The 277374-nt window shown below is 48.6% G+C and overlaps 2 protein-coding genes across 2 annotated transcripts; one reads left to right on the top strand and one right to left on the bottom strand.

Annotated features, from left to right (window-relative positions):
• Positions 1-61626: 61626 nt before the first annotated feature.
• NDUFS3 (NADH:ubiquinone oxidoreductase core subunit S3) lies at positions 61627-126532 on the bottom strand. The gene is made up of 7 exons (XM_069221610.1): positions 126400-126532; positions 117962-118027; positions 92266-92363; positions 80996-81145; positions 78693-78818; positions 72175-72294; positions 61627-61964 (listed from the first exon to the last, which is right to left on the bottom strand). Exons 1-7 carry the CDS (start codon positions 126515-126517, stop codon positions 61797-61799), a joined length of 846 nt encoding a protein of 281 aa, XP_069077711.1. The 5' UTR covers positions 126518-126532; the 3' UTR covers positions 61627-61796.
• Positions 126533-126767: 235 nt separating this feature from the next.
• On the top strand, positions 126768-163598 carry KBTBD4 (kelch repeat and BTB domain containing 4). The gene is made up of 4 exons (XM_069221609.1): positions 126768-126876; positions 138081-138713; positions 156975-157081; positions 160659-163598. The coding sequence occupies exons 2-4, from the start codon at positions 138110-138112 to the stop codon at positions 161517-161519; spliced, it is 1572 nt and encodes a 523-aa protein (XP_069077710.1). The 5' UTR covers positions 126768-126876; positions 138081-138109; the 3' UTR covers positions 161520-163598.
• Positions 163599-277374: the final 113776 nt, after the last annotated feature.

Consider the following 277374-nt stretch of genomic DNA (forward strand, 5'->3'; position numbering starts at 1 on the left):
GGGAAGCTCCACAGAAGTGGAAATGGGACATGGTGGGAGACAATGTGCTATAACAAATAAATCGAAGTTTTGTGACCAGAACTGTGTGCTTAAAAACAAGTAACTCAATGTCACACTGAAATAACAAAGAGAAAATCCCTTAAAACTGGGGGCGTGTTTAGTAGAAAGTAATTCCGCGCGACAGGTCACTGTGGTGTGCTGCAGTGATGCGCCATATTTAAAAGAATACAGCACATTCCTGCCTTTGGCTGTGTAAGGAGGATTGTTTTTGTGCAGGAGGGGCACCTTCCTGCACAGAAACAATCCCCAGAGGCCCTTTCCTCTTTCTACGTGTGCTGCAGAATGCAGCACACAGAAAGAGGAAGTAACGAGGAGATATAAAAGTATTTGTCCTTGTTGTGCCTCACCTGGGAATGCGCAGCATTGTGGTGCATTCCCAGTTGATCACTTTTGGTAAATCTGGGTCTGCTTCAAAATCCATGGGTGTTGTGTGGGAACAGCCATGGAATGCATGGAATGCACAGAACCCTTGGAGCGCCTTCCTGGGGCAGTATAACATTGCATTACTCTGGATTCATCAAGCCACTCAGGGCCACACAGGGTGGCCTTGCACAGCTTCATAACACGCATTCTGAACATGCCTCGTGCATGCACCCCGTTCCGTGGGATGAGGGAGACACAACCCCTCTCATAAATGTGCCTCTGGGTCTGCTGGCATTGATGCGACCCCCCGATGATTAGCAGACCGGCTACATTATTACGCTAGCTGATACAACTGTTCAAGCTTCGCACAAGCCTGGCCTAGCTTCTAATGCCACCTGCATACAACTGCACAGACACAGTAGCAACTGATCTCTTGCTTGTGTGTAACCCTCCCAAAGCTTCCATCCCCATATCCTTCACAAGGGGTTATCTTTACCCGGTCCACAAACCTTCAAGTGATTCACAAAGACATGAATTAACACAAGTGTTGGATAAAATAGAGCAATAGTCAGATAGACAGAAGGAATCCCCTTCACAGCCACATTACGTTAGCTGACACTTACAGGTACCCAAGTCAGAAGGCATGTCACGAATACCTTGCACATACACATCCTCACAAGCAGTGACTCACAAGGTCACCTTCTCCCTAAGATGGTGGAGACACATGCCAGGGATGGACACTTCCAAGACCTTCTACCTTTCACCTCATGTGAGCTCCAGGAACAGCACCCACACCGCGGGATGTTCCAAGACCTTCTACCTTTCACCTCATGTGAGCTCCAGGAACAGCACCCACACCGCGGGATGTTCCAAGACCTTCTACCTTTACCTCATTTGAGCTCCAGGAACAGCGCCCACACCGCGGGATGTTCCAAGACCTTCTACCTTTCACCTCATGTGAGCTCCAGGCCTTCTACCTTTCACCTCATGTGAGCTCCAGGAACAGCGCCCACACCGCGGGATGTTCCAAGACCTTCTACCTTTCACCTCATGTGAGCTCCAGGAACAGCACCCACACTGCGGGATGTTCCAAGACCTTCTACCTTTCACCTCATGTGAGCTCCAGGAGCAGCACCCACACTGCGGGATGTTCCAAGACCTTCTACCTTTCACCTCATGTGAGCTCCAGGAACAGCACCCACACTGCGGGATGTTCCAAGACCTTCTACCTTTACCTCATGTGAGCTCCAGGAACAGCACCCACACCGCGGGATGTTCCAAGACCTTCTACCTTTCACCTCATGTGAGCTCCAGGAACAGCACCCACACCGCGGGATGTTCCAAGACCTTCTACCTTTCACTTCATGTGAGCTCCAGGAACAGCACCCACACTGCGGGATGTTCCAAGACCTTCTACCTTTCACCTCATGTGAGCTCCAGGAACAGCACCCACACTGCGGGATGTTCCAAGACCTTCTACCTTTCACCTCATGTGAGCTCCAGGAACAGCACCCACACCGCGGGATGTTCCAAGACCTTCTACCTTTCACCTCATGTGAGCTCCAGGAACAGCACCCACACCGCGGGATGTCCCAAGACCTTCTACCTTTCACCTCATGTGAGCTCCAGGAACAGCACCCACACCGCGGGATGTTCCAAGACCTTCTACCTTTCACCTCATGTGAGCTCCAGGAACAGCACCCACACCGCGGGATGTTCCAAGACCTTCTACCTTTCACCTCATGTGAGCTCCAGGAACAGCACCCACACCGTGGGATGTTCCAAGACCTTCTACCTTTCACCTCATGTGAGCTCCAGGAACAGCACCCACACTGCGGGATGTTCCAAGACCTTCTACCTTTCACCTCATGTGAGCTCCAGGAACAGCACCCACACCGCGGGATGTTCCAAGACCTCCTACCTTTCACCTCATGTGAGCTCCAGGAACAGCACCCACACCGCGGGATGTTCCAAGACCTTCTACCTTTCACCTCATGTGAGCTCCAGGAACAGCACCCACACCGCGGGATGTTCTAAGACCTTCTACCTTTCACCTCATGTGAGCTCCAGGAACAGCACCCACACCTCATGTGAGCTCCAGGAACAGCACCCACACCGCGGGATGTTCCAAGACCTTCTACCTTTCACCTCATGTGAGCTCCAGGAACAGCACCCACACCGCGGGATGTTCCAAGACCTTCTACCTTTCACCTCATGTGAGCTCCAGGAACAGTACCCACACCGCGGGATGTTCTAAGACCTTCTACCTTTCACCTCATGTGAGCTCCAGGAACAGTACCCACACCGCGGGATGTTCCAAGACCTTCTACCTTTACCTCATGTGAGCTCCAGGAACAGCACCCACACCGCGGGATGTTCTAAGACCTTCTACCTTTACCTCATGTGAGCTCCAGGAACAGCACCCACACCGCGGGATGTTCCAAGACCTTCTACCTTTACCTCATGTGAGCTCCAGGAACAGCACCCACACCGCGGGATGTTCCAAGACCTTCTACCTTTCACCTCATGTGAGCTCCTGGAACAGCACCCACACTGCGGGATGTTCCAAGACCTTCTACCTTTCACCTCATGTCAGCTCCAGGAACAGCACCCACACCACGGGATGTTCCAAGACCTTCTACCTTTCACCTCATGTGAGCTCCAGGAACAGCACCCACACCGCGGGATGTTCCAAGACCTTCTACCTTTCACCTCATGTGAGCTCCAGGAACAGCACCCACACCGCGTGATGTTCCAAGACCTTCTACCTTTCACCTCATGTGAGCTCCAGGAACAGCACCCACACTGTGTTATGTTCTAAGACCTTCTACCTTTCACCTCATGTGAGCTCCAGGAACAGTACCCACACCGCGTGATGTTCTAAGACCTTCTACCTTTCACCTCATGTGAGCTCCAGGAACAGCACCCACACTGCGGGATGTTCCAAGACCTTCTACCTTTCACCTCATGTGAGCTCCAGGAACAGCACCCCCACTGTGTTATGTTCCAAGACCTTTCACCTCATGTGAGCTCCAGGAACAGCACCCACACTGTGTTATGTTCCAAGACCTTCTACCTTTCACCTCATGTGAGCTCCAGGAACAGCACCCACACCGCGGGATGTTCCAAGACCTTCTACCTTTACCTCATTTGAGCTCCAGGAACAGCACCCACACCGCGTGATGTTCTAAGACCTTCTACCTTTCACCTCATGTGAGCTCCAGGAACAGCACCCACACCGCGTGATGTTCTAAGACCTTCTACCTTTCACCTCATGTGAGCTCCAGGAACAGCACCCACACTGCGGGATGTTCCAAGACCTTCTACCTTTCACCTCATGTGAGCTCCAGGAACAGCACCCACACCGCGTGATGTTCTAAGACCTTCTACCTTTCACCTCATGTGAGCTCCAGGAACAGCACCCACACTGCGGGATGTTCCAAGACCTTCTACCTTTCACCTCATGTGAGCTCCAGGAACAGCACCCACACTGCGGGATGTTCCAAGACCTTCTACCTTTCACCTCATGTGAGCTCCAGGAACAGCACCCACACCGCGTGATGTTCTAAGACCTTCTACCTTTCACCTCATGTGAGCTCCAGGAACAGCACCCACACTGTGTTATGTTCTAAGACCTTCTACCTTTCACCTCATTTGAGCTCCAGGAACAGCACCCACACTGCGGGATGTTCCAAGACCTTCTACCTTTCACCTCATGTGAGCTCCAGGAACAGTACCCACACCGCGTTATGTTCCAAGACCTTCTACCTTTCACCTCATGTGAGCTCCAGGAACAGCACCCACACCGCGTGATGTTCTAAGACCTTCTACCTTTCACCTCATGTGAGCTCCAGGAACAGCACCCACACTGCGGGATGTTCCAAGACCTTCTACCTTTCACCTCATGTGAGCTCCAGGAACAGCACCCACACTGCAGGATGTTCCAAGACCTTCTACCTTTACCTCATGTGAGCTCCAGGAACAGTACCCACACTGCGGGATGTTCCAAGACCTTCTACCTTTCACCTCATGTGAGCTCCAGGAACAGCACCCACACCGCGGGATGTTCCAAGACCTTCTACCTTTACCTCATGTGAGCTCCAGGAACAGCACCCACACTGTGTTATGTTCTAAGACCTTCTACCTTTCACCTCATGTGAGCTCCAGGAACAGCACCCACACTGCGGGATGTTCCAAGACCTTCTACCTTTCACCTCATGTGAGCTCCAGGAACAGCACCCACACTGCGGGATGTTCCAAGACCTTCTACCTTTCACCTCATTTGAGCTCCAGGAACAGCACCCACACTGCATGATGTCCCGGGCAACCGTTCCCCAGACGTTTCTCAGATCTCCTCTGTGATCTTTCTTCAAGCAACCTTCAGTGACCAAGCACCCTGGGCCCCTTTAGGGAGGGCACAGTAGGGTGACCAGATTTTGAAAAGCAAAGACCAGGGCAGGGCAGACATAGAGGTAGGACTAAAGGCTGAGCATGCTCAAGGTATAAATCTCCATATTTATAAACTCATAAAGCTGCAAAGCAGAATTGAAAGGTATGCTGGGCGTCTCTAAAGTCTCAGATCACTTACCTAATGAATCTTTTTCTTTCAGGCACCGCAGGAAGAAGTCAAAACATAGCCTTGTAAATGTGGGCCTATATATATGAGGCACACATTTGCAAGGCTACATTTACATAACATTACGTATGGCAGGCCCTCCAGCTCAAACACCGCTGCCTACTCTGCTCCCCTCTGATGGGCGCAATCAGCTGAGCTGCCATGCTTTGCCTGAGTGTGATAAACTATAAAAGCTATTTCAGTCTTTAGAGGTGCCGGGCATTCCTTTCAATTTCATTACACGACCAGAGGCTATCATTATGCATAAATCCTTTACTGCTGCTCCAAGGTGCAGCCCTTTAAAGTACAAACAGACATCATAAAGTAGAATATTCAATCAATCAATCAAATAATTTCTTAAGCGCACTACTCACCCGGTAGGGTCTCAAGGCACTTGGGGAGGAGGGAGGGTCCGGTTACTGCTCAAAAAGACATGTTTTTAGGTGCTTTCTGAAGGTTAGGAGGTTCTGGGTCTTGCGTAGGTTGGTGGGGAGGGAGTTCCAGGTCTTGGCGGCAAGGTGGGAGAAGGATCTGCTGCCGGAGGTGGTGCGTTTGATGCGGGGGACTGTAGTGAGTGCAAGGTCTGCAGAGCGGAGCTGTCGAGTTGGTATGTGGAAGTTGACTCATTCGTTGAGGAAGGCCGATCCAGTGTTGTGGAGGGCTTTGTGAGCGTGGAGTCCTGGCGCAGCATATATATCAATGGCAACAGCCATCCTCCTCTAATGAGCTGATCCCTTTCAGATAAGTGCTTGTTTTTTTTACCTTCTGAAGTTTTGGCTTATATTCTAATTGTGCTACATTATAGTAAATAAGATGAACTTCCCACAGGTACTCTGAATGACGCTGTAAACCGGAGTAGTTTATCCGCCAAGAGAAGATTCCATCCACCTGCGACCACATCATCTGAGCAACTGCCACTTATTCACATCATAGCATCCTTTATCCCTTGTGGTGACATGTTCAGGGGTCCATCTCTCCCCTCAGATCGTGACAACATTCTACACTTCCAAGTTGCTCAGATACCTCAATTTTCCAGAAAAATCAAGAATCTCTTCCCAGCAGCACCACCTGCTAAGACTCCAGATCCGGTGATCTTTGTGTTTTAATTGCATTGTTGAACCTCTTGAACCTTTTGCTTGGTGAACATTGTCCCATCACTATCTTTTGTGGCTCGTTTAATCACCACAAAGTCACCAACCTTTACCTCAGTTCTCTTTCTCGCCTTCCTTGTAATTCTTTGTCCTGTTCCTTAGTTTTTCTCTCTTCCTATCTTACCAAGAACTATTTACACTGCCTTTTCCTAACTCAATTTCATACTTGTTAACCTAAGGTGGTTCCACTGAAGTGTTAGGAACTCTTCCCCTAAAGAGTTCAAATGGTGTTTCACCAGTTGTACTATGAGGAGTGAATCTGAAATTCTCAATTTTATTTTCACTTTCAATTTCCAGTCTATGGAATTTGACTTGGACAATACAATTGTTTCCTTAAGAACTCTATTCAAACTCTCAACAATGCCATTAGCTTCTGGACGGTAAAGTTCACACCTCTTGTGCTGTACACCTTTCTTGTCCAGAAACTCTTCCATCTCTTCAGAGACTAATTGGACCCCATTATTTGTGAGCAGTGTTTCTGGGTACCCTTCTATCACCATGAGTTCACTTAAGAACACGGTAACATGCTTGGTTTCTATCCCATGCGTAAAACAAATTTACGGCCAATAAGAAAAAACATCCAACACCACTATTATATATACTGGCTGTCCCTCACCATGAATGGGCCCAAAAATGTCTAAAGCTATATCCTTCCAGGGACCCACAGGCCGTTTCTTGATGACCGTGGGTTGAGTTTTTGTACACTTTGACGCCTTTCAACTTGAGTCTCCATACCCGCCCATCAATAAGATGTTCGTAACCTTTCTTTACTTTTGGACATTCCCTGATGTGTCTTATGTGCCAAACTTATCAACTCCTGTCTGAGAGAAGTAGGGGGGTATGAGCCTGGTACCTCTGAATAATAGATCCTTGCATGTACTAATTTCATCCTTTACACCCCAAAACATTTTGTGAGAATCAGATCTCTGTTTCAGATTGGACCACCCAGTCCGTACTAAAGATATCACTTCACACATAACCTTATCAGAGTTTAGCTTCTCTCTCCATCTCTGTTTGGAAATAGGCTCACTTTGCAATTCACATAGCCACTAAGGCGCATATTTATACTTTTTTAGTGCCACATTTGCGTCATTTTTTGAAGCAGAAACGGCGCAAACTTGCAAAATACAATTGTATTTTATACGTTTGCGCCATTTTTGTGTCAAAAAGCAGCAGAACTGCGGCGCTAAAAAAGTATAAATATGGGCCTAAGTATCTTCACCTACCTGCTCATTGCTTATCATTTCAGTGTAATTTTCTGGAATGAGTCTTGAAGGTGTGTCTGTAACTCTATTTTCAACTCCAGGGATGTTTTAACTTTGAAGTTATATTCTTGGAGGTCTATCACCCATTTAGTTATCCTTATAGAGACCAAATCTAAACCTTTTTTTATTAAAATGTTCAATTTAAGGCGTATGGTCGTTTTTGATTTCAATCTCGGCATACCACAAAAACATCTTTAATTTTCTCACCACCCATTATACCGCAATACTGGATACCTTGCCTCCATGTCTCTTAGTTCTCTGGAAAAGAACATGATGTTCATACCACCACAGGATGCCTGTTGTAATACTCTTCCCAATCCTTTCATACTGGCATCTGTGGTGATGATAGCTTTCATCCAATCTTTATAACACCTCCCTAAGACAAGTGTCACAAACCTCAGCATCCTTACCAAAGACAAGTATATCATCTTGATAGATGCACACAGCCTATTCCCTTCAACGACTTTTGCATCACACGCTGAAATACCGATGCAGTAGATAGCAAATCGAATGGAAGCCTAAAAAATCTGAATGTGATAAAAGGAGTTATGAATGACCTAAAATCTCTAGATGACTCTTCCAATTCAACCTGGTGGTAGGCTGACCTGAGGTCCATTATGCTAAATATTTTCGCTCCTCCAAGCAATAGAAACAATTCTGTTATAATAGGTAGTGGGTATTTATCAACAATCACATTTGTATTCAGCTGTCTTAAATCTACACATAAGCGTGAAGTCCCATTGGATTTCCTTGCCGCAACAACTGGCGCCAACCATTATGTGGCCTCTACCTCTTGTATTATCCCACTGTCCTTCAATTTCCTAATCTCTTATTGCATTTTATCCCAGAGAGCTATAGTTAAACTACAAACTTTACAACAAACAGGCTGCGCATTTAGTTTCAGTCGTATCTTATGCTTGTAACCCCTCAAACATCACAGTTCTTTATGAAACACATTCGGGAATTCAGACTTTATTTTTCTCAAAATTCTGTCAGCTGATGATGTTTCTACACAACACATTTTTTCTCTCACCTTTACTAAAATGGGTGGGTCATTATTTGAATCAAGTATTACACCTAAATCTCCATGGTGCAATCAATAATGCTGTCTTCTTTTTGTGAAACATATCTTGCCTGAAACCAGATGCCCCTTATATTCAATTAGTCCAACAAAGTACCCTTGTAATTTCATGGGCTCACCCCCATACGCACAATGTTATATATCTGGTTTCCACAAGAGGATTTTGCTTCCTACTTTACTGTGAAAATAACATATTTGAGACAATTGTTATTTTAAAACCGGAGTCAAATAATACCTTGTTTGTTTCACCTTCCACCATTATGGTGTCTACAGCACTAGGTTTTCTTCTTCCTTCCGTACCAACTTGTAACACTATTTGTCCGCATTCAAAATCACCCCTGTCCGAGTTCTCACACTCATGATCCTCCTGAGCTTCTTCCACACTTCCACTCTTTACCTTAGTTTTGCCATCTCTCTTCTTGCACACAACCACCAAATGACCCTTCACCTTGCAAATTTTACAAGTGATTTTTCAGAGCTGGAGAATTTTTGTCATTTGCCAGATGACCAAGTTTGTCACACCTGTAACATTTACACCCAGTGGCCTTGCTTTTTATGCCACTTTCCTTTGCCTAGAGTATTTGTAATTTTTCCTTTACCACATGTACTTTCAACTCTTTTTCTCCTTCTTTTTTAATGGAGACAACACATTTTATAGAATGTTCTATTCTTTCGGCAATCACTAAATCCTCACCAAGAGAGGGCTCGATCCTTAACCACAACTCTTCCCTCATTTTCTCAATATTTCACCCTAACATACATTTATGGTGGATGCGCTCATCTATGAAATTTGCAAATTTACATGAGGCTGCCAGTCTTCTAAGTTCAGACACATAGGATTTAACAGAGTCCTCCTCTTTCTGCACTCTGCATTTCTTTAGTAAAATGGTACCTCTCTAAAATGGTACATACTTTCGGCAAGTAGTATTTATCTAACTTTTTAATACAAAGTTTATATTCATTTAAACCCTCCAACTCATGTTCCTGAAGGTAAGGCAGATGATTGAAAACCTCTTGACCCTCAGATCCTAGACAATGAGGGAGCAGTGAGGTTTTCCTTTCTGCACTTAATGATGTGCCACATACCTTTGCATATCTTTCGAAAACCTTATTCCACTTCTGCCATTTTATAGGAAGAGTGCCTGGGCTGCAGAGGAAAAAGGCTGGGGCTGGTATGTTTTGCATTATGAGCCCTAACACAACGTATTTTCTACGGTAGAATATCCAATATTTAACTTAAAGTTTAGTTTCCCAATCCACTTCACTTCCACAGCATTTGAGTAGAATTGTTTACTATTGCTCCTCACCACATCTAGTGTTACAATGCACAATATTATTGGAAAAGTCTTGCATTCATCCGGGAACCCAGGAGCAATACTGCAGTCCAAGCCCACAAACTTACATGTGAGAGTATCACTGAATTCAATATGAAAACCTCAAATATAGCACTCAAAAATTAACAACTCACAGTGCAAATACACACATAAGACTGAAATGCATTACTGATAAACTCAGTGAAGCGAGCATAATACCCATTGGAAGTGAAGTATCACCTTAGAAGTGAGCGAATCACTGCATTATAAGCAAGGCTTTGCACCTAAAGTGAACGCTCCATGCAATACCGTTCCATGTAGCATTGACATTACATATCAATGTTGAAGAAGAAAACACACTGCAAGGAGAGCGTATCAATGCATAAGACACGCCACAAGTGAGCGCATCACTGCGTTGTGAGTGTGCCTTTAGTCAGTATGTTATTAACAAATGAAATGGAGTTCTCTTGTCGCTCTCAGCAGGACACGCTGAAAGATGGCATGTCACTGGACATTGAATGCGAACAAGCTACATTATGCACTAATGGGCACGCTGGAAGGAAGCGTGTCATTGTATAACAAGCACTACTCTCGTCAGTCTAGGCAGGACATGCTGAAAGTGTGCATTTCACTGTATGACTGGCTCATCTACACCCCTCCAACATGGACACACGAGTCTGCCACAGTCATAAGCACTCTTGAGATGGAGGAGGTGACGTCTGAGGAAATTAAGACATCATCATCTAGTGTGCTTGCTCATGCAATACTCCAGCACGTGCAGATGGTTGGACGAAATTAGTGTGTAAGTATAAGGGTGATATTGATTGACACTCACTGATTATCGCTAAGTCACTATATTCAATAAAGCTGCTCAGCGCAAGTTTTCATGAATAATACTGATGCCGGTGCAGACGACAGATGCCACAAGCAGTGCATAGTGAAACCACGAATTAATCCTACCACACTGAAGTTGTGACCACCAGGCGCAGAGTTAATAAACAGCATCCCTATATGCCTGGCAAGGAGCACCCGCCCGCAAGGAAGCGCTGTAAACAACACTGATCTCACCAGCTTCTGAGATGCAGTACTTAGAGTGTTTATACCTTTGATGGCTTTTGACGAACTCCAGTCTTGTTATGTGTTGGGATCTTCTCACATCAGCCCTGTATCCTGCCGGCTACGCCAGTGTGGTAGATATAATGAACCTCACACTGGTACTCTGGATTGCGTTGTAAAACAGTAGTTGATTCACCTAGAAGATCCCATTCACCTGCGACCACCTCATCTGAGCAACTGTCACTTACTCACATCCTAGCATTCTTTATCCGTTGTGGTGACATGTTCAGTGGTCCATCTCTCCCCTCAGATCATGCCGTACAACATTCCAGAGTACTGAGTTGCTCAGATACCACAAAAAATCTTTTACTTTTTAAGTTAGTCTTGGTATCTTAGTGGTTTTTTTAATCTCCCCCCACACAAAAAAATAAGGGGGTATTTTTAATCAACTTGTTACACTAGGGAGTATGGCTGATTAGAAGGATTTACCTCAGATGGAGCTTGTTGAAGAGATGTTCAGAAAACAGTTTGAGGAAGGGTTAAAAGCTCTACTAAGGAAGTGGTTGAGGCTGAAGTAACCAAGATGAAGAGGAGTGCCCCTTCAGTCGAGGAGTACTTCTCTATCTCTGCTGATGAAAGACCTACCAAGCCCAGAAATGGCAGTAAAGCAGTGTGCAAAACAAAGGCATCTAGACAGACCCAAAGACAATGCATTGAGGACAAAATGGGATGACACCCTGTCCTCAATGCGTGACAGCCTGAGAGCTACAAGAGACAAAGGTAGCCACAGCGCTACAAAAGACACTGGTGCCCGTCGCGGCACAAGAGACAACGGTGTCCTTCGCTGCACAATAGACAGCCAGTGCTCATATAGCCTGGAAATGTTTGATGGCAATGACAAGGAGAAGGGCTTTGTTAAGTTTGTCACTGACACAGAAGAGGGCCCAGATCCCCTGGCCATTTTTTGATGATGATTTGTGGGGTACCTCCTGTACTAAACCTATTAAAGACCCTTTGGGCAATTAAATGTTCAGTACAGATTCCATTAAACCCCTTGATGTTCTGAGTGGTGGCCACTTATGCATGGGGTGAGATTTATAAAGCAACAGTTTAGGAATCCCCTTGAGAGGCAACAAAGAAACTTAAGGAGGACTGAATGCCCCAGACCGCTCATTGATGACAAGGCATGCCAGACGCCAAACTTGGATGCGAAACTGATTACGTTCCTATTTAAATCGGTCAAGGATCCAAGGAAGGGCCTGCAGCGGTGCCTGAAACAATGTCAAGAATGTCTCTTAGATGTTATGGGTCCCATGGATGGAAAAGGCAGAGGAGGCACATATGAATGACTCCAAGACAGACCTGGACCTTCTCAAGGGCTGGAGCCAGAGGGCAGTTTGCATGTTGGAGAATACAAAAGCAGCCTTCATAACCGAAGGAAAGAAGGGCATCCTTATAAGGATGAGCCCCAAACTCACAGAGCTGGCTAATAATGAGGCTGAAGGTGGCCTTGGGGGTCTCCTGCTTGAGCACAATTTTGTTAAATTGTTGAGCAAGTACGTCTTCACCTTTATCACTCTAAGTAAAGCCCAGTATAATTTCAGATGTGTGTTTGGGGCACATGTTTTTAGAAGGGCTGACAGGAGTGAACTGGCTGCTGGATGAGGTCTCAGAAGCTCCCAATGTTATGCCCAGAGCAAGTACACTCAAGATTACAGGGGCTACGTCAGAGTCTTCCAGACCTCACCAGGTTTCTACCCACAGTGGGGAAGATTGAGGTTGAGAGGAGGAAAGACAAGGTTGCATGGATCAAAGTCTGAAGGTAGGTGGAACAGTTTGCACTGGTTCTTCCCTAGTAAAGGTTGCCAGAAGATTGAAAATGTTTGTTCACAGATAGGGGGATACAACAAACGAATCCTCGGCTTTAGAAACTGAATCAGGCTTCAGCATAGGTTTCTGGGCGATTTCTTTTGAGACATCTCATCCCCGAGAAATTGTCTTAGACAAAGAGAGAATGGACCTAGTACATGTGGAAGTTTCCTAAATGTCACAAAAGGGTGCAATAGTGAAAGTAGCAGACTCACATGATGGGTTTCTGAGCGCAATATTTTTGGTAAAAAAAAAAAAAAAGACAAGGGATACAAACTTAAGACATCTAAATAAACATCTGACCTATCGTCACTTCAAGATGGTGGGGATCCATCGGTTACGGGATATTTTGCAGGAAAAGGATTGGCTAGGGAAGCTAGACCTGAAGGACGCATATTTCCGGATCCCTGTGGCAGACAGTTCACAGAGATACCTCCGCTTCAGATGGAGGGGAGTGTTGCACCAGTTCTGTTGTCTTTCCTTTGGGCTTTCCAGACGACGTTCTGTTGATGAGTCAGGTAAAAACAGATCTCTGGATTATTTACATATGACAAGGGAACTCTTGGAGAGCCTGGGATTCATTGCCGATGTAGAACAATGAGTTCTGGTTCCACATCTAGGTTTTTTAGGAAGATACCCTACAAGCTCAACTTCTTTTACCTCAGAAAAAGATAAGCAAAATAAGACAGGAGGTCGTATGTATTTTAGGGAGAGAGGCTGTGACTATCAGAGATTTAGCAAGGGCTATTGGTCTTCTGTCCTCCTCGATTCATGCTATTTTGCCAGGTCACCTACATTACAGGGCTCTCCATAGAGTGAAGACTATTGGTTTATACAAGGATCTTTGGTTTGCAGATCCGATAGATTTATCCCCAGAGGCTTGTTTGGATCTGGAATGGTGGTTGACCAGCTTAGAGTGTTGGAACAGCAATGTAAGTTTTGGAAATGTGCCAGAGTTTTTAACTTAGAGACAGATGCCAGTTCTTTGGGCAGGGGAGCCAGTCTGAACAATCTAGAAACAGGGGGACATTGGTCAAGTTTAGAGAGTTCTTTACACATAAATTGTTTGGAGTTGGTGGCAGGACTGAAAGGTCTAATGATCTTCAAGGCTCACGTGACAAACAGTGTGGTCCTGATTCTCATGGATGTTTCAGCAGTGTCCATTTTTCAATCGTCTGGGGGGTTCAAGATCAAGGCAGTTTGTGGAATTAGCAAGAGAAATTTGGGATTGCTGTTGGGAACACAGGATTATCTTGAGAGCAACCCATTTTCCAGGTGAATTGAATCTGAGGGCAGATTGGAATTCTCGTCACCTATGTGACTTCATTGATTGTCCAGAAATCTTTAGGGGAATTCAGGAACTCTGGGGTCTAATAGATTTAGAGATTTTTGCCAGCAGGCTCCCACGTCAGCTTTTGAGATTTTTCAGCTGGAGGCCGGACCCAGCATCTCTGGCAGTAGGTGCGTTTGTCCAGGATTGGAATTCAGGGAAGGTTTATGCATTTCCATCATTTCCGAATATCCAGAGAGTACTCTGGAAGGTACGGAATGAGGAGTGCAAACTAGTGCTAGTCAACCCACTTTTGGAGTTCACAGGTTTGGTTTCCAATGGTGATGGAGCTGATGGTGGAGGAACCTCGTCTTATCCCAGTACATCAGTGTTTGCTGATAGGCCCATTTGGAGAAGAACATCCCTTAGTGGTAGAAGGAAAGCTGGACCTTCTTGTTTGGAGAATGTCAGGGGTTCTGCAGGACTCTCAGGCCTTTCAGGAAAGGCCAAGAATTTACTGGATGAATTATGGGCAGTAGGAAAAAATATAGGGGGGGGTTGGTGAAAATGGTGTAATTGGTGCATAGAAAGGAGTGTGGATCCCATGGAGGCTCCTGTGACGGTTTTAGACAATTATTTAGCTGAACTGTTTCAGTCATGGTTACCTTATAGGACAATTAATTGTCATAGGTCGGGTGTTTCAGCTGGTCCCCCTTTAATAGGAGGAATGCAGGATGATAAAGGGTATACAAATTAAAAGACCCCCTAGGCCACGCTTTACATCCCTATGGGATGTTAATGTCGTTTTCAAGCTTTTTTACTTGTTGTCAGGTAATTGTTATATTTCCTTAAGACAAATTTCACAGAAATTGGCAACTCTTCTCTGTTTAATATAATTCAGAAGGGTTTCTGATCCTAAAGTTTTGGAAATTTGGAAGGGGGTTTATTCATCAGATGGTGTCCATTTAACTTTTGGAAAAGGACAAAGAGTATGCCTGGCCGTGTCTTCTATCCGTCACTGCAGGACTGTGTGTGGTGAGGTACACGGGAGTGCATGAGCAGAGACTGCTGGGGCTGAGACATCATAATGAAGACAACTTCTGATGATCTTTGTGAAGCTACACAAAGCAGCTCCTACCGCCACCATAGCCAGGTGGATTAGAGCAGTAATGAGTGACGCAGGCGTAGACCTATCACATGTTGTGGCTCATTCAGCAAGAGCTGCTATGGCCAGTAAGGTTTTTTTGGGCTGGTGGCACTCTCTCTGAGATCCTCACGTGGCAGACTGGTTGATGCAACACACCAGTGAAGCATGTAAATAGATTAGTAGTAGAGAGCTCTGAACATGTGTAGTCATAGCCTACGGCCTTGTAATGAAATGACGATTCCCTGATAAACATGCAGAGACAACAGAGGCTACCATTATACCCTGTGTTTTTTTCTTTATAGGTGAGCTCAGGTTTTTATCTATTTTGGTAATAAAGTAGTGAACTTACAACAATAAAAAGTAAAGGAGGAGAAAGAAAGAACTAATGAGCTGTTAGATTTTTTCCTTATGGAATCATTCTTAACTGGATAAGACCACAAGGGATTGTCCGAATGTCTCCTGATGGCCTTCTTACAAAAAGTTCCTTGTTACCTCAAGTTTTTAATTCGTTACGCAGCCTAAAAGAGAATTTTGGCTGTTGCTATGGACGTTTATGCTGTGCAAGGATTCCACAATGGAATATTTTACTTTTCGATGTCTGTTTGTTCTTTGAAGGGCTCCCGTTCTTCCAGCAATAAAGGATTTGTGCATAATGATGGCCTTCATTGTCTTTAATGGAATCAAGACTCTCTCTGCATGTTAACTGGAGAATCGTCATTCTCCTTTGGCGGATGAGTTGACATTTGACCTAAACATCAGGACATGTATTCAAAATTAAGAAAAGCATCAGGACACCAGGACAATCCTCTAAAAACTGGGACAGTCCCAGAAAAACCTACGGCATGGACAGAGGAGAGACCTCCGCTTGGTGGACAACTTTCCACCTCTGGGTCCAAAGAAGGGACATGAACACAGGCTCAGCGGAGGCTCTCGCAGACCCACGCTGCCTCTCATGGGGACTTCACCTTACTGGGTCTCAGCAAACAAAACTCGTGTGGAGCGGCATTTTAACATATGTGGAAGAGGCATCATTGCGCACGTGGAAGAGGCATCATTTAACACGTGGATGAGGCATCATTGCACACGTGGAGGAGGCATCTTTGCACACGTGGAAGAGGCATCATTGCACACGTGGATGAGGCATCATTGTACATGTGGAAGGGGCATCATTGCGCATGTGGAAGAGGCATCATTGAGCATGTGGAAGAGGCATCATTGCACACGTGGATGAGGCATTATTGCACAAGTGGAAGAGACATTGCACATGTGGAAGAGGTATGATTGCACACGTGGAAGAGGCATCATTACACATGTGGAAGAGGCATCATTACGCATGTGGAAGAGGCATCATTGCGCATGTGGAAGAGGCATCATTGCACACGTGGAAGAGGCATCATTGCACACGTGGAAGAGGCATCATTGCACATGTGGAAGAGGCATCATTGCACACGTGGAAGAGGCATCATTGAGCATGTGGAAGAGGCATCATTGAGCACGTGGAAGAGGAATCATTGAGCATGTGGAAGAGACACTATTGCGCATGTGGAAGAGGCATCATTGCACACATGGAAGAGGTATCACTGCACACGTGGAAGAGGCATCATTGCACACGTGGATGAGGCATCATTGAGCATGTGGAAGAGGCATCATTGCGCATGTGGAAGAGGCATTATTCTACATGTGCATGAGGCATTATTCTACATGTGCATGAGGCATTATTGCACATGTGGATGAGGCATTATTCTACATGTGCATGAGGCATTGTTGCACATGTGGATGAGGCATTATTGCGCGTGTTTAAGAGGCATAATTGCACACGTGGAAGAGGCATCATTGCACACGTGGAAGAGGCATCATTGCACATGTGGAAGAGGCATTATTCTACATGTGCATGAGGCATTATTGCATATGTGGATGAGGCATTACTGCACATGCGGAAGAGACATCATTGCACATGTGGATGAGGCATTATTCTACATGTGCATGAGGCATTATTCCACATGTGGATGAGGCATTATTGCGCATGTGGATGAGGCATTATTGCGCATGTGGATGAGGCATCATTGAACACGTGGAAGAGGCATTATTTCACACGTGTAAGAGGCATCATTGCACATGTGGAAGAGGCATCATTGCACATGTGGAAGAGGCATTTTTGTACATGTGGATGAGGCATAACTGCACATGTGGATGAGGCATTATTGCACATGTGGAAGAGTCATCATTGCACACGTGGAGGAGGCATCATTGCGCATGTGGAAGAGGCACAATTGCGCAAGTGGAAGAGGCATCATTGCGTATGATGAAGAGGCATTATTCTACATGTGCATGAGGCATTATTGCACATGTGGAAGAGGCATCATTGCACATGTGGAAGAGGCATTATTGTACATGTGGATGAGGCATTACTGCACATGTGGATGATGCATTACTGCACATGTGGAAGAGGCATCATTGCACACGTGGAAGAGGCATCATTGCACATGTGGAAGAGGCATTATTGTACATGTGGATGAGGCATTACTGGACATGTTGATAAGGCATTACTGCACATGTGGAAGAGGCATCATTGCACATGTGGAAGAGGCATTATTGTACATGTGGATGAGGCATTACTGCACATGTGGATGATGCATTACTGCACATGTGGAAGAGGCATCATTGTACACGTGGAAGAGGCATCATTGCGCATGTGGAAGAGGCATAATTGCGCAAGTGGAAGAGGCATCATTGCGCATGTGAAAGAGGCATTATTGCACATGTGCAGGGCACATTATTGTACATGTGGGAGAGGCATTATTGCACACGTGGAAGAGGCATCATTGCACACATGGAAGAGGCCTCATTGCACACGTGGATGAGGCATCATTGCACACGTGGAAGAGGCATCATTGCACACGAGGAAGAGGCATCATTGCACAAGTGGATAAGGCATTATTGTAGACGTGGAAAAGGCATTACTGCACATGTGGAAGAGGCATTATTCTACACGTGGATGAGGCATTACTGCACATGTGGAAGAGGCATCATTGCACAGGTGGATGAGGCATTGCTGCACATGTGGAAGAGTCATCATTGCACACTTGGATGAGGTATTACTGCATACGTGGAAGAGGCATCATTGTACACGTGGAAGAGGCATTATTGCACATGTGGAAGAGGCATCATTGAGCATGTGGAAGAGGCATCATTGAGCATGTGGAAGAGGCATTATTGCACACTTGGAAGAGGCATCATTGTACACTTGGAAGAGGCATCATTGCACATGTGGAAGAGGCATCTTTGTGCATGTGGAAGAGGCATCATTGCACACGTAGAAGAGGCATTATTGCACATGTGCAGGGCACATTAGTTGCACATGTGCAGGGCACATTATTGCACATGTGGGAGAGGCATTATTGCACACGCGGAAGAGGCATCATTGCACACGTGGGAGAGGCATCATTGCACACGTGGGAGAGGCATTATTGCACACGTGGGAGAGGCATCATTGCGCATGTGGAAGAGGCATCATTGCGCATGTGGAAGAGGCATCATTGAACACGTGGATGAGGCATTATTGCACATGTGGAAGAGGCATTATTGCGCATGTTCAGGGCACATTATTGCACATGTGGGAGAGGCATTATTGCACATGTGGAAGAAGCATCATTGCACATGTGGAAGAGGCATTATTGCACACGTGGATGAGGCATTATTGCACATGTGGAAGAGGCATTATTGCGCATGTTCAGGGCACATTATTGCACATGTGGGAGAGGCATTATTGCACATGTGGAAGAAGCATCATTGCACATGTGGAAGAGGCATTATTGCACACGTGGAAGAGGCATAGTTGCACACGAGGAAGAGGCATAATTTCACATGTGGAAAAGGCACTATTGCACATGTGGATTTGGCATTCATGCACATGTGGAAGAGGCATTATTGTACATGCAGAAGAGACATCATTGCACATGTGGAAGAGGCATCTTTGCGCATGTGGAAGAGGCATCATTGCACACGTGGAAGAGGCATCATTGCACACGTGGAAGAGGCATCATTGAGCAAGTGGAAGACGCATCATTGAGCACGTGGAAGAGGCATTATTGCACATGTGGAAGAGGCATCATTGCACATGTGGAAGAGGCATTATTGCACATGTGGAAGATGCGTCATTGAACACGTAAATAAGGCATTGTTGCGCATGTGGAAGAGGCATTATTGCACATGTGGAAGAGGCATCATTGCACACGTGGAAGAGGCATTATTGCACACGTGGAAGAGGCATCATTGAGCATGTGGAAGAGGCATCATTGCAAATGTGGAGGAGGCATTATTGCACACGTGGAAGAGGAATCATTGCACACATGGAAGAGGCATCATTGCACATGTGGAAGAGGCATTATTGCACATGTGGGAGAGGCATTACTGAGCATGTGGAAGTGGTATAATTGAACAGGTGGATGACGCATTACTGCACATGTGGAAGAGGTGTTATTGCGCATGTGCAGGGCACATTATTGCACATGTGGGAGAGGCATTATTGCACATGTGGAAGAAGCATCATTGCACACGTGGAAGAGGCATTATTGCCAACATGGAAGAGGCATTATTGCACATGTAGAAAAGGAACTATTGCACATGTGGATGAGGCATTACTACACATGTGGAAGAGGCATTATTCTACATATATGGATGAGGCATTACTGCACATGTGGATGAGGCATTATTGCGCATGTGGAAGAGGCACCATTGCACATGTGGAAGAGGCCTCATTGCGCATGTGGAAGAGGCATCATTGCGCATGTGGAAGAGTCATCATTGCGCATGTGGAAGAGGCATCATTGCGCATGTGGAGGAGGCATCATTGCGCATGTGGAAGAGGCATCATTGCACACGTGGAAGAGGCATCATTGCACACGTGGAAGAGTCATCATTGCACACATGGATGAGGTATTACTGCGTACGTGGAAGAGGCATCATTGTACACGTGGAAGAGGCATTATTGCACATGTGGAAGAGGCATCTTTGCACATGTGGAAGAGGCAACTTTGCACCTGTGGAAGAGGCATCATTGAGCATGTGGAAGAGGCATCATTGAGCATGTGGAAGAGGCATTATTGCACACTTGGAAGAGGCATCATTGTACACGTGGAAGAGGCATCTTTGCGCATGTGGAAGAGGCATCTTTGCGCATGTGGAAGAGGCATCATTGCACATGTAGAAGAGGCATTATTGCACATGTGCAGGGCACATTAGTTGCACATGTGGAGGGCACATTATTGCACATGTGGGAGAGGCATTATTGCACACGTGGAAGAGGCATCATTGCACACGTGGGAGAGGCATCATTGCACACGTGGGAGAGGCATCATTGCGCACGTGGAAGAGGCATCATTGCGCATGTGGAAGAGGCATCATTGCGCATGTGGAAGAGGCATCATTGCGCATGTGGAAGAGGCATCATTGAACACGTGGATGAGGCATTATTGCACATGTGGAAGAGGCATTATTGCGCATGTGCAGGGCACATTATTGCACATGTGGGAGAGGCATTATTGCACATGTGGAAGAAGCATCATTGCACATGTGGAAGAGGCATTATTGCTCACGTGGAAGAGGCATAGTTGCACACGTGGAAGAGGCATCATTGCACATGTGGAAAAGGCACTATTGCACATGTGGAAGAGGCATTATTGCACAAGTGGAAGAGGCATCATTGCACAAGTGGAAGAGGCATCATTCAACACGAGGAAGAGGCATCATTGCGGAGACATGTGGAAAAGGCATTATTGCACATTGGGTTGAGGCATTACTGCACATGTGGAAGAGGCATCATTGCACATGTGGAAGAGGCATTATTGCACGTGGTGGGCGCATTATTGAACATGCAGAAGAGGTATCATTGAACACGTGGAAGAGGCATCATTGCACATGTGCAGGGCACCTTATTGTATGTGAGGAAGAGGCATTATTGCACGTGGTGGGCGCATTATTGAACATGCAGAAGAGGTATCATTGAACATGTGGAAGAGGCATTATTGCACGTGGTGGGCGCATTATTGAACATGTAGAGGCGGTATCATTAAACATGCAGAAGAGGCATTATTGCACATGTGCAGGGCACATTACTGAATTTGTGGCAGAGGCATTATTGCACATGTGGAAGAAGAATCATTGCACATGTGGAAGAAGAATCAGTGCACATGTGGAAGAAGCATTATTGCACATATGAAGGGAACGTTATTGCACATGTGGAAGAGGCATCATTGCACATGTAGAAGAAGCATCATTGCACATGTGGAGGGCATGCTATTGCAAACGTGGAAGAGGCATTATTGCACATGTGAAGGACACATTATTGCACATGTGAATGGCACATTATTGCACATGTGAAGGGCACGTTAGTGCACACTTGGAAGAGGCATTATTGCACATGTGAAGGGCACGTTATTGGACATGTGAAGGGCATGTTATTGCACATGTGGAAGAGGCATCATTGCACATGTGGGAGAAGCATCACTGCACATGTGAAGGGCACGCTATTGTACATGTGGAAGAGACATTATTGCACATGTGAAAGGCACGTTATTGCACACATGGAAGAGGCATCTTTGCACACGTGGAAGAGGCATCATTGCACATGTGGAAGAGGCATTATTGCACATGTGGAAGATACGTCATTGAACAGGTGGATGAGGCATTATTGCGCATGTGGAAGAGGCATTATTGCACATGTGGAAGAGGCCTCATTGCACACGTGGAAGAGGCATCATTGAGCATGTGGAAGAGGCATCATTGCACATGCGGAAGAGGCATTATTGCACATCCGGAAGAGGCATCATTGCACACGTGGAAGAGGCATCATTGCACACGTGGAAGAGGCATCATTGCACATGTGGAGGAGGCATCATTGCACATGTGGAAGAGGCATCATTGCGCATGTGGAAGAGGCATCATTGCGCATGTGGAAGAGGCATCATTCCACATGTGGAAGAGGCATCATTGAGCATGTGGAAGAGGCATTATTGCACATGTGGAAGAGGCATCACTGCACATGTGGAAGAGGCATTATTGCACATGTGGAAGATGCCTCATTGCACACGTGGAAGAGGCATCATTGAGCATGTGGAAGAGGCATCATTGCACATGCGGAAGAGGCATTATTGCACATGCGGAAGAGGCATCATTGCACACGTGGAAGAGGCATCATTGCACACGTGGAAGAGGCATCATTGCACATGTGGAGGAGGCATCATTGCACATGTGGAAGAGGCATCATTGTGCATGTGGAAGAGGCATCATTCCACATGTGGAAGAGGCATCATTGAGCATGTGGAAGAGGCATCATTGAGCATGTGGAAGAGGCATTATTGCGCATGTGGAAGAGGCATCATTGAGCATGTGGAGGAGGCATTATTGCACACGTGGAAAAGGCATCATTGAGCATGTGGAAGAGTCATCATTGCACACGTGGAAAAGGCATCATTGCACATGTGGAACAGGCATCATTGCGCAAGTGGCATCAATGATGCGCAAGAGGCATCATTGAGCATGTGGAGGAGGCATTATTGCACACGCGGAAAAGGCATCATTGAACATGTGGAAGAGGCATCATTGCATATGTGGAAGAGGCATCATTGCACACGTGGAAGAGGCATCATTACACACGTGGAAGAGGCATCATTGCACACGTGGAAGAGGCATTATTGCGCACGTGGAAGAGGCATTATTGCGCACGTGGAAGAGGCATCATTGCGCATGGGGAAGAGGCATCATTGTGCATGTGGAAGAGGCATCATTGCTCATGTGGAAAGGCATCATTGCGCATGTGGAACAGGAATCATTGCGCATGTGGAAGAGGCATCATTGCGCATGTGGAAGAGGCATTATTGCACACGTGCAGGGCACATTATTGTACACGTGGAAGAGGCATCATTGCACATGTGGAAGAGGCATCATTGCACACGTAGATGAGGCATCATTGAACACGTGGAAGAGGCATCATTGCACACGTGGAAGAGGCATCATTCAACACGTGGAAGAGGCATCATTGCGGAGACATGTGGAAAAGGCATTACTGCACATGTGGATGAGGCATTACTGCACATGTGGAAGAGGCATTACTGCACATGTGGAAGAGGCATCATTGCGGAGACATGTGGAAAAGGCATTATTGCACATGTGGATAAGGCATTACTACACATGTGGAAGAGGCACCATTGCACTTGTGAAAGAGGCATCATTGCACATGTGCAGGTCACCTTATTGTACACGTGGAAGAGGCATTATTGCACGTGGTGGGCGCATTATTGAACATGCAGAAGAGGTATCATTGAACATGTGGAAGAGGCATTATTGCACGTGGTGGGCGCATTATTGAACATGTAGAGGCGGTATCATTAAACATGCAGAAGAGGCATTCTTGCACATGTGCAGGGCACATTACTGAATCTGTGGCAGAGGCATTATTGCACATGTGGAAGAAGAATCATTGCACATGTGGAAGAAGAATCAGTGCACATGTGGAAAAAGCATTATTGCACATATGCAGAGCACGTTATTGCACATGTGGAAGAGGCATCATTGCACATGTAGAAGAAGCATCATTGCACATGTGGAGGGCATGCTATTGCACACGTGGAAGAGGCATTATTGCACATGTGAAGGACACATTATTGCACATGTGAAGGGCACGTTAGTGCACACTTGGGAGAGGCATTATTGCACATGTGAAGGGCACGTTATTGGGCATGTGAAGGGCATGTTATTGCACATGTGGAAGAGGCATCATTGCACATGTGGGAGAAGCATCATTGCACATGTGAAGGGCACGCTATTGTACATGTGGAAGAGACATTATTGCACATGTGAAAGGCATGTTATTGCACATGTGAAGGGCACGTTATTGCACGCATGGAAGAGGCATCTTTGCACACATGGAAGAGGCATCTTTGCACACGTGGAAGAGGCATCATTGCACATGTGGAAGAGGCATTATTGCACATGTGGAAGATACGTCATTGAACACGTGGATGAGGCATTATTGGGCATGTGGAAGAAGCCTCATTGCACACGTGGAAGAGGCATCATTGAGCAGGTGGAAGAGGCATCATTGCACACGCGGAAGAGGCATCATTGCACACGTGGAAGAGGCATCATTGCACACGTGGAAGAGGCATCATTGCACACGTGGAAGAGGCATAATTGCGCATGTGGAAGAGGCATTATTGCACATGTGGAAGAGGCATCATTGAGCATGTGGAGGAGGCATTATTGCACATGTGGAAGATGCCTCATTGAACACGTGGATGAGGCATTATTGCGCATGTGGAAGAGGCATTATTGCACATGTGGAAGAGGCATCATTGCACACGTGGAAGAGGCATCATTGAGCATTTGGAGGAGGCATTATTGCACACGTGGAAAAGGCATCATTGAGCATGTGGAAGAGGCATCATTGCACATGTGGAAAAGGCATTATTGCACATGTGGCAGAGGCATCATTGCGCATGTGGAAGAGGCATCATTGAGCATGAGGAAGAGGCATCATTGCGCATGTGGAAGAGGCATCATTGAGCATGAGGAAGAGGCATCATTGAGCATGTGGAAGAGGCATCATTGCACATGTGGAAGAGGCATTATTGCACATGTGGAAGATGCGTCATTGAACACGTGGATGAGGCATTATTGCACATGTGGAAGAGGCATTATTGCACACTCGGAAAAGGCATCATCGAGCATGTGGAAAAGGCATCATTGCATATGTGGAAGAGGCATCATTGCACACGTGGAAGAGGCATCATTATACACGTGGAAGAGGCATCATTGCACACGTGGAAGAGGCATTATTGCGCATGTGGAAGAGGCATCATTGCGCATGTGGAAGAGGCATCATTGTGCATGTGGAAGAGGCATCATTGCGCATGTGGAAGAGGCATCATTGCACATGTGGATGAGGCATTACTGCACATGTGGAAGAGTCATCATTGCACACGTGGATGAGGTATTATTGCATACGTGGAAGAGGCATCATTGTACACGTGTGTAGGAAGTTGGCTCTGTATGTGCTATTTCAAAGTAAGGAATAGCATGCACAGAGTCCAAGGGTTCCCCTTAGAGGTAAAATAGTGGTAAAAATAGATAATACTAATGCTCTATTTTGTGGTAGTGTGGTCGAGCAGTAGGCTTATCCAAGGAGTAGTGTTAAGCATTTGTTGTACATACACATAGACAATAAATGAGGTACACACACTCAGAGACAAATCCAGCCAATAGGTTTTTATATAGAAAAATATCTTTTCTTAGTTTATTTTAAGAACCACAGGTTCAAATTCTACATGTAATATCTCATTCGAAAGGTATTGCAGGTAAGTACTTTAGGAACTTTAAATCATCAAAATTGCATGTATACTTTTCAAGTTATTCACAAATAGCTGTTTTAAAAGTGGACACTTAGTGCAATTTTCACAGTTCCTAGGGGAGGTAAGTATTTGTTAGTTTTACCAGGTAAGTAAGACACTTACAGGGTTCAGTTCTTGGTCCAAGGTAGCCCACCGTTGGGGGTTCAGAGCAACCCCAAAGTCACCACACCAGCAGCTCAGGGCCGGTCAGGTGCAGAGTTCAAAGTGGTGCCCAAAACACATAGGCTAGAATGGAGAGAAGGGGGTGCCCCGGTTCCGGTCTGCTTGCAGGTAAGTACCCGCGTCTTCGGAGGGCAGACCAGGGGGGTTTTGTAGGGCACCGGGGGGGACACAAGTCCACACAGAAATTTCACCCTCAGCGGCGCGGGGGCGGCCGGGTGCAGTGTAGAAACAAGCGTCGGGTTCGCAATGTTAGTCTATGAGAGATCTCGGGATCTCTTCAGCGCTGCAGGCAGGCAAGGGGGGGGTTCCTCGGGGAAACCTCCACTTGGGCAAGGGAGAGGGACTCCTGGGGGTCGCTTCTCCAGTGAAAGTCCGGTCCTTCAGGTCCTGGGGGCTGCGGGTGCAGGGTCTCTCCCAGGCGTCGGGACTTTAGATTCAAAGAGTCGCGGTCAGGGGAAGCCTCGGGATTCCCTCTGCAGGCGGCGCTGTGGGGGCTCAGGGGGGACAGGTTTTGGTACTCACGGTATCAGAGTAGTCCTGGGGTCCCTCCTGAGGTGTTGGATCGCCACCAGCCGAGTCGGGGTCGCCGGGTGCAGTGTTGCAAGTCTCACGCTTCTTGCGGGGAGCTTGCAGAGTTCTTTAAAGCTGCTGGAAACAAAGTTGCAGCCTTTCTTGGAGCAGGTCCGCTGTCCTCGGGAGTTTCTTGTCTTTTCGAAGCAGGGGCAGTCCTCAGAGGATGTCGAGGTCGCTGGTCCCTTTGGAAGGCGTCGCTGGAGCAGGATCTTTGGAAGGCAGGAGACAGGCCGGTGAGTTTCTGGAGCCAAGGCAGTTGTCGTCTTCTGGTCTTCCGCTGCAGGGGTTTCAGCTAGGCAGTCCTTCTTCTTGTAGTTGCAGGAATCTAATTTTCTAGGGTTCAGGGTAGCCCTTAAATACTAAATTTAAGGGCGTGTTTAGGTCTGGGGGGTTAGTAGCCAATGGCTACTAGCCCTGAGGGTGGGTACACCCTCTTTGTGCCTCCTCCCAAGGGGAGGGGGTCACAATCCTAACCCTATTGGGGGAATCCTCCATCTGCAAGATGGAGGATTTCTAAAAGTTAGAGTCACCTCAGTTCAGGACACCTTAGGGGCTGTCCTGACTGGCCAGTGACTCCTCCTTGTTATTCTCATTATTTTCTCCGGCCTTGCCGCCAAAAGTGGGGCCTGGCCGGAGGGGGCGGGCAACTCCACTAGCTGGAGTGTCCTGCTGGGTTGGCACAAAGGAGGTGAGCCTTTGAGGCTCACCGCCAGGTGTGACAATTCCTGCCTGGGAGAGGTGTTAGCATCTCCACCCAGTGCAGGCTTTGTTACTGGCCTCAGAGTGACAAAGGCACTCTCCCCATGGGGCCAGCAACATGTCTCGGTTTGTGGCAGGCTGCTAGAACTAGTCAGCCTACACAGATAGTCGGTTAAGTTTCAGGGGGCACCTCTAAGGTGCCCTCTGTGGTGTATTTTACAATAAAATGTACACTGGCATCAGTGTGCATTTATTGTGCTGAAAAGTTTGATACCAAACTTCCCAGTTTTCAGTGTAGCCATTATGGTGCTGTGGAGTTCGTGTTTGACAGACTCCCAGACCATATACTCTTATGGCTACCCTGCACTTACAATGTCTAAGGTTTTGTTTAGACACTGTAGGGGTACCATGCTCATGCATTGGTACCCTCACCTATGGTATAGTGCACCCTGCCTTAGGGCTGTAAGGCCTGCTAGAGGGGTGTCTTACCTATACTGCATAGGCAGTGAGAGGCTGGCATGGCACCCTGAGGGGAGTGCCATGTCGACTTACTCGTTTTGTCCTCACTAGCACACACAAGCTGGTAAGCAGTGTGTCTGTGCTGAGTGAGAGGTCTCCAGGGTGGCATAAGACATGCTGCAGCCCTTAGAGACCTTCCTTGGCATCAGGGCCCTTGGTACTAGAAGTACCAGTTACAAGGGACTTATCTGGATGCCAGGGTCTGCCAATTGTGGATACAAAAGTACAGGTTAGGGAAAGAACACTGGTGCTGGGGCCTGGTTAGCAGGCCTCAGCACACTTTCAATTGTAAACATAGCATCAGCAAAGGCAAAAAGTCAGGGGGCAACCATGCCAAGGAGGCATTTCCTTACACAACCCCCCCCAAACGAAAGAGGATGAGACTAACCTTTCCCAAGAGAGTCTTCATTTTCTAAGTGGAAGAACCTGGAAAGGCCATCTGCATTGGCATGGGCAGTCCCAGGTCTGTGTTCCACTATAAAGTCCATTCCCTGTAGGGAGATGGACCACCTCAACAGTTTAGGATTTTCACCTTTCATTTGCATCAGCCATTTGAGAGGTCTGTGGTCGGTTTGAACTAGGAAGTGAGTCCCAAAGAGGTATGGTCTCAGCTTCTTCAGGGACCAAACCACAGCAAAGGCCTCCCTCTCAATGGCACTCCAACGCTGCTCCCTGGGGAGTAACCTCCTGCTAATGAAAGCAACAGGCTGGTCAAGGCCATCATCATTTGTTTGGGACAAAACTGCCCCTATCCCATGTTCAGAGGCATCAGTCTGCACAATGAACTGCTTAGAATAATCTGGAGCTTTGAGAACTGGTGCTGAGCACATTGCCTGTTTCAGGGTGTCAAAGGCCTGTTGGCAGTCCACAGTCCAGTTTACTTTCTTGGGCATTTTCTTGGAGGTGAGTTCAGTGAGGGCTGTCACAATGGATCCATATCCCTTCACAAACCTCCTGTAATACCCAGTCAAGCCAAGGAATGCCCTGACTTGAGTCTGGGTTTTTGGAGCTACCCAGTCCAGAATAGTCTGGATCTTGGGTTGGAGTGGCTGAACTTGGCCTCCACCTACAAGGTGTCCCAAATAAACCACAGTTCCCTGCCCTATCTGGCATTTGGATGCCTTGATAGAGAGGCCTGCAGATTGCAGAGCCTTCAAAACCTTCCTCAGGTGGACCAGGTGATCCTGCCAGGTGGAGCTAAAGACAGCAATATCATCAAGATAAGCTGTGCTAAAGGACTCCAAGCCAGCAAGGACTTGATTCACCAACCTTTGGAAGGTGGCAGGGGCATTCTTTAAACCAAAGGGCATAACAGTAAACTGATAATGCCCATCAGGTGTGGAGAATGCTGTCTTTTCTTTTGCTCCAGGTGCCATTTTTATTTGCCAGTACCCTGCTGTCAAGTCAAAGGTACTTAGGAATTTGGCAGCACCTAATTTATCAATGAGCTCATCAGCTCTTGGAATTGGATGAGCATCTGTCTTGGTGACAGAATTGAGCCCTCTGTAGTCCACACAAAACCTCATCTCTTTCTTTCCATCTGTGGTGTGAGGTTTGGGGACTAAGACCACTGGGCTAGCCCAGGGGCTGTCAGAGCGCTCAATGACTCCCAATTCCAGCATCTTGTGGACTTCCACCTTGATGCTTTCCTTAACATGGTCAGACTGTCTAAAGATTTTGTTCTTGACAGGCATGCTGTCTCCTGTGTCCACATCATGGGTACACAGGTGTGTCTGACCAGGGGTTAAGGAGAAGAGTTCAGGAAACTGTTGTAGGACTCTCCTACAATCAGCTTGCTGTTGGCCAGAGAGGGTGTCTGAGTAGATCACTCCATCTACTGTACCATCTTTTGGGTCTGATGACAGAAGATCAGGGAGAGGTTCACTCTCTGCCTCCTGATCCTCATCTGTTACCATCAACAGATTGACATCAGCCCTGTCGTGGAAGAGCTTAAGGCGGTTAACATGGATCACCCTTTTGGGGCTCCTGCTTGTGCCCAGGTCCACCAAGTAGGTGACCTGACTCTTCCTTTCTAGTACTGGGTAAGGGCCACTCCATTTGTCCTGGAGTGCCCTGGGAGCCACAGGCTCCAGAACCCAGACTTTCTGCCCTGGTTGGAACTCAACCAGTGCAGCCTTTTGGTCATACCAAAACTTCTGGAGCTGTTGGCTGGCCTCAAGGTTTTTGGTTGCCTTTTCCATGTACTCTGCCATTCTAGAGCGAAGGCCAAGTACATAGTCCACTATGTCCTGTTTAGGCTCATGGAGAGGTCTCTCCCAGCCTTCTTTAACAAGGGCAAGTGGTCCCCTTACAGGATGACCAAACAGAAGTTCAAAGGGTGAGAACCCTACTCCCTTCTGTGGTACCTCCCTGTAAGCGAAAAGCAGACATGGCAGGAGGACATCCCATCTCCTTTTGAGTTTTTCTGGGAGCCCCATGATCATGCCCTTTAATGTCTTGTTGAATCTCTCAACTAAGCCATTAGTTTGTGGATGGTAAGGTGTAGTGAATTTATAAGTCACTCCACACTCATTCCACATGTGCTTTAGGTATGCTGACATGAAGTTGGTACCTCTGTCAGACACCACCTCCTTAGGGAAACCCACTCTGGTAAAGATACCAATGAGGGCCTTGGCTACTGCAGGGGCAGTAGTCGACCTAAGGGGAATAGCTTCAGGATACCTGGTAGCATGATCCACTACTACCAGGATATACATATTTCCTGAGGCTGTGGGAGGTTCCAGTGGACCAACTATGTCCACACCCACTCTTTCAAAGGGCACCCCCACCACTGGAAGTGGAATGAGGGGGGCCTTTGGGTGCCCACCTGTCTTACCACTGGCTTGACAGGTGGGGCAGGAGAGGCAAAACTCCTTAACCATGTTGGACATATTGGGCCAGTAGAAGTGGTTGACTAACCTCTCCCACGTCTTGGTTTGTCCCAAATGTCCAGCAAGGGGAATGTCATGGGCCAATGTTAGGATGAACTCTCTGAACAGCTGAGGCACTACCACTCTCCTAGTGGCACCAGGTTTGGGGTCTCTGGCCTCAGTGTACAGGAGCCCATCTTCCCAATAGACCCTATGTGTTCCATTTTTCTTGCCTTTGGACTCTTCAGCAGCTTGCTGCCTAAGGCCTTCAAGAGAGGGACAGGTTTCTTGTCCCTTACACAGCTCCTCCCTTGAGGGTCCCCCTGGGCCTAAGAGCTCAACCTGATAAGGTTCAAGCTCCAAAGGCTCAGTTCCCTCAGAGGGCAGAACTTCTTCCTGAGAAGAGAGGTTCCCTTTCTTTTGCTGTGTTGCAGTTGGCTTCCCAACTGACTTTCCTGTTCTCTTGGTAGGCTGGGCCATTTTTCCAGACTCCAGCTCTACTTTTTCACCCTGTGCCTTGCACTGTGCTCTTGTTTTCACACACACCAGTTCAGGGATACCCAGCATTGCTGCATGGGTTTTTAGCTCTACCTCAGCCCATGCTGAGGACTCCAGGTCATTTCCAAGCAGACAGTCCACTGGGATATTTGAGGAGACCACCACCTGCTTCAGGCCATTGACCCCTCCCCATTCTAAAGTAACCATTGCCATGGGATGTACTTTTCTCTGATTGTCAGCGTTGGTGACTGTGTAAGTTTTTCCAGTCAGGTATTGGCCAGGGGAAACCAGTTTCTCTGTCACCATGGTGACACTGGCACCTGTATCCCTCAGGCCCTCTATTCTAGTCCCATTAATTAAGAGTTGCTGTCTGTATTTTTGCATGTTAGGCGGCCAGACAGCTAGTGTGGCTAAATCCACCCCACCCTCAGAAACTAGAGTAGCTTCAGTGTGGACCCTGATTTGCTCTGGGCACACTGTTGATCCCACTTGGAGACTAGCCATACCAGTGTTACCTGGATGGGAGTTTGGAGTGGAACCTTTCTTGGGACAGGCCTTGTCTCCAGTTTGGTGTCCATGCTGTTTACAGCTATGACACCAGGCCTTTTTGGGATCAAAGTTTTTACCCTTGTACCCATTGTTTTGTGAAGAGGCTCTGGGCCCACCCTCCTGTGCAGGTTTTTGGGGGCCTGTAGAAGACTCTTTACTATTTTTAGTTTTGGTTGTCTCATCACCCTTCTGCTGGGGAGTCTTTGTGACCCCTTTCTTTTGGTCACCCCCTGTTGAAGTCTTGGACACCCTTGTCTTGACCCAATGGTCCGCCTTCTTTCCCAATTCTTGGGGAGAAATTGGTCCTAGGTCTACCAGATGCTGATGCAGTTTATCATTGAAACAATTACTTAACAGGTGTTCTTTCACAAATAAATTGTACAGCCCATCATAATTATTTACACCACTGCCTTGAATCCAACCATCTAGTGTTTTCACTGAGTAGTCAACAAAGTCAACCCAGGTCTGGCTCGAGGATTTTTGAGCCCCCCTGAACCTAATCCTGTACTCCTCAGTGGAGAATCCAAAGCCCTCAATCAGGGTACCCTTCATGAGGTCATAAGATTCTGCATCTTGTCCAGAGAGTGTGAGGAGTCTATCCCTACACTTTCCTGTGAACATTTCCCAAAGGAGAGCACCCCAGTGAGATCTGTTCACTTTTCTGGTTACACAAGCCCTCTCAAAAGCTGTGAACCATTTGGTGATGTCATCACCATCTTCATATTTAGTTACAATCCCTTTGGGGATTTTCAACATGTCAGGAGAATCTCTGACCCTATTTATGTTGCTGCCACCATTGATGGGTCCTAGGCCCATCTCTTGTCTTTCCCTCTCTATGGCTAGGATCTGTCTTTCCAAAGCCAATCTTTTGGCCATCCTGGCTAACTGGATGTCCTCTTCACTGGAGTTATCCTCAGTGATTTCAGAGTTGTTGGTCCCTCCTGTGAGGGAACCAGCATCTCTGACTATTATTTGTGGAGTCAGGGCTTGAGAAGCCCTGCTCTCCCTAAGTAGGACTGGAGGGGGGGAATTTCCCTCCAAGTCACTATCTTCATCCTCTGAGTTGCCATCCTCAGAGGGGTTGGCCTTTTCAAACTCTGCCAAAAGCTCCTGGAGCTGTACTTTGGTAGGTTTGGGGCCCATTGCTATTTTCTTTAGTTTACAGAGTGACCTTAGCTCTCTCATCTGTAGATGGAGGTAAGGTGTGGTGTCGAGTTCCACCACATTCACATCTGTGCTAGACATTATGCTTCTAAAAGTTGGAATACTTTTTAAGAATCTACAACTGGTTCTAGAATCTAATTCAAACTTTTACAAACTTTTAAACTCCAAAAGAAATGCTAAACAGGATCTAACACAAGGCCCTAGCAGGTCTTTTAAGAATTTAGAAAACTTTTCAAATTGCAAAAATCAATTTCTAATGACAATTTTGGAATTTGTCGTGTGATCAGGTATTGGCTGAGTAGTCCAGCAAATGCAAAGTCTTGTACCCCACCGCTGATCCACCAATGTAGGAAGTTGGCTCTGTATGTGCTATTTCAAAGTAAGGAATAGCATGCACAGAGTCCAAGGGTTCCCCTTAGAGGTAAAATAGTGGTAAAAATAGATAATACTAATGCTCTATTTTGTGGTAGTGTGGTCGAGCAGTAGGCTTATCCAAGGAGTAGTGTTAAGCATTTGTTGTACATACACATAGACAATAAATGAGGTACACACACTCAGAGACAAATCCAGCCAATAGGTTTTTATATAGAAAAATATCTTTTCTTAGTTTATTTTAAGAACCACAGGTTCAAATTCTACATGTAATATCTCATTCGAAAGGTATTGCAGGTAAGTACTTTAGGAACTTTAAATCATCAAAATTGCATGTATACTTTTCAAGTTATTCACAAATAGCTGTTTTAAAAGTGGACACTTAGTGCAATTTTCACAGTTCCTAGGGGAGGTAAGTATTTGTTAGTTTTACCAGGTAAGTAAGACACTTACAGGGTTCAGTTCTTGGTCCAAGGTAGCCCACCGTTGGGGGTTCAGAGCAACCCCAAAGTCACCACACCAGCAGCTCAGGGCCGGTCAGGTGCAGAGTTCAAAGTGGTGCCCAAAACACATAGGCTAGAATGGAGAGAAGGGGGTGCCCCGGTTCCGGTCTGCTTGCAGGTAAGTACCCGCGTCTTCGGAGGGCAGACCAGGGGGGTTTTGTAGGGCACCGGGGGGGACACAAGTCCACACAGAAATTTCACCCTCAGCGGCGCGGGGGCGGCCGGGTGCAGTGTAGAAACAAGCGTCGGGTTCGCAATGTTAGTCTATGAGAGATCTCGGGATCTCTTCAGCGCTGCAGGCAGGCAAGGGGGGGGTTCCTCGGGGAAACCTCCACTTGGGCAAGGGAGAGGGACTCCTGGGGGTCGCTTCTCCAGTGAAAGTCCGGTCCTTCAGGTCCTGGGGGCTGCGGGTGCAGGGTCTCTCCCAGGCGTCGGGACTTTAGATTCAAAGAGTCGCGGTCAGGGGAAGCCTCGGGATTCCCTCTGCAGGCGGCGCTGTGGGGGCTCAGGGGGGACAGGTTTTGGTACTCACGGTATCAGAGTAGTCCTGGGGTCCCTCCTGAGGTGTTGGATCGCCACCAGCCGAGTCGGGGTCGCCGGGTGCAGTGTTGCAAGTCTCACGCTTCTTGCGGGGAGCTTGCAGAGTTCTTTAAAGCTGCTGGAAACAAAGTTGCAGCCTTTCTTGGAGCAGGTCCGCTGTCCTCGGGAGTTTCTTGTCTTTTCGAAGCAGGGGCAGTCCTCAGAGGATGTCGAGGTCGCTGGTCCCTTTGGAAGGCGTCGCTGGAGCAGGATCTTTGGAAGGCAGGAGACAGGCCGGTGAGTTTCTGGAGCCAAGGCAGTTGTCGTCTTCTGGTCTTCCGCTGCAGGGGTTTCAGCTAGGCAGTCCTTCTTCTTGTAGTTGCAGGAATCTAATTTTCTAGGGTTCAGGGTAGCCCTTAAATACTAAATTTAAGGGCGTGTTTAGGTCTGGGGGGTTAGTAGCCAATGGCTACTAGCCCTGAGGGTGGGTACACCCTCTTTGTGCCTCCTCCCAAGGGGAGGGGGTCACAATCCTAACCCTATTGGGGGAATCCTCCATCTGCAAGATGGAGGATTTCTAAAAGTTAGAGTCACCTCAGTTCAGGACACCTTAGGGGCTGTCCTGACTGGCCAGTGACTCCTCCTTGTTATTCTCATTATTTTCTCCGGCCTTGCCGCCAAAAGTGGGGCCTGGCCGGAGGGGGCGGGCAACTCCACTAGCTGGAGTGTCCTGCTGGGTTGGCACAAAGGAGGTGAGCCTTTGAGGCTCACCGCCAGGTGTGACAATTCCTGCCTGGGAGAGGTGTTAGCATCTCCACCCAGTGCAGGCTTTGTTACTGGCCTCAGAGTGACAAAGGCACTCTCCCCATGGGGCCAGCAACATGTCTCGGTTTGTGGCAGGCTGCTAGAACTAGTCAGCCTACACAGATAGTCGGTTAAGTTTCAGGGGGCACCTCTAAGGTGCCCTCTGTGGTGTATTTTACAATAAAATGTACACTGGCATCAGTGTGCATTTATTGTGCTGAAAAGTTTGATACCAAACTTCCCAGTTTTCAGTGTAGCCATTATGGTGCTGTGGAGTTCGTGTTTGACAGACTCCCAGACCATATACTCTTATGGCTACCCTGCACTTACAATGTCTAAGGTTTTGTTTAGACACTGTAGGGGTACCATGCTCATGCATTGGTACCCTCACCTATGGTATAGTGCACCCTGCCTTAGGGCTGTAAGGCCTGCTAGAGGGGTGTCTTACCTATACTGCATAGGCAGTGAGAGGCTGGCATGGCACCCTGAGGGGAGTGCCATGTCGACTTACTCGTTTTGTCCTCACTAGCACACACAAGCTGGTAAGCAGTGTGTCTGTGCTGAGTGAGAGGTCTCCAGGGTGGCATAAGACATGCTGCAGCCCTTAGAGACCTTCCTTGGCATCAGGGCCCTTGGTACTAGAAGTACCAGTTACAAGGGACTTATCTGGATGCCAGGGTCTGCCAATTGTGGATACAAAAGTACAGGTTAGGGAAAGAACACTGGTGCTGGGGCCTGGTTAGCAGGCCTCAGCACACTTTCAATTGTAAACATAGCATCAGCAAAGGCAAAAAGTCAGGGGGCAACCATGCCAAGGAGGCATTTCCTTACAACGTGGAAGAGGCATCTTTGTGCCTGTGGAAGAGGCATCTTTGTGCCTGTGGAAGAGGCATCATTGAGCATGTGGAAGAAGCATTATTGCACATGTGGAAGAGGCATAATTGTACACGTGGAAGAGGCATCTTTGCGCATGTGGAAGAGGCATTATTGCACATGTGGAAGAGGCATCATTGCAGACGTGGAAGAGGCATTATTGCAAATGTGCAGGGCACATTATTGTACATGTGGAAGAGGCATTATTGCACACGTGGAAGAGGCATCATTGGACATGTGGAAGAGGCATCATTGCACATGTGCAGGGCACATTACTGCACATGTGGATGAGGCATTACTGCACATGTGGAAGAGGAATTATTGCACATGTGGATATGGCATTACTGCACATGTGGAAGAGGCATTATTGCGCATGTGAAAGAGGTATTACTGCACACGTGGAAGAGGCATCATTGTGGAGACATGTGGAAAAGGCATTATTGCACATGTGGATGAGGCATTACTGCACATGTGGAAGAGGCATTATTGTGCATGTGGAAGAGGCATTATTGCACATGTGGAAGAGGCATCAATGCACACCTGGAAGAGGTATCATTGCACATGTGCAGGGCACATTATTGTACACGTGGAAGAGGCATTCTTGTACGTGGTGGACACATTATTGAACATGCAGAAGAGGTATCATTGAACATGCGGAAGAGGCATTATTGCACATGTGCAGTGCACATTACTGAATTTGTGGCAGAGGCATTATTGCACATGTGGAAGAAGAATCATTGCACATGTGGAAGAAGAATCAGTGCACATGTGGAAGAAGCATTATTGCACATGTGAAGGGCACGTTATTGCACATGTGGAAGAGGCATCATTGCACATGTAGAAGAAGCATCATTACACATGTGAAGGGCATGCTATTGCAGATGTGGAAGAGGCATTATTCCACATGTGAAGGACACATTATTGCACAAGTGAAGGGCACATTATTGCACATGTGAAGGGCACGTTATTGCACACTTGGAAGAGGCATTATTGCACATGTGAAGGGCACGTTATTGGACATGTGAAGGGCATGTTATTGCACATGTGGAAGAAGCATCATTGCACTTGTGAAGGGCACGCTATTGTACATGTGGAAGAGGCATTATTGCACATGTGAAAGGCACGTTATTGCACATGTGAAGGGCACATTATTGCACACGTGGAAGAGGCATTTTTGCACATGTGGAAGAGGCATCATTGCGCATGTGGGAGAGGCATCATTGCACACGTGGAAGAGGCATCATTGCACACGTGGAAGAGGCATCATTGCACACGTGGAAGAGGAATCATTGCACATGTGGAAGAGGCATCATTGCGCACGTGGGAGAGGCATCATTGTGCATGTGGCAGAGGCATCATTGCACACGTGGAAGAGGCATCATTGCACACGTGGAAGAGGCAGCATTTCACACGTGGAAGAGGCAGCATTGCACACGTGGAAAAGGCACTATTGCACATGTGGATGGGGCATTCATGCACATGTGGAAGAGGCATTATTGTACATGTGGATGAGGCATTACTGCGCATGTGGAAAATACCTCATTGCACATGTCGAAGAGGCATCTTTGCGCATGTGGAAGAGGCATCTTTGCGCATGTGGAAGAGGCATCATTGCACACGTGGAAGAGGCATCATTGCACATGTGGAAGAGACATTATTGCACATGTGGAAGATGCGTCATTGAACATGTGGATGAGGCATTATTGCGCATGTGAAAGAGGCATTCTTGCAGATGTGGAAGAGGCATCATTGAGCATGTGGAAGAGGCATTATTGCACACGTGGAAGAGGCATCATTGCACATGTGTAAGATGCGTCATTGAACATGTGGATGAGACATTATTGCACATGTGGAAGAGGCATCATTGCATATGCGGAAGAGGCATCATTGCGCACCTGGAAGAGGCATCATTGCGCATGTGAATGAGGCATTATTGCGCACGTGGAAGAGGCATCATTGCGCACGGGGAAGAGGCATCATTGCGCACGTGGAAGAGGCATCATTGCGCACGTGGAAGAGGCATCATTGCGCACGTGGAAGAGGCATCATTGCGCACGTGGAAGAGGCATCATTGCGCATGTGGAAGAGGCATCATTGCGCATGTGGAAGAGGCATTATTGCGCACGGGGAAGAGGCATCATTGCGCATGGGGAAGAGGCATCATTGCGCACGTGGAAGAGGCATCATTGCGCACATGGAAGAGGCATCATTGCGCATGTGGAAGAGGCATCATCGCGCATGTGGAAGAGGCATCATCGCGCATGTGGAAGAGGCATCATTGCGCATGTGGAAGAGGCATCATTGCGCATGTGGAAGAGGAATCATTGTGCATGCGGAAAAGGCATCATTGCGCATGTGGAAGAGGCATTATTGCACACGTGCAGGGCACATTATTGTACACGTGGAAGAGGCATCATTGCACACGTGGATGAGGCATCATTTCACACGTGGAAGAGGCATCATTGCACATGTGGAAGAGACATTATTGCACACATGGATGAGGCATCATTGCACATGTGGGAGAGGCATTATTGCACACATGGAGGAGGCATTATTGCACACATGGAGGAGGCATTACTGCACATGTGGAAGAGGCATCATTGCATATGCGGAAGAGGCATCATTGCATATGCGGAAGAGGCATCATTGCGCACCTGGAAGAGGCATCATTACACACGTGGAAGAAGCATCGTTGTAAATGGAAGGGCACGCTATTGTACATGTGGAAGAGGCATTATTGCACATGTGAAGGGCATGTTATTGCACATGTGGAAGAGGCATCATTGCACATGTGGAAGAAGCATCGTTGCACATGGAAGGGCACGCTATTGTACATGTGGAAGAGGCATTATTGCACATGTGAAGGGCATGTTATTGCACATGTGGATGAGGCATCATTGCACATGTGGGAGAGGCATCATTGCATATGTGGAGGAGGCATCATTGTACATGTGGAAGAGGCATCATTGCATATGTGGAAGAGGCATTATTGCACATGTGAAGGGCATGTTATTGCACATGTGGATGAGGCATCATTGCACATGTGGGAGAGGCATCATTGCACACGTGGAAGAGGCATTATTGCACATGTGGAGGAGGCATTACTGCACATGTGAAGGAGGCATCATTGCATATGTGGAGGAGGCATTATTGTACATGTGGAAGAAGCATCGTTGCACATGGAAGGGCACGCTATTGTACATGTGGAAGAGGCATTATTGCACATGTGAAGGGCATGTTATTGCACATGTGGATGAGGCATCATTGCATATGTGGGAGAGGCATCATTGCACATGTGGAGGAGGCATTACTGCACATGTGGAGGGCCCATTATTTCACATGGGGAAGGCCAATTTTTGCACATATACAGGGGGCCACTATTTCACATATGGAAGGGGGCATTATCGCACTTGTGGAGGGGACATTAGTGCACATGTGGAGGGGTATTGTCGCACATTATGAGGGGGCATTAGTCCATCAATCAAGGATTTGTAAAGCGTGGCAAATCACCTGTGATGCTCTCAAGGTGCTATAAAAACAAATCCTTGATTGACTAATGCCCCTCCAGATGTGCAGTAATTAGGGCACACATGGGGGACCATTATTACACAGTCATGCGATAATCAAGGGGTGTGTATCTTTCATGCAACCTTCACCCTACCTCCTGACCTAATGAGGGATTGCATGGTGGGAGGATGAGGAGCAGGAGGCCTCCACTGCCCACATTTCACGTGTGACTTTGAAGGAGGCCACAGCAGAGATGAGTGAAGAAAAAGTAGTTTATTCAGATATGAGGAGTCCACGACCACTCTGCTCCCACCTGAACGTCCGTCACCTCTGAGAAGCTCAACGAACCTTGGCGGAGGGACCAGTGCTGGAAGGTGGATGCATACTGAAGCCAAACAGGGAAGAAAACAGACCGGGTGCCAGTACAGCCTAGCTGGGAGCAGCTGCATGCATAATGCCTAATACACACTGCACAGTGGCCTGTCTTCCAGGGATGCGTCCACCGCTCATGGACCAGGGCCTGTCTGTACAGACATGTCCTGGCTGTGCCAAAGGGCAGCACGAAACGTTCTCATTCAGCTCTCCAAGGAAACTCTTTCTGAACCTCCAAACAACGGGCCTATTTACAAGCAAGGGCGGTGCAGCAAGTGGCTTTACCGCACTTCCCTGCGCCACAGGGAGAGGGCAGGAATGCGCTGTATTTACACAATACATTTCTGTCCTTTCTCCTGTGCTGGCGCATATTTTGCTGCCTAGCACCAACCCAGGTACCCTTGCACCATGCTGCACAAAACAATCCGGAGGCATCTTTCCCTTTCTCTGTGTTCTGAGAAAGAGGGAAAAAAGAGGAGAAATAAAGAGAGTTCTTCTTGTTGCACCTCCCCTGGGGAGCCGTAGAGGTTTGACTCATTCCCAGGTTTAAAGATTCTTGTAAAACTAGGAATGAGTCAAAATCCATGCGTAATCCATGGATTATGTGGGAAACCCAAAGAAACGCCCATGGAGTAAAGCAACGCAGCGGCTTGTGATGCGCTGCCTCACACCGTATCTACGAGGCCATGAACAGCCAGGCAGGGTGGCTCCGCGTGGCCTCGGAGATACAGGTCTGCAGTATTCACCGCTGGTGTGTCACAAGACTGGTGTCACACGGGGCTTGTACAGATGCCCCAACATCTGGAAGCATTAACTGTCCCCCTGTTGCACATTACAGTCAGCAGGACACACGTCCTTCTGACAGAGGCACCTCTGGCCCGAGGTGAAAGCCACACTTCACGTGGAGTTTCAAACGGGGCTTCACAGGGAGACATGTTACATGAACATGTTGTGCCACCCAAGGGTTTCTGAAACTAATCTAGGGAAAACATAAAACTTTCAAATACTGTACATGAGGGTGCACAGAAACCAACACACTCCCAACACTGCTAACCAAAAATAAAAACGGCCAGTTCAACCAAAGGCCAGGTGTCTTGATGTCTCATATCCGGGACAGACCGGCCCTGAACCCATGAGTGGCTGAGGAGCTGTGTACCTGCACCGCTGGATGCCCCAGTGGGTGCACAGAGATGGGTGTAACTTGTTCCTGTACGCAGGGCTGGGGAGACTACCCCTAGTGAGTAGAGTTTATTGTGAGACATAGTGAAACTCAACAAACCCCCAATTAGGAGATATTATGTCGGCGATTGAGGCAATCATACTGCGGGGTGGGCCGATATGACATGAAGACTGCTCCATTGATCTGTTCACTACTTACCTTCAGCTAGTTTGAGGTGGTCGCAACGGTGCCTCTTACAGCCACGTCAGCACAAGGTTCAAGCTCAAAGGGCAGTTTGAAAATGTACTGCTTGGGTTACACTCCTGCACCATAAGTCTGCCCCACCTATACGGGCACTACTTGTGCTCTCTATCACCGACTCATATCATGGTCTCATTGTTTCCTACAAGCCTCCACCCTCATCTAGTGAAAGGAGCAGGAGACCTAGTTTGGTGATGGGGGATTACATTCTGGACAGGTCTTGCCACACCTGGTGGACTGGGTGCGTCCAGTCGTGGTGTGAGGGGTTTGTCTGTAATCCCTTATGCATGAGTACAAAGCCCCTCTACATGGTGGACTGGGTCTGTCCAGTCCTGGAGTGAGGGGTTTGGCTATAGTCCCTTACCCACAAGTACAAAGCCCCTCTATATGGTGGACTGGGTGTGTCCAGTCCTAGAGTGAGGGTATAGTCTATAGTCCCTTATGCATGAGTAAAAAGCCCCCTTACATGGTGGACTGGGTCTGTCCAGTCCTGGAGTGAGGGGATAGTCTATAGTCCCTTATGCATGAGTACAAAGCCCCTCTACACAGTGAACTGGGTTTGTCTAGTCCTGGAGTGAGGGGGTTGTCTGTAATCTCCTATGCATGAGTACAAAGCCCCTCCACACGGTGGACTGGATCTGTCCAGTCCTGGAGTGAGTGGTTTGTCTATAGTTCCTTATGCATGAGTACAAGGCCGCTCTACATGGTGGCCTGGGTGTGTCCAATCGCGCCGTGATGGGTTTGTCTGTAATCCCTCAAGCATGAGTACAAAGCCCCCTTACATGGTGGACTGGGTCTGTCCAGTCCTGGAGTTAGGGGATTGTCTATAGTCCCTTAACCATGAGTACAAGGCCCCTCTACAGGGTGGACTGAGTCTGTCCAGTCCTGGAATGAGGGGTAATGTAATGTAATTCGAGATTTATAAAGCGCGTTCCTACTGAAAGAGCATCGAAGTGCTGGGAAGAAAGCACGTAGTAAAAAATAGATAGAGGATATGAAATAACAGAAATAATGAAGATAGAAAAACATCCAATAGAAGAAACTGAAACAAAACTAAATCAAAGACCCTGATCTTGATGTACCAAAAAAATTAACGAGGAAAGAGCCAAGTTTTCACCATTTTCCTAAATTTCATATAACCTGATTCTTGCCTAATATTCTGTGGGAGAGAGTTCCATCCTCTGGCTGCAGCTACTGTAAAAGCTTTGTCTCCCCATTTGGCTTTATGTGTGCGAGGGACCTGAATCAAGTGAGCTTGGGAAGACCTCAAGCTTCTTTTAGGTACATGCAGGAGGAGTCTGGAAGTCAGATACCGTGGTCCTATTCCATGAACTGCCTTAAAAGTAAGACAGAGCGACTTAAACTGGATACGCTATGCCACTGGTAACCAATGTAATTTCCTGAGACTCTCTCTAACTGATATACATCGTGGGAGATTAAGAACCGCTCTGACAGCGGAATTCTGAACTAATTGGAGTCTTTTTATCAGCCCCTTATCCAGATTAAGGAACAGTGCATTACAGTAGTCTATCTTGGTCATTACCAATGCCAGGATAGCAGATACTTTCCATTCATGTAACAGATAGGGGAAGATTTTTCTGAGCATTTTAATTGACCATAAACTGATGTTTACCACATGATTAATCTGTTTTTTTAAAAGACAGATGTTCGTCGAACAAGATGCCTAGGTTTTTAGTAACAGTAGTGGGCAGTTACCACAGTAGAGGGCCACCACCGTGAGTTCCATAAATTCTTTCCAGGTCCAAAACATAAAACTTCAGTTTTGGTGGCATTCATTTTTAGCCAATTGGTCTTCATCCATTTACTCACTTACACCATACAATTACTGAACCGATCTGCAACCTCCTCCCATGGCTGATTAATAGGAATAATAATCTGGGAGTCATCAGCATAGGAAGATGGAATGAAACCAAAAGTACGAATTAGACTAGCCAAAGGCACTACATACACATTAAACAATGTGGGGCTGAGGGAAGATCCCTGCGGAATCCCACATGGCAGAAGATAAGGTCTAGATTTGAAATCACCACAGCTAACTGTGGTCCATCTATTTGTAAGAAAAGACTTCAAAAGTTTAAGCGCCTTGTCCCTCAAACCCACATGATACAAACGGGACATTAATAGTGTGGGAGAGATAGTGTCGAAGGCAGCGGATAAATTTAAAAGAACCAAAACGGCCCCCTTGCCTTCATCAACCATCCTTCGAATAGTATCAGAGGATGAGATTAGGGCAGTTTCAGTGCTATGCCCTTTTCTGAACCCGTATTGGGAGATATCAAGAGCATCCGCTTTTGATAAAAACTCGATCAATTCAGAGTTAAAAAAAAATTCTAGAATCTTTGGCAAAAACTGGAGACGTGCTATTGGCCGCAAATTACTCATATCCTGATAATCCCCCTCTGTTTTTTTCTTGAGGGGTACTACTATCGTTTCTTTCCAGATAGATGGGTACTCCCCAGACATAGCTACCTCTTGGTAGATGGGGACCAACATCCGTGCCATTAAATCCGGAACCAAGTGAAAAATGGAAGGAGGACACGGATCCAGAGGGGAGCCCAATTTAATTTCAAGAATCTTCTTTTTAATAGTATCCATGGAATGGGGTTGGAAATATGACATTAGTGACTGGTCATCTGCTGTAGCACTCTCTGTTATCATGGGGGGTAATAGTTCAGGAATAATCTGGGTATCAAAGTTGCTATGTATTTGCAATATCTTATTTTCAAAATGAAAAGCAACTTTGTCACAGAAACCCTGAGAGTTTTCTAGACCAGCCGACTTCATGGGCACAGTTAGGGCCTTAATAGTCTTAAAAAGTTCCCTGGGGGCATTAATAGCCTCCTTTACTTTGGTAGTATAAAATTTAGATTTGGCCATAAATTGTGCTGCTTTATAAGCCTTTAAAGTGGACTTAAGGGCCACCCTTTCCACAGGTACTGGATTAAGTTTCCACCGTCTTTCCTGCTGTCAATACTTTGTTTGAAGGAGTTTGAGGTCTTTTGTAAACCAAGGGTGACCTGGTTTCTTCTGACTATTGGGCCTTCTAACTACGGGGGTACCATTTCTTCCATGGTCATTTCCACTCCTTTCAGAAAGCTGTCAATCAGGGGCAAGGCCATAGCTTTAGCCTTATCCCAACCAGCTTCTAAAGCTGGGCCTAATTCCTCTACTTTAACCTGTTTCCATAATCTGGCTACCTTGTTCGTTTCCACGTTAGCAGCCCCAACATTCTTTGAGGCGAGTTTACATTTCAGCAGATGATGATCCGTCCAACTCAACTGTATCATGGTTACATCCACCTGTTGAGTAGCTCGTGCCAACACCCCATCCAGAATATGCCCTGCAATATGGGTGGCGACGAGACTCTGGAGATCCAATCCAGGGCCTCCATGAAGTCAATGAATTCACGGATCTTAGGAGTTGACGTCTCATCAAGGTGCATGTTAAAATCGCCCAATATCACAGCTTTTGCAGACAGAACCATAGGTTCTATCAACTTAGGCCAAGACTGTAAAAAAATTTTAGTTGGTCCCGGTGGACGATATATCAACAGCCCCTCTAGTAGTACCCCACTGTTTTGAGAAATTGTAAATGTCATTGCCTCACATGAATCTGTCGAAGAACTAACGCATGTGCATGCCAACGTAGGCCTATAGATAATGGCCAGACCCCCCCTGTTCTGCGGTCTATCAAGTCTGTGGAAGGTAAAACCTGGTGGAGGCGACAATAAAGTCTGGGTCCGATTCCACTTTACCCCAGGTTTCAGTAATAAATAGACAATCAATCTGCCAATTATCAATCATTTCGCAGATTTCCTGTTTATGTTTGGGAAGGGACCTCGCATTTATTAAGGCATACTGAAACTGTAATTATGAAATGCCTTCTGTTTCATTTTTTCTCTCCCAACCCTGCCGGCCTAATGTCTTGGTTTCTTACCTTTGTTGCCTCTATAGGGACTTGAATAGCCCAATTACAGGTTTCACAGGCCCAAATAGCTCCACCCTTCCTTAAAGGCTTAGATACTACATTATTAGTGGGATTAGGCGATAGTTTACTGTAATCTTCCTCTCCCCCAGATACTGTACAGCTATGAAAAAGGGCAGCATTTCTGGCCCCGGGGCGCGGACGGGCGCAGACGGGCTTGCCTTTGGTGCGTCGCTGTGCGGTCGCTCGTTCCGGCACATTTATGCCTGCAGAAACAAGGCCCAGCCCAGAATCGGCTCCCTAACACTAGACCGCTAACTTGCGGTCCCAACAGGAAGGAGGGCTCTTACTGACCCTTACTTCCTGTTTAATACAAGTAAAAACGATTTCCACTCCCTCCACAGGCTATTTTAACTAAACTCCTCTTCCCCAAACCCCTAGAACATTAAAAATACTCAGAAATGACTTTTGCACAATTTAAAAAGCTAAATTTTAAAATAACACACATTGATTAAAAAACGATTTTCCTTATTTTTCTATTCTATTTTCCTCTTTCTATTAAAATACTAAAATTTAATACATCAAAGCCACAGTAGTTATAAAAAGCAGATGTCACCACACAAACCATAGAACAGCAAAAGCAAAAAAAAAATGCTTTCTTCTTTTGTCTGTAATCCGTTATGCATGAGTACAAAGCCCCTCTACACGGTGGACGAGGTCTGTCTAGTTGTGGCGTGAGGGGTTTGTCTGTAATCTCCTATGCATGAGTACAAAGCCCCTCTACATGGTGGACTGGGTGTGTCAAGTTGTGGTGTGAGCAGTGTGTCTGTAATCCCTTCTAAACTAGTACAAGGCCCCTCCACATGGTGAACCTCCTAGTCCTGGAGTGAGGGTTTTGTCTATAGTCCCTTGCCCACGTGTAAAAAGCCCCTTTACATGATGGACTGGGTCTGTCCAGTCTTGGAGTGAGGGGTTTGTCTGTAAACCCTTATGCAGGAGTACAAAGCCCCACTACATGGTGGACTGGGTCTGTTGCCCCACTACATGGTGGACTGGGTCTGTCCAGTCTTGGAGTGAGGGGTTTGTCTGTGAACCCTTATGCATGAGTACAAAGCCCCTCCACATGGTGGACTGGGTGTGTCCAGTCGTGGCGTGAGGGGATAGTCTATAGTCCCTTATGCATGTGTACAAAGCCCCCTTACATGGTGGACTGGGTCTGTCCAGTCCTGGAGTGAGGGGATAGTCTATAGTCCCTTATGCATGAGTACAAAGCCCCTCTACACAGTGAACTGGGTTTGTCTAGTCCTGGAGTGAGGGGGTTGTCGGTAATCAGTTATGCAGGAGTACAAAGCCCCTCTACATGGTGGACTGGGTCGGTCCAGTCCTAGAGTGTGGGGGGTTGTCTGTAATCTCCTATGCATGAGTACAAAGCCCCTCTACACGGTGGACTGGGTCTGTCCAGTCCTGGAGTGAAGGGTTTGTCTGTAATCCCTTATGCAGGAGTATGAAGCCCCTCCACAATGTGGACTGGGTGTGTCCAGTTGTGGTGTGAGGGGTTTGTCTATAGTCCCTTGAGCATGAGTACAAAGCCCCTCCACACGGTGGACTGGGTGTGTCCAGTCGTGGTGTGAGCGGTTTTCTATAGTCCGTTATGCATGAGTACAAAGTCCCTCTACACCATGGACTGGGTGTGTCCAGTCCTGGAGTGAGGGATTTGTCTATAGTCCCTTATGCATGAGTACAAAGCTCCCTCCACATGCTGGTGGTGTGCATGACCTATGTGGATTGCTTTACCTACAGTGTCCATAAAGACTGAACCTCCGCCTTGACCTGGGGCCACCGAGGAGAGATCCGCAGGTGGTGAATACCTGAAGACGTCAGATATTCAGCCAGCTCGTGGCCCTGGAATGACCACCATCCCAAGGACAGGTCCGGCCTGAGGAGCCACTCGCACCGCCCCCGGGACAGGTCCGGCCTGAGGAGCCCCTCACACCGCCCCCGGGATGGGTCTGGCCTGAGGAGCCCCTCACACCGCCCCCGGGACGGGTCTGGCCTGAGGAGCCCCTCACACCGCCCCCGGGACGGGTCTGGCCTGAGGAGCCCCTCGCACCGCCCCCGGGACGGGTCTGGCCTGAGGAGCCCCTCACACTGCCCCCGGGACGGGTCTGGCCTGAGGAGCCCTTTGCACCGCCCCGGTGATGGGTTCGGCCTGAGAAGCCCCTCGCACCGCCCCAGGGACAGATCTGGCCTGAGGAGCCCCTCGCACCGCCCCAGGGACAGGTCCGGCCTGAGGAGCCCTTGCATCGCCCCGAGGACAGGTCCAGCCTGAGGAGCCCCTCGCACCGCCCCGGGGACGGGTCCAGCCTGAGGAGCCCCTCGCACCACCCCGGGGACAGGTTCGGCCTGAGGAGCCCCTCACACCGCCCCCGGGATGGGTCTGGCCTGAGGAGCCCCTCACACCGCCCCCGGGACGGGTCTGGCCTGAGGAGCCCCTCGCACCGCCCCCGGGACGGGTCTGGCCTGAGGAGCCCCTCACACTGCCCCCGGGACGGGTCTGGCCTGAGGAGCCCTTTGCACCGCCCCGGTGATGGGTTCGGCCTGAGAAGCCCCTCGCACCGCCCCAGGGACAGATCTGGCCTGAGGAGCCCCTCGCACCGCCCCAGGGACAGGTCCGGCCTGAGGAGCCCTCGCATCGCCCCGAGGACAGGTCCAGCCTGAGGAGCCCCTCGCACCGCCCCGGGGACGGGTCCAGCCTGAGGAGCCCCTCGCACCACCCCGGGGACAGGTTCGGCCTGAGGAGCCCCTCGCACTGCCCCCGAGACAGGTTCGGCCTGAGGAGCCCCTCGCACTGCCCCCGGGACGGGTCTGGCCTGAGCAGCCTCTCGCACACGGGTCTGGCCTGAGGAGCCCCTCGCACTGCCCCCGGGACGAGCCCCTCACACTGCCCCCGGGACGGGTCTGGCCTGAGGAGCCCCTCGCACTGCCCCGGGGATGGGTCCGACCTGAGAAGCCCCTCGCACCGCCCCAGGGACAGATCTGGCCTGAGGAGCCCCTCGCACTGCCCCGGGGATGGGTCCGGCCTGAGGAGCCCCTCGCACCGCCCCTGGGACGGGTCCAGCCTGAGGAGCCCCTCGCACCGCCCCAGGGATGGGTCCGGCCTGAGGAGCCCTCGCACCGCCCCCAGGACAGATCCGGCCTGAGGAGCCCTCGCACCGCCCCCGGGACAGATCCGGCCTGAGGCGCCCCTCGCACCGCCCCCGGGACGGGTCCGGCCTGAGGAGCCAGTCGCACCATCCCAAGGACAGGTCTGGCCTGAGGAGCCACTCGCACCGCCCCAGGGACAGGTTCGGCCTGAGGAGCCACTCGCACCGCCCCCAGGATGGGTCTGGCCTGAGGAGCCCCTCGCACCGCCCCCGGGACGGGTCTGGCCTGAGGAGCCCCTCGCACCGCCCCCGGGACGGGTCTGGCCTGAGGAGCCCCTTGCACTGCCCCCGGGACGGGTCTGGCCTGAGCAGCCCTTTGCACCGCCCCGGTGATGGGTCCGGCCTGAAAAGCCCCTCGCACCGCCCCAGGGACAGATCTGGCCTGAGGAGCCCCTCGCACCATCCCAAGGACAGGTCCGGCCTGAGGAGCCCCTCGCACCGCCCCCGGGACGGGTCCAGCCTGAGGAGCCCCTCGCACCGCCCCGGGGACAGGTTCGGCCTGAGGAGCCCCTCGCACTGCCCCCGGGACGGGTCTGGCCTGAGAAGCCCCTCGCACAGCCCCCGGGACGGGTCTGGCCTGAGAAGCCTCTCGCACCGCCCCAAGGACAGGTCCAGCCTGAGGAGCCCCTCGCACCGCACCAGGGACAGGTCCGGCCTGAGGAGCCCCTCGCACCGCCCCAAGGACAGGTCCAGCCTGAGGAGCCACTCACACCGCCCCGGGGATGGGTCCGGCCTGAGGAGCCCCTCGCACAACCCCCGGGATGGGTCTGGCCTGAGGAGCCTCTCGCACAGCCCCTGGGACGGGTCTGGCCTGAGGAGCCCCTCGCACCGCCCCAAGGACAGGTCCAGCCTGAGGAGCCACTCACACCGCCCCGGGGATGGGTCCGGCCTGAGGAGCCCCTCGCACAACCCCCGGGATGGGTCTGGCCTGAGGAGCCTCTCGCACAGCCCCTGGGACGGGTCTGGCCTGAGGAGCCCCTCGCACCGCCCCCGGGACGGGTCTGGCCTGAGGAGCCCCTCACACTGCCCCCGGGACGGGTCTGGCCTGAGGAGCCCTTTGCACCGCCCCGGTGATGGGTTCGGCCTGAGAAGCCCCTCGCACCGCCCCAGGGACAGATCTGGCCTGAGGAGCCCCTCGCACCGCCCCAGGGACAGGTCCGGCCTGAGGAGCCCTCGCATCGCCCCGAGGACAGGTCCAGCCTGAGGAGCCCCTCGCACCGCCCCAGGGACAGGTCCGGCCTGAGGAGCCCTCGCATCGCCCCGAGGACAGGTCCAGCCTGAGGAGCCCCTCGCACCGCCCCGGGGACGGGTCCAGCCTGAGGAGCCCCTCGCACCACCCCGGGGACAGGTTCGGCCTGAGGAGCCCCTCACACCGCCCCGGGGATGGGTCCGGCCTGAGGAGCCCCTCGCACCGACAGGTCCGCTCACTACTCACCTTCAGCTCCTGTGGCACCGTGCCAGGCATGCCCTTACAACAGCTCGGTGATGCTCGGCCGAAACATCACCATGAGAGCGCACAGGGTGCCCCCGCCGCCCAAACCATATTGAGGCCCGCCCAGGCCACACACTGCAGTGGGTGGGACGGAGCCTGCACAAAAGCGGAGAGCAGGTGAAGCCCGACAGGTGTCAATGTGCGAGGCTCTCTGTTTCTAAGCACCTCACACCACTGCCTCCAGGACCTTCAGCCCTCCCAGAATTCAGAGGTACTCCCCTCCATCCCACCACACCGCTGTCACACTCCAGGACACCCAGGCCGTAGGCACAGACAGCAGGTGGACCCTTTTGCTCCTACATGTGTGAGGTGCTCTGCTTCCAAGCACCTCACACCACTGCCCCAGGACCTTCAGTCCCCCATGGGTTCATAGACGCTCTCTCTCCCACCCCACCACATCTGTCACACTCCAGGAGGACACATAGGCTGGAGGCACAGGGAGCAGGTGGACACTTGTGCTACATGTATGAATGTGTGAGGAGCTATGCTTCTAAGCACCTCACACCACTGCCTCCAGGGCCTCCTCCATCCCCGAGTTCAGAGGCCCTCCCTACACCCCACCATACCTCTGTCACACTCCAGGACGACACCCAGGCTATAGCCACTGCGAACAGGTGGACAGTTGTGCTACATGTGTGAATGTGTGAGGAGCTCTGCTTCTAAGCACCTCACACCATTGCCTCCTGGACTTCCACCATCCTGAGTTCAGAGGTGCTCAGAGGTGCTCCCCCCACCCCATTATACCTCTGTCACACTCCAGGAGGACACCCAGGCTGTAGGCACAGAGAGCAGGCGGACCCTTTTGCTCCTACATGTGTAACATGCGGGCGGTCTGTGTCTAAGCACCTCACACCACTGCCTCCAGGACCTCCTCCATCCCTGAGTTCACAGGCCCTCCCTAGACCCCACCATACCTCTGTCACACTCCAGGAGGACACCCAAGACCAAGAAACTAGATTCCTCTGGAAGAAAGAAAAAAAAACACCAAAGAACCCGACAGGATGAGAACAGAGGACCTGCTGCAACAGAAGAGGCTCCAAGACCCTTGCTTGCTGCACCAGAGTCCCGACAATCGCCGACGCGGAGGAGCTGACCTCTGGACCGACCTCAAAAGACCCCGAGGACCTCCAGGCTTTGCAAATAGCCCGGGATCTCCCTCCTGAGTGGAGGCACCACTCAAGAAACCAAGGAAACCTACAAGGAACCAGCAAACCGGTGAGGGACATTTCACCGACCGGATATCTCCGCAACCGGAGGTCGCAGTTGGACCCGACGACACACCAACGACAGCCAAGATGTAATTTCAAGTGTGCCAACTTTGGTGGCACAGTGCCCTCCTGCGGCAGCGTTATGCCAATACCGGTGCGGTGGGATAAAGACTGCATTTGCTGATACCACTTTTTCAATTGTGTGAACACATGAATGACTCTCTAAATTGTCATTAGATAATTATTTTTGATTTTCGAATTGACTTACAATTTTCTTTTAACAAATTTCTAAAAGTAATTGTCAGGGCTCTGGTTAGGCCCCTACAACTTAGAAAAAGTTTTAAAGTCTTTGCTTTAGTGGGTTATTCAAAAAAGGGGAATTCTAAATTCTAAACAGGTTCCAACTTTAATAAGATAAAAATGTCTGATACAGATTCAAACTGGAAAAAAGCTCCAAAACAGAGAAACCTAGGTTTCTGGTGGCCCACTATGAAAAGAATCATCCCCCAGGGGATATTGATGATGCATCTGAGGAGGATGAAGATGCTGAGGAGATGGGAGATGAGGGTAGCTCCTCTTCTCACAAGTGTTAAAGCATCCACAGGCACAGACCAGGAACTTTCCAGGCTGACCAAAAGACTGGCTTTAAAAAGTCAGCTTTTGGAGATAGAAAAGCAAAGAAAAGAGTTGGGCTTGGCGTCCATCTCTGGTGACAGCATCCAAGAGTTGAAAGAGAAATCTTTCAACATTAAACTCCCAAAAGGAGTTGTCCCTCCCTTCATTGAAGGGGATGATAAAGTGAAATGATTTTCTGCTTTTGAAAGCACCTGCATTGGGTGGGGAATTGAAAAGAAACACTGGGGCACACTGATATGGGAGTTATTCTCAAGAAAGAACAGGGATAGGCTCCTGATACTGAATGAGGCAGATTCTAAATCCTATGACCTCATGAAGGGTACCCTGATTGAGGGCTTTGGATTTACAACTGAAGAGTACAGAATAAAGTTCAGGGAGGCTCGAAAATCCCAGAGCCAAACCTGGGCTGACTTTGTGGACTATACAGTAAAAATGCTGGGTGGTTGGTTAGCTGGGAACAAGGTGCATGATTATGATGGGTTGTATAACTTATTTATGAAGGAGCATCTGTTGAGTGATTTTCCAATGATAGGCTTTATCAACTTCTGGTAGACCTGGGTCCACTTTCCCCTCAAGAGTTGGGAAGGAAGTCAGACCACTGGGTCAAAACAAGGGTGACCAAAACTACCACTGGTGGTGGAGACCACATGAAAGAGGCCAAAAAGCCCCCCCCTTTCTCCAACCCCCCCCCCCCCCCCCCCCCAAGGTAAAAATGGGAGCCAGAGTGAAAACAAAAAAGTCTTCTCAATGCCCCCAATAATCTTCACAGGAGGGAAGGCCCAAAGACTACTCACAGTCCAGGGGAGGGTACAAAGGGAAACACTTTGACCCCAGCAGGGCTTGGTGCAAAGACTGTAAAACAAAAGGGCTCCAAACTGGAGACTCTGGCTGTAAAAACAAGACAAATGCCTCTAGTCGACCTGCAGTAAATGCAGTTGCCACTATCTAGATTGGATCAGATGTGTGGCCTGACCATGTCAGTGTCCCCACAGAGGCAACCTTAGTCACTAAGGGTGGGGTAGATTTATCCTGTGCTGTTTGGCCAAGTAACATGAACAAATACAGGCAGCACCAGGGGAAAGAAAGAAGCTTTGAGGGATACAGGGGCTAGTATCACCATGGTATCTCAGCACCTGGTTCCCTCAACTCAGTTCCTGGTAGGGGAGTCTTATCCGGTCACCAATGCTGACAATGAGACCAAGTTCCACCCCATGGCTATGGTAAACTTTAAATGGGGAAGAGTAGCAGGGCAAAAAGAAGTGGTTGTGTCCTCATCCATCCCTGTAGATTGCCTACTTGGTAATGACCTGGAGCATTCCCCCTGGGCGCTGAGGTAGAGCTAAACACCCATGCAGCAATGCTTGAAATCCCTGAGTGGGCATGTGTCAAGACTAGGGTACAGAGCAGACTTCAGAGGGAAAAAGGGGAGTTGGATCCTCAAACAGTGGACCCGCCTCCAAAGAGAAAAGGCAGGAAGACTGGGGGACCAGCTTCCAAATAGATCCAAAAATAGGACCCCTCTTCTCAGGAGGAGGAGTCGCCCACCTTAGAGGGACCTGAGCCTGAAGAACTTGGGCCTTCCCAACCAGAGCTCTTAGGCCCAGGGGGACCTTCTAGGGGAGATCTGTGCTAGGGGCAAAGAGTGTGTCCCACTCTTGAAGGCCTGAAACAGCAAGCTACTCAGGAGGCAGGAAATGTCAGTGGTACCTACAGGGTTTACAGGGAGGAGGGGCTCCTGTACACTAAGGCCAGAGACCTCAAGCCTGCTGCAACCAGGAGGGTGGTAGTGCCCCAGAGGTTCAGAGAGTTTCTCCTCACTCTAGCCCATGACATTCCCCTAGCAGGGCATCTGGGCAACAATAAGACTTGGAGTAGATTAGTTAACCACTTCAATTGGCCAGGGATGTCACAAAAAGTGAGGGACTTTTGTCAGTTCTGTCCCATCTGCCAGGCCAGTGGCAAAGCAGGTGGGCACTTAAAGGTCCCCTTAGTACCACTGCCTGTGGATGGGGTTCCTTTTGAAAGAGTACGGGTTGATATTGTTGCCCCCCTTGACCGTCTAACAGCATCGGGACACTGAAATATCTTAGTGGTAGTGGATCATGCCACTACGTATCCTGAAGCTATTCCTCTCAGGACAAGCTTGCAGTTGCCAAAGCCCTCCTGGGTATCTTAAGCAGGGTTGGGTTCCCTAAGGAGGTAGTATCAGGCAGAGGGTCAAACTTTACGTCTGCATACTTAAAACACATGAGGCAGGAATGTAGAGTGACATATAAGTTCACTACCCCATACCATTCACAAACCAATGTGCTGGTAGAGAGATTCAACCAGACCCTAAAAAGATTGGATGGCTACCTGAAAAACTCAGAAGGAGATGGGATGTCCTTCTTCCTTACCTGCTGTTTGCCTACGGGGAAGTGCCACAAAAGGGAGTAGGTTTTTCTCCTTTTGAACTTTAGTTTGGTCACTCTGTTAGGGGACCACTAAGTCTTTTAAGGGAATTCTGGGAGAGACCTCTCAAAGAGCCCAAACAGGATGTTGTGGACTATGTGCTAGGCCTATGTTCTAGAATGGCTCAGTACATGGAGAAAGCCAGCAAAACTCTTCCGGCCAGCCAAGAGCTTCAAAAACCTTGATATGACCAAAAAAAGCTATGCTGGAGTTCCAACCGGGGCAGAAAGTTTGGGTGTTGGAGCCTGTTGTTCCACGGGCCCTCCAGGAAAAATGGTCTGGACCCTATCCCATTTTTCAAAGGAAAGGGGAGGTCACTTATCTATTGGACCTAGGCATTTGCAGGAACCCCAAGAGAATCATACATGCCAACTGCATAAAACCCTTCTATGACAGAGCTGATGTGACCATGCTCATGGTTACAGAGGAGGGACAGGAAGATGAGAGTGAACCTCTCCCCTCCTCTCCAGCATTACCCACGATGGTTCTGTAAATTGAGTGGTCTTGTCAGACACCCTCTCAGGACAACAGCAGACTGATTGCAGGAAAGTACTCAATCAGTATGCTGGGCTCTTTTCGCTAACCCCTGGGAAGACAAACTGGTGTACCCATGATGTGGACACTGGTGACAGCCTGTCTGTCAAAAACAACATTTACAGACAGTCTGACCATGTCAGAGAAAGCATAGAAGCTACAGTCAAGAAAATGTTGGATTTGGGTGTCACTGAGCCCTCAGAGAGCCCCTGGGCTAGCCCAGTAGTGCTAGTCCCCAAACCTCACTCCAAGAGTGACTAAGACAGAAATGAGGCTTTGTGTGGACTACAGAGGCCTCAACTAAGTGACCAAAACAGATGCACACCCAATCCCAAGAGCTGATGGGCTCATTGAAACTAGGGGCAGCCAAGTATCTGAGTACTTTTGATTTAACATCAGGGTACTGGCAGATTGGCCTTACCCACAGAAGCAAAAGAGGTCAGCATTTTCTCCTCCTAGTGGGCATTTTCAGTTCACTGTTATGCCCTTTGGATTCAAAAATGCACCTGCCACCTTCCAAAGGTTGGTGAACCAAGTCCTTGCTGGATTGGAAACTTTTAGTGCAGCTTACTTAGATTACATAGCGGTCTACAGTTCCACATGGCAGGATCACCTGATCTACCTTGGCAAGGTCACTGAGGCTCTGCAGAAGGCAGGCCTCACTATCAAGGCCAGTAAGTGCCAGATAGGACAGGGAAACGTTGTGTACTTGGGCCACCTAGTTGGTGGAGGCCAAGTACAACCTCTACAACCCAAGATTCAGGCTATTCTGGCTTGGGAGGCTCCTACAACCCAGACACAAGTCAGGGCATTCCTTGGCTTAACTGGATAATACAGGAGGTTTGTGAAGGATTATGGGACAATAGTTGCACCCCTCACAGAACATACCTCCAAAAAGATGCCCAGAAGGATCAATTGTACAGTGAGTTGCCAAGAGGCCTTTGACACACTGAAGAAAGCCATGTGCTCTGCTCTAGTTTTAAAAGCACTATTCTAGGGAATTAATAGTCCAGACAGATGCTTCAGAGATGGGGATAGGAGCAGTCTTCTCCCAAAGGAATGATGATGGACATGACCAGCCAGTTGCTTTTATTAGCAAAACGCTACTCCCAAGGGAACAAAAATGGAGAGCCATAGAGAGGGAAGCCTTTGCTGTGGTTTGGGCCCTGGAAAAGTTGAGGTCATACTTGTATGGCTCTCACTTCACTGTTCAGACTGACCACAGGCCTCTCAGATGGCTCCAAACAAATGAAAGGTGAAAGCCCCAAACTGCTTAGGTGGTCCATTTTGGGGATGGACTTTAAAGTGGAACACAGACCTGGGAGTGCCCATGCCAATGCAGATGGCCTCTCCAGGTTCTTCCACTAGAAGATTAAGATCCACTAGGGCAGTGGTCTTCAAACTTTTTAATGCCGCGCCCCCCCAGTTGAAAAATAAAAATCATTGGGCCCCCCCTCAGAATTTTTCACAATTATTTTAGAAAGATGGCAATGTTTAAATAAGTCTAAACCTATTTAAACATTGCAGTTAAGTACTGTTACCTTTTTAAAACTGCAATAACATGCTTTTGCTTAAAACAAAGGCATGTTATCTGTATAATATTTCTTTTGGCCAGAGTTTGGCGCCCCCCCTGGGATCACTTGAGGCCCCCCCAAGGGGGGCCCGCCCCCCAGTTTGAAGACCTCTGCACTAGGGAAAGGGTAGTCTCATCCTCTTTTGTTTGGGGAGAAGGGGTAGTGTGAGAGGAGGCCTCTTTTTGCATGATTAGCCCCCACTTTTTGCCTGATGTTGATGTGTCCTAGAAGTTGTAGTGCGCAGGGCCTGCTAACCAGGTTCTCTGGGCCAGAGCTCTTTCCCTAAATCTGTTGTGATGCTTGGCACAATTGGATACACCCTAGTAAATAGGTACCCCAGTACCCAGGGCATGGGTTATTAGGAGTAGGCCCCTGAGGGTAGCAGCACTGGTTGTGCCACCCCCTAGGGCCCTGCACCCAGATGCACCCAGCACTGCCATTGCAGGCTGAGTGTACTGGGGCAAACGTAAAAAGGCAATCTCAACATGGCACACTCACTGTGTGCCCTGTCTACCCTACATTGCATATGATATGGGTAAGTCACCCCGCTGGTGGGTCTTACAGCCCTAAGGCAGGGTGCACCATACTATATGTGAGGGCATAATTGTATGAGGAGTATGTCCCCACTCTGTCCTTCCCAATCCTGGGACATAGTGAGTGAACAGAACAGCCATTTTAAGTACATGTACTGGACACTAGTAAAACAAGAGTTCCCCAGCTACATGATGGCTACTCTGCACCCTGGGTTGTTTGATATCAAATAACTCTGAATGTTAAAACCAAAACGGGTACCAGTATTGGATTTAGTCCTAAATGAACCCAGGGGTCACCTTAAAGGTGCCCCTTGCAAAAGCTAACCTAACTGGCATAGTTGCAGACTGGTTCCATCCAGCCTTCCACTTCCAGACAGCCAATATACATACCTGGGGGAGAGCCCGGTCACTCTGGTTTGTAAAACAATGCACTTCCTGGGTGGAGGAGCTAACACCCCCTCCCTCAGCAATGTGCAACATCCTGGCGGAGAGCTTCAAAGGGCTACAGCCCCTGAAACTCAAGCCTCCAGGCCTGCTGCTAGCAGCACAGGGCTTCCCCCCTTTGCACACCCCTACTTTTGGCAGGGAGCAATGGCGGGAAACCAGACAAAGGGTAGGAGGAGTGGCCTCATGGAGCATGCACCACCCCTAGGGGGCAGAAGGCGAAGTGAACCCTCCATTTAATTTTCCTCCATGTTGGATGGCAGGAAAATAGCCACTGAGGTTTAGGGAAGTGACCCTTCCCACAGTAAGTGGTCACTGTAGTGGGTGTAGCCACCCAAGGTTAACTGTCCCATTGGACACTACCAGGTTCCCCCCTAATACGGCCACTGAATTCAGTATTTAGTGGGCTCCTCTAGACCAAGAAACTAGATTCATGTGGAAGAAAAGAAGACAGCACCAAAGAACCCGACAGGACGAGAACAGACGACCTCTGCTGCACCAGAAGAGGCTCCAAGACCCCTGCTTGCTGCACCAGAGTCCCGACAATCACAGCTGCAGAGGAGCTGATCACTGGATGACCTCAAAAGACACCCGAGGACCTCCAGGCTTCACAAAAAGCCAGAAATCTCCCTCCTGAGTTGAGGCACCACTCAAGAAACCAAGGAAATCTACAAGGAACCAGCAAACCAGAAGTTGCAGCCAGACCCGACGACACACCAATGACAGCCTAGACAAGACCAGCAAGTTTGGCAACTTTGGTGTCACAGCGCCCTCCTGTGGCTGAGTTGTGCTAATACCCCAGGTACTGGTCAGTGCATGTAGGACACCACCAAAAACAGCTCGCCCAGAGCTGCAAGTGGAGCAGGAGGAAGCCCCAGTCGAGGGACTTCAGTGACACCCCAGAAATCCCACTGGAGTGCCCACGACGTCCTGCAAGGCCCACGAAAGAAGACTTACCTCCAGCTCCAAAGGGTCCCTTTGCGCACAGCATCCAAGACCTTGAAATCACCCTGCATCTAGCCGCCCTGAGCCCTGCATCATGGGATCTGCTGTGTGCCCCGGGTCCCCAACCCCTTGCGACCTCAACAGCCCAGGGGACCCCAAGGCACCACCTTTAAATCTGCAAACCAGCTCCTTTTCCAAGTGGCCCCTCCAGGTGGCCATGTGCCTGTGCCAAGGGACTTTCCAACACTGCTTCTGCTAGAACTGGGAGCCGCACGAGGCTCTCCAGCTGGCACAGTGTGCCCACTGACTACTTCTACCAACCTGCAAAAGAAGAGATTGGTAACACAAATGTACGATTTTTTATGTATCTTTATCTGTGACTGCCTATTTATTCTTATGGTGTGTAATTACACACAGAAAGACTAACTTCATTAAAACTTTGAAACGTCAGATCTCAAAAAGTATTTAACATATCTTAAAGATCTTGGTCCTCAAATGTATATAAAAGTTGGAAGTATTCATATAAAATCTGGTCTCGAGTTATTCATTGAGTGTGTGGTGCATGATTGGATTTGTGAGTACAGCAAATACTTAGCACATCTCCTGGATTAACTTAACTGCTTGACCAGCTACCATAAAAATTGGAGCTTTAGGTGGTCACATTTTTACCTCTGGGAACCAACGTGTGGTTGCCTGGACCCCCTGCACAGTGTCTAGTTTTGTACGCGACAGAGGGCCAGCCTCCTACACCCACCATATCTGTGACACACTCCAGGGGGACACCCAGGCTGTAGGCACAGAGAGCAGGAGGTCTGAATGTGAGTGTATTCGCAGTTCAAGTAACTCGGTTAATGGAATCCTTTACATTGTTTGGTTGCTTAAACCCTGCCCCTTGTCTCGAGGGGGATCACTTGTTTTGTCAGACATTGACACAACATAAGCGAGGGGAAGGCAGAGAAGTGTAAAAGATCAGTTGCAGAAAGATGGGTCAACTGTAACAAAGGAAGAAAGGAGAGATAAAAATACCTGCAGGAGTGCGATGAAGAGAGAGGAAGTGTAGATTGCCGCCCGGCACAGAGATCCTGGGCTCCACCTTCCGCCGCCCATCTGCTTTGAGAAGCAAAGCCGCAGTGGCTGGTGGTGGCGGCACAGGTGGTGCAGCCCACACTGGTGGTTCCCGCCCACTCCTTCCTTGACCTCACCGACCTGCTCCGCCCCTTCACTTGAACTGAGGTCTGCTGACCCCATCCTGGGCCAGAGCTATAAACGCCCAAATGCAAACAAATGTACCACTGCAATACCTTCCACGACCCACCACTGTGCTGCCACCTCCTTGGTTTGTACCTTCAGGGTGAGGACCTTTCTCACACGGCACATGCACAGGGCTCTCCTGTTCTGGCACCAATACCTCACCAAAGGAAAAAAGAAAAATAAATACATCGAAGCTGGTTTATTTAACATGAGCTGCTCACATTTCCTTGTCTTCCTTCCCATTCATGGCAGGGCAATGACCCTTTTCCCCTTGGACAGTGGCCACCCTGGTGGAAATGTCACAAAAAGAAACTGATCCCAGGAAGCTGGGGTGGCGCCTACATAAGCATCGTCCACGTCACTTCTGGCGCTTACTACTCCAAGCCAAGTGACGCCACCTACCGGAGCGCAGAGGTACTGCTCAAGATTTTCCCCAGTCTGTCGTCTGGGGAATATTCTAAGGTAAGGAATATGCAGTTAGAGTCTCTACCAGATAAGGCATTACCGAAGGTAAGTAACTTGTTTGTCTCACAGAAAGGACCCTGTGCCTTTAATGTAATTATGAACACCCTGAACATTCTATATAATCATCTTTTTAGAGCCAGTCAAGTGTGTTCCCGTCACTTTCAGGCATCCCCAAGATCCCCTAGCTCATCCCATTCAGCATTCTTCTGTCTCTAAGATCCTTGCTATTCTGGCCAACATTCAAGAGAGTTCCATGTCATCTCAGGAAAGTTAAGAAAGTATGATTGCCTTTTCTGATCGCCTTTAATTTTGCCTGAAAGAGCAACATATATTACAACTTTTTCTCTCAGAGTCTATGCTGCATCACTTCAAAAGATTTTCTCCCTGGTAAGAACAGTTCAGAAATATTGATTGACAGATATTTATACTGTGCAATCGTGCTGGGCTTGGCTCGGTGTAGGATGACTATTCAATCTTGGAAGTTTAATATACAGGCACCCACGGAGGGGAGGGGACATGGCCCTCTCAACAGAAAATACCTTATGGAGAGCACCTTAGGTTTAAAGAGTTACAGGTTCGCTCTTTCTAAAAAGCTCTCAGCACATTTCGGGAACCTTAGGAAGCACAAATTATTTTGGTGCAATCTCATTCGGGTGTCTTCAACTTACGCTTCTAACAACCATGTAGTTTTCTTAAAGCTTAATTACAGAGGTATGCATTTTGGGTATGTTGTTTTAATCATTTCTATGACTGCTGCAGTCGCCTTCACACTCTCAGCGATGTTCCTGAGGTCTGCTCGATGAAACATCTCAACAGTGTGTCTATATAGTATTCATATGTCACAAAACCCAGTACTCAACAGACCCACCCCCATTCATGGAACATGAGGATGGGGTAAGTATCTTTCAGAGCCCACAGTGCCAGTTGCAGTCACAGTCATGTACTGTCCTGTGTGGTTTTTGTTTCACCTTGTTTACAACTGAATAGCTGATTATTACAAGCTTTCGCAGGGTAAAGCAGAGCATCATGGTGTACGTACTCCAGCTGCACCTTGGTGTATGCAACTTTTTCCAGTGTAACTTTTCCAGCAATCCGTTGCCACACCTATCGGTCAGGTACCCACAACCTCGATGGTGCAGGCCCCGACACTCCACAACAGACCAGCCCAACCCACTGCTTCTTAGCCATCTCTGCAGTCAGCCGCAGAGTTCAATCAGAATCAGAGGCAACTTGTGCCCCTGATGGGCCCACCACATACAAACTCAGGCAGAAGTACCAGCGCACCACAAGCACGTGATTGCCATCCCTCATCTCGTTCACACCTGGTGAACAGGAATCACCCAAGAGGGTGACAGGAGCCAGGCAGGAGGGCAATCTCAGTTTCATTACAGGAACTGTGAAACGCAGATTGTGTTAATCTATATAGAATAAAAGTAAAACACAGCAGAACCGAGAAACCATACGTCCAAGCAGCCCTCCTGTCGGTCATGCCCTATGTGACTTCTGAATGTTTGTGATATTTTTGTTATAATACATAAGCAGAAAGCGAAATTTAGATGTGTTTTTTTGATAAGGGGCACAATTACTTCAGGAGGGCTAGATGATGGTCAGATATGACTTAATACGTAAAAGTATAGAATTGATGTATGCGTGGGATACCTTGGAGGGAATCTGCAGACCAGGGTTAGGAGCACATACAGATCTTTTCCCCAAGATGCTTAGCCAGTGCCTAAAATGCAAGCTCTTTCCACCTGTTGCAACAATGGATAACGGAAGCATTTACGGTAAGATTGTGAAATTGGCTGTACTCTACAGATGCCACATCTGCAAGGCGCCGTGAGGTTTTTGCATACCACCCTCTTCCCTCCTCCTTCCCCAAATCCCCCTTAGGCCTGGCCGCCTGTCCAGGTGCCACCATTCCCCTCCTTGTTAAATGCCTATTACATCAAGTCTTTTAAGGTTTATTTATATTTACATAAATATTTTGTTGCAGTGAAAGATTACCAATATGAAATATGACATGGGAGGCTGCAGGCATCCAGCACGCCCTATCCAATGATCTACACACAGGCGATGTCATCCGCCTGCTTTACACACTCAGACTGCCAGATGTTTCTACTTTTCTTTCGCATCCTTAGCACCCTCCTCCAGCTTGAGACTTTCTGGCGGCTCACGATAAGCAGGAAACGTCTCCCAGGGGCTGCTCAGGTCAAACTTGCGGAACTCCTGTGAAAGTTCAACAGGTTCTGCCACAACCCGCTTCACTTCATCATCGTAACGTACCTAGGAAATAAGAGACAAAGAAACTGTGAGCAAAGATGCCCCTCATCTCTCCCACTAGGGAAAGAAGTCCCACCAAGACCACCATGTACAAGAATAAATTGCAGCGACGTGGGGTATCAGCGGAGACAACTCTCTTCTGGAACGAACACCAATTTATAGTCTATGGTGGGACCAGGAGCCTGGCTCAGTAGAATACTAGAGGGTCCTCACAGCTGGACCATGAACCATTAAGTTTCTATTGCATCTCTGATAAAATCCCTCACCAATGAACCCGAATGTCAGATACAAGGCACCTGGGTGAGTAATACTCTGAATAGAAGTGATTAAGGATAATCCCTTCTCCCCCTAGCCCTTCCAACTGTTGGCACAACTGAATGGTACACCATTTATTGACAATAGAAAGGTGGAGGGCTAAGTCTCCTGTGCCAGGGTGGTGAGTGCTTAACTCAATTAACTATCTTACTCTCTGGCTTCCTAAATTATTCTGATTACATAAAAAGGTGACAAGTTGAAGGATTCCCAATGACAGCCATGAAAGTGAAGGTTTAATGCGATGAACCAGGGCCACCTTCCACACAATACACAGGATTCTCCCACTCAAGCCCACATGGTCTCGTGCTGGATGCTACAGGTGTCTCTTACCCAATGCTCAAGCACACGCTATGAGCCTCTAAGCAACAGCATTCCCAGCAACACCAATGCAGCAATAAGGAGCATGCTACAGCAGTCTTCCAGCCCATGCTATCTACCTCTATGCCGCACCATTCAAGGATATATCCAGCTACCTCACATGCAAGGCATGATATCAGGGTCGCCCACCCATTTAGTATTCAAGGCTCTGCTACGGGCACCGTACTAAAGGCCACCGTAGGAGCATTCCTCTCCAGTACTTGCGGTCACCATCCTGGCATCTAATGCTAACAGCAATTATGTAGAGCTCCCACCCTACCCTTAAGGCCACAATAGCAGCCTTACAATCCAATACACAAGCCCCCCCAGGGGTGGCCCATCCCCAGCACTTGAGGTCCTGCAATGGCCATCTTCCACTGAAGGCTACACAACTGGCCTTTCCCATCGCTCATACAAGGTAACACTCGCCTAATCTCACCCAACACTCAACGCAACGCTAGTGGCCGCTCCACACCCACCACTCACGGCCACAGTAAGAACAGCTCTGAATCAACATTTGTGTCCTTTCTGCATCTCCTGGATTGAGCCCCTCAGAGTGCTCATTTATTCACAACAATAGCATGAATTTCCTCATTATTTAATTGTTTCTATTTATTATAAAGCATCAGCTGTGATATAGATTGAAAGTGCATCAATAGCTCATATGCTATGTACTGAGCAGCATGATTTATAAAGCATAATGCATTTACGCAAATGCAGGAGATAATCACGTTTCTTTCACACATCATGGGGCCTCTTTACTCATAATAATGCTGAGAAGTTGTAAGTCAAATGCACGGGCCCTTAACAGAGGGGCCGCCAGATGTCGGGGGGAGCACCGAAGCTGCGCACGATCTGCTTGGAGGTCACACACTGGCGCTGCCAACGTCAAAGACAGAACCGGGCCTCACTTGCTGCAGACTGAGATACAACTGAGGCATCTGTGGTGCCTATATAAATAGAAGCCAGAGACTGGGAGAGGAGGGACTCCGACACAGAGGGATTCCACCAACTATTTGACTAAACGATCACTATAGGAAATGCTGCCATTTGTTTCTTCTACTTACATGTTTTGTTGTTTTACTTTTCAGCATTAGTTTGTGAACTAATAAGCATTTCTATCACCTGCACTACAAGCAGCTTCTAATATTTAATAAAACCTTTTAAAAATAGATTTTGGATTTCTTCTACATGCACATCATTTGGAGAAATGGGCTTCAGAACCAACCAAGAAATATAAAGCTTGTGTTTCTGAAGGATCTTTATCAAATGGGCATCATCGTCAAAGAAGTTGTGGAAGATGCGTAGGGTCAAGCCTATCTTTGTTTCCTGCTCATTTTGGCAAGCTGGTGCATACCAGGGGGTTATGAAAGGCTGTCTGGGCTGTATTTACAATGGAACTTGTAAAAACATATGACACTCATGGCAAACATCTGGTATTCCCACATGAACACTCAAAGCAACTCCAAGAGAATCTTCAACCACCCCTAGTTACCTCTCACTCACTCTCAAGGCAGTGGTATGAGGCAGATACTCAAGGCCACTCTATAAGAATTTCCGACCACCCCTAGTTACCTCGTACTCAGTCTCAAGGCAGTGGTATGAGGCGGACTCTCAAGGCCACTCTATGAGAATCTCCGACCATCCTTAGTTACCTCGCACTCACAGTCAAGGCAGTGGTATAAGGCGGACACTCAAGGACACTATTTGAGGATTTCCAACCACCCCTAGTTACGTATCACTCACTCTCAAGGCAGTGGTATGAGGCGGACACTCAGGACCACTCTATGAGAATCTCCAACCACCCTTAGTTACCTCTCCCTCACTCTTCAAGGCAGTGGTATTAGGCCCCCCCTTCAAGAACAACCTTTGACGATCTCTGACCACCTCTAGTTACCTCTCACTCACTCTCAAGGCACTGGTATGAGGCGGACACAAGACCACTGTATGAGAATCTCCAACCACCCCTACTTACCACTCACTCTCAAGGCAGTGGTATGAGGCGCACACTTAAGACCACTCTGACGATCTCTGACCACCTCTAGTTACCTCTCACTCTCAAGGCTGCGATATAAGGCGGACACTCAAGGCCACTCTATGAGAATCTCCGACCACCCCTAATTACCTCTCACTCACTCTCAAGGCAGTGGCCTGAGGCGGACACTCACTCTCTATGAGAATCTCCAGCCACCGCTATCTACCTATCACTCACTCTCAAGGCAGTGCTATGAGGGGGATAATCAAGGCCACTGAGAATATCTGACCACCCTTAGTTACCTCTCACTCACTCTCAAGGCAGTGGTATGAGGGGGATACTCAAGGCCACTCTATGAGAATCTCCGACCACCCCTTGTTACCTATCACTCACTCCCAAGGCAGTGGTATGAGGGGGATAATCAAAACCACTCTGAGAATATCTGACCACCCTTAGTTACCTCTCACTCACTCTCAAGGCAGTGGTATGAGGAGGACACTCAAGTCCACTCAATGAGAATCTCCGACCACACCTAGTTACCTCTCACTCACTCTCAAGGCAGTGGTATGAGGCGGATACTTGCGGCTACTATATGATGATCTCCAACCACCCTTAATAAGCTCTCACTCACTGTAGGAAAGAGCCCTTGTTGGCATGGTTACTACCCCCCCCCACACACACACACGCACACTTTCTGCTAGTGTTCATGCCAACTTTGATTGGAAGCGTGCTGGGACCTGCTAACCAGGCCCCAGCACTAGTGTTCTTTCCCACAAACTGTACCTTCGTTTCCGCAATTGGCACAACCCAGGCACACATATAAGTCCCTTGTAAAAGGTACTCTGGTACCGAGGGCCCTGTGGCCAGGGAAGGTCCCTAAGGGCTGCAGCATGTCTTATGCCACCCTGGGGACCCCTCACTGAGCACATGCACACTGCCTCACAGCTTGTGTGTGCTGCTGGGGAGAAAAAGACAAAGTCGACATGGCACTCCCTTCAGGGTGCCATGCCTACAACCCGCTGCCTGTGGCATAGGTAAGTCACCCCTCTAGCAGGCTTTACATCCCTTAAGCAGGGTGCACTATACCACAGGTGAGGGCATAGCTGCATGAGCAATATGCCCCTACAGTGTCTAAGTCTATTCTTAGACATTGTAAGTGCAGTGTGGCCATATTAAGTATATGGTCTGGGAGTTTGTCATTACGAACTCCACAGTTCCACGATGGCTACACTGAATACTGGGAAGTTTGGTATCAAACTTCTCAGCACAATGAACCCACACTGATGTCCCCTGTAGGAAGCTGGCTCTGTATATACTATCTCAAAGTGAGAGCTAGTGTGCACAGAGTCCAGGGGTTCCCCTTAGAGGTTGACAGTGGCAAAACTACATAATACTAATGCTCTATTTTGTGGTAGTGTGGTCAAGCTTATCAGAGGGTAGTGTTAAGCATTTGTTGTGCAAACAAAGGCAATAAATGAGGAACACACACACAAAGACTTAACTCCAGGCAAATAGATTTTTTATAGAAAAATATTATTTTCTTTATTTTAGAACCACAAGATTCAGAATTCAAGTAAATACATAAGTTGTAAGGTACTTGGCATAGGTAAGTATGGAACTTTGAAGTAAAACAGTAATGTACACAGTTTTGGCAAAAACGGCAATAAGCTATTTTAGAAAGTGGACACTGCAAAAATCAACAGTTCCTGGGGGAGGTAAGTACAAGTCAGTTTAGCAGGTAAGTAAAGCACTTACAAATTCAGTCTCCGGGGCATAGGCAGCCCACCGTTGGGGGTTCAAGTCAACCCCAAACACCCAGCACCAGCAACACAGGGCCGGTCAGGTGCAGAGGTCAAAGAGGGGCCCAAATAACATAGGCGCCTATGGAAACTAGGGGTGCTCCGGTTCCAGTCTGCTACCATGTAAGTACCTGCGCCCTCAAGGAGCAGACCAGGGGGGTTTTGTAGAGCACTAAGGGGGGTCCCAAACAGACCCACAAAATACACCCTCAGCGGCACAGGGGCGGCCGGGTGCAGTGTGCTAACAAGGTGTCGGGTTTTGTATTGGATTCAATGGAGGGACCCGGGGGTCACTCTGGCGATGCAAGCAGGGCACAGGGGGGCTTCTCGTGCCAGCCACCGACTGGGCAAAGAGGAGGGCTGCCTGCTGGTCACTCTTGCACTGGTAGTTGGTTCCTCTCGGGCCTGGGGGCTGCGGGTGCAGTGCTTCTTCCAGACATCGTGTTCTTTGTTACTGGGCAGTCGCTGTCAGGGAGATCCTCTGGATTCTCTCTACAGGCGTCGCCGTGGGGGTGCAGGGAGGTCGTCTCCGGGTGGACACACTGTGGGAGTCGCCTGGGGGTCCTCGCTGCAGTGTTGGTTTCTCTGGTCACGGGCCGGGGGTGTCGGGTGCAGAGTGTTGGGGACTCACGCTTCAGGAGTGAGGTGAGAGTCCCTTTAAAGATGGTTTCTTCTTGTTGCTTTGGACAGAGCTGCTGTCCACTGGAGTTTCTTGGTCCTTTGGGTTTGCAAGTCAGTCCTCTGAGTCAGCAGAGGTCGCTGATCCCACTGGACGCGTCGCTGTTGCAGGTTCTTTGAATCTGGAGACAGGCCGGTAGAGCTGGGTCCAAAGCAGTTGTCGTCTCCTTCTTCTCTGCTGGGTTTTGAGGTCAGCAGTCCTTGTTAGGTTGTCAGGAATCTGATTTCCGGGGTTCAGGGTCGCCCCTAAATACTGAATTTAGGGGTGTGTTATGCTACTGTCATTGGGGGTGGATACACCCTCCTAGTGCTCCCTCCCTTTGGGGAAGGGGGCACATCCCTCCCCCTACTGGCTAAATCCTCCAAAACAAGATGGAGGATTTTCGAAGGATGGGGTAGACCCGGCTGAGGGGGTGACGACTTCTTGTTTTTCTCATTATCTCCCCGGACTTGCCGCCAAAAGTGGGGGCGGAGTCCGGGGGGCAGGCATCTCCACTAGCTGGAGTGTCCTGGGCATTGTAATACGAAGCCTGAGCCTTTGATGCTCACCGCCAGGTATTACAGTTCCTGCAGGGGGGAGGTGTGAAGCACCTCCACCCAGTGCAGGCTTTGTTTCTGGCCCCAGAGAGCACAAAGACTCTCACCCCAAGGGGTCAGAAACTTGTCTCAGTGGCAGGCTGGCACAGACCAGTCAGTCCTGCACTGAAGGACTGAGTAAAATACAGGGTGTATCTCTAAGATGCCCTCTGTGTGCATTTGTTAATAAATCCAACACTGGAATCAGTGTGGGTTTATTATTCTGAGAAGTTTGGTACCAAACTTCCCAGTATTCAGTGTAGCCATTATGGAACTGTGGCCACACTGAACTTACAATGTCTAAGAATAGACTTAGACACTCTAGGGGCATATTGCTCATGCAGCTATGCCCTCACCCGTGGAATAGTGCACCCTGCGTTAGGGCTTTAAGGCCTGCTAGAGGGGTGACTTTCCTATGCCACAGGCAGTATTTTGTGTGCATGGCTTCCTGAGGGGGATGCCATGTCGACTTTGCCTTTTTCTCCCCACCAACACACACAATGTACAATGGCAGTGTGCATGTGTAAGGTGAGGGGTCCCTTAGGGTGGCACAACACATGCTGCAGCCCTTGGGGACTTTCCCTGGTCACAGGGCCCTTGGTACCACTGGTACCCTTTCCAAGGGACTTATCTGTGTGCCAGGGGTGTGCCAATTGTGGAAACAATGGTACATTTTTAGTGAAGGAGCACTGGTGCCGGGGCCTGGTTAGCAGGGTCCCAGCACACTCTCAGTCCATTGGGAAAATTAGGGAAAACCGGGAGGAGTGACCACCCTAGCCAGGACCACCCGTATGGTGTCCAGAGCTGAGGTGATCCCCTCCCTGCAGAATCCTCCACCTTGGTTTGGAGGACAGGGACCAATAGGGATAGGAATGTGCCCCCCTCCCCAGAGGGAGTGGACACAAGGAGGGTGTAGCCACCCTCAGGGACAGTAGCCATTAGCTACTGTCCTCTGACCCCTAAAACGCCCCTAAATCTAGGATTTAAGGGCCTCCCTGAGCCCAGCTCACCCGATTCCTGGCGACCTACAAGAAGATGAAGGGCTGCTTATCTGAAACCCCAGCAGAGAAGAAGGAAGAAGACAAACGGCCTGTCTCCTGCTTCAAACAACCTGCAAAAGACCAGTGATGCGTCCAGCAGGACCAGCGACCTCTGCCCAACTCCAGAGGACTGCCCTGCACCCAAAAGAACCAAGAGCTCCCGAGGATAGCGGCTCTGTCTAAGAAAACCTACAGCCAAGGAGTCTCACCTCACTCTGGATGTGTGAGTCCTGACCCCTGTGCACCAGACGCCCACGGCCTGTGTCCAGGTTGTCCACCCAACAAGAGAGGGTCCCCAGGCGATTGCGAGCAAGTGCCCACCCTGGGTTGACCTCTCCATCCCTCAATGACAACACCTGCAGAGGGCATCCCGAGGATCCCCCTGACCGCGAAGCTCTGGCCGAAGATATCAGCCACCTAAAGACAAACTGCACCCACAGCCCCCAGGCCTTGGAGAATCCGACACCTGGTGCATCTGTGTTCAGCAGGCGGCCCTCCTCCCTGTCCGACCGGTGGTGTGCCCGAGACATCCCTCTGGACTACGCCTGAAGCCTGTGAGTGACCCTCGGGGTCTCCTCATATACCAGCATTGGAACCCCGACGTCCTGTTTGCACCCTGCACTCTGCCACCTCGGTGCCGCTGAGGGTGTGTGTTTGGTGCCTACTTGTGGCCCCTCCAGTGCTCCTTCAATTCCCCCTGGTCTGCCCTCCTAGCTGCGGGTACTTACCTGCAGACAGGCCTGATTTCAAGTACCCCCTGTCTCTATAGGAGCCCATGTTAACATTGCTCATCTTTGACCTCTGCCCCCGGCCGGCCCCATGTTGCTGGTGGCGGGTATTTGGGGTTAACTTGAACCCCAACCGGTGGACTTCCTAAAACCCGGAGACTGAAACTGTAAGTGTTGTACTTACCTGCAAAATGATCTAACATTTCTTCCCCCCCAGGAACTGTTTCTGATAATTGCAATGTGTCCATTTTTCAAATAGATTATTGTCAATATTTCAAAAATTGTATAACTTACCTATTTCAAACAAAGTACTGTTAATACATGTATGAAATATGAATCTGTTGAAGTACTTACTTGCAACTTGAATCTTGTGGTTCTAAAAATAAACTAAGAAAAGTTATTTTTTTATATATAAAAAACTATTGGTTTGAAGTTATCATTGGGTGTGGGCTTCTTCTATTGTCTGTGTGTGTACAACAAATGCTTAGCACTACCCTCTGATAAGCCTACTGCTCGACCACACTACCACAAGAGAGAGCATTAGTGTCATCTAGCGCAGGTATCTCCTCCTGGTCATCTGCGGCGTCGGTCGAGACGGGGGCTGCAAGGCAGTGGACTAGACTCTGCTTTTTGGTGCCTGCAATATGCAGGGAAGTAGCACCTCTACTCCAAGAGAGACTGACTAATTTTTGAGGGGTTGGCAGGCTACCCAAGGCTTTGGTAGTTCTCTAGCTTTGTAGGATGAGTCACTCTGTCACGATTGTCGAGAGAGATGAGGGCAGGCAGGGTTTTGCGCAAAGTCCACACTCTTCTTCTACTGTTCTCGCCTGGCAGTGATTTTTCCCAGTCTGCCAAGAAGTGGGGTCAGGACAGGGGGTGGTCTTCTCTGCATCTGGAGAGACCTCGGTCACATAACAAAGGCAGCTGGTCCTTTGAAGCTTCCTGCTCTGGAATGTCCATCCTGCCTGGAAGTGGTAATAACACCTCCGCCCAGAGCAAGCTTTGTGCCTGGCCTCCAAGAGTGTTGGCCCTCACCTCAGGAGTTCAGACATCTGTCTAGGGTGGCTGTACTGGTACAAACCAGTCAGTCAACACTCTAGTAGTCAGTTAGGTTTTCAGGGGGTACCTAAAAGGGCCTCTCTGGGTGCATGTATCAATAAATCCATCACTGGATTCAGTGAGCGTTTATTAATATGAGATGTTTGATGCAAAACATCCCTACTTTCAGTGAAGCCATCATGTAACTGGGGAACTCGTGCTGACCAGTGTCCAGCACATGTACCTAAAATGGCTCCACTGGTCACTTTCTATGTCTGAGAATAAGCCAAAGACATAGCAAGGGCATATAGGTTCAGATAGACATGCCCTCACGTATGATATCCTGCCCACTGCCTTCAGGCTGGAAGGCCTTCCGTAGGGGTGGCTTAGTAAATATCATATGCAGTAGTAGGGAGCCCGGCACAGGGGGGGAATGAAAAGTTGTGCTTTGACTTTTGTCTGCACCAAGGCATGAAGCCTGAGATGGCAGCACTGTCATAGGAAAAATTAAAACTAAGACGGTGACCACACCCCTGTGTGGTGTCAGTCACAGAAGCAAGCGCTGGCAAGGGGGAGAAGCAGTATTCAGAGGGTCCACCATTCTTCTAAAACTGGAAGGAAATGACAAGAATCCTAGAACAAGAGAGATGGGAGGGGCGCAGGGGAAAGAACTTAACTGTGCTCACTATAACAGAAGCAGGCGGCAGCTCTAGCAGGGTGAGGACCGTAAACCAGAGAGCCAAAGGACCCTCAAGATGTTTAACCGAGAAGACTTATCTGAACCCAAAGTAGTGGAGAAGACAGGTAAGAAGCTTGTTTATGCTTTGGCACTAGAAGGAAGCAGTAACTCAACACCAGGTTACTGCTGTCTGCCAAAGGATGTTCAAGCGGTTAGTAAAGCTATATGCCACGATGTTTAAGGTCACACCGTGACCAACACCAACGACCATGTTGTCCATGTCTCTCACCTGACACAAGCCACTCTAAAGACATCTGGTGTCACGCTCCCATCTAACATTCAAAGCCACACTATGGCCTCTCTCTTATGACATAAGCCATTAACATCACTGGTCATGCTCCCCCGGACACAAACCCACAATACAGAAATCAGTCATGCTCCCACCTGACAGTCAAAGCCATGCTGAGGCTAGTCTCACCTGTCATATGCCAGTGTGCAGGTGGCGCCTAGCAAAACCTGTCACGCTCCCATCGAACATTCAAAGCCAGATTATAACTTCTCTCATCGGACACGAGCCACTATACAGGCATCTCCAAACATCACTCATCATGCTGCCACCAGACAAGCCCACAACATGGAAATCTGCTAACACCATCAGCCACGCTCCCAGCTGACAGTCAAAGCACACTATGCCTTCTCTCACCTGACAAAACCACACTCGAGGAACCTCCTATCCACTCTCAGCTATTTATTTCTGTTGTAGATGAATTACTCACTGTGGCTGCAGGTTTAACAGAATCGATGTCTCAGGATGTCATGTCACTCATATAATTTTGCACCCACACGTTCGCACACTGGACTCTGCACCACATAAACCCTGCAGCAGACTGCAAATGCTGCTGCATTTCACCAGACACGTGCTCGCCCCCCTCGTTACTCTCTCACATGCTGAGACTCTCCCGGCCCAATGATGGGCTTCTAGCTGCTCCTATCATGTCTTCTGAGAGTTCAGGGCACATCTTTCTTACCTCCACATATCCAGAAAGTGGGAAGTCCTTCCGGAACGGATGTCCTTCAAATCCATAATCTGTCAGAATTCGCCTCAGATCAGGGTGATTGGCAAAGAAAACTCCATACATGTCCCAGACCTGGAAGACATCATACGAGAACTATAAGCACGAAAAGCAGTCACAAAGAGATAAGATTTTTTTTTATGGCTGAGGGCATGGTGATGAGACAAATGATGTGTGAGGACTGGCACCCTCTAAAGCAACCAAGGGATGAATGAGACCTTGCATACTGTGATACAACCAAGGAATGTGTGAAGACTGGCACACTATGAAGCAACTTAGGGATCTGTGAGCCCTGGCACACTGTGAAGCAACCAAGGGCTATGCGGGGCCTGGCACACTGTGAAGCAACCAAGGGATGTGTGAGCCCTGGTCAGCCTGTAACACCTATTTCCAAAAGGAGAGGGTGTTACACTCTGCTCTCAGAGGAAATGCTTTGTTCTGCCTTCCTGGGACTGGGCTGCTCCGACCCCAGGAGGGCAGAACCCTGTCTGTGGGGTGGCAGCAGCTGTAGCTGCAGTGCAAGCCTCAGAGAGCTGGTTTTGCAGTACTGGGGGTCCATGGTGGAGCCCCAGGAAGCATGGAATTGGCTCCAATACCAGATTTGGAATGGGGGAACAATTCCATGATCTTAGACACCTTACATGGCCATATTCGGGGTTACCATTGTGAAGCTACATATAGGTATTGACCTATATGTAGTGCACATGTGTGTCCAGGGAATTGGCCCTGAGCTGTGTGGGGGCACCTTTGCTAGTGCAAGGGTGCCCCCACACTTAGTAAATGAAGGTTAGACATATAGGTGACTTATAAGCTACTTAAGCGCAGTGTAAAATGGCTATGAAATAATGTGTGCGTTATTTCACTCAGGCTGCAATGGCAGTCCTGTAAAAGGGGTTGTCTGAGTTCCTTATGGGTGGCAAAAGAAATGCTGCAGCCCATAAGGATCTCCTGGAATCCCAATGCCCTGGGTACCTAGGTACCATATACACGGGACTTATAAGGGGGGTCCAGTATGCCAATTGAAATTGGTAAATTAAGTCACTAGCCTGCAGTGACACATTTTAAAGCAGAGAGAGCATAAACACTGAGGTTCTGGTTAGCAGAGCCTCAGTGATACAGTTAGGCATCACACAGGGAACACATCCAGGGCACATACTATGAGCACTGGGGCCCTGGCTGGCAGGATCCCAGTGAGACAGGCAAAAACATATTGACATACAGGTAAAAATGGGGGTAACATGACAGGCAATATGGTACTTTCCTACAACGACACTGTCGGAGAAAGAGCCAAGGGATGTGGTCTGTAGCCAAGATCCACACGATGTGGGTGACTGGAGCAATGCCGAGCGAAGAAGCCCTGAAGCCAGGGATCGCGCAGAGTGCGTATTCAGGCAGCTGCAGAACTGTGAGCGACAAACGTATCTTGGGCACCTGGAAGACTCAGGGCACCAATGGCAGCAGGGGCAAGACGTGTGTTACCCACAGAACCAGGGAAAGGACCACAGAAACCCACGGGACACCTGCAAGGCCAGATGCACCAAGAGGACTAGGGACAGGAAGTGGCAAACCTGCAGCACTATAGGATCCACATTGCAGGACAAAGAAACACCCACTGACAGACACAACCCACACCTACCCACCCACCTTCTCTACCACAGGTACTGCAAGGTAAGAAACAACAGTTGGACCAGGAGCACAAGTGAGATCACCAGTGCCAGTAGCATGAAGGGCACCAGTGGCACCCACAGAGCCATGAGCACTCATGGGGCAGAGCCAGGGCAGGTGCACCTGCAAGGCAACAGGCACCCAGAGTACCATAGGCACTTACAGGACTAGGGGCAGGACCAAGCGCACACACAGGATGAGGCACATCCTGAAGCACAGGAGGCAAGACCAGGGGCAAACATAGGACAGGTGCTGGACAAGGAACACCCACAGCACAGAACCATTCACATAAACAGCATCAGGGCACAGTCAGGACCACAGGTTGATGCAAGGCATGGAACACCAGCAGGACCAAGGGATCCTGCTGAGTCACTCAGCTCAGGAACATGAGCACCTGCAAGGCCAGGCGTATCTGGGGCAGCCACAGAACCAGGAGCACACACTGGACCAGGGGCAGGAAAGGTGCACCAGCAGAACCCAAAGGACAAGGGGCACACCTATGAGGTCAGGGGCATCCGCAACACCAGAGGCAGAACCAAGCACACCTACAGGACCAGGAGCATCCACAACTCCAGGGACAGGACCAGCACACCTACAGGACCAGGGGTGTCCACAACACTAGGGGCAGAACCAAGCACACTGACAGGACCAGGGCATACACAACACCAAGGACAGGACCAGCACACCTACAGGACCAAGGATGTCCAGAACACCAGGGGCAGAACCGGCACAACTACGCGACCAGGGGCATCCACAACACCAGGGGCAGGACCAGCACACCTACAGGACCAGGGGTGTCCACAACACCGGGGGCAGGACCAAGCACACCGACAGGACCAGGGGTGTCCACAACACCAGTGGCAGGACCAAGCACACCGACAGGACCAGGAGCATCCACAACTCCAGGGACAGGACCAGCACACCTACAGGACCAGGGGTGTCCACAACACCAGGGGCAGGACCAAGCACACCGACAGGACCAGGGCATACACAACACCAGGGGCAGGACCAAGCACCTAGAGGACCAAGGACATCTACATCACCAGGGGCAGGACCAAGCACACTGACAGGACCAGGGGCATCCGCAGGATGGGAGGTAAGACCACACACCCCTGCAGAACTACAGGCACCTGGACAGCCAAAGGCACCTCAGAGGACCAGAGGCACACACAGGGGCCTGACGAGATGCAAGTGCCAGCCTAGGGGCATCCACAGGGTCTTCCGATTCCAAATGGCCACTGTGAACACTAGGATTAAGATTTAGGGTCTTACCTTGAAAGTGTGAGGTCTCGGGAACATACAGCAGGGTTCAACCAGTTCCAAAACCACAATACACAAAGAAGCTTACGTAAAAAGCAAAACCCTAATTTCCCCTGTGCTACAAAAACACGGGGTTGGAGCACACACAAAGAGGGGGAGGCGAGTCTGGGGGCATACAGACAGTCCTTTGATGCGCCATGCGTGTCCTCAACCCTCAGGTAAAGCTGATGTTGTGGGGTCTCCACCTGCAGCTGTCCATAGGTTACTCTCACAAATCACTCTCAGGTCCCCGTAGGAAAGTACCATCTTGTCTGGCATGTTACCCCCATATTTCACTGTATATATGTTGTTTTAGTCTATGGGCCTTATTACAACTTTGGAGGACGGTGTTAATCCGTCCCAAATGTGACGGATATACCACCTACCATATTACGAGTTCCATAGGATATAATCGACTCGTAATACGGTAGGTGGTATATCCGTCACATTTGGGACGGATTAACACAGTCCTCCAAAGTTGTAATAAGGCCCTATGTGTCACTGGGACCCTGCCACGCAGGGCCCTAGTGCTCATAAGTATGTGCCCTGTATGTGTTCCCTGTGTGATGCCTAACTGTCTCACTGAGGCTCTGCTAACCAGAACCTCAGTGGTTATGCTCTCTCTGCTTTCCAAATTTGCCACTAACAGGCTAGTGACTAAATTTACCAATTCACATTGGCATACTGCTACACCCATATAATTCCCTAGTATATGGTACTGAGGTACCCAGGGTATTGGGGTTCCAGGAGATCCCTGTGGGCTGCAGCATTTCTTTTGCCACCCATAGGGAGCTCTGACAATTCTTACACAGGCCTGCCACTGCAGCCTACGTGAAATAACGTCCACGTTATTTCACAGCCATTTACCATTGCACTTAAGTAACTTATAAGTCACCTTTATGTCTAACCTTCACCTGGTGAAGGTTGGGTGCAAAGTTACTTAGTGTGTGGGCACCCTGGCACTAGCCAAGGTGCCCCCACATCGTTCAGGGCAAATTCCCCGGACTTTGTGAGTGCGGGGACACCATTACACGTGTGCACTGTACAAAGGTCACTACCTATGTACAGCGTCACAATGGTAACTCCGAACATGGCCATGTAACATGTCTAAGATCATGGAATTGTCCCCACAATGCCATTTTGGCATTGGGGGGACAATTCCATGATCCCCCGGGTCTCTAGCATAGTACCCGGGTACTGTCAAACTGCCTTTCTGGGGTCTCCACTGCAGCTGCTGCTGTTGCCAACCCCTCAGACAGGTTTCTGCCCTCCTGGGGTCCAGGCAGCCCTGGCCCATGAAGGCAGAACGAAGGACTTCCTCTGAGAGAGGGTGTAACACCCTCTCCCTTTGGAAATAGGTGTGAGGGCTGGGGAGGAGAAGCCTTCCCCAGCCTCTGGAAATGCTTTGATGGGCACAGATGGTGCCCATCTCTACATAAGCCAGTCTACACCAGTTCAGGGATCCACCAGCCCTGCTCTGGCGCGAAACTGGACAAAGGAAAGGGGAGTGACCACTCTCCTGACCTGCACCTCCCAGGGGAGGTGCCCAGAGATCCTCCAGTGTGTCCCAGACCTCTGCCATCTTGGAAACAGAGGTGGTTGTGGCACACTGGACTGCTCGGAGTGGCCAGTGCCAGCAGGTGACGTCAGAGGCTCCTTTTGATAGGCTCTTACCTCTCTTGGTAGCCAATCCTCCTGGCTAGGTAGCCAAACCTCCTTTTCTGGCTATTTAGGGTCTCTGCTTTGGGGATCTCACCAGATAACGAATGCAAGAGCTCACCGGAGTTCCTCTGCATCTCCCTCTTCACCTTCTGCCAAAAGGATCGACCGCTGACTGCTCAGGACGCCTGCAAAACCGCAACAAAGTAGCAAGACGACTACTAGCAACCTTGTATCGCTTCATCCTGCTGGCTTTCTCGACTGTTTCCAGGTGGTGTATGCTCTGGGGGTACCCTGCCTCTTCTCTGCACCAGAAGCTCTGAAGAAATCTCCCGTGGGTCAACGGAATCTTCCCCCTGCAACCGCAGGCACCAAAAGACTGCATCACTGGTCCTCTGGGCACTCTCAGCACGACGAGCGTGGTCCCTAGAACTCAGAAACTCTGTCCAAGTGACTCCCACAGTCCAGTGACTCTTCAGTCCAAGTTTGGTGGAGGTAAGTCCTTGCCTCCCCACGCTAGACTGCATTGCTGGGTACCGCGTGATCTGCATCTGCTCCGGCTCCGGCTCCTGTGCACTATTCCAGGATTTCCTTCGTGCACAGTCAAGCCTGGGTCCCCGACACTCTAACCTGCAGTGCACAACCTTCTGAGTTGTCCTCCGGCGTCGTGGGACTCCCTTTTGTGACTTTGCGTGGACTCTGGTTCACTCTTCTTCCAAGTGCCTGTTCAGGTACTTCTGCGGGTGCTGCCTGCTTCTGTGAGGGCTCCCTGACCTGTTGGGTGCCCCCTCTGTCTCCTCCTCCAAGTGGCGACATCCTGGTCCCTCCTGGGCCACAGCAGCACCCAAAAACCTCTACCGCGACTCTTGCAGCTAGCAAGGCTTGTTTGCGGTCTTTCTGCGTGGGAACACCTCTGCAAGCTTCATCGCGACGTGGGACATCCGTCTTCCAAAGGAGAAGTCCTTAGCTCTCTTCTTTCTTGCAGAACTCCAAGCTTCTTCCATCCGGTGGCAGCTTCTTTGCACCCTCAGCTGGCATTTCCTGTGCTCCTGCCCACTCTCGACACTGTCGCGACTATTGGACTTGGTCCCCTTGTCTTACAGGTACTCAGGTCCGGAAATCCACTGTTGTTGCATTGCTGGTGTTTGTTCTTCCTGCAGAATCTCCCTATCACAACTTCTGTGCTCTCTGGGGGTAGTAGGTGCACTTTACACCTACCTTTCAGGGTCTTGGGGTGGGCTATTTTTCTAACCCTCACTGTTTTCTTACAGTCCCAGCAACCCTCTACAAGCTCACATAGGTTTGGGGTCCATTCGTGGTTCGCATTCCACTTTTGGAGTATATGGTTTGTGTTGCCCCTATACCTATGTGCTCCTATTGCAATCTACTGTAATTTTACACTGCTTGCATTACTTTTCTTGCTATTACTGCATATTTTTGGTATTGTGTACATATATCTTGTGTATATTTGGCATCCTCATACTGAGGGTACTCACTGAGATACTTTTGGCGTATTGTCATAAATATAAAGTACCTTTATTTTTAGTATATCTGTGTATTGTGTTTTCTTATGATATTGTGCATATGACACCAGTGGTATAGTAGGAGCTTTGCATGTCTCCTAGTTCAGCCTAAGCTGCCAGAAACACCTCTTCTACACTAATAAGGGATAACTGGACCTGGCACAAGGTGTAAGTACCTCTGGTACCCACTACAAGCCAGACCAGCCTCCTACAGTCCCCTTTTGCCTATCCACATGGAGCTGCACATTGGCTCCCTTGGAGCTCTCATGTCCTATGTCCCCTCTGATTCAGAATGCCTTTTTCAGGGCACCAGAAATGCAGACTCACCTCTCTCTCGTACCAGTTTGCAGCCTTGTGCACAGGGACGGCTGAGTCGATGGAGGTGAGCTCATCTGCATAGGTTTTCACACGGATACGGGAGTTGAAGTGTAGGGACAGCAAGTTATACACAACCTGAGAAGAGACAAGAGCAGAGATATCAGTGTGAACGCTGTGGAACATTTAATATGTCAACACTGGAAGAGAGAATCTGCAAATAGCACCAGATGTTTCATTGTCCCCGGAGTCACCGTGGGCTACTTTACTGCAGCAAGCCAACTGTTCTGAAGCACAGGCACAGTAATGGGGATGGACCACTTGCCGCTAAGTACCAGCAGTAAATTGAAGTAGAAGAGAACCATTCGTCACAGTGCACTGCCATGGATGGTTCCAACAGCAGGCGATGCAGTGCACAGTAAGGAGAGATGAGGGCACTCAGCAGTTCCCTTCAGTCGAGCACGCTTCTAAACTATCCATGCAGTGTCTCTCTTATTCACCAAAGAACACATGGGCACCCCTGTATCCCTTAAACAACCTGGGCATGGTAGACTAACACATGAAGGGGCAACACTGCATCCCCTCAGGACCCTGGACAAAGACAGACTGACACAAGAAGGGACAACACTGCATCCCCTCAGGACCCTGGACAAAGACGGACTGACACAGGAAGGGACAACACTGCATCCCCTCAGGACCCTGGACAAAGACGGACTGACACAGGAAGGGGCAACACTGCATCCCCTCAGGACCCTGGACAAAGACGGACTGACACAGGAAGGGGCAACACTGCATCCCCTCAGGACCCTGGACAAAGACAGACTGACACAGGAAGGGGCAACACTGCATCCCCTCAGGACCCTGGACAAAGACAGACTGACACAGGAAGGGGCAACACTGCATCCCCTCAGGACCCTGGACAAAGACAGACTGACACAGGAAGGGGCAACACTGCATCCCCTCAGGACCCTGGACAAAGACAGACTGACACAGGAAGGGGCAACACTGCATCCCCTCAGGACCCTGGACAAAGACAGACTGACACAGGAAGGGGCAACACTGCATCCCCTCAGGACCCTGGACAAAGACAGACTGACACAGGAAGGGGCAACACTGCATCCCCTCAGGACCCTGGACAAAGAGACTGACACAGGAAGGGGCAACACTGCATCCCCTCAGGACCCTGGACAAAGACATTCTGACACAGGAAGGGACAACACTGCATCCCCTCAGGACCCTGGACAAAGACAGACTGACACAGGAAGGGGCAACACTGCACCCTGTCAGGAACCTATGCAAAGATGGACTAACACAGGAAGGGGAAACACTGCATCCCCTCAGGACCCTGGACAAAGACAGACTGACACAGGAAGGGGCAACACTGCACCCTGTCAGGAACCTATGCAAAGATGGACTGACACAGGAAGGAGTGCGCGCAGAGGTAATGATTTCTACTCAATCCAACTGTTATTTCATCTTTGATATTTTGCGTGTGGACCAGTTACTGGGAGGCAGATCTCGGAGATTTTATAAACACACACAGGATATTGTTCATAAAGAAGCTCATTAAAAACAGACACTCAAACTAATACATTAGAAGGCTCTTTAGACTCACAGGACCAAGGTACATTTCGTATAATTTTGATTCTCACATTTATGTGCATCTCAAACAAGTTTAAAACAACGTAGGTTAATACTTTGTGCTGAATAATCAGTGCTCAGACTCTTGCAGTTGAAAACTGCACATTTATAAAGAAGACAGCGGACAGACCCAGGAAGACTGATAATAAATTGTGATCACAGGTTTATAAATGATTCACAATAGTTTCTTCTCATACTTAGGAAGTCAAAACATAGTGAGGTTGATGTTTTGGTTCAAATGCATGACACGAGCCATTATGACAGATAAACATGCACCAAATACCATAAAAATGACCATGAAAGTTGAAGAAATTACTTCCTTCTAATGGGTTTGTCGGCATACATAATAGATTCTTTAAATAGACATGTTGGAGTATAGAGATGGGGCCTACTGAATGAAAAAGCAGGGAATTATTTTTAAACTGCAAGATGCCCAATGGATCTATGGAGATGAAATACCTTGCCCTACACTATTTAATACAAACCATTCTCCACAATGCATCCTGCATTTAACGTCAGACACAAAGTGGAAGTCTGCCCTCCTGTGCTACCATGAAGTTCTTCAGGGACAATATCCGTACCCCACAGAAGACCTCCGCCTTATACACACCCACATTCCAAGCATATATGCATTAAGGAGGCCCAGAGGGGTCACACAACACCGATCCCCTTACCTCAAAGCGGTTCTGCCTGGAGGGTATATCTACCGCCGTCAAGTCAGCCAAAGATTTGAACTGTGCATTGGTGTGATCTCGGAGGAAAGTGAGAACCGGGATCACCCCATCTGGGTGGATCATAATCTCCAGCTCATTGAAGCACGTCACCTAGAAGAGAGGAGCACAGAGGATCAGCACAGGAAGAGGGGTGGTATGTATAACCGAGCAGTGAAGTGTTCAGAACTGAAAGGGTTCGTGAATGGGGGCATCCACACATGGGACCCCGCAGTCGCATAGCTCGGAGAAGTGCAAGTGGGGGAAAGACAGGGTTGTCTCCGGCAGTTTCCGACATATGGCACGTGTCTACACTGTTTCAGGTGATGCCTCATTTTATTTACCTTGGATGGGTACATCTGAAAGTGTGACAAGCAGATAGAGTGAATCAAGTAGTCTAACACTGTGTCTGAAGCCAAAGAGCAGCTGTTATTTGGCTGTGCAGGCGTGCCAAGTTTGCACCATGTAATGATCACAGTACAAATGTAGCTGCTGGGCGCAGACCGGGAGCTAAAGCCTTCTGATATATGACTGGCTTTGATATCTCGCGGGTTCTGAACTATTATTGACTGGCACCTGAAACCTCCAGAACTGAATAGGAGCCGTGTGCTTCAGGAGTTCAGTTGAGACACAGATCAGTGAATTGTTGTAATCAAATGCAGGAATGGAACGCCTCAAGAACTTCTGACAGGAGCAGGACAGAGTAGTCCTGGAAGGAAGCATCAATGAGGGAGATCGGTTGGGGCACTGGCTGTTTGGGTTGGATTAGGGCTTATCTGAGACACAAATCTGTGAATTGTTATAATCGAATGCAGGAATGGAAAGCCACAAGAACTTCTGATTGGAGGCAGGACTGTGTAGTGTGGAAGGGGGCATCAATGAGGGAGATTATCTGGGACACTGATGGTAGTGGCAGGATTAGGGTCTGTTGAGAAGCTGGTTATGTGAAGTTGTGCAGCTTGTGGTTGTAGGAAAGAACCCTCTTTCTTGGCATGGTTACCCCCATTTTCTGCCTGTTGTCAGTGTGTTTGACTGTGTGCACTGGGATCCTGCTAACCAGGACCCCAGTGAGTATGCTCTCTCCTCCAAATGTGGCTGCTACTAACCTTTTCTCCCCACAATTGGCATACTGGTCCCCCCATGTAAGTCCCTAGTATATGGTACCTAGGTAACCAGGGCATAGGGGCTCCAGGGGATACCTATGGGCTGCACCACTTATTCTGCCACCCATAGGGAGACCATTCAAAGGGTTCTGCAGGCCTGCCATTGCACCCTGCGCGAACCGGGAGCATGCACCCGGTTTCAATAAAGGTCACTGCACTAGGTCACTGTAAGTCACCCCTATGGTAGGCCCTCTCAGCCCAGAGAGCAGGGTGCAGCTACCCGTGTGTGAGGACACCCTTGCACTAGCAGAGGCCCCACCATGAACTCCAGCCCCAATTTACTGGACTTCGTGAGTGCGGGGACGCCATTATTTATGTGTACTAGACACAGGTCACTACCTATGTCCAGCTACATAACGGTAACTCCGAACCCAAGCATGTCTGGTATCAAACATGTCGGAATCATACCCCAATACTGTTGCGAGTATTGGATGTATGATTCCATGCACTCTGGGGGCTCCTTAGAGGACCCCCAGCATGTTTACCATCTGTCTTACAGGGATTTCCTGGCAGCCCAGCTGCTGCCACCCCTCAGACAGGTTTCTGCCCTCTTGCTGCTTGATCTGATCAAGCCCAGGAAGGCAGAACAAAGGAGAGGGAGGTAACACCCTCTCCCTTTGGAAAAAGGTGTTACATGGCTTGGGAGGGGTAGCCTCCCCAAGCCACTGGTTTTCCTTTGAAGGGCATAATTGGTGCCCTCCATGCATAAACCAGTCCACACCGGTTCAGGCCTCCCCCCCCACCCCCCCAAGTCAAACTGGACAATGGAATGGGGAGTGACCACTCACCTGTCCATCACCACACCAGGGGTTGTGCCCAGAGCTCCTCAAGAGGGTCCCTGGGTTCTGCCATCTTGATTCCAAGGTTGGCAGGGAACTCTGGGTGCATCTGAGTGGTCAGGCAGGTGACGTCAGAGGCACCCTATGATAGGTAGTTGCCTGGTTAGGTGACCAAGCCCCCTCTTTGAGCTATATAGGGTCACCCTCTGAGGTGGGTCCTCAGAGTCTGCTTGCAAGATTTCAGCAGGACTCCTCTGCAACCTCTTCGACCTATGGCCTCCGGAACAGCGACTGGACCCTCCAGGAACCTACAAGCTGCAGTTCCACGAGGAAGACTCTTCTGCAACAATGTATCCAGAATTCCTGCCAGCTTTGCAACATTTTCCGGGCCGTGCATCCTCTGAAGAATGTAACTCTTCAGCCTGCACAAGAAGAAGAAGGAATCTCTCTTGGGGTGAAGGCATCATTCCCCTGTAACCTGGCTGCATCGACGACTGGCTTCGTGGATCTCCCCTCATCCTGAGTGGCTTGGGTCCTGCATCATGGGTGGTGGTCCGGGGAGTCTCCCTTGGTCCGCACTTTGGTGGTGGTAAGTCCTTTCCACTCCACGCAAGACAATGCCCCTGTGTACCGCGTCCTTTGCAACTGCCAAGGCTTGTTTGCTTCACCTCCAAGGGGAACTTTAGGCAACATGTAGCTCCAGTCCCCAGCACTCCCTCCTGCAAGTCCTGGGCCTCTGCGTGGTCCTCTGACGATGTGGGAGCGACTTCTGTGGTGCAGCATGTGTTTCTTCTGCGACTTCTGTGTCCTTGTCCTGTGGGACACCTGTGGGTGCTGCCGCTGCTCCTGTGGGCCTTCTGCGACGTGGAGGGTCCCCTGTGACTCCCCCTCCTGGGAAGAGTTCTCCTGGACCTTGCTGGTCCCCAGCAGCACCCCTTTTCCTCCAACCGCAAGTTTGCCTTTGCCAAGGCTTGTTGGTGGAAATCCTTCACCAACAATTATCTGCAAACCAGCTTCCAGCGTGGGACACTTTCTGCACACATCAGGAACTCTTCGCTGGCTTCAGTGCTGCAGTGCTGACCTGTCTTCCTTCTTCGTCGACCAACTCCAAAAGGTACCTGTGGGTGGGTAGTATCGCCTACTGCTCCTGGACTCCAGACACTTCTGGACTTGGTCCCCTTTCTCCACAGGTCTCCACCTTTGGTGTTCCACTGCTGGTTCCTTGCAGACTGTTCTTGGTGTCTTCTTTTTCTTCTTTTCATCCTTTGGGGTGGTTTTGGGGAAATCCAGTGTTTTACTCCTGCATTACTTACCTGTGTGGTTTCCTAATACTCCCAGCTCCCCTCTACACGATTTACTTACCTAGGTGGGGGCCCTGTGCTCGCATTCCACTTTCTTAGTATATGGTTTGGACTCACCCTAAGGCCAATATCGCTTATTGCTATTTTACACTGTTGTATTTACTTACCTCCTATAGGAGTTTTGCGTCTCTAGTATTTTCTGATACAGTGTTCCTAAAATAAAGTACTTTATTTTTTTGTTCAACCAAGTGTTGTCTTTCTTGTGTGTAAGTTCTGTGTGACTACAGTGGTATTGCACTAGCTTTGCATGTCTCCTAGACTGAGCCTTGGCTGCTCACCCACAGCTACCGCTAGAGAGCTCTGGCTTCTAGACCCTGCCTACACTTCACTGAGAGCGGATATCTGTCCCTGGTATAAGGTGTAAGTACCACAGGTACCCACCACACACCAGGCCAGCTTCCTACAGTGGTGTTGTTCAGTTTAGCAGCCTTGTATGGTGTGATGGAGGTGGGGCTGCTGCTATCTAATTACCAGGTTCATGGTGGCTCCGCAGTGATGGACACGGCCATTCTGCATAGTTACGAGAGGTGAGCCTGCAATTCCCCATCGCTCTTAGAAGGGAACATCAGGTGAGCTAAGGTGACAGGTTGCATGTCGTGCTGACATTCTGACACCCGTTTGAGAGCTTATACATTTAGCTAACATTGTTTGCACTGAGTTGGATTACTGCAATGTAGTGGAATGTTCTTTTAGAAATTTCTGACAGTATTTACAACAAATACAGGTTTTAGTAGTAGCGAGTAAAGAGACATACAGCACATTATTGTAAAATGAATCACCTCCAGGCGCTCTAACATGAAGAGTCGTGACAGGACGTAAGGGTCATGTTTTCATTTCCTTACTGAACACCGGGTGATTTCATGCGGTTTGGATGTTTAAGGGTTTGTGGTGGAATGGGGAGGGCACGTATCTACAACAGATGGAAGGATCTTTATTTAGAGTACTGTGGTAGGGCATCTAGGCGCACTTAGCCGAAGTGTTGGCTAGACAGATGCAAGAGTTCCATTTTGAGTTTCTGAACAGCCTGTCATTTGAGGTGGTTTGTGTTTTTCAGAAATCTGGAGGAGAGTATATCTCTACGACGGATGGGTGGGATGGCCTTTAGATTTTTGTGGTTCTGCTTGCATTAGTGCAGTGTGAGGTTAACATTTATCTTGGATTATACGTAGGAGTAGTTCTGTGGTCTGGCTATTTCTGGGTAGAGTGATTTTGGCTGTGGGTTTTAGGGTGGGGAGGAGAGGTGCTCTACCATGAGGGACACGAAGGCGTAGAAAACAACAATCAAGTGATATATGTAACAAATGTAGTGCCAGCGTATGAGACATTTGCAAGCGCGTGAAGCTGATGTGTTCTTAGAGACACGCAGTGAGAAAAGCAGAGGTTGCGCAGTGTACTCAGCCCCAGTGTACATCTGGTAGTAGCAATGAACAGTACTCATGGGGGAATGAGGTGCCCAGGGTATGTTACTCTGGCATGCAATTGAAGTATATGGGGATGGACATTATGGGGATTAAAGATACTATCAGGGACATTTTTTATTCTGCTCCCTGCTATGAAAAGTAACAGAACAAGTTAGTTTTAAAGTTATATTTAAAAAGCTTAGGATTTTCAGTTTCCTTTAACGCTAAAGCTGAGCAGCAAATGAAGGGAAAGCAAACCTCAACATTTGGCTTTTCATAGCAAGTGAAACAGAGCAAAGCTGCTGCTGACCTTGGGTAGCTCTCTGGGTGATAATTCTTGAAATGTTGTTTAAAGAAGGTAGATCGTCTGTTGCCCGCAGAGTTTTGGGTCATGCAGTGTTTTCAACGGAATCTGCTTCTGAAGTGGAAGCCAGTGTGGGGCTTGGCTTGCTGGGGAGATATGCTCATTTCATTTCAGGCCAGCGAGAGCCCCGATTGCAGCCGTCTGTAGTCACCAGAGTGTGCTGCTGGCAACAGTGTGTGATGGCTGCTTGGCTGTAAGCACTACCCTGAATGGATGGTGGTTTTCATGTACGGGGAATGGATGACGGCTACTGCAACTGTGGTAGGCACAGTCTGCGGCAGTCGCTTGCTTCATCAGATGCTGTGGTGCACGCATACTTCAGATGCTGTGGTGCACGTATACTTCAGATGCACAGGTGTACGTATACTTCAGATGCACAGGTGTACGTATACTTCAGATGCACAGGTGTACGTATACTTCAGATGCTGTGGTGCACGTATACTTCAGATGCTGTGGTGCACGTATACTTCAGATGCTGTGGTGCGCGTATACTTCAGATGCTGTGGTGCACGTATATTTCAGATGCACAGGTGTACGTATACTTCAGATGCACAGGTGTACGTATACTTCAGATGCACAGGTGTACGTATACTTCAGATGCTGTGGTGCACGTATACTTCAGATGCACAGGTGTACGTTTACTTCAGATGCTGTGGTGCACGTATACTTCAGATGCACAGGTGTACGTATACTTCAGATGCACAGGTGTACGTATACTTCAGATGCACAGGTGTACGTATACTTCAGATGATGGGGTGCACGTATACTTCAGATGATGGGGTGTACGTATACTTCAGATGCTGTGGTGTACGTATACTACAGATGCACAGGTGTACGTATACTTCAGATGCACAGGTGTACGTATACTTCAGATGCTGTGGTGCACGTATACTTCAGATGCTGTGGTGCACGTATACTTCAGATGCTGTGGTGCACGTATACTTCAGATGCTGTGGTGCACGTATATTTCAGATGCACAGGTGTACGTATACTTCAGATGCACAGGTGTACGTATACTTCAGATGCACAGGTGTACGTATACTTCAGATGCACAGGTGCACGTATACTTCAGATGCACAGGTGTACGTTTACTTCAGATGCTGTGGTGCACGTATACTTCAGATGCACAGGTGTACGTATACTTCAGATGCACAGGTGTACGTATACTTCAGATGCACAGGTGTACGTATACTTCAGATGATGGGGTGCACGTATACTTCAGATGATGGGGTGTACGTATACTTCAGATGCTGTGGTGTACGTATACTACAGATGCACAGGTGTACGTATACTTCAGATGCACAGGTGTACGTATACTTCAGATGCTGTGGTGCACGTATACTTCAGATGATGGGGTGTACGTATACTTCAGATGCACAGGTGTACGTATACTTCAGATGCACAGGTGTACGTATACTTCAGATGCTGTGGTGCACGTATACTTCAGATGATGGGGTGTACGTATACTTCAGATGCACAGGTGTACGTATACTTCAGATGCACAGGTGTACGTATACTTCAGATGCACAGGTGCACGTATACTTCAGATGCTGTGGTGCACGTATACTTCAGATGATGGGGTGCACGTATACTTCAGATGATGGGGTGCACGTATACTTCAGATGATGGGGTGTACGTATACTTCAGATGCTGTGGTCCACGTATACTTCAGATGCACAGGTGTACGTATACTTCAGATGCACAGGTGTACGTATACTTCAGATGCACAGGTGTACGTATACTTCAGATGCTGTGGTGCACGTATACTTCAGATGCACAGGTGTACGTATACTTCAGATGCACAGGTGTACGTATACTTCAGATGCTGTGGTGCACGTATACTTCAGATGCACAGGTGTACGTATACTTCAGATGCACAGGTGTACGTATACTTCAGATGCACAGGTGTACGTATACTTCAGATGCTGTGGTGCACGTATACTTCAGATGCTGTGGTGCACGTATACTTCAGATGCTGTGGTGCACGTATACTTCAGATGCTGTGGCGCACGTATACTTCAGATGCTGTGGCGCACGTATACTTCAGATGCACAAGAAGTGAACAGTGTACCGATGCATGTGGTACCTATGTGCGGTGTTTTTTGTGTAAATGAGGTGCTTGAAACATACGGTGACTTAATGAAATGCCCCTTCCTAGTTTTTGGACTGACGCTGCCAGTTGTTCGTCTCGGAGGGCACTGAGGCTGCTAACCAGAACTCAGTGCAAGTGACCTGCCGCTAAAGTGTACAGGGCACTAGAATTGGAGAAGAGGGCCAAATGACGCTGCAGAGCTGAGTCAATTATGTGGTAAGAAAAGGCACATTATGCGCCACATTTTGTAATACTATTCAATCATTATTTTGTCATTTTTAGGGTTGAGGGTGCGCAAGCGCTCTGGCCCCTGTTGTAATCTCTCTGTGGGCTTTTAACCACACCCACCGCATGCCCATGAGTTTGGTTGGTTCGTGGGCTTGCCTTTCAAAATTCGCTTGATTTGATTAGTGAAAGGCATGCATACGTCTTGCCTTTTATGGTGTTTAGCCCACCTCGAGCGCACCGACCAACTACTGAAAACATACAAGGCTTCATGTTTTCCGCGTGGTATCTGGACTACCGTTTCTCTTTATTTCGTAGGCGCTATGAATGACATCGACTCTGTTACATGGATAGTTGTATATTTGTCAATCATACATTTGACTGCGAGAAAACTTCAGGTTTTTCTTTTTCTTTTCAATTTATGTGAAAGAGAAATGTCCAGTTAGGAATTTACAACACAAATACACACAATACTCAATAAATGACACGCACGACTCAAAGAGATCCAAACCAATTTATAAAAATATTAAGTATCTTAATATAGGTTTAGGAATCAGAGAAAAATCGTTCAGGTAAGTCATTCACTTAAAAAAGTGGACACTGCAATTTTTGAGTTCTGCATTAGTATCCGATGGAAGGAAAAACAAGTTCTGCAAACAGGTAGAGCTCAGTGACTTACGAGACCAATCTCCAGGAGTTAAGGTTAGTAGTGGGCAAGGTCCAAGGCAGCACCAGCAGTACACCACCAGCGGCCGGGTGCTGTATGCAAAACAGCGTCAGGTGCCCAAATATCTTAGAGACCATACTCCTTCTGGAGGTAATTATGATACACAATATAAACAGGAGACACCAAAATAAGGTAAGTAATTAGACATAGGATAGTGGAAACAATAGGAAAGGCTATAAAATGGAATGGGAGAAAATAGGTCTAGGGGCAACACAAACCATATACTAAGAAAGTGGAATGCAAATCATGAATTCCCCCCTATACAAGTGTAATGTGTGCAGAATCGCTAGGAGAGTAAGAATACAATAAAGGTAAGTAAATGACCCCACCCCAGAGCCCAGAAAAGCAGGAGTAAAGTACTGCAAGTTTCCTTACGACACACTACACCTCGTGATTGGAATTATCGCAATAACCAACCAAGTCTGCAAAACAACAAACAGTGGATTCCTGGACCAGAAGACCTGCTAAAGAAGGACACCAAGTTCAGTAGTCTAAAGAAGTTCCAGGAAGGACAGGAGCCCCTGCCAACTCAGAAGAGGGTGCAAAAGAAGAGTCCCCGGTTGGACGAAGACAGCGGAAATGCACCCTAAGAGGATGCCAGCGGGTTCCTGCGTGATGCAAAGGATGTCCCACATCGTGAAGTTGGATGCAGGCGAGTTTTGGCCCTGGATTCCTCCAACAAGCCTTGGTTCTGGCAAAGTCGCATTTTGCGTCAACTAGGCGCTATCTGGACCTAGGAAGGACCTGGTGGACTCAACTCTGTGTGAGGAGGAAGAGGGGGCTCTCATCACTTCAAAGAGCCCTCAGAGCACCAGATGGCACCTATGGATGTCCCAGGACACGGGGACAAAGGAGGTGCAAAATGTGGTTGATGCAGGACTACAAAAGAAGGTCCCACGCTGCCGGAGACCAACTCAGCGAGTTGAGCGTCATTGGGGACCTGGGTCAGGCTGTGCACGAAGGAATTTTGCAAATAGTGAACAGAGGCCTCAGGAGGTGAAAAAGATGCAGTGCACAGGGGTACTGTCGTTCTGAGGGAAGGCAAGGCCTTACCTACTCCAAATTGCGACAGCAGGACCACAGGACAGTGTGTCGATGGGGTCCACCCTCTGTGTTCCAAGGAGCATGCTCGTCGCCAGGAGATGAGTCCAGGAGAACCGGTCGTCGACTTAAAAGATGCCTGCTTCAGCAGGGGAGTGATTCAGTCACCCAACAGGAGATTTCTTCGGTCCTTCTGGTGCAGGGTGAAGACAGGGAGTCCTCAGAGCATGCACACCGTGGAAACTGTTGCAGTTGCTGGCTGGAGCTGAAGTTGCAGAAGAAAAGTATCCCTTGTGGATACTTTGTTGCTCTTACAGCAGTTTCTGGAGCAGGCTGCGGTTCATCTGAGGTCAGAGGATGAAATAGTAGTTGCAGAGGATTCCTGCTGGAAACTTGCTAGCAGAATCTGAAGAGAACCCACAGAAGAGACCTTAAATAGCCTTGTGAGGGGTATTGGTTAGCTTATCAGGTATGGACCTATCAGGAGGGGTCTCTGACGTCACCTGCTGTCACTGGCCACTCAGAGCCCTCCAGAGTGCTCCCACCCCTTGCAAAGCAAGATGGCTGAAGTCTGGACACACTGGAGGAGCTCTGGGCACCACCCCTAGGGTGGTGATGGACAGGGCAGTGGTCACCCCCCTTACCTTTGTCCAGTTTCGCACCATCTGGGGACAAGGGGTCCCTGAACCGGTGTAGACTGACTCATGGAAGGAGAGCACCATCTGTGCCCTTCAAAGCATTTCCAGAGGCTGGGGGAGGCTACCCCTCCCCAGCCTGTAACACTATTTTCAAAGGGAGAGGGTGTAACACCCTGCTCTCAGAGGAAATGCTTTGTTCTGCCTTCCTGGGACTGAGCTGCTCAGACCCCAGGAGGGCAGAACCCTGTCTGTGAGGCGGCAGCAGCTGTAGCTGCAGTGCAAGCCTCAGAGTGCTGGTTTGGTAGTACTGGGGGTCCATAGTGGAGCCCCCAGGATGCATGGAATTGGCTCCCCAATACCAGATTTGGAATGGGGGACAATTCCATGATCTTAGACACCTTACATGGCCATATTCAGAGTTACCATTGTGAAGCTACATATATATTGACCTATATGTAGCGTACGCGGGTAATGGCGTCCCCGCACTCACAAAGTCCCAGGAAATGGCCCTGAACTATGGGGGGGGGGGGCACCTTGGCTAGTGCCAGGGTGCCCTCACACTTAGTAACTTTGCACCTAACCTTCAGCAAGTGAAGGTTAGAGACATAGGTGACTTATAGGTTTCTTAAATGAAGTAAAAAAATGGCTGTGAATTAATGTGTGCACTATTTCACACAGGCTGCAGTGGCAGTCCTGTGAAAGGGTTTGTCTGAGCTCCCTATGGGTGGCAAAAGAAATGCTGCAGCCCAGATGGATCTCCTGGAACCCCAATGCCCTGGGTACCTAGGTACCATATACTAGGGACTTATAAGGGGGTCCAGTGTGCCAATTGAAATTGGTAAATGAAGTCATTAGCCTACAGTGACAAATTTGAAAGCAGAGAGAGCATAAGCACTGAGGTTCTGATTAGCAGAGCCTCAGTGACACAGTTAAGCACTATACAGACACACACATTAGTCCATAAACTACGAGCACTGGGGTCCTGACCAGCAGGATCCCAGTGAGAGAGGCAAAAAACATACTGACATACAGGTAAAAATGGGGGTAACATGCCAAGGAAGATGGTACTTTTCTACAGCACTCTCTAGTATTCTCTGGTTTATTTGTTACCCACAACGTATGGTGTCACTTTAGTGCATGTCTCTCCCGCCGGGCAGTTTCTTTGGAAAGATGGCTACAGTGCAGAACACACTGTTGTGTGATGAGAGTACTAACACTGTAGAGCCAGCAGCATACTGCTACACTGGGTGCATACCAGCATGCTGTGTATAACACCCTTCGTCAGATGTGGAGCCGAGAGCGAATGGATTCTTAGGGTGCAAATGGTGAGTGCGGAGTATGACACCCACGGTGAGCGAGAGACTCATCCCTTACTGGTAAGAACACATTTATTCTTTACAGGGGCTGGGCCCCACGGTGGAAAACATACGATAATCATATTTACCTGGACTTGCTGGACATATTTAGGCAGAATTTCTGCTATATATTCCCCGAAGGCAGAAAGCTGCTTTTGGGTCACAGCATCTTTTGGTCGAACAGTGGCTAGAAAGAGCATGAGAGAATATTCAGAGCGTTAGGATCACACAGGAAGGCTTAGAGCTCTATAAACACAAACTCCACTTCATGTGCAATACTTACTTTTCAAACAGAATCAAAAATGCTAACAATACACGAAAAGAAATGTTATCGGCAGTATCTGAATTTCAAACATGCTATGACTCTATTGTAACATTATGTGACTCCCTGTCAGATTTCCATGATTCCAAAATCACGAGCATTTGAAACAGTTTTCCTCAAACAGTCTTTGCCACCCCAATGGAGGACTGCATGCTCGGAGCACTGACGCTACTGTGTTAGCATTCAGAACATTAAAATCAGGTTCACCCACTGACCACTGTCACAAACTATTCGGGCAACATCTGTCCTCTCGGCTTGTTATCTGCTGTCCGTCCACAATAAACCCTTGAGGGAAGGGGTTGTTCCTACAGATTTCAAACATGGGATCGAGCGGCCGTTGCTAAAAAGTAACCCACGGTGAATCCAGCCATCCTCACTTCCTCCTGCTGCCAAGGGGGTTTGGAAAATTAAATTTGGAGATGATTTGAAACCCAGCAATTTACTAGACCAATGTGGGTAGGAATCAGCCCCAAAAGGGAAACAAATCAACTTTTCTTGCAGTTTTAGAAAACTTCAGCAAGAGTAGTGATGTGGTCAGTACCTATGAGGAACCCAGTCCTTCCACTTCCGATGAGTCTGCATGTACTCTGATGACACCCCCAGGATTGTCCTTATCAATGGATCTCTGGGTCGTACAGTGCACAAAGGAAGTCAGTGACTGGATAGAAAGCCATTTGTTGGAACTTAACACCCACCAGGCTGAGGTGATGCTCATTAGTGGCACAAAGGATCTCTGTTGGCTACTGTTCCGGAAAATGTATTCTGGGGTGAAACTACCACCAATGTAAGTTTTATGAAGCCTAGAATTGAAGCTGGTAGCACACTCCCCTAAAAATCAAATCCTGACTGATCTTTTGATGTTTGTCAACTAAAAGGTCTTACTGACCGAGCAACCTGTATAAATCCCAGCCGCATCAGAGCTTTTAGAATCCTGACAAGATTAGGGCAACTTCCTTGATCTGGGCACAACTTAGGTATGAATGAGATGAACTGACAGACTGGAGCACAGGGAACAAGAAAGACAGGGGTCTGGATCGTACTGATGTTCAAAGAAGGTACAACAGTCATTGTAGGCTTATCATAAGAACGACATCAGAATCAAGGAGACCAGTGGAGACAAAGATTAAGACATGTTTGGGCAAAGGAGGAGCAAAGGCAGATAAAAGCTCAAAGAAAAATGTTTTTGTCAATTCGAGAGAGGGGTGTGTGTACAGATCCTTACTTACCAGATGATTGGTTTGATTGAGGGTTATGGCGAACGGTAAAAGGGCTGAAGGGGCAGAGAGGGTAGGATGTATTTATGATTGTATCCACAGGACACGAGTTCCAAGGTATGGTGGTTAGAGATCTCAGAGCAAGTCAGGGGGAGATGATGCAGGAAAGGAGGGGTGGTGAAGTCCTCAGCAGAGGACCTAGCAGCTGGTCCAAGATACAGCACTAGGGTGCTCAGACTGAAGTTACTGTGAAAAAGCAGGAAACAGTGATGGAGTTGTGAGCGTCATGAAGCAGGTGAAGGTCTGAAAAACAAAATGTCTGAGCCAGAGAGTACTGAGAAAGGTGTGAGGTCTAGGGTTCAAAGAAGAACAGACGTACATGCCCAGGCCCACTAAAGTCCTGAACGGGAGGGAGCGTTAGTGGATAGTCAGAATAACCCTACATACCATTTAAGATGGAGCAGTGTACGGGGTCTATTATAAAAATGAAAAGAAAACAAGCATTGCCAAGGCCAATAGGTCCCACCTATGTGAAATTTATTCGTTTTGGTGGAGTAGTGTGGCAATGGTGCCGTGGAGGGAAATGGCACTTTGCGTTGTTGAGTGGCACTGTGTCGCATTGTATGATACGCAGTGGTAATGTGTGGGTTGGAATGGCATTTTTCGGCATGGTGTGTGTAGGAAGCTGGCCTTGTGTGTGGTGGGTACCTACGGTACTTACACCTTATACCAGGTCCAGGTATCCCCTCTCAGTGAAGTGTAGGCAGTGTCTAGAAGCCTGGCTCTCTAGGGATAGCTGTGGATGAGCAGCCAAGGGTTATCTAGGAGACATGCAAAGCTCAGGCAATACCACTACAGTCACACAGAACTTACACACAAGAAATAAAACACTTGGTTCAGAAAATACTAGAGGCAACCCTCCAATAGGAGGTAAGTCAATACAATACAATAAATATATATATATATATATATATATATATATATATATATATATATACACACACACACACACACACACACACACACACACACACATATACATATACACACACATATATACATATACACACACATATATACAAACATATATACATATACACAAACACACACTAATAAACAGTAAGAGGCATAGCGGAGTGGAGGGGGTTGCAGTGTGTGGAGTTGAGCATTAATGTGTGGAGTGGAGAGGCACTGAGTGGAGCAGAATGAGATTGTGTGCTATGGAGTGGCACTGTGTCTTGTGAAGTGGCACTGTGTGGAATAGCATTGTGTGGTGTTGAGTGACACTGAGGAGTGGCACTGAGTCACTGGAATGAAATGCTTTGAGTGGAGTGGAAAGGCACTGAGTGGAGTGACATGCCACAAAGTGCTTCAGCACCTCATCAGGGATTTTATGTGCAGGATAAATCCAATTACAATTAAGTGGAGTGTAATTTAGTGGAGTGAAGTAGAATTGAGTGGAGTGGCAATGTATAGAGTGGATTGGTACTGCTTGGAGTGGAGTGGCATTTTGTTGGTTGGAGTGGAATGACACTGTTTGGCGTGGGGTGGCATGGTATTGTGTGGCATGAAGTAGCACTGTGTGTAGTGGAGCAGTAGTGTGTGACTTGGAGTGTAGTTGCATTGTTTGGAGCAGAGTGGAGTGGCACTGTGTGCCGCGGAGGGCAATGTGTGGAGTGGAGGGGTACTGTGTGGCATGGAGGGGAGTGGAATTGAGTGGAGAGAAACTTGAGTGGAACTGGGTGGAGTGGACTCCTGTGAAGCAGAGTGGCATGGAGTGGAACTGTGTGGTGTGAAGTGGAGTGGAATTGTGTGATGTGGAGTGGAGTGGCATTGTATGGTGTGAAGTGGAATGGTGTGGATTGGAGAACACTGTCTGGCATTGAGTGGAGTGCCATTGTGAGGCATGGAGTGGCACTGTATGGAGTGGGGTGGCATTGTGTAGAGTGGATTGTGTGGAGGGGAGTTGTAAGTAGTAGAGTGGAACTGACTGGAATGGAATTTTGTGTAGTGGAGTAGCATTGTGTGGAGTGGAATTGTGTGGTAATGAGCGGAGTGGAACTGCGTGGCATGGAGTCAAATTGTGTGAAACTGTGAGCAGTGGTACTGTATGGAGTAGTTGTGTGTGGCATTGTATGGAGTGGTATTGTGTGACATGTCATGGAGTGGACCTGTGTGACACTGTGGAGCTGACGTGGATTTGCGTGGCATGCACTGGAAGTGTGTAGTATTGTGTGGACTAGTGTTATTGTGTGGTGTGGAATTGTGTGGAGCGGAACTGTGTGCCCCTATGTGGGGTGAAGTGCAATTGTGTGAGATTGTGGGGAGTGGAATTGTGTGGTGTAGAGTGGAATTATGTGGTGTAGAGTGGAATTGTGTGGTATGAAGTGGAATTGCGTGGCACTGTGTGGAGCGGAGTGAGTGGAACTGTGTGGCACTGAGTGGAGTGAACTGTGTGCTGTGAAGGGTAAATGTGTGGCATTTCGTGGAGTGGAATTGTTTGGCATTGTGTGGACTGGAATTGAGTGGAGTGAAAATGGGTGGCACTGTGTGGAGTGAAATTGTGTGGAATAGATTTGTGTGGCACTGATTGGAGTGGAATTGTGTGGCATGGAGTGCAGATGATTTGTGAGCCACTGAGTGCCATGGGATGATGTGGAATTGTGTGGCACTGAGTAGAGTGAACTTGTGTGGCGTGGAATGGAGTAGAATTGTGTGGCATGCATACAAATCTGTGTTGCCCTCTATCCTGTCTCTTTGCAAATTGCACACGCACTTTAGAGTTGAAAGTAAGGTGGAAAAGGAAACAAAAGCTTTGTGGTGCTTGGACAGAGCACGAACAAGGTAAGCAAGCACTTTAAACCAAAAGGGTTAGCATGCACTTTCAAAGGTTCATACACATGGCACATGCACTTTATAACTAAAAGTAAGAGGAAATAAGAAGTGCTATTAAGTTCAACCGGGCATCCTCAAACCTAAAACTAAAAGGACTGGCGTGTGAGCCACCGTTGTGCCAGAATAATAATACATGCATTTAACTTTTGAAAGTCCCTTAAAACTGTTTGTTTATGCAACATGAGGAGAGGCCCACACGCAGTAAATCAAGAAACGGCCCCTATAATGACAAACAGATAAAAAAAGGCAATTTTTTAAACTGTTAGTTTATATATAAACATTACTTTTTATCTTATGTGCATTTTTATTCATATATAACCCGAGTAATAGTGCAATAATTGCTATTGTTTTGAAGCTGTTGCAATGGTTTTTATTAACTATGCAAACAAATGAAAACCTGAAACCTGAGCAACGTGTTAGACATACAAGTTGCACACTGCAGATGTTAGGGGAACAGCAGCATCTGTGATTAATGAAGCATCATAACAGTAGACCATGAGCACTCGTCCCCCCCACCCCCCACCACCAGCCACGCACGCAACCTCAGAATTACCCTCGACACCCAACTGAACATGAAGGAACACATCAACGCCGTCTCCTCTGCCTGCTTTCACATCCTCCGCAAGATCTTCCAATGGATCCCAATCTCATCCAGGAAGCCAGTCACCCAGGCCCTCATCTCCAGCCGACTCAACTATGGTAACACGCTCTACGCCAGAACCACGATACAGCTCCTGAGCCACCTAAAGACCCCCCAGAAGAACCAGCATCACTCCCCAACTTAGAGCTCTCCACTGCCTCCTAGTCTAGCAAAGATGCCTCTTCAAACTCCTCACACATGCCTACAAGGCCCTCCACAACTCTGGACCCTTCCTACATCAACCACCACCTGACACTTCACCAACGGATTAGAGACCTCCTCTCATCCACCCTCGCCTTGGCCCACATCCCCTGCATCCACTGCGACCGCTGCGGAGCCCGCTCCTTCTCCCACCTCGCCGCCAAGTCCTGGAACCACCTCTCCCTTCATCTGCGCACCTCCCCATCTCTGAAGGACTTCAGAAAGCAGCGCACAACTTGGCTGTTCGACCACCATTGCCATCCAGCCGAGGCTCAGGCAAACCTGCTGGCGCCTGGAGACCCCCCAGGGTGACAAGTTGCGCTATACAAGACCCCTTTGATTGACGGATTGTGAATAGACAAAATGGACGAATTTACCAGGGTACTTTAAGAACGGTAGCAAAATTCTGTAAAGTGAAGTATAAGGATTAGCCAATTATGAGGCAGCAAAGAAGAGTGACAATGAAGCCAACGAAGGCTAGGCAATGGGCGGGCCTCAAGTCCTTATTATAAACAATGCGCCTTGCTGAGAGAGCTCACGTGCTGTCGGCAAGAGAGACCTAAAAATTGAATGAAATAAAAAGGCAATTGTGTATGTGCTGTTTGGAACATTTTACATTATTTCTGGTCAAAATGCTCACACCTAAATAAATGCAAACAAAAACATGCTCTCCTTAAGGTTAAACTACGCTCTTGAAATTTTTCATATGGCTCCAGCAAGCAGTCTAGCTTTCACTAAGGTTCTCAGTCAGCCCTCTCACTGAGTTTGACACTCATTGTGTACGTCTAGGTAGGCTATGTCAGGGCTGGTTTATGATCAGTGCTTCTCGCCACAGCAGGACCACTGGCTATGTGGACACTGAATACACATTCCTTCCTGTCTTTAGCATGAAAATCCACCCAGTCCCCCGCAATGTGGGCCCTTCATGAACCCCAGATTATGTGCTCGCTGCATATGGCTCAGGACAAACGTTCCTCTGCACCACGATTTAATGTACATCACTAGGACAAGAGGTGCTTCCCTACACCAGAATGAAGGTGCATGCAGCTTACCTCATATTAGAACAACCTCTGCAGTAGGACTCTTGGCACGGCAACAGTGTCTGAAGAACCCTGCTCTCGTCTCTCGCCCCCAACATGCAATGCACACAGCAGACCCCTGACCCCCACTGAAACTACATCCTTGTCAAAGAGACATCTAGGACTGAATCTCTCATGCATAACTCAGCAGATAGATGTTCTCATTTGCCTTCCTCCTCTGGGAAGCCCGTGGGAAAGCAGGTGATGGGGTTTTCTGCTGTGCTGCCTCACATCAGCTTCCCTAGATTCAGCTAAGTACTGAGTTTCTGACACCCGTACTCTACACTCACTTTAGACTTCAAGGGAAAGCTGTGCAGTACCAGCTGAGGAAGGAGAATGCACTATTTGGGATTTGGTTCAGTCTCTGTTATCCAACAGCTCAGACCAAGGTGGACCAAAAGACAACATCAAAGCTACTACTTCGGGCTGGAAAGCGTGGAACTGCCTTGACCAGAACCAAGGTCGAACGACAGAGGCGCACATTGAAGATAAAGTTGAGGAGATAGTCTTCCAAAGAGTGACAAATATGTGCCCCCAGGCTGACCTGGACTGACATCTAAACCAAAGGCCCATCAGCACTACAAGGAAGCGGAGGATTCCCAAACAAAATGAGTCTACCGGGTGATCCGACTATCCATTCCCCATCCCTCTGCCTTAGGCTAGGTTGTCTGTACCAGGGCACGCTACTCACTGGTGGACATGACGGGGCCTCAATGAGCTTCTTGACATGACTGGGTCCCTGTGTTTCCTGGCTTTCCTGCTTCTGAGCTTGAAATGAATACTAGAAACTCCTTACAACCAAACCCCTGTAGGTGGGCGGATTTCATAGTGTGGGCCAGGTCACAACTAGCCTTCCAGAGTTATTTGCTTAGAAGAGTTGGCGGTCACCTAAACCAGGGTGTCTATGTTATTGGTGGGTTCAGCATCTTGCAGTGGAAGCCCGGGATTCCTAGGTGGCTTTGACCACAACTAGCCACTTCTGAAAGCCAGGCCCTGCATTTTTTGCATTCACTCGTGTTTCAACTGTCCCTGCTATTCCCTCTGTGGCACCACCATTGGCTCCGTGAACAGTGAGTCGACACAAGCGGACACCAGGGAATAACTGCGAATTTCAGCTGGCAACCTCCCCTGAATTATTTAAAAGTTCATCTTTTGACTGAAAGAACATTCCTGTTTTTTGGGCTTACTTTCCATCTTGGGAGGGGAGGGGAACTGGTATTTACGAGCAGCACAAAAGGGTCTCAAACCACAGGTCTTTGTGGCAATCCACGTGTCAGGCGTGTATACTTACAAGAGAAACTAGACAAAGGTACATTGTCCCTGAAGGGCTCTCTGGCCCCTAATTCACTGCCTCGGTCTTCAATTTATGACGGAGAATAACACATCTATAGATATTTCAAACTTTGTTTTAAGAACTTCAAAATCCTCAGAAATGGCATAATATTAGCCACAGAATATATTATTAAATAGTTAAAGACTGCACATCTAAGTGCACTGAAACTGTTTGGGGTCGTACATCATCCCCTGAAGTTGCAAAAGTGTTATGGTTTTAACTGTAATTATTTATTTTAATATTAAAATTACAATTCAGTTTTATAGTGGCACTATTTCTTAAATGTTCATCGTCTACCATTTCAGGATTGTCCAGAGTGAAGAAGAATTAGTAGTGTTGGATGCTTCTCCAGCCACTGGGCCAGTTGAAAGGATGCTGCAGGTGACGACAGGGGAGCCAGTCGAAGAGAACCGGTAGGTAGTTCCAATCTTCAAATGTCCAGGGATGTGGGGACACCTCGGGTCCTCTTCTCCATAGGCCAGGGGCAATGGGTGCAGAATTGTCTTGAGGCATCGGGTTTTCTCCACCAGAGCACTTGCGGTTGAGGGGGCCTGCGCAGAGAGGCTGAAGGTGACGTTGAAGTGTCCACAATGGACAAGTCCAAAGTGTGCTTTGTCTCTGAAAGACTGGGAGACAACGTTGACACTGTTGGCCAACTTCAGTTCGGTGTAGGAGGCACACGTGCAGTGTAGCTTTCCAGCGTCTGGTTTTCAGCAGTCCGGAGTCCTCGAAGTTCTCTTTGGGTGCCTGGGAATTTCTGGGTCTTTGTTGAAGATAAGCAGTCCTCCCAGGCTTTGGAGGCACAACAGCTGCAGGACGAGACAACTTAGGCGCAATTCGGCAGGAACAGCAAACAGGCCGACAAGGCTGGGTCCAAATCAGGTGCTTCTTCCATTGCTTTCGTAGCTCTTCAGTGTCCTTCTTCTTAGTTCAGAAGGAATCCGATTTCCTGGTGTCAGCGGCTCCCCTAAGTGCTGAAATTAGAGTAGTTTTGGGAAGTGTAGGACAGTAGCTATTGGGCTACTTACCCCTGGGGACACTGCACCCCCTATATGATCACTTCCTGTGGGAAGTGAACATAACCATTCGCCAGAGATCCTAAATCTGCCAACAACAAGAGGGTGTCCAGATCAGGCAGCTCACCTTAGGGGTGGGACTGACCTGAGGGGTGGACACAACTCCCTGAATACTAAATTTCCCGTCTGTCCAGGTGCCAAATGGGCCCTGGTGTGGGGGTGTGGGCGGGCTTGGGGGGAGGTGTGTCAGCATCTCTCCTGTGAGTGAAGCCAGAGCTGCATATCAAGGTCAGTGGCCTTCTTTGAAGCTCCCAGTCTTGGGATGCAGATCTATAGGTCATCCTGTTGTGTGGGGCAGTGTAACACCTCTCCCAGAGCAGGCGTTGTTGCTGACCATCCGGGAGCAAAAGCTCTCACCCTAGTGTGCATGGTTCTTGTATGGTAGTGGCAGGCTGGCTAAAACTAGACAGTCCGCACACTGGTAGTTGGTAGGTTTTCAGGGTGCACCTCTAAGGATGTATTAATCAATCAATCAATCAATCAATCACTGGCATCAGTGAGGATTTATTAATACGAGATGTTCAATACCAAACATCCCTATTTTCAGTGAAGCCATCATGTAGCTGGGGAACTCGTATTGACCAGTGTCCAGCGTACTTTAAATGGCTTTCCTGATCACTATGTCTAAGAATCGACAAAGACCTAGCAGGGGCATATCTGCTCTTGCAGAGAAGTCCTCACATGTAATATAAGGCACCCTGCCTTAGGGCTGCAAGGCCTCCTGTAGGGGTGACTTACATATATTGCCTGCAGTGTTAGGGGACATGGCACACAGGCTGCACCAAGACATGCAGCCTGCAATGGCAGTCTGCATGTACTAGGCTGTGGGTTACTGGAGGCTGGCACAATACATGCTGCACCCCTTGGCGACTCACTTCAGTACCCAGGTACCAGGGGCACCATTTACTAGGGACTTACAGGGGGGACAATGTTTTAGGGAAAGAAATCTGGCACTGGGGACCTGGATAGCAGGAACTCAGTGCACTTTCAGTCGAAATTACATCATGTACCAGGCAAAAAGTGGGGGTGACTATGTCACCTATGGAAGAAAAAAAAAAAGGTGCACTTTCCTGCACAGGAGGCATATTTATTATATATCAGCTTGAAAAAAAATACAGGGTGTGATCTACTTGGAACTCATCCAGGGTACAACAGGTCCCAACTCCTGCGGGAACAAAGAACCAAAGCTCATGAATTATTTTCTTTTTCTTTTGTTGCCTCCTTCTTTGCCTGCCACAGCCGAGTGTCCGAACCAACTTCTTATAATGCTTTAAATAATCTTAATAAAATAGTAAGACTATATGCGTATTCGCATTATGGTTGCTTCATAAAGAGCGTTGACCTTTGCATTTGGCCAAGTACCTATCCTGGTCGCAGATCAAAAGAGCCTCCGGGTTAGGGGCCCATAAACCGCCCTGAAACAAGTATGCATAACCTTCTTTTTCTGAGTAATATAAAACTGAATTTTCATAAGCAACAGGTTTAAACAGTGAGCCTGCCTTATGATGCGAGTCCTTTTCGTTTAGTAAGCCCAGAAAATGTTTTGCGGGTGTTATTTCTACTTCAGTCCTAATCCCAGTTTCTCCCTTGAAAAGCTGCCAGATTAGTTTGGTGCTCGGTGCCAAGGGGAGAGGGCAACCCGTGCACCAGATGATCTGTAGCCTGCGCTACAGAGAATCCCCTTCCGTGAGTGAATCACCCATGACACTACAAACTATGTCATGTGCCTGTGACCCCGGTGCAGCTTACACAGTCTTTAGGGTACTTGTCACTGCTACCTTGTGCTCACTGAACGATTGTGAGTTATACCTAGGACCGCCAAGGAGCTAGGACAGAAAACTTATATCCAACTGGATACTTTCTATTTCTGTGTCCCACACTGACTAGCTAGACAATAACCAGGGCCACTATAATTTTTAGCAGGGGAGGGTCACATTATGCAGCAACAGAAGGCAACTATTGCGGCATTATGCGGCATATTTGTGATAGTATTACTTCATTATTTGTCATTTTTACACTTGTTAACACTGTCTGGGCATTCAATCCACCTCATTCGTACCAGTTTAACACAGAAATGTAGCAATAAACTACAGAAAGGTGCCAGTCAACCTGTGCAAAGGACCTTCCACTGAGCAGCAACACGTCACTGTTTTCTTTACTAACTTTTGAAGCGCTTGAGCTAGAAATTTTTTTTTTATTGAAATCTGCAGATTATGCATTTTATGATGGGTTATGTGGCAAAACTACAACTTTGTGAAAATTGCAGCAGCCGCACAATCGCATAACAGCAGTGGCCCTGACAATAACAGACTTATTTAATCCCAAAGTCCCACGAAGAATGTTCAGAACCCCCCAAATTAGAGATCTGAACGAACACTGGATGCAGCCTCTAATTGGGGCCGCGTTTAGGGATGGATTGTTTATACCAGACCCTTAATGACTGTGACAGAGTGAGCTGCAGTATGGAAGCCGAGATGTGAATGTGGATAGACGGGGAGGAGGCACTGAGCTGGCACCAGGGGGGAAGCTGGTGTGCGAAGGCATCGTTAGGGGTTCTGCACACCGGCCCCAGTGCATAGAAATCTGAAGGTTATGACTGAAAGGCTGAGTGGAGGACGCCAAGTAAGAATGTGCTGAGTAGTGAAATGAAGAGGTTAGTCGAGCGTGAGGATGTTAGAATCTGTTTACAGTTTTATATTCACATTACATTGATTCGCTTGATTCGAGAAGGGGAGGGGGGGGGGGGGAGGCCTAATGATGGTTGGAAGTGCACAGGATGTTCACATGTGTGAAACCGGGGGGGTAACGGGGGGGCATGGCTTATCTGACCAGCTACGCAATTGACAAGGTAGATAGTGATGCCTGCAATGGAGAAGCCGAAATATTACAATGGTAACTCACTCTAGACTACTGACATGCAATGTAAGGGGGCTGAACTAATTCGTAAAAAGACATAGGATACTAACATATCTGTGCCGACATGGTACACAAACAGCCCTCCTCCAGGAGACACAGAAGACAGACACTGAGGTCAACAAACTGCATAGGAAATGGAGGGGACAGTTATATGTGTCTACCTACTCAAACTATGCCCACGGAGTACTGATGCGGATGGACCCACAGGTGACGTTTTTACTCAGCAGCTACCAAGCAGATGTCAATGGTAGATACCTACTGGTACATGGGATGCAAATATACTTGGTCAACATATATGCCCCACATGTAGATGACGGAAACCTTTCCTCCCGCACTAGAACACGCGCTGGCTCCATATTTTGGGATACCTTTGATGTGGGTTGCGGACTTCAACTGTGTCCTCAATGGAGACATGGATAGGCACTCCCCAAAGCTTCAAACGAAGCCAAACATGACCACCTCTCCTCAAACAGTGATGGACCGGTTACAAACCATAGACATATGGCATGCTTGAATACCACGCATCACACCTACAGCCTCTTGACAGATTTCTGGTATCACACGACATTGCACAGATACGCACTAATCTTCAAATCATGGGTACCTGTCATATCATGCTCCGGTGTCGGCAGATTGGCAGGTGGGGGGACATAGGCCCCAAACTCCAACCTGGCGATTATGGGAGGAAACTCTACAAGACCCCACCTTCAAAAAGGATCTCAGTAAAGTGATAGAGGGATACTTTGCCACAAATTTCCTCGCCTGGGTTTGCCTCCTATACACCTGTCCAATGGCGAGTGTGCAAACGGGACGGACAATTTCTGAAGCCTTTAGCGTGGAGAGGGGGACCCGACAGCCCGCTGCCCCCGCTTCTGTTCGCAACTGCAATACAGCCATTAGCGTAAACGTTGAGGAAGGAGATGGAGGGGTGATTGTGGGAGGACGTACACACATAGTCTCCTTATACGCAGACGATGCCTTAATATACCTGACAAACCTGATGCAATCTACCCTCAAGCTGCGCGATATCCTTACTGAGCTTCGAAGTATGGCAGGCCTATGTATTAACCAACGCAAATCACTACTTTTCCCAATGACACGAAGTATCATATTGTTGTAATAATTGGTCCGAATACCGGGGAAAAAAGATGCCTTCAGGGAAGTACCCGCAGCAGCTTGCCGACTGTGTGTCTTAATCGGACGCCATTTTGGATTCGGACCAAATATTACAACAATGTGATGTATAAACATGCATATCATACTGCCTTGGGAAAGCCCTAGGTGGAATCACCATAGAGGGCGAAACACGTGTCGGCTGTTGCAATGGACTCACATTCATCTACTCTCTGGATACATTTATGAATTGATGACTGGCTCTGTCTTGTTCCACATCCACTAAATGTCTTCGAATGGATTTATGAACCTATGAATAAAGACTGTGTACATTTGACTCATCTACGTGGGTTCTCATTTTTCACACGTTCTGGATTCTTCCTCTGAAGGGGTCACCCCTTAACTTTGAGTTCCCACTTACAAAACATTGCTTTAAAAGGCAATCAATCAGGAAGGGATTTTTGGACCGCTACCATAGGATAAAATGAATCCCACACATAAGCTTGGTGCCATCAATGTGAATACATGCCAGAGCACTTTATACACATGGCCTGAGATTGGCATAAGCTGCGTGGTATCTTTGCAAAGTTTATAGATAACTTGAAAGAATTAACAACAATACAGGCTGAACTATTGCCCAAGCACTGCTTATTAAATGTACTTACTCTCTCAAAAAAGGGGAAGAAAATGCAGTACTGATTCGCGCAGTTTGGGTTGGCCGTGGCGAAACGCTGTATCTCGATACACTGGGCCCAAAACTAGACCCCTACAGAGATGGGAAACAGGCTTTAGGGAATGGGGAATAGCTGAAGAGAGGCGCATGGGAATGGTTCGACATGAAGAACACGCAGAACAGGACATAGAAATATGGAGTGACATGTTAGAAAACCTAGGCGAATGAGACCTTCATGTGTCCACACAACACGCACAGTCAGTATCATAGTGAATTAGAGTTTATTGGAGCAGAGAGTCAGAGTGGAGTGACCTAGAGTGAAGTGCTGTAAAGTACAATGCTGCAGAGTAGATTGACAGAGTGCATTGGCTTTAAGTAAGGTGGTGTAGAGATCATTGGCGTAGCGTGCAGTGGCATAGACTGAGTAGAGTGGCGTAGAGTAGTGCAGCATAGATTGCAGTGGTGCAGAGTGCAATGGTGTAGAGTGGAGTGGTGCAGAGCAGAGTGGCATAGGGTGGAGTGACGTACCTTGTTTCAAAGTACAGTGAAGTAGTGCAGGATAGAGTGCTGAGTAGAGTCGCGTAGAGTGGTGCGGAGTAATTACAGTGGCAGAGTGTGGTGGCGTAGAGTAGTGGTGCGGAGTAGAGTAACGTGGAGCAGTGCAGCATAGATTGCAGTGGTGTAGAGTGCAATGGCGTGGAGAGGTGAAGGGTGGAGTGACGTAGCGTAGATTGTTTCAGAGTACGTTGAAGTGGTGCAGGATAGAGTGCTGAAGTGTGAGTAGAGCGGCGCAGCGGAGTGTGGAGTGGTGCAGAGTAATTACAGTGGCAGAGAGTGGTGGCATAAAGATGGGTGGTGCAGAGTACAGTGGAGTGGTGCAGGATAGAGTGCTGAAGCGTGTTTCAGAGTAAAGTATACTGACAGAGTGTAGTGGTGGAGAGTAGTTGGCATAGAATGCAGTGGAGTAGAAAGAAATGGTCTTGAGTTAAGTGGTGCAGAGTACGTTGCGTAGAGTGCAGTGGTGTAGAATGGCGCAAGACAGTAGAGTGGCATGGAGTGCAGTCGTGTAGTGTAGATTGTTTCAGAGTAGAGAGATGTGGCATAAAGTGAAGGGCTTCAGGGTAGAGTGGAATGGCCTAGACTAGAGTGGTGTAGAGTGTAGCGGCGAAGAGTGCAGTGGTGCAGAGTAGAGTCCCGAGGTATAGAGTAAAGTGCCGTAGAATGCAGTGGAGTAGAGAGGTTCAGTGGCATAGAGTGCAGAGGTGCAGAGTGCAGCGGCGTAAACTGACGCTGTGTAGACTAATGTGGCGTAAAGTCAAGTGGCACAGAGAAATTATATCCTTGTGTTCTGTGAAAATAATTCAAATGGAAGCAGTAATTTGCTTTCACTCTGTCCTTGATGCCAGATTGCCCATGTGCGGCTGCACCTGCTGCACAAATAGAAAGAGGACAAATGTGTGTGCGCTAAAGTGTTATGAAATAGTACTGATGAGGATTTGTTGTTTAAAAAAAACCAAAAAAACACATTGACGTATGTTAGAGGTGATAACACAAGTAGGTCAAATCTATTTTAACCTGTGTTTGGTGCATTGGACGGCTGGGAGCTATCTGACGCCACGGTGCTCTTGTGCGTCAGACAGCTTCCGGCCGTCCATGCACATAGTACTGGAAATCCCTCTGGTGCCAGAGCCAGAGGGATTTCCTGCACAAAGAAACAGCCTCGGGAGCTGGGGGAGAGCTTTCCCAGCTCCCAAGGCAGTTTCTTTGTTTTCAGGGAAATGACGATCAGTGCGCGTGGTGCACTGACGTAATTTCACTGAACACAGAAGTGAAATGAGCCGATCCACTAATTTCACTTTCTCTGCATCAGTGCTTGTGGGGCTACCTCAGATCCACTCCACTAGACACCAGGGAGGGGGAGCTCCCCCTGTTTTCTGTTTCAGTACAGTTCAGTCTTTCGGGGGAAGGGGGAGCAGCACAGTCCGTGCATGGCACTGCCCCTACCCTAAAAAAATTGATACAGTCTTTCTGCCCTCATTGGGGCAGATGGAGACAATAGCCCCCAAGCTGTCCCCCTGGAGGTGTCACAAAGCCAATTGGGCACCATTGACTATTAGGGGTAAGGGCTGCCAAGAATGAGCAAAACAATGTCCCATCCCACAATGCCCTGCAAACCTCCAACTTTGCCTGAAGTCACGCATTTTCCTTACATTTCTGTAGGATCCACACAAGTTACACCATTCCTGTAAGGAAATGCCTCCTTGGCATGGTTACCCCTGACTTTTTGCCTTTGCTGATGCTATGTTTTGAATTGAAAGTGTGCTGAGGCCTGCTAACCAGGCCCCAGCACCAGTGTTCTTTCCCTAACCTGTACTTTTGTTTTCACAATTGGCACACCCTGGCATCCAGGTAAGTCCCTTGTAACTGGTACCCCTGGTACCAAGGGCCCTGATGCCAGGGAAGGTCTCTAAGGGCTGCAGCATATCTTATGCCACCCTGGGGACCCCTCACTCAGCACAGACACACTGCTTGCCAGCTTGTGTGTGCTGGTCAGGACAAAACGAGTAAATCGACATGGCACTCCCCTCAGGGTGCCATGCCAACCTCACACTGCCTATGCAGTATAGATAAGTCACCCCTCTAGCAGGCCTTACAGCCCTAAGGCAGGGTGCACTATACCATGGGTGAGGGCACCAGTGCATGAGCACTGTGCCCCTACAGTGTCTAAGCCAAACCTTAGACATTGTAAGTGCAGGGTAGCCATAAGAGTATATGGTCTGGGAGTCTGTCAAACACGAACTCCACAGCACCATAATGGCTACACTGAAAACTGGGAAGTTTGCTATCAAACTTCTCAGCACAATAAATGCACAGTGATGCCAGTGTACACTTTATTGTGAAATACACCCCAGAGGGCACCTTAGAGGTGCCCCCTGAAACATTAACCAACTACCTGTGTAGGCTGACTGGTTTTAGCATCCTGCCACACTCGAGACATGTTGCTGGCCACATGGGGAGAGTGCCTTTGTCACTCTGTGGCCAGTAACAAAGCCTGCACTGGGTGGAGATGCTAACACCTCCCCCAGGCAGGAGCTGTCACACCTGGCGGGGAGCCTCAAAGGCTCACCCCCTTTGTTCCAGCACCACAGGGCATTCCAGCTAGTGGAGTTGCCCGCCCCCTCCGGCCACAGACCCACTTTTGGCAGCAAGGCCGGAGGAGATAATGAGAAAAACAAGGAGGAGTCACTGACCACTCAGGACAGCCCCTAAGGCAATCTGAGCTGAAGTGACTCTGACTTTTAGGAATCCTCCATCTTGCAGATGGAGAATCCCCCCAATAGGGATAGGAATGTGACCACCTCCCCTTGGGAGGAGGCACAAAAAGGGTGTAGCCACCCTCAGGGCTAGTAGCCATCGGCTACTGCCCTCCCTGACCTAAACACACCCCTAAATTCTGTATTTAGGGGCTCCCCTGAACCTAGGAACGCAGATTCCTGCAACTTAAGAAGAAGAGGACTGCTGAGCTGAAACACCCTGCAGAGAAGACGGAGACACCAACTGCTTTGGCCCCAGCCCTACCGGCCTGTCTCCCTCCTTCGGAAGAAAACTGCTCCAGCGATGCTTTCCCCAGGACCAGCAACCTCTGAATCCTCAGAGGACTGCCCTGCTTCAAAAAGACCAAGAAACTCCCGAGAACAGCGGCCCTGTTCAACAAAGACTGCAACTTTGTTTCCAGAGGAGCAGCTTTAAAGACCCCTGCAATTCCCGCCAGAAGCGTGAGACTTGCAACTCTGCACCCGACGCCCCCGGCTCGACTTGTGGAGAACCAACACTGCAGGGAGGACTCCCCGGCGACTCCGAGACTGTGAGTAACCAAAGTTGTCCCCCCTGAACCCCCACAGTGACGCCTGCAGAGGGAATCCCGAGGCTCCCCCTGACCGCGACTGTCTGATTCCCAGATCCTGACGCCTGGAAAAGACCCTGCACCCGCAGCCCACAGGACCTGAAGGATCGGAACTCCAGTGCAGGAGTGACCCCCAGGAGGCCCTCTCCCTTGCCCAGGCGGTGGCTACCCCGAGGAGCCCCCCCCCCCTTGCCTACCTGCATCGCTGAAGAGACCCCTTGGTCTCCCATTGATTCCTATTACAAACCCGATGCTTGTTTGCACACTGCACCCGGCCGCCCCCGCGCTGCTGAGGGTGTACTTTCTGTGTGGACTTGTGTCCCCCCCCCGGTGCCCTATAAAACCCCCCTGGTCTGCCCTCCGAAGACGCGGGTACTTACCTGCTGGCAGACTGGAACCGGGGCACCCCCTTCTCCATTGAAGCCTATGTGTTTTGGGCACCACTTTGAACTCTGCACCTGACCGGCCCTGAGCTGCTGGTGTGGTAACTTTGGGGTTGCTCTGAACCCCCAACGGTGGGCTACCTTGGACCCAAATTTGAACCCCATAGGTGGTTTACTTACCTGCAAGAACTAACAATAACTTACCTCCCCTAGGAACTGTGAAAATTGCACTGTGTCTAGTTTTAAAATAGCTATATGTGTTTTATTTGAAAAGTATATATGCTATTGTGATTATTCAAAGTTCCTAAAATACTTACCTGCAATACCTTTCATGCAAAGTATTACATGTAGAATTTGAACCTAACTAAGAAAATATATTTTTCTATACAAAAACCTATTGGCCTGGAATTGTCTCCGAGTGTGTGTTTCTCATTTATTGCCTGTGTGTATGTACAACAAATGCTTAACACTACTCTCCTTTGATAAGCCTACTGCTCGACCACACTGCCACACAATAGAGCATTAGTATTATCTCTTTTTGCCACTATCTTACCTCTAAGGGGAACCCTTGGACTCTGTGCATACTATTCCTTACTTTGAAATAGTGCATACAGAGCCAACTTCCTACAATTCCCAATTCCCATAGGTGTCTAGTTTTCAAAAACTTACAGGTTGGCTAGGTTTCCCTATGTGCCGGCTGAGCTAGGGTCCAAAACCTAGAGCTACCCACATCTGAAAAGAGGGGGCCGTTTTCAGTGGAAAAATGAGCTGTATACATGTTGTGTTTTGGGAAGTTTCCTGTCGCGGACACTAGGCCTACCCACACAAATGATGTACCATTTTTATCTGGAGACTTGGGGGAATGCCAGTTGGAAGGAAGTGTGTGGCTCCCCACAGTCTTCAGAACTTTCCATCACAGATATGTAAGGAAAATGTGTTTTTTTCCGTCAAAGTTTGAGGTTTGGAAGAGATTCCGGGTTAAAAAACAAATGCTGATAGCCATGCAAGTCAGCTCACCCTGGATACCCCTAGGTGTCTAGTTTTGGGAAATGTACAGGTTGGCTAGGTTTCCCTAGGTGCCGACTAAGCTTGGGTCAAAAATTTAGAGCTACCCACCTTGAAAAAAAGAGGGTCTGTTTTAGGTGAAAAAATGTGCTGTGTCGATGATGTGTTTTGGGCAGTTTCCGGAAGTAGGCACTAGGTCTACACACACAAGTGAAGTACCTTTTTTTATCAGGAGACTTGTGGTAGCCTAGAACAGTAGAACATTTGTTATTACCACCAGGATTTTGCTGCATTTATGCCTTTCAATTATAAGCTAGTGTATAAGACAGATGACATTTTGAAAAATATCCTCTAAATCTTACGCGAGTACGGGTACCCAAAAATTCAGAGATGTGGAAATAACCACTGCTCCTCGACTTTATATCATGTGCCCAACTCAGAAATACATATGTTTCCTTCAGATCCATTTTTCACTCGATTTCGCAATAAGAATTGGTCTATACTTGATATTCAAGGAAAAACCACTGTACAGTGCAGCTCAGTTGTTGACTCTGGGTACCTTGGGTTCTTGGGGAACCTACAAGCCCTATATGTCCCCACAACCAGAACGGTCTAGCGGACGTAACGGCATATTGCTTTTGTCAATTGGCCACTGTGAGGAAAAGTTACAGATGAAAATGTTGTCACAAATGCCTTTTTTCTTACTCATCATCAATGTTTCTTTATTTCAACAGTTATTTTCCTTGGGAAAACCTTGAGAGATCTACAAATATGACGCATTGCTGCATTCAGAATGTTGTTTACTTTTCAGAAATGCATAGCTTTTCTAGATCACCCATCGGTTTCCCACTGGTTTCCACCATAAACTGGAAGTAGGTTGAGAGCACAGAAAATAGAGCAAATAGGCTACCTCTTGGAAAAATGCTAAAACTGTGGTACAAAATGTGTTTTTTGATTCAGCTCTGCATGTTCCTGAAAGCTGGGCAGATGGTGACTTTAGAACAGCAAACAGTTTGTGGATGCCATTTTTAGGGAGAAAAAAAACAGACTTATCTGGAGCACGTTTCCCTATTTTTCTAAAAAAAGCTCAAACTTTTTTTCTCAGTCCCCTCCAGGGTAATCCACAAACCCTGGGCACCATTTAGAGTTCCCAAGATGTTTGAAAAAGCACGAAAATTTGGCGTGGATAGCTCATGTGCATAAAACATTATGGAGGCCCAAGCACGAACTACCACAAATAGCCAAAATGGGCTCAGTACTGGGGGGGGGGGGCTAGCAGATAATGGGTTGATGAAAAAGTGGTCCCTGGCAGAGGTAGTGTTGCGGACTGTAGTGGTATCAATTAACGATGCTGCTGTGTTTTATTGTGGAACAACAAATTATTATTGTATATTGATCTTATTTTTAGCATAAGTGTTACTGCACGCAGGACGTGTAATGTAATTAACGCACACTAAGTAATGCTGTGTAAACTACGGCTGGAAAAGTAATAAGTGTTTGTGCTGCTATGTGATTTAATTAGTGAAAGACTGGCCTGAAAGAGCACAGATTCGTGATTGTTGTCACTGTAGATACAGAGTCGGGCAAAGTGTTGAGAACCTAAAGGCAGACTGTTAAGCTTTGAAGTTGGGAAGCAGAGGGAGAGGGGTTTGGGGGTGCTTAGACCTCTGGGTGGGTGGCTCTAAGATTGGGGTGTCTCTGTTTACAAGCAGCAGGAAGCTTAATGTTACAATTTGCACATTTGTGCATAAAAGCCCAAGGGAGTGAAGTGACCACCTTGGAGCCCGTAGACCTCTAGTCTGCACTGAAGTTAGGACTTTGTAAAAGAAGAGGGGGGAGGCGAGCCTAGGGCCAGAGAAGGACCATGTAGACGGGGGATGTGAAGTTGTGGTTTATGTTCACTGTGTTTGTGTTGGGCATGGTGCCACTGTACCTGCTGCACAAATGTAATGTCCGGTCTGGTTAAGTGTTGTCCAGAATGACTGATAGAGAGGAAGGTGTCTTGTTGGTGTGAGCGCCCCGAAGCACGATGATAAGTTGTGGTGTTAGTCAACAATAGCCATACCTTATATTTTATCATGGAGCTAGGGTCAAAATGTATGTTCTGGTGTCGGCGCTTTGTGGTATCTCCTGGTACAAGTACAGGAACTGTGTTCCTTTTGTCTGTTTAGCATGAAAACTACAGCACTGGCGTAGGTTTAATTAATCTTTCCATGAGTGCCTAGTTTCCTGGTGTCACTGCACTTGCTGTTTGAAAATAAGCTTCTGGAAGTGCGTGATCAAAGAAAGAGGTGGTTTGAGGTGCTTAGAAGAGCAGTGATGGGGAGCTGCTGTTTGTGAAGAAAAAACTTTGCCTTTTTGCCTATGCTGAACTCGTCCCGGTGTAAGTTTCAGACACCAGGACATATTTAGCAGCCCCTGCACCACTGTCTGCTTTCATTCTAAATAGCAACATGCAAGGGGGCTTTTTTGTTTATTTTCATCTCCAGCTGGGCCAAAGCTCAAGGCCGAAGTTAAGGAGCTATCAGGCCTCCTTTTCTGCCAATCTGACCCTGGGTGGGTGTGGTCTGGAGGCGCACACGTAGATGAAAATGGAAGGGAGGGGGAAGAAAGGCTCGCAGCTTATCATCACTTCACCGTATGCTTGTCAACTTGCTCAGTCTCTGTTTACAAAAGAAATGCATGTACAGTAAGAATGTCAGATTTGTTGGTCTGTCCCAGTATTTGCACAAGTAATGTAAATGTCCCAGTCCAGGGTGTCAGAGCACTTTACATAACATACATGTTATGTATTGACAATAAATCATGTAAGTATGTAAATGAATGTCCAAGATCTTTGTTGCATAAAACAGTGAGGATTACAAGGTGTAGGAGTCATGTACTTAATAGTTCACTGTGCTATATTAAAAGGATTACAATTTACTAACTGCAAGTAACAAAAGGATCTCTGTGTTAAAAGCCGTAACAGACTTACGTATAGCTAAAATAAAAATCTGTCATCCTCTTGTAACATGATATGCTATTTAAGGGTTATGTTACAGCCTCGTAAATTCAGCATAGTAGGGACAGGAGCAAGCCCCATGGGGGAAGTAATCTGCATTCCTCTTTTCTCTAAACGCTTTCACTTTGAAGCCAGCGAAAGCAAAGTAAACACTAAGCTACCTCAAAGGACAAGCATGACATTTGACGTCTGTCTTTGAATGCATAGCACAGGTGACAAGATAAGAAAAAGATTTAAAGGCCTGTTCACAGAGCCCAAGTTTGTGGAAGACTACAGTAAACAAGGTTTAGGCAACAGGAGGGCTGAACTGAACACGGACAGCCTAAAGCAAATAAAGCCAGCAAATGGAAAGCCACAGACCACAAAGCCAATTGTAATCAAAGAGGAGAATGAATTCCTAGATCAACTTTCTGAAAGTCCCCAAGATGCCTTTAGGGTGATGTTGGAAATGGCCCTTTTTGCAGGGTTATCCCCAAACTTTTTGCCTTCGTCCTCCTATTTTTTCAGGTCTGTTTTGCTGGTTCATTGTCACTGCGCACTTCACCACTGCTAATCAGTGCTAAAGTGCAAGTGCTTCCTATAGAAATGTTACTATTGATGGGTTTATCCATGATTGGCATATCTGATTTACTGCCAAGTCCCAAGTAAAGTGCACCTGAGGTGCCCAGAGCCTGTAAATCAAATGCTACTTGTGGGCCTGCAGCACTGGTTGTGCCACCCACATTAGTAGCCCTGTAACCATGCCTCAGACCTGCCACTGCAGTGTCTGTGTGTGCAGTTTTAAACTACCAATTCGACTTGGAAAGTGTACCCACTTGCCAGGCCTAAACCTTCCCTTTTACTACATGTCAGCCACCCCTAAGTTAGGCCCTAGGTAGCCCCAGGGGCAGGGTGCAGTGTATGTTTAAGGTAGGACAACAGTGAAATACTGCCAAATTCGGTTTTCACTGTGCAAGGCCTATCCCTCTCATAGGTTAACATGGGGGCTGCCTTTAAATATCCTAAAAGCGGAGATTCCCTGTGAGAGCAGATAAAAATGTGGAGTTTATGGTCTCTGAACTCAAGTTAAAAATACACCTTTTAGTGAAGTTGGTTTTTAAATTGTCTGTTTGAAAATGCCACTTTTAGAAAGTAGGCATTTTCTTGATTAAACCATTCTGTGACTCTGTCTGTTTGTGGATTGTCTGTCTGGGTCAGTTTGACAGTTGGGCTAATTTGCACTTCTCTAGACAGTGACACAAAAAGGGAGGAGGGTGTAGCCTGCATATCCTGATGAGCCATCTGAGCTAGAGGGAGGGAGGAGTGGTCGTTCACACCTGAAAGGACTGTGCCTGCCCCCACACGATGCCGTCTCCGACCCTCTGGTGAGTGTCTGGGGCTTGGCCAAGACATGGAAGGATCTGGCAAACACTTGAGTCTTTGCTTTGAAGTTTGCCAACTTCAAAGGCAGAAAGGGGTATAAGAAAAGACCCAAAACCCCTGACTTTTAGAATCTTTCTGGAATCAAGAAGAACCTCTGCCAAGGAGAAGAGCTGGAGGAGGAGTACTGTCACTTTGCTGTGCTGCTTTGCTGGACTGGCCTGCAGTTGCTGCTTGAAAAGAGTGCAAAGGGTGAACTTTGCTGTGTGTCCTGCTTGAGAAAGTTCTCCAAGAGCTTGGAGTAGAGCTTGCCTCCTGTTGGAAGTCTCAGGGACACCAAAGACTTCAGTGTCCTCGACCTGCAGCACTGGGAACTGTGTGTTTTGTGCTGTTCAGGAGGAGAAATCACTGCGATGCCGCCAACGACGCCGCTGGCCTGCTCCATGACCTGCCGACGACACATGGGTTGCATTGCCCCGCATCACAGAGCGGCCCTGGTCTCACCGACGCCGCCATCGGACGATTTCACTGAGCCGCTGCTCACACCGTGACCTGTGGGCCCGCAGTACGGCATCGCCTGCTCACACCGCAGTCTGGGCCTCCCCGATGATGGCGCTCCTGCTGAGACCGGCGCCGCTACATGCACCATAGCCTGTGGACATCACTTGTGAGGAGCACGAAGCACCGTCCCACACCGCCCGCAGCCCAGGTCCACCGACGCCAGCACCATCGACTCCTGTGTCATCACCAGGCATCCCTGCCTGCACCGTGGCCTGTGGACACCACTTGTGAGGGTCACAAAGCCCTGTCCCGTCCTGCACCACAGGCTTGAGCCTACCAACGACAGCGCTTCCGCAACGACGACGCCGCTGCCTGCACCGTGACCTGTGAACACCGCAGGTTGCACCGCCCAGCTTCACACCACAGCCCTGGTCTCGCGACGCCGCTGTCACTGCCTGCACCGTGACCTGTGGGCATTGTCCCGCTTCACACCGCAGCCTGTACACCATCAGCGCCGGCGCACCTCACTTCATCAGCCCGGAGTTCGATCTGCAAGGCGTGTGACTTCAAGGGCCCAATGACTCCTGCACACTTAATAATGTGTGTTATGTGCAAGTGCTTTACACATTGCTTCTGAGATAAGCCTGACTGCTCGTACCAAGCTACCAAGGGGGTGAGCAGGGGTTATATGAGCGGGTATTCTCCATACCCAGACTAGAGTGAGGTTCCCTCTTTGGACAGGGTGCAAACCGACTGCCAACTAGAGACCCCATTTCTAACAGGTAATATCAAAAAATCAATGCTTTATTAGTAGCGTTGATAGACAACGCAAGGGTTTATATTAGAATGAATAGTATTGAAAGTTGGTACTTTACCTATTGATTTCAACAGTGTTGAAATGGTGGATTATAACTAGTTTTACTAATGCTATGACAGCCGGACAAAGCCAGTAGGGCTGCCTTATTGATACAGACATCTCCTTATATTGTGATTCTATCTAGCATAGGTGGGAGGGATTGTGAATGTGGGCTCAGCGCTTGCTGGGGTTGTAAACGGTTCTGAGGGTGTCACCAAAGGTATTTCCATGTACATAATTGTATGTATTTGTAATTAATGCATAATATTTATTAGTCCTGCTGGCCTCTAAAAGGTTACTTTTTGATAAGGATCTAGATTTTCCGATTCCTTGCCAGACCTGTACTCTGCCTGGGCTCCAAGTGCCCTCTCCCACTTGGAGGGGGCATGGGGTCAACCCCTGCCCATCCACAGCCAATAAGCAGGCCACCAACCCTACTGCAATCCCCAGGTCGCACTGCCTCCTGGCGAATTCCACGGCCCTGGTGTGTTAGCGAAGTCCACGGAAGTGCCACTGGAATCCTCCTGGGTCACACAGGAGGTCTATTACCCAAACACTTAACGACTCTACTGTGTGAGGAGGCTTTTGTTTGTCCTGTTGGCCAGCATAGTAATCAACTTGGACCAGTAGGATGGAAAAAGGCCTGGAGTCTGATTATAGATACGCCATGAAAACATGATAATTCTCAAAAGTGCCATAAACACTACAGTAATCACAAAAGTGAAAGTAGATTTGCTCTCTGGGTACATGTTTAGCCTCTGACTGATACCTGACCTGTAGCTCTAGGACGATGTATGGTGAAACTCTGCAGGGGCACAGATTCCCCCATGCGGTACAATGCAATGAGCACACAGGCTTTCAGTAAACACTACAGAGCTACAGTCAGCTACAGTGCACAGACACCCAAGTAGCACGACAGCAGTCTATCATGCTTAGCTCGCACACGTGTCCTCACATGTTCATATGTAACCAGCCCAGAGTTTCTTTCCTTAACTAACTTAAATGGCAGACACTAGTGGTTAGCACTCAGTCCATTTCCGCAGAATTTACGATGAGTAAAACTTAAGTAGCGAGAGTCACTCACAATAAAAGTCCAAAAACCTGGAAATCAAAAGTGAAAACTCCAGAGGGACTAAAATGAGCAGAGCCCATTTCTTGTACTCTGGCAGTGAAAAAGAGCAAAAAGTGATATTTAAAAGTCCTATGTTGACTTTTGTTTTAATTTTGTGCTTAAGGGCTTGTTTCCTGGCCTTGTTCTAACCCTCTCCACCTTGCAAACCCCCAACCCAGAACTACCATAAAATGTTGACTTACGTTTCGTCTCAGTAGTTGTTCCCTGAAGTCTCCTCTGTACGAAGACAGCATGACGGTAGGCAGTAACTGCAAAAGAAAAAGGACAAATGAGTGTAAGCTTCAGCAGCAGGAGTGTACTATAACACAAAGTCCACACAACACTAAAGAGAAAAAGGCCCCTTACTGCAGACCAATGGGCCCTACTCGCAGCAGGCAAAGAGACCTTGGCCCTACTTGTTGCAGTTAAAGTGGGAATGCTGACTGCAGAATAGGAAGTGACTCAGTACACGGAAAGGGGCCTGTTAGTTCAGGGAAAAGGGACCCTCTCTGGAGATCAAGGGGTGTCTATACCATTTAACTGCAGATGAAGAACCCCTTCCTCACTGGCTGACTACAGCAAAGAGGTCTCCCCAACTGACTGCAGGCAAAGGGCCCCTCCCAATACAGGGAAAGGAGGGGACACTCAATGCAAACCAAGGGGCATCCTCTCTGCAGGCCAATGACTCCATGCACTTCAGGTCAGGTGTAGGAAGCTGGCTTGGTGTGTGGTGAGTACCCAAGGTACTTACACCTTATACCAGGTGCAGGTATCCCCTCTCAGTGACGTGTAGGCAGTGCCTAGAAACCAGGCTCTATAGAGGTAGCTGTGGATGAGCAGCCAAGACCAATCTAGGGGACATGCAAAACCAGTGCAGTCACACAGCACTTACACACATGAAAGAAAACACTCAGGTGTACAAAATAAAGGTACTTTATTTTTAGAACACAGTACCACAAAATACTAGAAGGGCAACCTTCCAATAGGAGGTAAGTAATACACTAAATATATACACTAGTAATCAGAAATAGGAATAGAAAAGGTTAGAAAACAGTTCAAATAGCAATAACCAGTAGTGACCCTAGGGGGAGCACAAACCATATACTAAAAAAATGGAATGCGAACACAGGACCCCCACCTAGGTAAGTGGAATGTGTAGAGGGGAGCTGGGTGTATTAGAAAACAGCAAAGGTAAGTAACACTGTACCCCCCAGCGAAAAGGAAGAAAAGACACCCAGACAAGACTACAAGAAACCTGCAGTGGATTCCTGGAGAGGAAGACCTGTGGAGAGAGGGGACCAAGTCCAAGAGTCACAGTGGGGTCCAGGAGGAGAAGAGGCTACTACCAACCCAGCTGTAGTTGCAGGAGTTGGTCGACGGTGATGAAGAACAGGTCAGCACTGCAGCCCTGGAGCCAGAGAAGAGTTCCTGAAGGATGCAGAAGTTGTCCCACGCTGGAAGGAAGACTGCAGACAGGTGTTGGTGCAGGAATTCGACCAACAAGCCTTGGCAAAGGCAAATTCGCAGTTGGTCGAAAAGAGGTGCTGGCAGGAACCAGCAAGGCCCAGGACGACTCAACCCAGGAGTGGGAGTCACAGGAGACCCTCAGCATCGCAGAAGGTCCAAAGAAGCAGACACAGCACCAACAGGAGTCCCATAGGACGGTGACACGAGTCGCAGAAGAAGCCCACACAACACTACAAAAGGGAATCTCACGCAACAGGAGAACCACGCAGAAGCCTGTGCTTTGCATGAAGGAGTGCTCAGGGTTGAAACTGCACGTAGCCTGAAGATCCCTTGGAGAAGATGCCAACAAGCCTTGGCAGCTGCAAGAGACGCAGTGCACGGGGGTACTGTCCTGCGTGGGAAGGCAAAGGCTTACCTCCACCATAATTGGACAGCTAGTAGAGAGGATCAAGGGGACCACTCCAGACCACCACCTGTGATGCAGGATCCACGCAGCTCAGCAGGAGATGGGATCCACGCAGCCGGTCTTGGTTGCAGTTGGTGCCTGCGGATGCAGGGGAGTGGCTCCTTCACTCCAAGGGAGATTTCTTATTTCTTCTTGTGCAGGCTAAAGAATTGCTGTCTTCTGAGGATGCACAGCTGGAGAAATGTTGCAGGGCTGGCAGGGATCTTGGAAACAATGTTGCAGAAGAGTCTTCCTCGTGAACTGCAGGGCTGTTGGTTCTTGGAGGGTCCAGATGCGGAGGTTGCAGAGGAGTCCTGCTGGAATCTTGCAAGTGAAATCTGAGGACCCACCCAAGAGAGAGACCCTAAATAGCCCAGGAAGGGGGATTGGTCACCTAGCCAGGTAACACCTAGCAGGAGGAGGCTCTGACGTCACCTGCCTGGACTGGCCACTCAGATGATCCCAGAGTTTCCTGCCAACCTGGTTAACAAGATGGCAGAACCCAGGGACCATCTGGAGGAGCTCTGAGCACCACCCCTAGGGTGGTGATGTACAGGGGAGTGGTCACTCCCCTTTCCATTGTCCAGTTTTACGCCAGAGCAGGGACTGGGGGTCCCTGAACCGGTGTGGACTGGTTTAGGCACGGAGGGCACCAAATAGGCCCTTCAAAGCATATCAAGGGCTTGGGGAGGCTGCCCATCCCAAGCCAGTCACACCTATTTCCAAAGGGAGAGGGTGTTACCTCCCTCTCCCAAAGGCAATCCCTTGTTCCGCCTTCCTAGGCTTGATCAGATCAAGCAGCAGGAGGGCAGAAACCTGTCTGAGGGGTGACAGCAGCTTGGGCTGCCCAGAAAACCCTGTAAGACTGGTGGTAGCAATGCTGGGGGGGCTCTATGGAGTCACCACAGTGCATGGAATTATACTTACAACAGTATTGGGGTATGATTTCGACATGCGTGATACCAAACATGCTCAGGTTTGGAGTTACCATCGTGTAGCTGAACAAAGGTAGTGACCTATGTACAGTTTGCACGTAAAATGGGGTTGCCGCACTCACAAAGTCCAGGAGAACGGACCTGGTGTTTTTTGGGGCACCTCTCTGGGCTGTGGGGCCTACCATAGTGGTGACTTACAGTGACCTGGTGCAGTGACCTGCAGTGAAACCGGGTGTGTGCACTCGGTTCGCGCTGACTGCAGAACCCTTCACATCGGCTCCCTGTGGGTGGCAGAATAACTGGTGCAGCCAATAGGGATCCCCAATGCCCTGTGTACCTATGTACCATATACTAGGGACTTACATGGGGGACCAGTATGGCAATTGTGGGAAGAAACATGTACACTTAACAGGAGAGAGCAAAACTACTGGGGTCCTGGTTAGCAGGATCCCAGAAGACACTGTGAAACACACAGATAACAGGCAAAAAATGGGGGTAACCATGCCAAGAAAGAGGGTGCTTTCCTACATCAGGGAACTGTGATACTGCAGGTCAGGAAATGCAATAATTGGCAGCAAATATCCCATTACTGCAAGCAAACAACGCCTCACTGCAGACAAAGACCCATGTCTCTAGAGGCACATCTTAAGGACAATGGAACACTGTTACTAGACGCAAAGGACTCTGATCACTACAGACTGAAAGAAGACATCCCTATCACTGGAGGTACAGCCCTAAAAGCAAAGGTCTTGCCGCTGCAGGCGTCAGACCACAGCAATTGCAGAACTAAACTCATCCAGGAAAACTACCCCCCAACACCTGTTCTCCACAAGCACATTGCTCTGCAGAACTTATCCTTTGGTCAGAAGATGCCCCACAGCGTGCTGGAGGATGCAGAGTTGTTTCCACGCAGAAAGACCGCAAACAAGCCTTGCTAGCTGCAAGTCATGGTTGAAGGTTTTGGGTGCTGCCAGGGCCTAGGAAGGACCAGGAGGTCGCCCCTTGGAGGAGGAGACAGAAGGGGTGCTCAGCAACAGAGAGAGCCCACGCAGAAGCAGGCAGCACCCGCTGAAGCGCCTGAATAGGCGTTTAGAAGATCTGAGCACAGCGGTCGTCTCAGCACAACAAAAGTGGGTCCCATGAAGTTGGAGGCCAACTCAGCGAGTTGGGCAATGCAGGACGGAGTGCTGGGGACCTGGGCTATGCTGTGCACGAAGGAAGTCTTGCAAAAGTGCACAGAAGCCCTAGCGGCTGCAGTTCACGCAGCACACAGGATTACTGTCTGGCGTGGGTAGGCAAGGACTTACCTCCACCAAATTTGGACAGAAGAGCCACTGGACTGTCGGGGACACTTGGATCCAGCTCCTGTGTTCCAGGGACCACGCTCGTCAAGATGAGAGGGGACCCAGAGGACCGGTGATGCAGAAATTTGGTGCCTGCGTTGGCAGGGGGAAGATTCCATCGACCCACTGGAGATTTCTTCTTGGCTTGCTGAAGGCAGTCAGCCCTCAGAGCATGCACCACCAGTCGAGAAAGCCGGCAGGATTAGGCGCTACAATGTTGCTGGTAGTCTTCGTGCTACTTTGTTGCGGTTTTGCAGGCATCCTGGAGTAGTCAGCGGTCGATCCTTGGTAGAAGTCGAAGAGGGAGATGCAGAGGAACTCTAGTGAGCTCTTGCATTCGTTATCTGGTGAGAAACCCACAGGAGAGACCCTAAATAGCTCTGAGAGGAGGATTGGCTACCTAACCAGGTAAGAGCCTATCAGGAGGGGTCTCTGACATCACCTGCTGGCACTGGCCACTCAGAGGTCTCCATTGTGCCCTCACACCTCTGCATCCAAGATGGCAGAGGTCTGGGACACACTGGAGGAGCTCTGGGCGCCACCCCTGGGGTGGGGATGGACAGGGGAGTGGTCACTCCCCTTTCCTTTGTCCAGTTTCGCACCAGAGCAGGACTGGGGGATCCCTGAACCGGTGTAGACTGGCTTATGCAAGAAGGGCACCATTTGTGCCCTTCAAAGCATTTCCAGAGGGTGGAGGCTACTCCTCCCCAGCCCTTAACACCTATTTCCAAAGGAGAGGGTGTAACACCCTCTCTCAGAGGAAATCCTTTGTTCTGCCTTCCTGGGACTGGGCTGCCCAGAAGACCCCAGGAGGGCAGAAACCTGTCTGAGGGTTGGCAGCAGCGGTAGCTGCAGAAAACAAAAAAACAGAGAGCTAGTTTGGCAGTACCCAGGGTCCATGCTGGAGCCCCGGGGATGCATGGAATTGTCCCAATACCAGAATGGTATTGGGGTGACAATTCCATGATCCTAGTCATGTTACATGGCCATGTTCGGAGTTACCATTGTGAAGCTACACATAGGTATTGACCTATATGTAGTTCACACGTGTAATGGTGTCCCCGCACTCACAAAGTCTGGGGAATTTGCCCTGAACAATGTGGGGGCACCTTGGCTAGTGCCAGGGTGCCCTCACACTAAGTAACTTTGCACCTAACCTTCCCTAAGTGAGGGTTAGACATATAGGTGACTTATAAGTTACTTAAGTGCAGTGTAAAATGGCTGTGAAATAACATGGACGTTATTTCACTCAGGCAGCAGTGGCAGTCCTGTGTAAGAATTGTCTGAGCTCCCTATAGGTGGCAAAAGAAATGCTGCAGCCCATAGGGATCTCCTGGTACCCCAATACACCCTGGGTAACTAAATACCATATACTAGGGAATTATAAGGGTGTTCCAGTGTGCCAATCAGAATTGGTAAAATTAGTCACTAGCCTGCAGTGACAATTTTAAAAGCAGAGATAGCATAAACACTGAGGTTCTGGTTAGTAGAGCCTCAGTGATACAGTTAGGCACCACACAGGGAACACATATAGGCCATAAACTTATGAGCACTGGGGTCCTGGCTAGCAGGGTCCCAGTGACACATAACAAACATACTGAAAACATAGGGTTTTCACTATGAGCACTGGGCCCTGGCTAGCAGGATCCCAGTTAGACAGTAAAAACACCCTGACGTATACTCACAAACAGGCCAAAAGTGGGGGTAACAAGGCTAGAAAGAGGCTACTTTCCTACACTGCCTCAAATGAACGAATGTATACAAATGCTTCCGCTGATGGTTTGATACGAATAAGAATAACCCAGTACATCATTTTATGTCAGTGGCTAAAGTCTCTATACCACGAAAGAAAGAAAAAAAAAAAAAAGGTTATGCATATTTTCCCGATCCCATCCCTAAATGAAGCACTCTGACACAAACTTTTAGAACATGGCACTATGCACAAGTCCACAAACCTACGAGGCACATTTTCAGCCTCATTCACTCACATCTGTAGGTGTCACTTGAGCCTCTAATCAAACACTGTTATAAAGCCTTCAGACAACCAGGTCAAGCCTAGTGGTCAAATGTGATGCAGCACCTTTCTGTCGCAGAGTAAGTAAACTAGGATCATAAACCCAGTCTGAGGGAGTTGAGCCGTGAGTTTGGTATCTTGTTTGTTGCTCAGTCAGGTGTTAGACATTCAGATCAGGTTGATGTGCAAGCAGTGTTTGCGGTGTTCTGTTTCTGAAGCACAGGACAGTCTGAAGTAGAGTTCTGTATCATCAGCATGTTGGCTAATCTTGAAGCAGTTATCTGTGAGTTGAGCACCAAGCGGCCCAATGTAGAAGTTGAGGATGACCAGGGACAGTGTGCAGCTGTGGTAAATCCACAGGTGACAAGGATTTGTTGTGGTCTATGTCAGTAAATCCCATTCTAGATTCTAGGGTGTGCATGAGGAAAAGGTGGTTAGAGGCAGATGAGAGCAATGTCAAGAAGCAGTGGTGACCTCCATTTGTGATCAGGATGGTATATATAATCTATGATCTGTATTGAGGCAGTCTCTGTGATGCTGCAGGATCTGAAGTTAGACTGGAAGTTATGCTAAAGATGGTTGACATTGATGTGATATTGGAGATGAACATAGACTGCTTTTGTAATGATTTTGGCAATGAATGGTAGGTGAGCGATGGGCTGGCGAGGTCACCAGGGTCTAGTATAGGTTTCATTAGGAGTGAGAGTGTGGCCTGTTTTGAGACCTTCGAGGAAGATCCTTTGAGTGAGGGAGGCATTGATAATGGTAAGTGGTGACATGACAGCACCCAAAGAGAGCTTTGATAGAGGACGATGGTAAGACATCTTCATAAGAAGTGGTTTTGAGGGACTTGAGTAGGTCAGTTAGATCTTGGAGAGAGGGTGCTTCGAAGGCTGACCACTGAGGGGTTGTACAGGGAGGGGTGGAATGAGATGATGCAGGCTTGGTATCATCCATGTGCTGTCAGATCTTCTTTATTTCTCACTGCGGAAGAGGTTGGTGGTGTGAAGAATAGTTGGTGCTGCAGGGGTTCGGTGCAGTGTTGACTGTCTTGGGCAGTGTTCACGTGCATTATGAAAAAGGTTTTATAGCGCACGCTTAAGCTTTTGGACGCTTCGAAGCGCATGATCAGTATCCTGGGAGTTATACTATTTGCCTGAATTAGGCTTTTATGGGAAAAATGAAAAGTTGCTAATGAGGCCGGTCTGCTGTGGAGAGGCACCGAGAGTGGAGCACCCCAGGAGCCCGCCCTGAACACCCCCATTATCTCACCCGGGGGGGGGGGGGGGGGGGGGGGCTGCAATGAGGATACCCCAGACCCGCTCCTGGTGCATTCACCTCCAGGGCCCGAGGTGACACTCAGAGCCCTGGACAGGAGCAGAGGCCAGCGGGGCCCCCTCTACCCCCCCCCCAGGGGGCACCTGCGGGGGGGGGGGGGGGGGCAGGTGCACTGATGACCCCCTGGACAGGAGCAGAGGCCAGCGGGGCCCCCTCTAACCCCCCCAGGGGGCACCTGCGGGGGGGGGGGGGGCAGGTGCACTGATGACCCCCTGGACAGGAGCAGAGGCCAGCGCCGCCCCCCCCCCCCCCCCCCCCCCCCAGGGGGCACCTGCGGGGGGGGGGGGGGGCAGGTGCACTGATGACCCCCTGGACAGGAGCAGAGGCCAGCGCCGCCCCCCCCCCCCCCAGGGGGCACCTGCGGGGGGGGGGGGGGCAGGTGCACTGATGACCCCCTGGACAGGAGCAGAGGCCAGCGGGGCCCCCTCTAACCCCCCCCAGGGGGCACCTGCGGGGGGGGGGGGGGGGGCAGGTGCACTGATGACCCCCTGGACAGGAGCAGAGGCCAGCGGGGCCCCCTCTAACCCCCCCAGGGGGCACCTGCGGGGGGGGGGGGGGGGCAGGTGCACTGATGACCCCCTGGACAGGAGCAGAGGCCAGCGCCGCCCCCCCCCCCCCCAGGGGGCACCTGCGGGGGGGGGGGGGGCAGGTGCACTGATGACCCCCTGGACAGGAGCAGAGGCCAGCGGGGCCCCCTCTAACCCCCCCCAGGGGGCACCTGCGGGGGGGGGGGGGGGGGGCAGGTGCACTGATGACCCCCTGGACAGGAGCAGAGGCCAGCGGGGCCCCCTCTAACCCCCCCAGGGGGCACCTGCGGGGGGGGGGGGGGGGCAGGTGCACTGATGACCCCCTGGACAGGAGCAGAGGCCAGCGGGGCCCCCTCTAACCCCCCCCAGGGGGCACCTGCGGGGGGGGGGGGGCAGGTGCACTGATGACCCCCTGGACAGGAGCAGAGGCCAGGGACACCGGCTCAAGGGGGGTCCCCCTGGTCCTGCCCTCCCCTTCCACCTGGGAACCCCTCGCCCAGCCCCCCCTCACCGCTGCCTGCCCCCCAGACCCTCCTCCTGGGGGAGTCGCCAGCCCTCTCCAAACCCCTCACCTCTGCCTGCCCCCCGGAACAAGCCTCTCACGCAGGCCGCCATCTTCACCCACTCGGGCACTGGGCATCGACATAAAGAACGGACAGCCTGGACAACCCCGACATCCCGTTGCAACATGGCGCCGTGGCTTCAGGGCCTCAGTGCGCACGCGCAATGACAATGTGGGGTCCATGTTCGGGACAGCCATGCGTTGAAAGTGTGATAAACAACGGTGGACCTGTAAACGCGTGACGTTGCGCCTGACCTTAACATGTCGCATCACACGGACGTGTTCTATGACGGCAGCGTATTGGTGTACAGCTAGGGCGGGCGGGAATCACAATGTCCTTCTTCTATGTCAGCGAAAATCACCAAGGGCACTGCGGACCTGAGCCGGAAGTGAGTGGTACGTCACTGAACAGTGCCCGCCGGATGTTTCCGGTATCAGCCTGAAGGAAATGTTCCGGGGGCGGACCACTTGAAGAGAGCGGCTGCAGGTAACCCCGCGGGGGCCTCGGCCTGTGGAGGGAGAAGGGGGGGGGTGTCTAAGGGCGCTGGGTTATAGTGTCATCTGAGGGCGGGGCCCGGCCTCGGGGGTCCTGTTCTCCGGTCTGACGTTAGTTGTGAAGGATGCCTGACCCCTCCCTCCCCCCCCCCCCCCACCTCTGGTCTGTGGTGTGCTGGGGGCCCTGAGCTCTGGCCTGTGGTGTGCTGGGGCCCCTGAGCTCTGGTCTGTGGTGTGCTGGGCCCCTGAGCTCTGGCCTGTGGTGTGCTGGGGCCCTGAGCTCTGGTCTGTGGTGTGCTGGGGCCCTGAGCTCTGGTCTGTGGTGTGCTGGGGCCCTGAGCTCTGCCCTGTGGTGTGCTGGGGCCCTGAGCTCTGGTCTGTGGTGTGCTGGGGCCCTGAGCTCTGGTGTGCTGGGGCCCTGAGCTCTGGCCTGTGGTGTGCTGGGGCCCTGAGCTCTGGTGTGCTGGGGCCCTGAGCTCTGGTGTGCTGGGGCCCTGAGCTCTGGCCTGTGGTGTGCTGGGGGCCCTGAGCTCTGGCCTGTGGTGTGCTGGGGCCCTGAGCTCTGGCCTGTGGTGTGCTGGGCCCCTGAGCTCTGGTCTGTGGTGTGCTGGGGGCCCTGAGCTCTGGCCTGTGGTGTGCTGGGGCCCCTGAGCTCTGGCCTGTGGTGTGCTGGGCCCCTGAGCTCTGGTCTGTGGTGTGCTGGGGCCCCTGAGCTCTGGTGTGCTGGGGCCCTGAGCTCTGGTGTGCTGGGGCCCTGAGCTCTGCCCTGTGGTGTGCTGGGGCCCTGAGCTCTGGTGTGCTGGGGCCCTGAGCTCTGGTGTGCTGGGGCCCTGAGCTCTGGTGTGCTGGGGCCCTGAGCTCTGGTGTGCTGGGGCCCTGAGCTCTGGTGTGCTGGGGCCCTGAGCTCTGCCCTGTGGTGTGCTGGGGCCCTGAGCTCTGGTCTGTGGTGTGCTGGGGCCCTGAGCTCTGGTCCGTGGTGTGCTGGGGGCCCTGAGCTCTGGCCTGTGGTGTGCTGGGGCCCTGAGCTCTGGTCCGTGGTGTGCTGGGGGCCCTGAGCTCTGGCCTGTGGTGTGCTGGGCCCCTGAGCTCTGGTCCGTGGTGTGCTGGGGGCCCTGAGCTCTGGCCTGTGGTGTGCTGGGGCCCTGAGCTCTGGCCTGTGGTGTGCTGGGGCCCCTGAGCTCTGGTCTGTGGTGTGCTGGGGCCCTGAGCTCTGGCTGGGGGCCCTGAGCTCTGCCCTGTGGTGTGCTGGGGGCCCTGAGCTCTGCCCTGTGGTGTGCTGGGGCCCTGAGCTCTGGCCTGTGGTGTGCTGGGGCCCCTGAGCTCTGGCTGGGGCCCCTGAGCTCTGGTCGGTGGTGTGCTGGAGCCCTGAGCTCTGGTGTGCTGGGGCCCTGAGCTCTGGTCCGTGGTGTGCTGGGCCCCTGAGCTCTGGCCTGTGGTGTGCTGGGGCCCCTGAGCTCTGGCCTGTGGTGTGCTGGGGCCCCTGAGCTCTGGCCTGTGGTGTGCTGGGGCCCTGAGCTCTGGCCTGTGGTGTGCTGGGGGCCCTGAGCTCTGGCCTGTGGTGTGCTGGGGCCCTGAGCTCTGGTCTGTGGTGTGCTGGGGCCCTGAGCTCTGGCTGGGGGCCCTGAGCTCTGCCCTGTGGTGTGCTGGGGGCCCTGAGCTCTGCCCTGTGGTGTGCTGGGGGCCCTGAGCTCTGGCCTGTGGTGTGCTGGGGGCCCTGAGCTCTGGCCTGTGGTGTGCTGGGGGCCCTGAGCTCTGGCCTGTGGTGTGCTGGGGCCCTGAGCTCTGGCTGGGGGCCCTGAGCTCTGGTCCGTGGTGTGCTGGGGCCCCTGAGCTCTGGCCTGTGGTGTGCTGGGGCCCTGAGCTCTGGCCTGTGGTGTGCTGGGGGCCCTGAGCTCTGGCCTGTGGTGTGCTGGGGCCCCTGAGCTCTGGCCTGTGGTGTGCTGGGCCCCTGAGCTCTGGTCTGTGGTGTGCTGGGGGCCCTGAGCTCTGGCCTGTGGTGTGCTGGGGCCCCTGAGCTCTGGCCTGTGGTGTGCTGGGCCCCTGAGCTCTGGTCTGTGGTGTGCTGGGGCCCCTGAGCTCTGGCCTGTGGTGTGCTGGGGCCCCTGAGCTCTGGCCTGTGGTGTGCTGGGGCCCCTGAGCTCTGGTGTGCTGGGGGCCCTGAGCTCTGGCCTGTGGTGTGCTGGGGCCCCTGAGCTCTGGTGTGCTGGGGCCCCTGAGCTCTGGCCTGTGGTGTGCTGGGGCCCCTGAGCTCTGGCCTGTGGTGTGCTGGGGCCCCTGAGCTCTGGCCTGTGGTGTGCTGGGGCCCCTGAGCTCTGGCCTGTGGTGTGCTGGGGGCCCTGAGCTCTGGCCTGTGGTGTGCTGGGGCCCCTGAGCTCTGGTCTGTGGTGTGCTGGGGGCCCTGAGCTCTGGCTGGGGGCCCTGAGCTCTGGTCTGTGGTGTGCTGGGGGGGTCTGACCTCCGGCCTGTGGTGTGCTGGGGCCCCTGAGCTCTGGCCTGTGGTGTGCTGGGGCCCCTGAGCTCCGCAGCCTTCTAGGGAAACCTACCAAACCCAGACATTTCTGAAAACTAGACACCCAAGCGAATCCAGGGAGGTGTGACTTGTGTCGATTCCCCCAGTGTTCTCTTCTCCAGAATCCTCATCAAACCTCAAATTTAGCTAAAAAATCAAAATTTTCCCACATTTCTGTATGGGATCACTGCACTGAGACAAATTTCCTACCACCCTACGTTTCCCCTCAGTCTCCTGGTAAAAATGATACCTCACTTGGGTAGGTGGGCCAAGTGACTGTGACAGGGAAGAGCCAAAAAACACGTCAAAATTGAGGGGGAACCAAAGCCAGTCCAGAAGGGCAAATTCCAACAGGTAGATATCATGTTGATAAGTGGAAATGTTTTAGGTTCCTGCACTTTCCACCTCCGTGCCCGCCTCACTTACCAATTTGTCTGTATCTGACCAAGGAACAGTGCTTTAGGTGAACCAGGGGGTCCAGCATTGTCTCCAAGGATCCCTTCAGCCGTGTTTGATGAGGGTCAGTAGTTTGAGGTTAAAGGTTGTCATTGGGTAAGCAGTCCTATGGCAGTGGTTCACGGCTGCTCTGTAGTTATGTAGAATGCACTTGAGGGGATTCTGCTAGTGCTGCTCATGGTGACCGTTGTTATTTATTTCTTGAAAGTTTTTGACACATACAGATAAAATCACTTTGAATTAGCATCGAAAACCAAGACCTCTTCAGCATCATACAAGTGATTGAGATTAATTTAGACTGTTAGACCTTAGCTCTAAGGGTCCGTGGCAGGAGGTGAAATGACGGACTGGGGATCCGTATAGCTGAGTCTCTTCCCATCGCAAGTATGTCATGGCTGTACCCATCATCATCATCTACTTGCGGGCAACGGAGTTTGAGGAGGAACTGTGTCTACAAACCTCTGCTCTATGTAGGATTATCAACATGTCTCAGGCTGGTCCTTTGTCTACCTTGTGCCTTCATAAAGATACAGATGGAAGTTGTTCATTTTGTCGAGTTTTCTGTGGCATATGTGCCCACCACATGTTAATGAGGGCATCTTCCACGTGTGGGCATTCGTAAGTCTGGTGTGTGGGGTTCTACCCATCATGGTGGTTAGTGGATGTTCAAAGTTATCCCAGGAGAAGAGGTGGCCATTGTTATTTTAATTTCTGGTGGGTTGTGTGGGCCGCATGTTTACTGGGACAGGTTAAAGCTTTTAATCTTGTGCTGTCAATGAAGGGGCAACAGAGTTTTTGGCAGCACTTTCCTTGCCTAATCCTGTGTGATGTCTTCTATGTTTGTTTTTTGATGAGAAGGGATGGTTGTGCATGTGCAAGGCTCATTATAACTTCATGATCTGGAATATTTGTTTGATTTGTACGTGGACCATGCGTCAGATGAAAGAAGTTGGAACTTCACTGTGCTCTTGCAGGAGAACATGGTAGACAAAGGGCTCTGAAGTTCAGTAGAGAGAGATCTATCTTTTCAACAGGTAGAGTAGATCATTGTCTCAAAAACATATCAGTCAGTGGGAGGTGCAAATCGATACCTAGAAGCAGTGCAAGTTTGTTTGTGTGTGGTATTTTTGGTGAATCTGGGCTTCAGCATGACTGTTTAGGTTTTCTGTGTGCATTAATATGAAACGGGCGTGAAGCTGTGACTGTAGATTTCCAAAAAGAAAATTAGGGGGGATAAATGTATTTTTGTGCTGGTTTTGAAGATGATGGGGCATAATAAGTGTTAGTGAGCCGAGTAGGGAATAAAAAAAAAGTTATAAGGAAGTTATTGAAGGAAGAGGAAAAAGTCAGTCTGGGGGAGGTGTCAGAGCATATGTTAAAATATCAGAGGAGTGAGGTTGGGGTGCTTGTGTTCATGGGGACAACAGAGGAAGTTTCAGAAGGGGATGGAGAGATGCATGAAGGAGAAACTGGGCAGTTGTGTAATGTGGGAGATGGGCAGAAAGTGGGGTGAAGACGAAGACCTCAATTTAGACTCCATGGGCGAGGGTAGAGTTGGTGGGGCAAAGAGTGAAATGTGAGAGGTGTGAGGGGGAATACTCCAGGAAGGGGGAGACCAATCATTTCAGGAATAAGGATGATGGAAATTGGAAATCAATTATTCAAGATTTCTTTTATTCTATGTCTGGATGGGGTACTCATATTATTCATGTTCAAAGCTTTCCCACAACAACAGTCAACATCAACAACCGGTTTAAAATAAAACATTTTGAATGTTGTAGTGAAAGTGAAAGACCAATCAGCAGCTCTCATAATATCGTCTAACCTAGAGTGCTGTAAATAAGACTTGGAGGCCAAAGCTCCCTCTAGCTAAATGTGTTCCAATTTTACTGACATCAAATCCTGCTTCAGACATGAGCCAGTTTACCCACCCCGAAAGGCATAGCTGGGGACACCGGTTTGTAAGCAGCAGTCCCCTATTATCAAGTCTAAGCTCTCTGGTGCAACCCTCGTACACTTTCCAACATTAAACCCCACCCAGTTTATGGGTGTCTGGAACCCAGGATGTAATATATATGTAGAATAAGTCTTAGCATGTCTGGAAATTTAAAAAAGCCACTTGTCTGGGGAGAATACTCTACCTGTTAAGCCCAGACTCTCACTTCAGACATAAGTCTGCGTGAAAGCAAACACAACAACTTTGGTAACTTTGCTTATACTTGCTTCATAGACAATTTAAACTTGCTGGCGCTCTTTTAACAGAAAGTAAAAACCACATTTACATTCCTCATAGTTGAGTATTCATAGTACGCTTAGGTAACCTAATCCCTCCTATCAATTTATACACTAGTTGAGTGTTCACCAGTAGGTTTACCTTCAACCGGTGTATGGCCTGCAGATATTGCCGGTCTCAGTGCATGTTCTGACCTGTAAGCCAGGCCATCCGTGGCCAACTGTGAATACCAAAATAATCACAAAAAGTAGATCCTACCCCAGGAGATCTACATCTTATTTGTTGCACCCACACAGCCGTCTCCTCCAGGATCAGAATTTTGTTTGTGTATTGCTGTAACATGCCTGCGTGATGTGTAAGGCAGCTTGCTTTAAAATTCCACGCATTTGCCAACGATCCCCAAAACTTACAAGCCCATGAGTCTCAATTGGCCCGTCAACACCAAAGAATGGAGTTACCCCAGTGGATCTGACAGAATCTCTGGAAAGAGTGGAACCATGATTGGAAGATCCCATGTCACCTCCAGAAGGACCGGGAACCACGGTTGAGCCCTACAAATTCTAATCACTAAAATAAGATCTGATCTTTCCTCCTCACTGTGGCTGCCACTTGAGGGAGCATCACAAATGGGCAAAGATTCCTACTCCAGTCCTGTTGGAAATCATCCATTGCTTGTACCATCCTGCAGCTGAAGAAGTTCTTCAACTGCCTGTTCAGATGGGATACGAATTGATCAAGGCCACATGGACCCTGCTTCTCATGAAGAAGAAGAAACACCTGTGGATGTCACCTCCAATCGGTGGCTTCCTTCAGGTATCTGAAATTCCAGTCTGCTATAAGTTTGATTATGCCCCCTCTCGCTTGTTGATATAGCAAACTGCTGAAATGTTGTCCATCCAAAGAAGGATACAGCAGTGCTTCTTCTGGGAAACAGGGTTCTGTAGCAAATGAGCCAGAATCTCCAGATAATTGAGGTAAATGGCTAGTTCTGCTCCTGACTAACAGACTCCTGAGGAAACTGATCTGCATATAGCTCTCCAGCCCTATCTGATGGCATCCAACTTGATGATGACGTCTGGCTGGGCTCTGAAAATGGCTCTCCATTCCAGGCCTCCATGGGTTCTAGCCACCAAGAAAGCTCCACTTTGGTGTATGCTGAGAGAATGATCTGGTTCACATAAGACATACCCTTGCAGAAATGCTGGATCTTTATTCTCTGCAGGGCTTTGTAATGCAGCAGGCCCAGGAAGATCACTTAGATTGGTGAAGCCAACAGCCCACATTCAGGGCCACGATTCTTGGTGACAAGACATTCTTGGCTAACGCTGCTTTCAGCTCCTTCTCGAAGGTCTTTACTTTCTGTATCGGTTGCTGCAGTTGGGCGCTCACAGAGGCCATTTGAAAACCCAGGAACTCTGCACATCGAGTCATAGTCATTGCTGATTTCTTCTTGTTGATGACTAATTTCAAGTCCTATAACCAATGCATGGTCCAAGACACATGAGTTATCAGTTATACAGGCCTCTGTTGTGATAATCTAGTTCAGAGAGATGATCAGCCAAACTCCTTTGGTCCTTTTAGCTTCCACCATTGACTTTGTTATCTTGGTAAAGCACCAAGAAGCTGACGAGAGACCGAATGCACCAAAGCACTTGTACCACTGATGCTTCCATTGAAGCTGTTGGAATCCCCGTGGTGCGAATATAGGGATCATTAGATAAGTGTCTGAGGAGGAAGACGCCATGTTCCTTGCCCGATAGAGGCTGAACATAGCAGTTGCTTGGTGAAGGGCCTAAGACCTGTTGCCAGAGCCCTGTTCATGGATTGTTGCCCCAAAGAATCCAGGGTCTCTACTAGACCTGCCTCTAATAGTAATTTGATGCCTTCACCACATTGAAGGGCATTAAAGAACTCAGAAGCCATCATGATAATTTATAATTAAATCCAAGCACCCCTGGTCCTAAAACGTCTGTCCAAGGGGATCTGGAATTAAAATGGTGGGGGGGGGGGTGTTAGGGGATAGGGGGGATTGGCCCCCAAAATAAACACTGAGCAAATGTGATGAAGGCAGGACTGGAAGTGAGGTGTAAATTAACTCATGAGGGCAGGTCTGCCATTTAGTTGTTGCAGTTCCAGAGGACCTTGTCATCCGGAGGCATTATGGAGGAAACACAGAATAAAAGTTAATTAATAAAAATCCAAGCCGGAGCAAGCATGAATGGCTCCTATTTTTGCATCCGTGAGCTAAGTGGCATGTCTTCGCCAACCTCGCATGTATTCAGCGTGAAGCCATTGGCTACAATATGCCCACAGGCGTGGTGTCAGAAATAGGACTGCGCTGGTCGACAAGGCCGTCCTAAGAGCGCAGTCCACGCCCCCGGCCCTGCAAAGGTAAACACAGCAAACCTGACTATCTTTCATGCAGATCCCCAGTAGGACCTCACGGATGAACCACTGGGTGGTGTCAGCAGCACTGCAAGCCAAGCACTTAGCCCCGATAGAAACGTACAATTGAAATAGCTATCAACAAACCAGTAAGTACCATAAAACAATAACTCTAAATTGACTTTTAATATGCAAAAAAGAAACCAGCCTGGGACACTTATCTTGACTGTCGAGCAGCAGTATATACAGGGACTCTGATCAGTATAGCAGTGTATCGCCACTCCTCTGGCCTGCTCTTGGGTTCTTCGCTCCTCCTGTGTTCCAGATCTGATGCAGGTCTGTCTGCTCTGCTTCAGGCCTTACATCAGCATCACTGCTCCATTCCTGAGTTTACTCCAGCTCTTCTTCATGTCTACCTGCGCCAACTCTTTTCCACGCTTGGTCTTACCCAGTTCCCCATATTCCACCTTGTAAGAACTCTCCTACATTCAGAGCCCAACACTTCGGACTCTTTCTGTGCCTCTGGGTGTTTCCACCGTGAGCTGTCGGGCACTATTTTCCAAAGCACATCATCTTTGCAACTTCAGGTGCGACTCCCAGAATGGCTTGTCCTTTCCTCAGAGCCTCTAAGAGTTGAAGGATGAACCCCTACCTGCAGCCCTTGACATGCTGGTGAAGGATGCAAGATGATAACATCATAAGGGGATCCACAAATGACAGTGGAAGTGTACCTCCTGCATTCCTTGTAGCTGGAGGGAGGAGACGCAGATACTGAGGAAGACGGAGACAAGGCTGACTTTAGTAATTCTAGTGGCCCTTTTGTTACAGGGAGCGGCTGATTAGCCATCCTGATCACTGCCACTTGGTGGATGGTAGCGGTGAGTGGTGGGACTGCAATCTTTGTTGTTAGAGTGGAGGAAAGGTTCTAGGTGTGACCTGCCCTTTTATCTGTCCCTGAGTACTCCTTCATTTGGGCTGATTGATAACAGCCAGGTGAGGAAGCTTACGCCTCTTTTGGCTCTGTTGTGGGTGCCCCAGGATGAAGACAGCCCCAGTGCTACCAGCTGCGTGAAGCATCACGATACACAAACACTTTGTATGAAGAGCAGTGTTGAAAAAAGAACCACCCCAAATCGGTTCTATAGTTTGAGACACTGGATCCACATCCCATGCCTAGAAGTTGTGTATAAAAGTGGTACCCAAACCATCCTACTTTGTTCAAGTTCCAAGTGCTTTATGACTGCGGTATTCAAAGGCCGGCTCTGCAACCAGGGCTACTGTCTGTCTAATGGCCAGTCTCCCAGAGGTGAGAGAGTTCAACTGAAGTCTGCAGTTTCTTTTGGAGGAGCTCTGGAACTGCTGTGAAGTATCTATTATCCTGCTTGCTGATAGAGGTAAGGAGTCTACCTGGCCCTGCCTGGAGCTTGTCAGGAGGGGAGAGGCCCAGCTCTTCCCCAGCGCCTTTGGAAGAGAGCTGGCTACACCAGAGCGTGAGCCAGGGGAACCTTGTGTGTCAAGAAGGTCCCGCTCGTTTTTCATTCCAGTTCCTTGCAGGAGCAGTAACTGCTGTGATCATTGTAAGCCCATTTAGAAATACAGCTGTGTGATCATCAACGGATCAGACCGGGCAGCAACTGCTGTGATAGTAGTAGGCCAGACACAGACAGCAACCAACGTGGTCATCATAGGACTGGTTTGGACTTCCTCTACTCTGGTCCACCATTGGCCCGATAGGAACTGGGACTATCCTTGGGACAGATGGAGCCACATCACGGCATCCACCGTAGTCTCCAGCTGCCAGCTCTGCGCCTTTCCTGGGATGTTGGGCTCAAAGGACTGAGGCTGAACGGACACAGAAACACAGCGTTCACCCGGCAGCCAAGAAAATCTTTTCTTTACGGTAGCCCCTGCAGTGTACATGCAGGAGAGACACCCAAGCTTGCAAGGACTTGAATGTGCAGTCCCAGTACTGGAAGGGGTTATAATGAACAGTGAATGCATATTTGACTGTGAGCACGAAAAGGTTGCACCTGCATTTAATTTATGCTATAAACTGATGTCTCATTGGGTGGTCCGGTGAGCAATGAACAGGAGGCGCACTGAAGAGAATTAGTAAAGATGGATCAGAGGGTGCGAGGTGCCACAAAGAGGAATCCCACTGAGGGTCACTAATGTGTTTAAAGCATTACATTGTGTAACATTTAGTTCAGCTATGTGATTAAACCCACTTTGTTTGTAAAGACAAGCACTGGGACAGATATTGGCGTTATTGTGTTTGTTAATTGAGGTGCTCGAGAAGAGCAGTCAACACACTACCTCCCTGAGAAGCCTATGACTGTTCATCTGCGCTCCTTGAGACATCATAGCGCAAGGAGTTGTACTTTGCTTAGCCATGGTAGGATAGGCCATTGGTTGGGGCTCAGTGGCCCGTCTTCCCTTGGGCCCCCCCGAACATGGTCTGACAGTGGGGTATTCAGGACTGATGAGAGGAGTTCTTTTGCTGAGTGAAGGGGAGAGGAAGAGACCACACCTAGGGGTGAGTGTTTGACACTGGTTGGGAGGGTCTGACTTGTTACCCAGGCATTGGCCCTGAATCCAGCCAGGAGTCAAGGTCCTAGTAGGGCTGAAAGTGTAGATCCAGGCTGTCTGCCCAGCAGTGAAGTGGTGAGCAGGCAGGCAAGACGTTCCAGCCCACCAGGGCTGGGTGAGTGGGTAATGCTCAGTGGGCCAGATTCACCCTCCGGCATGGGAACTTGAATCTAGCCAGGAATCACTGCTGACCATGGTGGGCGGTGATGTCATTGGTTCTCACCCCAGCAGTGCATGCTAAGGTAATGGCGACGGAAGCTGGCAGACTGCAATACTTGACAAACGTACTTTGAAGGAGTTGATTTGGGGTGGTTTGCCAAATGGGAGCTGAGCCTGACTACAGTTTCCTGCTGACTCTGCATCTCTGAGGCTCAAGCTTGGAGTATGATCAAATCAGGGTCCAGGAAATACAGCAGAACATCAGTATTACCTGAGCTTTCAGTGAAGGTTTTAATGCCAATGACAGGTAGTTAGTGAGACTTTCCTGAATGGTGACGCTTCAGTGATGAGGGAATGTGAGAGTAAGGAAGCATGAGGCCTGTCTTTGAAATTAGTAAAGTGCAATTAAAGTGTACAAGACACTGAATGGAAATGAGAAACTGTTAAAGATTGTGATGACACTGAATTGCGTAAAGTCAGCGATGAGGATGGTATTATTTGTGGCTGATGTCACTTAGAGTGAGAGTTGAGAATTGTTCATTATTTTCCTCCTTGCATTAGCAGGTGTAGGTGTAGAGAATCAGAGAAGGGTGAAGAGAGTGGAGGAGTGTGGAAGGGCGCAGGGAAGTGTGGCAGTTGGGATGAAAGTGTAGAAGGGGGGATGATAAACGGCAATGGTGAAGCATGGAGAGCCGCTAGACAGAAGGGCAGAGGCCAAAAGGGAAGAAGAGACCGCTGTGAGGGCCGGAAGACCATGGTTAGAGGGGTTAGACAGAGGTCCTGTGGAGGTGAGGAGGAAGCATGTGATCCAACCTGGAGTAAACATCTCAGTGCGGTCTTCTTGTCTTTGCCTTATTCCTTTCAGAACCCTGGAAGCTGAGACGGTGGCTCAGCATGGCTTCGGTGGAGGATGCCAGCGGTCCCAACCATAGCAGCGCCACAGAAGACAACTACTTTGTGAAGTACACGTTCACGGACCGCTCGCACAGCAGCCGCGTGGCGCAGAGTATCATGAAGCTGTGTCTGGAGGATGAGCTCTTCGCAGACGTCACAATCTCTGTGGAAGGCAAAGAGTTCCAGCTGCACCGGCTGGTGCTGTCGGCCCAGAGCTGCTTCTTTCGCTCAATGTTCACATCCAACCTGAAAGAAGCACACAATCGTGTCATCGAGCTGCAGGATGTCAGCGCATTTGTCTTCCAGCTCTTGGTGGACTACATCTACCATGGGACGGTGAAGCTGAGCGTGGAGGAGCTGCCGGAGACCTATGAGGTGGCCGACATGTACCAGCTGACCGCCCTCTTCAGGGAGTGCTCCCGCTTCCTTGTGCGCACAGTGCAGGTGAAGAACTGCCTTCAGCTAATGTTTCTGGCTGATCAGCACAGTGACCAAGAACTGTACACAGCAGCAAAACACTGTGCCAAGAGACACCTGGCCCAGCTGCAGGACACTGAGGAGTTTCTGAACCTGCCTGTACGACTGCTCACTGACATTATTGCAGGTGAGAGGTGTGAAGTAGCCGGTGGGAGTGTGCGTCTGCATGCGTATGTGTGTGTGGTAGAAGCATGTTGTGTAAAGGGAGTGCGAGCTATGTCTGCAAGAGTAGAACGAAGGAGAACTATGCGCGTAGTTTCCCCATCTTTCAATCTTCCAATTCTGTTTTTGTTTGGCCTTTGTTCTGTGACCATTAGCAGAGGGTGGTAGGCGTACTCAGCTTACACTTTTCCTTGCATGGAATAATGTACTATGTGTTTCCTGGTATTAGTTGACTATTTGTATGTCGTATGACATGGGCATCTTGTTTCTGTCCCAGAATAGGTCATTGTAAAGTCCTTGTCATGATGGATAAAGCCAGGTCTGTTTATGACAGCCCTTAGAGTTTGAGGACTACCTTTTGACCTAATCTCACTGACTAGAGTTGCAATTTGTTAGCCCAGATAGGTAAAAGCCCCACCGTCTAGCAGTGTCTTTCAGCGTTGAGGAAAGGAAGTAACTCCCTAGCACTGTAATGCTGTGTGAATCTGCATTTTGTGTAGAAAAAATGCATACATACTCTAGTTTCCATGCTTTTTATGGGCAATGCAATGGGCTTTAAATGTTCACATCCATCTGGAGTCAGTTAAATGTTGCCAGATATCCGCACACTAGCCACTATGACTGTTATTAAGTGTTAGACAGATTTAGGTGCAAGGATAACTGGTGACCAGGATCAAAGTTGCTGATTCGTATCCCACACCTAAATCTAGCTGTTACTAGTTAATCCCCACGGAATAGGACCTGTTCATGCAGGGTTTTTTTAGGTGAATTTCTGCTTGGAATAACAAATTTCATGGAATTTAACACTTTCCTTTAGCATCTGCTCATAAACAGGAGCACGTGGGGGGGGGGGGGGCGGTGGGGGGGGTCAATGGCTGCAGTGGTCCGGTTGCCAGAAGGGAGGCTTTCTGTGCTGAGCTTTTGTAGGTTGGGTAGGGTTGTACTTGCAGCTTAGTTGTGACATTTTACCAGCTAGTCTTTCCAGCGGCAGGAATATGCCCCAGGAATATGCCCCAGTATTCCTGCAGCTGGACAATCTTGGTCTGGGAACAGCGGGCTAGTCTTGCTGAGGTGGGGCGGTACCGCCCCGCCTGACCTGTAATCAGAGCCTATAAGTGTGGTGTCGGGAGGAGTGACCGCTGTGTGGAACAGAAACGGATTACTGGATGCCATTTAAATGGACGGGGGATCCGCCCCCCCAGAATGGGTGAGGTACGTCTGCAGGAAGAGGATTCATTGAGAAATAATTGAGGTCTTGAAGACACAGACTTCATTTTATTTACTTTGTTTATATGTGATCACCTTTTGCCTGTTGTAATTGAAAGAAAACCATCTTTCTGACATATTCCTTGAATATTATATAATCCATATTCAGTCTCACAGCCTCAACACTTATAAAATGAGATTGGCATTTATTTTCATAAGCTGACTGATAAATGTAATACTATTCAGTTAAGGCACAATGAAAGAATGCAAAGTAAGGCTGGATTACACATACCTGTGCAGTGAGACACACACGTGCCACAGATGAGTGAAATGTGGATTAACATGACATACTTGTCCACTTCAGTAAAACAGTGATGCCTCCGTGCTGGGAGGATTCTTACAGGTTAGCAGCCCGGGCTTTCCACTCCCTGCTATTCAGTAGAATTCTGAAGGTGACCAAAGTCGTCAGGGACTCGTAGGATGTTAGTGGAGGTCGCTGCATTGCCTTAGGTGTTCGATTACACACACCCTCCCCCTTTAAAGCTGTACTTAAATAACATACAATCACGCATTAACTAATAACCCCGTGAACATACTTATCTTTACTCTTATGCACATATGACAGATGTATATATAAAAATCTAACATGTTGTCAAGCGCAAGGCATTTCTCTATAATATCATGAGGTTACTTATACGCAGGTGGTAATTCATAGCAAGGGACTTCATATAAAGTGCCAAAACCGGTCCACAGCGACCCTTTAATTTCTGTGGTTTAAACCTAAACTCAATACACTAAACTAGCAATGCAGCTATAAATCAAACAAACACAAATGATGAAAAAGCATGCTGTCTGTTGGTGCATAGGTGCTGTACTGAGAGCAGCAGTCGGCCTCACTAGACGGCGTTTGCTGTACGTGCATTCATCCCACAAATCAACATAATGATGGCGACTTAATTTTTAGGATCCAGTTCCAAATTCTTTCATGCGTGCAATTTTGCTTTTTGTATGCTTAAATACTTTATGAATGTGCTATTATTTATTTCTTAAACAGTCACAATCCTCCTTAGCAGGCGTCGCAGACCCCAGATTAGGAACTGCTGATCTATAGTGACCGCGTTTTTCTGAACATTGATTAGTCTGCACATTTGCATATTTAATGGCGACATTTTCTGCCCTCTTGTTCCTCCTTACTACCCAGTTATTTCTTTAAGCTGTAAATCCTTCACTCATTTCCTACAATCCGAGCATTTTTGTATTTCTCCTGTTTCACTCTCACTTGATCCCTGGTTGTGTTTCAATCAATCTGTGTTAGTCCTTTGTTTCCCAGCCACGTTCTAGGCTGTCTCGTAGCAGCTCCCTTCCCTTTATCAATGCCAAAAGTGACAGACCAGTTATGAACAGGGAGTTAACCTGTTTGCCCACATCTCTCCCCCCCCCCCCCCCATTCTGGTTTCCAATTTAAACCACAACAATGAATATTCTCCATAACAAGTTGATCGATTCTCTGAGGTCAAAACAATGCTGTTCTTTCGTGGTATATACATGAAAAAGTCTTGCACACGTTTTAAAACAAGTTGTAGACCATTGTCAGATGGAAAAACTTTGAATATAGCTTCTTCCAAAAAACGTCTCTCAAAAATGATAAACTTACTTCTGTGGTCTCTTTCTCGACAGATCTTACAACGAGCTATTTAACCTAGTGGGCTACTAACACTATTATGTAACCAACCAGTCACCACGTTTCCCCATGGCCATCTTCATTTTTTTCATATAATGACTGTTCTCTAAAAATGTTAATTTTTTTGCTGTTCAGCATGAGTGCAATATTTTACTTTGTTTTTACATTTCTTCATCCATTTTTAAACACTAAAACATTTTCTCTATCCATGTTTTGTCTTGATCCTGCCTGGAGGTCCTTCATGAGCTATTTGTATTACACATTTGCAGCTAGTCTTGTTGTAGGTGACCAGGCAACGCCCCTCCTCCAGTAGAGCAGTTGTTCGTAAAAGTAGTGAAGTAGTAGTCCGAAGAGTGTTTTAAGAACAGTTTCACCAAATTGGGCTTCTTGCCTGACCTAAATAGTAACACATTAATTCATTGTGAATGTGTAAACAGATATCCTCGTAGACCCTTTGCAGATGTCTATTAATGGAATGCTTCCCTGAGTGCTCTCTTTCTGTAAACAGGCCTGTAAATGTTGTCCTTATCTTGTCACATTTGCCGGGCAGTCAAAGAATGAGGTCAGATTTCAGGTGCTGTCTTCCAATGGTGCTCGTTTACTTTTCTTTCTCTGACTTCAAAGTGAGAAGGTTTATTTGACAATCTTGCTGGGTACTCAGGGTAGGAAAGATGCTTTTTTTCTAGCACACGACAACATTTAAATGAACTGTATAAGTAATCGAGAATATATCTGAATTAGGAACACAATGAAGCCCATTTTTTTGTTACTTCTGAAGTGTTGAAACAAATACTTTCTCATGATCAAAACAAATCATTACAATAGGTGATGCCAATCCCCACACATTTTCATATGTGCACTGTATAGTTTTATTAGTAAATCTGTATGTCTGTGCAAATCTAATGGTCATTTCAGTTGAAAATGTGTTGTCTGTAATGGCGGTGCACTCCCACACCATGGATATTCCACTCTACGGCACTCTGCTCTGCACCACTCCACACCAGTTAATGCTACGCCTCTCTAAGCTACCCTTTACCATTCTACTCAGTGCCAATGCACCCTCCGCCTCTCTACCCTACACCACTTTACTTTTAGCCACTGCAATCTACACCACTCCAGGCTAGGCCACAACAATCTACTCTGCAGAACTCCGCTCTACACCGTTGTACTTTACAACACTGCACTCCATGCCAACACACTCTACACCAATGCACTTTACTCTGTAAAACTGAACTCTATGCCCCTGCACTCTATGCCAATCCACTGTACGCCACTGTAATCTACTCTGCACCACTGCACTCCATGCTACTTCACTCTACACCTCTTTACGCCATTACACTCTATGCTACTCTACACAACTTCAGTCTACCCTGCACCACTCCACTCTAAGCCACGTCAGTCTACTCAAAACAATCTACTCTATGCCAATACACTGTACGCCAATCCTCTTTACTCTGTAACACACTGCACTCTACTCCACTCTGTGCCACTGCACTGCGCACCTCTGTACTCTTAACCACTGCACTCTACGCCACTGCAATCTACTCAGCATCACTGTAATATACGCCACTGCTCTTTACGCCATTCTACTCTTCTCCACTGCATTCTGACACCCTACTCTGCAACGATGCACTCTCCACCACTCAACTATGCACTGCTTCACGCTGCGCTGCTCGACTCTACACCCCTGCATTATATGCCACTGCACTGTATGGCACTGCACTCTACAATGCATCGCTCTGTCACTCTGCACTCCTCTGTTACTCTGCTTGTACCACTTTATTCTACTCTACACTGCACCACTCTACTTCACTCTGCCATCAATTCTGCTCCACACTCGTTCCGCTGCACTCTGTTCCGCTGCACTCTTTTCCGCTGCACTCTTTTCCGCTGCACTCTGTTCCGCTGCACTCTGTTCCGCTGCACTCTGTTCCGCTGCACTCTGTTCCGCTGCACTCTGTTCCCCTGCACTCTGTTCCCCTGCACTCTGTTCCGCTGCACTCTGTTCCCCTGCACTCTGTTCCCCTGCACTCTGTTCCGCTGCACTCTGTTCCGCTGCACTCTGTTCCCCTGCACTCTGTTCCGCTGCACTCTGTTCCGCTGCACTCTGTTCCGCTGCACTCTGTTCCCCTGCACTCTGTTCCCCTGCACTCTGTTCCGCTGCACTCTGTTCCGCTGCACTCTGTTCCGCTGCACTCTGTTCCGCTGCACTCTGTTCCGCTGCACTCTGTTCCCCTGCACTCTGTTCCGCTGCACTCTGTTCCGCTGCACTCTGTTCCGCTGCACTCTGTTCCGCTGCACTCTGTTCCGCTGCACTCTGTTCCGCTGCACTCTGTTCCGCTGCACTCTGTTCCGCTGCACTCTGTTCCGCTGCACTCTGTTCCACTCCTCTCCACATCACTGCTTTCTGCAACACTGTACACCACTGAATTCTACGCCACTGCACTCTACGATACTATACTCCGCAACACTCTGAGCCAATGCGTTCTACACCAGTCCACTCTACTTTGCCACGCCACTCTCTGCCACTCCACTCTTGAACACTCTTTTCCACTCTTCGCCATTCCTCTGACACTCCACACCAGCCACTCTCCTTTATGCCACTAACTTCAGGCCACGCTGAACAGCAGTCATGCTGGTGCTCAACATGGCTAAAACACATTGGTAAAGCCAATAGCTCTTGCATAAGCGAGACCTATTGGGTTTGGCAATGTTTGTTTGAGCTGAGTGAGCACTAGTCCAACTCTCGACCTGCCTTAGAAATTATTTCCTAAGTGTGGCAGGAAAAAAGCCTAGAAACCGTTTCTTTGTTTTGTGATATAGACAAGTTGGATAAAAGTAATGTACAAGGGCTCGTCTCATCTACCGTGAGCATAAAGGTCTTTACATAATGGTTTGCAGATTATATGATTATTATGAAAAGGAGATGCCACTTAGAGTAGGAAAGAGGGCGGAGTATATGAGACTACCCTGTCCTTGTGCACCTTCAAGTAAGGTTCCTCAATAGACCGTCCTTGAGGTTCACTAAATGTGCCTCTGAACGTTGCTGTTCCTGGAGCACAGACTTCCGACCGCGACACTGTAGCGAGAAGGAATGTATCGGTTGAAAACCCATAACTTTTGTTAATATTTTATTTAGATCCTGAGAGAGAGCTGTGATTCTTGGTGGAATAATCCTTATTAGCTCTCATTTAAAAGCCTCACTGCTGCACAGCGTAGCCCTATAGGAGTTTAGACCTAACCCGACTTTTGTAAATTTAAAAGATAGAGAGCAACGTCTGTGACATATCCGACTTGAGATGTGAACGTTTCCCCTGTTGCTGACTCAGTCAGTCTGCCAGATCGGAAAGTCTGCAGTATTCACAGATGGAGCTCTCTAGCAAAAGTGAGAGTAAATATTTTCATAGGAGCAATGAGGCTCTTTGTCACTGGCATCTGATGCATTTTCTTTAACTAAACCGTTATCATTGGAACTAGGAGGAAAAAGGTAGGCAGAAGTCACTGACCCAACCGGTGACCAGAACTGTGACTCTCTGGAGTATAACTTTGGCAATTCGTGTGTGTGGCAAACAAATCAATGGGTAGAGTCCCCTGACTTTGAATGTATCACAGGCGATTTGCCATGCTTTACAAATAACTGATTGGTTGATTGATGGTATATTACAAGTGTTTATCTCACCATTTGTGAGTTGTACAAAGTTGTTACGCTTGGGGCACTTGAGAATGGGACCCTCCTTGCTTCTAAATATAGTACATGGCGGTAATTGCGCCGGCTGCACCGATCAAGGCTTCGCTGTGCATCTTCTCGATCGCTTTTACAACCAACTGAACTGCTTCGAGATCAAGCACATTGATCTGTAGTTGTGCATCTTGGTGTGACCTCACAACGTGGGAGAGATGTGTATGGATGGTCCCTTGTAGCATCGCCTGTAGAAATAATCGGCTCAGTAATGCATTTTGTTCCACAATTACTGTTTGCACTACATCCCCTAAGGGCCAGTCACTTGTGACCATTGATGAGCTCGACTGTCCTGCAATGCAGGTACGAGAAGATGTGCGTGCAGAACCAGAGCAATCCACAACTGCACGACACCATCACCCTCTTCCCCGAGGGAGAATGCGATGCCTTGTGAATAAGAATCAACTTCTGAAATTCTGTAAAGCTTTTCCATCACACAACTTAATGTGGTTCCCTGAAAGTTCTGGATTTGCAAGTGGAACATTTTCAGATTGATTGTGAACAATAATGGGTGGGAGAACTGTTACGTTGACCTTTTGCTAGCCAGTTGCATGAGCATGAAATGTTGTGATGGTGCTGATGTGCCATCACCACTGATCCTTTTTGGGATGGGAGAGTACGCTGCGTAAATCCACAGAGTGACTCCCCTCCCCCCCAATTCTCTGTCTCCAGCTGACACCGGCCTGATTGCAAGGCAGACCATTTTGTGATAGTATAGTTTCATTATTTTGACATTTGTTCACGTTAACACCGTTTGGGCAAAGGTTTCATCTCATTGGTGGTGATTTAACACCTAAATGCAGCAATATGCAACTGAAACGTGACAAGTCAACTTCTGTGTTCGGCCCTTCCACTGGTCAACAACACCTGTCACTGCATTTTTGGTCGAGTTTGACCTAGAAACATTTTTTGTTAAAATCTGCAAACTATGCACCAGATGATGGATCAAGGGCCATATGTATCAAACATTTTTGCGATCAATCGCAAAAAGGATGTTTGGTATGTAACAAGTCCAATTTGCGACGACATACCGATTCGGTATTAGGAAGGGCGTGTCAAGGGCATCCCTTCCTAATAGCGAATCGCAGAGGTGTGTATGATTGTTTTGCGATTGCGTTCATAGTCACAAAACAATCGCAGTTACCACCTACTTCCAGTAGGGAAGGGGAAGGGGTCGGCAATGGACCCCTTGCCCTTTGTGAATGCATGCAAACACGTTTTTAAGAGAACCTACTCTTAAAAAATGAAAAGAAAACGTTTAAGGAAAACGGGCTGCATTTAAAAAAAAAAAAAGATTGCTTTATTGAAAAGTAATCACATACATGGTGGTCTGCTGAGCCCAGCACGCCACCATCCCTGTGATTGTAGCCATTCGCAATGGCTCACAAATTGCGACCTACCTCATGAATATTAATGAGGTAGGTCCATTTGCGAGCCCTTCCAATTGCAGTATGAAACTCCTGGAGTTTCATACATTCCAATAGCGATTACTTAATTACGATTCGCTAAAAATCACAATTAGGTAATCGCTATTGTGCAAAATGATTCATCTGGACCCAGGTGACAAATATGGCAGTCCCACTGTTATGCTTCTCTGCTGCCTTTTAGCTAAGTTCATGTTGTAGCACTACCATAAACATGCGTATACATCCATCCATGCATCCATCCATCCAGTTGTTGGCCTTCAGTCCGAACACCCAAACTCTGAAGCCTGGCATGCCGTCCATGCTGTAGAACTACCATAAACACATGCATACATCCATCCATCCATCCATCCATCCATCCAGTTGTAGGTCTTCAGTCCGAACACCTAAACTCCGAAGCCTGGCATGAAGCCTGGCATGCCTCCCGACTATTAGACTGGTGTTCATATGTCTACATTCGGGGCTCGCACTGCACATGATTGGCCCCACTTGGGCAGTTTCCCGAGTTCTCTTCTGATTATCACCTGGAAGAGGCTGCAACAGTTCCATCTCTTGCCAGTGGTGCACCTCACAGTGGCTTAGAAGAGCTTGGGAATCAGTGGTGCTCCGGGGAGCACCGCCCCCGCCCAGGTCCCTGCTTGAATGCCTCTTGCACCTGTACCTTGTATAAATGGGATCTTGTGGTGCAACTTTAAATTTATGACCCACTGTGAAAGGGCAAGTGTTTACAGGAACCTTAATGTTTCCTATATATTCTTTAGGGCAGCCTGTGGCATGGGAAGAAAGCAATTTGTGTTTTTATTTTTCTGTGCTAAAAGAAAGTTTCTATGAAGAAGTCGTCCTCTTCCTCCTCCACTTGTTGCATTGTTACTCTGTGGTAAAAAGCAGCACGTCTGATCCACCAAATGATAGGATGTTTTGTATCCTGGAGACGCTTTTACTGAATATCATTCTAGCTGCTTGTCTTTTGCAGAGTTAATGCTATACGTGTTCCGTCCATCATCCTCTCTTTCTCCTTCAACTGAGTCCTGATTTGATTGGAATGCGTCTAGTTGCTGGGCTGAGCCTCAGTGGTGACTGTAGTAGACGGTGAAGTAACAGGTGTTAAGCTCTTCTTTGTTGCCTGCAAAGCCCTAAATTCAGGAAATATTACACTTATGTGGTGACTGATCTAATCAATACTTTTCTTTTGACTTTGCTGCAACATGTCTTGTCAATGTGATTTTGCTATTGCTTGATATCTGCGAGGGGCTGCTCTCATTCTGTAACATGAGTGCTCTTTCTTGTTTCATGGAGTTTCACTCTGGAATTCCACTGAGTTACATGAAAACTCTGTTAGATTCTGTGAACTGGCAGAAATCGGCACGTTGAGTTGCGGATGCTGATTTTTGGCGTCAGCAGATCATACCGCACTGAAAAATTAGCGCAAAATGCACCATTCGGTGCGCCAGATTTTGCTGCTACTCGATTACGTTTATTACTTAAACAGCAACTTTCTCACCATAAACGGCTGCACTGGGAGGGGTCGGCAATTCTCGCTCGCCGACTTAACATTGGCGACCCACATGCGAAAAAAAAGTCCACCATATGGCGTTTGGCAGAATTCGGCTGGAACTCTGCAAGCTCTGCTAGCAGAATGGAATCTTTCATCCACTCCTTGTGTTCATTTGGTTTTGAGTTGGAAACATCTCTCTTTGGCATAGTGATTCAAAACCTTACCCTTGTGCTAATGTCACCGTCTCGCCCTTTTTCAAAGATATGATATGACCAAAGCTTGGAGGATCCTCCTTGAGAACCTATCTAGACCCAAATATTCCTCCTTTTTTCTGTGACTTAAATTTAATTTGACGCAACATTCATCTGTCCCAGATACGCTTGACCTGTGTTGGACGGACTGTGTTGTGCGCACCTCCTATCACTGTTGTGTCCCTGGATGATTTTAAATGTTGAAGGAGATGTGGGGCTTGTGAATGGCAGTAAGCCATGTTGCTTAGCCCTTTTTCCTTATTTCATTCAGTTTTGTTCTATTTAATTTTTCCAGAGACACCTAAATCCTTGTTAGTGAGATTTGCTCCCTTGCACTGAGGCCTTTATAAGTAAGTTAGTAAAAATTCTTAAAAACGCACGCAGTTGCCGAGCCGGCTTAGCGCCTGCGTTCTCTACGGAGTGGGCAGATTAACTAGTTACTGGGTTTAGACGAGAGCCATGTTTCAAGCAGTTTTCTAAAATATTCTCTATTAGATTGAGATATGAAAGCAGGAGTCATAGTGTTCCAGAGTTTACATGTTTAAAAAAGAAAAACTCTTCCCTCCCCATCTGGCTCGCTTTATTTTAAACGAAAACCACCAATCTGGCGATGTTTTACCTCAATTTACGAAAGGGAACATGGGAGGTAAAGATGTTTTGAAAGTATAACTGGCCTTCCCATGAAAGGCCTTGTGAGCCATACAGATGGCCTTAAATTTCACTTGTTTACTGACTGACAACCAGTGATGGTCCTGCAAACCTTTAGATATGGAATTATATTTAGGTACTTTGAGCAGCAAACAAGCAGCCGTATTTTGAAGGGATTAACATTTTGATTGACCTAGTTTCTGAATCCCCAGATGAAGTGCGTTGCAATAGTCTATTCCGGATAATACTAAAGCTAAGATGACCTTTTTTTGCTTTTACAGGGGGATAAACTGGAACACTTTGCTTAGTACTCTAAACAGATGGAAACCGGAAGATATAACCTGCTTTATTTGATTGGGAAAGCAAAGTTGTCCATCCAACAGCACTCCTAGGTTTTTAACTTTCTGCACCGGACAAGAAAGAGGTCCAATGTTTGGGGACCACCAAGACGTGTTCCAAAACTAGGTGTCACTACCAAATAAGATAACCTCCATCTTTTCTGAAATCAGTTTTAGGCAACTCTCTTGCATCCAAACAACTATATTAGCTAGACAGCTTCTGAATTTACTAGCTACTTCAGCAACATCCGAAGAGATGGACAACTCTATTTGCGTATCATCAGCATAGGATACTGCCTCAAAGCCGTCAGACCTAAGTTTAGCCAATGGGATGACATAGATGTTGAAAAGTGTGGGGGGCAGTGAGGAACTTTGAAACATCCCACAAGGTAGGCATAAAGGATCTGAGACATAATCTCCAAAAGCCACCCTCTGCTCTCTTCCTGAGAGAAAAGAACTAAAGATAGTAAGAGCTGCGCCCCCAATCCTTTCTAACCAATTGACAAGCAAAGAATGCTTCACCATGTCAAACCCGGCAGAAAGATCGAGAAGAATTAGCACAGCCCTACCTCCTGAGTCCACCTGCCTGCAAATATTTTCAGTCACTACTAATAATGCAGATTCTGTGCAGTGTAGCGGCCTGAAACCATGCTGAGGGATCAAGGATATTACGAGTGTCTAAAAATGTTATAAGATCCTCATTGAGCACCTTCTCCAAAATTTTTGCTGGAAAAGGTAGTCTAGATATCAGGCGGTAGCTTTTAATATCCCCAGGTTCCAAAGAGGGATTTTATTTTAGTAATGGGTAAATGGATGCTCTCTTCCATTCTTCTGGGTATTGACCTATGGACCGAATCCTATTCAGAGTGCAGAAAGTTGCCTAGTGACTGTCTTGGAGACCATATGAAAGACAAAAGGTGGACATGAGTTGGCGGGTGAGCCTGATTTAGTCAACTCCAGAAACCCGATCGCTCTCTCTTCTGAGACGGGGGTGAAGCTGTCCAGCACATTCCGGCCGACTCCCACCTCCTTTCATGGTTTGTGAGGCGGTGGTAGTGGTTATTTTATTGATGCTCAGGACATTAGTATTTCACTGTTGTCACCCCAAGTCTTACATTGGGGGGGGGTGCGGGTAATGTCTGTATTCCTGGGAATTCTTATGTTATTGCTTTTATTTGCATCCAAGGAGAGCAGTTGTATTTGGAAGACATGCAGATATTTGTTACCTGGTCCCTCTGGGAACGCCTCATTCTGATTGTTCTCCCTCTATTAATAAAACCTCAACTTTTCATGTCCCAGCCTCGGGTCATCCTGTCCTTCCTTTTTGGCTCTGCATATGATCTTTCTTTCCCATTCTGATGTCTCTTCTGGCAAATTTCACCCTGTATTAAATTATCATTTCTCCCCTAACTCTAATTAGTAATTTGTATTGTTTATTAAAACATTTTTGTAACAGATGTTCTTTGTGAAGTGCTTCTTTAATATAGAAATAAATTAGCAAACCTAAACATTCACTGCAATAAACAGCAAGAATAGCGATTCTCAAAGTTTCAATGTCAAGAGAATATAAATTTAATTAAGGACACGAATGCTGACGTTATGCATTAATCCTTTTAATGCCACTCCTGCAGCACTCTGAAGTACATCACATCATAATCTAGAACAACACCATAGCATTGAATAAAAGGTCCGTGTGTGGAACAATCATCCTCTTTTAGAATCTGCGACATAGCAAGTAACTTGGATCTTCTACAGGTAAACGGTGAACTTGTGTTTTATAAGAAATTGATCATGAACTTAATTAAACTACTGGTTGCCTCTTAAAAAATTTTTTAAACTGTGTCAAAGAAATATTGGATTGAAACAAAATCAGGAGATATCTTCTCAATTAAATTAAAACACAGAATGCGAAAAAGCATGCAGGGATAATGTCAGCCTCTGTGTCCTTAAAGAAATTCAAATTCTCTTGACATTGAAACTTTGAGAATCGCTATTTCATTTCAGGACCAGAGGCTTCAGTTATGAATGTTGGTGGTTCTCTAACACAGCATTTAACATGTGCTCAATAGGTTTACAATAAAACTTTGCAAAAGTAGTAGCATTAGCCCAATCAGCTGCTTTCATAATATCCTGAAGTCTTGCACTTTTGTATAAGGCTTGACTGGCCATTGCACCTTTTAAGGAATGGGCTTGGAATTTTTGTAGATCTATGCCTGCCTTCTGCATAATACACTTCACCCATCTTGCAATTGTGGCTGTACTAATCGCATTAAATAGTTTGACAAATAAAATCAGCAACTGATTGACAACATCGGGTCTAAACTCAAACATACAAGTATCGTGTTCTCTCACGCAATCGACAACACATACCTTTTTGCACTCAGTGAACCTTGGGTAAAAAATTGTGTCAGACTTAGTCATTGTTCTTCTAGTATTATCAAATGTGACTCCGAAAGGGTCTTAAATTCTATTACTTACCTCTTCCTTTACAGCTGAAATTCTGCGGCAAGAAATTAGACATAATAAACAGGCCTATTTCATAGAAAGATTTTTAGTCTTTAGATACCTATTAATTGGCCAGTTTGAGAATAAGGAATGTACCAAATTGACATCCCAAAAAGTCTGATACCTTGGTCTGGGGGGTCTTCTTAGCCTAATGCTTTTGAGAATACGGCAAACCAAAAAATGTTTTCCTACACTGTTACCATTGACCAAATTATGTCCTGCAGATATGTCGGACCTAACAAATAATTGTTCTATAACCTAGACACTTGTCGAACTGAATTACTAGAGGAGCCTTCACGGGATCCACGTCCCTTTCCATGCACTAAATAACCCAGTTTTTCCAGATTCCTTTATATCTGTATTGAGTTCCTGGTGCACAAGACTCCTCTAGGAGTTCCGCAGCTCTTCCCAAAAGGCACAACATCTCACTATGTCGCCTGACAATTTCCAGGCAAGAAGGTTCAAAGTCCCACTCTGAACTAAAGGGTGTTCTCTTCCATCTACATCTTTAGTAGACCCTCTGTTGCTGGAAGGACAAACGGAATGTTGAAAGAGTTCCAAAATCATTGGAAACCATGCTTGTGGGGTCCAAAAAGGAGTTATTAGAATAAGGGAGCATTTCTCTAGTCTCACCTTCTGGAGGACCCTCTGGATCATTGCAAATGGAGGGAAAGCATAAGCCTTCATTCCTTTCCATGATTGTAGGAATGCGTTCACTGCTAGAGCACCAGGGTCCGGCATCCAACTGTAATATTTGTTCAGTTGAAATGTCAGTCTGCTCGTGAAGAGATCTATCTCTATCAGGCCCAAAAAGTGTGATATTTGACTGAAAAATAACTCATTCAGTTTCCAATCGCCGTAGTCCTTCAAAAATCTTGATTTCCAGTCCACAGAAACATTTTCCTTCCCAGGTATGTATTCTGCTCTTAGGCTGATCTGGTGCTCTAAACAAAATAGCCAAAGTTTCCTCGCTAAGATAGCTAGATCCATGGATCCAATACCTCCTAATCGATTGATATAAGCTACTGCAGAGACATTGTCCATTTTCAATAGTACTGCTCTGCCTCTTAACTGATTTCTGAAACTCATGAGAGCGTAGAGTACCACCGTCAATTCTAAAAAGCTTATATGACGAAGCCGCTCTAGGTTTGACCATAATCCACCTGTCTCTTGAGCACCCAGGCGTACACCCCATCCAGTCATACAGGCGTCCGTTTCCAGGAAAGTCAGGTGAACAACCAAAAATTGCCCAGCTATTCCGAGCATCCCAATTTTTCTCGAGGCACCGATCCAACTCTTCTGTCACTGCCTGCTCCCCATACCCAAGGCCCAAACGGAGAGCTTTTGCTTTTATCCGTTCTAAAGCACAGTAGTGCAAAGGGCCAGGTAATATTGCTCGTATTGAGGAAGACAATCCCAAGAGTCTTGCCAGTTCCCTCAGAGATAAAGAATCTCTGCTGAGGACGTACCTTATTTCTTTCCTGATCTTCCTGACCTCCTTTAGAGGAAGGAGAAGTAACACTTTCACAGCGTCTATAGTGACCCCTAGGACATTTAATGTATGGGAAGGAATGAGGATCGATTTCTCTTTGTTTATTATAAAAAACAAATTTTCGAAAAGGGAAATTGCCAACTTCAGGTCCTTTAGTATCTGTTGATAATTTTGTGATAATATCAGAATGTCGTCTATCATTAATAGAGTTCTTAATAGGTGAATACCTTCCATTTTGAAGTGGTGGTAAACTAGAAACTTGTTCAGTTTTCAAAGGTTTATGACGGGTCTCCATCCCTTGTCCTTTTCTCCACCAGAAAAAGAGTACTTAACCCCTCTCTTCTAGTCCTACTTCTCGAATAGCACCTTTCAAAAGCATAGAGTTTACCTCCTTCTCTACAGCCTCTTGTTGTTTTTTCTTGAGTACCATTTACCTTGCATTGGTTAGGTGTGAGGGAATTTCTAAAAATTCTATTCTGAATCTTTGAACAATTTCTAACACCCTGTTGTCCTGAGTAATAGTTTCCCAGTTTCTTACAAAAATTTTGAAACGTCCCCCCACTCTTTCTTGGGATAACACTCACCTTGGAGAGTGGTAGTTTGCCCACGACCTCTGCTTCCTCTATTCCTTTGTGAGTAGAAATTGGATGTGTGCCAGATGGATATCCCCTGCGTATCCTCCTCTTGTTCTTGATGAATTATCTGGGACCTTTTTTGGTATCGTAAGACAGAAAGTCTCCTTCTGCCGGTCCTGCCAAAAACTGAATTAAATACCTTGCGCATATTAGACTGTGCTTTATCACGGCTGTGAATGTGGCCACATGTTTTCCTATGCTCTTTACCATGTTGTTGTCAAAGAGTAGGACCCTAGGGTTTTCAGAACTTTCTTTTTCCGCTAGATCACCGAGTTTAGGGCTGATCTTTAACGGTATTGCCTTTCAGTGTTCAGGCTTGTGTTTGCGTTTCCCAAAATCACCATGGGTCGTTGACTCCAGCCTCGGAGAAGCTCTAGATCGATAGGCAGACCTTTCACATATGCCTTTTCTGACATGTCAATTATTCTTGCCAGAGGACTGACGATATCTAGAAGACGGTCCTGGAATAGTTTAAGAGACCTCTCTAGGCCTTTCTTTGGGTTATGCCTCATCTTAAATACACAGGTAATCAACTTGGGATCGAGGTTTAGAGTGAGGCATACTTTTTCTTCAGTTATCGGTCGCAGGCATTCCGTTCTGAGTAGGTTACGCGCCTCCTTTTCAAGTGGGTTTCAAATCTACTTTCTGATAAATTCACCCACATGCTCCATAAGCCACCACTTGGAGCTTCTTGGGTGTCTGATGTTCTTTGGAGAGAACATCTGTTCTCCCAAAGGGTTTCTGATAGCGCCTTTAGTAGATGGGATGATGGATCATCAAAGAGATCATCTGTGTTTAAGTTTCCTTGGTCCAAATCAAGTATATTTCGCCATAGGCTTTCTCCTCTGGGTCTTGAGCCCCAAACCCTAGGTCCAGAGTCTCAATCTGATTTGTGCTGCAAAGGACACCACTCCTCTGTGAGATGCCTGGACCTCAGCTCGTTCTGAAGGTGTCATCGCAGATGAGGGTATAGGTTCCTCACTTAAATGCTTTGTCTTTCTCTTCTTCTTTCCGTCGTTAGAATTGGAAATTTCACAGTTGTCACCAGATATGGGGCATGTGTCATAATCGGGGGTTCTAGACTTCCATTGCCTCTTATTGCTCATAACTTGATTTATTGTCTCACGAATGCAGCGCGCATTTCGTTTTGTATGAGCTTTTTATTTAGCTCCTCATTAATTCTCCCCTCTGGTATGGCTTGGTGATCCTCAGAGTCCAAAATATTTGGTAGTATATAGTTATATATTTTATATAATTTTTTTCTTTCTTTATTAATTTATTATTTAAATAAATTATATATATTTAATACTATTATAAGAGTCAGAGGCATGAATTAAGTATCAGTGATTGCCAAGATAATATAGGCAGAAATTAAATAAGGGTATTTGCCATGACAATTCACTGTTACCAGAAATAATGAGCGAAGAAAAGCTGGTTTCCCTAATGATGTGCGATGCGATCAACTGTCCGCTAACTGCTGATGTTGCATTTGCATGGTAGGTAGAGATAAAGATAGGGCAATTAACCCAAAGGGAAATGGCTCCCTCTCTCGCGTAAGTTAGTGAGAATTTGTTAAAGAAAGAGTAGGGTGACGGCTCCTCTCAATAGTCACTGGTGATGCCAAAGCCGAAAGAGCAGACCACGTGAGACCGATGGCCTGCCAATGGTCGAGTCTGTCTGGCGCTGCAGCAACAAACCCCAAACAAGCATACCAGGAGTAGGGGGGTCCGAAGAGGATCCCCGCGGTGCGATGAAGTCTGACTTGGGCGCGCCCCCAAGAAAGGTGGCCTGCACAAGGCTGTACTTGCGGTGCGATCCCCTCACGGACGGCTCCGCGTCAGGAGGCCCCGATGGCCCGAACCTGATCGGGCTCGGAAAATAGTAACTCCAGAACATGGGAACCGTTCAACGGTCTGCAGAGTTTTTGTTATGAGATTAAGATGTTACTGTTAAATGTGTATTTCCATAAATTGGAGATGGGAAGGAACACAAAAGCCTACAAGGGCTAAGATCTAACACCATTTTGCAACATTTGTTTGAGGTGAATAAGGGAAATAGAAAGCGCTACTTATCTGGTTGAGGAGCAGGATCCAAAAGAGGATGATTCTTCCACGCACGGACCTTTCATTTGTTGCTGCGGTGTTGTTCTGGATTGTGTATATTATGATGTTGTGTACTTTAAAGTGCTGCAAAGGATTAATGCACAATGGAAGCCTCCGGTCCTGTAATGAAATTGGAGAAGCTGCTCCAGTTGCTCAGTTCCAATTCTTGCAAGACTTAAGAAACTGTTCCCTTTTGGTCAGTTCCCACCTCTATAATGAGGAGCAAGGACTGGTGTTAAAAAGGGATGGTCTGGGATGGGGCAGAGGTGACACGGATGTCTCACACATCCCACCAAAACCATGTACTCAAGAGAAGATATGGACGTGGATTTGCAGGATTGTTTTGTGGAAGAAACCTCCTTTGTAAAAAGTAAGGTGATGTCAAGTTGTATCAAAATCACTCTTGAAAACTAAAGGCACTACAGAGTAGCTGCTCCTTGGGAGAGACATTTTCTTTCATTTGTGCCCTAAATTGTAGATGAAGGACCCGCTACCAGTAAAAATCGAGTGCTATGTGGAACGTCAGATTTCCTAACGCCAGGTAAGGTCTGATAATGAGCCTTTGCCAATGGTTCACATGTGGAAGAGGATGGTCCACACAGGCTGCCCCTCAGTTAAGATGAGGTGGGCTAGGTGATGTCATAACTCATACAGTGACCTGCATCAACCACGATAACATTTTCATCTTTGAATTCAACTTTCTCTTGCAGATGGAGTTCCATGCTCGCAGAATCCAAATGCCGCCATCGAATCATGGATTCGCTTCAACAAGGAGGAGAGGGAGAGCTTCTCCGAGACTCTGACATCTAGCCTTAAGGTAATGACGGGTTCAGTGCAAGAACAGACTGACTCCCCAAGGCGGACAGATGGACACACTGTGTGAGCGTACTCATTAGAGACTTACTTGCTGAGACCGAAAGTCTGCTGGGTCCTGGCGTACTGACTGACTGACTAACTGGCACAGAACACCTGACTGACAGACAGACTGACCTACTGAAGTGGCCTGATTTAGAGTTTGGCAGAGGGGTTACTCCGTCACAAACGTCACAGATATCCCATCCACCCTATTACGATCTCCATAGGATATAATGGGTTCATAATACAGCAGACGGGATATCAGTCACATTTGTGACTGAGTAACCCATCCGCCAACCTCTGAATCAGGGCCTTTGATCTAATAGTTGAAAGTAATCTGTGCAGAACCCTCAGTGTTGTGTTCTAACATGAAAATTATCACTCTATTCGCTTTAGTTATTATATAGGAATAATTTAAAGTGCTTATAATTTTTGAGTGATTTCTTCTTGTGTTTGCTATTTTCGGTTTATATTTCAAAAGGGAAAAATATTACATTTCAAAATTTATATACTGGCTCAGGTAAAATACAATTAGGAATGTGCAAACTGCGCCTGCTTGAGTGGGACTCCGAGTTGGCTCGCCTATATTTGTCCATTGGCCAGATCTGCCTTGAGTTTGAACTTCAACGTCACAGGTGGTTCTTTAGCCAAACCTGATTTTGAAGCTTAACATGCAAATGTCAGCCCAGGACTGGGAAGGTGGCTTTGCCCAGTGCCTTGAACTCTACCCGGGCACTAGACTTCCAAGGTGACCGTGCAAGTTCACCCCCCTCCACCAAACTTTAACTCGGGCCCTGACTCATTAAGTTACATGAACTGGCTAACCAAGGTGGATTGGTGGAGACTGAGTGGCAAAGGCAGACAGAACACTGTCTGACTAAGGCAAACTGAGAGAGACTGCAGACAGAGAGGATGACTGACTGAAGCCATCTCCGAGTCCCTGATTTATACAGAAAGGTGGGTGGGCTGAGATGGACCGATGGAGACTGACACAGACGTACAGACTAAACGGGTTGACTGACTGAAGTGATCCTAAGTAGACTTTGATTGCCTATGTAAGGAAAGTGGATGATTGTGATGGACTGATGGAGTGCAGCTGACTGACTAATGCCTGCAGACTGGATTAGACCGACTCGATGACCAAGGAAACAAAGGTAGAGGGCGATATTAAGTGACGGAGAGAAGCACTTAGAAGTCATTCACTTAGTCAGGTCTGTGAATTGTTGTTTCTTGATCATTCTGGGATCATAGTTCATTTAGTTAGTTTTCATTAGAGTTACCATAAAGCTAGTTAGCTATTTCTGAGCTGAGTGATTCAGTGAAGAAATGGCTCCATCCTCCGCTGTGCTCCCGAGCCTCTTCTGAAGTTGTCCTTTGGGTGCAGCCAGTTGACCTAAGGATGACTGGACTTGCCCCTTTTCTTGTTACTGAGAATGACCCTTGGTCATCCTAACAAAAATCAAAACTTTTAAAATCTAAGTCTAATCTAAGTGAGCTTTATGTGTTGTAGACTTTGGCTTCCAGGATGCTGTGCAATGTGACAAGGTACGCAACTCCGTGTTTACAGAGACTATTGGCTCTTAGCGGCCAGGCAGGCGCAGCGCAAGACTTTAATTCCTAAGTCTTTGGGTCTAATTTGGAGTTTAGTGGATGGATACTCTGCCTGAAGCGTGATGGGGATACTGTCAGCCTTGTTACAAGTGCCGTAGGAAATAATGAACATTTGGGACAGAGTAACCCCTGCACCACACTCTAGATAGTGCCTTCTGTATTGTAACGCCACTGATCATCAGAGGCAGTGTTTTGATTGGTAGCTTCCAGCAAGAACCCCGTAGTAGCAGGAAACGTCTTTTGTGTTCACCCCCAAAGCCTAAGTAGAAAGGCTGATGGCTACACAGTCCCACACACTGCCAGGTCATTGTGGAACTGTCTTCCTCTTCAGTTTTGGAAGAAGCTAAAGGCCCACTTATTTATTTAACTTGCTTATATTCCGTGCCTAGATGCTACTTTGCAGCTGTTGGCGCTATAGAAATACTAATTTGATTTGGAGAGGGTGTGCCTGTGGTTTATTGACATGAGTGGAGAGGAGGAACGGAGTTGCAGGTATTTCTTATTATTGCTTTCGGTTTCAGATCTATTGTTCTTGACGGTTCAGGTCAGAGTCCAGAGTGCAGGAGAATTTATTCTGACTGAAGAGGGGGAGACCAGGGTTGAGAGGTGTTTCTTGTGCCGGTGGCACGGTGGAGCCAGAGTTGTGACACCACTAAGTGGTAGTTTGTCATGGGAAGGAGGCCCAGGTTTAGAAAGGATTCATAGTGTTGTGGAACGGTGAGACTGGCTTGAGAGTTGTTCTTTTCTTACGATTACCAAATGTGTGCCCCACTTTTACGTATTTTGTATTGTTTGTCCTGGTTCCTTCATATTATGCGCGCCTCGCGACCCTCCGGGCCTAAAGCACTAATCAGTTAGGACTCTTGCTTATTTCTCTAGATCCTAATTGTAAGGCTATACATTTTTTATTCATTATGAGTTTTGATAGTGTGAATTAAGTTCCAATGTTTATATACTTGTATTTCTGAATAGTGATTTTTATATCAGTGTAGAGAGCCTGTGTAAAACGGGTAAGTATTTCTCATGGCTTTTCCCTCATTCTACAACACAAACTGTGACAGTTTTCTTTACCCAGTGGCTTTGAAAATCAATATAAAAAAGCATTTTCAGTTCCGTAGAGCAGAGGGGAACATATCAACTCCTGGGGGAACTTGTTGCAAATCTGTGAAGCCTACAGTTTGGGAACCTCCTAGTATTTCAAAAATATAAACTGCCCTTTCAGTGTTAATTAATATTAGCCAGGATTGAATCTAACAGGAATTAAAGTATTATGTTGTCTGTGTGCACAATATTTACTCTTTGTTCATTCATAATTGTTAATTTTATCATAATATCTGCTGTAATAGTTTCCGATATGCCATGAACTAGATTGGCTCTAAATAAAGCTTTGTAAAATAATGCTCCATATTTCTTGTGTGCTCTCTGTTGGGAGAAAGGGAAAGGGGAACCCTCCTAAAACCATGTGCCTCAGACAAGTACTAAACCTTCTCTGGTAAGCTCAGTAGAGATTTGTGGGACATGACAAATACGATTTCTCCACTCTGAATTGTGAAGTGGGGACCTGTACTTACACTAGGGCTTGGGGAAATCTACTGGGTGTGGTCAGGACCGACCCCCCCCCCCCCCCCCCAACAAGAACACCACTTCCCAGGGCTGTGTCAGTTGTTGGGAGCGTCTGTGTGCACCAAAAGCTGTTCCTTGAACTAGTAGTATTTCACACTGTAATAATGAAAGCACCCCAGTACGGACTGGTGTCTGACTCAGAGGGGCGAGCCTTGCTTCATTGACGTTGATGGGTGTAGTGGTTACGGCCTTCATAAGGAGAATGTTTTTGCAGTGTGCTGATGAAGTAGAAGGGATAGATCAGGCCTGATCTCAGCCATATGTGTTACCTGAACTTCTCCTCTCTTTTCTTTTTATGTGCGCAGGAGATTGGCGAAAACGTCCACATATACCTGATTGGGAAGGAGGAGTCTCGCACGCACTCAATCGCTGTGTCTCTGCACTGCGCTCCAGACGACTCCATCAGCGTCAGTGGGCAGAACAGCTTGTGCCACCAGATCACGGCCGCCTGCAAGCATGGAGCCGACCTGTATGTGGTAGGCGGCTCCATCCCCAGACGCATGTGGAAATGCAACATGGAGACCATGGACTGGGAGCGCTGTGCTCCGCTTCCCCGCGACCGCCTGCAGCACACACTAGTCTCTGTAGCTGGTAGGGATACCATTTACTCGCTGGGTGGCAAGACGCTGCAGGACACTCTCTCCAGCGCCATCATCTACTACAGAGTCAAAGATAACCTGTGGACTGAAACCAGCCAGCTGGAGGTGGCCATCTCGGGAGCTGCAGGTGTGAACCTTAACGGCACGATCTACCTGATGGGTGGGGAGGAGAATGACTTGGACTTCTTCACCAAGCCCTCCCGCCTCATCCAGTGCTTTGACACCAGCACTGAGAAGTGTCATGTGAAGCCATATCTGCTGCCATTTGCAGGGCGTATGCATGCAGCTGTGCATAAGGACCTGGTGTTCATAGTCGCTGAGGGAGACTGTGTGGTGTGCTACAACCCCCTGCTGGACAGCTTCACCCGCCTATGCCTCCCTGAGGCCTGGAGCTCTGTGCCCTCGCTGTGGAAAATCGCCAGCTGTAATGGGTGTATCTACGTCTTCCGGGACAGGTACAAAAAGGGGGATACCAACACATTGAAACTGAACCCGGCTACATCTGTGGTCACTGTGACTAGCGGCTTCAGGGTTCTTCTCACCAACCTGCAGTTTTTGTTAGCTTGAAGTGGGCGACCAAACTAGGTTTGCTTTATCTCAGGATGGTGCGAGGGAGACCTAGAATCCTAAAGTGGCAGTCGTGGTCTTCAGGTGGCCAGTGTCCATCGGATTTTCGAATTGGCCAGTACTTTTGCAAGGAGTTGCCACTTTCGTGACTAAATATGTAGGTGATCAAACAAGTCATTGTGGCTCCTCTAAAATGCTGACCTTGCCAACTGACCACTCGAGTCTCGTAGCATCCCGGTTCTTGTCCGATGCTAGATCTTACCTATTTCTCCAGTGAAAAGAGGAGTCCGGAAGAACAACTGTTCCTGTCGGGGATTAGTGGCCTCTTATAAGTCTCCCTTCCCAGTATACGAGTATCAGACTAGAGAACACTGCTTATGCGCTTTGTAAGCGAATTGAAAGCCCTGTCACTTGCTCTTTCCTCTGAGATACACTTCACTGCAGTTCCTGCACTCCTCAATTCTGGAGCAAAATTCAGAGTGAACAGTTGTGACGTTCTGCCACTATCCCTTACCCCTCGTTCTTATGAATGCACTGGTATCTGCGCATTGATACGCAGAAGGAAAGCTTGAGTACAGAACCACTGTGTAGGCTTCTGTGATGTTTTGTGAGTGGCAGTGGGGAGTTCAGGAAAGTACGGAGACATGGGAGGAAGATTGGAGAAATAAAAGGATTTTCTGAACCCTAACACCATGGACCATGCATGGGGCTCCTCTGAAAGCAGCTGTTTGTCTTCTGCAGACCAGACTGGACGCAAGTCTGTTCTTTTTGTCCGAGAGGAGTGAGAGATTAATACACAGTAATCGGGCAATATGAGAGCCTGTCAGAAGGGAAGGTTGAGATTTGGAAGTCGCCGCTTCACTGGGAGATCACCAGTGGGAATGATTTGCACATTTTAAGAAAGAGTACATGGCATTTGCAGTCAGAGTTCCTGAGAGGGTCTATATGGCAGGAAGAGATGTTCTTGGTAGGAATAGTACACCACACCAGTTACACAATGGAGAGTTGAGGCAAGTAACTGAGAATAGGTTGTGCAGGCAAGCTTTTGTCAAGAAATTAAGCGCACAGTGAAGGAGTAGTTGATATGAGAAATAGGAAATTCTGTATAACCGCAACAATCTAGGCTTTGTAAAGGGGAGGAAAAATGCAAGTGTGTATTGGATGCTTTGTGAGGCATGTCTGAGTGTGTGTGTGTATGTATGTATGTATGTATGTGTGCGTGCACAAGCACGTAGAAGGAAACAAGCTGACGTCCTGCAGTTTGTGTGTGAGAGAGAGAGAGAAGCAAGCAAAGAACCCCGCATCTTGATTGAGAGCATAAGTGAAATTGGCTTACTTCATGGATGACGAAGCAAGACTTCTTGTAGTGAACATGGGTCCCTCCAGTTATGAGCAGCCTGTGGTGATGACCCTAGAACTGATGGACAGGATCGTTTATGAAAGCAGGAACCTTACGTAGAAAAGGGCATGCAAGGTCAAAGATTCCGGATTATAAATGTGAAGCATTTCTTGACTCATTCCAATACTTCAAGGTTTGCTTGGACCATGTTATTGGAAACTACTCATATTGTTAATGGGAAATTCCAACATTAGGATTAGGTCATAGGTAGAGCGCTCCATGGTTTGGGTGGAAATAGATGTAACACTGCAACGGGAACGGAACTGGATACTGTGGGATGGGCATAAAAAATGGAGCCATCGCTGAGATTGGAACGGAAATGGAGGCACTGCTGAGGTGGGAATAGAAACGGGGGTACTGCTGTGATGGGAACAGAAATGGAGGCGTTGCTGGTTTGAGAATAGAAATGGTGGCACCGTTGGGACGGGAGCAGATATGCTACCATTGGGACCAAGCGCACATGATTCAGGAGCCAGCACATCGATACTGCACAAAACACACACGCTTGAGTATGAGCCAAAGTTAGAAAACAGTGTTTGCTTAGCTTCTAATACAACAATCTTCTCTTTATTGCAGCTGCCTGAAACATGTCAACGTTTTAACTGTGTTTGAGACTTGGTTATACAGTTTTCATTTATCTGCATGAATAAATGACTGCCATTTTTATGCAGTGACAAGTATTTCCATGTGTCCTCGCAGCTGGTATGTTCTGTGCATCAGAGTAGACGGTGACAGTGGCTGAGTAATGGTCAAATTTGAGTAGTTTTTCACACATCCAGTCCCACCTGCCTCCAACATACCCGAAGACTTGTGTAGAAATCAGTTTTCTAGCATAGATCCTTTCTTCAAAGTTGAAACTGGTGTAAAGTCATAGAGATTACTGCTAGCCAGTCACTTGGTCAACCTCTCAGAGTAAGTAAGGGAGTAAGTATGTCTATCACCAGGTGAACTCAAGGTCCCTGGTTACCGCTCTGGTATTACACAGATATGAGAACTAAAACACTGAGGCTTCACATGAGAGCAAACAATGGAGCAATTGGGAACACCAGTTGAAGGGGAATAAAATGTGTAGAATATTTTTAAAAAAATACCCGGCAGCAAATTGGAATCTTCAGCCTCACGGGAACCATCTGGATCGAGCAACAATGTAGCAACGTTGAGACACGCTGAAAAGTATCCTGTGCCGGTAATGGTCACAGGAAGCAAGGTAATAGCCAGGAAGTGTAAGTGTCCACAACAATTCAGATCAAAAAACTGTACCCCAACCCAAAACCAGGACTGAGGCTAAGGCTGATTTAAGCTCTGGCTCAAGAAGACTTGACTAAACAGGGACATATTGTGTCAAGTTCACAGGTGTTCAGTAAGAATAAGCTGCACGCATGGGACGGGGAGCTACACAGCCCCCCTCCACATATAAGATTATTTCAGGCCGGGGTGGGCCTCTGTAAAGAAATGGCTCCCTGTTGCAGTTACCCCCCACTTTTTGCCTGATACTGATGCTGACTTGACTGAGAAGTGTGCTGGGACCCTGCTAACCAGGCCCCAGCACCAGTGTTCTTTCACCTAAAATGTACTTTTGATTCCACAATTGGCACACCCTGGCATCCAGGTAAGTCCCTTGTAACTGGTACCAAGGGCCCTGATGCCAGGGAAGGTCTCTAAGGGCTGCAGCATATCTTATGCCACCCTGGGGACCCCTCACTCAGCACAGACACACTGCTTGCCAGCTTGTGTGTGCTGATGAGAACAAAACGAGTAAGTCGACATGGCACTCCCCTCAGGGTGCCATGCCAACCTCACACTGCCTATGCAGTATAGATAAGTCACCCCTCTAGTAGGCCTTACAGCCCTAAGGCAGGGTGCACTATACCATAGGTGAGGGCACCAGTGCATGAGCACTATGCCCCTACAGTGTCTAAGCAAAACCTTAGACATTGTAAGTGCAGGGTAGCCATAAGAGTATATGGGCTGGGAGTCTGTCAAAAACGAACTCCACAGCTCCATAATGGCTACACTGAATACTGGGAAGTTTGGTATCAAACTTCTCAGAATAATAAACCCACACTGATGCCAGTGTTGGATTTATTAAAAAATGCACACAGAGGGCATCTTAGAGATACCCCCTGTATTTTACCCAATTGTTCAGTGCAGGACTGACTGGTCTGTGCCAGCCTGCTGCTGAGAGACGAGTGTCTGACCTCATGCGGTGACAGCCTTTGTGCTCTCTGAGGACAGAAACAAAGCCTGCTCTGGGTAGAGGTGCTTCACACCTCCCCCTGCAGGAACTGTAACACCTTGCAGTGAGCTTCAAAGGCTCAAGCTTCGTGTTACAATGCCCCAGGGCACTCCAGCTAGTGGAGATGCCCGCCCCCTGGACACAGCCCCCACTTTTGGCGGCAAGTCCAGGAGAAATAATGAGAATAACAAGGAGGAGTCACTGGCCAGTCAGGACAGCCCCTAAGGTGTCCTGAGCTGAGGTGACTCTGACTTTTAGAAATCCTCCATCTTGTAGATGGAGGATTCCCCCAATAGGGACAGGAATGTGACCCCCTCCCCTTGGGAGGAGGCACAAAGAGGGTGTACCCACCCTCAGGGCTAGTAGCCATTGGCTACTAACCCCCCAGACCTAAACACGCCCTTAAATTTAGTATTTAAGGGCTTCCCTGAACCTAAGAATTTAGATTCCTGAAACCTACAAGAAGAAGAAGACTGCTGAGCTGAAAAACCCCTGCAGAGGAAGAACAGAAGACACCAACTGCTTTGGCCCCAGTCCTACCGGCCTTCTTCCTGCCTTCCAAAGAAACCTGCTCCAGCGATGCTTTCCAAAGGACCAGCGACCTCTGAATCCTCAGAGGCCTGCCCTGCTTCAAGAAAAACAAGGAACTCCCGAGGACAGCGGCCCTGCTCCAAAAGACTGCAACTTTGTTTCGAAGGAGCAGATTTAAAGACCCCTGCAACTCCCCGCAAGAAGCGTGAGACTTGCAACACTGCACCCGGCGACCCCGACTCGACTGGTGGAGAACCAACACCTCAGGGAGGACCCTCGGGCGACTCCGAGACCGTGAGTAACCAAAGTTGTCCCCCCTGAGCCCCCACAGCGACGCCTGCAGAGGGAATCCCGAGGCTCCCCCTGACCGCGACTGCCTGAACCTAAAGTCCCGACGGCTGGAAAAGACCCTGCACCCGCAGCCCCCAGCACCTGAAGGAACGGAACTTCTGTGCAGGAGTGACCCCCAGGAGGCCCTCTCCCTTGCCCAGGTGGTGGCTACCCCGAGGAGCCCCCCCCCCTTGCCTGCCTGCACCGCTGAAGAGATCCATTGGTCTCTCATTGAAAACCATTGAAAACCCGACGCATGTTTGCACACTGCACCCGGCCGCCCCCGCGCTGCTGAGGGTGTACTTTTTGTGCTGACTTGTGTCCCCCCCGGTGCCCTACTAAACCCCCCTGGTCTGCCCTCCGAAGACGCGGGTACTTACCTGCTGGCAGACTGGAACCGGGGCACCCCCTTCTCTCCATTGAAGCCTATGTGTTTTGGGCACCTCTTTGACCTCTGCACCTGACCGGCCCTGAGCTGCTGGTGTGGTAACTTTGGGGTTGCTCTGAACCCCCAACGGTGGGCTACCTTGGACCCAAACCTGAGACTTGTAAGTGATTTACTTACCTGATAAAACTAACAATAACTTACCTCCCCCAGGAACTGTGAAAATTGCACTGTGTCCACTTTTAAAACAGCTTATTGTGTTTTATGTAAAAAGTATTTATGCTACTGTGATTATTCAAAGTTCCTAAAGTACTTACATGCAATACCTTTCAAATGAGATATTACATGTAGAATTTGAACCTGTGGTTCTTAAAATAAACTAAGAAAAGATATTTTTCTATAACAAAACCTATTGGCTGGATTTGTCTCTGAGTGTGTGTTCCTCATTTATTGCCTGTGTGTATGTACAACAAATGCTTAACACTACTCCTTTGATAAGCCTACTGCTCGACCACACTACCACAAAATAGAGCATTAGTATTATCTCTTTTTGCCACTATCTTACCTCTAAGGGGAACCCTTGGACTCTGTGCATACTATTCCTTACTTTGAAATAGTGCATACAGAGCCAACTTCCTACATTGGTGGATCAGCGGTTGGGTACAAGACTTTGCATTTGCTGGACTACTCAGCCAATACCTGATCACACGACAAATTCCAAAAATTGTCATTAAAAATAGATTTTTGCAATTTGAAATTTTTCTAAATTCTTTAAAGTCCTGCTAGGGCCTTGTGTTAGTCCCTGTTAGCACTGCTTTTAGAGTTTAAAAGTTTGGTAAAAGTTTGAATTAGATTCTAGAACCAGTTTTAGATTCTTAAAAAGTATTCCAACTTTTAGAAACATAATGTCCAGTACAGATGTGAATGTGGTGGAACTCGACACCACACCTTACCTCCATCTTAAGATGAGGGAGCTAAGGTCACTCTGTAAAATAAAGAAAATAGTAATGGGCCCCAGACCTTCCAAACTACAGCTCCAGGAGCTGTTGTCAGAGTTTGAAAAGGCCAACCCCTCTGAGGATGGCAACTCGGAGGATGATGATAGTGACTTGGAGGGTGATTCCCCCTACCAGTCCTATCTAGGGAAGACAGGGTCTCTCAAGCCCTGACTCCAAGCATAATAGTCAGAGATGCTGGCTCCCTCACAGGAGGGACCAACCTCTCTGAAATCACTGAGGATAACTCCAGTGAAGAGGACATCCAGTTAGCCAGGATGGCCAAAAGATTGGCTTTGGAAAGACAGATCCTAGCAATAGAAAGGGAAAGACAAGAGATGGGCCTAGGACCCATCAATGGTGGCAGCAACTTAAATAGGGTCAGAGATTCTCCTGACATGTTGAAAATCCCTAAAGGGATTGTGACTAAATATGAAGATGGTGATGACATCACCAAATGGTTCACATCTTTTGAGAGGGCTTGTGTAACCAGAAAAGTAAACAGATCTCACTGGGGTGCTCTCCTTTGGGAAATGTTCACTGGAAAGTGTAGGGATAGACTCCTCACACTCTCTGGAAAAGATGCAGAATCTTATGACCTCATGAAGGGAACCCTGATTGAGGGCTTTGGATTCTCCACTGAGGAGTATAGAATTAGGTTCAGGGGGGCTCACAAATCCTCGAGCCAGACCTGGGTCGATTTTGTAGACTACTCAGTGAAAACACTGGATGGTTGGGTAACTGGAAATGAAGTGCATGACTATGTTGGGCTTTATAATTTGTTTATGAAAGAACACATTTTAAGTAACTGCTTCAATGAAAAGTTGCATCAGTATCTGGTAGACCTAGGTCCAATTTCTCCCCAAGAATTGGGAAAGAAGGCAGACCACTGGGTCAAGACTAGGGTAACCAAAACTTCCACTGGGGGTGACCAAAAGAAAGGGGTTACAAAACCTCCTCAGGAGAAAGTGGGTGATCCTAGAAACAAAGAAAAAGAGTCCTCTGTAGGCCCCCAAAAACCAGACCAGGTGGGTGGGCCCCGATACACAACCCAAAACAAAGGTGGGTACCAGGGTAAGAACTGGGATGCCACTAAGGCATGGTGCCATAACTGTAGACAGACAGGGCACCACACCAAGGACACTTCTTGTCCCAAAAACAACCCCCCTAGCAAAATCCCAGGGGTGACCAGTGTAGCCATTGGGGATGACTCCTCAGATGAGGAGGTCTTCATAGCCTTCAACTGGAAAAAGGGCCCAACAGGTGAGTTGGAGATTCCAGAGGGAAGTAGACACTTCCACCACCTACTGGTGAATGGAATCCCAGCCACTGCCCTGAGAGACACTTGTGCCAGTCACACTATTGTGCATGACAGGCTGGTGTTCTCAAACCAGTACATCCCAGGTGAGATAGCCAGAGTAAGAGTTAGCCCAGACAGGGTCACTGATAGGCCTGTGGCTTTTGTGCCCATAGAAGTGGGTGGGACTTTTAGCTGGAGAAGGGTGGTAGTCAGTACAGACCTCCCCCTTGATTGTCTCCTTGGAAATGACTACCCAGAGGTTAGTCAGAGCCCAAGAGAGGAACTGGTCCAGTGCCAGTCCTCTCCCAAGGATTCTGGAGTTCCTGCCTCTGCAGTAAATGCAAGTAGGCCCCAGAAGAAAAAGAAAAGGAAACAGAGTAGGAAAGGTGGACAACCTTTAGCCAAGGTTCCAGCAAGCCAAGGAGATTCTGCTCCAGTAGGGGAGAACTCCAAAAGTGGCTCTGATAAAGTCCAACCTGACCCACAAGAAGTCCTGGCTAGTCAGGCAACTGTTAAGTATGAGTGGGTGGCCCCTCAGCTAACAGAAGAAAGAGTGGAAGAAGGGTGTTTACTACAAGATGTGGTAACCCCCCACTCTAATACAGAAGACAGGCACCCTGAACCCAAAGAAGCCTGTAACTTAGCCCCTTCCCTTGTAGGTGAAGAGCTAAAGGTGTGGTTCTGGGCACTGACAGCTGTCAGTGGCCTCTGCCGGGTGTTAGCCTTTATGGCTGCCCTATCCTTGGCATGGTGGTCAGACCCCATGCCAAATAGCAAGTTAGGCCCCCTGACCCTGTTGGTCATGGTGGGGTTACTCCAGCTCTGGGTAACCTCTTTGGGTAAGCTAGGGGTGACCCTGGCTAAGATAAGATTAGCAGAGGTGGATACCTCTAACCCCAAAATAGAGAGAATGGGTGAAGACATTAAAAGCACAGACAAGAGGCAGTTCAGATTAGGTCCTATCACTGTGGAAGTGGGTCAGTTCCCCAGAGGGAATGACCTGGACAGGAGGATGTAAGGCAGAGTAGGCCCTGCAACAAACCAGCCTATTTCCTCTACTCTTCCTCGCCTGACAGACTAGGAAGACTCTCCCAGCTTTGGCTGAGTCTCCTGGCCTGTGGGCTGGGGGGGGCTTGTGTAAAGAAATGGCTCCCTGTTGCAGTTACCCCCCACTTTTTGCCTGATACTGATGCTGACTTGACTGAGAAGTGTGCTGGGACCCTGCTAACCAGGCCCCAACACCAGTGTTCTTTCACCTAAAATGTACTTTTGATTCCACAATTGGCACACCCTGGCATCCAGGTAAGTCCCTTGTAACTGGTACCAAGGGCCCTGATGCCAGGGAAGGTCTCTAAGGGCTGCAGCATATCTTATGCCACCCTGGGGACCCCTCACTCAGCACAGACACACTGCTTGCCAGCTTGTGTGTGCTGATGAGAACAAAACGAGTAAGTCGACATGGCACTCCCCTATGCCTATGCAGTATAGATAAGTCACCCCTCTAGTAGGCCTTACAGCCCTAAGGCAGGGTGCACTATACCATAGGTGAGGGCACCAGTGCATGAGCACTATGCCCCTACAGTGTCTAAGCAAAACCTTAGACATTGTAAGTGCAGGGTAGCCATAAGAGTATATGGGCTGGGAGTCTGTCAAAAACGAACTCCACAGCTCCATAATGGCTACACTGAATACTGGGAAGTTTGGTATCAAACTTCTCAGAATAATAAACCCACACTGATGCCAGTGTTGGATTTATTAAAAAATGCACACAGAGGGCATCTTAGAGATACCCCCTGTATTTTACCCAATTGTTCAGTGCAGGACTGACTGGTCTGTGCCAGCCTGCTGCTGAGAGACGAGTGTCTGACCTCATGCGGTGAGAGCCTTTGTGCTCTCTGAGGACAGAAACAAAGCCTGCTCTGGGTAGAGGTGCTTCACACCTCCCCCTGCAGGAACTGTAACACCTAGCAGTGAGCTTCAAAGGCTCAAGCTTCGTGTTACAATGCCCCAGGGCACTCCAGCTAGTGGAGATGCCCGCCCCCTGGACACAGCCCCCACTTTTGGCGGCAACTCCAGGAGAAATAATGAGAATAACAAGGAGGAGTCACTGGCCAGTCAGGACAGCCCCTAAGGTGTCCTGAGCTGAGGTGACTCTGACTTTTAGAAATCCTCCATCTTGTAGAAGGAGGATTCCCCCAATAGGGACAGGAATGTGACCCCCTCCCCTTGGGAGGAGGCACAAAGAGGGTGTACCCACCCTCAGGGCTAGTAGCCATTGGCTACTAACCCCCCAGACCTAAACACGCCCTTAAATTTAGTATTTAAGGGCTTCCCTGAACCTAAGAATTTAGATTCCTGAAACCTACAAGAAGAAGAAGACTGCTGAGCTGAAACACCCCTGCAGAGGAAGAACAGAAGACACCAACTGCTTTGGCCCCAGTCCTACCGGCCTGCCTTCCAAAGAAACCTGCTCCAGCGACACTTTCCAAAGGACCAGCGACCTCTGAATCCTCGGAGGACTGCCCTGCTTCAAGAAAAACAAGGAACTCCCGAGGACAGCGGCCCTGCTCCAAAAGACTGCAACTTTGTTTCGAAGGAGCAGATTTAAAGACCCCTGCAACTCCCCGCAAGAAGCGTGAGACTTGCAACACTGCACCCGGTGACCCCGACTCGACTGGTGGAGAACCAACACCTCAGGGAGGACCCTCCGGCGACTCCGAGACCGTGAGTAACCAAAGTTGTCCCCCCTGAGCCCCCACAGCGACACCTGCAGAGGGAATCCCGAGGCTCCCCCTGACCGCGACTGCCTGAACCTAAAGTCCTGACGGCTGGAAAAGACCCTGCACCCGCAGCCCCCAGCACCTGAAGGAACGGAACTTCTGTGCAGGAGTGACCCCCAGGAGGCCCTCTCCCTTGCCCAGGTGGTGGCTACCCCGAGGAGCCCCCCCCTTGCCTGCCTGCACCGCTGAAGAGATCCCTTGGTCTCTCATTGAAAACCCGACGCGTGTTTGCACACTGCACCCGGCCGCCCCCGCGCTGCTGAGGGTGTACTTTTTGTGCTGACTTGTGTCCCCCCCGGTGCCCTACAAAACCCCCCTGGTCTGCCCTCCGAAGACGCAGGTACTTACCTGCTGGCAGACTGGAACCGGGGCACCCCCTTCTCTCCATTGAAGCCTATGTGTTTTGGGCACCTCTTTGACCTCTGCACCTGACCGGCCCTGAGCTGCTGGTGTGGTAACTTTGGGGTTGCTCTGAACCCCCAACGGTGGGCTACCTTGGACCCAAACCTGAGACTTGTAAGTGATTTACTTACCTGTTCAAACTAACAATACTTTACCTCCCCCAGGAACTGTGAAAATTGCACTGTGTCCACTTTTAAAACAGCTATTTGTGTTTTATGACAAAAGTATATATGCTACTGTAATTATTCAAAGTTCCTAAAATACTTACCTGCAATACCTTTCAAATGAGATATTACATGTGAAATTTGAACCTGTGGTTCTTAAAATAAACTAAGAAAATATATTTTTCTATAACAAAACCTATTGGCTGGATTTGTCTCTGAGTGTGTGTTCCTCATTTATTGCCTGTGTATGTACAACAAATGCTTAACACTATTCCTTTGATAAGCCTACTGCTCGACCACACTACCACAAAATAGAGCATTAGTATTATCTCTTTTTGCCACTATCAACCTCTAAGGGGAACCCTTGGACTCTGTGCATACTATTCCTTACTTTGAAATAGTGCATACAGAGCCAACTTCCAACAGCCTCCCTGGGGCCTCTAGTGGCTCAAGGAGGGAGGCTGCGTAGCCCCCTCTCCTTTATAAACCACCACTGGGGGTGGACTCTCAGGGGAAGGGGGTCCATCTGGATTCTCACCATAGGGCCCAGCGGGTCAGGGTATCCCTATCCTGCCCCCTAATGTTATGTTTTTTTTGTTTTGTAACTTCAAGACGGGACCAAGTCCCTGAGTCCGGAAAAGGCTGCCTGCAATATTTTTCTCACGCTCCAGCGGGAGCGAGATGGACCAATGAAAATAAAGCTCCTTGGGCCAATCAGAACCTGCTCTTCTTCTTCTTTTTTTTTTTTTTTTTTAATAAATGGACGCTCCCGTGAGAATCTCTTGTCTTGCGGACCCAACTGCCAATGTATACAATTATTTTTTACCCCAAATATTTTTTAAGCTATTGAATGGATTTACACCAGATCACATTAAGCACAATCTGCGGACCGAGCTCCAGCGTCCTGACGAGTCTGGTGTAATCCTGTTCAGCAGTTCTCGCTGTAGCCAGTCTTCAAGAAGTCTATGGAAATTGCATGGGGATTTTGGGTTTAGCACCCGTATTTTTTTCTCGCTCCCACCACCCAGTGACCGATCACCCCAAAACTTTCCATGCACAAACAGGTTAAAACGTGGCACCTTTTTGAAAAGTTTAGTGGGGATTCGCCAAACTGTGGCAGAGTTTTTAGCACCACAAAAAACACTGTTCCTGTGGAAGAGCAGACCTAGCTATAACTACATAGTGGCAACTGTTATCTGAGCTAACTATAGCTTCCTCCCCTGCAGTGCACTGCATTATGACATCATTCATGACATGGTCAGTGACATCACTGATGACACCTCAAATTACATCACTGATGACATCATCCAATGAGTGTGTTTCGTAAACGTTTTTGAGGCTTAAAGATCTACGCACAAAAATTGTGTTTCCCTTGTTAATTCCCATAGGGCCTTTAGGCACGTCTACAGACCAAATCACTGGACTGAATTATACTAAATTAGGCAGAAAGCTAGCTTTCGGTACACAAAGTGATTTTTTGCTTAGTTGGTGTAAATGCGTTCAGTAGTTTTTGAGAAGTTTAGGTAAATCCAAATTTCTGGCCATGAAGTATTGATGAAAAAGACGTGCTCCTGCAAGGAAATGCACAGCTCTGATTGGCTGCCAACACTTCAACCAGGAAGTGTTGACAGCCATCTTGGGACTCGGCTCGAGCTGAAAAAAGTTTTTAAAAAAAACAACAAAAAAACACCCTGATCCTTCCAGAGCAAAAAAGCAGTTTTTAATTTTTTTGGCCACAAAATTGCGATATTCACAAATTTGCACCCCAAAAAAAAACAAGCTCGGGCTCCTGCGCTTATTTCTTGATAAGTCCCTGGGTGAGCCAGGGCCCGAAGGCATTGTAAATTCTGAATGCGCCCCAGGGGACCACCACCTTCCTGGGGCAAAATGTGTGAATTGTGTGGGGGAGGCTCCATTCTATAGGCGAGTAGTAAAGCGAATACTCAGATACCAAAGTCTTTTGTGAACCCCTCTCATAACTTTAATTATTTTTATGTTTTTTTTTTCAACAAATCTTCCTGATGTGAAGTTCTGGATCCTGCGAATGATCCACAGATATGGCGTGATTTTTAACAACACTTAAAAACATAAATGGAGACCGTAAAATTGATGTTTGAGGTAAGTGGATTGCTAAAATTATATGCAAACTAACATTCCAAAAGTAATTCTAGGTTAGAAGGTTGTTTTAATACATATTTCTGGATTTGCGGTCATGTGACAGATCCATGAATCCCATGTGATAGGTGTTTTAACCAATGAAATCCATTTGTTACACTGTCACCTTTTTGTACAGGAAGTTTCCTCCCAGGTTTTTTTTTTCCTTTGGGGATGCCTGTGAGAAATCACATCTTCCAGAAATACTGGAACAGTTTTGTTTTTGTCTTGGTGTAGGTTACTGAAAAAATAGTATCAGGGAAGAATACTAGGGAAAGGAGGAGCAGAAAAGAAGATGAACCCCGAAGAAGAAAGAATCCATTGCTTGGAATTTTTTTAGGCTCTCTTCTGAGGAGAAAAAGTTGATTGCACAATTGGTGAAATGCAATCTCTGTGATACGCAGCTCTCAATGGGGAATACATGCAAGTACTCCCATGAAACAAGCAGTATGCTCAAGCATCTAAAAATAATCCACCCTCGCCACCTCGCAAGAGAGGAGATGGGATGGGACGCGCCACATACCTCAACATCTGCTGCGGCACATGTAGTACCTGGGGACTCCGTGCCGGCTGCCAAGCACTGTTCCCGAGTTATTGACCCTTGGAGCATTTTGCACAATGTGCAACAAAGTGATTACTCTTGGGGAGCAGTCTATCCCTGCTTTGATTCAGGCTGTCAAAAGCAGCAGATGCAACTTTTTTTTTTTGGTTAAAAACATTCTTGCACAAGTTCTGTGTGTTTTGCTTCAGGACTTTATTTTTTATAGTTGCATTTAAAAAAAAAAGAAACACACATGCACACCAAAAAAGATCCACCAAAAAGCCCCCCAAAAAATCAACTTCCAAAATCAAAAAAACGGTTCTTGTTATAACTGCCTTTTCCGATTGAAAGAAAGAACAACTGTTTGTGAATATATCAATACCTGTTGCTGTATCTCTACATATATGTCCGTTTGATTGGGTGTTTTACTGTTTGTATGGTTGTGAGTGGTCTCTGAGTGTGGGTGTGAAAGTAGGTTTGTGAGTTGTTCCATGGGTGTGTCTGTAGTTGTGTGGCTAGATGTGTGACTGCCAGTATCACTGTGTCCCTGGTTGTATGAGTGGGTATGTGACTTGCTGTATCGGTGTTTGTGAGAGTGGCTCTGCCGGTGTGTGAGTGGCTGTATCGGTGTATGGCTGGGTGTATCGGTGTATGGCTGGGTGTAACGATGCCTGTATCAGTGTGTGGCTGAGCGTGTAAGTGGCTATATTGGTGTGTGAGTAGATGTATCAGTGTATGTCTGGGTGTGTGTAGGAGGCTGGCCTGGCTTGTAGTGGGTACCAGAGGTACGTACACTCTGTACAGGTCCAGTTATCCCTTATTAGTGTAGAAGAGGTGTTTCTAGCAACTTAGGCTGATAGAAGGTAGCTATAGCAGAGCAGCTTAGGCTGAACTAGGAGACATGTAAAGCTCCTACTATACCACTGGTGTCATTTGCACAATATCATAAGAAAACACAATACACAGATATACTAAAAATAAAGGTACTTTATTTTTATGACAATATGCCAAAAGCATCTCAGTGAGTACCCTCAGTATGAGGATGAGAAATATACACAAGATATATGTACACAAACCAAAATTATGCAGGTAATACCAAGAAAAGTAATGCAGGCAGTGTAAAGTTACAGTAGATTGCAATAGGAGCATATAGGTATAGGGGCAACACAAACCATATACTCCAAAAGTGGAATGCGAACCACGAATGGACCCCAAACCTATGTGAGCTTGTAGAGGGTCGCTGGGACTGTAAGAAAACAGTGAGGGTTAGAAAAATCGCCCATCCCAAGACCCTGAAAGGTAGGTGTAAAGTGCACCTACTACCCCCAGAGAGCACAGAAGTCGTGATAGGGGGATTCTGCAGGAAGAACAAACACCAGCGATGCAACAGTGGATCTCCGGACCTGAGTACCTGTAAGACAAGGGGACCAAGTCCAATAGTCGTGACAGTGTCGAGAGTGGGCAGGAGCCCAGGAAATGCCAGCTGAGCCTGCAAGTAAGCTGCCACCTGCTGGAAGAAGCTTGGAGTTCTGCAAGAAAGAAGAGAACTAGGAACTTCCCCTTTGGAGGATGGATGTCCCACGTCGTGAAGAAGCTTGCAGAGGTGTTCGCACGCAGAAAGACCGCAAACAAGCCTTGCTAGCTGCAAGGGTCGCGGTTAGGGTTTTTGGATGCTGCTGTGGTCCAGGAGGTACCAGGATGTAGCCACTTGGATGAGGAGACAGAGGGGGTGCCCAGCAAGTCAGGGAGCCCTCACAGAAACAGGCGGCACCCGCAGAAGTACCGGAACAGGCACTTAGAAGAAAAGTGAACCGGAGTCCACCCGAAATCACAAAAGGGAGTCCCACGACGCCGGAGGACAACTCAGAAGGTTTTGCACTGCAGGTTAGAGTGTCGGGGACCCAGGCTTGGCTGTGCACGAAGGAAATACTGGATGAGTGCACAGGAGCCGGAGCAGCTGCAAATCACGCGGTACCCAGCAATGCAGTCTAGCGTGGGGAGGCAAGGACTTACCTCCACCAAACTTGGACTGAAGAGTCACTAGACTGTGGGAGTCACTTGGACAGAGTCGCTGAGTTCCAGGGACCACGCTCGTCGTGCTGAGGGGACCCAGAGGACCGGTGATGCAGTCTTTTGTTGCCTGCGGTTGCAGGGGGAAGATTCCGTCGACCCACGGGAGATTTCTTCAGAGCTCCTGGTGCAGAGAGGAGGCAGGCTACCCCCAGAGCATGCACCACCTGGAAAAGTCGAGAAAGCCAGCAGGATAAAGCGATTCAAGGTTGCTAGTAGTCGTCTTGCTACTTTGTTGCGGTTTTGCAGGCGTCCTGAGCAGTCGATCCTTTGGCAGAAGGTGAAGAGGGAGATGCAGAGGAACTCCGGTGAGCTCTTGCATTCATTATCTGGTGAGCTCCCCAAAGCAGAGACCCTAAATAGCCAGAAAAGGAGGTTTGGCTACCTAGGAAGGAGGATTGGCTACCAAGAGAGGTAAGAGCCTATCAGAAGGAGCCTCTGACGTCACCTGCTGGCACTGGCCACTCAGAGCAGTCCAGTGTGCCACAAACACCTCTGTTTCTAAGATGGCAGAGGTCTGGGACACACTGGAGGAGCTCTGTGCACCTCCCCTGGGAGGTGCAGTACAGGGGAGTGGTCACTCCCCTTTCCTTTGTCCAGTTTCGCACCAGAGCAGGGCTGGGGGATCCCTGAACCGGTGTAGACTGGCTTATGCAGAGATGGGCACCATCTGTGCCCATCAAAGCATTTCCAGAGGCTGGGGGAAGCTACTCCTCCCCAGCCTTCACACCTATTTCCAAAGGGAGAGGGTGTTACACCCTCTCTCAGAGAAAGTCCTTTGTTCTGCCTTCCTGGGCCAGGGTTGCCTGGACCCCAGGACGGCAGAAACCTGTCTGAGGGGTTGGCAGCAGCTGCAGTGGAGACCCCGGAAAGGCAGTTTGGCAGTACCCGGGTTCTGCGCTAGAGACCCGGGGGATCATGGAATTGTCCCCCCAATGCCAGAATGGCATTGGGGTGACAATTCCAGGATCTTAGACCTGTTACATGGCCATGTTCGGAGTTACCATTGTGACGCTGTACATAGGTACCTATGTACAGTGCACGCGTGTAATGGTGTCCCCGCACTCACAAAGTCCGGGGAATTTGCCCTGAACGATGTGAGGGCACCTTGGCTAGTGCCAGGGTACCCACACACTAAGTAACTTGGCACCCAACCTTCACCAGGTGAAGGTTAGACATATAGGTGACCTATAAGTTACTTAAGTGCAGTGGTAAATGGCTGTGAAATAACGTGGACGTTATTTCACTCAGGCTGCACTGGCAGGCTTGTGTAAGAATTGTCAGAGCTCCGTATGGGTGGCAAAAGAAATGCTGCAGCCCATAGGGATCTCCTGGAACCCCAATAACCTGGGTACCTCAGTACCATATACTAGGGAATTATATGGGTGTACCAGTATGCCAATGTGAATTGGTAAATTTTGTCACTAGCCTGTTAGTGACAAATTTGGAAAGCAGAGCGAGCATAACCACTGAGGTTCTGGTTAGCAGAGCCTCAGTGAAACAGTTAGGCATCACACAGGGAACACATACATATAGGCCACAAACCTATGAGCACTGGGGTCCTGGCTAGCAGGGTCCCAGTGAGACAGTGAAAACACCCTGACATATACTCACAAACAGGCCAAAAGTGGGGGTAACAAGGCTAGAAAGAGGCTACTTTCTCACCCCCCCCCCCTCCCCCCCTCCAAAAACAAAGGACAATAAGGCTAACCTTGGCCAGTTGAGTCTTTATTGTCTAAGTGGTGATAAGTGGAGAGTAGCTCTGCAATAGACTGGTTACTCCCTTTATCATCCACTATATGGTTACTTCCCTGTGGGGATGTAAACCACCCTGTTTGAAGTTTTTTTTTAGCTAAGCAACAATGTGAAGATGTATTTTCAGAGTTCCTATCAGTACGTTTTAGTTTAGAACAGTGGGAATTGTCCACTGGACCTATTTCTAGTGATGAGAATCCCAGGCAGGGATGCTGTCTCAGTAAAGCCATAGCTGGGCAAAAACCTTGTCCATATGGCTGGAAGAGAGAACAGGGATGCTGTTTCTCTTTAGTTGGAGCAGGGCAGGGATGATGTCCTATGAGCTCCACACTAGGGCAGGGCTGCTGTCCTAAGTGTTGTGAGTCAGTGCAGGGTTTCTGAACTAAAGTTTCTCTGGGAGGGTTGGAGGGATGCTCCATGTTAACTAAAATGGTGCCCTTTTTCTCACCAATATTAGTTATCCCACAGAGAGGTACTTCCACCTCAGGGAGTACAGCTATGCCAGCTTTCTCCCACCACAGGAATGGTATCCTGAATGGCAGGGTGGTTAGGGGATACTGTGATACCCTTTTTACCTGTTGTTAGAGAAGGATCCTGACTTTTCAGGCCTTTTTCTCTCCTTTGCTTTTTCATTTCAGTAGAAATGAGAGGAAGCAATTCCTCAGGGATACCCAGCATGGCTGCATGGGTATAAAACTCTACCTCAGCCCAACCTGAGGTCTCTAGGTCATTACCTAAGAGACAGTCTACAGGTAAGCTAGGTGACACTACCACCTGCTTAGGGTCAGTAAATCTACCCCAACTAAGCTGAACTATAGCTAAGGGAAGAAACTTAGTGGAGTTATGGACATCAATAATCTTGTACTGTTGTCCAATGATGTGTTGTTCAGGAGGCACTAGGTTTTCAGTCACCAAAGTGATACTGGCACCTGTGTCCCTGTAGGCCAGGGCCTCAACACCATTTATTGAAACTGTCTGCCTGTACTTATCCATTGTAAGGGGACAAGCAGCCAGTGTGGCAAGGCGAATGCCACTAGGTGTGACAGAAACTGTCTTGGGACTGACTACCCCAGTTTCTGTGATGGACCCATAAGCAAACCCAACTACACCCTTACTTTGACTGTTGCCAGCAGTCCCACCACTATTACCACTACTGCCATGGGCACTAGAGTTTGATGTATTAGTGGTGGTTGGCTCAGGGGGTTTACCTGGGCAGGACTTATCCCCTTGCCAATGGCCTTTATTTTTACACACATAGCACCAAGGCTTTTTAATGTGTGTATGTTGTGAAGAAGAGGAAGAATTTGATTTATCCCCACCCCCTGAAGAGTGTTTAGGATTTGAAGAATGATCTTTGGTTTTACCCTTATCCCCATGTTTATCCTGAGATTTCTCACCATCTTTCTTCTTGCCATCCTTGTCACCCCCTGTATGAACATTTCTGTTCACTCTTGTTCTGAACCATTTGTCTGCCTTCTTTCCCAATTCTTGGGCAGAGTCCACTAGATATTGGTGTAACAAGTCAGACACACAGTTATTCAGAATATGCTCTCTCAGAATAAGATTATACAGGCTTTCATAGTCAGAAACTTTACTGCCATGTAACCACCCCTCCAAGGCCTTCACTGAACAGTCAACAAAGTCTATCCAGTCTTGTGAGGACTCTTTTCTGGTGTCTCTGAACTTAATCCTGTATTGTTCAGTGGTTAAGCCAAATCCATCCAAGAGTGCATCCTTCAAAACTGCAAAATTGTTAGCATCTCTTTCTCTAACAGTAAGGAGCCTATCCCTACCCTTTCCATTGAAAGATAGCACAATATAGCAGCCCACTGCCTTTGAGGGACCCCCTGTACCATACAGGCCCTCAAGTGCAGCAAACCACTTGTTGATGTCATCCCCCTCCTTATAAGGGGGGGGCTATCTTATGCAGATTCCTGGAATCATGCTCTCTAACAGGATTACTATCAGGAATACTGCTGTTGCTGCCACCATGGGGTCCAAACCCCAATCTCTGTCTCTCCTTCTCCAGGTCTAGGGATACCCTATCTAAGGCCAGCTGTTGCTGTTTAAGCTTCAGTCTGGTCTCTTCCACTCTCAACTTTTTGAGTTCCCTTTCTAACATGTTGTCTTCAGGGTGGGTGGGTGGGTGGGTTGGGAATGCTTGGACACAGAAGATAAATTGGAAACAACAGAGGGAGATCTGTCCCTAACTGACTGGATTCTAACAACCTGGCCTCCAGGAATAAAAACACCCCTACTATGATGGGAGCTTCTATTACTACCAGCATTACTAGGTGGTCTGCTAGGGGGCAGATTTGGAACAGAACCCTCCCCAACTCCCTCAAGGAGATCCCCCTATAGTCAGAATGGGAGCCATCAATTAACTTCTCATTTGAAGTGCCTGCTTGGGACTCATCAGTCATATAAAATGTTATCTTATTCACATCCACTAGTTACTGCCAAATTGTGTTTTTTGTGGGCACATCATTCACGTGAGGAACACGTGGTTCTTCCAAATATCTCTACACACCCTCAGTTTCCATACTGCATTTACAATCTAAGGGTAGGTACACAACTCTTACCGTTAAGGCTTATCTGTAGCTCAGTCGGTGGTAGATTCCCACTCTTTCACCGACAATAAATACATACATACTTTGGTTTCACTGTAAACACTGCATTAAACTGTGCTAGTTATCAGTACGAGTATCTGTGTTCTGTTCTTCCACAACTGAACATACCAACTCCGCATTTTGCCTAGGCTCCATTTCAGGACCAAAGAAACGTAACTAAACATCTTCTCAAACATTTTGAACCTCTGACACATACCATAGTGCTTTGTTCATTTCTCCTACACACAATGAAGGACTTTTTACATTGTAAAGTCTTCTAACTAAAATTCACATTTTTGAACGATGAAGAACCAACATTCAAAAATTATGAAAGATGCTTGTACGCACTTCCTTGGATAAGCAAACCAATGAGTGTGCTTGTAAATAAGTGTATTTCCTCACTTTGCATGGATCTAACCTTGCAAGACTGCAATTTTTTTGCCTGACACTTACTTGGGCATTCACGTAGAAAAGTTTTTAAAACATCACTTGATTCTTGGCGAACACAACAAATACTGCAGTGCCATTTATACACAGGGGCATGCATGTCTACGCCTTCCTTGTACCTCTTCAGCTATCTCTTCTTCTACATTTCTAGGAACCATCTCCTCTTTTCCAATGCGAGGACTATCTTTTACTTCATCGCATCGGCCAGTTGTTTCAACTCTATGCACTAATGCGTCCTCTTATAAGTAGCTTTCTTCATTAAAGAAAGCCTTAGTACTAGACGTATGCTTTCATTCTCCTTTGAAAATTTTGCAAAAATTACTTTTATCAATGTCTTTTTGGCTTTTTCATTCTGTTCAGTATCAAGTTAAATCGTTTTTGGTTCAGAGCAAATGCTTTATCAACTACAGCCTCAATATGTTGTTTTTGCTTCAATGCTGCCCTTCTCGTCTTACTGTCCCTCGCGTTCTATAACAAATTCTGTATTAACCTACTATGACACATTCTCACTTGTATTTCTTCAAATGATTTCTGTCTCATTGTCAAACTGGGGTCTGTTTATAACATTTCCTACTTTCACTATGACTTACTCCTCCATTGTGAGTTGATTGTAAACCTGGCTTTTTATTTGAAATTGTTTCCACATTTTTCATTTTCCTATATACTGTTTTAACAAAGTCCTTAGTCTCTTACCAGCAGGTATTTCCTTCCTCAGTATATTCTCCACACCATGTGCTTTTCATACTCTGTTGTAAGCAGTTAGTACTGTCTCTTCTGTTTTTTCTGCCATCTATCATTCTCAGCATTATAAACCCTTTCAACACAAGTAAATATCTGAAAAGCAAAAATAAAAGACATGTGACATTATAATAAATACTACCTTCATTGCATACTACAACCAAATCAATACATATATACTTGTTCATCTCAGTCCGTAACAGGCTCTCTAACTCTCTAACTATAAGTGTATAAATCTGTATGTAAGTTGATCTATGGTTGGGTGTTTAGGTTGTTACGGGTTCAGTGGATATCTGAGTAACTATCAGTGACTGTTCATCAATCAATCAATCAGTGAATTTATAAAGCGCGCTATGTACCCGTCAGGGTTTCGAGGCGCTGAATGTGTGTCAGTGCCTGTGTTACTGATTTTGTGGGTGTGCAAATGGGCATTAAGTTCCTCAATGGATTGGTAATTGGCTGTTTTAGTCCGTCTTTGGATATATAATTCTGTGTAGTACTGACTCTGTTAGCAGTACATACATAACTGCTATGTGAGTGTGTGAATGGATGTGCCATTGTCTCTATCACTGTGGCACTGGCTATGTGAGTGACTGCTAGGCTTGGTAAATAGATATACAAGTGCTTATATGTGTAGGTGACTGGGGGGTGTATAGCTGGGTGAATGCTTGTACAGGTGTCACCTTACCGAACTGTGTGAGTGCTGGGTATGTGAACGGCTCTATAAGTATATCAGTGGATATAACATTGCTTGTATGGACCTCTGAATGCCTACGTAAGTGCATCTTTAGGTAAGTACATTCATATGTGAATGCTTTCATGGCTGTTTCTGAGTGTGTTACTCACTGTATACCTCTATAAATAGTGGGCACATAAGTGCTTCTGTGGAAGTGTAACTGGGTGTATAAGTCGCCGCCTGACTATGTATATGCAGGTGAGTACCTACATAAGTGTGAAAGAGTCTGTGTAAGTTTGTGACTATACTTGTATAAACGAGTATCCGGGCTCTGGTTAGTTATTAGACTCATTTGTATACTTTTGGGGCCTGTGTTTCATCTCAATGTTACAATTTAAATCCTGGGACATCCACTCTGCTTTTCATCCTTCTACAGCCTATATAAAAATAGTAACATTCAGTTGGGTTACAATAAGCATCTGTTATTCAGCCCCTAAACATGAACTTTACAAATAAACATATTTTGTTGAATTATATCAGTGCTTAGATGGGTGGGTGAGTTGGAGTGTGAGTGGTTGAGTACATATGTGAGTGAGTCTATCAGTGCCTCTGTGGGTATGTCACTGACTGTGTAAGTGGCTGTTTGGGTGTATCACTGGGTGTGTAAGTGATTATATGGGTATCTAAATGGGTATCAAAGTGTGTGTAAGTATTTGTAACTGGCTGTGTTTGGGTGTGTATAAGTGGCTCTAGTAGTGGTTGATACATTGGTACTGTGTGGATGTGTGAATGTATCTGTAAGTGCCCCTGTCACTGTCTGACTAGGTGTGTGAGTGGGTGTACCATTTTGTTAATAGATTTATGAGTACCTCTATGATGGGTGACTGAGTGTATAACTGGGTGTATTGGTATGTAAGTGGAGTAACTCTTTGTCTGAGTTATGGTACATAGATACATTTATGCATAGGTATAAACATTTGAGGGGCTATAACAGTGCCTCTGTGTTTGTGAGTGACTATGTAACTGGATGTATAGGTGAGTAAATGGGTGTCTCATTGGATTTATGAGTGTGCACTGTCAGTCACTGTATCTCTGTATGACTGGTGGGCACATAAGTGCTTTTCTAAAAGTGTGACTGGGTACGTAAGTGCCTGTTTGAGCGTGCAGGTGAAAATTACATACTATTAAATGACATACTTTGAGCAAGCACCTACATGTAATTTCTAAATCATTTATTCATACTGCCATAATAAAATAACGATACTTTCAGTATACCGATTCCTCTTTCTCCTTTCCTAGTCATTATGTTTTAACTTAATGTCCTCGCCTAATCTCTCTTTTATTTTGGCTCTTATTGCAAAGTACAATTTTTCTCACAGCTTATATGCAGTTACAATTTTTTTTTTACATAAAGTTTTTTTTTTTTTACAGTACGTACTCATTTGAATACCAGTAAAATGTCTTTTCTGTTCTTCAACTGCTGTTCCCCAAATCTTCTCTTGATGTCAGTTAAAATCTTTTTAATGCAAATGAAAATGATAGCAATAATCTTCCACTCTCAGTACAAAAGTACCAGCAATGACTACACTTTCCACAGTGCTTCCACTGATACTCCTTTACTTAGCAAATCACAACCTTCCTTTCATCTTTTTTTTTATTGTTGTACCACTTCTAAATGGCAATATTTTTAACCCTTCCTAAAACACTTGTAAAGAAGCCCAATTTGGTAGTGTTTTTGGGTGGATCCGTGGATCCACTGTGGCGCTCAGCACTGCCCAGTCGAAATTTGCGGCAGAGCCACGGATCCACACGGAAACTCATAAAAGCATGTCATGTTGTATTGTTAATACTTTGCATCTATATTTTACTTTGCAAAAAAACTCTGAAGTAGAAGCCAAACATTCCTTAATACGCAATGTATCTACACAACTCTCCTGTTAACTTCACACTGCAGTTTTCTGGTTCCCTTCCTTCCCACATTCCTTTAGCTCAGTTTCTATAGTAACCATGTTTAAAACACTCTCTGCTAGGGCTAGGTCAAAAGTTCACAAGACTTTGACCCTCATTATGACATTGGCTGTAAATCCCGCTTCCCGCCGCCTTGACGGCCGCCAGCATACCGCCCCAGTGGCGAATGTCCGTTCTCCATAATATGACACACACACCAATCTGACAGAATACTGCCACATACACAAATCCGCCAGCCTAAATGTCAGTGTTAAAGTGTCGGTACCAACACCCATACCGTTACGTCAATGAAACAACGCCCACCACATCATGACCCACGAATCACCACAGCAGACATTCAATGACTCTAAACCATTGGTGGTACACACCGGTGCGCTCAGAATAGCCACCCAAATACTAAACTACACAACATTGGCCAATACTAAAAACACACCTGACACTGATACACACCCGCCCTCATCCCCCCAGCACTAAAAAAAAAACACCCACCCACATTACCCACAACCCTTTACGAATACAAATTATTGCCACCAGACTGACACCAAGACCACTGCGACAACTAGACACACACACAGCATACACCCATATATCTGTCATGGACCCCACATCACACACCCAACCACATTACTCAACACCCTCACACCAACACACACCACATAACACCCATGTCCCGCTAAGGCATCCCCATTTCACAGATGAGGTGTTGCGGGTCATGGTGGAGGAAATAGTCAGGGTAGAGCCACTGCTGTTTGGAGCACAGGGCCAGCAAATCTCCATTGCCAGGAAGATGGAGCTATGGCTGAGAATCGTAGACAGAGTGAACGCCGTGAGACAGCATCCAAGAACAAGGGACGACATCAGGAAGAGGTGGAACGATCTACGGGGGAAGTTGGTTCCGTGGCAGCACGGCACCAGCTCGCCATACAGAGGACTGGTAGTTGACACCCACCTCCTCTCCCACAGCTCACAGCATGGGAGGAGCAAGTCTTCGCAATACTGCATCCTGAGGGACTCACTGGAGTAGCCGGAGGACTGGACACTGCTGAGTCAACATTTACTATTTATCACCCCCCCCATACCTGCATGCCATCTCACCCCCTCCCATCACTCCACTCCATCCCACACACTGCACCTACACATCTGACTAACCCCAATGCCAAGCCCTGCATGCCATACCAATGCATGGACAGCCCTCCCAGCCCTGCATGTACACCCATCACAAAAGCATGCACAGCATAGGGGAATTAACAATCACACAACACATCACCGTACACATTCAAAGGTGGCAGGGCATCAGCAACGATAGAGGGGAAACTAGGGATGTACAATATGTCACAGACATGAAGCATAATACATCACTTACATCCCCACAGGTGCCCCAGCCAATGTCAGTGGAGAGGAGGTGCCACGACTAACCAGTCCCCCAACAGAAAATGCCCCCAGTGATGAGTAATTCTGGACATCTGGATGAACTACCTGGCCCATCAGGGACCACTGGTCAGCCCGTCACCCCAGCCCACTCACAGTCCACCACAGAGCCTCCCCCATCGATATCCAACACCACAGCACCCACCCAGCGCCCCCACATCTCTGTCCCCAGGTCACGTCAATCAGCAGTCCACACCTCGCCCCCAATACAATCAGGGACCTGGGGTCGGTGGCAGTGGGCACACCGTTCAGGGGACACAAGCACAGGGGGATAGGGACACACGGAGGACAGCTGTGCGCCAGGGGGAGGACAGGCCCAGGGAACTGACTCTCCAGGAGGCACTCACCAATGTCCTGGGGGCCTACCAACAATCCCAGGACACGATGGGCCAGATCCTTACCAACATGCAGGAGAACAAGCGGCTGCAGGAGGAACACCATCAGGAGATCAGGGAGGACTTGCAGGCCCTCAATACCACCATGATCTCCATAGCAGGGGTGCTGGTAGACATGGCCAACATCATGAGGAAATCGACAGCACAGCAGCGGGCCCCTACCACTAGCCTGTCTATTGACCAGCCCTCGACTTCCACTGCAGCTAGTGAGCAGGAGGCCCCGCCACAGGACCCACAGGTCACCAGCACCCCTCCCCCTGCAGAAGGTGAACCACCCGCAAACATTCCCTGCGACCCAGACAGAAGACCACCGTCAGGAAATGGGACTCCTGATTGTCCCCCTTGTGTCCCACCCTGTCACCTTGTCCACTTTGAACTGCCTTTGTTCCCCTTCCTATGGCTCCTTGGACACTGGACCTGTGCTACAAACAGACTGGAACATTACCCTGGACATTCCTCTACCATCACCCCATACCATGGCACTTTTCCCTCAATTGTTTGCACTACAATAAACACCCTTGAACATAACTTGAGTGACACTGTTTTATGTGTTGAAATGTGCATGAATGGGAACAGTCACATCTAGTGCAAATGATCTGAACACTATGATAGCATACAATTAATAACCTGTAGCTGTCTGTAGTCATCACATCAGGGCACTGTTGTCATATCACCAACATCTGTAAAATGACAAGCCATAGGTGACAGTAAGTTGAGATGCAAAGGAAGTGAATGCCATCATGCTACAGCTACACAGATAAAATCAATTGTCAGAGTAATGGTTAGTTCCACTGTCTCACCTGTGTGCCATTGGAAGTATTGACGTATAACTGATGTTCTGTTGTACACATCCTCATCCTCTGCCTCCTCATCCTCACTGCCCTCAGGGTCCACTGCTGCCACAGGGGCATCTCAAGTCACCGCCTCCGGCAGAAAAGGCACATGTCATCTGAGGGCCAGGCTGTGCAACATGCAGCATACTACAGCTATCTGGCAGACCTTCTCGGGTGAGTAATACAAGGATCCACCTGTCAGATGGAGGCATCTGAACCTGGCCTTCAGGAGGCCAAAGGTCCTTTCAATAATTCTCCTGGTTTGCCCATGTGCATCATTATAACGATTCTCAGCCCCGGTCCTGGCATTCCTCACAGGGGTCAGGAGCCACAATAGGTCTGGGTAGCCAGAGTCACCTGCAAGTATTGAGGGACAAACATTAGCCTTACACAATGCTATGGGGACAACACCTGAAGGCATACACTGACATACAGTGGGTGAGGACTCTGTCTCACCTATTAGCCACACCCTGTGTCTCTGTAGTTGGGCCATCACATTTTGGATGCTGCTATTCCTCAGAACAAAGGCAGCATGCACCGACTCAGGATACTTGGCAGTGACATGGGAGATGTACTGGTCCGCCAGGCACACCATTTGCACATTCATTGAGTGGAAACTCTTCCGATTCCTGAACACCTGTTCATTCTGGTGGGGGTTGGGGGGACAAACGCAATATGTGTACCGTCAATCGCCCCAATAATATTGGGTATATGTCCCATTGCATAGAATACTGCCTTCACAGTGGCCAAATCTTCCATCAGGGCGAAAGAAATGTAGCTGCACATGTGTTTGACCAAGGCAGACAATACCCTTGCCAGCACGATTGAGAACATTGGCTGTGACGCTCCTGCTGTCAGGCCCACTGTCACTTGGAAAGAACCAGTTTCCAGGAAATGGAGCACTGATAGCACTTGCACAAGAGGGGGGATCCCAGTGGGATGACGGATAGCTGATATCAGGTCAGGCTCCAATCGGGCACACAGCTCTGTGATTGTGGCCCTGTCCAGTCTGTAGGTGAGTATAATGTGCCTGTCCTCCAGTGTAGCCAAGTCCACAAGGCGACTGTACACGGGGGCTTGTCTCCTCCTATTCACCCGCAGCGGTAGGTATCTAAGGGACACAAGGGGTCTGTACACGGGGCTTGTCTCCTCCTATTCACCCGCAGTGGTAGGTATCTAAGGGACACAAGGGGTCTGTACACGGGGCTTGTCTCCTCCTATTCACCCGCAGCGGTAGGTATCTAAGGGACACAAGGGGTCTGTACACGGGGCTTGTCTCCTCCTATTCACCCGCAGCAGTAGGTATCTAAGGGGCACAAGAGGTCTGTACATGGGGGCTTGTCTCCTCCTATTCACCCGCAGTGGTGGGTATCTAAGGGACACAAGAGGTCTGTACACGGGGGCTTGTCTCCTCCTATTCACCCGCAGCGGTAGGTATCTAAGGGACACAAGGGGTCTGTACACGGGGCTTGTCTCCTCCTATTCACCCGCAGCGGTAGGTATCTAAGGGACACAAGAGGTCTGTACACGGGGGCTTGTCTCCTCCTATTCACCCGCAGCGGTAGGTATCTAAGGGACACAAGAGGTCTGTACATGGGGGCTTGTCTCCTCCTATTCACCCGCAGCGGTGGGTATCTAAGGGACACAAGAGGTCTGTACACGGGGCTTGTCTCCTCCTATTCACCCGCAGCGGTGGGTATCTAAGGGACACAAGTGGTCTGTACACGGGGCTTGTCTCCTCCTATTCACCCGCAGCGGTAGGTATCTAAGGGACACAAGAGGTCTGTACACGGGGCTTGTCTCCTCCTATTCACCCGCAGCGGTAGGTGTCTAAGGGACACAAGAGGTCTGTACACGGGGCTTGTCTCCTCCTATTCACCCGCAGCGGTGGGTATCTAAGGGACACAAGAGGTCTGTACACGGGGCTTGTCTCCTCCTATTCACCCGCAGCGGTGGGTGTCTAAGGGACACAAGAGGTCTGTACATGGGGGCTTGTCTCTTCCTATTCACCCGCAGCGGTAGGTGTCTAAGGGACACAAGAGGTCTGTACACGGGGGCTTGTCTCCTCCTATTCACCCGCAGCGGTGGGTATCTAAGGGACACAAGAGGTCTGTACACGGGGCTTGTCTCCTCCTATTCACCCGCAGCGGTAGGTATCTAAGGGACACAAGAGGTCTGTACATGGGGGCTTGTCTCCTCCTAGTCACCCGCAGTGGTGGGTATCTGAGGGACACAAGAGGTCTGTACGCGGGGGCTTGTCTCCTCCTATTCACCCGCAGTGGTAGGTGTCTAAGGGACACAAGAGGTCTGTACGCGGGGGCTTGTCTCCTCCTATTCACCCGCAGCGGTAGGTGTCTAAGGGACACAAGAGGTCTGTACGCGGGGGCTTGTCTCCTCCTATTCACCCGCAGCGGTAGGTGTCTAAGGGACACAAGAGGTCTGTACGCGGGGGCTTGTCTCCTCCTATTCACCCGCAGCGGTGGGTATCTAAGGGACACAAGAGGTCTGTACACGGGGCTTGTCTCCTCCTATTCACCCGCAGCGGTAGGTGTCTAAGGGACACAAGAGGTCTGTACGCGGGGGCTTGTCTCCTCCTATTCACCCGCAGCGGTAGGTGTCTAAGGGACACAAGAGGTCTGTACGCGGGGGTTTGTCTCCTCCTATTCACCCGCAGCGGTAGGTGTCTAAGGGACACAAGAGGTCTGTACACGGGGGCTTGTCTCCTCCTATTCACCCGCAGCGGTGGGTGTCTAAGGGACACAAGAGGTCTGTACACGGGGCTTGTCTCCTCCTATTCACCCGCAGCGGTGGGTGTCTAAGGGACACAAGAGGTCTGCACACGGGGGCTTGTCTCCTCCTATTCACCCGCAGCGGTGGGTATCTAAGGGACACAAGAGGTCTGTACACGGGGGCTTGTCTCCTCCTATTCACCCGCAGCGGTAGGTATCTAAGGGACACAAGAGGTCTGTACACGGGGGCTTGTCTCCTCCTATTCACCCGCAGCGGTGGGTATCTAAGGGACACAAGAGGTCTGTACACGGGGCTTGTCTCCTCCTATTCACCCGCAGCGGTAGGTGTCTAAGGGACACAAGAGGCCTGTACACGGGGCTTGTCTCCTCCTATTCACCCGCAGCGGTGGGTATCTAAGGGACACAAGAGGTCTGTACACGGGGGCTTGTCTCCTCCTATTCACCCGCAGCGGTAGGTATCTAAGGGACACAAGAGTGAGTCGGCCGCCACAATGTGAACGATGGAGCCACCACCTCAGTGTGCATGCAGCATTGAATTGATGGGACAGTGGCAATGGCAATGTATGTGCAATTTGCAGCAATAACGCTGCTATGGCTAATCTGTATGTTGTCCACCACCATCAAATGGCGACCGCCCGTCCTGTATCTAGGGACAGGTGGAAGTGAGGTAACTCTGCCGATGTTGGGGGTCGTGGCGGAAGGCGGTCTTGCACCGCCGTGCAATTACTCATTGGCTAATATGGGGGTCTATGGAGTACAGTGGCTAATGGGGATCAGCGGTTACGGTGTACACCACCGCGGACGTGACCGCCATTTTCCATCTGAATCCTCATTTGATTCCTGACTCCACAGGACAACACCTGCACTGCGTGTGCTGCTGTGACCTGTGTCTGGAACCTACCATGGCCAGTGTGACCGGGGAAAGGGCCCCTGCCTTCACTTCGATGGAGTTGGAGTGCTTGGTGGATTGGGTCCTACCCCACTAAAGACTGCTGTATGGGCCTCCAGACCAACAGGTGAGTACACCTTGGGCACGATGCATGTGGGAAAGGTGCATGGAGATGTGTGCGCAAGCATTGTGTCATTTGGGGGGGTGTCTGGTGGTAGTGTAGTTGGGGGGGCCTGGGCAAGGTGTGTGCCAATGGAGTTGGAAACGGGATTTGTGGGCCATATGTGTGACAGGCTGGATTGTACGTGTTATGCTGTCCTCCTGTCTGTATTACCTCTGCAGGTCAGCGCCCATCAAAAGAAGGGATTGTGGCGTGCCATCGCCAAGGATGTGCAGACCCTGGGGGTTTACAGCAGGCAGAGCACCCACTGTAGGAAAAGGTGGGAGGACCTGACACGCTTGGCATGGAAGACCGCGGAGGCCCAGCTGAGGATGGCCTCCAAACGAGGAAGGGGTGCCCGTCGGAACCTGACCTCCCGGATGGGCCGCATACTGGCAGTGGCCTACCCAGACCTGGATAGGCACTTGAGGGCATCACAGCAGCCACAAGGGGGTGAGTAGAGTGGACGTTACTACAATAATTGGTAGGGGGCATGGGATCCAGGTGGTGGGTGTAAGTTGGTGGGTGCCCCTTAATGCCCGGTCAGACATTGCAGCGTGATCCAGCTCAAGGGTAATGGGTGTATAGAGGATTCAGGTAACCTAGCTCGGTTGCAGTCATGGCTTTTTGGGTCCCAGGAGGGGTGCATTTGGCAGTGGTTGGCCCTCATCTTGCTGTGGCATCTAGCCAATTGAATGCCAGTGCAATGCATAATGCTCAGTCCTGATCCCTGTGTGTGTCGGTACTGTGTATGCCAAATGTGGTGTTGGTGCTGTATTTGACCCAGTGCTCCCTTTCTCTCCCTCCCTCCCTTTCTCCCTCTGTCATCCTGTTCATGTGGGCATTAGCATCATCTGGCGGAGGAGAAGGGGCACCGGTGACAGAGAGAGCTGCTTTCCACAGGACCCAGGAGGCAGAGTCCACCGACGCCGAGGGAACCAGTGGGACGGAGGGCGAGGGGAGCACCACGGCAAAGACAGAGGGTGACAACACAGACTCTGATTCCACCTCCAATGGTAGCTCCCTGGAGGTGGCGGACACCTCTGTGACCACCCCAGCTCCAGGTACAGCTGCCACTCCTGTACCAGCATCGCCCTCCCAGTAGCCTCTCACCGAGTTGCCCATGCACACTCACCCAGGAGGGTGGGCATCTCCTTCACCCCAGGCACCTCAGGCCCTGCCCCAGTGAGCCCTGCTGCCCTGAGTGAGGCTATTGACCTCCTGAGATCCATCTCTGTAACGAAGTCAACCATTGTGAATGCCATCCAGGGGCTGGCGTCCCAGATGCAGCAATGCAGTGCATTCCTGGAGGGCATCCACGGTGGATTGGCGGCCCAACAGAGATCGATTCAGACTCTGGCCTCCTTTCTGATGACTGCCATTGTCCCTGTTCCTAACGTCCCCCCTCCAACTACCACTTCCCAGTCCCAGTCTCCTTAACCCCAACCTAACACATGCAAACATATAGACGAGCATGCACACAAGTCATCACACAAGAGTGGTACAGTCAAACACAGGCACCCCACTTCAGTCCACAGGCACTCACACAGACAGTTGCACAGACAACAACATCCACTGCCTCCACTGTCTTCCCCTCCTCCTCCCTCACAATCACATCCGCACTCACACCTGCATGCACTGCTTCAACAGCCACCACCAGCATCACCACACCACGCAGCACACACACCTCACTAGCAGACACCTCCACAACACTCATCCACGCGTCCTGTGTCCTCTCCCACCTTTCTATCCTCCCCTAAGGGTCACAAACACAGGCACTCAGCCATCCACCTTACATAAGCACACTGCCAATGCAGCTGCACCCAAGTCCAGCAGACTTCTACCTCCTACAGCCACTCCCTCTACCTCCACTCCCATCCCTCCTCCCACATCCCGCCCCACTGCCCCTAAGAAGCTTTTCCTTGCCCAACTTGACCTCTTCCCTCCTCCTCCACCTCCATCCTGCCCATAAGAGCAGGTCCTAACAACCCAGCCCAGCACCTCAGCCAAACAGTACAGCGGAACAGTGGAGGCACCTCCTAGTCGTCATGGCAAGACAGTGAAGGATCCGACTCTACCAGTCAAGAAGGGGAAGGGTCCCACTCCACCAGTCAAGAAGGGGAAGGGTCCCACTCCACCAGTCAAGAAGGGGAAGGGTCCCACTCCACCAGTCAAGAAAGGGAAGGATCCCACTCTACCAGTCAGGTAAGGGAAGGATTCCACTCCACCAGCCAGGACAGGGAAGGATCCCACTCCACCAGCCAGGAAAGGGAAGGGTCCCACTCCACCAGCCAGGAAAGGGAAGGATCCCATTCTACTAGCCAGGATAGGGAAGGTTCCCACTCAACCACCAATGAAAGGAGAGGTTCCCACTCAACCACCAATGTAAGGCAAGAAGCCCTCACCTCCAGCTGAGACACAACAGCCCTTACCTCAAGCACAGGCCCCCTAGGAGACACCTCCCCCAGCAGAGACACAGCAGCCCTCACCTCAAGCAGAGGCTGCCCAGGAGACACCTCCCCCAGCAGAGACACAGCAGCTCTCATTTCAAGCAGAGGCTGGCAAGGTACAACCACCACCACCTCCAGTGGGCACAGAGCCCTCATCTCATGCTGAGACACAACAGCCCTCGCCTCCAGCTGAGACACAGCAGCCCTCACCTCAAGCAGAGGATGCCCAGGAGATACATCCCCAGCAGAGACGCAGCAGCCCTCACCTCAAGCAGAGGCTCCCAGGGTACCACAACCACCACCAGTGGGCATGGAGCCCTCATCTCCTGCTGAGACACAGCAGCCCTTGTCTCCAGCAGAGGGCATGTAGGCCACCCTCCAGGGACTGATGTACAAGGAGCCCCCTCCAGGATCAGTGGTCAAGTTCCCCACCTCATAGACTGTGACCTTGCACTCCCCAGCAATTGGAAATGGACATTAAGACCCCTCCAGGAACAGTGGGCAAGTTCCTGACTTGTTTTGTGCGTAGTTAGTCAGGATCAAGTTGGGGCTTGGGCTGTGCCCTGTGGCTATGTGGGCCTTTTGTACTTTGGACTGGGCATTGGCCCTTTCTGGACAATTGTTCATATATCATATAGTGGGTGTTGTCATTCAATTACAATATGAGTACTGCCAACCTGTAGTTCCTGCATTATTATGCCATGTGTCCTGTGCCATTGGTTTACATCTGCAGCTGGTTGTGTGTATGGTGTGTGTGTGAATGGTGTGTGTCGTGCATGTGTGTGTGTCACTCTCCTTTTCCTCCGTCCCTCCTTGAGTGCTAGGTGGCTGTACTCACCATCGTCGTCTTCATTGGCATTGGTGTTCCAGGTGGAGCATGGCGTAGAAGAGCATCGGAAAGACTTGAAGTTCCGGTTCCATGGCAGCGTTGATCTTCTCTGGGTCTCTGTTGGTGTGTTCTGTTTCCGCCAGGCCTTTGATGACGTTGGTACTGCCCTGGAAATCCTAGCAGTTTGCTGTGTCATAATATGGTGGGTGGTACCTTTTGTTCCACCTGGCTGTTGATGGCTACCGCTGTGGTGAGTGGTGTTAACGCCCTGGCGGATGGTGTGGTACATTGGCTGTTATCACCACCATGGTCTTAATTTGATGGTAATTACCACCAGCCAGTTGGCAGTATTACCACCACTTTAACAGTCACCTTTATGTGACCAGCATACTAGCTTCAAATTAAACTGTAGCAGGTGTAGCAGCATATCCCAAACACCATTTCATTTTTTATTTTTCAAAAGCCAATCACAGACTTATTTTTGGTATCTTAAAGTCACTACCTAAATTTACTTCCCTGTACATCCCCACCATCCAATCAAATATGCACTTTTATATTTAAGGTGCTGCTCTCCATTTTTACTGCCTTTCTTGTTCAAAACTGCCTCATTCAGCTGCAGCCTTCTCCTGTGTGCTATTTTTATTTTCTTCCAAAATGGTCAGAGTGTGGATTGTGGGCCAAAGTTTTGTGTTTTGGGCCAGAGCGCTTGCTAGAAAGAGTGGCCCTGATAGGGACCTGGGTTTACCTAATATAGACATTATTTGGGTTGGCCAAAGAAGGTTAAAGTGGCATAAATTGCTCTCTTTGGTTGCAAGCATTGCTGATGGTCAACATCCATATCTCATGATTGTGAACTGTGATAGCAATGACCTAGGCACAATTATTAGGGTCGGACAGGAAATCAAAATGAAGGATACCTTTGGTTATTAAAGGTGTTTTTCCTACACACTGGCTTGGTGTTCTTCAAAATTTGCCAAAGGCAGAAGTGGAAGTGGGCAAAAAAAATTGTCCACAGATAGACAAATTCAGGAAACATGTCAATAAAACTGTTCCTGCATTCCTCCACAACCACAATATGGGCTGTATATATCACAACATTTTATGCTTGAAATGGAAGGAATATATAGAAACAATGGAACTTCACAGAGAAAGGCAGCTGGGTGTTCCTCAACAACTTGAGACTGCATCCTCTTGTATGTGTAATAAAAATGTACACATCATAAACACAAAGGCTCTTTTCCGAGCCAACCCTTTTCCCTAACAATAATTTGTTTTCTCTTCAAATCCTTTTTTATTTTTTATTTTTACATCTCACCTGGATCTGCGGATCAGTCATGGATTCCCAAAACAAAAGCACTGTTTCAACACAAAACAGCAACACTTTTTGGCTCCGCAACAGATCCGTGGATCCATTCCCAACCAAAAGCACTCATTTAAAATACAGTGGGTATGTGAGTGGCTGTATGGGTGTATGGTTGGTTTTGTGGGTGTGCGAATGGGTGTGTGAGTGTCTGTATGGTTCTTTGAGTGAATTTGTGGGTGTGTGAGTGCCTGTGTGGATCTCTAAGGGGGAGTGTCAGTGGTTTTGCGGGTGTGTAAGTTGGTGTGCAAGTAGCTGTATGGGTCAGTGCGTGGGTATGTGAGTGGTTGTATGGGTGATTGAGTGGATGTTTGAGAGTATTTGTGGGTGTCAGTGGGTCTGTAAGTGGCTGCATGAGTCAGTGAATGGGTGTGTGAGTGGCTGTATGAATCTGTGAGTGGGTGTGTGAGTAGTTTTGTGGGTGTGGAAGTGGCTGAATGGGTCAGTGATTGGGCATGTGAGTGGTTTTGTGAGTGTGTGAGTGGTTGTGTAAGTTCCTGCATGAGTATGTGTGTTGCTGTATGGGTCTGTGAGGATGTGAGTGGCTGTCTTGGTCAGTGATTGGGTTTGTCAGTCTGTGAGTGGATGTGTGTGTGGTTTTGTATGTCTGTGAATGGGTGTGTTAGAGACTAGGTATGTAAGTGGGTATGTATCATTCAAATCTGATTTGCTTATAATGTTTTTTGTTGATATTATTTATTTTTTTGTTTACAATAAGGTATGAAACAAAAATTCATTGGTCATAGGGTGGAATGTGATGCTATTAATTGTGTTTGACCAATGACTTTGTGTTTCACCACTGCGCATAATAGTTGCTCAATGTTCACCAGTAGCACATTACATGTTGTATTCAGTTTAGCTGCCTATTGGCTTTGACATGGCATTAGCCATTACATTCTGTATTCAGTTTAGTTGCCTATTGGTTTTGACATGGCATTAGACATTCAGTTTAGCTGCCTATTGGCTATGACATGGCATTAGCCATTACATTCTGTATTCAGTTTAGCTGCCTATTGGCTTTGACATGGCATTAGCCATTACATTCTGTATTCAGTTTAGTTGCCTATTGGCTTTGACATGGCATTAGACATTACATTCTGTATTCAGTTTAGCTGCCTATTGGCTATGACATGGCATTAGCCATTACATTTGATATTTAGGTTAGCTGCCTATTGGCTTTTACGTGGGGTTAGACATTGCAGTTGAGACATTGCAGATTAGCTGTGTTTTTCCAAGCTGTGTTTTTCCACAAGATAGACCAGGCTGTTTTCTTCACACCAGACCTTAGCTTATAAGAGCACGTAGATTTTGCGCAATCCAGTCTGAGAGTGAGGGAGCTCGGGAGAATTGGCCACTCTCCAGGGTTCTTCGGTTCTCACACTGAGTTTGCTTTTAAGGATGAGTCTGGGCTGCAGCAGAGGTAGATTGAATCTGCTTTGACTTCAGACAGGAGCTAGACGTCGGTTGCCTGTCTCCCGTTTGGGTAGAAAATCTCTTTTTCGCAGTTGACTGGAGTCATCAACTTGCAGACCCCAGAAAGATGAAGCTGAATATAGGCCCTACAGCCTTGCCCACACGGTGCTAAATTTTGACTTTTATGCTTTGCTTTGAAGTTATGCTATAATATAATCTGTGTACATTGCAACTGAGAAGTACTTTGATATATTTTGCTTTCATTGCTGCGACTACTTTTGAACGTGTGCTTCCAATCTACTAATTTCGTCTCTCAGGAACCTCGTGGTGGAGAATTAATAACAATAAATGTCTTCTTTAAACTCAGAAGTGCATTCCAGAGAGGTTCTGTAAGATCGGTTATGAGATAAGAGGGAAAGCAGAACTGGCACTGGCCAACTTCTGATGCTTGACAGGTGGTGGACTGTCTGTGCTGTGGCTCCGTGCCACACTGGCTGCCCTGGTGGCCGGTGCACTCGAGATTCCGGTGACTACAGGCACCACTGGTCCCGGAGATGTTGTGGCTGAGGTGCTAGTTCGGGACCTAGGAGACGGACGGGGTGGGGGTGGGGGAGGTGTGGGAAAGAGGTCAAGGTTGGACAGGAAAAGTTGTTTGGAGATACTGGGACGGGTAGCTGGAGGGGGGTTTGGGAGTGGAGGAAGAGGTTGTGGTTGTAGGAGGTGTTTGTTTGCTGACTTTGGGTGAAGGTGCATGCGCTGGAGGCTGTCGTGAGGTGGATGGCTGTTGGGTGGGTGTGTGCCTGCGTTTGTGTATCTTGGGAGGGGGCGTCACAGACACACTGGGAGAGGACACAGGGGACGTGTGAATGGTAGTGGGGGTGGTGACTGCACCTGAGCGGGGTGTGGTGGTGGCTGTGCTGGTGATGTTAGTAGTGGCTGTAGAGGTAGTGCATGCATGTGTGAGTGTACACGAGACTGGGAGGGAGGAGGGAGACGAGGAGGAGGGGGACAAAGTGGAGGCAGTGGATGTTGGTGTGTCTGCATGTGTGTGATGCTTGCGTGAGTGCCTGTGGGATGTGTGGTGCTTATGTTTGCCTGAGCTTCCCTTGTGTGTTGACGTGTGTGCATGCTGGTCTAGAGGTGTGCTTGGTATAGGCTGTGGTACAGGGGATTGGGTCTGGGTGGAGGAAGTTGGAGGGGGGAGGCTAGAGACAGGGACAATGGCTGCCATCAGTGCTGAGGCCAGATTCTGAAAAGCTCGATGAAGGGCCGCCTGACCAGAATGAATGCCCTCCAGGAATGCATTTGTTTGTTGCAACTGCCTTTCTACACCCTGGATGGCATTCAAAATGGTAGACTGCCCAACAGTGAGGGACCTGAGGAGGTCAATGGCCTCCTCACTGAGGGCAGCAGGGGTGACTGGGGCAGGGCCTGAGGTGCCTGGCGTGAAGGTGATGCCCACCCTCCTGGGTGAGCGGGCACGGGGCAAAGGCTGAGGGGCTGCTGGGAGGGGGGTGGCGGCTGTACCTGTAGATGCAGGGGGCACAGATGTTGCCGCCACCACAAGGGAGCTCCCATGAGAGGTCGACTCCGTGTCACTGGTCTCAGCTCCTGTCCCCGCCGTGGAGCTCCCCTCGCCCTCCGTCCCACTGGCAAAGTCTGATTCCGTAGTGTGGCCCTCCATGGCCATGTGGGATGCAGCCTCCTCGAGCTCCGGTGCCACTGCTCCTCCGCCTGATGATGCTAATGCACACAAGAACAGGGAGACCACAAAAAGGGGGGGGGCGACAGAAGAAAGACATGTTGAGTGCATGCATTACCGCTACCGTTGGCGGACACGACAGACACACAAGCCCCCTGCACTACGCCGCGCTCTTGGGCTCCACTGTTCAATTCCTGGGAAATGGCCTACTAGGCTATGGATTACATCTGCACACATGGATGACACAGGTGCATGACTAGGTGTACTTGGCACTCTACAGAGGTGTGGTGGGGTGCCACATGGCCTGCCTTACGGAGGGACCTTGCCTACGGAACTCGCCCTGGCCTAGGGAAACCCACAGCTCACCTCCCCAACCCACACACCTCCACTACGCGCAAATTCAGCAGGATGAGAGTGTACTCACCCCCTTGTGGCTGCTGTGATGCCCTCAAGCGCCCATCCAACTCCGGATACGCCACCGCCAGGATCCGGAACATCAGGGGGGTCATGGTGCGATGGGCACTCCTCCCACGTTGGGAGGCCATCCCCAGCTGAGCCTCCGCCGTCTTCTTGCTCCAGCGTCGAATGTCCTCCCATCTTTTACGGCAGTGGGTGCTCCGTCTGTGGTAGACCCCCAGGGTCCGTACGTCCTTGGCGATGGCACGCCAAATATCTTTCTTCTGGTGGGCGCTGACCTACATGAATTGTACAGGGGGAAGAGAAATTCTATTACCAACTGCACCGTCACAGTCATTGGCCCCCATCCCTACCCTTGCTATGTGGCACATGCATTCATCGTCCTTTCATGCACGCCTCATTCTCTCCCCCCCCCCCCACCCCCCCCATCTTTCATCCACCCCACTCCACACAGGCTTAGCCCATACAGCATGCTCCAAGTGTACTTATCTGTTTGTCTGGAGGACCGTAGAGTAGCGTGTACTGGGGGAGGACCCCATCCACGAGTTTCTCCAACTCCTCTGATGTGAAGGCAGGGGCCCTTTCCCCGGACACTCGAGCCATTGTCTCTTCCAGACCGAGGTCACAGCAGCACTTGCAGTGTAGGTCCTCTCCTGTCGAAGATCAGGTATCGAGTGATTGAACAGATAGAAAATGGCGGTTACGTCCACGGCGGTGCGTACCGTCACCGCCGGCGTACATCGTCATTGGCTCCTGGGACCCATAGAGTCCAATGTTAACCAATGCAGCATTGCGCCGCGGTCTTCGACCGCCTACCGCGACGGTGTACAACGCCAGTGCAGTTACCTCACATCCCATTGTCCCACTTTAGAGGTCAGGCAGCCGCCATTTCAGGGGCCCACATGGCTTAATTTTTAACTGCGTCACACATACCTAGGCCTAGCCTCAACACACATACAGGCCACTTTTCGGATTAGGATTCGTGTTCTGTGTAAGCTGTGGGTACGTACCTCTGAGTTGGTTGACTTTGTGCTCGCTGTTGTCCTTCATAGGCACCGTCCGCTAGGACATGTGAGGAGATGGCGGCATCCTCCGGTGTACCGACCGCTGGTGGACCTGTCGACAATGGAGGAAAGACATGTGATCATCACATACAGGCTTGACCGTGAGCCAGACCTGATGTCAGCTATCCGCCATCCCACAGGAATCCCCCCTCAAGTGCAGGTGCTGTCAGTACTCCATTTCCTGGCAAGTGGGTCATTTCAAACAACAGTGGCCATAGCATCAGGGATGTCCCAGCCTATGTTTTCCAACGTGTTGTCCAGAGTGTTGTCTGCCCTGCTGAAACACATGCGGAGCTACATCGTTTTCCCTCAGGTGGAGGATTTGCCCACAGTGAAAGGTGACTTCTATTCCCTGGGACATATCCCCAACATCATAGGTGCCATTGATGAGACACGTGTGGCTTTGGGCCCCCCCCGCAGGAGTGAACAGGTGTACAGAAACCGGAAGAGTTATCATTCCATGAATGTGCAGATGGTGTGTTTGGCCGACCAGTACATCTCCCATGTGAATGCCAAGTTTCCTGGCTCAGTGCATGACGCTTACATTCTGAGGAATAGCAGCATCCCTTATGTGATGGGTCAACTCCAGAGGCACCGTGTGTGGCTATTAGGTGAGCACCTGGAAGCAAGACAGTGGGAATGGTTGTCTGGATCTGGGGATATCTCTACAGGTTAGTGTGTGGCTAACAGTTGTCCCTCGCCATTTGCAGGTGACTCTGGTTACCCCAACCTGTCATGGCTACTGACCCCAGTGAGGAATCCCAGGACAAGGGCAGAGGAACGCTACAATGAGGCCCATGTGCGAACTCGGCGGATTATAGAACAGACCTTCGGCCTCCTGAAGGCCAGGTTCAGGTGCCTCCATATGACAGGTGGATCCCTATTCTACTCACCAAAGAAGGTGTGCCAGATCATCGTGGCCTGCTGTATGCTTCACAGCTTGGCTTTGCGACAAGTGCCTTTTCTGCAGGAGGATTGTCCAGATGGCGGTGTTGTTGCAGCTGTGGAGCCTGTGCACAGTGAAGACGAGGAAGCAGAAGAAGAGGACATGGACAACAGGAACTCAGTGATCCTGCAATATTTCCAGTGAGACACAGGTAAGAGTACAGACCTGCCTACTACATGTACTTTAACACTACTACCTCTCTACTGTCTGTCGTTTTCACCCAGTGTATGGTCACTGAGTTGTCACTTTCCCCTACGATTTCACAGATGTGGGTCCCACTGTGTGACATCTTCTTTGATTCCTCAAGGACTAGATCTGTGTGGCATAGGGATGTTGACATTACAATTGAAAGAGCATTTTGTCACTGTAATTGCTAATAAACCATTTCGAAATCACAGACTGACTCCAGATTGTTTTGTGGTTCAAGGGTGTTTATTTAAGTGCTCACTATTGGAAGGGGTTGTGAAATGGTGAGGGGTGATGGTGGAGGAATGTCCATGGCAGAGTCCAGTCTATTAGTTTCACAGGTGCATTGCCCAAATGGGCATAGGAAGTGGAGCTGGGGCAGTTTAAATATGGACAGGGTGACAAAGTGGGACAGTGGGATGACAATCAGGGTGGTCTCATTTCTTGGCGGGGGTCTTGGCTTTGTTCTCTGTCTTTGTCCTGGATCTCAGGGACCGTTTGCAGGGTGGTTCTCCCTCTGCAGGCGGTGGGGTGCTGGTGTGGTGGTCCTGTGGCGGGGCGTCCTGTCCACTAGCGCCGGCAGAGGTGGTGGGCAGTTCATCGTCCATGCTAGTGTCAGGGGCCCCTTCTTGTGCCACAGTGTCCCTCCTGGTGTTGAATACTTCCTTCAGCACCCCTACGATGGTGCCCAGGGTGGAATTGATGGTTCTGAGTTCCTCCCTGAAGCCCAAATACTGGTCCTCCTGCCAGCGCTGGGTCTCCTGAAACTTGGCCAGTACCGTTGCCATCGTCTCCTGGGAGTGGTGGTAGGCTCCCATGATGGAGGAGAGGGCCTCGTGGAGAGTGGGTTCCCTTGGCCTGTCCTCCCCCTGTCGCACAGCAGCTTTCCCAGTTCCCCTGTGTTCCTGGGCCTCCGTCCCCTGGACTGTGTGCCCACTACCACTGCCCCCAGTTCCCTGTTGTTGTTGGGGTGGTGGGTTAGCCTGGGTTCCCTGTAGTGGTGGACACACTGCTGCTTGACGTGTCCTGGGGACAGAGGTAAGGGCCTGCTGGGTGGGTGCTGTGCTGGTGTTTCCAGAGGGAGGAAGCTCTGTAGTGGCCTGTGACTTGGTGAGGGGAACCAACTGTCCTGAGGTCCCCGATGGGCCGGGCTGGTCATCTAGATCCAGTTGGACAGAGGTGCTGTCATCACTGTGGGCCTCTTCTGTTGGTGGTGTGGACATGTGTGGACCCTCCTGTCTGGTGACGTTGGGTAGGGGTCCTGCAGGGGTATAAAAGGATGTTTATTACATCTGTGTGTGGCATGGTGTACAATGGGTGGGTGACCGTGTACCCCAGTGCTTGCATTCCTGTGTGGGACCTTGTGTGATGATGGTTTAGGGGGTGTATGGGTATGTGCAATGGGCATGCTTTGGTGATGGGTGTCCATGCTTTTTTGTTGCATGCAGGGCGTGGTGTTGGGATGGGTGGTTTGAGATATTGGGACATTTGTGAGGAGTAGGAGTGATGGGGGTGAGGGTGAGGGTGAGGGTGGGGGTATGTGATGGCATGCAGGTAGGGTGAGGGATGTTATAGTGAAGCTTTGACTTACCAGAGTCCATTCCTCCCATGTTGTTAGTTGTGGGGGAGGAGGTGGTGACCCGCCGCCAGTCCGCTGAACCGCAAGGTGGTGTCTTGAAACCACAGAACGCACCTTCCACCGTATGTCGTTCCTCCTCTTCCTGATGTCATCCCGATTTCTTGGGTGCTGTCCCACTGCGTTGACCCTGTCCACTATTCTTCGCCATAGCTCCATCTTCCTAGCTGTGGAGGTGTGCTGCACCTGTGATCCGAATAGCTGTGTCTCTACCCGGACGATTTCCTCCACCATGACCCTGAGCTCCTCCTCCGAGAACCTGGGGTGTCTTTGCCGTGCCATGGGGTGGTGTGGGTGATGTGTGGAGTGGTGTGTGTGGTGATGAGTGTGCTGATATGTAGTGGTGTGTTGTGTGAGGTGTGTGGAAGTTCTGTTGGTGATGGTATTTTGTGCCTGTGGATGCTTGGTAGTAGTATGTGGTGTCTCTCTCTGGCCTTCTCTCAGTAATTGTGGTCGTAGGGGTTTGTGGGTGATATGGGTGTGTGTTTTATATTGTAGTGGGTGTGTGGGAGTGGTGTGTGTATGTGTATCAGGTGTATGTATTTGTAATTGTCCAATGTGGCTGTGTTTTGTAAGAGTGTGTGTTTTGAGCGCGGCGGTGTGTACCGCCAATGGAATACCGCGGTTGAAAGACCGCTGCGTGGATTCGTGTGTCGTGATAGTGTGGGCGTATTTCTGTTGGTGTGATGGTGGAGGTTTTTTTTTCTGCCAGTTTATCACTGACCTTTGGTGTGGCGGACTTCTGTGGGTGTCTGAATTTTGGCGGATTCCGTGCTGTGGGTCATAATAGCTGTGGCGGAATTCCGCGGCTGCGGCGGTGTGTTGGCAGTCTTCTGCACGGCGGTAAGCGGCTTTTATCGCCAATGTTGTAATGACCCCCATAGTAAGAATTTGTGGGGAGTTGTCTGATGTCCCTTGATTACCTCAAGCCTGGGGCAACTGTGTGTATGCCTTAGAAACAGAATCACATCAGTATGACTTGAAAGTGTTAATTTTAATCTCAACTAGACACCCATGTATAGACTTTCTAAAACTTCTACCTCACCCAATTGGGTTATTCAATTAATGTTGGACTTACTAGGGTGTTATAACTTCGGTGATGCCACTGAAGATACCACGTGGTCAATGGACATGCAGCATTTCCTGTGATGCAGTTGGGGTCAAAGAGCACATGATGTCACTTCCTATGGTATAACCAGTCAGCGTTATACCCTCATCCTCGACCCAGCCATTAATCATGAGGATTTTCATCCAATCACAAGACAGGAAACAAAACAGGAAATGCTATCCTCCACAAACCTTCACCCGGGGCTACAAAACAGTAGCATTCTTCAGCAGTTCCTGTTTTGGATCCTGTTGCAGACACAGATCAGGAATGTGTGAGGTTGTTGCTTGGCTTTAGACGGGGAAAAAAACATTATTTGTTGTTTTGTAAACAATGCCAGTCTAAAGGCATGATTCAGAATTACTCCGTCACAACGATGACAGATATCTCATCTGCCAAAATCTAAAACCCACAGAATATAATGGGATTTATAGTTCGGCAGACGGGATATTCGTCACCGTTGTGATGGAGTAGCCCATCCACGAGTTCTAAATCAGGCCCTAAGTATTCATTCCAGTTCAAACATAGTTTTTTTAGATAGCCGTCTAGAAGACAGCAGAACACAGAAGCAGGATAAAGGTTCCAAGTGAAAAACTTTCTCTTGAACTTAAAAAGAAAGAGGAAACAGGAACACTGGTTAGTCTTACATGGCTCTTGACTGCCAGAGACCAGAAAGTAAATGGATCTAAGTTTGAGGTTGATGGAAAGATCTATTATTTTCTGAACAGATGGAAGAAGTCCACATCCAACACATGGGTGCATTTAAAGAGGCTTCAAGATGGAGTTCTCATACCCACAACCCACTTGGGGCCATTCATATTCTCTTACTGAACCCACAAGTAAAAAAGGAAAGGATCAAGCTTCTGCTGCACAAAAGAGCCACTGTTCCTGTTTGGAAGGAGCAGGGGGGAAAGGGACTTACTCAATTGTCTTTCTCGTTCTCAAACAAATATTGTGTTAGAAGATAGACCCGAAGAGGCTAAACAATCAGTGAAGATTCCTTTCAAAATAGAGACCTTTCAAAGAGTCATTCATTTAATTCAGCCGAATTACATGATGGCGACACTAGAACTGATTTACGCTTATCTGCATGGCCTAATGTTCAATCATCATCAGAGGTTTTTTATGTTTTGTGTCCAAGGTCAACATTGGCAGTACAGAGTCCTTCCGTCTGGTCTACGATCATCTCCAAAGATCTTCACCAAAGTATTAGCCCAGCTTATCGCACATCTCCATCTTCAAGAAACCTACATTTTTCTTTACTTTGAATACTGGTTAGTCCAAGGCCCATATGCACAACTTTTAACTCCTCATTTAGTAAAGACCGTACCTATGCTAAATCAATATGGGTTCCTTCTCAATCACCCAAATGTCAGCTTCAGCCTAGAAAGATCTTGTGTTTATAGGAGCAAGGTTGAGTCCATTGCAAGGAGAGGTGTTCAGGTCAATGGACGGAGTCGCTCATTTCCAGGGTCTGCTGGAGTCTTGTTGAGCCACAAGGAGGCAACAATGTGGATGATGCGTCAAGGACATATGGCAGCTTCAGTGTTCACCGCTCAGTGAGTGAGGTTGTATCCGAGACCTCTTGTGGCACCTCTAAAGGTCCATGGCCTTTCCAGCAAGAGCGTTGGAGAAGAAGGTGCCAGTAACAGCAGATACCAAGCTGACTCTGCTACGGTGGTTGGACACAGACAAACTGCAAAGGGGTCTTGATGCATCCAGACCCCCCTCAGTTTGTAACTACAGATGCAAGCACCTTGGGTTGGAGTGCAGCGCTGGGGGAGCTGGCAGTGCAAGACGAATGGACTTGGGCAGAATCACCAAGATCTTAAGACTGGAGAGAGCTCACACTTGTAGCCGGAGCTCTTCACTGCTTCAAGCCCCCAGCTCATCTGCTCCAACTTGTTGGGAAGGTCTGACGACACACTGGCTGTGGCTTACATCAATCACCAAGGCAGTACTCATTCTTTTTATTTTATGTTAAACCTTTATTGTTTCGGCTTTACGTACATGTTAGCCATACAATAAAACCTAATTTGATACATTTTAATCACAATCGGAACTATCTATTATTCAGATCGACTCCTTATGCATAATGTAACTTTTGCCAATTAATTTCTAAACCTACTAAATAGTTACATGGTTATGTAGAGCTTATAACAGATGGCCAGTAAGCAGGAGCCAGGCTATTAAACCAGCAAAGAATAATAATAAAACATGAGAAAAGAGTATGCAATTTGTAGACTATCAAGGAATGTGAAATGTGCAAATTCACAAATGTAAAATACATCTAAGTAGCATAAAGTGCAATAAGGTTTTGTCTCCTCCTTGGTTTCCATTGCAGCCAGCTGATCCCTCAGCTTTTCTGGACCAGTTTTTAGTGAAGTTCTGAACCTTGGCCATAACCTAATGTACAAGACCTTTCAGTTCTGGGAAGAGCCGGTGCATACATTGTTCAAACAGGGTGATAGGTTTGATGGCCATAAAACAAGTCATGAGTCGATTCCCCTGTTTTGCTCTTTTGCAGGCCCAGGACTTGCCCCTGATTAGTTGAACACTTGAGGGGGTCATTAACTTGGGATTATTCCAAACTTCTGTGTAGCCTAAAGCTGAGATGGTGCTTGCAATGTGACTGAACCATAGCAGTTTTATCTAGCTTCTCTGTGTCCACATTTCACGCATGACACTTAGATAGATGGCTAGCTCTTGGTTAGTCCGGATTTGCACCCAGTACAGGACTGGTTTGAGTGGTAGCAGTTTCTTGGTCTTCAAACCTAAGTCCATCCTGAGTGCAGCCATGGGGACCGGAGGTCATAGACGGAGGAGGCTGCATTGAAAACTTTTAGCAGCCTTCCCAAGGCCAGTGGTCTTTTTAAATCCCCAGAGTTCTGCCTTGTAAGAGCTTGCTGCCATGGCTTTCGTTTTATAAGCTTGCAAAACTGGTGCAATCCACCTGCGACCACACTTGGTGGCAGATCTTAGGACAGCATTGGCATATTGACTCAGAGTGGCTTCGCCTTTCATTAGGTGCTTGGCACATGGCAGCTGCTCCTCTAACCTGGCACGCAGGTAGTCATAATGATTAACTCTACTTAGAAGCTCACCGTAGAATGTAAATATGGTCTTCAAGATGTCCAGGGGGTGTAGGATCAAGGATTTAGTTTTTCATGTGTTAACCTTAAGGTTGTTTTTATATAATAATTCTTGAATCCTTTAAGCGGTTTGTGCATTGATGTCTCAGGACAAGACAGAAGGACGCAAAAAACAAGACTGGTATTTTGTCTCATTATTTTGTCTCGTCTGTTGGATGGGAAGCCCAAATTCAGAATTATCAACGTCTTTGACGAAGAGATTAAATACAAGCGACGTGAGGATGCAGCCTTGTCTTACACTGACTTTTATCTGGAAGCTGGGCATAATTCAGCCTTTGGGGCCATACCAGGCTGCAGCTGTGTCGCTGTGATGCAGATGTTGTGAAGCCACCACAAACTTGTCTGGTAGGCTAGGGCTGTGCAGAGTCTAACATAAAGAGGATCTATCGACTGAGTCAAAGGCCTAGCTCTGCCCGTGCTGCTGCATCACTCCTGGCCTCTCCTTGCCTTCTAGCGCCTTGAGACCCTCACGGGTGATCTGCCGCACTTTATAGATCCTTGACTGATTGGAAGGCAGTTTTGAGATCAATGACGGTCATAAACAGTTGTGTTCTTTCTGTGCATATTTCATGGATATATTATACAGCCTCATCGTTTGTCGACTGTGCCTTGAGGTTCTTGGAAGCCAGCTTGCAAGAGCAGTAGAATCTTCTCCTTAACCCAGGGTTTCAGTTGAGCAAGTAATACTTTCACACAGATCTTGCCGGCTCCGTCCAGTAAGGAAATTGGGCAACATTACCCGGGTCGTTTTGGACGCCCTTTCTGTGGAGGGGACCTACAATTTCCATGACGCTGGTACCGCCTCATTACCCAGGCTGCACCGAAGACCGTTATTGAAACTGGTACACATGTTGCAAGTTGTAACATCGTTTTGCATTCTGGGCACGGGGCCTTATTCTTTTGGCTAAGGATAGCTGCTCAAATTTCCCTATCTGTAAACTCAAGATGAGATTTGTAGGGTTTTTCTATGGGCGCTGGTATAACTGCCAGTCTCAGTGGTCGAGATGCTCTCTTGCCGCCAGTACTTGAGCAGGGGGCCTCAAAGCACAGTAGACTACAAGATATGAAATTTCACATATTGCTGCAAAATGCCGGACTGATGCAGTAGGAGTTTGAGGTTTGGGCTGGACCTTCGCAACCCCAACTGACCAAATCCAAAAGCTCCTGTTACTGTTGACTTTTAATGACTGCTCAAGGATGGTGCAGGCTCTTACGTTGGATGCCTCTTCTGAAATTTGATAAGGAAATGTATATTCCTGCCTCAGGACCTGATTACGATCTTCGTGGATGGAATAATCTGTCACAAACATGACAGCTATTCCATCCGCCGTATAACAATCCCAACGGGATATAATGGGATTGTAATAACGCGGACGGGATATCCATCACATTTGTCACGGGGTAACCCCATCCGCCAAGATCGTAATCAGGCCCACAGTGATTTCGGGTATGCTCCCCATCTTCTGTGAGGCGCCTGTTATAGCACAGTTGGTAGCACCCGTTTCTATTTTACACATTCAAAGTCAAACCATTCAATTTCAGGTTTCCTGGGGGGAGCTTAGGGCCAGAATTACATTTGGCTGTATTTTTGCCTGCTGAATATGTTAGACTCAGCAATGTGTCAAATGTCTAGAAAGCATCTAAGTTATGAGAGTCCTTGAGTTGTGAAATGTCCTTGTATGCTTGAGGCTATTGGTTACACACCACTAGACCACGAGACTGATCTGGAAGAATGGGATTTCAGGAAACATTTTTCCTGATTGCTTTCTAGGCAGGTTTCCAGAATCCATTAAACATGGTGCTCTTCCATCCGTCGTGTAAGAAGGGAAGGATCTGAGTGCGACTATTAAAGGGTCGTGATTGCTTTCAATTCATCTTGTGACTCAGCGACCAATTTACAACGTTCCAGGTTCATAAATATATAATCAATGAAGCTCTCGTGACTGCCTGATCTAAACGTAGGCTGTGCAGGGAGTGCGGCCATTAAGACAATAGAGGTCATTAGACAAGTGGAAGGCGTTGATTCCCACCTCGGCTGCTGGACCATAGAGTGTTAATTAGATGCCTGGGTGGACCTCTTCTGGCCTCCTCCTTGCACAAATCTAGGTCCACCAGCGACACATCTGGGGCCTAACTTATACTTTTTTAGTGCCGCATTTGCGTCATTTTTTGACGCAAAAGCGGCGCAAACGTACAAAATATAATTGAATTTTGTAAATTTGCGCCGCTTTTGCTTAAAACAAAATGACACAAATGTAGCACTAATGAAGTATAAACCAGGCCCCTGGTTTGGTGTTAAGGTCTCCACACACGAGTTAAATGTGGGGGCGCGCCTTTTTTCTTGTACTTAACGGGAGGTGTAAAGTTCCATTTCAGGCATTATTAACACAGTTGCCTAATATGTCTAAAGTTTTCAGATAGTCATTCAAATTTCCTGCTGGGGGGACATTTTAGGTCTAGATCCCATAGGTTGTGGCTGATTTTCAGATGTACAATGTTACTATTATCGCTCTAGTTATTTTCCTGCACCGATGCACAGACATTTAAGGGGTCCCAGGTAGTTAACTGCACTGCCGGGTGTCCAACACTGGCCGTGGACCGAGCTCGTGCAGCTGCTGTAAACCAGCATTTGCAGATGCCCTCTGCCAGTATTTATTTGGATTTTAGGGGGTGATGGACAATTCAAGGATACTTGAATACAGCTCAGTCTTTCCATCAGCCAGGGTGGCTTCTTGGGCCAAGGTGGCTTCAGCCGAGTACCTATTTCAGCACCAAGATACTATGATGTCCCTGTTAACATTCAGGGAAAGAGAAGGGACAAAGCCCACTCCGAGCAAACCATAAGAGGACACTTTATGGTGGCCGGGAGGCGCTTTTAAGAGATTTCCTCTATTTAGAACTGTAGGAAAGTACCATCTTGCCTGGCATGTTACCCCCATATTTCACTGTATATATGTTGTTTTAGTTGTATGTGTCACTGGGACCCTGCCAGACAGGGCCCCAGTGCTCATACGTGTGCCTGAATGTGTTACCTGTGTTATGACTAACTGTCTCACTGAGGCTCTGCTATCCAGAACCTCAGTGGTTATGCTCTCTCATTTCTTTCAAATTGTCACTAACAGGCTAGTGACCAATTTTACCAATTTACATTGGCTTACTGGAACACCCTTATAATTCCCTAGTATATGGTACTGAGGTACCCAGGGTATTGGGGTTACAGGAGATCCCTATGGGCTGCAGCATTTCTTTTGCCACCCATAGCGAGCTCTGACAATTCTTACACAGGCCTGCCACTGCAGCCTGAGTGAAATAACGTCCACGTTATTTCACAGCCATTTTACACTGCACTTAAGTAACTTATAAGTCACCTATATGTCTAACCTTTACCTGGTAAAGGTTGGGTGCTAAGTTACTAAGGGGGTCATTCCAACTTTGACGGGCGGCAGAGGCCGCCCGCCAAAGTTCCCCCAACAGAATACCGCTACGCGGTCAGAAGACAGCCGCGGTTATTCTGTGTTTCCCGCTGGGCTGGCGGGCGACCGCCAGAAGGACGCCCGCCAGCCCAGCGGGAAACCCCTTCCCACGAGGAAGCCGGCTCCGAATGGAGCCGGCGGAGTGGGAAGGGTGCGACGGGTGCAGTAGCACCCGTCGCGATTTTCAGTGTCTGCAAGGCAGACACTGAAAATCTTAGTGGGGCCCTCTTACGGGGGCCCCTGCAGTGCCCATGCCATTGGCATGGGCACTGCAGGGGCCCCCAGGGGCCCCACGACACCCCTCACCGCTATCCTGTTCCTGGCGGTCAAAACCGCCAGGAACAGGATGGCGGTGAGGGGGTCGGAATCCCCATGGCGGCGCAGCAAGCTACGCCGCCATGGAGGATTCCTCAGGGCAGCGGAAAACCGGCGGGACACCGCCGGTTTTCCCTTTCTGACCGCGGCCATACCGCCGTGGTCAGAATGCCCTTGGGAGCACCGCCAGCCTGTTGGCGGTGCTCCCGCGGTCGTTGACCCTGGCGGTCAATGACCGCCAGGGTCAGAATGACCCCCTTAGTGTGTGGGCACCCTGGCACTAGCCAAGGTGCCTCCACATTGTTCAGGGCCAATTCCCCGGACTTTGTGAGTGCGGGGACACCATTACACGCGTGCACTACATATAGGTCACTACCTATATGTAGCTTCACAATGGTAACTCCGAATATGGCCATGTAACATGTCTATGATCATGGAATTGCCCCCTCTATGCCATCCTGGCATAGTTGGCACAATCCCATGATCCCAGTGGTCTGTAGCACAGACCCTGGTACTGCCAAACTGCCCTTCCTGGGGTTTCACTGCAGCTGCTGCTGCTGCCAGCCCCTCAGACAGGCTTCTGCCCTCCTGGGGTCCAGCCAGGCCTGGCCCAGGATGGCAGAACAAAGGACTTCCTCTGAGAGAGGGTGTTACACCCTCTCCCTTTGGAAAATGGTGTGAAGGCAGGGGAGGAGTAGCCTCCCCCAGCCTCTGGAAATGCTTTCATGGGCACACATGGTGCCCACTTCTGCATAAGCCAGTCTACACCGGTTCAGGGACCCCTTAGCCCTGCTCTGGCGCGAAACTGGACAAAGGAAAGGGGAGTGACCACTCCCCTGACCTGTACCTCCCCTGGGAGGTGCCCAGAGCTCCTCCAGTGTGCTCCAGACCTCTGCCATCTTGGAAACAGAGGTGCTGCTGGCACACTGGACTGCTCTGAGTGGCCAGTGCCATCAGGTGACGTCAGAGACTCCTTCTGATAGGCTCCTTCAGGTGTTGCTAGCCTATCTTCTCTCCTAAGTAGCCAAACCCTCTTTTCTGGCTATTTAGGGTCTCTGCTTTGGGGATTTCCTTAGATAACGAATGCAAGAGCTCATCCGAGTTCCTCTGCATCTCTCTCTTCACCTTCTGCCAAGGAATCGACTGCTGACCGTGCTGGAAACCTGCAAAACTGCAACAAAGTAGCGAAGACGACTACTGCAACTCTGTAACACTGATCCTGCCGCCTTCTCGACTGTTTTCCTGGTGGTGCATGCTGTGGGGGTAGTCTGGCTCCTCTCTGCACTAGAAGCTCCGAAGAAATCTCCCGTGGGTCGACGGAATCGTCCCCCTGCAACCGCAGGCACCAAAGAACTGCATCACCGGTACCCTGGGTCTCCTCTCAGCACGACGAGCGAGGTCCCTTGAATCCAGCAACTCTGTCCAAGTGACTCCCACAGTCCAGTGACTCTTCAGTCCAAGTTTGGTGGAGGTAAGTCCTTACCTCCCCACGCCAGACTGCATTGCTGGGAACTGCGACTTTTGCAGCTACTCCGGCCTCCGTGCACTTCCGGCGGAAATCCTTTGTGCACAGTCCAGCCTGGGTCCACGGCACTCTAACCTGCATTGCACGACCTCCTAAGTTGTCCTCAGGCGACGTGGGACTCCTTTGTGCGACTTCGGGTGAGCACCGTTTCACGCATCCTCGTAGTGCCTGTTTCGGGCACTTCTGCGGGTGCTGCCTGCTGCTGAGAGGGCTCCTTGTCTTGCTCGACGCCCCCTCTGTCCCCAGACGCAATTGGCGACATCCTGCTCCCTCCTGGGCCACAGCAGCATCCAAAAACCCTAACCGCACGATTTGCAGCTAGCAAGGCTTGTTGGCGGTCTTTCTTCAGGAAAACACTTCTGCACGACTCTCCACGGCGTGGGGGATCCATCCTCCAAAGGGGAAGTCTCTAGCCCTTGTCGTTCCTGCAGAACCTTCAGCTTGTACTGTCCAGTAGCCGCTTCTTTGCATCCACAGCTGGCATTTCCTGGGCATCTGTCCATCTCCGACTTGCTTGTGACTTTTGGACTTGGTCCCCTTGTTCCACAGGTACCCTCGACTGGAAATCCATCGTTGTTGCATTGCTGGTTTGTGTCTTTCCTGCAGAATTCCCCTATCACGACTTCTATGTCCTTTGGGGAACTTTAGTGCACTTTGCACTCACTTTTCAGGGTCTTGGGGTGGGCTATTTTTCTAACCCTTACTATTTTCTAATAGTCCCAGCGACCCTCTACAAGGTCACATAGGTTTGGGGTCCATTCATGGTTCGCATTCCACTTTTGGAGTATATGGTTTGTGTTGCCCCTATCCCTATGTGTCCCCATTGCATCCTATTGTAACTATACATTGTTTGCACTGTTTTCTAATACTATTACTGCATATTTTGGTATTGTGTACATATATCTTGTGTATATTTGCTATCCTCAAACTGAGGGTACACTCTGAGATACTTTGGCATATTGTCATAAAAATAAAGTACCTTTATTTTTAGTATATCTGTGTATTGTGTTTTCTTATGATATTGGGCATATGACACTAGTGGTACTGTAGGAGCTTCACTCGTCTCCTAGTTCAGCCTAAGCTGCTCTGCTAAGCTACCATTATCTATCAGCCTATGCTGCTAGACACCCTATACACTAATAAGGGATAACTGGGCCTGGTGCAAGGTGTAAGTACCCCTAGGTACTCACTACAAGCCAGTCCAGCCTCCTACATTGGTTGTGCAGCGGTGGGATAAGTGCTTTGAGACTACTTACCACTCTTGTCATTGTACTTTTCATAAGAGAAAAATATACAAAACAAGTTCAGTGTATGTACACCTAACCAAAAAGTTTTGCATTTCTTTTCTCACTTCTTTTCTAAAGTGCTGAAAAGTACTTCTAAACTTTCAAAAAGTTCTTAAAAGTTTAAAAAGTTTTTTTTTTCTGTCTTTCTAAAAGCTCTGACAAACTTTTTATCCTTTTTCTATCACTTTAACTCTTTCTAAAATGTCTGGCACAGGCCAAAATGTTGATCTGTCCAAACTTGCATATGATCACCTTAGCTGGAAAGGAGCAAGGAGTCTCTGCATAGAAAGAGGTTTGAGTGTAGGGAAGAATCCTTCCTTGGAATTATTGCTTAACATGCTTAGAGAACAAGATAAGGCCAGAAGGGCCCCATCTGTTGAAAAAGTAGCCAATGGTTCCCAATCTGATCCAGGGACTCCCCTAGGAAAAGATTCAGGAAAGAAACTTCATAGCCTGCCCATTACTAGACAGTCTAGCATAGTTGGTACTGATGTAGAGTCACACCATACAGATAGTGTTGTCTCACATCATAGCAAGAGTATTCCTTCTCAACACAGTAGAAGTGATGTTTCTGTTAACCAAGCTGTTAGGGTGCCTTCTGTAATGGACAGGTCTCCTTCTGTCCATTCTCACCATACTTCTGTTTCAAGGCATGTCCCTCCCACCCACCCTGATGACAGATTGTTAGAAAGGGAGCTCAATAGATTGAGAGTGGAACAAACCAGACTGAAGCTCAAGAAGCAACAGCTGGATTTGGATAGACAGACCTTAGAAGTAGAGAAGGAGAGACAGAAACTGGGTTTAGAAACCCATGGTGGCAGCAGCAGTATTCCCCATAGTCATCCTGCAAAAGAGCATGATTCCAGGAATCTACACAAGATAGTTCCCCCTTATAAGGAGGGGGATGACATTAACAAGTGGTTTGCTGCACTTGAGAGGGCCTGTGCTGTACAGGATGTCCCTCAAAGGCAGTGGGCTGCTATCCTATGGCTATCATTTAGTGGAAAAGGTAGGGATAGGCTCCTTACTGTGAAAGAAAATGAAGCCAATGATTACAAAGTTCTTAAGAATGCACTCCTGGATGGTTATGGCTTAACCACTGAACAATACAGGATAATGTTCGAAGAGACCAAAAAGGAGTCTTCACAAGACTGGGTTGATTTTATTGACCATTCAGTGAAGGCCTTGGAGGGGTGGTTACATGGCAGTAAAGTTACTGATTATGACAGCCTGTATAACTTGATCCTGAGAGAGCATATTCTTAATAATTGTGTGTCTGATTTGTTGCACCAGTACTTGGTGGACTCTGATCTGACCTCTCCCCAAGAATTGGGAAAGAAGGCAGACAAATGGGTCAGAACAAGGGTGAACAGAAATATTCATACAGGGGGTGACAAAGATGGCAACAAGAAGAAGGATGGTAAGTCTTCTGACAAGGGTGGGGACAAATCTAAAAATGAGTCTTCATCAGGCCCACAAAAACACTCTGGTGAGGGTGGTGGGCCCAAATCCTCTTCTAATCAAAACAAAGAAAAGAAACCATGGTGCTATTTATGTAAAATAAAAGGCCATTGGACAACAGATCCCAGTTGTCCAAAGAAAGGCACCAAGCCTCCTACCACTACAACCCCTACTGCTACACCTAGTGTCCCTACTAATAGCAGTGGTGGTGGGAGCAAACCTACTAATAGCCAATCCAAGGGAGTAGCTGGGCTCACTTTTGGTAACTTAGTTGGGCTTGGTCTGATTAGGGAGACCACAGAGGCTGTGTTAGTCACTGAGGGGGCTATTGATTTAGCCACCTTGGTTGCTTTGCACCCTTAACATGGATAAGTACAAGCAACTACCCCTAATAAATGGTATTGAGGTTCAGGCCTACAGGGACACAGGTGCCAGTGTCACAATGGTGATAGAGAAACTGGTCCACCCTGAACAACACCTACTTGGTCACCAGTACCAAGTAACCGATGCTCACAACAACACACTTAGCCACCCCATGGCTGTTGTAAATCTCAACTGGGGGGGTTACTGGTCCAAAGAAAGTTGTGGTAGCCTCAGATTTACCTGTAGACTGTCTACTAGGAAATGATTTGGAGACATCAGCTTGGTCAGATGTGGAGTTGGAGGCCCATGCAGCAATGCTGGGCATCCCAGGGCATGTTTGCTTTAACCAGGGCTCAGGCCAAAAATCAAAAAGGACAGGGTGACTTGGATCCTGGAACAATGGACCAAGTGCTCCCTAAAGCTAGGGCTAGTAGAAGTAAAGCACTTCCTACTATCCCTCCCTCTACAGTGGATTCTAATTCTGAGGAAGAAGAATTTCCACCCTGTGCAGAACCTATACCAGAGGAGCTGGAAGCAGACACTGCTGAGCTTTTGGGTGAAGTGGGGCCTGCCAGGGAGGAGCTGAGTGTGGCACAGCAAACCTGTCCCACACTAGAGGGTCTAAGACAGCAAGCTGTCAAACAAGCTAATGGGGATGTCAGTGACTCTCACAGAGTTTACTGGGAGGACAACCTCTTGTACACTGAAGCAAGGGATCCTAAACCTGGAACTGCCAGGAGGTTAGTGATTCCTCAGGAGTACAGAAAGTTCCTCCTAACTCTAGCCCACGACATTCCCCTAGCTGGACATCTGGGACAAATGAAAACTTGGGACAGACTTGTTCCCTTGTTTCATTGGCCTAGAATGTCTGAGGACACAAAAGAGTTTTGTAAGTCCTGTGAAACCTGTCAAGCCAGTGGCAAGACAGGTGGCACCCCAAAGGCACCCCTTATTCCACTGCCTGTGGTTGGGGTTCCCTTTGAAAGGGTAGGGGTTGACATAGTTGGCCCCCTTGACCCTCCTACTGCTTCAGGCAATAGGTTTATCTTGGTGGTAGTGGACCATGCCACAAGATATCCTGAAGCAATTCCTTTAAGGACCACTACAGCATCTGCAGTGGCAAAGGCCCTCCTGGGAATATTTTCCAGGGTGGGCTTCCCAAAGGAAGTAGTATCAGACAGGGGAAGCAATTTCATGTCTGCTTACTTAAAGGCCATGTGGAAGGAGTGTGGGGTAACTTACAAGTTCACTACACCCTATCATCCACAAACAAATGGACTGGTGGAGAGATTTAACAAAACTCTCAAAGGCATGATTATGGGTCTCCCTGAAAAACTCCGCAGGAGATGGGATATCCTGTTACCATGCCTCCTTTTTGCCTACAGGGAGGTACCCCAGAAAGGAGTGGGCTTCAGCCCCTTTGAACTCCTCTTTGGACACCCTGTCAGGGGTCCACTAACACTTGTCAAGGAGGGTTGGGAACAACCTTTAAAAGCTCCAAAGCAAGATATTGTGGATTATGTACTTGGCCTCAGATCAAGGATGGCTGAGTACATGAAAAAGGCCAGTAAAACCCTTCAGGCCAGCCAAGAGCTCCAAAAGCAATGGCATGACCAGAAGGCTGTTTTGGTTCAGTACCAACCAGGGCAGAAAGTGTGGGTCTTGGAGTCTGTGGCCCCAAGAGCACTCCAAGATAAATGGAGTGGACCCCACACAATTGTTGAGGAAAAGGGTGAAGTCACCTATTTAGTTGACTTAGGCACTGCCAGGAGTCCCCTTAGGGTGCTCCATGTCAATCGCCTTAAACCCTACTATGACAGGGCTGATCTCACCCTGCTCATGGCAACTGATGAGGGACAGGAAGAAGACAGCGATCCTCTACCTGATCTCTTCTCTTCCACAGAACAAGATGCTCTAGTGGAAGGTGTAGTTTTGGCTGATTGTCTTACTGCTGAGCAGAAAGACCATTGCATAAATCTCCTGAGTCAGTTTTCTGAACTCTTCTCTACTGTGCCAGGTACCACTTCTTGGTGTGAGCACACTATAGATACTGGAGACAGCTTGCCTGTCAAAAGTAAGATCTATAGGCAGCCTGACCATGTCAGAGACTGCATAAAGCAAGAGGTGCAGAAAATGTTAGAACTGGGAGTGGTTAAGCACTCTGAAAGTCCATGGGCTTCTCCTGTGGTACTTGTACCAAAACCTCATTCCAAAGATGGAAAGAAAGAAATGCGGTTTTGTGTTGACTACAGAGGTCTCAACCAGGTAACCAAAACTGATGCTCACCCTATACCCAGGGCAGATGAGCTCATAGATACACTGGCATCTGCCAAGTATCTAAGCACTTTTGATTTGACTGCAGGGTATTGGCAGATCAAATTATCAGAAGATGCTAAACCCAAAACTGCATTTTCAACCATTGGAGGCCATTACCAATTCACAGTAATGCCTTTTGGATTGAAAAATGCACTTACCACTTTTCAGAGGTTGGTGAACACAGTCCTGCAAGGGCTGGAAGCTTTTAGTGCAGCATATCTGGACGATATAGCTGTCTTTAGCTCCAGTTGGGACGATCACCTGGTCCACCTATGGAAAGTTTTGGAGGCCCTGCAAAAGGCAGGCCTCACTATCAAGGCTTCAAAGTGCCAGATAGGGCAGGAGAAGGTGGTTTATCTGGGACACCTTGTTGGTAGGGAACAGATTGCACCACTTCAGGGGAAAATCCAAACTATTATAGATTGGGTTCCCCCTACTACTCAGACTCAGGTGAGAGCCTTCCTAGGCCTCACTGGGTATTACAGGAGGTTCATTAAGAACTATGGCTCCATTGCAGCCCCTCTTAATGACCTCACATCCAAGAAAATGCCTAAAAAGGTATTATGGACAGCAAACTGTCAGAAAGCTTTTGAGGAGCTGAAGCAGGCCATGTGCTCTGCACCTGTCCTGAAAAGCCCTTGTTACTCTAAAAAATTCTATGTCCAAACTGATGCATCTGAATTAGGAGTAGGGGCAGTCCTATCACAACTTAATTCTAAGGGCCAGGATCAACCTGTTGCTTTTATTAGTAGAAGGTTGACCCCTAGAGAAAAGCGTTGGTCTGCCATTGAGAGGGAGGCCTTTGCTGTGGTCTGGGCACTGAAGAAGTTGAGGCCATACCTGTTTGGCACTCACTTCATTGTTCAGACAGACCACAAACCTCTACTTTGGCTAAAACAAATGAAAGGTGAAAATCCTAAATTGTTGAGGTGGTCCATATCCCTACAGGGAATGGACTATACAGTGGAACATAGACCTGGGAGTAGCCACTCCAATGCAGATGGACTCTCCAGATATTTCCACTTAGACAATGAAGACTCATCAGGTCATGGCTAGTCTTATTGTCCTTCGTTTGGGGGGGGGGGGGTTGTGTAGGAAAGTACCATCTTGCCTGGCATGTTACCCCCATATTTAACTGTATATATGTTGTTTTAGTTGTATGTGTCACTGGGACCCTGCCAGCCAGGGCCCCAGTGCTCATAAGTGTGCCTGAATGTGTTACCTGTGTTATGACTAACTGTCTCACTGAGGCTCTGCTATCCAGAACCTCAGTGGTTATGCTCTCTCATTTCTTTTAAATTGTCACTAACAGGCTAGTGACCAATTTTACCAATTTACATTGGCTTACTGGAACACCCTTATAATTCCCTAGTATATGGTAATGAGGTACCCAGGGTATTGGGGTTCCAGGAGATCCCTATGGGCTGCAGCATTTCTTTTGCCACCCATAGGGAGCTCTGACAATTCTTACACAGGCCTGCCACTGCAGCCTGAGTGAAATAACGTCCACGTTATTTCACAGCCATTTTACACTGCACTTAAGTAACTTATAAGTCACCTATATGTCTAACCTTTACCTGGTAAAGGTTGGGTGCTAAGTTACTTAGGGGGTCATTACGACCCTGGCGGAACAAGTCCGCCAGGGCCGTGGGACGCGGTGGCACAGCCGACAGGCCGGCGGTGCCCCGCGGGGCATTCTGACCGCGGCGGCTCAGCCGCGGTCAGAGAAGGGAAACCGGCGGTCTCCCGCCGGTTTCCCGCTGCCCCAAAGGAATCCTCCAAGCCGGCGCAGCATGCTGCGCCGGCATGGGGATTCCGACTCCCCCTCCCGCCATCCAGTTCCTGGCGGTTCTCCCGCCGGGAACCGGATGGCGGGAGGGGGAGTCGCGGGGCCCCTGGGGGCCCCTGCCGTGCCCATGCCTATGGCATGGGCAAGGCAGGGGCCCCCGTAAGAGGGCCCCTAAAAGTATTTCAGTGTCTGCAAAGCAGACACTGAAATACGCGACGGGTGCAACTGCACCCGTCGCACCTTCCCACTCCGCCGGCTCTATTACGAGCCGGCGTCATCGTGGGAAGGGAGTTTTCCCCTGGGCTGGCGGGCGGTCTTGTGAAGACCGCCCGCCAGCCCAGGGGAAAACTCGGAATACCCTCCGCGGTCTTACGACCGCGGAGCGGTATTTCGGAGGGGGGAAGCCTGGCGGGCGGCCTCCGCCGCCCGCCAGGCTCGGAATGAGGGCCTAAGTGTGTGGGCACCCTGGCACTAGCCAAGGTGCCCCCACATTGTTCAGGGCCAATTCCCCGGACTTTGTGAGTGCGGGGACACCATTACACGCGTGCACTACATATAGGTCACTACCTATATGTAGCTTCACAATGGTAACTCCGAATATGGCCATGTAACATGTCTATGATCATGGAATTGCCCCCTCTATGCCATCCTGGCATAGTTGGCACAATCCCATGATCCCAGTGGTCTGTAGCACGGACCCTGGTACTGCCAAACTGCCTTTCCCGGGGTTTCACTGCAGCTGCTGCTGCTGCCAGCCCCTCAGACAGGCTTCCACCCTCCTGGGGTCCAGCCAGGCCTGGCCCAGGATGGCAGAACAAAGGACTTCCTCTGAGAGAGGGTGTTACACCCTCTCCCTTTGGAAAATGGTGTGAAGGCAGGGGAGGAGTAGCCTCCCCCATTCTCTGGAAATGCTTTCATGGGCACACATGGTGCCCATTTCTGCATAAGCCAGTCTACACCGGTTCAGGGACCCCTTAGCCCTGCTCTGGCGCGAAACTGGACAAAGGAAAGGGGAGTGACCACTCCCCTGACCTGTACCTCCCCTGGGAGGTGCCCAGAGCTCCTCCAGTTTGCTCCAGACCTCTGCCATCTTGGAAACAGAGGTGCTGCTGGCACACTGGACTGCTCTGAGTGGCCAGTGCCATCAGGTGACATCAGAGACTCCTTCTGATAGGCTCCTTCAGGTGTTGCTGGCCTATTTTCTCTCCTAAGTAGCCAAACCCTCTTTTCTGGCTATTTAGGGTCTTTGCTTTGGGGATTTCCTTAGATAACGAATGCAAGAGCTCATCTGAGTTCCTCTGCATCTCTCTCTTCACCTTCTGCCAAGGAATCGACTGCTGACCGCGCTGGAAGCCTGCAAAACTGCAACAAAGTAGCGAAGACGACTACTGCAACTCTGTAACGCTGATCCTGCCGCCTTCTCGACTGTTTTCCTGGTGGTGCATGCTGTGGGGGTAGTCTGGCTCCTCTCTGCACTAGAAGCTCCGAAGAAATCTCCCGTGGGTCGACGGAATCATCCCCCTGCAACCGCAGGCACCAAAGAACTGCATCACTGGTACCCTGGGTCTCCTCTCAGCACGACGAGCGAGGTCCCTTAAATGCAGCAACTCTGTCCAAGTGACTCCCACAGTCCAGTGACTCTTCAGTCCAAGTTTGGTGGAGGGAAGTCCTTGCCTCCCCACGCCAGACTGCATTGCTGGGGACCGCGACTTTTGCAGCTACTCCGGCCTCCGTGCACTTCTGGCGGAAATCCTTTGTGCACAGTCCAGCCTGGGTCCACGGCACTCTAATCTGCATTGCACGACCTCCTAAGTTGTCCTCCGGCGACGTGGGACTCCTTTGTGCGACTTCGGGTGAGCACCGTTTCACGCATCCTCGTAGTGCCTGTTTCGGGCACTTCTGCGGGTGCTGCCTGGTGCTGAGAGGGCTCCTTGTCTTGCTCGACGCCCCCTCTGTCCCCAGACGCAATTGGCGACATCCTGGTCCCTCCTGGGCCACAGCAGCATCCAAAAACCCTAACCGCACGATTTGCAGCTAGCAAGGCTTGTTGGCGGTCTTTCTTCAGGAAAACACTTCTGCACGACTCTCCACGGCGTGGGGGATCCATCCTCCAAAGGGGAAGTCTCTAGCCCTTGTCGTTCCTGCAGAACCTGCAGCTTCTACTGTCCAGTAGCAGCTTCTTTGCATCCACAGCTGGCATTTCCTGGGCATCTGCCCATCTCCGACTTGCTTGTGACTTTTGGACTTGGTCCCCTTGTTCCACAGGTACCCTCGACTGGAAATCCATCATTGTTGCATTGCTGGTTTGTGTCTTTCCTGCAGAATTCCCCTATCACGACTTCTATGTCCTTTGGGGAACTTTAGTGCACTTTGCACTCACTTTTCAGGGTCTTGGGGTGGTCTATTTTTCTAACACTTACTATTTTCTAATAGTCCCAGCGACCCTCTACAAGGTCACATAGGTTTGGGGTCCATTCGTGGTTCGCATTCCACTTTTGGAGTATATGGTTTGTGTTGCCCCTATCCCTATGTGTCCCCATTGCATCCTATTGTCACTATACATTGTTTGCACTGCATATTTTTGGTATTGTGTACATATATCTTGTGTATATTTGCTATCCTCATACTGAGGGTACTCACTGAGATACTTTGGCATATTGTCATAAAAATAAAGTAGCTTTATTTTTAGTATATCTGTGTATTGTGTTTTCTTATGATATTGTGGATATGACACTAGTGGTACTGTAGGAGCTTCACTCGTCTCCTAGTTCAGCCTAAGCTGCTCTGCTAAGCTACCATTATCTATCAGCCTAAGCTGCTAGACACCCTATACACTAATAAGGGATAACTGGGCCTGGTGCAAGGTGCAAGTACCCCTTGGTACTCACTACAAGCCAGTCCAGCCTCCTACAAGAACATTGTCATGTTTTGATATGAGGATTTGTATAGCCCGCTTTATCACCCGAGGGAGATCCAGGTGCTGGAGTAGATGAGTAAGCCGACCGGGCTCCTAGATGAATAGCCAGGTCTTCAGTTTCTTGCAGAACTCGAGTAGGGCTTTGGTGATCCTGATGGGGTTTTAAAAATCATTTCAGAATCTAGCGGGGATGTAGTAGAAGAAGCATCCTGATTCACTCCTGCGAATGCGGGGTATTTGCGTGAGGTCAAGTGTGGCTGAGCGCAATTGCCTGGAGGGTTAGTGGAAGTTGAGGCAGTGGTTAAGGTTGGCAGGTCCGATGTTGTAGAGGGCTTTGTATGCATGGGTGAGCAGTTTGAATTGGCATCACTTCTCGATTGGTAGCCAGTGTAGCTCTCTCAGGTGGGGTGTGATGTGTGCACTGCGGGGAATGTTGAGGGTAAGACTGGCTGTGGCATTCTGGAGTTGTTGTGTGAGATGATTGGTAATGCCGGCATTGAGTGGGTTACCATAATCCAGTCTGCTGGTGATGAGGGTCTGGGTGACCGTGTCCCTGGTGTCAGGGGGGAGCTATCGGAATATGTTGCGGAGCATACACAGGGATGAAGTAGCAGGAGGAGGAACCATCAGTTACTTATTTGGTCATCGTGAGTCTTGCCGTTCAAGATGATGCTGAGGTTTTTGGCGTGGTCCGTGGGGGGTGGGTCCCAGGTCTGTTGGCCACCAGGAGGAGACCCATTGAAAGCTCTTGTTCCCGAAGACGAGGACCCCTGTTTTATCTGTGCTGAGTTTAAGGCAGTTTAAGGACATGATTACAAAATAAAACCAAGAGACAAAAATCCAACAGAACAACCAATATGAAAAAAAAAAAGCATACCTTACTTAGCATGTTTAAGAGTAACAGGAATCAGTTGTGCAAGTAAAAAGAATGTCTAAAATATCAATCGATCATTTGTAAAGCGCAGTGAATCACCTGTGAGCGTCTCAAGGCACTAGAGCTGCTGGCTGCAGCTTTGTGATTAGTTCATTTGAACAACGAGGTCTTGGGCCCTTTCCTGAATGGCTCGATCGATACAGCGTTCCTGAGGCGCAGGGGGAGGTCATTCCAAGCTTTGGCCGCCAGGTGAGAGAAGGAGCATCCTCCACTGTTGGCTCGATGGAGCCGGGGGACGTCTGCAAGGAAGAGGGAGGAGGATTGCAGGTGTCTGGTCGGTTGATGGACCAAAGTCTAAAGTTTCACAGCCCTCTTGTAGGAAGCTGTCTCCGTATATACTATGTCACAATTAGATATAGGACCTCATTATGACCCTGGCGGCCGGCGGTAAGCAGGCAGTAACACCGCCAACAGGCTGGCGGTGTTCTGCCAGCTATTATGACCGTGGTGCAATAGCAATGCCCATACCGCCGGCCCCTCCACTATACCGTTAGGCTTTCGCCTGCCAGTCATAATCCCCAGGGCAGAGGTGCAAGCACCGTTGCCCTGGGGATTATGAGTCCCAGACCGCCAGCCTGGCCACTGCGGTAAACACCGACATGGAAAGGCTGGCAGTAAGGGGGACTTGGAAGTGCCCCCAGGCATAGCCCCTTCGCTCATTTGTGCTCAATTTCTATTACGAGCCGGCAGCAATGTTGATGTGACTTTTCCGTTGGGCCAGCGGACGGTAACACTGTCAGCGGGAAAATCATAATAGGGAGCCAGAAATACCACCGCCACTGGCGGTATTCTGGCTCCCATAGCCTCGGCGGTCTTTTCAAAAGACAGCCGAGGTTGTAATGAGGGCCATAGTGTGCACAGAATTCAGGGGTTCCCCAAGAGGCTTGAGAGGCAATAATAGATAATACTAATGCTCTATTTCTGGTAGTGTGGTCGAGCAGTTAGGCTTATCAGAGGGTAGTGTTAAGCATTTGTTGTACACACACAAGCAATAAGTGAAAGCACACACTCAATTACTTAACTCCAGGTCAATAGTTTTTTATATAGAAAAATATTATTTTCTTTATTTTTTTAGAACCACAAGGTTTAGATTGCAGGTAAGTACATTAAATGTAAGGTACTTTGCATAGTAATACTTAGAACTTTAAACCGAAACAGTAATGTACACAGATTTTCAAAAAATGGCAATTAGCTATTTTAAAAGTGTACACTGCAATTTTCAACAGTTCCTGGGGGAGGTAAGTACAGTTTAGTTATTACGGTAAGTAAAGCACTTACAAGTTCAGATTCCTGGGTATAGGTAGTCTACGGTTGGGGGTTCAAGTCAACCGCAAACACCCAGCACCAGCAACACGGGGCCAGTCAGGTGCAGAGGTCAAAGAGGACCCAAAAATAAAATGGGCGCCAATGGAGACAGGGGGTGCTCTGGTTCCGGTCTGCTGGCAGGTAAGTACCCGCGTCCTCTGGGGGCAGACCTGGGGGGGTTGGCAGAGCACTGGCCGGCCCCATATAGGCACACAGCACATACCCTCAGTGGCACAGGGGCGGCCGGGATTCCCTCAGCTGGCGTCGTCGTGGGGGTGCAGAGAGGTCGGCCCACGTTGAACACATATTGTCAGAGTCGCCTGGGGATCCTCTCTGGGTTGTTGGTTTCTCTGGACACGGGACAGGGGCGTCGGGTGCAGAGTGGTGGGGACTTATGCTTCTGGAGTGAGGTGAGAGTCCCTTTAAAGATGTTTTTTCTTTCTTGGTTGGACAGGTCTACTGTCCACGGGAGTTCTTGATCCTTCTTAGGTGCAGGGCAGTCCTCTGAGTCGGCAGAGGTCGCTGGGCCCGCAGGATGCGTCACTGGTGCAGGTTCTATGAAGTAGGAGATAGGCCAGTAGGGCTGGGGCCAAAGCAGTTGTCGTCTTCCTTCTTCTCTGCGGGGTTTTTCAGCTAAGCAGTCCTTCTTTGTAGGTCATCAAGAATCTAAAATCCTGGGTTCAGGGTCGCCCCTAAATACTGAATTTAGGGGTGTGTTAGGGTCACAGGGCAGTACCCAATGGCTACTGTCCTTGAGGATGGCTACACCCTCCTTGTGCTTCCTCCCTTTGGGGAGGGGAGCACATCCCTATCCCTATTGGGTTAAATCCGCCAAAGCAAGATGGAGGATTTTCCAAGGAGGGGGTCACCTCAGCTCTGGTCACCTTAGGGGTGGACCTGGCTAAGGGGGTGACTCCTCCTTGTTTTTCTCATTATCTCCCCGGACTTGCCGCCAAAAGTGGGGACTGTGTCCGGGGGCGGTCATATCCACTAGCTGGAATGCCCAGGGACGCTGTAACACCAGGCTTGAGCCTATGAGGCTCACCGCCAGATGTTACAGTTCCTGCTTGGGGAGGTGTGAAACACCTCCACCCAGGACAGGATTTGTTTCTGACCACAGAGTGCACCAAGGCACTCACTCCATGTGGTCAGAAACTCGTCTAGAAGTGGCAGGCTGGCACAGACCGGTCAGTCGCACACTAACAGTAGGGCTGGCATACAGGGGGAATCTCTAGGATGTCCTCTGTGTGCATTTCTCAAAAAATCCCACACTGGCATCAGTGTGGGTTTATTGTGCTGAGAAGTTTGATAGCAAACGTCCCAGTATTCAGTGTAGCCATTATGGTGCTGTGGAGTTTGTAATGACAGACTCCCAGACCATATACTCAGTATGGCTACCCTGCACTTACAATGTCTAAGAATTGACTTAGACACTGTAGGGGCATGGTGCTCATGCAGCTATGCCCTCACCTGCGGTATAGTGCACCCTGCCTTAGGGCTGTAAGGCCTGCTAGAGGGGTGACTTACCTATGCCACAGGCAGTGGTTTGTGGGCATGGCACTCTGAGGGGAGTGCCATGTCGACTTAGTCTTTTTCTCCCCACCAGCACACACAAGCTGTGAGGCAGTGTGCATGTGCTGAGTGAGGGGTTCCCAGGGTAGCATAATACATGCTGCAGCCCTTAGAGACCTTCCCTGGCGACAGGGCCCTTGGCACCAGGGGTACCTTTCACAAGGGACTTAATTGTGTGCCAGGGCTGTGCCAATTGTGGAGACAAAGGTACAGTTTTAGGGAAAGAACACTGGTGCTGGGTTCTGGTTAGCAGGATCCCAGCACACTTTCAATCAAAGCTAGCATCAGCAAAAGGCAAACAGTTAGAGGGTAACCATGCCAACAGTGGCAGTTTCCTACACAACTCCGCTCCCCCCCACAAATGAAAAAGGATGAGACTAACCTTTCCGAAAAGAGTCTTCATTATCTAAGTGGAAGAACCCAGATAGGCCATCTGCATTGGCATGGGCAGTCCCAGGTCTGTGTTTCACTACAAAGTCAATTTCCTGTAGGGATATGGACCACCTCAAACGTTTAGGGTTCTCTCCTTTCATTTGCATTAGCCATCTGAGAGGTCTGTGGTCAGTTTGAACTATAAAGTGAGTACCAAATAAGTATGGTCTCAACTTTTTCAGTGACCAAACCACACCAAAGGCCTCACTCTCAATGGCACTCCAATGCTGCTCCTTGGGGAGTAACCTCCTGCTAATGAAAGCAACAGGCTGGTCAAGGCCATCATCATTGATTTGGGATAGGACTGCTCCTATCCCATGTTCAGAGGCACCTGTCTGCACAATGAATTGCTTAGAATAATCTGGAGCTTTTAGAACTGGTGCTGAGCACATAGCTTCTTTTAGGGTGTCAAAGTCTTTTTGACAGTCTATGGTCCAGTTTAGTTTCTTGGGCATTTTCTTGGAGGTAAGTTTTGCGAAGGGAGTCCCTATGGATTCATATCCCCTCACAAACCTCCTGTAGTATCCAGTCAAGCCAAGGAATGCCCTGACTTGAGTCTGGGTTTTTGGAGCTTCCCAGTCCAGAATTGTCTGGATCTTGGGTTGTAAGGGTTGCACTAGGCCTCCACCTACAAGGTGGCCCAAGTATACAACTGTTCCCTGCCCTAACTGGCATTTGGATGCCTTGATCGGAGGCCTGCTGCTTGCAGGGCCCGCAAAACCTTCTTCAGGTGGTCCAGGTGATCCTGCCAGTTGGAGCTAAAGACAGCAATATCATCTAGATATGCTGCACTAAAGGACTCCCAGCCAGCAAGGACTTGATTCACCAACCTTTGGAAGGTGGCAGGGGCATTCTTTAATCCAAAAGGCATAACAGTAAACTGATAATGCCCATCAGGTGTTGAGAATGCTGTTTTCTCTTTTGCTCCAGGTTCCATCCTAATTTGCCAGTACCCTGCAGTTAAGTCAAAGATACTCAGAAATGTGGCTGCACCTAACTTTTCAATCAGCTCATCTGCTCTGGGTATGGGGTTAGCATCTGTCTTGGTGACAGAATTGAGTCCTCTGTAGTCCACACAAAACCTCATCTCTCTCTTTCCATCTCTGGTGTGAGGTTTGGGGATCAAGACCACTGGGCTAGCCCAGGGACTGTCAGAGTGCTCTATTACCCCTAACTCCAGCATCTTGTAGACTTCCACTTTGATGCTTTCCTTGACTTGGTCAGACTGTCTGACTATCTTGTTTTTGACAGGTAAACTGTCTCCTGTGTCCTCATCATGGGTACACAGATGTGTCTGACCAGGGGTCAAAGAAAAGAGCTCAGCATACTGTTGTAGGACTTGCCTACAGTCAGCTTGCTTTTGGGTAGATAGGGTGTCTGAATAGACAACTCCATCTACTGATCCATCCTTAGGGTCATTTGAGAGGAGGTCAGGGAGAGGTTCACTCTCTGCTTCCTGATCCTTATCAGTAACCATCAACATGGTTATGTCGCCCTGTCATTATAGAGCCTAAGGTGGTTAACATGGATCACCCTCTTGGGTGTCCTGCTATTGCCAGGTCCACCAGGTAGGTGACCTGACTCTTCTTTTCAAGCACTGGGTATGTGCCACTCATCTGTCCTGGAGTGCCCTGGGAGCCACACATTCCAGAACCCATACTTTCTGCCCTGGTTGGAATTCAACCATTGCAGCCTTTTGGTCATACCACAACTTCTGTAGTTGTTGGCTGGCTTCAAGGGTTTTGGATGCCTTTTCCATGTACTCAGCCATCCTTGAGCGGAGGCCAAGCACGTAGTCCACCACACCTTGTTTAGGCTCATGGAGAGGTCTCTCCCAGCCTTCTTTTACAAGTGCTAGTGGTCCCCTTACAGGAGGGCCAAACAGAAGCTCAAAGGAGGAAAACCCTACTCCCTTCTGTCGCACCTCTCTGTAGGCAAAAAGCAGGCATGGCAGGAGGACAATCCATCTCCTTTTGAGTTTTTCAGGGAGCCCCATGATCATGCCCTTCAATGTCTAGTTAAACCTTTCAACGAGACCATTGGTTTGTGGATGGTAAGGTGTGGTGAACTTGTAAGTCAACCCACACTCATTCCACATGTTTGAGGTAAGCTGACATGAAGTTGGTCCCTCTGTCAGAAACCACCTCCTTAGGGAAAGTCACTCTGGTAAAGATATCAATTAGGGCATTGGCTACTGCAGGGGGAGTAGTTGACCTAAGGGGAATTGCTTCAGGGTACCTGGTAGCATGATCCACTACTACCATAATGTACTGGTTCCCCGAGGCTGTGACAGGTTCAAGTGGACCCACAATGTCCACACCAACCCTTTCAAAGGGGACCTCCACCACTGGAAGTGGAATGAGGGGGGCCTTTGTATGGTCACCTGTCTTGCCACTTGTTTGACAGGTGACACAGGAGCTGCAAAACTCCCTTACCTTCTGGGACATATTGGGCAAATAGACATGGTTCACTAATCTGCCCTATGTTTTGGTTTGTCCCAAATGCCCAGCTAGGGGAATGTCATGGGCTAAAGTGAAGATAAACTCTCTAAACTCCTGAGTCACTACCACTCTCCTAGTGGCACCAGGTTTGGGATCTTTTGCCTCAGTGTAAAGGAGTCCATCCTCCCAATAGACCCTGTGGCTGCATGGGTCTTGAGCTCCACCTGAGCCCATGCTGAGGACTCCAGTTCATTCCCTAGCAAACACTCTACTGGGATTGAAGAGACCTGTTTCAGGCCAGTAACCCCTCCCCATTCTAAAGTCACCATTGCCATGGGATGGACTTTAGTTTTATTATCAGCATTGGTGACTGGATATGTCTGTCCAGCCAGATACTGTCCTGGGGAAACTAGTTTATCTGTCACCATGGTGACACTGGCACCTGTATCCCTCAGGGCTTCCACCTTTGTCCCATTTATCAAGAGCTGCTGCCTGTATTTTTCCATATTAGGGGGCCAGGCAGCTAGTGTGGCTATATCCACCCCACCCTCAGAGACTAAAGTAGCTTCAGTGTGAACCCTGATTCGCTCTGGGCACACTGTTGATCGAACCTAGAGACTGGCTATTCCAGTGCTAACTGGAGTTGAAGTTGTGGGACTTTTCTTGGGAGAGGCCTTGTTTCCAGTTTGGTGTCCATGCTGTCAAAAGGTATGACACCAGGCCTTCTTGGGTTCAACATTTTTACCCTTGTACTCGTTTGTGGACTGTTAAGAGGCTCAGGGCTCACCCTCCTGAGCAGGTTTTTGTTTTGGGGCCCTTGAGAAGACTCTTTACTTTTGTCCTTGGATGTCTCACCACCCTTCTCCTGGGGAGGCTTTGTGACCCCTTTCTTTAAGTCACCCCCTGTGGAAGTCTTGGTAACCCTTGTCTTGACCCAGTGGTCTGCCTTCTTTCCCACTTCTTGGGGAGAAATTGGACCTAGGGCTACCAGATGTTAATGCAACTTGTCATTGGAGCAGTTACTTAACAGATGTTCTTTCATAAATAAATTATACAGCCCATCATCATAGTCATGCACTCCACTGCCAGTCACCCAACCATCTAGTGTTTTGACTGAGTACAAAATCAACCCAGGACTGGCTTGAGGTTTTGTGAGCCCCCCAAACCTAATTCTGTAATCCTCAGTGGAGAATCCAAAGCCCTCAATCAGGGTAGCCTTCATGAGGTCATATGATTCTGCATCCTTACCAGAGAGTGTGAGGAGTCTATCCCTACTCGACCAGTGAACATTTCCCACAGGAGAGCTCCCCAGTGAGATCTGCTTACTTTTCTTGTTGCACAAGCCCTCTCAAAGGCTGTGAACCATTTGGTGATATCATCCCCTTCTTCATATTGTGAAACAATCCCTTTGGGGATTTTTAGGATGTCAGTATTCTCTCTGACCCTATTTATATTGCTGCCACCATGTATGGGTGCTAAACCCATTTCTTGTCTCTCCCTTTCTATAGCTAGGAGCTGTTTCTCCAAAGCTAACCTTTTGGCCATGCTTGCTAAAAGGATGTCCTCCTCATTGAGGCTGTCCTCAATGTTCCCAGAGGGACTGCGCTTCCCTGTGGAAGATCCAGAATCTCTGAGTCTGATTTGTGGAGACAGGGGTCTTGGAACCCTGGTCTCCCTAGTTAGGGTAGGAGGGGGGAGTTCTACCTCCAGATCCCCAACTTCTTCCCCATCTGAGGGGAGGTCTTCCCCTTTAGTAGGGTGGTCCCTAGTCTACTTTGTCAAGAGCTCCTGGAGCTTGACCTTGGTAGGATTGGACCCAGTTTTGATTTTTCTTAACTTACAGAGGGACCTTAGCTCTGTCACCCATAGATGCAGGTAAGAGGTGAGGTTGAGTTCCATCACCATATCCTCTGAGTTACTCATTATGTCTCTAAAAGTTGGGATTACTTTTTAAGAAACTAAAAGCTACTTCTAGTACTTAAATCCTAACTTTTACAAACCTTTTAAACTTAAAAAAGAGATGCTAACAGGGACTTACACAAGGCCCTAGCAGGACTTTTAAAAATTTGTAAAAAAATAGTCAAAATTAAAAAATCAATTTTCTAATGACAATTTTGGAATTTAGTCATGTGATCAGGTATTTGCTGAGTAGTACAGCAAATGCAAAGTCTTAGACCCCACTGCTGATCCACCAATGTAGGAAGCTGGCTCTGTATATACTATCTCAAAGTGAGAGATAGTGTGCACAGAGTCCAGGGGTTCCCCAAGAGGCTTGACGGAGGCAATAATAGATAATACTAATGCTCTATTTGTGCCAGACATGCTCTGAACTCGGCACTTCCTATCAACTGTTTTCTTCTTAAAGGGGCAGGCATCCTTGGTACATGTTTCTTGCTGTTTCTTATGGTGGATGGGTGCCCTCGCGTCTATCTTAGCTGCAGGTGAAGCCTTAAAAAGTACAGGCTCACTTTTGAGTGCTGGTGCCGACAATTTCTTTTAAGTGGAGCCTTAAAGGGGCAGGCTCACGTCTGGGAGACGCTGCGACTTTTCTTTTTTCTCCGCATATATATTATCTGCAGGTGGAGCCTTACAGGGATAGGCACACTTTGGGTAGACGCTGCAGACAACGGATCTGCAGCTGGAGCCTTAAAGGGTTCCGATTTGATGAGGAGCCTTTAAGAAGCAAGGTTGTGTTGTTCAAGACAATGGAGGATTCAACTGTTTACACTTCTGGTTTTTGTGGAATTTTAAAGGAACAGGTACATCTACGTTTTACACTGCTTCTCTGTGCTTCCAGTTTGTCAATTACAGTACTATCAACGTGGTTGCATCCTGTTGAGAGGAGCCTTTTGAAGAGTTGGCTCCTTGCAGTCATTCCTTTAGATTTATATAGAGTCCTGGTGGAATTCTCAAGGAGCCTGGATTTTATTCTGTTTACGTACATTTTTCAAGGTGTCATGCACATCTAAACTTTGGTGGTGTGGCATCATCAATGAAAGGACAATATTTCACGGTTGTTGTATTACGATTTATAACTTGTGGGGGTGATTCCTTAAATTTTTCTTTAAAAATGTCTAGTATGCAAATGGCAAATTTACCAGCTGTTTTTTTTTTTAATGAACCAGGGTTACCTAAAGTCAGATGGAGCCAATGGTTTAGGTCTTTCAAGAGTTATTTGATTGCAATTGATGGGGAAGGGTTTCTAATGGCTAGGAAGAAAGCATTGGTATATAATTGTGTAGGTATGGAGGGTCAAAGGATTTTTGATCATCTACTTGTTGTGTGCTCAACAATGGGGGGAGATATGTTGATGAGTATACTGAAGCCATTTTGAGATTGGAGAGGCATTTCGAGAAAGAACCTAGCACAATTGTTGAGAGACATAAGTATTTCACATGCAAGCAGCATGAACATGAAACAATAGATGACTTTATTGCTAAATTGAGGATTTTAGCTTCCTCATGTGAATTTGTTGGGCCCATTGATCAGTATCTTAGATATCAGTTAGTTGTGAACTGTTTTGATCTCAAAGTTCAAGAAAGACTTTTATGCAGCAGAAACCCGTCATTAGCAGAAACACTTGAAATTGCCAGGGGAATAGAAAGATCTCAATTAGCCTTAAAAGTTCTAAACAAAGATAAGGCCTCATGTGAGAATATCAGTCCTGTTACATGTAAGATGGAGCCTGTCTTGCCTGGCAAGGGAGATGGAAGAAAAATGTAAAGAATAGTTTATGCTTTAGATGTGGTTCCAAGAATCACTTAGCTAATGAGCCTAGTTGCCCTGCTATAGGAAAATCATGCTTGAAGTATAAAAAGGTTGGGAATTTTGCACGTGTTTGCAGGAATACTACTAGAGTAACGTTGGTGGACAATAGTCATGAGAATGATGTGTCATGTGGTTTGACTGAGAAAGGTTTTAACAAAAGAATGGTCCTTTCAATAAATATGGTTGAAACAATGGAGGACGTGTGCGAGAGGGTTGGAGAGCCAGTATGTATAATTAGTATGGGAGACATCTGCTTGGAAGTCACAGTAGATTCGGGGTCTCCAATCACCATAATTTCGGACAAATTGTTTGATGAGAGATGGCAAGGTGTAAATTTGCACCCTCCCGATGTGCGGACGATTGCTTTTGGTGGTCAAGAGATCGATCTGTGTGGGTATTTTATGGAAAGGTTGCAATATAAAGATAGATCAATTCACACAAAGGTTTGGTGAGGGTACAACATCTTAAGTTGGAAGGACCAAGGTAAATTTGGGATGGTCCTTAAACCTGGTACTGCACATCAGATCGCTTTGGTGGACAGATTGGATAAAAACGTTTGTTCTTTGGATGAAGTTTTATCCAAACACGGTGCTGTTTTTGAGGATAAGTTGGGGATGGTGAAAGGGTATGAACACAAAATCAAACGTAAGCCCAATGCTGTCCTGGTTACACATAGAGTTCACAATGTCCCAATAAGCATTAGAAAGAAACTGAAAGATAATTTGACACAGTTGAGCAAGGATGGGTTGATCGAGCCAATTGAATCCTCGCAATGGCTTTCTCCCATTGTGGTGGCAGTTAAAAAGTCAGGAGACTTGAGGCTCTGTGTGGACCTCAGGTCTTTAAACAAAAATATTCAAGTGGATTGCTTCCCATTACCCAAGATTCAAGAGATGTTGGCCCAGTTAGATAGTTCGAAGATCTTTTCGATTCTGGATCTGAGAGCTGCATATCGTCAAGTAGAACTTTGTCAGGAATCTAGAGATCTTACTGCATTTAAGACACCATTTGGGGCTTTTCGGTTCCTGATGATGCAGTTTGGTCTGGCATCCGCGGCTTCTGTGTTCCAAAAATTGATGCATCAATTGTTTGGGGAGGAGGAAGGAGTGTTGATGTATCAGGACGACATATTGATAAGTTCAGATTCAGTTCGGTCACATTTGGAAAAATTAGACGGAATATTGAACATTCTTGTGGTTCATGGGATGACGGTGTTGAAACAAAAATGCAAATTTATTTTTGAAGAATTAGAGTAGTTGGGACATAAGATTAGTGGATGTGGCATTAAACCCAAGAATGATCTTCTGTCTGCAATTGATAATTGTGTTCCACCTACAGACAAAGACCATTTGAGATCCTTTTTGGGTTTGTGCGAATACTATTCAAGATTTGTACAGAACTTTGCTTTACAATGTGAACCTTTACAGAAATTGTTACGCAAAAATGCTAAATCTGTTTGGAGGGAGGCACAGAGTGAAGCATTTAAGGTTTTGAAGAAACTTATAGTGAATGCACCCACCATACAGCCTTTCAACGATGAAGCATTATCTGTGGTGACAGTGGATGCGTGTAATGCTGGGGTAGGTGATGTTCTTACTCAACTTCCTGAAGGTCGTGAACACACAGTTGCTTTTGCTTCACACAGATTAACATCGTCTGAGAACAATTACAGCACTATTGTAAAAAAAGCTTTAGCTTGTGTATGGAGGGTCCATCATGTTTCTACGTATTTATGGGGCCGAGAATTTGTGGTGGTCACGGACCATAAACCGTTGATGTAGTTGTGGAATGAGAAGGGGATGGGGAATGCAAGTCCATGTTTGATTCGGTTGTTATCTAAATTACATATTTTTAGATAACAGGCTGAAATATATTCAGGGGGGCTGAATTGCAGGGCTGATTTCTTATTGAGATGTCCTGTTTCTGAGGAAGCTAATACCTCAGCTGTGGGCCAAGATGACAAAGAAGTAATTATTGGCATGGCTGATGGATTGGTGGTATCGGAAGGTGTGGTTTTGAAGGAATGTTGGGAAAAAGAAGTAGAAAATGATCACATGTCAAATATCTTAAAGGATTATATAAGGAATGGTTGGACTAAGGAAGGTCAGGTGATGGAAGTGGTGAAGCCATTTTTCAAGATCAAGGAAGAATTGAGTGTGGAGGGTAATTTTGTTATGAGAGGTACAAAATTGATTCCTCTTGTCGTGCTGAGACATAAACTGGTTAAGTTGGCCCATAAGGGGCATGTTGGAATTACAGGCACTAGAAAGAAGCAGCAATTGTATTATTGGTGGACTGGCCTGGAATGGATGCTAATGTAGAAGTTGTGGTTGGCAGTTGTGGTGTGTGTGCACAAGCTGAGACTGTGTGTGTACGGAACACTCCTATGTGTCCAGTGAGGTTTTCTCAGTCACCATGGGAGAAAATTGCCATGGACTTTATCGGTCCTGTTGGTGGCATGAATGAATGTAGTAGGTTTGTGTTGGTTGTGGTGGATTATCATTCTAAATGGGTTTCTTATAGGTTTTTGAGAGAACCTAACACTACTTAAGTAATAACATTTTTGAAGGACTTGTTTCATTCAGAAGGGGTTCCAGCGTTTTTGGTAACAGACAATGGTGTGCAATTTGTGTCTCATTCTATGAGGAGCTTTCTGGATAAATTAGGGATTAAACATTTGACAACAGCATTATATAGTCCACAAGGTAATGGCATGGTGGAAAAGGGTTATTCGTATGTTTAAGGAAACAATTCAGATGGCAGTTGAGGCTGGTGATTCCATTCAGGAAGCAGTAGCTGAAAGACTTTGGTGTTATCTTAACACACCTCACGCCATGACTGGTGTTACTCCTTTTGCTTTGTTGAGGGGTAGACATTCATTCAATGAGTTATCCCCTAAGTGGTTGATTGAGAAATCGGAACCGGACAAATGTAAGCCTAATGTGCAAACTATCAGGAACAAGGTGGAAGAGTCACAAAGTACAGCTAAAGGCAGATATGATGATCTTAAAAAAGTTAAAGAAGCTCATTTTTCAGTAGGGGATTGGGTTAGAATAGAAGACCTCATAAGTTCAAGGGTGCTAAATATTTCCCGGCAAATAAGGTAGTGCAAGTTTCCAAGCATTCCGTCATGGTTGAAGGAGGGAAGTGGTGGAGCAAGAGGAATGTGGCCAAGGTCAAGAGGAAGGATGAGGCGTTGAGAAGAGGGATTTCTGGTGGGATTTCGGGAGGACACATGGTTGGCATGGGTAGGACCGTTGTGGAGGAGTGTGAGGTGAGTTCAAGTTTGGATTAAAGGGGTGGAGAGGAAGAAACAATGACTGAAGCAAATAATAATGAGGAGATTGGGGAGAGCGTTCAAAATGATTTTAAAAAAGAATCCAAAAGGATTACCAGGAAGCCCAAGTATCTGGAGGATTATGTGTTGGGTTAATTTGTTGGTGTTGGGGTTTTTGTTGGTAAAGGGGAAAGATGTGTTGTATTGTTGTACTTAATCGCACTTGCAGTTCTTGTGCCGCGCATGGGCTTGCGGGTGCGCACGAGAACAGCAAGTGGAATGTTGGGGTTGGAAGGGTGGAAGCAGTTGGAGGACGGTTAGTTTATTGAAAATAAGAAATGTCCAGGAAAAATCACCCTAGCAGAGCAGTGCTGTGCAGCCTGTCGCTTCCCCAACACAACAGCCGTTTCTAAATGACGCTCGGCTCTCGCGTCGTGCCAGCCCGCACGGCAGAGAGCCGAACCTCAGAGGAATAGCCTCGAGCGAACGAGGCTTTCCGCTCAATTGCGCGTGCAGAACAAAAGGCATGTTTCTGCACACGCAATGGAGTTTGAGATTTAACATTTAGTTTTCTTCTTTTTAGTTTTTTTAAACAGGAAACATCAAACATTTTGCTTTACAATACACTGGTAACTAAATACACATGGTTTGCATGAAATAACGTCATATTCTTACCACAACAAAACCAAAACAATCATACTCGTTTAACGATACATCAAAGGTAAGTTATGAGTTCTATGACTTTTCCTAACAAGCAAAGAGTTCAACCTCGTGTCTTCCACCTCCCCGGGATTATGTACACTGGAGGATTTCTTCATTTTAAGGTTCCGCCCCACCTCAATTAGCGTGTCGCCAGGTTGCACGACACTATCATCTGCTGAGACTTTCCCTACTTTTCCCATATTCCACCAAACACGTCCATTCACACGAACAGCATTACCACACACTTTATCAACCCTTAATGGTTCAGAGAACTCAGAGTCACCCTTCTTGACAAAACTAGGCATTTTAACCTGTACCCAATCACCAATCGTGAATTTATTTATTTTCACACACCTATTCCTATCATAATATGTTTTTTGTTTAGCCTGAGCTTCCTCTATATTAGAACGAACCTTGAGGCCAATGTCTTCCCTACATGTAGCATGCTTCACAAATTTGGATAACCACGCTGGTCTAAACAGAGTGGCAGGTTTCCTCCCTCTAAGAGCTTCAAAAGGAGACACCTCCGTGCTCGAGTGGGACGTAGTTCTGTAAAACCACATGTAGGAAGTTGGCTCTGTATGTGCTATTTCAAAGTAAGGAATAGCATGCACAGAGTCCAAGGGTTCCCCTTAGAGATAAGATAGTGGCAAAAAGAGATAATACTAATGCTCTATTTTGTGGTAGTGTGGTCGAGCAGTAGGCTTATCAAAGGAGTAGTGTTAAGCATTTGTTGTACATACACACAGGCAATAAATGAGGAACACACACTCAGAGACAATTCCAGCCAATAGGTTTTTGTATAGAAAAATATATTTTCTTAGTTTATTTTAAGAACCACCGGTTCAAATTCTACATGTAATATCTCATTTGAAAGGTATTGCAGGTAAGTACTTTAGGAACTTTGAATAATCACAGTAGCATATATACTTTTTACATAAAACACATTTAGCTGTTTGAAAAGTGGACACAGTGCAATTTTCACAGTTCCTGGGCGAGGTAAAGTATTGTTAGGTTTTGCAGGTAAGTACACCACCTACGGGTTTAAGATTGGGGTCCAAGGTAGCCCACCGTTGGGGGTTCAGAGCAACCCCAAAGTCACCACACCAGCAGCTCAGGGCCGGTCAGGTGCAGAGTTCAAAGTGGTGCCCAAAACGCATAGGCTTCAATGGAGAGAAGGGGGTGCCCCGGTTCCAGTCTGCCAGCAGGTAAGTACCCGCGTCTTCGGAGGGCAGACCAGGGGGGTTTTGTAGGGCACCGGGGGGGACACAAGTCCACACAAAAAGTACACCCTCAGCAGCGCGGGGGCGGCCGGGTGCAGTGTGCAAACAAGTGTCAGGTTTCCAATGGGAGTCAATGGGAGACCAAGGGGACTCTTCAGCGGTGCAGGCAGGCAAGGGGGGGGCTCCTCGGGGTAGCCACCACCTGGGCAAGGGAGAGGGCCTCCTGGGGGTCACTCCTGCACTGGAGTTCCGATCCTTCAGGTGCTGGGGGCTGCGGGTGCAGGGTCTTTTCCAGCCGTCGGGATGCAGTCGCGGTCAGGGGGAGCCTCGGGATTCCCTCTGCAGGCGTCGCTGTGGGGGCTCAGGGGGGACAACTTGGGTTACTCACAGTCTTGGAGTCGCCGGAGGGTCTTCCCTGTAGCGTTGTTTCTCCACCAGTCGAGTCGGGGTTGCCGGGTGCAGTGTTGCAAGTCTCACGCTTCTTGCGGGGATTGCAGGGGTCTTTAAATCTGCTCCTCTGTAACAAAGTTGCAGTCTTTTTGGAACAGGGCCGCTGTCCTCAGGAGTTTCTAGTCTTTCTTGAAGCAGGGCAGTCCTCTGAGGATTCAGAGGTCGCTGGTCCTTGGGAAAGCGTCGCTGGAGCAGGTTTCTTTAGAAGGCAGGACTGGGCAGGACTGGGGCCAAAGCAGTTGGTGTCTTCTTTCTTCTTCTGCAGGGGTTTTCAGCTCAGCAGTCCTCTTCTTCTTGTAAGTTGCAGGAATCTAAATCTTTAGGTTCAGGGAAGCCCTTAAATACTCAATTTAAGGGCGTGTTTAGGTCTGGGGGGTTAGTAGCCAATGGCTACTAGCCCTGAGGGTGGGTACACCCTCTTTGTGCCTCCTCCCAAGGGGAGGGGGGTCACAATCCTATCCCTATTGGGGGAATCCTCCATCTGCAAGATGGAGGATTTCTAAAAGTTAGAGCCACTTCAGCTCAGGACACCTTAGGGGCTGTCCTGACTGGCCAGTGACTCCTCCTTGTTATTCTCATTATTTCCTCCGGCCTTGCCGCCAAAAGTGGGGCCGTGGCCGGAGGGGGCGGGCAACTCCACTAGCTGGAGTGCCCTGCGGTGCTGGAACAAAGGGAGTGAGCCTTTGAGGCTCACCGCCAGGTGTTACAGCTCCTGCCTGGGGGAGGTGTTAGCATCTCGACCCAGTGCAGGCTTTGTTACTGGCCTCAGAGTGACAAAGGCACTCTCCCCATGGGGCCAGCAACATGTCTCGAGTGTGGCAGGCTGCTAGAACCAGTCAGCCTACACAGGTAGTTGGTTAAAGTTTCAGGGGGCACCTCTAAGGTGCCCTCTGGGGTGTATTTTACAATAGAATGTACACTGGCATCAGTGTGCATTTATTGTGCTGAGAAGTTTGATACCAAACTTCCCAGTTTTCAGTGTAGCCATTATGGTGCTGTGGAGTTCGTGTTTGACAGACTCCCAGACCATATACTCTTATGGCTACCCTGCACTTACAATGTCTAAGGTTTGGCTTAGACACTGTAGGGGCACAGTGCTCATGCACTGGTGCCCTCACCTATGGTATAGTGCACCCTGCCTTAGGGCTGGAAGGCCTGCTAGAGGGGTGACTTATCTATACTGCATAGGCAGTGTGAGGTTGGCATGGCACCCTGAGGGGAGTGCCATGTCGACTTACTCGTTTTGTCCTCACCAGCACACACAAGCTGGCAAGCATTGTGTCTGTGCTGAGTGAGGGGTCCCCAGGGTGGCATAAGATATGCTGCAGCCCTTAGAGACCTTCCCTGGCATCAGGGCCCTTGGTACCAGGGGTACCAGTTACAAGGGACTTATCTGGATGCCAGGGTGTGCCAATTGTGGATACAAAAGTACAGGTTAGGGAAAGAACACTGGTGCTGGGGCCTGGTTAGCAGGCCTCAGCACACTTTCAATTCAAAACATAGCATCAGCAAAGGCAAAAAGTCAGGGGGTAACCATGCCAAGGAGGCATTTCCTTACACCAGAGCATACTTTTCATGGCTGCATCAACTACACACCCATTAGCCGAAGCCCATTGCACACATTCACCAACCACACGGTTAAAACGCTCAACCAAACCATTAGTTTGTGGTTGGTAGAGAGAACTCTTTAAGTGTTTGATAGCACATTCATTCAGAAAACTCTCAACTTCAGCTGACACAAACTGCACTCCATTATCAGAGACAAGCTCCTTGGGAAAACCCTCCTCCAAAAAAATAGCTTTAAGGAAAGACAGCACTAACTTAAAGTTAACATCACCTACAAATCTCACATGAGGGCACTTGGAAAAGTAATCAACTACAACATAAGCCTATCGTAGTTCGAAGTGAATGGAAAGGCCCAATCAGATCAATACCAATCTTTTCCCATAGACACAATGGACACTTAATAGGTTGTAGGGGAGGCGTAGAAGTTTTCAGTATTTTATCACTGGTAGAACAGATAGGACAACATTTTACTAATATTTCAATGTCTTTGTCCATTTGGGGACAACAATAGTATTCTCTCACACGTTTCTTGGTGAGTGTGGAGCCCAAATGACCTTTGTGCGCTTTTTCCAAAATAACAGATATAATGACTTCAGGAGGCACAATTTTGTAATTCCTTAAAAGAATACCATCTTCAAAAGATTGTTCGTCTGATACCTTGAAATAAGGCTCAGCAGGCAACTCCAAATTTTTCTCATGAGGCCAACCTTCTTCGACGTATGTCAAGACTCTAGTGAGTAACTGATCATGCGTAGATGCTTCTTTCCAATCCGCTTCAGAAATGGACCCAACACGTTCCAATTCAACAGCAGCAATACAACAGTTTTCATCTTGAATGTTATCTTTTTCACCAATCTCTCCAGAAATCAGATTCCTAGAGAGATAATCTGCCCTCACATTTTTCCCCCCAGAAATTTGTATAACAGAAAAATCAAATTGCAACAACCTGGCCGCAAACCTTGTAATTCTTGGTGTGCTACTCTTGACGTTATTACCATTCAAAATAGTAACCAACGGTTTATGATCTATTTGGAGTAAAAAATGTCTTCCCCACAGATAACATAAGCATTTTCAATAGCCCACAAACAAGCTAACAATTCTTTTTCTATTACAGAATAGTGAACTTCATTCGGTCTAAGAACCCTTGACGCAAAGCCAATAGTATATTGCTGGTTTCCATTGACCTGCATCAAGACAGCCCCAACACCGAATTTGCTTGCATCAACGGTCAAACAACACTTTAAATTATGATCATAAGCTCGTCGAACACTTACACTTACCAACTTTTGTTTGATATCGTTGAAAGCTTCCGCACACAGCATCCCACACAGAGTCTGCTTTTGTTTTCAGTAAATTCGAAATGGGTCATACTAACGTAGCAACATTTTCAATAAACCTGGAATAGAACTCACAGTCCTAAAAATTATTTGACCCCCACTTTGTCCAGAGGTGCCGGTGCTTCTACGATAGCTTCCACAAGGCCAGGTTTGGGATATACACCTTCAGCTGTCATGACATGCCCCAAATATTCTATAGACATTTGCAAAAACTCAAATTTTTCTCTTTTCAATACCACACCCGCATCATCAAACACTTGCAAACGCTGTCTCAAAATCTCATCGCGTTCCTGACGATCACAAGCATGAATTAACACGTCATCCTGGAAAACACATACTTTTTTTATGCCTTTAAGTAGAGTCAACATAATTCTTTAAAAAACTGACGCTGCTGATGCCAGACCAAACGGCATTCAGCAGTATTGAAAAGTCCCCCACGGAGAAACAAAGGCAGTGAAATGTCGAGAATCAGGTGTCCATTCTACCTGGTGGCAAGCAGCAGCCAAATCGAGTTTAGTAAACAGTTTAGCTCCGGTTATGCAAGAAAGCATCTCACTGATCTTTGGCAGCGGATGAGAGTCTACCCACATTTCTCTGTTAAGTGCCCTCAAGTCAATACACACTCTCAGTTCACCATTTTTTTCTTGGCCACAACCAAAGGTGACAACCATAAAGAAGCTTCAACAGGTTCAATGATTCCCTTCATTTGTAAACTCTCTAATTCTCTTTCCAATTAATCTCTGACACTAAATGGTACACCTCTCAATTTATGCTTAATAGGAATGGCATTGTCTTCGACTTTAATTTTATGTTTAAATCCTCTTATCTTGCCCAGTTCTCCAGAAAAAACTTTGGGAAATTAATTAAGCAAATCTTCTATATCAGAGGAATTCCTTATAACAGTAACCTGGTCTCCCGTGCCTGGACGCAACACCATACCAAACAACCCTTAGTGAAACCAACCTAAAATATTAAATCCTTTGACAGCCACGGAGACCTTCCCAAAAATCCATTGTCCTTTAAAAACTAGAACATCCTCAAAGAAACCCTCTAAGTCAATCCTCCTCCCTTCATATGATACCGGTGATCTATCTGGAGGGTCCAGTTTCTGTGTACCCCACTTTTGTTCCAATAACTCCTGGGTAATCATAGTGATCCTGGCACCTGAATCCGCTAACAATCTCAATACAGTTGTAATGTTCACCGACCGCCAGAATCATTTTCTGGATTTCACACATCAATTCATCCATTCTATCATCACTCTCATCAGCGACAACGTTGACATTGGAGTTACTACTTTTGCCACTTTGACAAACTTTTGCAAAATGTCCAGGTCTGCCACAAGATCTACACTGCACATTCTTCGCAGGACAACTCTTCCCTCCTTTCAGATGTGGTGGATAACCACACCGGAAACATATGTTTGTTTGTTTGAAATAATTTTTTTGAACAGCACCAGCTCCTTTGCTGGACGAAGCATAGTTCATTCTACGTCTCTCATCTGCTCTTTGAATCACATTAATTTGTTCCACCTGTGGATGATCCAACTCTTTAGCTGATTTAATTGCCGTTTCAATTCTCTTGGCAATTCTAATAGAATCCGTTAAAGATGGGTCACCCAGGGACAACAGCTTTTGTTTGATGGATTCATCCGAACAGTGACAAATGAACTGATCACGTATTAACTGAGCAGCAAAAGCTTCAAAACGACACTCTGCAGCAAGTTTCCTTCAGGCAGTTATGTAAGTATTCACGTCTTCTCAGTTTTTCTGTTCTCTCCTAAAAACACTTGTGCCTCGCTACGACCAAACTTAGTGGGGCATCAAATCTGGTGACTAATTTCTTGAGAGCTTCTTCATATTCGTGAAGCTCTTCACCATCCTCCAATTGAATGTCAGGTAAATGTTTAAAGACAGATCTTCCTTCGAAACATAATGAATGCAACGACAAGCATTTTTTCCTTTCAGGTCTAAACCTTGCTGCACCAATAGCACCCAAATACGTTTCAAAGGCATCATACCACTGTTTCCATGGTATAGCTGGCTCACTAGGTGTTTCCAAGAATGGTGGCGGGGGGTTAACAGACTGCATGACTGATTGAATGAGTAAAACAAAAGTCACTTAAAACTGTGCCAAAAGCAAAAAAAATTATGTCTTTTCTAATATAAGAATATCACATTAGGCACTTTCCAGTAAAAAGCCCTTGAAACTTTAGGAAGGAAACCTGTTTAAAGATGGCCACCACTTTTCCTTAACCCACAAAGACTTTTGTGGCCACACCTTTTGTTAAGATCCACAAGAAAAAAATCATCAGAGAGCAAAAAAGAGTTCAGTTTTGCCTCACCAGGTCATCCAGAGGCTCCTCAAGACTGAAGAGAGTAATCAGCAGCCAGCAACAACAGCACGTGGGCAAGAGTGAAGGTGAGCGCAATGGGGTGATAAAAAAACACTTGTCGCAAAAAATGAAGTAATAAACCACACACAAGCAATAAATGAGAACACACACTCAATGACTTAACTCCAGGCTAATAGATTTTTATATAGAAAAATATTATTTTATTAAAATATTTTTAGAACGACAAGGTTTAGATTGCAGGTAAGTACATTAAATGAAAGGTACTTTGCATAGTAATACTTAGAACTTTGAACCAATACAGTAATGTACACAGATTTTCATAAAATGGCAATACGCTATTTTAAAAGTGGACACAGTGCAATTTTCAACAGTTCCTGGGGGAGTTAAGTACAGTTTAGTTACTACGGTAAGTAAAGCACTTACAAGTTCAGTTTCCGGGGCATAGGCAGCCCACCGTTGGGGGTTCAAGTCAACCCCGAATACCCAGCACCAGCAACATGGGGTCGGTCAGGTGCAGAGGTCAAAGAGAAGCCAAAAATACCATTGATGCCTATGGAGACAGAGGGTGCTTTGGTTCCAGTCTGCTGGCAGGTAAGTACCCGCGTCCTCAGAGGGCAGACCATGGGGGTTTGGTAGAGCACTGGGGGGGCCCCAAGTAGTCACGCAACACACACCCTCAGCAGTACAAGGGCGGCCGGGTGCAGTGGGGAAACAGGGCGTCGGGTGTTCAATAGGTTTTAATGGAGGGACCCGGGGGGGGGTCACTCAGATGCTGCGGGCAGGGCAGAGGGGGTCTTCTCGGACCAGCCACCTAGTGGGAAAGGGTGAGGGCCGCCTGCTGGTCGTTGCTGCACCGATGGTCGTTTTCTCACGCGTCTGGGGGCTGCGGGTGCAGTGCTTCTCCAGGCGTTGAATATCTTCGTCCCGGGCATTCGCGGTCAGGGGGATCCTCGGGATTCCCTCTACAGGTGTCGTCGTGGGAGTGCAGAGAGGTTGGCCCAGGGTGGACACGTTGTCGGAGTCGCCTGGGGATCCTCTGTGGGTCATTGGTTTCTCTGGATAAGGGCCAGGGGTGTCGGGTGCATAGTGGTGGAAACTCACGCTTCTGGAGTGAGGTGAGAGTCCGCTTAAAGAAGGTTTCTTCTTTCTTGGTTAGACAGCTCAGCTGTCTAACGGAGTACTTGATCCTTCTTAGGTGCACGGCAGTCCTCTGAGTCGGCAGAGGTCGCTGGGCCCGCAGGATGCGTCGCTGGTGCAGGTTCTCTGAAGTAGGAGACAGGCCGGTAGGGCTGGGGCCAAAGCAGTTGTCATCTTCCTTCTTCTCAGTGGGGTTTTTCAGCTAAGCAGTCCTTCTACGTAGGTCGTCATGAATCTAAAATCCTGGGTTCAGCGTTGCCCCTAAATACTGAATTTAGGGGTGTGTTAGGGTCACAGGGCAGTAGCCAATAGCTACTGTTCTTGAGGGTGGCTACACCCTCCTTGTGCTCCTTCCCTTTGGGGAGGGGAGCACATCGCTATCCCTATTGGGTTAAATCCTCCAAAGCAACATGGAGGATTTTCCAAGGAGGGGGTTACCTCCGCTCTGGTCACCTTAGAGGTGGACCTGGCTGAGGGGGGTGACTCCTCATTGTTTTTCCCATTATATCTCTGGACTTGCTGCCAAAAGTGGGGGCTGTGTCCGGGGGCGGGCATCTCCACTAGCTGGAGTGCCCTGGGGAGCTGTAACACCAGGCTTGAGCCTTTGAGGCTCACCTCCAGGTGTTACAGTTCCTGCAGGGGGAGGGGTGAAGCACCTCCACCCAGGACAGGCTTTGTTTCTGACCACAGAGTGCACAAAGACACTCACCCCATGTGGTCAGAAACTCATCTGGAAGTGGCAGGCTGGCACACACAGTAGGGCTGGCATACAGGGGGCATCTCTAAGATGCCCTCTGTGTGCATTTCTCAATAAATCCCACACTGGCATCAGTGTGGGTTTATTGTGCTGAGAAGTTTGATACCAAAGTTCTCAGTATTCAGTGTAGCCATTATGGAACTGTGGAGTTCGTTTTTGACAAACTCCCAGACCATATACTCAGTATGGCTACCCTGCACTTAAAATGTCTAGGAATTGACAAACACTATAGGGGCATAGTGCTCATGCAGCTATGGCCTCACCTGTGGTATAGTGCACCTGCCTCAGGGCTATAAGGCCTGCTAGAGGGGTGACTTACCTATGCCACAGGCAGTGGGTTCTAGGCATGGCACTCTGAGGGGAGTGCCATGTCAAATTAGTCTTTTTCTCTCCACCAGCACACACAAACTGTGAGGCAGTGTGCATGTTCTGAGTGAGGGGCCCCAGGGTGGCATAATGCATGCTGCAGCCCTTAGAGACCTTCCCTGGCCACAGGGACCTTGGTACCAGGGGTACCTTTTACAAATGACTTAATTGTGTGCCAGGGCTGTGCCAATTGTGGAAACAAAGGTACAGTTTTAGGGAAAGAACACTGGTGCTGGGGCCTGGTTTGGAGGGTCCCAGCACACATCCAATCAAAGCTGGCACACTAGGCAAAAAGTGGGGGGTGACCATGCCAACAGTGACATTTTCCTACACCTCTCCCATGTAGAGATGGAAAACACAAACATCCCAGCTCTGTCCAGGATCAGACGGCAGAGGTGGACACATTTCCAAGTCTATTTATGTAGTGTTCCAAGAAGCCACACATAGATGTCCGAGAGGAGTAAGAGGCCTCTTGATGGTATGAGGTATGACCATTAAGGGGCACCTCCTACCCCTTCGCAGACCACTGGCTCTTGGTGCCCCAACAAGAGGGAATCAGGCTGTATGCTGTCATCTTTCTAGCCTTGAACATAGCCCAGGACACACTGATTTGGGGGAGAGGGAGGAAATGGGAGAAACAGGTGGTGGGGGTATTAGAAGGCAGGGGATTAGTGATCTCAAGTCTTTCACATGTGTACAGGACTGGACGGAATTAGCCAAAACTGTACCTTTTATTTGTTTTTTTCCCCATTAACTCGCTTACACACTACCCCACGCTCCCTTGAACTGATCATGTAATCAGATCAAGTGGAGCAGCCAGGACTCTAGGCATGAACATATCTAGACAAGAAATTAGTATTAGAAACAGTCACAGCGCTTCAAAACTGCACGACTGGTGCAAAGCAAATTTTTTAACAGTAACTAGATAATAATGCACACATCACTCGCCATCATAGTCTGGCCATTTCTAAGCGCTGCTAAGTACGCTCATTACTACTACTTAGTTTAACAGTGTTGAGTTTATCAACCTCTGAAGGATGAACGGTTTAGTTGGTCTTGAGAATTGTGGGTACCCTGTGCAGAGATGTCACCTGGAGGCTTCCACAGCCTGTCCTGGGAACAATCAGAGAGATTTCAAAGGACACTTCCTGATAGTTGACAGGAGTCAGTTCTAGCTACCTGTGTTGCATCGTTTGTGTGACGTTTGAACAGCAAACAGGAGTTACAAACATAAATAGAGGTCTCGGAGGAGACAGTGGATTCGAATGCCTATTAAAGGTGCACAGGTTCCTTTAAAAGCAGGTTACAAACCCGGAAGATGAAATAAGGCTTTGTTCCCTATGGTACTCAGGTGCTGTGTAGCCTCCCACAAGATCACATCACTTAATGAGCTGCTGTAAATACCTTCTCTTGTAGACCGTGCATCTCTGCTTGTTCAGCCACCAAAGAGTGCAACATTACTGTCAGATCTAATGGCAGCTCCATGTAATTTCAAGACTGAAAAGTAATAAAAAAGCGAAATGAGGAGTAGATCGCTAAAGCCGAATCACAGCAATTTTTATAGGGGTAGGGATACAGGCAAGCAATGGCGACAGGAGTGCAGGGACCATGGGGGGTGGGGAAGGCAAAAAGTGATAGAATCTGAATCACAAGACGAGCAGCGGATGGACACTCATTACAATGAATCCATCTGTGCCTGGTCCGTGCTCCACAGAAAGGATAGAAAGTGACGTCGGAACTGTGCTGGCCAATTAGGAAACAGCAAATTTGAGTGACAATGACACTAACGAATGTTAAGCAATGAGTGGTCTCCAAGTGCTTTACTGTAGACAATACCCCTGCAGCAACAGCGCACACATGCTCACAGGTGAGACCTTAAAACCAGACTCGTCAGCCAGTGGTTTGTTCTAGGCTTCCTTCGTTTTCAGAAAAGACCAGGCACACCAGCGTGGTTCAGGTCACAGAGATCCAGGAGTGGAACCCAAGAGCTGGATCACCATTACCTCTATCAGATTTGAGACGATGTGTTCGGATGGACTGCCTATGGCAAGGAATTCAGACAAGCTGGGCTTCAACTCATCAGGAGGCATCCAAGCAGGCACACTGACCCACGGCTACCTGCCTATAGCTAACGCACTGACCACTGGACTAGAGGGACTGCAGTTACTGTGCCAAAATATCAGGCCCCCTAATCAGACCACTGATCCATCCACCACAGCGGCGTCCTCTCCAAGAAAGGGTGGGCACTTCCGTTACTTTGGCTGGTGGGACCCTGGGTAAACCCTGAACATTTGACTTCGGTGATTTGGTTTAAGCAGTTAATATGAAGTACAAGTACTGGCGCCCCTGCTTCAGCTTTGAAGAGTAATCCTGTGCAGCACAGTATACAGCAATGCTAAATGATTTGATAGTCCTCAGTATCTAGCTACTGGAACAAAACCTGTGGTCAGAACTATGGCCCAAAGGGCTATGTTTTCACTGTATATCTCAGTTTTATGTGATTTTTTTCTTATGTGTACTGAAGTACTTTTCTTGTATAAAGTAAATAACTGACTGGCCATTGGTCTTATTAGCTGCTATTACGATGTAAACTGTATTCTGAATGTCCAACCCACCTCCCCTCCATGAGTAAGCCCAGAGAGAGTCAAGTGCTGTAGAGGAGTAAGAGGTCATACAGTTTGGGATCCTATAGTATTGTGGTGCCAAGACACCAGGCATGAGGGCTTCGATTGATGCAACTGGAGCTCAGTAACCCTTGATAACTCTGGTACCGCTGCAGAATATACAAAGATCCATCACAAACGCATATGCAGACTTTTCTACGACTTACATCACCACAGCCCCCTGCACCGCTAGAGAGCTCCAGAAATGGATCACCGAACTTGCAATATATTTCAGATGCAGTCACACACTCACAAGCCCTCTGCACCTCGACCACAAATGATGACCCCTAAGCCTCACTCCTGGTCTCGCCCTGTCCAACCGACCTCTAACATCTCTCAACAAGCCCCCTGAACCAGCTGTTCCGTATGTTTAACCTTTCAGTCTCAATAGGCCTCTTGAACCAGCTGTTACATATTTTTAATCTTTCAGTCTCAACGTGTTCCTTGAGCCAGCTGTTCAGTATTTTAACCTTTCAGTCTCAAGCAGGACCTTTGAACCAGCTGTTCCATATTTTTTAATATTTCCGTCTCAGGCCCCTTGAACCAGCTGTACAATCCTTCAGTACTCTGACAAGTCAGATTAGCAGACCTCTACCAGCTCCTACCAGTTTGCAGGGTTTTCCCAGACAGCCCGCGTTGCTGCCATCCTACGGACAGATTTCTGCCCTCCTGCTGCTTGAACAGCTCAAGCCCAGGAAGGCAGAACAAAGGATTTCATTTGAGAGATGGAGACAACACCCTCTCCCTCTGGAAGGAAAATGTCACTTACCCAGGGTACATCTGTTCATGGCATGTGGTGCTGCAGATTCACATGCTGTGCATATTCCGCCATCTAGTGTTGGGCTCGGAGTGTTACAAGTTATTTTTCTTCGAAGAAGCTTTTTCGAGTCACAAGATCGAGTGACTCCTCCTCTCGGTGATAGTGCGCATGGGCATCGAGTCCTTTGTTAGATTGTTTTCCCGCAGGAGGATAAAGTCAGGAGTGAAGAATTATATATGAACAGATATATAGTAAGTAAAGAAGATGCCCATGCAATGTATATGGAAAATGTCACTTACCCAGTGTACATCTGTTCGTGGCATGGGACGCTGCAGATTCACATGCTGTGCATTATCCTGCCATCTAGTGTTGGGCTCGGAGTGTTACAAGTTGTTTTTCTTCGAAGAAGTCTTTTCGAGTCACGAGACCGAGGGACTCCTCCCTTTCAGCTCCATTGCGCATGGGCGTCGACTCCATCTTAGATTGTTTTCCCTGCAGAGGGTGAGGTAGGAGTTGTGTATATAGTAAAAGTGCACATGCAATGGAGTGAGTATGTATGTACATAATGTGTATAAAAAATAGTATATATTTACAAATTTACAAGTTTCATCAACTTATAACGGCTACAGGCTGCCGGGGAGGCGGGAGGGCGCATGTGAATCTGCAGCGTCTCATGCCACAAACAGATGTACACTGGGTAAGTGACATTTTCCGTTCAATGGCATGTGTAGCTGACGATACACATGCTGTGCATAGACTAGTAAGCAGTTATCTCCCCAAAAGAGGTGGCTTAGCCTGTAGGAGTTGAAGTTGTCTGAAATAATGTTCGTAATACAGCCTGTCCTACTGTGGCTTGTTGTGTCGTTAACACATCTACACAGTAATGTTTTGTGAATGTATGAGGCGTAGACCATGTGGCTGCCTTACAGATTTCTGTCATAGGTATATTTCCTAGAAAGGCCATTGTGGCACCTTTCTTCCTAGTGGAGTGCGCCTTTGGGGTAACAGGTAGATCTCTTTTTGCTTTAATATAGCAGGTCTGAATACATTTCACTAGCCATCTGGCAATGTCTTGTTTGGATATTGGATTTCCTGCATGAGGTTTTTGGAAGGCTACAAACAATTTTTTTGTTTTGCGAAACTGTTTTGTTCTATCAATATAATACATTAGTGCTCTTTTAATGTCTAACGTATGTAAGGCTCTTTCAGCTACTGAGTCTGGTTGTGGAAAAAAGACTGGGAGTTCCACTCTTTGGTTTAGGTGGAACAGTGATATAACTTTTGGTAAGAACTTGGGATTTGTACGGAGAACCACTTTATGTTTGTGTATTTGTATAAAGGGTTCTTGTATAGTAAATGCTTGTATTTCACTAACTCTTCTAAGAGATGTGATAGCTATTAGGAAGGCTACTTTCCAGGTTAAGTATTGCATCTCACAAGAGTGCATGGGTTCAAATGGTGGACCCATGAGTCGTGTTAATACAATATTGAGGTTCCACGAGGGAACTGGTGGTGTTCTTGGGGGTATGATTCTTTTTAAACCCTCCATAAATGCTTTGATGACTTGGATTCTAAAGAGTGATGTTGAATGTGTAATCTGCAGATAGGCAGATATTGCTGTGAGATGTATTTTAATGGAAGAAAAAACTAGATTAGATTTTTGTAAGTGTAATAAGTAGCTTACTATGGGGGTGATTCTAACCCTGACGGGCGGCGGAGGCCGCCCGCCAGAGTTCCCCCCTCCAGAACACCGCTCCGCGGTCCTAAGACCGCTGCGGTGATTCTGGGTTTTCCACTGGGCTGGCGGGCGACCGCCAAAAGGCCGCCCGCCAGCCCAGTGGAAAACAACCTTCCCACAAGGACGCCGGCTCTGAATGGAGCCGGTGGAGTGGGAAGGTGCGACGGGTGCAGTTGCACCCGTCGCGAATTTCAGTGTCTGCTGAGCAGACACTGAAATTCTTTGTGGGGCCCTCTTACGGGGGCCCCTGCAGTGCCCATGCTATTGGCCCAGGGGCCCCACGACACCCCATACCGCCATCCTGTTCCTGGCGGCAGAGCCGCCAGGAACAGGATGGCGGTATGGGGTGTCAGAATCCCCATGGCCATGGAGGATTCTTTTGGGCAGCGGAAAACCGGCGGGAGACCGCCGGTTTTCCTCTTCTGACCGCGGCCAAACCGCCGCGGTCAGAATGCCCTGCGGGGCACCGCCAGCCTGTTGGCGGTGCTCCCGCCAACCCTGGCCGCCGGGGTCAGAATGACCCCCTATGTTTTTTGCGGAAGCATGTAGTGGTTGAATTTGATTATTATGGCAGTAATAGACAAATCTTTTCCATTTATTTGCGTAACAATGTCTTGTAGTTGGTTTTCTAGCTTGTTTAATGACCTCCATACATGCTTGTGTAAGGTCTAAATGACCAAATTCTAAGACTTCAGGAACCAGATTGCTAGATTGAGCGATGCTGGATTCGGGTGTCTGATCTGTTGTTTGTGTTGAGTTAACAGATCTGGTCTGTTTGGTAGTTTGATATGAGGTACTACTGACAGGTCTAGTAGTGTTGTATACTATGGTTGGCGAGCCCAGGTTGGTGCTATTAGTATTAGTTTGAGTTTGTTTTGATTCAATTTGTTTACCAGATACGGAAGGAGTGGGAGAGGGGGAAAAGCGTAACCAAATATCCCTGACCAACTCATCCATAACGCATTGCCCTTGGAATGAGGGTGTGGATACCTGGACGCGAAGTTTTGGCATTTTGCATTTTCTTTTGTTGCGAATAGGTCTATTTGTGGTGTTCCCCAGCTTCGAAAGTAAGTTTGTAGTATCTGGGGATGAATTTCCCATTCGTGTGTTTGTTGGTGATCTCAACTGAGATTGTCGGCTAACTGGTTTTGAATTCCTGGGATGTACTGTGCTATTAGGCGAATGTGATTGTGAATCGCCCAATGCCACATTTTTTGTACTAAGAGACACAGTTGTGATGAGTGTGTCCCTCCCTGTTTGTTTAGGTAATACATTGTTGTCATGTTGTCTGTTTTGACAAAAATGTGTTTGTGGGCTATTAGAGGTTGAAATGCTTTCAATGCTAGAAACACCGCTAACAGCTCTAAATGGTATATATGCAATTGCCTTTGTTGAACGTCCCATTGTCCCTGTATGCTGTGGTGGTTGAGGTGTGCTCCCCACCCTATCATGGAAGCATCTGTTGTGATCACGTATTGAGGCACTGGGTCTTGGAATGGCCGCCCTTGGTTTAAATTTATAGGATTCCACCATTGAAGCGAGGAGTGTGTTTGGCGGTCTATCAACACTAGATCTTGAAGTTGTCCCTGTGCTTGTGTCCATTGGGTTGCTAGGCACTGTTGTAAGGGCCGCATGTGTAGTCTTGCGTTTGGGACAATGGCTATGCAGGAGGACATCATGCCTAGTAGTTTCATCACCATTTTGACTTGTATTCTTTGTTTTGGATACATGGCCTGTATTACATTGTGAAATGCCTGTACCCTTTGTGGGCTTAAAGTGGCAATCCCTTTTGCTGTGTTGATTGTCACCCCTAAGTATTGCTGTGTTTGACACGCTGAAGGTGTGACTTTGTGTAGTTGATTGAGAAACCTAGTTTGTGGAGGGTTTCTATGACATACTTTGGGGGTTATTCTAACTTTGGAGGAGGTGTTAATCCGTCCCAAATGTGACGGAAAAGTGACGGATTTACCACCAGCCATATTACGAGTCCATTATATCCTATGGAACTCGTAATACGGCTGGTGGTATATCCGTCACTTTACCGTCACTTTTGGGACGGATTAACACTCCTCCAAAGTTAGAATAACCCCCTTTGTGTGTTGTGAACACCGTTCTAGCGTGTTGGTTAACCAATCGTCTAGGTACGGGAACACATGGGACAATGGCTATGCATGAAGACATCATGCCTAGGAGTTTCATTACAAACCTCACCTTGATAGTGTTGGTTTGGGTGCATGTTTAGTATAAGATTTTGGAAGGCTTGTACCCTTTGTGGAGAGTGGCAATCCCTTTTTGTGTGTTGATTGTTGCTCCTAGGTATTGTTGTATTTGACACGGATGTAGATGTGATTTTTGGTAGTTTATAGAGAACCCTAACTTGTGAAGGGTTTCTATGACGTAGTTTGTGTGTAGAAGACACTGTTGCTGAGTGCTGGTTTTTATTAACCAATCGTCCAAGTAAGGGAATACATGCATGTGCTGTCTTCTGATGTGAGCAGCTACTACTGCAAGACATTTTGTGAATACCCTTGGGGCTGTTGTGATGCCGAACGGTAGCACTTTGAATTGGTAATGCATGCCTTGGATTACGAACCTCAAGTATTTCCTGTGGGAATGATGTATGGGTATGTGGAAATAAGCATCTTTGAGATCTAATGTTGACATGTAGTCCTGTTGTTTGAGCAAGGGAATCACGTCTTGGAGTGTCACCATGTGAAAATGATCTGATTTGATGTAATGATTTAGGGGGTCATTCCAACCCTGGCGGTCGGTGTTAAAGCGGCGGCCAACCCGCCAACAGGCAGGCGGTAAAAGAAATGGAATTCTGACCCTGGCGGGAACCGCCAACACAGACCGCCGCTTTAACACTCCGACCGCCACGGCGGGACAAATAAACAGCGCGGCGGTCACCGCCAACAGACAGGCGGCAGACAATGTACCGCCCACCCTATCACAACTCACCAATCCGCCACCTTTTCCGGGGCGGGAGCCCCGCCGATAAAAACACGGCGGAAACAGACTACGAACGGGAAAACACTCACCCTACACACTCCACGAGGAATCTGGACAGCATGGAACCAGAACTACACATCCTACCAGCAATTGTCTACCTGCTCCTCTACCAGGAGCACGAACGCCGGCGCAGAAGACAACAGTGAGTACTGCACCTACGACACAGGGAAGGGGGGAGGAGAAAAGAATACGGGCACACACATACGCGACACATCCCCCCCCCCCCCACCCAACTACCTACACACCAATGCAGAGCAACAACTCAGAGTGACACCCCCCAAACCCCCTGGAAGAATGCAAAGACAAAATAATATGTTATTGGAATTCAAATATATTGTAAGGCTAAGTAAATAAGTACGTCGAACATCCCATAACTATATACACATATGTAAATTGTTCCGTCAAAATTGGCTTTCTGTCATTGTACGTGGGCCAATGGTCCTCAACACATGGGCAAAGCCGATACATGAGACCCGAATCCATTGGAGAGAACACTGCAGGGGCATCAGATAGGAAAACTACAGGCACCTCAGGGGGAAGGGAAGGGGGGGCACCTCAGCCACATGAGTCCACGACGCCAGATCCACGAGGGGCCTCCATGGCCACTGTTCAATCCTGGGGAGTGCCAAGCCACAGTCTCACAAGTCCCTACAGTGGGTGGCTTGCCCACTGTGCCATCCTGGGGAGTGCAAAGCCACAGTCTCTCAAGTCCCTACAGTGGGTGGCTTGCCCACTGTGCCATCCTGGGGAGTGCAAAGCCACAGTCTCACAAGTGGATGACAGACTCCAGCGGTACTGGAGGAGTCTTGGTGCCCAGAGTGTATCGTGCAGCCCTGTCCAACACTGATCCGGGCCTGCCCCTTCTGCCAATGTGTCAGCGGTGCTTGAGTTGAAGGGCCCAGCGGAGCGTTGCTTGAGAGGAAGGGCCCAGCGGAGCGGTGCTTGAGAGGAAGTGCCCAGCGGAGCGGTGCAGAGACGGCGGTGCCCAGCGGAGCGGTGCTTGAGTTGAAGGGCCCAGCGGAGCGGTGCTTGAGAGGAAGGGCCCAGCGGAGTGGTGCTTGAGAGGAAGTGCCCAGCGGAGCGGTGCTTGAGAGGAAGTGCCCAGCGGAGCGGTGCTTGAGAGGAAGGACCCAGCGGAGCGGTGCTTGAGAGGAAGGGCCCAGCGGAGCGGTGCTTGAGAGGAAGTGCCCAGCGGAGCGGTGCTTGAGTTGAAGGGCCCAGCGGAGCGGTGCTTGAGAGGAAGGGCCCAGCGGAGCGGTGCAGAGACGGCGGTGCCCAGCGGAGCGGTGCTTGAGTTGAAGGGCCCAGCGGAGCGTTGCTTGAGAGGAAGGGCCCAGCGGAGCGGTGCTTGAGAGGAAGTGCCCAGCGGAGCGGTGCAGAGACGGCGGTGCCCAGCGGAGCGGTGCTTGAGTTGAAGGGCCCAGCGGAGCGGTGCTTGAGAGGAAGGGCCCAGCGGAGTGGTGCTTGAGAGGAAGTGCCCAGCGGAGCGGTGCTTGAGAGGAAGTGCCCAGCGGAGCGGTGCTTGAGAGGAAGGACCCAGCGGAGCGGTGCTTGAGAGGAAGGGCCCAGCGGAGCGGTGCTTGAGAGGAAGTGCCCAGCGGAGCGGTGCTTGAGTTGAAGGGCCCAGCGGAGCGGTGCTTGAGAGGAAGGGCCCAGCGGAGCGGTGCAGAGACGGCGGTGCCCAGCGGAGCGGTGCTTGAGTTGAAGGGCCCAGCGGAGCGGTGCTTGTCTTGAAGGGCCCTGTTCAGCGGTGCTTGTCTTGAAGGGCCCTGTTCAGCGGTTCTTGAGACGGCGGTGCCCTGTTCAGCGGTGCTTGTCTTGAAGGGCCCTGTTCAGCGGTTCTTGAGACTGCGGGGCCCTGTTCAGCGGTGCTTGTCTTGAAGGGCCCTGTTCAGCGGTGCTTGTCTTGAAGGGCCCTGTTCAACGGTTCTTGAGACGGCGGTGCCCTGTTCAGCGTGCTTGTCTTGAAGGGCCCTGTTCAGCGATTCTTGAGACGGCGGTGCCCTGTTCAGCGGTGCTTGTCTTGAAGGGCCCTGTTCAGCGGTGCTTGTCTTGAAGGGCCCTGTTCAGCGGTGCTTGTCTTGAAGGGCCCTGTTCAGCGGTTCTTGAGACTGCGGTGCCCTGTTCAGAGGTGCTTGTCTTGAAGGGCCCTGTTCAGCGGTTCTTGAGACGGCGGGGCCCTGTTCAGCGGTGCTTGTCTTGAAGGGCCCTGTTCAGCGGTGCTTGTCTTGAAGGGCCCTGTTCAGCGGTTCTTGAGACGGCGGTGCCCTGTTCAGCGGTGCTTGTCTTGAAGGGCCCTGTTCAGCGGTTCTTGAGACGGCGGGGCCCTGTTCAGCGGTGCTTGTCTTGAAGGGCCCTGTTCAGCTGTGCTTGTCTTGAAGGGCCCTGTTCTGCGGTTCTTGAGACGGCGGTGCCCTGTTCAGCAGTGCTTGTGTTGAAGGGCCCTGTTCAGCGGTTCTTGAGACGGCGGGGCCCTGTTCCGCGGTGCTTGTCTTGTAGGGCCCTGTTCAGCGGTGCTTGTCTTGAAGGGCCCTGTTCAGCGGTTCTTGAGACGGCGGGGCCCTGTTCAGCGGTGCTTGTCTTGAAGGGCCCTGTTCAGCGGTTCTTGAGACGGCGGGGCCCTGTTCAGCGGTGCTTGTCTTGAAGGGCCCTGTTCAGCAGTTCTTGAGACGGCGGGGCCCTGTTCAGCGGTTCTTCACATGTGTCTCCAGGGCACCAGATCTGGCCAGTATCTGGTGTTCACTCGCCATCCGACTTCTCGCTTGCGGGGCCCTCCTGTGCTGGTGTCCCGTGCCCGTGGGTGTACTCCTTCACCCCCGGAATGGGTCTGGTGGAGCCCTCCTGGGCAGCTCGCCTGCTGCCGGACTTGTCGGCCGTGCTGCCCTTGCCATCCTTGCCTGATACTCTTCTGTCCCTTGCCTCCCTTTGGAGATGTGCCAGGTGGCACCCCACTTCCTGACGGTGCCAGGGTGGTGCCTGTGGAGGCTGCCGTCTCTGTCCTCTCGCGCCGGCCCTTGCCTTTTTTGGATTTTTTCCCAGGGGGTGGACTGGCTGTCCCTTTGCTGCTGGCCGATGTAGCTGCCCTCGAAGGTGGTGGACTCCAATATCCCTGGACTATGGTCCTTGTAGGTCCAGGGCTTGTGGTGGCTGAGGTGCTGATTGGACTTTTACGAGATGGAGGGGGTGGGTCAGGTGATGGAAAGAGGTTAAGTTTGGAGAGGAAAAACTTTTTAGGAGCAATGGGCAGGGTAGGTGCAGTGGGTATGGGAGTGGAGGAAGAGGATGTGGTTGTAGGAGAGTCAAGTGTGCTGTCGTTGGGTGCAGGTGCTTGTGACGGAGGCTGTCGTGAGGTGGATGGCTGTTGGGTGGGTGGCTGCCTGCGTTTGTGTGGTTTGGAAGAGGGGGTGACAGACACACTGGGAGAGGACACAGGTGACGTGTAAATGGCAGTGGGGGTGGTGACTGCACGTGTGCGGAGTGTTCTGGTGGGTGTGCTGGTGATGGCCGTAGTGGCTGATGAAGTGGTACATGCAAGTGTGAGTGGAGACGTCACAGGGAGGGAGGAGGGAGACGAGGAGGAGGGGGACACAGAGGAGGCAGTGGCTGTTGGCATGTCTGCATGTGGATGTTGCTTGTGTGAATGCTTGTGGGATGTGTGGTGCTTATGTTTGGATGAGCTGACCTTGGGTGTTGAGGTGTGTGCAAGCTGGTCTGTAGGTGTGTCTGGGATAGGCAGAGGAACAGGGGAGTGGGACTGGGTGGAGGGAGTTGGAGGAGGGAGTGTAGGAGGCTGGACTGGCTTGTAGTGAGTACCAAGGGGTACTTGCACCAGGCCCAGTTATCCCTTATTAGTGTATAGGGTGTCTAGCAGCTTAGGCTGATAGATAATGGTAGCTTAGCAGAGCAGCTTAGGCTGAACTAGGAGACGAGTGAAGCTCCTACAGTACCACAAGTGTCATATGCACAATATCATAAGAAAACACAATACACAGATATACTAAAAATAAAGGTACTTTATTTTTATGACAATATGCCAAAAGTATCTCAGTGAGTACTCTCAGTATGAGGATAGCAAATATACACAAGATATATGTACACAATACCAAATTATGCAGTAATAGTGTTAGAAAACAGTGCAAACAATGTATAGTTACAATAGGATGCAAAGGGGACACATAGGGATAGGGGCAACACAAACCATATACTCCAAAAGTGGAATGCGAACCACGAATGGACCCCAAACCTATGTGATCTTGTAGAGGGTCGCTGGACTGTAAGAAAATAGTTAGGGTTAGAAAAATAGCTCACCCCAAGACCCTGAAAAGTGAGTGCAAAGTGCACTAAAGTTCCCCAAAGGACATAGAAGTCGTGATAGGGGAATTCTGCAGGAAAGACACAAATCAGCAATGCAACAACGATGGATTTCCAAACGAGGGTACCTGTGGAACAAGGGGACCAAGTCCAAAAGTCACAAGCAAGTCGGAGATGGGCAGATGCCCAGGAAATGCCAGCTGTGGGTGCAAAGAAGCTGCTACTGGACAGTAGAAGCTGAAGATTCTGCAGGAACGACAAGGGCTAGGAACTTCCCCTTTGGAGGACGGATCCCTCACGCCGTGGAGAGTCGTGCAGAAGTGTTTTCCTGAAGAAAGACTGCCAACAAACCTTGCTAGCTGCAAATCGTGCGGTTAGGGTTTTTGGATGCTGCTGAAACAGTGCTCACCCGAAGTTGCACAAAGGAGTCCCACGCCGCCGGAGGACAACTTAGGAGGTCGTGCAATGCAGGTTAGAGTGCCGTGGACCCAGGCTGGACTGTGCACAAAGGATTTCCGCCGGAAGTGCACGGAGGCCGGAGTAGCTGCAAAAGTCGCGGTTCCCAGCGATGCAGTCGCGCGTGGGGAGGCAAGGACTTACCTCCACCAAACTTGGACTGAAGAGTCACTGGACTGTGGGAGTCACTTGGACAGTGTTGCTGGATTCAAGGGACCTCGCTCGTCGTGCTGAGAGGAGACCCAGGGTACCGGTGATGCAGTTCTTTGGTGCCTGCGGTTGCAGGGGGACGATTCCGTCGACCCACGGGAGATTTCTTCGGAGCTTCTAGTGCAGAGAGGAGGCAGACTACCCCCACAGCATGCACCACCAGGAAAGCAGTCGAGAAGGCGGCAGGATCAGCGTTACAGAGTTGCAGTAGTCGTCTTTGCTACTTTGTTGCAGTTTTGCAGGCTTCCAGCGCAGTCAGCAGTCGATTCCTTGGCAGAAGGTGAAGAGAGAGATGCAGAGGAACTCGGATGAGCTCTTGCATTCGTTATCTAAGGAATCCCCAAAGACAGAGACCCTAAATAGCCAGAAAAGAGGGTTTGGCTACTTAGGAGAGAGGATAGGCTAGCAACACCTGAAGGAGCCTATCAGAAGGAGTCTCTGATGTCACCTGCTGGCACTGGCCACTCAGAGCAGTCCAGTGTGCCAGCAGCACCTCTGTTTCCAAGATGGCAGAGGTCTGGAGCACACTGGAGGAGCTCTGGGCACCTCCCAGGGGAGGTGCAGGTCAGGGGAGTGGTCACTCCCCTTTCCTTTGTCCAGTTTCGCGCCAGAGCAGGGCTGAGGGGTCCCTGGACCGGTGTAGACTGGCTTATGCAGAAATGGGCACCATCTGTGCCCATGAAAGCATTTCCAGAGGTTGGGGGAGGCTACTCCTCCCCAGCCCTAACACCATTTTCCAAAGGGAGAGGGTGTAACACCCTCTCTCTGAGGAAGTCCTTTGTTCTGCCTTCCTGGGCCAGGCCTGGCTGGACCCCAGGAGGGCAGAAACCTGTCTGAGGGGTTGGCAGCAGCAGCAGCAGCTGCAGTGAAACCCCGGGAAAGGCAGTTTGGCAGTACCCAGGTCTGAGCTACAGACCTGTGGGATCATGGGATTGTGCCAACTATGCCAGGATGGCATAGAGGGGGCAGTTCCATGATCATAGACATGTTACATGGCCATATTCGGAGTTACCATTGTGAAGCTACATATAGGTAGTGACCTATATGTAGTGCACGCGTGTAATGGTGTCCCCGCACTCACAAAGTCCGGGGAATTGGCCCTGAACAATGTGGGGGCACCTTGGCTAGTGCCAGGGTGCCCACACACTAAGTAACTTAGCACCCAACCATTACCAGGTTAAGGTTGAACATATAGGTGACTTATAAGTTACTTAAGTGCAGTGTAAAATGGCTGCGAAATAACGTGGACGTTATTTCACTCAGGCTGCAGTGGCAGGCCTGTGTAAGAATTGTCAGAGCTCCCTATGGGTGGCAAAAGAAATGCTGCAGCCCATAGGGATCTCCTGGAACCCCAGTACCCTGGGTACCTCAGTACCATATACTAGGGAATTATAAGGGTGTTCCAGTATGCCAATGTAAATTGGTAAAATTGGTCACTAGCCTGTTAGTGACAATTTGAAAGAAATGAGAGAGCATAACCACTGAGGTTCTGATTAGCAGAGCCTCAGTGAGACAGTTAGTCATAACACAGGTAACACATTCAGGCACACGTATGAGCACTGGGGCCCTGGCTGGCAGGGTCCCAGTGACACATACAACTAAAACAACATATATACAGTGAAAAATGGGGGTAACATGCCAGGCAAGATGGTACTTTCCTACAGGGAGGCAGGAGACAGGGACAATGGCTGCCGTCAGTGCTGAGGCCAAAGCGTTGAACGATCGCTGATGGGCAGCCTGACCCGAATGAATGCCCTCTAGGTATGCATTGCTCCGATGCACCTCCCTTTCCACCCCCTGGATGGCATTCAGAAGGGTAGACTGCCCAACAATGAGCGTCCGGAGGAGGTCAATGTCCTACTCACTGAGGGCAGCAGGGGTAACTGGGGCAGGGCCGGAGGTGCCTGGGGCGAAGGAGATGCCCGCCTTGGTGTGCGAGCGGGCACGGGGCGAACGCTGAGGGGCTGCTTGGAGGGCAGAGCTGGTGCGCTGGTTGGCGGCTGTACCTGTTGTTGCGGTGGGCACGGATGTTGCCGCCACCACAAAGGAGCTCCCTTCCGAGGACGTGTCGGTGTCGCTGATGTCTCCACGTGTCCCCGTTGTGGAGCCCCCCTCGCCCTCCGTCTCACTGGTGAAATCAGAGTCCGTTGCATGGCCCTCCGGCGCCATGTGAGATGCAGCTCCCTCGTGCTCCAATGCCACTTCTCCTCCGCCAGATGATGCTAATGCACACATGAACAGGAAGAGCAGACAAAAAAAGGGGGGGGGAGAAATAAAGACATGTTGAGTGCATGCATTGGCAACACAGTTGGCGGAGAGGACAGACACAGAAGCCCCCTGCACTACGCCGCGCACTTGGGGTACACTACTCAGTCAGTGAGACTTGGCCTACAAGCCAATGGACGACATCTGCACACATAGGTGACACATGGCCATGGATAGCTGTACTTGGCACCCTACAGAGGTGGAGGGCGGGGGCACAGGGCCATGCCTTACGGAGGGGACTAGCCTGCAGAAATCGCCCTGGCCTAAGGATACCCACATCCCTCCTCCCCCACCCAGACACCTCCACTGCGCGCGAAGATAGCAGAATGTGCTTGTACTCACCCCCTTGTGTCTGCTGTGATGTCCTCACGCGCCCATCCAAATCTGGGTAGGCCACCGCCAGGATCCGAGACATCAGGGGGGTCAATTGACGAGTGGCACCCCTCCTACGTTGGGAGGCCATCCCCAGCAGAGCCTCCGCGGTCTTTCTGCTCCCGCAGCGGATGTCCTCCCACCTCTTGCGGCAGTGGGTGCCCCGTCTGTTGTGGACCCCCAGGGTCCGGACGTCCTTGGCGATGGCACGCCAAATGTCGACTTTCTGATGGGCGCTGACCTATGTGACACGTACAGGGAGAGAAAATAAAATATCAACATTTTCTGCATGCTCGATGTGAGTGTCCCCCCATCCCCACCCTTGCCATGTGGCACATGCTCTCATCTGTCGTTTGATGCATGCCTCATAAGCTCCCCTCCGCACCTTCGTTCATTCACCCCACTCAACTCAGGCATTGCCCACAAAGCATGGTCCCAGTGTACTAACCTGTTGGTCTGGAGGACCGTAGAGTAGCGCATACTGGGGGAGGACCCCATCCACGAGTTTCTCCAATTCTTCAGAAGTGAAGGCAGGGGCCCTTTCCCCAGTCGCAGCAGCCATTGTCTCTTCCAGACCGAGGTCACAGCAGCACTTGCAGTATAGGTCCTCTCCTGTGGATGATCAGGTCTCGAGTGATTAAGCTGATAGAAAATGGCGGTCGCGCCCGCCGGCGCACTTCGTCATTGGCTCCTGAAACCCATAGGGTTCTATGTTAACCAATGCGGCTTTGCACCGCGGTCTTCGACCGCCTACCGCCACAGTGTGCCACGCCAGCGCATTGACCTCACATCCCATTGTCACACTTCACAGGTCAGGCAGCCGCCATTTCAAGGGCCCACATGGCTTAATTTCTACTGCGTCACACAGGCCTAGGCCTTGCATTGCCACTCATACAAGCCATTCAATGCATAGCGAATCGTGTACTGTGAAAGCTGTGGGAACGTACCTGGGGTTTGCTTGACTCTGTGCTCCATGTTGTCCTTCCTAGGCACCGTCCGCTGGGACTTGCGAGGAGATGGAGGAATGTTCCCGTGTACAGACCGCTGGTGGACCTGTCGACAATGGAAGAAAGACATGTCATACTGACATACAGACTTGACCGAGCCACTATACAGGAACTGTGTGCCCAGCTGGAGCCAGACCTGATGTCACCCATTCGCCAACCCACAGGGATTCCCCCTCTGGTGCAGGTTCTGTCAGTACTCCATTTTTTGGCAAGTGGGTCATTTCAAACAACAGTGGCCATTTCATCAGGGATGTCTCAGCCTATGTTTTCTAAGGTTTTGTCCAGAGTGTTGTCTGCCCTGATGAAATACATGCGGAGCTACATTGTTTTCCCTGAGGTGGGCGATTTGGCTACAGTGAAGGGTGATTTATATGCCCTTGGACATATTCCCAACATCATTGGTGCCATTGATGGGACCCATGTAGCTTTGGTTCCCCCCAGTGAAAGTGAACAGGTGTACAGGAACAGAAAAAGTTATCATTCTATGAATGTCCAGGTGGTCTGTTTGGCTGACCAGTACATCTCCCATGTAAATGCCAAGTTCCCTGGGTCAGTGCATGACGCGTACATCATGCGAAATAGCAGCATCCCTTATGTGATGGAACAGCTACAGAGACACCGTGTGTGGCTAATTGGTGACTCTGGTTACCCCAACCTGTCGTGGCTACTGACCCCAATGAGGAATCCCCGGACCAGGGCAGAGGAACGGTACAATGAGGCCCATGGGCGGACCAGGAGGGTGATCGAGCGGACCTTCGGCCTCCTGAAGGCCAGGTTTAGGTGCATGCATATGACAGGTGGATCCCTAATGTACTCACCGAAGAAGGTGTGCCAGATCATCGTGGCCTGCTGTATGCTTCACAACCTGGCTTTGCGACGCCAGGTGCCTTTCCTGCAGGAGGATGGTCCAGAGGGTGGTGTTGTGGCAGCTGTGGAGCCTGTGGAGAGTGAAGAGGAGGAAGACGACGGGGACGACACAGACAACAGGGACACAGTGATACAACAGTATTTTCAATAACACACAGGTACGAATCAACACCGCCATTTTACATGTACTTACAGTCTCCTGCCTCTCTACTGTCTGAGTTTCCCCCCAGTTTATGTTAACTGAGTTGTGACTTTCCCTTCCGTTTTCAGAGATGTGGGCCCCACTGCGTGACCTCTGCTTTGTTTGCCCATGGACTACAGCTGTGTGACAGTGGTATGTTGTCATCACAATGTAACTGAACATTTTGGCACCGTTAGGTCTAATACATTTGTTCAAAATACAAGCAGACTCCAGATAATTTTAGTGCAATAAGTGATTTTATTTAAGTGCTAAATTTAGGGACATGCTTGAAAATCGGTGATGGGTGATGGTGGAGTAATGTCCATGGCAGAGTCCAGATTTTCAGTCTCACAGGTGCATTGTCCATATGCCTGTGGAAGGATGGAGCAGGGGCAGTTCAAGGTTGGACAAGGTGACAATGTGGGACAGTGGGATGACATCAGGGGGTATCCTTTGCTGGCGGGGTCTTGGCATCCTACTCTGTCTTATTCCTAGATCTCAGGTACCGCTTGCGGGGTGGTTCTTCTTCTGCAGGAGGTGGGGTTCTGGTGGCCTGTTGTTGTGTGGGGGCCTCCTGTCCACTAGCGCCGGCGGAGGTGGTAGGCTGTTCCTGGTCCATGCTAGTGACAGGGGCCCTTTGTGGTGCCACATGGTCCCGCAATGTGGTGACAATCTGGGTAAGAGCCACGACGATGGTCCCCATTGCGGAACTAATGGCTCCGAGTTCTTCCCTGAACCCCATGTACTGTTCCTCCTGCAGTACCTGGATCTCCTGGAACCTGGCCAGTACCGTAGCCATCGTCTCCTGGGAGCGGTGGTATGCTCCCATGATGGAGGAGAGGGCCTCGTGGAGAGTCGGTTCCCTGGGCCTGTCCCCCCCCCTGTCGCACAGCAGCCCTCCCAGTTCCCCTGTTTCCCTGGGCCTCTGTCCCCTGGACCGTGTGCCCACTACCACTGCCCCCAGGTCCCTGCTGTTGTTGGGGTGGTGGGTCAACCTGGGTGCCCTGTAGTGGTGGACACACCGCTGATTGACGTGTCCTGGAGACAGATGCATGGGCCCGCTGGGTGGGAGCTGTGCTGGTGTTCCCAGAGGGGGGTAGGTCTGCTGTGGCCTGTGGCTGTGTGAGGGGAACCGACTGTCCTGAGGTCCCCGATGGGCCGGGCTGGTCATCTGGGTCCAGGGAGACAGAGCTGCTGTCATCACTGAGGGCCTCTTCTGGGGGTGGGATGGACATTTCTGGACCCTCCTGGGCGGTGTGGTGGCGTTCGGGTCCTGCAGGGGTATAAGAGTATGGTTATTGCTTCTGTGTGTGCCATAGTGTGCAATGGGTGGGTGGTCGTGTACCCCAGTGCTGGCATTCCCTTGTGGGGGCTGTTGTGACGGTGGCTTGTGGGGGAGATGGGTATGTGCAGTGGGCATGCTTTGGTGATGGGTGTCCATGCTTTGTGGACGCATGCAGGGCTAGGTGTTGGGATGGGTGGGTTGTGATGGTGAGCCATTTGCAAGGAGTTGGTGTGATGGGGGTGGGGGTGAGGGTGGGGGTATGTTTTGGCATGCAGGTGGGGTGGGGTGAATGAAGTAGTGAAGATTTGACTTACCAGAGTCCATTCCTCCAGCTACTCCTGCGAGGCCCTCAGGATGCAGGATGTGCAAGACTTGCTCCTCCCATGCTGTAAATTCTGGGGGAGTAGGTGGGGGTCCGCCGCCAGTCTTCTGCACCGCAATGTTGTGCCTTGATACCATGGAACGCACCTTCCCCCGTAGGTCGTTCCACCGCTTCCTGATATCGTCCCGATTTCGTGGATGCTGTCCCACAGCGTTGACCCTGTCCACTATTCTTTACCATAGCTCCATCTTCCTGGCAATGGTGGTGTGCTGCACCTGTGTCCCGAAGAGCTGGGGCTCTACCCGAACTATTTCCTCCACCATGACCCTGAGTTCTGCGTCAGAAAACCTGGGGTGTCTTTGGGGTGCCATGGGGTGGTGTGGATGAGGTGTGGGGTGGTGTATGTGTTGTAGAGTGTGGTGGTGTATGGTGTTTTGTGCGTGGATATTGTGTGGGAGATTTTGTGATTTGCCTCTGTGTGATGGTGTACTCTATTCTGTGCTGTCTCTCTCTGGCCTTCAGTCGCAATTGTGGTCGTAAGGGTTTGTGGGTGATGTAGGTGTGTGTTTTATATTGTAATGGGTGTGTGGGAGTGGTGTGTGTATGTGTCTCAGGTGTGTGTATTTTGAATTGTCCAATGTGGCTGTGTTTTGTAAAGGTGTGTGTATTTTGAGCGCAGCGGTGTGTACCGCCAATGGAATACCGCGGTTGAAAGACCGCTGCGGGGATTTGTGGGTCAGAATAGCAAGGGCGTATTTCTGTTGGCGTGACGGTGGAGGTTTGGTCATCGCCAGTTTTTCGCTGGCCGTTGGTGTGGCGGACTTTTGTTGTTGTTGGGTTTTTGGCGGTTTGCCAGTTGCGGGTCAGAATGACCGCGGCGGTTTACCGCGACCGCGGCGGTGTTATGGCGGTCTTCTGACCGGCGGTAAGCGCCTTTTACCGCCGAGGTCAGAATGACCTCCTTAGTGTTCTGAGGTCTAATATGGGTGTCAGTGTTTTGTCCTTTTTTGGAATTAGGAAATACAGGGAGTAAACACCTGTTCCTTTTTGATGGTTGGGTACTAGTTCTATTGCTTCCTTTTGTAATAATGCTTGGACTTCTAGTTGTAACAGATCTAAGTGTTGTTTGGACATGCTGTGTGCTCTTGGAGGCACATCTGGTGGCAAATGTAGGAATTCTATGCAATAACCATGTTGGATAATGGCTAGGACCCATGCGTCCGTAGTTATGTGTTCCCAGTTTTGGTAATAATCTGTGAGCCTCCCCCCCCCCACTGGTGTGTGTTGGGGGTTTGTGACGTTGGAGTCACTGTTTAGTTTGTGGGGTTTTTGGGCTTTGGAATTTCCCTCTTGTTTTAGGGAACTGTCCACCCCTATATTGTCCCCGAAAACCTCCTCTCTGATATTGGTCCTGGTATGTGGGTCTGACTTGTGAGGTGGAAGGCTCTGTGGTCTGGGCCCGAAACCCCCCCTCTAAAGTGCGGCTTCCTAAAAGTGCCTCTGCTCTGTAGGGAGTAGAGTGCGCCCATGGCTTTGGCCGTGTCAGTGTCTTTCTTCAGTTTGTCTATCGCTGTATCCACCTCCGGCCCAAACAATTGTTGTCCGTTGAAAGGCATATTCAGCACAGCCTGCTGGATTTCTGGCTTAAATCCGGAGGTACGTAGCCACGCGTGTCTCCGAATGGTTACCTCCGTGTTTACTGTCCTGGCCGCTGTGTCTGCTGAGTCCATAGCCGACCTTATTTGGTTGTTGGAGATAGTTTGGCCCTCCTCGACAACCTGTTGGGCACGTTTCTGGAACTCTTTGGGAAGGTGTTGAATGAAATGTTGCATTTCGTCCCAATGTGCCCTGTTGTATCTTGCCAGTAGAGCTTGCGAATTGGCAATTCGCCATTGATTGGCTGCCTGTGCTGCCACCCTTTTGCCTGCTGCATCGAATTTCCTACTTTCTTTGTCGGGTGGTGGTGCGTCTCCAGAAGTTTGTGAGTTTGACCTTTTCCGGGCTGCTCCTACTACCACAGAATCAGGAGTTAACTGTTGTGTAATGTACACAGGGTCCATAGAGGAAGGATTATATTTCTTCTCCACCCTAGGTGTGATGGCTCTGCTCTTGACTGGGTCTTGAAACACCTGTTTGGCATGTTTTAACATGCCTGGTAACATTGGCAAACTTTGGTATTGGCTGTGCGTAGATGACAGGGTATTGAACAAGAAGTCATCTTCTATGGGCTCTGCATGCAATGCTACGTTATGAAAAGTAGCTGCCCTGGAAACCACCTGCTTGTAAGCAGTACTGTCCTCCGGTGGTGATGGCCTTGCCGGGTAGCAATCCGGACTATTATCGGAGACCGGTGCATCATACAAATCCCATGCATCCGGGTAATCTTGGCTCATCCCTGTGTGCGTTGGTGACTGCATCATTGGGGGTGTTGCTACTGGGGACAGATGTGGCGAGTGCGGTGGCGATGGCTGTGGAGAAAACTGTGGTGGTGTTTTTTCTTTAGCCACTTTTGCTTTTGGCTGCATTTCTGCCTCATGGAATGCAAGCTTCCGCTTCATCTTTATTGGAGGAAGAGTTCTGATTTTCCCTGTGTCTTTTTGTATATGGAGCCTCCTCTGGGTATGGTCTGGCTCTCCCATGCCCAGTTCTTGTTCAAACCTGTGGCCTTGTAATTGTGAGGAAAGGCCCTGTTCGTCTGTATAGGAGCTGTGTTTCGGCTCCGAGGCTGCATGTTTCGGCACCGAAACCTTTTCGGCAGTCTTTTTCGGTTCCGAGGAAACCTTTTTGGCTTTCGGGGTGCCAGTCTCTCAGTGTCGAGTCTGGTCGGAGCCGGTATCTCGGTGCCGAGTCTGTTCAGAGCCGGTATCTCGACCGGAGTCGGATGTCTTCGGCTGCTGGGAGGCCTTTTTCGGTGCCGATGATTGGTCACCGTGTTTTCGGGTAAAGCCATGGCCTGTTGGCGGTGGCGTCCCCTGGGCCTTCATGATTTTCGAGTGAGTTTTTGCCGGGGCTGGTTTACTCACGGTTTGTTGCCTCGTCGGCTGCTCACTCTCGGGCTCGTCCGAATCTGGAATGGAGAATGTCTCCTCTTCCTCGACGTTGGGGTGTTGACGCCATTAGAAGTCTTTGAGCTCTACGATCCCGCAGTGTCTTCTTGGATCGAAATGCCCGACAGGCCTCGCACGTATCCTCTTTGTGTTCTGGGGACAAACACAGATTACAGACCAAGTGTTGGTCTGTATAAGGATACTTAGCGTGGCAGTTGAGGCGGAAGGGGGTTCGTTCCATGAGCCTTGAAGATGGACGCGGTCGGGCCGGCCAGGCCCCGCCGAGGAGTGGAAGCCCCGAAGGGCTGCCGGAGCTCTTCTTTCTTCGGTGTCGATGTGCTAGCACTAACCCGGTACCGAGCGCAAACAATACCGTAGAATTTTCCGATTGATAACTATCTTTTCCGAACCGAACACGGAGTGAAGAGGAACACGTCGGAACCCGATGGCGGAAAGAAAACAATTTAAGATGGAGTCGACGCCCATGCGCAATGGAGCCGAAAGGGAGGAGTCCCTCGGTCTCGTGACTCGAAAAGACTTCTTTGAAGAAAAACAACTTGTACCACTCCAAGCCCAACACTAGATGGCAGGATAATGCACAGCATGTGTATCTGCAGCTACACATGCCATTGAACACATATTTACATAAGAAAGTATCACAACGGCTACAGGCTTCCGGGGAGGGAGGGCGCATGTGAAACTGCAGCGGAACATGCCACGAACAGATGTACACTGGGTAAGTGACCTTTTCTGTTCGATGGCGTGTGTAGCTGCAAATACACAAGCTTTGCATAGACTGAAAAGCAGTTCCCTCCTAAAATAAGCGGTGGCTAGCCTGTATGAGTTGGAGTAGTTTGAAATAGTGTTTTAAGCACTGCTTGCTTGTTGGCAAGATAGCACATCCATACAGTAGTGTTTAGTGAATGTGTGTGGTGTGGACCATGTGGCTGCTTTACATATGTCTGCCATTGGTATATTTCCCAAAAATGCCATTGAAGCTCCTTTCTAGTTGCCTTTTAGCTTTAAGATAGCAAGTTTGAATACACTTTACTATCCATCTGGCCAATCCTTGTTTGGAAATAGGATTCCCTTTATGAGACTGTTGAAAAGCCACAAAAGGTTGTTTTGATTTTCTAAAATCTTTTGTTCTGTCTATATAATACATGAGAGCTCTTTTGGGATCAAGAGTGTGGAGAGCTCTTTCAGCAACTGAATCTGGCTGTGGAAAGAAGACTGGCAATTCCACTGACTGATTGATGTGAAATGGTGAAACCACTTTGGTAGAAATTTTGGATTTGTTCTAAGTACTATTTTATTTTTGTGGAAAGGTTTTTCTAAAGATGAATGCTTGAATTTTACTTACTCTCCTTAAGGGACTAATTGCTACCAGGAAAGCCACCTTCCATGAGAGAAGTTGAAGAGCACTAGAATGCATAGGTTCGAATGGTGGACCCATAAGTCTTATGAGCACAATATTGAGATTCAAGGCAGGAGCTGGTAGAGTTCTAGGTGGAGTAACTCTTTTAAGGCCTTCCATAAAAGCTTTTATGAGAGGTATTCTAAATAGAGAAGTATGCTGTCTGTTTTGGAGGTAAGCTGATATTGCTGTTAAATGAATTTTAATAGATGAATATGCTTTTTGTAAGTGAAGCAAACAACAAACAATATCCTACACTGATGCTTGAAGTGGATCAATGTTTTTGGGTTGACAGTAATGTACAAAACGTTTCCATTTAGCTGCATAGCAGTCTAGTTGTAGGTTTACGCACTTCTTTTAGAATGTCCATAGATTCTAATGGAAGTTGTAAATATCCAAATTCTATGACTTCAGGAGCCAAATTGCCAGGTTGAGCACACTGGGATTGGGATGCCTGATCTGACCTTTGTTCTGAGTCAATAAGTCTGGTCTGTTTGGAAGCTTGCAATGTGGTACTACAGACAGATCCAACAGTGTTGTGCACCAGTGTTGACGTGCCCACGTAGGAGCTACGATTATCATAGTGAGGGAGGTGTGACAGATCTGGTTGACCAGAAATGGAATTAGTGGGAGAGGGGGAAAAGCATAAGCAAATATCCCTGAACAATTGATCCATAGAGCATTGCCCTTGGATTGAGGGTGGGTACCTGGACGCGAAGTTTGGGCATTTTGCATTTTCGCTTGTTGTGAAGAAATCTATGTTTGGTGTTCCCCACATGTGAAAGTACTGTTGAATTACTTGTGGGTGAATCTCCCATTTATGTATTTATTGTTGCGTCCTGCTTAAGAGGTCCGCTAGTTAGTTGTGTATCTCTGGGATATACTCTTCTAATAGCTGAATGCAATTGTGAATCGCCCATTTCCAAATTGTTTGTGCTAGAAGGGACAATTGAGATGAATGCGTGCCCCCGTTTTTGCAGATAATACATTGTTGTCATGTTGCATGTCCTTATTAACACTGTTTTGTGTGTGATTTGTGGTTGGAATGCTTTGATTGCTAAGAACACTGCCAGCAATTCCAAGTGATTTATGTGGTAAGTTTGCTGGATTGAGTCCCATTCTCCCCGAATTGTAAAATTGTTGAGATGGGCTCCCCAACCTGTCATTGATGCATCTGTGGTGATTATGGTCTGAGGCACTGGGTCCTGAAATAGCGCCTCTTTGATAAGTTGATGTGATTCCACCATTGCAGATGGTTGTAAGTTTGGCGGTCCAAAAACACAGATCGTGAATTTGACCCTGTGCCTGAGACCATTGTTGTGAGAGACACTGTCGGAGGGGTCTCATGTTTAGATGTGCATTGGGCACTACTGCTATGTATGATGCCATCATTCCCAATAGCTTCATGATAAACCTTACTGTGTAAGTTTGACTGAATTGTAATTGGGATCAGTATGGAACGCTTGAATTTGTTGTGGATTTGGGTAGGCTAATGCTGGCTGAGTGTTCAGAATTGCTCCTAGATATGGTTGAATTTGTGCTGGTTAAAGGTGAGATTTCCGGTAACTGACTGTGAACCCTAACCTGTGTAGGTATCTACTGTGTATGTTGTTGACAGGACTGAATGGTGCTGGCTTTTATGAGCAAGCCGTCCAGATAGTGAAAGACATGTATGTACTGTCTTCTGATGTACGCTGCAACCACTGCTGGGCATTTTGTGAATGCCCTTGGTGAAGTTGTTACTCCAAAGTGTAGCACTTTGAATTGATACACAAACCCAAAGTACTCGCGGTGTGCTGGATGGATAGGAATGTGGAAGTAAGCATCTTTTAGATCTAACGCTGTCATGTAGTCTTGTTTTTGTAACAAGGGGATGACATCCTCTAGAGTGACCATGTGGAAATGCTCTGAGAGAATGTACTGACTGAGAGGTCTGAGATCGAGGCTTGGTCTGAGAGTGCCATCCCTTTTTGGTATGAGGAAGTATAGAGAATATACTCCTGTCCCTTGTTGATAAATGGGAACTACCTCTATTGCCCCTTTGAGTAGAAGAGATTTTACTTCTTGTTTTAACAGAACAATGTGTATGGGAGAAAGCCTGTGTGAACGAGGGGGGATGTTTGGTGGAGTGTAGATGAGTGCTACACAATAGCCATTGTGGATAATTGACAGTACCCATTGATCTGATGTAATCTGTTGCCAATAATGGTGGAAATATTGCAGTCTTCCTCCCACGGGGGATGTGTGCTGTGTGGGATGCAGAGGAAGTCACTGCTTTGATGAGGTGGAGGCACCTCTTGTGGTAGTGGATTTTCCCCTAGATCTGAAATTGTGTCTTCTATAGGAGCTCCTGAAAGATCCTCTGGAATAATATTGTTGTCCCTGTTTTTGTTGGGACGTAGAGGCTTCTGATGTTTGGGGTTTAAAACCTCCTCTGAACTGAGGCTTACGAAAAGTGCCCCGAAAAGGTGTTGTGTAAAGGGTACCCATGGTCTTTGCTGTATCGGAGTCCTTTTTTATTTCTCAATGGTGGTATCCCCCTCAGGTCCAAATAGTTGCTGTTTATTAAATGACATATTGAGGACCACTTGTTATATGTCAGATTTAAAACCTGAGGGCCGCAACCAAGCATGCCTTCTGATCATGACACTAGTGTTTATTCCCCTAGCTGCAGTGTCAGCTGCGTCTAGTACAGATCTAACCTGCTTGTTGGCAATAGCTTGTCCTTCTGCCACTACCTGCTGTGCTCTTTTATGATTTTCCTTAGGGAGGTATTGAAGGAACTACTCCATCTCATCCTAAAGTGCCCTATCATACCTGGCTAAAAGAGCTTAGGAGTTGGCAACTCTCCATTGATTTACAGCTTGAGTTGCCACTCTTTTGCCTGCTGCATCAAATGTGCGGCTTTCCTTATCAGAGGGAGGAGCATCCCCCGTGGACTGTTTGCCCTTTTCCTAGCTGCACTGACCACGATGGAATCAGGTGGCAATTGTTGTGATATAAAGACTGGATCAGATGGTGCAGCTTTATATTTTGTGTCCACCCTAGCAGTAATACCCTAGCCTTTGCTGGCTCTTTAAAAACGTTGTCAGCATGTTTTAACATACCTGGTAACATTGGCAAACATAGGTACTGCTTATGTGTAGAGGAAAGTGTTGAATAAGAAATCTTCCTCTATAGGCTCAAAGTGCATCTGTACGCAGGGTCATTTGATGGAATTAGGTCAGTATCATACATATCCCATGGGTCCATGTTATAAGTATTATCACCCATGTAAACCCCATGTGATGAGACAGGTGATTGTGTGGAAAACTGTGATGGTGGTGGAGTGTGAGGTGGTGGACAAGAGGGAAGAAGAGGCGAATGCGGTGGAGAAGGCTGATGCACTGTCTTTGGCTTCTCCTTGTGCTTAAATATCTTCACTGGCGAAGAGCCAGTTTCCAAACTTTGTTGGAATATTAGTTTCCTCTTTGTTATAGGATAAGGAGAGGCAATAATCTTCCCTGTATTCTTTTGGATCTGTATTCTCCTTTGATTATGGTCCATGAACTCAAGAATTGGTCTAATTTCTGTTTCCTGTTCTGGAGATGGAACCTGTTTGCTTCCCACCAATGAATGCTTTGAAAGCTTTGTGATAGAATGCTTTAAACAAGCCGAAAATGTGGTTTCTGTAGTAGATGAAAGTTTTTTTCAGCTCCGGAGAGGTGCGTGGATGTTTCGGCTCTGATGTAGTATAAAGCCATCTCGGTTCCGAAGTGGAAGCCTCCACCTTTCGACTCGATGCCGAACCAGGCGTGGCAGTCTGTTCGGTGGAGTGTCTCTTGGCCTTTTTCGGCACCGAAACAGAGGGTCGGTCGACGATATGTAGTTTTCGGGTTGGACCATGGCCAGCAGGCAGTGGTGGACCCAAGGCCTTTTTAATCTGTTTTTGATGGGAAGGGGCTGGTGTACTCACATACTGCGCCACAGGAATAATGTGACTGTCCCCATCTGAGTCACGTCCGTAGTCAGAGTCTGGGATGGAGACCGCGGTCTCTGCCTGTTCCTCACCGAAGATGTCGGGCGTTTGTTCCGTCGACTTCGATGCCATCTCTAGCCGTCTTGCTCTTCGATCCCATAAGGTCTTCTTGGATCAGAAAGATCGGCTTGCCCCGCGGGTCTCTTCTTTGTGGTCCGGAGAGAGGCAGAGGTTACACACCGAGTGCTGGTCGGTGTAGAGGAACTTGGCGTGGTACAGAGAGCAGAATCGAGATGGATTCGATCCATGAGCCAGAGACACAGTAGGCCCAAGAAGGGCGTGGACGCCCCAAAGGGCATTTAATCAATACCGACGCTACAATCAGATCGAGTCTAGTCAGAGTCGCGTTCGAAAAACAATACTGACGTTAAAGGAAAAGACAGAGAAGTTCAGATAATACCGAACCAAGATCTACCAGAGCAAAAGGGAACACGTCCGAACCCAACGGCAGAAAGAAAACAATCTAACAAATGACACGATGCCCATGCGCATCCGAGAGGAGGAGTCATTCGATCTCGTGACTCGAAAAACTTTCTTCTTTTGAAGGGCACATTTGGTGCCCTACTTGCATAAACCCGTTTGCACCAGTCAAGGGACCCCTGGTCCCAGCTCTGGCATGAAACTGGACAATGGAAAGGGGAGTTACCACTCCCCAGTCCATCACCACCCCACGGGTCGTGCCCAGAGCTCCTCCAGATGGCCACTTGATTCTGCCATCTTGAATCCATGATGGGCAGAGGCCTCTGGGAGCATCTGAGTGGCAAGGTCAGGCAGGTGACGTCATAGCACCAACCTGATAGGTGTTCACTCTGCTAGGGGACCAGTCCCCCTTTTAGGGCTAGTTAGTGTCTCGCTCTTGGGGGGGTCCTCAGATTTGACACGCAAGATTCCACCATGACTCCTCTGCAACGTTTGCTTTGACTTCTGGCCACTGGAACCGCAACTGGACTTCACAGGAACCTACAATCTGCAGCCCCAGCGACAACTCCACTCTGCAACATAGTTTTACCGGCTCCTTCCAGCAACTGCAACATTTCCCTGGCTGCAAGTCTTCAGTCTGCACCAAAAAGCAAGAAGGAATTTCCCTTGGAGTGAAGGAGTTACTCCCCTGCATCCGCAGGCACCAACTGCAAGGACGACTGGCTGTGTGGGTCCTCTCTCCTGCAACTCTGCGTGGATCCTGCAACACAGGTGGCAGTCTTGAGTGGTCCCCTTAGTCCCCTCTACCAGCTGTCCAACTTTGGAGGTGGTAAGTCTTTGCCTTTCCTTGAGGACAGTACCCCTATGCTCCGCGACTCTTGCAGCTACCAAGGCTTGTTGGCTCTCCTTCCAAGGGATCTTCAGGCTCAATGTAGCCCTGGCCTCCAGCACTCTTCTCTGCAACGCGTAGTCTCCTGCCTGCTGCTCCAGCGACGTGGCCCTCCTCTTCGGGTGTGCTGAGTGGGCCTCACTGCGACTCCTGTGACTACTGCCTGTGAGTTGCCTGTGGGGGCTGCATCCTCGCCTTCTGGCTCTCCACACTGCGGAGGGTCGCCTGGGACTTCCCTCCTTGGGTTGAGTCCCCTCAGACCTTCCTGATTCCCAGCAGCTCTGCAACTTCTCTTCTGCAACTCTTGCCTTTGCCAAGGCTTGTTGGTGGTTTTTCCACACCACTGACAGAATGCAACTCTTCTTCCGACGAGGGACATCGACTGCATCACTTCTAGAACTCTTCCTCTGCTCCTGTGCTGCATAGCTGACTCCTGGTCTTCACAGTCGACCTAGTTCTGCATCTCCAGAAGGGTGGGTAGTGGCTCCTGCCCCAACTGGACACTCCAACTGGAACTGGACTTGGCCCCCCTCATTTGCAGCCCCTCTTCTGTCAGGATCTATCTTCTGTTTCTTCCAGTCTTACTGGGTTCTTGCACAGTCCTTTTACAAAGTTTATCTGTGGGTTTGGGAAAAACCAGGTACTTACCTCTTCTCTCCTGGTCGCAGGAGTGCACTTGGGGTTCCTAGTTCCTCCAGCTCCCCTCTACATATTCCACTTACCTGGGTGGGGGACTGACTTTCACATTCCATTTTTTTAGTATATGGTTTGGTCTTCCCCTAGGGTCTCTATTGTTTACTGTTATTTCACTGTTTTCTATTGCTTTCTATGCCCATCCCTGATTACTAAGGTGTATGTAATAGTATTGTTACTCAACTCCTAGTGGAGTATTGCCTATACAGTATTTTAGTATTTGTGTTACCATAATAAAGTGGCTTGATTTTTGTAACACTATGTGGTTCTTTCATTTGTGTAAGTGCTGTATGACTACAGTGGTTTTGCATGAGCTTTGCATGTCTCCTGGATAAGCATTGGTTGCTCATCCACAGCTACCTCTAGAGAGCCTGGGTTCCTGGACACTGACTACACCTCACTAATAGCAGATACCTGGACCTGGTATACGGTGATAACGCCACAGGTGCTCACCACACACCAGGCCAGCTTCCTACAAGATGCACTTCTATCCAGTGCCTTCTCATCCCGCTGAGTCATGAGGTCCAGTGCCTTATTGCACCCATTGAGCTCTGCTCTCCAAGACATTTTATAGATCAATAGATCTCAAATCCTGTATCTCAGCAACTTTACATACAGGAACCATTATGGGTCCCTCTAGCTCCTGAGTGAGGAGTAGC

This window comes from Pleurodeles waltl, chromosome 3_1, assembly GCF_031143425.1.
Source record: "Pleurodeles waltl isolate 20211129_DDA chromosome 3_1, aPleWal1.hap1.20221129, whole genome shotgun sequence".
Taxonomy (NCBI): Eukaryota; Metazoa; Chordata; class Amphibia; order Caudata; family Salamandridae; genus Pleurodeles; species Pleurodeles waltl.

Coding starts and splice junctions, on each gene's coding strand:
- NDUFS3 (XM_069221610.1), bottom strand. CDS start 126,517: ATGTTGCAACGGGATGTCGGGGTTGTCCAGGCTGTCCGTTCTTTATGT. Junction 92,364..117,961: donor AACAACTACTGAGACGAAAC/GTAAGTCAACAT, acceptor TGCTCTTTCTAG/CCACTGTTCGACCAAAAGAT. Junction 61,965..72,174: donor CACTTTCTGGATATGTGGAG/GTAAGAAAGATG, acceptor CTTATTTCCTAG/GTACGTTACGATGATGAAGT.
- KBTBD4 (XM_069221609.1), top strand. CDS start 138,110: ATGGCTTCGGTGGAGGATGCCAGCGGTCCCAACCATAGCAGCGCCACA. Junction 138,714..156,974: donor GCTCACTGACATTATTGCAG/GTGAGAGGTGTG, acceptor TTTCTCTTGCAG/ATGGAGTTCCATGCTCGCAG. Junction 157,082..160,658: donor CTCTGACATCTAGCCTTAAG/GTAATGACGGGT, acceptor TTATGTGCGCAG/GAGATTGGCGAAAACGTCCA.